Below are 278,915 nucleotides of genomic sequence, written 5' to 3'. Positions count from 1 at the left end.
CTGTCGAGGTGACAGCTGAGGGAGAGGGGACGTTAGAATGAAGAGCAAAGAAAAAAACCAGTGAATACCAGTTACAGTGTTGCAAGACCAACTGCCTGATAGAGGAGGTATTTCTTCCCAATAACCTCCCCCTCCTAAATGTCTCCTTAGGAAGAAAGACCCACAGGAACTACATTCCCCAAACCTGCTTGGAGAAGTAAATTGGTCTGACACAAGGGCTGGACCGTGGCAGCTGTGGAGTGCACTGTTCAGCTCCTTGCCACAGGGAGCATGGCTGACTGCCAGCTGCCAGTTGCTGGATCTTTGGATTCCCCAGGACCTTCATTTCCCCAGAGATGCTTCCAGCCAATGATTAAGCACAGTGGATACGAGGGCTAGGCCATTGCTGCTCATCCTAGGACTCTTCCCACAGGCATCCTTTGCTTGAGGTCTCCCCAGAGACTCTCAAAACTGCGCAGCAGTCACAGGTTCTTCCCATCCAATCCACCTTCCTTCTCCTTCCAGAGGTATCAGATCTGCCTCCCTGTCTGAAGGCCTTGCCCTCCTGTTACTGCCCAAGGGGATGTCATCTGTCTGCCTCAAGACATGCCAATAGTCAAGAAGCAAGGTGGTAGAAGAGAAAGGACTTTTTATTACAGCTTACTAGCAAGGGGGAAGATGGCCAACTAGTGTCCAAAAGAACCATCTTACAGAACAAAGACTACAGACCAGTTGTATACGGGGCTGGTCTCCAGGTTGGGGAGGCATTTGGTCTCTGGGTGGGGGCATCCATCTGATCTCTGAGGGGGCAGACATCGGGTCTTAGATCCTGACAGTCTTTTGTTTTACTGGATATGCATCAGAGAATGAAGCACCTCTCATCCTGTCCTGGTATCTGCTTCTCGGAAGACCTGAACTGATCAAGGGTGGAAGCAGACCTTCCGTTGAAAGGAATTAACATCCCCACGGTCAGTCATGCTGGGAAGCAGCCAACCCCGAGCCAGAAAAGGAGGCTATGGTGAAGGAAATGTCCTCCTCACTTCGAAGCTGGAGGCCGACGTTGGCCCTGATTCTGAGGCCCAGAGATTTGGGGACATTTACAATGGCTTCTTGGAGCCAAGTTTGGAAGAAAGCAGGAGGCCTGGCCAGGAAAGAGTGTCAGGGTGGGTCTAGGTCAGTAAGACAACGATCGTATTCTCTGTGGGGTGCTTCCCCTCCATCTATCTCTGAACCTTCTAGAGCCTTCTTTACAATTCCAGTCTGGTCTCTGCTCTGCGAAGACCTGTGCTACATCCAGGAGGGCAGTGTCCCCTCCCCAATCTGTGGTCAGAGTAGAACAGCTGTGCCATGGAACTGTAGGCCCATAAGTGGCCTCAGAAGCAGGTGGCAGCGCGGCGACAGGATGGGAAAACAGAGTGGAGGCCCTGAGACCCCTCCCCAGTGCACAGAGGAAGCGCGGCAGCTCTCAGGAGAAGGAGGTGAGGGGCATGTCGGGAGAGGTGCCAGCGTCCAGCCAGAAAGCCTTGTGATGTCATAACTGAGGTTAAATGGGAACACACAGGAGTAAGAGGGCCCATAAATCCTCCCACTGCATAATAAAAAATTGTCCACATTAGTTCTCCTTGGCTGCTCAAGACTTCCCAGTTCTTTTTGTCCTGGTTTCCTGCCATCAGAACAACTCTGACTTTCCTAAGCCTCTCAAACCCAGAATGCCCACCCTTCCAGGCCCGGACGCCCTCGGCCTTTTTACCAGTGTTTTCTGCACACTTGAATGACCACGGAATCCTCAGGGGCATTTATTAAAATGCAAATTCTCGGGAGGATCTCAGCAACTCAGATCTGGCAGGTCTGGGGGTGACCTCAACGTGTGAGTTTTAACAGGCTTCACACACAGCAGGGCTGCAGACCCGCCTCCGCTGAAGCCAGTGGTTCTCAGAGGTCAGGGTGCATCAGGACCTCCCAGAGGGCTTGTTAAAGCACAGATCGCTGCCCCCTTCTCCCCACAGCGTTTTCAGTAGGTCTGGGGCAGGTCCAAGAATTTGCATGTCCAACAATTTCACAGCTGGTGATGAGCCGCTGGTCCAGGGACCACACTTTGAGAACCTTTGCTTTAAGAGATACACTCTCCTCCCACCTCACTCCCACTTACCAAGAAAGAGTTATCCTGTGATTTGCACTTCTCTGGACCTGGCCCTCTCCAATAAGACAAGAGGCTCCCACGGACCCGTCACAGCTGTAGGACCCGGACTATTGCAGACCTATCCTTGCCGGGTTGGTTGGGGTCAGGTCACAGCTCTGTCGGATCATCAAACCAAAGTGTGATGTAACTGAATCCTGGAGCAGATGCAGCCGTGCAATTTATTTATAGGAGGGGCTTAGAAACGAGAACTTGGGAATGGGGGTCTAGAAGCCCTGCCTTGAAGTCTTGACTTCTCAGCAGGTGCACTGTGCTTATTTAGATTGTATTTTATTTGGGGAGGTTTGGTGGTGAAGGATAGAGTTGATGGAGGAGACGGAGGTTAAGCCACCTCTGGGAGCTGTACCTGGAATGGGGCAGGGGATCCGTCTGGGGTCGGAAACTGAGAGGTAAGCCGAAAGAGAACTGGCTGGATCCAGAACACAGGAGACCCACACGGAGTGGCTGAAGCCACAGGGAGACAGAGATACAGGGGAGGGCTGAGGCTTCAGCTCACAGGACGGGAGGGAGCAGCAGACCGTTTGCAAGAAGGGCCTGAGTCTTAAAGCCCCGGCCCAGCTCCTCCACTGACCAGCGCAGCCTGCTCGCCTTCCCACGGCCACAGGCTATGAGCACCTCCTGCTCCCTGCCTCCACCACTCACTGGACCCGGGGGCGGGGTTGACAAATATAATTGATAAAGTAAGGTTGGGGATAGTCCCTCACAGAAGATGGTTCTCAGGGTCTGTCTGAGCATTTGGTCAGAGTACATGCAGTATCCCAGGTGTTGCCTTCTCTCTGGGGTTCCTTTTGGAGCAGGAGGTGTTAAAGGGGAGTAGTAAAGCTGAAGAGAAGGAGCCCCCGGCCTAGTAAGATGGAATACAGCAAAATAGAAGGTGTGGCAGTAAGTCTCATTCTCTCTCACTGTGTATACACACACACACCCCCCCCGTTTTTGAGCTGTGGTCGTCAGTAATACCCTCTACCAAATACTTTTGGTTCTCCTCCTAGATACGTGGCAGACCTGCATTTCCTAACCCTCTTGAAATCATGTGTGACTGTGACTTGTTGAACAGTGAAATGTGCACAGTGACAGTGTCACTTCTGTGAGAAAATTTCAAGAGCCAGGGAGCAATCTACTACAGGATTTTCACCCCTGTCCACTGGTGGGTAACATCCCAGATGGAAGCTTCTCCATCACTCAGGTCCCAGAGAGAGGGCTACATGGAGCATAGGCCCAGCCGATGGGTGAAAAGCATTTAACATGAGTAATTAAAAAAAAACCTTGCTGTTTTCAACACTGAGATTGGGGAGTTATTTGATATCACAGCATAATCTGGTCTATCCTCACTGACAAGGAGTGTGCCATTTGTCCTCTCACCTGGCCCCTGTCACATTCTCTCAGGGACTGAGAAGGAATAGGAGAGACATAAAAGGTAAGAATGGAGTCCATATGCACTCGGTGGGGGCTGGTCAGAGACAGGGAGAGAAAGAGGAAAACGAGAATCAGCTGTGCGGACTGTCAAGGAGGGGCCCATGCCACCGTCCCCCATCCTCTCATTCAGTCCTGCCTCCATTTGTTCATGCAACAAACACGAAATAAGCCATGCAGCCTGACCTGAGTGTTGTTCTAGTCTTTAAAAAACAAGGATGAATCAACACAGCCTCCGTCATGCGGGAGCCCACAGTCTAGTGAGGTGACAGGGCTGTAAACACGTGGCCGCTCAGCAAGTACAATTGGAGACCCAAGTACAAAGCGTCGAGGGGGCGCCAGGGAGAGACCTGTGCCTCAGGCAGTTGGAGAGCTTTCAGAAAAGGCGGTGGGAGACGGGAGCTCTGAAGACACAGGCACCGGCCAGGTGAACTCAGAGTGTGACCCATTAGCATGCGCAGGGCCTGGCCCCTGCTCCGATGCTTGTGGTCCCAGGGCCTGGCCTCATCCTACAGAGCCGCCTCTGGCCCCCGGAGGTCATTTGCTGGTTGCTGTGGGCACTGCATGAGAGAAGAGCGTATTGGCAGGAACTTTGCAAGTGGAAACATTTTCAAGCTGGGGAACTAACAGGTTGTTCCCGAGACAAGTTATGTCTACCAGTTCTAAGGCAGCCCCACTGAGGTGTTGATCAGCTGGGCCTCAGCTTTCAGCATTGTCAGGAGGCCTGAACACTGAGGAACAAGCCCACGGTCCGGAGGAATAATGGTAAGGATCACAGGCTGAGGCTGGACTCTTGAGATGTGATATGAGGACATTATGCAGAATCTCCCAGAACCCAGGGAGACAGCTTGCTGGGAGGAAACAAATGCTACAAAGGTAGATAAACAGACACACAGGAGATAGAGGGGTAATGATAAATTAGAATAGATAGAGAGATAGATGATTGACAGCAGGATTAGAGATAGATACACGAGAGATAAATAGATTAGAGATAGATACAGATGATAAATTAGAATCGATAGAGTAGATATAGATAGATTAGAGATACATGATTGATCGTTGATAGATCAGATATAGACAGATGATAGATAAATAGATCAGAGACAGATAGATACCAATTCGCATAGATTAGATTAATAGAGAGATGAAAGAATGAGAGAGAAAGATAGAAAAAGAAAGAGAGAAAGAGAAAGAAAGAAAGAAAGAAAAGAAATGAACAAAAGAAAGTTAGCTAGTCAGCTAGCCCAGCTGAGGGTACAAAGCCCAAGATTTTGGGGGTCTCTTGGAGTGACCCAGTTTTTAAAACAAAAGTCTCAGCACAGATTGCCATCATTTTATTTTTCTGATTCACTTTATCATCAGGTTTTACAAAGAAATAAAAATGAAGTCTTGGTTATTTTCCGTATAATAATTGCTCTTACTAGAAATATTGAATCAATATTGAATCAAATCAGGAAATTCCAGGTGCACAGGTGATCAGAAATCCACGCCAGAAAATCGACATATTCTAATATATTTTGAGCCTGATAGTGGAAAACAAGTCATTTCCCAGCCTCCCCCAGCCTTATATCACCCCTCCATCATAGGTAGGACTATTTGTTGAAACTGAATCCATTTTACTAACAGCTCAAAATAATTACCAAAACTTCACCAAGATACCTTTGCTGGGAAGAATGACTTGGACCCTGAGGAAGGTGTCTCAGATGAAGCACCAGGGGACTCCAGTATCTGAAGTCCCATGCCAGGGACTCCAGGATCAGCATTAGAGCAAATGGCTCCCAATACAGAAAAGCCGATGTGAGACACACTGGTGGTGCCATTTGGATAATAATTTACCTAGCAAAACTCATCTTCCTGTGTGACAAGCACCCTTTCATTCAGGGACAGCTACAGAGTCAAAACAACTGATTGATCCTTTAAATGCACACATTGGTTGTCGTCTTTGATGCTTGGAAAATTACTCAAACCTCAGGTCGTCTCTGTTTCTACCTTTCCTCCTTTATTTGGATTAATTTCTCTCCCTCTGTTTTCTCATTCATGTCTCCCTCCCTTTCTCAATTTTTCTGATATTCATTCCTATTTGAAAAGACATGGGACTTCAAATCAAGTGCCTGCCACACTGTTTGTAAAACCCTGTTCCCAAAGTGACACTAATGGTCTGTGGAACTTCTCTGGGCCTAATTACTTGGCAGTAGAAATCTCTGTGGGCTGCTTCTCCCACAGTCAGTTCATTCAGTAATTACCACAAGCCAGAGCAGCTGAAGCCACGTGCTAAAAAAAAAAAAAAAGGGTGGCATTGGGTCAGGCTGAAAGGCCTGCGGCTGACTTCAGTGTGTGCGCAGAAAGATAACACTTACAGCTGAAATACGGAGCGGGAAAGACTGACAGATTACCCACATTTTAAAAACCAAAGTCACTTTGAACAGAAAAAGCAAATTAGTTTCTGCAAAAGTAGTATTTTTATTCCTTTAGACCAAATTGCCAAGTGTTGGGTGGGTTTAGATCAGCTTCACTAGAATGAGGTCTTGACATCTTGGCTCTAGAATTCTGTCACACAAGGAGAAGATATCAGAGGACACCAATGACCAATGGGTAGGACTTGGCCTTGTCTGGCTCAGGCAGCCAAAGGGTTAAATTTTTAACATAAACTATATCAAACTTAAAATGAGTAACAATGCCTACTTTGTAGAAGCCTGTATCACTCTGAAAAGGTGGTGTGGAAGGCTCTGAAAGGAAAGAAAACCAGTCCTCGCTGTGGCTCCATGTAGCACATTGGGCTACTTTGAACTATAATATGGTAAAACCCAATTACAGGCACCAGATTGTCACCTATGTTCCTCTGAGTTACGTTTATTATTGAATGGATCTCTGCCCTGTTTTTCAGTTTCCAGGACCTGGAAGAGCAATTTGATCCTCAAAAGCTTTTAATTTACCCTCCTTTAAGAGTTAGCACTAGTGCATGATAGAGGACATTCATTGCTGAGCCCCAGCATCTGGGACAGTGCCTGGCACACACAGGCATTTGGTACCTATATACTAAAAGTTGGTTCAGTGAAATAGAATGGAGTGTGTTACAGGGTAATTTGTTTTTGAGGCCATGGTTTTCTGACTAAATGTTCCAACAATCATTGTCACTAAATTCAGTAATTCAACAAATATTCATGGAGAGCCACCTTCGTGCCAGTCTGGGGCTCTGGGGCCACAATGGTGAGCCAGGCGGGCAACCAGCCTCGTTCAAGACTCTGTGAGAGAACCATGGTTCCCACCCTTGAGCTGCTTATAATAGGGTGAGGGAACAGAACAGATCAGAAGCAATTAGAAAACAATTAAGTGTTAAATTATATGCCTCCGATTCGCCCAGGGGATTCTCAGAGGGAGAAGCAGCTAATGTCATCATTGCTGCTTCCCTGGAAGAGGTGGATCTTTGGCTGGGCCTTGAAGGATGCTCTGGATTTGGGACCGCAGAGAGAGCGGCTACAGCAGAACGTTCCTTTCAGGAGGTAGCTACTCAGAGCCATCCAAGGACAACCACAGCCTTGAGTGCCCAGAGATACACTGGACCAGACCTGCTCCCAAGTAAAGAACCTGAAAAAGCTCTGAGGACTTAGAAGAGTTTGAAGTGGACTTGGAGATAATGTCCAGTTGCCGCCACAAAGATGAATTTTCCTTCCTCTAAAATGCTGGAATGTAACCCTGAGGTTATCTCCTTCAGGCAACACTCTTGCGAGAGAAGCTGAAGCTCCTTCCAGTGGCTGGCCCAGGCACACAGCACCAGAATCTTGTGGTTAACTTTTTTCCTGGATCTACCACCAGAGTTGCTGATTCAGTGGATCTGGGATGGGGTCCAGCATTCTGTATGCTTTGAAAGCTCCCCAGGTGATGCTATTAATCAGCTTGGTTTGGGAACTACTCTCTTCGATTTATTCCAAAGACAGTCCTTTCTGAGATTAGGACGAAAGGAAAGGCATACAATAGCCACTGAAGCAGGTCTGACTCCTGCCTACAGACCCCTGTGATGGGCCACCTGGAGAACCCACAGGGGAGAGAAATCAATCTAACACGTTCTAACTCCTTGACCTCCTAAATGAGTCTAAACGGTGGAAATTCAGCCAAAATGAATTAAGTTTTGCCTTTATGGCATAGGTACAGCCTGAGGAATGAAAATGAGATTTATTTTTATTTAAAATATTAGCAAGATGAAGCTGTTAGTGAAGTGGAGCTAAACGAGATTCACGTCCTAACTTTCCTTATTTAGCTATGTCAGTTTGTGTCTCTAATTCCAGAAAAATGTCCATCTGTATATAAGATGTTCCAAGCATAAAACTCAAGAACAGCATATTTCTTTGGTCACACACACCGCTTGGGGAATAATAATGCCACATCCATCAGCTTTAAGAGGGTTGAGAGGATGGTTTTGGACCCCTGAGTACTATGTTCCATTTCTCAGTCTCTCCTGTTTTTAACAGATGATGCTTATTAATGTTTAAGATATTTTCCTCCTCTTAGACTCACCTAGCAAATCTCTGGTTCCATTTTCTTTTCTTTCTTTTTTTTTTTTGAGGAAGCCTGGCCCTGAGCTAACATCCGTGTCCATCTTCCTCTACCTTATATGTGGGATGCCTACCACAGCATGGCGTGCCAAGCCGTGCCATGTCCGCACCCGGGATCCGAACCAGTGAACCCCGGGCTGCTGAGAAGTGGAACGTGCGCACTTAACCGCTGGACCACCGGGCCGGCCCCTGGTTCCATTTTCTTTTACGTAATTTCTACTGTGCACTGAGGACAAGCCTTCATTTTTCTCTGTTTGTCCAGGCGTTCAGTTTCTATTCCTGTCAACAGGAGTTGTGTGCTCAAATTGAAGGCTTAAAGTATACCTGTAAATTCTTTCTTGGCCCACACACGTATAGGCACACCACACACGCTCCTCCCCTTCCCACCATGTTCTTGACCTTTGCTCAATCCAGGACGCCAGCATTCAATTTATTTGTGACATTTCTAAAATCTGACTGAGCTTCCCCTGAGGTCATCACAGTATGTAGAAATTAACCAGTTTCTCCCATTCGGAAGCAGTACCGGTTTCAGAGGTCTTAATGGCTCACAGGATGCACTTATTCTCTACAGACCTTACCGTATGACCTAGTTTATTATTCGTTCAGGATTAGCTCTGAATCACTGAGAGCGAATCTCAACATATTCATCATTCTCTGCTTAGAGCAGGTAATCATGCGATGGCATCTAACTCTCTGCTGGAATTTGTGTCTATATTGTTTTAACAAATAACCAGGCCAATAATTATCGTGCGGTTATAGTAACACCGAACAGGGGAAGCGGTACAAGCGCATATACTGAAAAGCTCGGCCGTAAATCTCTCACATAGTTATTGCTGTGACGTCATTGGAGTTTCAGCATCCACTTCAACGATAGTTTAGGATTCAGGATTTACTTCCACGAAAACTAAGTGCAAAAGGTAAGGCACGCACACCAGGGCTAATTCTATCCACAGTCACGTTACCTTAGTCAGAATCCTCCAGGATAGGGACCATCAAACTCACCTCTAAACTGGTGAGCTATTCATCCCAGCTCCCCAGTAGACCTGCCTTAGAGGGTGCAGAGCATTTTTTTCTGTCAGAATTCTTCTTTTCGGCATCAAATATATACTTTTTTTCCACAGCTGCCTATTTTAGGTTATTCTGATGAGTTGGCACAGACATCAAAGGCTCTCTGGAGGTGATTCAGTCTCTGTATTCACTCGATGAGCATGTATCAGGCAGTCACATTGTGCCAGACACCGTGCAAGTGGGAGGCTACAGTGGTAAAAACAGACCAGTTTCTCATCTCATGAAGGCCTCGGCTAGCGAGGGAGACACAGGGGGATCGAGTAATGACACAAACAAATGTATAATCACAAGCGGGGCTCTCTGAGAGCAGCTGGCAAGACACTTGGCTTAGGCCAAGGGTCAGGGAAGGTGCTGCCAAGAGAGGGATGTGCATGACCTGAGACTGAGGGATGAGCGAGGTCAGGAAGCCCACAGGAGTGGCATGTGCAAAGAGCTGGCGGGGTAGGGATACGGCCTGTGAAGAGCTGTGCAAAGGAGACAGGCGTGGTCTGAGCAGGCAGAGCCAGGAGAGGTGCAGATGGGGACCCAATGTGATGGAGCCCTGGGAGCTCCCTTCAAGAACCCGGTCTTCAGCCTAAAGGCGACCGGAACCCATCACAGGTTTTAAGAAGGGGTGCCGTAATCAGATTCACACAGGGAAAAGACATTTAGGTGGCAATGTGGAGGACAGATTGGAGGCGTGCAAAACCAGAGGAAGGCAGAGGGACGAGTTAGGAAGCGAGCTCAGCCATGAGCAGTTGGTACTGAGACTTGGAAAATGGGTGGAGGGCAGTTGGGAATAAGGGGTTCAATGCAAGAGTTATATACAAGGTAAAAGAAACAGGCATTGGGAAGAAACAGATTTCTGGGAATAAGGACTCCCACACTTTTGACCTTCCTATCTTGATGAATGTGGCGTTGTTCACCAGAAGTGGACCACATTTGCACGCTGGGGCGGGAGTGACACATCCAAGCGGTGATGACGAGCAGCCATGTTGAGACACGTGGACAAGAGACGTAGGCCAGAGATACAAACAGACCGTTATCTAGGTGGTCATGATGTCATGAGCATGAATGAACAAGAGACAGAACAGAATGAACCTCGGGTTTCTAGAAAATGATTCTGAAATGTGGAGATGATGTGAGTCACGTAACTTCAAATCAAGCTTCCTAAATTTCATATCCACGCTGATTCATTGTTCCATGCAACCCATCTGTGACTGTCATAGCTGAATTAAAGGGTCATTGTTATTTCTACATAGGAGAAACCTTAGGAAAAAGGCTTAGGGCAGATTACCAAAACACAGAACTCCAATTTTCAAAAAGTTATTTATCACAAAGTTTCAGTCAAATATGCTTACATGTGCCCTGGACCATTTGGAGAGATGGGCTGACGCAGCAAAGTGGGAGGCAGGCTCAGTGTCTGCTGTGATGAAGATGGAATGGGCCCGAGAAGTTTTATTTCCATGGCTCTCTCATACAAAATCAAAGAAGCTTGCTCCAGTCTCTCTGCTCATTTATCTTGCTCACTAATTTTATTAACCTCTATCAAGCAGGTCCAGGCTATACTTAATCTTGGGGCAAAGATCTTTATTTTTCTTTATCAGCCCCCTGAGAACATGTTGGCTGAGGTACAGTGTAATTATCAGTCCATTAACTCACCAGCAAACTTTCTGTTCTAGTAAATAAATGCAAATTCAGATTTTTGAACAGTCTTGAAAAACATTTCTTCCTTCCTCTCTCTTCCCAGATACGGTTTTCTATAATCAAATCATGTTCTGATTTAAACATGTTTAATCTGCATATTTTTATGTTGCTTTTAACCGGTAGGCTAGCATTCAGAATTGCCTAGTACACCGGTCACTAGCAAAATTTGGGCCATAGTGGCGCATGCCAGGCTGGGAGGGGAAAAGGCGTGAAGACAAGTCCCTGGGGAGACACATACTTCTGCTTTATGTTGGAGTGTTCCGGCAGCTAACGCCACACACAGAAGGTGGCAGGACCTCAGATGTCCACGAGCACATCACAGATTGGATTTCCAAAACCTAGGAGCCCAGGGACTGCTGTGGGCCTTCTAAGGAACCCAACGACAATCGCGTTAACTATACTCTCACAGCCTAAAATTTACTGTCCTTCAGAAAGACTTTCAATGTCTTCAGTGGCCCATGTTCCCTCTCTTGCCTCTAGATTTTTCAGTCCAGGATCCTCTTTTCCCCTGTCCTTCCTCTCGGTGTGTCTAAATCTTACCTACCCTTCAGGCCTCAGCTTAGCTGTCACTTTTTCCAGGAAACCTCTCCTGCTCTCTCTGATTCTTGAAAGCTCCTCCCACATTGTTTCCATAGCGCCCTCCCCTCCCTCATCCTAACACACTCCATGGTAAATGTCAACTTCCTTAAGCGTGTCCCCCTCTAGGCAGAAAGCTCCGGGTCAGCCCACACACCTGCGTGAGCATTGTCTTCAGTGTCATATATTTCTTGCTTAGGGCCATTTGTTAAATGAATGAATGAATGAATGAAGTAGCCAAGGGACCCTGCCGGGGCCATGCCCTCACCCTCAGACTCTGTGTGGGAGAGGAGAACCCGGCTGAAAACAAAACAAAGAAACACCCAGAGCTGTGTATTGAGTGCAAATCCTGCACCTCATCTAACCCATTTCTCTCCTTTTCTTGCTAAAGTTGTAGAGGGGACTGAGTTTGGAACCCTCCAGAGGGCACTTTGGTCTTTGCATTAATGGTTTACATGGGGAGGGGGTGGGAGGATGGAAAAATGTTCCATGAGGCCCAGGTGAGGGGTTGTCCCATAAGCATGAAGGGTCCTAAGTATGTGGCCCCAAAGGGAACCAACCAAGCTAGGCTAGGTAAGATGAGAATGTGACCGTACCTCTGAGAAGTGGTCCCTCTTTGAGTTAAGCTGGACGATTCCAAGTGCCTACCTCCTGGGTCACAGAGCTCTGCAGAAGGCGTCTGGACAATCAAAGTCACCTGGGAACTGCATTGGCATTGCCAGCAGGCATTGGGGTCTTCCTCCCCTTCCCCAGGCTTTGCATCTGGAAGACCCTTCCAGACACCAAGGAAAGACCACAGCATCATGAGCAAGTGCCTTCTTAACCAAGGAGTACTGAGGCCAGCCCCCAGTCATGGCCCTATACCTACCTTCTCTACACCAGTGACGAAGAGCCTACAGTGGGTCCAACTTCAGACGGGGCCTTTCAGCTCATATGAAGCAGTGGTTTGGGGCAGGTGGGGGTGGGGGGAAGGGTGGAGAACCTCCAGAGCGAACACTGCAGCGAGGGCCTCTGTAGCACCGAACTTCCTGCCACATCTCTTCCAAGAGTGTGGTGACGTGGTTACAGGGGAGAGAGCCAGGGATTGGCTATGGGGTGGCCCCACAGGAGTGGGGGTGCTGCATCCCAGGGAAGATGCCAGAAGCATAGCTCAGCATGGCTCAGAGCCAGACAGATGCTGTTACTGTTAGCCTAGTTTGGGTTTCCCCAGAAACAAAGCCTCCATCAGGGTGTGGGTTCAGTTCCCTTAATTGGAAGGAGATCCAGGAAGAAGGGAGGGAGCCAGGAGAGGGAGACAGAAAGGAAGGGAAAGCCACTAAAAGGTGAGGGATGGAGCAGGTTCCTGCTGTGATATTGGCTCCTCTCAGTGGAGGCCCCCTGAGAAATAATGTAGATGGGTCTCAGAAATGTGCCTCTGAAGGATGGAGGGCCCTGTTCCCACTGGTTGAAGGACGCCCCAGGGCACGTTAAGTATCCTACACTTCTGAACTGCACTGAAAGACACCTGGCAAATGTCGGCGACTTCAAAGAAAACTCGAGGCAGGCAAGCAGAGAGCTATGCAGCACGAGAGGCAGGACGCCGTGTCTGGCCCAAGGGTCCTTTGTGGCTAAGCATGGAACTGGGGCTACATCAGTTCCTTTCCTATTGTGGGCAGGACATTTCAGCTCTTGTGAGCCTCAGTTTCCCCATCTGTAAAGTCAGGGTGAGAATAACAACTCACTGCCAGAGTTATTGCCAAGATAAAACAAAATATAAGAAAACACTTAACACACCCTAACACGCTTTACCAACATAAGAGATGTACCTTTCCATGTAGTGAATCAGGCTCTTTTTGCCAATAAAATATAAAATGGTCCAGCCCCTGCAGAGGGGAATTTTACAGTATCTAGAAAATTACATATGTATTTGCCCTTTGAAGCAGAAATCCCACCTCTAAAAATTCCTTCCAAAGATAAAGCAGCAAAAATATGGAAAGAAATATGAAAGACAAATGCATGTGACTATTTTTAAATGCCTAAATTTTTAAAAAACAAAACCAAATTGAAACAAACAAACTTAACTCCATATCCTCTTGGTGGCAGAGACACACAAACAGGGACTACACCAGGAAACCGTGAAACAGCCTTATTTTGCTATCTGTCTCTGATGGGATATGCCCTAAGGGCAAGGACTGGAAAAGACAAAAACAACAGAGCTGTTCTCAATACACAAAGTGTTGGTGGTAACATTGGCATTGTTATTCTGAGACCGTTGTGTATTGTGGAATAAAGCAATTTCAGCACTAAAGAAAGGAAAAACATTTACAAAAAGCAATGGAAATAAGTAAAAACCTCATAGTGCTAAATTGAATGTCTCAGTATAAACTCATGATATATTTTATCTTCAACAAATAAAATGCATAATTCCCAGCTCTGACTACTGAAAAGACAGAAATGTATATCTTAGTGGCTTCTAAACACCATTTCCTACTAAAAGAAACCTGGGCTCCTTGGAGAAATGGCTGGTAACGCGTTGGAAGACGGACACGTACAAGATGAGCCTGGACTATCTTGTCACATAAGGAGATAAGGAAATTATCAAAGGCCGTGAGGTCACGTCACCTGTCAATTGAAAAGGGCCCAGTTACTAAGGGGACAGTTTGAGCACCGGTAAGGATACTAAATGCAATAGATTGAAACACGTAAAATATTTTTCATACTAATACTTTGAAAAACTCATTGGTCAACATTGGAGGTGTTAGGGAACCAATCCAATACTTTTGAAAAGTTGGTAAATCAGGTGAAAGAATCAAGCATTTATCCTTTCTTTCCTAAATGACCCACACCTCTGAATAACCAAAGAGGTGAGGGAGAAGACTTGCCCTATGCTAGTATCTTTTGCCAATCTTCTCCCCCACCACCAGCCCCCAAAGCCGCAGTGCACAGTTGTGTACAGCTGTAAGTTCTTCTGGTTCTTCTATGTGAGCTGCTGCCACAGCATGGCTACTGACAGACGAGTGGTATAATTCCACACCCAGGAACCAAACCCAGGCTGCCGAAGCAGAGCGCGCTGAACTTTAACCACTGGGCAATCAGGGCTGGCTCGGGAATTTTTTTATATAGAAGCATGTCAGCTAATAAATGAAAAAGGAAAAGTAGAATATCACCATTCTAAAAAATGAATGGCTCTGCACTAGCATGAATAATTGGCATCTAAAGTTAAAAACACAATACCACTTACATTAACACCAAAAAAAATGTAATAGGTATCAATCTAACATAATATGCACAGGATCTGTATGAGGAAAACTACAAACTCTGATGAAAGAAATCAAAGGAAATCTGAATAAATGGAAAGATATTCATGTTCACGGATAAGAAGACAATATTACTAAGTCAATTCTTCCCAAACTGATCTATAAATTCGGTGCAACCCCAATCAAAATCCCAGCAAGTTATTTTGTGGATATTGACAAACTGATTCTTAAGTTTTTATAGAAAGGCAAAAGACCCAGAACAGCCAACAAAATTGGAGAGGAACAAAGAGAGAAGACTAATACTGCCTGACTTTGGTCCTCACCACAGAGCTACGGTAATCAAGACAGTGTGGTACTGGTGAGAGAACAGACAAGTAGATCAACTGAACAGGACAGAGAGCCCAGAAACAGACCCACACAAATACAGTCAGATCTTTGACAAAAGAGCATAGGCAATTGAACGAAGAAAGGATTATCTTTTCAACAAATGATACTCAAACAATTGGACGTCCACATGTAAAAGAATGAATCTAGACACAGACCTTACACCTTTCACACAAACTAACTCAAAATGAATCATACACTTAAGGGCAAAATGCAAAATTATAAGACTCCTGGGAGATGATGGAGGAGAAAATCTGAATGACCTTGGGCTTGGTAATGAGTTTTTAAATACAATGCTAAAAGCATGATCCAGGAAAGAAAAAAATCAATAAGCTGGGCTTTATTAAATTAAAAACTTCCGCTCTGTGAAAGACAATGTTAAGAGAATGGAAAGACAAGCCACACACTTGGAGGAAATATTTGTAAAACATGTATCTGATAAAGGACTAGTATGTAAAATACATAAAGAACTCTTAAAACTCAACAATAAGGAAACAAAGAGCCCAATTTAAAAGTGGGCAAAGGCCAGCCCCAGGGGCCTAGTGGTTAAGTTCGGCATTGTCTGCTTCAGCGGCTGAGGTTTGGTTCCTGGGTGCAGACCTACACCACTCCCCTGTCAGTGGCCATGCTGTGGTGGCAGCTCATGTACAAAAAGAGGAAGATTGGCAACAGATGTTAGCTCAGGGAGAATCTTCCTCAGCAAAATAAAATAAAATAACAAAAATGGGCAAAAGATCTGAACAGACACTTCACCAAAGAATATAGACAGATGTCAAATAAGGATACGCAAAGATGCTCAACATCATGTCAATGGAGAACTGCAAACTGAAACAACAATGAGATTCTACTACACACCCATTAGAATGGCCAAAATCCAGAAAACTGACAAAATCAAAAGCTGACAAGGATGTGGGACAACAGAAACTCTCATTCACTGCTGACGGGAATGCAAAATGCTACAACCACTTTGGAAGACAGTTGGGCAGTTTCTCAAAAGCTAAATATATTCTTACCATGAACCAGCAATCATGCTCCTTGGTATTTACCCAATGAGTTGAAAAGTTACATCTTTACAAAAACCTGCACACAAACATTTATAGCAATTTTATTCATAATTGCCAGAAACTGGAACCAACCAAGATGTCCTTTAGTAGATAACTGTATAAAAAAATTGTGGTGTGTCCAGACAATGGAGTATTATTCAGCAGTAAAAAGAAATGAACTATCAGGCCACCAAAAGACACAGAGGAACCGTAAACGCATATTGCTAAGTGAAAGAAGCCAACCTGAGAAGGCTACATACTGTATGATTCTAGCTCTACGACATTCTGGAAAGGGCAAAACTGTGGAGACAGTGAAAAGATCAGCGGTTGTCAGCGGTTCAGAGGTGCTGGGGTGGGTGGATAGGTGGAGCACAGAGGATTTTTAGGGTGCTGAGAAGCTATTCTGCTTGATCCTGTAATGGTGGACACATATCATTAAACATTTGTCAAAACCATAGAATTGTACAAAACAAAGAGTGACTTTAATGTAACCTATGGACTAAATAACAATGTATCAACGTTGGCTCATCAGTTGTAACAAATGTACCACACTAACCCAAGATGTTAACAATAGGGGAACATTTGGGGGGCCGGTGAGGGGGTTATGGGAACTCTGTGAACTATGTGCTCAGTTTTTCTGTAAATCTAAAACTGATCTAAAAAAAATAAAGTCTGCTTATTTTTAAAGAGGGAATTGATCGAGGCAGTAATCACCAATGGCTGCTAGCATATAAAAAGAGAAACAACTCCACGTTATGTGCCTCCTGATGGCAATACCATCCATAGAGTAATCTTACCAAAAAACAAACCAAAAACAAAAGAAAACTTGCACCTCATCAAGCCTTCAGCTCTAACTTCCAATTGGCAGCAAATCTCCTCGTATTGCAGAAAATACAGAGAACAAAGCAACACGTCCTACAACAGCACCGGGGTGCAATCAGCAAAATGCAGACTCCAGGAAACCCTACTGAGCAAAACACAGTTTCTTCAACAAATAATTTGTAAAGCAAAACAAAATAGAGATAGAAAGGGAAATCATGGATTCAAGGAGATTGAGGAAGGCTATCAAGCATTTGCAATATATGGATCTTACTTAGATCTCGATTCAAGGAAACAAACTTTAGGAGGAAAAAAGAACCCAAAACCTGTAATAATAAACATTTGTGAGATAGTTGGAAAAATGGAATACTCGGGTATTTTATGATATTAAGAATTATTAATATTTTTAGACATGATAATGGTATTGTAGTTTTATGTTTAAAATTAGAGTCCTCTTTTGGAGATAAATACTGAAATATGAATATGGATGAAATAATTTGTTGGCTAGAGTTTGCCTCCAAGAAGCAGGAGGCGGGAAAAGGGATAGAGGAGTAGATGAAGCAAGATCGACCACGAGTTGACTTGTTTTGAAACTGGGTGACAGGTCTCAGGAATCCTTGTACTATTTCAGGGGTGAGAAAACAAGGGCCTGTGGCCCAAAGCAGCCTGCCACCTATTTTTGCACTGCTAATGAGCAAAGAACGATCTTTACATTTTTCAATGGTAGAAAAAAATAAAAAGAAGACTATTTCATAACATGTGAAAACTATACGAAATTCAACTGTTAGCGTCCACAGACAAAGTTCCCCAAGAACATGGCGACGCTCATTCCCGTGCTGTCTCCAGCTGCTGTTCTGCTAGAGACGCAGAGTTGAGTAGTCGAGGCAAGGAAAAATAATGCTCTCCACTGAACCGCTTCTCAAAGAGCTCCCCACTTTTGCCATTTGGCAAAACACACCCCATGCCTCATCTATCCTCCTGGGTCCCTCCTGTTATCCAATTCACAAGGTGCCTATTCCATTGTGAAATGATATTTTTCACTAAATTAATCTTGACCCTAAGTCCGGGGTTGAAATTGCAACATTAGCACATATATGGCTTGGCAGCCCAGGCTGGATTCTCATATTAAATTCTCCACCGGGAGCCATTCTTTGATTATCTGCACCAGGCTGATACTTAAGCAAACGAAACTGTATATTAAAGCTATGTACACTTTTGTGACCCGTGGCAGCTGTGCACTGGAAGATTGGTGGGACTTTCACGAAAGCCGCCAATTTAGACCCATTACTTGTGATTCGGAATTCTCCCGCCGCAGGTGCCTGCCCAGCTCTGGGCTGTCTGCCGGCGTTTCTGCTGAAGTCAGGCAAATGGTGCAAACGACCCGCCAGGAAACAGTGCCTCGGATTCCGGCCTTGGCTCCACTCTGCGGCAGCCGCTCCACAAATCCTGTGTTGTCAGTTCTCATGACAAATCTGGCCCTTTGGGGGAGGTTTCTGGAAGTTAATTGGGACGGGAAGAGAAATGGCAGAAATGGCATGCCTTCAGACAAGAGCCTCCGGATGGAGCCCTCCACACCTGCCTGTAGCTGGCGCTCACTCTGCTGCAGCCGCCTATCACCAGCAGTGTGCCTTGTGTGACAGCTTATGGTTTGGACTGCTGTATGAGTGCTCACAGCAGAACTTGGCAGCATCCAGCTGGTGTCAGAGAGAATGTCAGGCAGGCCCTGGTCATGCCTTGTGTGGCCTCTGCCACCCCTCTGGCAGGGCCTGCTGGCCTGGCACCACGCCCTAGGCAGGAGGTTTCATACCGGACCCCGGTGCGCCCAGGGAATCACTTAGATGGTTTTTCTCAGTAGCTTACTCCCCACTGATGCTGGCTTCAAGGCGGCTCTGGGAGGATGGCCTGGTGTGTGTGCGTGTCTCCCTGATGCCAAAAGCATGGGGTGTGGAGGTTCCCCGCAGCTACTTACTGTCTGGGCTCCTTGAAGAATGAGGATGGAGAACTCCAGCAGTGATGAAGAGTCCAGTTACCCAACAAGCCCATCGCCTGCTTTCAGTGTGTCAGGAAGCCATGTGCTCGGTGTGGTGCTGGCCTCCCTCGGGCAGGAATTGTAGCCCCACTGGGCTGCACTCGGCCTCGAGCAGACGGTCACCTACTCAGGACAAGCCTGTCTGTAAAAATCCCAGAGTGCTTGGGTGAAGGTGGAGGTGGGCTCATTTAAACAAACAGTCCAGGAAGCAGTGAGAGACTAAAATGAGAATAAAACCCAAAATTCATGACCCAGGCCCCATGTGATCCAGCCTCTGCCTTTCTCTCTACCTCGTTTTGTGCCACTTTCCTTCTCTCCATACCTTATCTCACATTGGTCTTTATTCAGGAGCCCGAACATGTCTTACAGCCTCAGGGCCTTTGCACATGTTGTCCCCTCTGCCTGGAATGCTTCATGCTCCCCTTCTCCACCCTCTGCTCTCTCCCAGGCCTGACCTCCACTTTGCTCTGCCTGTAGGCCACCCCTCCTCTTCCCTTAGGCCCTGGGGGAGAGCTCCCCCACCTCTACTCCCTCAGACTGTTCTGTCTCAGTCCTATTTTTGACTCCTTCCTAGCCCCTGATACAACTTGCAGTTGTCTCACTTATCGTTTTTCATATTCATTTTTGTCTCTATCTCCCACAGCTAGCTCATCATTTCCTTCAGGACAGGTCCTGTCTGAGTTACTTCCCGTGGTACACCCAGCCCCTGGGACAGAGCCTGGATGTAGCACGTGCTCACTAAATGTTCACTGCATAAATGAATGACTGAGTCAGCGGTCACTGCATTAGATTTTGCTCCTTATTCTCATCCCCTTTACAGATAGGCTAAGTGATGTTCTCAGGGTTTTGTTTTTCAATTTGTACATTTTTCAAGGCCTTTCGTTTCATCTCCTCCTCCTCGTTCTGTCTTCTGGCCATTCTGATGCTCATTAACAATCCTTATCACAGAGTGGGCAGAAGGAGTCATTTGCTCCTCTTAACTGATCCCACACAAGACTTGTTCAGACCAGCGTGCTAATTATTGACTAAACTATCATTTTGGAATTATTTATCATTTTAATTATACATAAGATTTCCATCCACTCAGAGCAGACACTTGTATTAATCAGAATAGGCCAGTCACTGCAACAAATAACCCCCAAACCTCAGCAGCTTGAAGTGACGCAGTGAAAGCGTATTTCACACTCACAGGAAGCCCAGCACCAATGTTCCGGATCACACAGTGCTCCCCTAAGGAGGGACTCAAGGATCCTTCCATCACATGACACTTCCATCCTCAGCACCTGGCCTCCCAGCTGACCAGGGATGGGCAGGAGCGTGGGGAGACACCTGGACACCTCACCCTCTTGGCCAACAGTGACGCGTGCAGCTTACCCCCAGCTCCGTTAGCCAGACAGTTGCATGGCCCCACAGCCATCCGCGGGCTGAGCATTGGGCAGGAGAGATGGATGCCTGGTGGGCAGCCTCTTCCAGCAGGAGCTCTCAGAAGGGGAGCATGAGTGGCCCTGTCACAGCATAGGTCACAGAGCATAGGAAAGAACGTTCGATAACTTCTTGACATGCCCCACTGCTCACACCCCCTCGGAAGAACCAGGTGTGCTACAGGTGCCAGGGCCCCCGCCCCACAGCATCACCCTCCCTCGAGCTGCGCCACATGGCAGCCCCGTCTAAGAACTAGCAGGACTTCTCAGGTGCCTCCATTCGCCTCCTCAGCTGCCTTCCTCTCCCGGCCTTTGCCTGACGTGGCCCTGCTGGCCGCCCCGTCCCTCACGCAGGATCCTGTCGGGCCCATCAGCCCAAGAGCGCTTCATTTGGTACACAATCCTTTCCTCTCTCTCTTCTCTCATCAAATTCCCCCTTCTCCAACTTGGCTCATATCTGGGTGCTGGGAAGACAGCAGTCCTCCTGACTTACTCTCAACAGGTCCTGAAGGAATGACACCACCCACTCGGACACACTTGCCTTGATGGCAGGAGGCTGGCAGCAGACGCAGATCTGTGCAGACAGAACTGCACTCAGATGGTCACACAGAGGGAAAGAGCCACAGACCACCAGCACGAGGGGCCTGCACATCAGTGAGGAAGGCTTCCGGGCGCCCTTTAAATCACACCAGGCAATTGCCCTCTGTTTAAAAACATAATTGTGTTACCACTCAGGTGTGGCGAGGCCAGCAGATCAAGAGACAAATGTCATTGTAGAAAGTCTGTGACTAGCAGAGCCCAAGAGGAGGAGGCACGCAGGGCCACCAGGAGGCCCAGGGTCGTCAGGAGGCAGAGAGAGAGGTGGCAACAGGGGCAGGAACCTGCGCTGCGGCTCTTTTCAGGAAGGAGTGGACAAGGCAGGGTGAGCGGGCTTAGGGCTGGCTGGCCTGCACCACTCCAGCAGGCTTGAGGGGTGGGTAGGGCTGTCTCTAGTTCGCTGGTCTCCGGCCGGGGTGATTAGGGCCGGACAATGCAGGCCTGGAGCGTAAGAGCGATGGAAGAGGCAGGCAGCTGGGAGGTGGGCTCCTGCCTGGCTGGTCTCTCACCGGCAAGGTCCTGACTCCCTCTAGGAACTGGCTACTGTGGGAGGGGCAGCCCCTCCAGGGTCAGCGAGGCCCACAGGGCAAAGCATCAGAAAATACAAAAAATAAAAGACTTGATTAATACACTTTCTTCAACTAATCAAGCTAGTTAGCGCAGTTCAATAGATGACAGTCCCATCTAGTGGCAAAAGGTACATTTGGAGGCAATGACTTGCCTTCAGATGGATCATTTGTACACACCCCTCCCTCTCCCTCATGCCCTATCCCCACATCCAGCCCACCAGGGAGTCCCACTGGCTGCACCCCCAAGACACCAGACCTGCCTGTGTCTCTGCTGGGCCCCAGCCAAGCCCCCGCAGTGGCCCCCTGAACTGCAGGAGAAGCCCTCCGACCCTCCATAATCTGTTCACAGAGCAGCCAGAGAGGGGGCTGCGCTACTGTTTTGTTCTGTCTGTTTGCAGTTTAAAGGGTTCTTTTTCCATTTTGTTTCTTTTGCAGTTTAAAGAGTTCTTTTGTAAACCTTGACTGCGATTTTCAAGAATACACAAAACAAAAGAGAACGCAATACCCCTGCGCTCACCACCCAGCTTCAACACTGATCAACTCACCGCGGCCTGGTTTTAACTCTACCCCAGCCCACCTTTCCCCTCTCCGCACACTATTTTGCAGCAAATCCTTGACAACGGAGGATCTTTATAAACAAATCAGATCAAGGTACTTCCTAGCTTAAAAATCTTCCGCGCCTCCCAAGGCATTTACAACGAAGCCTACACCTCACTGTGGCACCCAGAGCCACGCTCACCACTCTGGGGTCACTTCCTCCCTCTGCCCCAGCCTCCTCCACCTTTCTGTTCCTTGGACTCACTGAGCCTGTCCCTACCTCAGTGCCTTTGCACCTGCTGTCCCACTACCTAGACTGCTTACTGCCCTACATGTACATAGTTGGCTCCACCTCAGCATTCACATCTCAGCTCGGATGGCACCCCCTCTGAACGGCCTTCCCAGTGAGTCCATCCCTGGCCGCCCTCCCACCTCTCACCAGCCAGTCTCCACCATAACTCTCTGAAAGTACTTTGCTTGTTTAAAACATTTGCTTGTTCTAAAACTAAATCTCCAGAAAAGCAGAAACTTTGTCTCTTTTGTTCAATGTTATAGCCCCAGGGCTGGCCTAGTGCTTGGAAGATAATAAGTACTTACTATTTGTTGAGTAAAAACAAACAAAGCAGAATAAAAGTGAAAAGTATTCACTTTAGGGCAGTTTTTTGCCACCTGGTAACATAGTGGTTGAGTTCCTGCGCTCTGCTTCAGTGGCCCAGGGTTTGCGGGTTCAGATCAGGGGTGCAGACTGGCACGGGGCTCATCAAGCCATGCTGAGGCGCGTCCCACATACAGCGTGGAGGAGGATTGGCACAGATGTTAGCTCAGCGACAGTCTTCCTCACCAAAAGATAAAAATTAAAAAAAATTAAGTAGGGGGCTGGCCTGGTGGCACAGTGGTTAAGTTCGCACGTTCTGCTTTGGCAGCCCAGGGTTCGCCATTTCAGATCCCGGGTGTGGACCTATGTACTGCTTGGCACACCATGCTGAGGCAGGCGTCCCACATATAAAGTAGAGGAGGATGGGCATGGATGTTAGCTCAGGGCCAGTCTTCCTCAGTGAAAAGAGGAGGACTTGCAGCGACTGTTAGCTCAGGGCTAATCTTCCTCAAAAAAAGAAGAAGAAGAATCTCAAATAAATAACTAAATAAAAAATTAAGTAAATAAAATGGACTTTCCTGGGGCACTTAAAATTAACTGATTTAATTAAATATCATTTGTTAGGAAAGATATATTTATACAAATTTATTTTGGGGGAAAAAAACCCTTCTTCTCAAGCAAAGATGTCTGCATCTGTGAAAGATCCTAGAGACCTGAGTTCGGATTCTGCAGACAGGGACAGGAAGTCAGGGACGACATGACGACTTCTAGTCCTTAGAAGAAGAACGGAGGCACCTGTGGTTTATAAAGTTCAATCAGATGACGAGACCACATGCTCCAGCTCTCATTGTCATGACATGCCAGAAAAAAAAAGCCTCTAAGGAGACAAGATTAATGAATTCTGGAATGAGAAGCAAAAGATAAAAATTTAGGTTCATTGAAGAAAAGCCTCCATTGAAGGCCTTTGAGTGCGGGGAGATCCTCTTGGATGGAACTCAAATTGTGAAGTGAAATCACATCGTGCTTTTAAATATTTCGTATCGTGTTTTAAAACAAATAACCACATAATTTTCAAACAGTGAAAATCTATCCCCCAAAATACTCCTTTCTCCCCAGTCCCGCGCCCCACACTCCACCGTCTACGCAGCCCGCCCTCCCCCGCCTCCTTCCATCCAAGCTCCGGGTCTTTAGAACCCCGTTCCCTCTGCCTTCCGCCTGCAGGAAGATCTCTGCAGAACGGACGTCCAGTATTCCTGAAGGTGAGCGCACACTGCTTGACCCCAACCGCGCGTAGTAGGAAGGTTTCCTACTTACCGCACTTGGATGAATCAGAGGCGTCTGAAGCCCCTCGGAGGGCATCCTCCCAGAGGGCGCGGCGCCCGCATCCCCGCTCCGTTGCCCGAGTCCGCAGACGGCCAAGTGCGGCCGGCGGCACCCACGCGGGCGCGGCCTCCTCTCCTGCTGGCACCCGCTCCCTTTCCCGGCGGCCTGGCGGGGTGGCGGCGGCTCCGGCCTCCCCGGGGACACGGCCGGCGGGGAGGAGAGCGGCGGCACCACGGACTCAGGCGCTGGGGGACGCGCGGGGCCGGGCAGCCGCCAGCGGGAAACCCTATGCGGATGGAGCGCGAGGCCCCAGGAGAGCTGCAGGCCTCCCGCCTCCTGTCCTGAGGTGGAGGTGATGGGCTGCGCTGGCCTGGGCTGGCCTGGGGAATTGAGGGCTGAAGTTTCTTTAAAGAAGCCACTTTGAGTTCTGTGGGTTGCATAGGTCCAAAGACCTCGTATATATTCAATATTAGCATTTTTCTGTGTGCCAGTAAAACCCTTTGCACATCAGCTCATTTAAACCTCACACATCTCCATGAAGTAGGATTAATATATCATTTTACACTTAGTTGAGGAAACTGAGTCCTAGCGAGGTATGAAACCTGCTGAGATCACACAACTAGTAAGAGGGGGAGCTGGGAATGTACCCAAAGCCATTTGACACCAGGTCCAAGTGCTTGACCACTAGTAAGCATAGAGCCAGCACAGATAGAGATGAAAAACACAGACCCTCACTGCCTGGGTTCAAATCCCTGCTCTGCTGCTTTTTAGCTGTGTGACTAGCAGATTGCTAAACCTCTCTGTGCATCCGTTGCTTTGAGTGTAAAATGGGAATAATGATAGGACCTATTGGTTACTGTACACGAGTGCTTAAACTGGGCCTGCTATATAATAAGTACCGTGTCTGCCATTGTAAGTCCTGCAATACCACTTCCCATTCTGGCATAATCCTGTTTTGCTGGCTCCTTTCTCCACCTGTGGATGGAGGACATCTAACCCCCCACAAACACATGCTAATTATTTCTGGAAAGGGGGACCTTCTGGAGGACGTCCTGTAAGATGCCACTTCCTAGCTGCCACCTCTTTCTCTCCAGCTGGACATCGTTGAGTGACGTCCACTTTCAAGGCTGCTGCCTTCCCAGGGGAGTGAAGTCTTGCCTCCAGGGCCGGGTGGGCACTGTGCTCTCCCCAGATAATGTGGTGGCCATGCCTACCCCTGCCACATGGGCGACTGGGCCCCTGCCCTCCACGGCCGAGCGAGCTCTGTCCTGTGAGCCCTTATTGTGTGAGAACATCTGGGGCCAAGCCGGGCAGCCTGCCTACGGGGCCTTGCAGAGCATTTAAGGGGATTGGCTCCGGATCTGTTCTCACAGAATCCATGAGCTCATGGGAGGCCGGGCTGAGGGTCAGATCTGAGGCAGAAGTTAGAATTCAGCCTCCTCTCCAAATGCCTAAAGCTGTGTTGTCATTTCTCCACCCCAGCTCCCCCCTCCCCCACCCCCAAACCCCCTCCCCACCTACTCAAGCCAGGGGTTCCCAGCCTGACTCAAAACGCCCCTGGGATGGCCTGGGAGGTCTGCACTCTGAACCAAATGTGCGTGTGCACTGTCTGGGAAGATTTCTGCAGTTATTGTCATGTTCTCTAAAGGGGCTGATGATCCCCAAATTGTCAAGCATGCCAGCTTCCATCAGATAAGTTAATCTGTTAGGTTGGGTTCTCCAGGAAAGTCCCTGAGATGGAGTTAGGCATAAGGAGGGTCTGCAGCCAAGAAGCTCCTGTGGGGGGAACAGGGGAGAAGCAGAATTAGGGAGAAGTCAGGCAGGAGGGAGACCTAACCAGGAGCCGCTCAACAGGGATCCTGGAGCACAGACCACCCAGGAGAGGAGTCCTGTGTTGGGCAGAAGTGCTGGGCCTTTGGAGCGCAGCCTTGCTCTGATGTTGGCCTGGCACCCTAAGAAGAGGAGGACTCGGCTTGACAGCTGAGGCATAGCCTGAAGGAGCCAACAGCTGGAGGCTGTCAGCCAGCCACGCTCCTTGTAACTGGGCCTCAAGTCCTTTCTGGAAGGGATCTGGACGGCACATCTCTGTGCCTGCCACATACCCTGGGCAGCCAACAAACACAGCTCCCGGCTGGTCCACCCCACAGTCCAGCAGACTTGCTCAGGCAGACCTGAATCCTACAAGAGGCCCAGCCTAAGCTAAGCAGGGGCCCTTCACCCCTGATTCAGTAAGTACAGGGTCCCAGAATCCTGGGCCCTGAGCTTGACCTGGGAAAGAGAACTAGTGGGATGCTGGACAGAAGGAAGTTCTAGACAAGGGGAGTCTTTATCTTATGAATAGATTGTTTACACCTTGGCTGTTTAGAATTTGGAATAAGTTTTCTCATGGAAATCCTATTATAAATGGTCTCTGGGCTTTTTTGCAAAAACCTGTTGAATTCATAAGGATGTTGAAATAAAAAGAATGGTCACCGTGAAGTCCGAGGCTGGGAAGACCACCAGGCTGTGCTCCTCTGAGTTGCCCAGGGAACCCTGCAGCAGCAAGGACAGGGGCCAATCTGCCAGCATCGCAAGGCGGAAGCAGTCTGGAGGTAGCCAGGCTGGCAGGGGCGTCCCAGGACTTCCCTGGCGAAGGCAGACGGGCTTAGCAGAGAGACATAGCACACGGATGCAGGAGGCTGCAGCCAGGGAGGCCCCGGCGGCAAGGGCACGCTGCTCTGGGCAGGGAGCGTTACGCCGCCTCCTTATTAATCGAATTTCTCGCCTACCATCAGCCCAGCCCCTTGGCGACCACCCTCACGGAAAGCCTCAGCCAAGCTGGAAGGAGCGAAGACGAGATCCAGGAAGCTCTTGGTTAACCCCTAGGCTGCCGGGGCCTCTCGTGCCAGAGCGCCGGGAGCATCCGGAGCGCGCCGGTGGGGGACGTTCTGAAAGCGGCCACTAGATGGCGCGTCCGCCCTTCCCTACTCCAGGAGCGCCGGGGAGAGGGCATGGGGTGATGAAACTGGTCTTCTAATTGCCATTTAATGAGAAGGCAGCTCCCAAAGTGCCCTCCTCGTAGGAAAAGCTCCAGGCTTCTATTAAAGGGAACGGCTTATTTATCCTCTAACATGAAGAAGCTTCCACACAGCATCAATTAAACACATTTAGCCAGAGTGGGAAAACATCTAAAGGATAGAATACAGAGCTGTTACCAGTTAAAAATATCAAACGGCCCATTCTGGTGTCCGTGGTGTGTCGATTGGTCCTGGGATGGGTCTCAAGTTTGCCTGGGTCCCGCGGAGTCCCTCCCCCTCCCCACAGAGGCTGATGGTTGGGGCTTTGCATAGGTATATGGTCCAGATTCTCCAGACGCGTCGAGGGATCTCGCTTCATACTAATTTTTCTTATTAGTCCCACATGGGTACTCGTGCTTGTCAGGATGTTCGTTCCAACGTGGCGGTTGAAAAATATGGTCGCTGGAGATATTTTTCTATACTGTCTACTTGTTCTGTAGGGCAGATTCTGGAACGTGCCATTGTCGCGACCACAGTAGACCCAAACTGAAAAAGTGTGTGCCCGGGTATGAGGTATTCAGCAGCAGACTATGCATCAGGAAAAAGTGAATTGAAGTCCTAAGCAAGATCCACAGTTCTAAATTCTGAACTGCTTGGGGCACCGGCAGATACAGGATGCTATTAAGGTTGTGGCTTTGTGCATTACACAGAGCGGGGAGGAAATGCCCTCAGGAGAAATGCCTGCCTCTCCTTGGTTCCAAAAATAGTGATCTCCTAAGCAGTTGATCTGCTTTTATGTTAAACACTCATCCATTTCCCCTTCTCTGTGAACTCCCAGTGCCAAACTCGTGGCCCATGGGAAGGGAGTCTATAGACCTCCACAGTATACTTTCATTTCTCCTCACCTCATTCCTGGCTCCATTTTATGTCACCAGCCTTATCTTTCCTCTTCCTCTTGCTCCTGTTTCTTGTGTATATTAAGTTTGTGTTTTGTGTCTCCTTTGTAAACTGCCTTAAATCCTTTGTGGCACAGAGGAAAATGCAAATAAAATAAAATAGACATCAGATGCATCCTTTCTGTGGTGTAGTGTCAGATCAAAGTGCTCATGAGTATTTGTTACCTGTCATCTTTTGCAGGAAAAGAGAATCTTAAAGTTCCCTGCCAGACTGCCTGAGTGGGGACGTTTTCCAATGTTGTCGTCGTACTATCACGCTTTATCACTTAATGTTTATTTGGACACCACCAAGTCGTGTCTTCTTGACTTTTCTCTTTTGTATGTAAGACACAAAGCCTTATTTTTCTGGTTTTCTAATTTCAGAAAGAGTATTCTAACTTCTCAGAGGTCTTAGGTGGCAGATTTAATTTTCAAAATTTTAAATTGGTTAACAAATTTAAACTTTTTTCTGTCAGAAAAAACCAGCAGTACCATTTCACTCGTCTGGCTGATGTCTTCAAAACATATTAAGAAACAAAGAGAAAGTCTTGCCAGGTTGACTGAAAAACTCAGATATCCCCGAAGGAATATACTTTTTTGGCTGATGTTACAAATGTTGAGACATTTTTTCAAGGCCTCAATTCCCGAATCTCAAAGATTTGCCCCAAAATCTGAACATGGTAGGTGTTCAGTACTGTCTGTTAGATGAATAAATGAGTTAACACAACCAAACCAAGATGCTGGGGAAGAATGAATGAACCCCCTGGATCGGGTCTTGGCGGTTCTATTACCCGGGTCCCCAGGTGGGATTAACCAACTTCCAAAGGTGTAAGGATGTGGTAACAACTTTCAAAGATGTGAGGATGTGTTACCCTGGTGTCACTGTGGTTTTTTGAAGGAGAAAGGGATTTAGCAGGAAAAGGCTGGTCTCTGGGAAAGGCAGCTTTGAAGGAGAAAGACTTGGTGGACCAGAAAAGCTTCTCTGGGGAAGCACCCTGAATGCCATTATATTGTAGAATGAAGCCCTCTTTACCCTCTCCCACCCCCGCCCTCGCTTCAGTGCTAGTAACCTGCCGTGTTGATGGCAGCCGTGAACCCAACGTCCTGATCCCACGGCCTCTTCTTCCCATGCCCGCTTCTGAATGTTTGTCCTGAGAGGTGTTTTATTTCCAAGGATGTTACATCATTGGCCAGGCCTAAAAGTTTAGAGGACAAAGATAGTAATTAGCCTGTGATTTTGGGCTGTGTAAACAACTGATTTCTCTAATCAGGTCAAAAGCCGGACTTGCCAAGGACACACACTGAAAATATGCATTTATATTAGAAAATTTCACCAGTTGATATTTTTTTACCTTAACAGATGTGCCTCATTCTCCCTGGCTCCTGTTTCTTTTGCTTTCTCCTTGACTCCTTTTGAGGATTTTGAGCACCCTGGCTCTGTGGGGCCCGCTTTACAAGAAGCAGACCGTGCCTGGTGTGGGGCCTCCCGGCAGCCTGGAAACGTGGACTTTCCGACCCAGCCTCCCTCCCTGCCCGGGAGTCAGCCAGCCTGAGGGAAATGCGTTCCCTACTATGTTTACAAAGCAGTACATTTTCGAAGTCATTAATTCCCTTCATAAAGAGAGGGCCTAATGGAGTTTTCTACTGGTCACGGAGATAGCGGTCATAACCCCGAAAGATCAAGAAGCGGTGAGAAGAAGTGGGAGTGGAGGCAGAGCAGTCATTCCTCCTTTTTTGCCCTCAGACTGCTCCTGTTTTAAAGGGAAATATTTTGAATGTCTTAATCACGACCTCATGCATTTGTCTGTCTTATTTTCCTTTTCAGAACATTCAGAAGTGTTGTGTAGACGCAGACCCATTCCCCCTCCGCGCGTGTCTCTTGGGGAAGACATTCTTTGTCCTCAGGGTCCCCCGACCACTTTCAGGGCAGCGGTCTCCGCAGGGGAGGCGGGAGGGGGAGGAGCAGGGCCTCCGCCCCCACACAGGCGCTAGAGCTGGGGTGCCCGGGCTGGGGTGCTCAGAGGGCCAGATGGAAAGGACTCGTTTCCCAGTGCTCAGAGTACTCCCTGGATTCCAGGCTTCCAGGGAGACCCCTAACCCTTTAGGGGCCACAGAGCTGCGGGGAGCCATCCTGCTCTGTGCACTTGTCCGTCCATCTCCTTACAAGCCCAGGCCGCCCGCTCTGGGCTCTGGGGGCAGGAGAGGACTGTATTCGTGGTTGGGACACTGCTCCCTGTGCGGAGTCGAAGGAGCAGCCCTCCCCCGGGATCTTAACAGGCCCTCCACAGCCCTACAATGAGCCTGGTAAAGGCTCCTGTTGACGTCAGCGGAGATTCGCTTTCTAGAGAACACCCTAGAATGCTGGAGATTCCAAATGGCTCCAAGAAGTGCTGCTGTGGCCAGAGGGGAATCCATGGACGCAGTGTTGGCAGGGAAAGCAACAGTTTTCAAAATACAGCCCACAGACCTCCCACATCAAAAGCACCAGGAAAGCTGATTAGAAACGCAGACTCTCCCCTCTGCTACCACCACCAGCACCACCAGCTCCAAAATCAGAATTTCCCAGGGGCCGGGGGAGTGCCGGTTCTCTGATACAGGGAAGAGACTGAAGAGTTTCTGCCCCTGCATCTGGGCCCTGAAACACGCAGTCCTCTGGGGCCGCACGAGAATCCGAGAAGACTTTCCTTCCAGGTGTAGAAATACTGGGCTCCCGCAGAAGGGGACACCACCTGGAGGCTCCCGGGGACATCAAGCCGGCCCTCCTGGTGGAGCAGGCAGCAGGCTGTGCCCACTGCCCTCCGGACTCTGAAATCTGTGTGCGTTGGTGTTGTTTTCACCTCGGTGCTGCTGGGCAGGATCCAAGAGAGAATTAGACTCCCTCCATAAAGCCCTCAATAGCGTGGATTTCAGTTACCCTGGAGATGGCCTTGGTCCCCGGCTGCCTGTTTGGCATTTAGGTCTGGCCTGTCCTATTCACATCCCCAGAGAGGCACTGCCATGAGCTGTCGTCAGCGGAAGACATTTAAAGAGAGGTTTCGGGATCAGGGCTGTGTTTAGCACAGGAAATCCCAATGTCTGTCTGTCAGATGAAGCCAGGGCATCCTGGCCACCATGGCAACCGAGGAGATGAGCCCTCTCCAAAGGAAGCTGGGGACATTCTCCCTGTGTTAGTCCTTCCTCCATGCCTTTAGAGGCAAGGAGCCCAGAGCCAAACTCTGTGTGGCCTTGTGTATATTCCTCACCTTCTCTGAGCCACTGGTTTTCTTATCTGTAAAATAAAAGTAATGATAATAATAATAGAGGTAATGTTCCTGCAGCATTAATGAGATAAAAGCTTGCGCCAGGTGCTTGGCTGGTGTGAACCGTGTCTGACCCTCCCCGTCTTGCCTGTAGCTTTCTCGCCATGCAGCCGCACTGGGAATTCAGGCAGGTACCTGGACCCTCAGGGAAACGGTACCAGGGAGCCATTCTAATTGCCTGAGTGTGACAAGCAACCTGTCATGCGTGATATTTGTTCCTGAGTTGGAGTGGAAATAATTATTGTTAGTTTTTTAAAGCAACAGGTTGCCCAGTCTGTTGACGATACCTCCCATCAAGACATATGCTCGACCAAGCTAGGAGCGGAGGATGCCAAAGCCGTCTTGCTTCTCGGATTTTCTTCTGAGTCCCACTGTGCTGGGGTACTCAGATTTTCTTCTGAGCGCGTGGTAAATATTTAAGCACACGTCTTGTGTAACTGTCACAGATACGGATGCACCAGGAGCCGGGGAGCAACACGCTGGCAGCTGCCTAAGTGTCCCAGCTTCGGGGATGGTGTTGACTGCCAGCGTCGGGGTTGATGCAATATCTGTTGGCCGCCAGTGGCTGATGGGTAGCAGAATGCTGTGGTCTGCTTAGTTGTCTTGGAAGCAAATCCTTGAATGGGAGAAAGCAATTGTAATTAAAGCTGCCCTTGGGCAGGGTTTCCCTGTGAGGGGAATTGGCACAGCTCTTGTGTGCCCGTTAACCTCCAGGTGCAGGGCTGGGAACTTTAGGTATCTTGAATCTTTTAATCCTTACAACAGCCAGAGAAGGGACTGTTATTGTCACCAAGAAACGGAGGCTCGGAGAGGTTAAATGATCTGCTCAGGGTTTCACAGTGTCAGGACGGGGGGATGAAGCCGGAGTTGGGAACTATACCTGTGGAGAAAGGGGAAACAGCACTCTTCTTAACCCTGAAGCCTCATCAGGAACGCCCATGGGACTTGGCATCCTTGAGACTAGAGCAAAGGCTGCGTTTGCTGGGAACTCCTGCAGGTTTCACTACCGGATAAACACCAAACCACTTCCTGAGGCCTCATGGATGCCCAACTGGGCAAATGCATTCTGTCTCAAAGTAAATATTTATTAAGACTCAAGGGAATGGAAAGACATCAAGGACAAAAGAAAACAGAACAATGAGGATTAAGGCGCTGTGCTACCTCCAGGTAACGGGACCCAGAAAGCCAAATTATGAGAAAGAGAGGCCACTTCACCTTCATCCTCTGCCCCCCGCCCCATTCCAGGCATTCTCCCTCTGCTCCTTGCAGTCCTCTGGGCTCACCAGCCACAGCAGGCCCTTCCACCCTCTGTTCCCTGGGTTGCTCATAGCCACATTCATAGCAAAGTATTTTAATACATATTTGGGACAATTCATTTCACTCTTAAAGAATCACTTCAGTGACCTAGAAGCGTTTATTGAGCATCTCCCAAGTGCTTGATACTACATGGAAAATTATTAAGATCTTCTACTTATGAAGCGCTTTCTGCCTCTCAGCACGTTTTCACAGACTTGCTGGTGTGGCTTTGTTTTCTCATGTGGGAGGCAGAACCATGGCCCCCAACAAGGCCCCCGTCCTAATGCCTGGAGCCTGTGAACAGGCGTCCTCACACAGGGAAAGGGACTTTGCAGATGTGACTAAGGATCTCGAGAGGAGGAGGGGATCCTGGCTTATCCAGGTGGACCCCATGTCATCACCAGGGTCCTTATAGGAGGGATGCCAGAGAGTCAGCGTTGGTTGTAAGAGATGAGATGAGGGAAGCAAATGGTTGGAGTGATGTGGCTACTAGCCGAGGGATGCAGGCAGCTCCAGAGGCCAAAAAAAGGTGAGGGAAAGAGTTCTTCCCAGAGCATCCAGAAAGAATGCAGCGCTGTGGACCCAGTGATTTAGACCTTTGACTTCCAGAACTGTGGGGTGATGAACTGTGTAGGTTTGTGGTAATTTATCACAGCCACAGTAAGGAAACTAATATGTTCATCTTTAAAAAGAGATAATAATTGTCCTCACCTCAGGGATGTGCTGCTGGATGACAGATAAAGGTTCAGAGCAGTGCCAGGCACATGGTCATTTTGTTAGTTATTATCATACAATTATTATTTTTTTGTTATTTACTTGGGAGACCTTATCCCACTGGGTAGGCAGGTCCACTTCATATTCATGAAGCGAACGTGCATTAAGTCCTTGCTGGACACCAAGGCCTCCAGTGATGCTGGGGATCTGAGAGGAATTGGGCAGCCTCTCTGACCTCAGCATCCTGGCAGGAAGGGGAGGCAAACATCTCGACAAGGAAGGCCAGCACAGTGACAAGAGTCAGTTGGGGTGTGCCCAGGATCAGAAGGGAGTCCAGAAGACGACCTCGAGGGGGGTGTGGGGGTGACCTGGGAGGTCCCCCTAATGAGGCAAGCCTTGAGCCACGGACTGCAGATCACAGAGGCCAGCAGGCGGACACAGGGAGCTGTGTTGCAGCAGAAGGAGCTGCTGCGAGGGCAGCCGCCACCAGAGAGGGGATGGAGGGCTGCCCAAGCCCCACAGCCAGACTGCAGCCCAGACCTCCACCCTATGCCCTTTCTGCCACTCTGGGGATACTCCACACATGACATAGTAGCTGGCAGGCCTCGGGGACATGGGGACAGCCAGATACATGATGAGGACACAGTTTAAAGCAATCATAGAATTCCCTATCTGAGAGAGTTTAACAATAAATAGTGGGGAAATTCTACCAGAAAGATGTAAAAGAAAGAAGAACTACTGGAGAGTAAAGTGTAGATAGTCGAAGGAATGAAGGAAGGATCTTCTCAGTGCAGAGGCTGGTCCTCCCAGAGGCAGGCACTGGGCGCGTGGGGGAGCAGGAAAGCTCAGAGCCCCCTGGGTCCCAGCGGAATATAGGGGTGACAGACTGGGTGCAGGAGGTCACCTAGGGCCTTGAAAGTGACTCCAGGTAAGACTTTATTCTGAGTTCATTTGAGGGGTCTGCTGAAGGGTTTTTGAGTAATAGGATGAAATCAATGTGTTAGGAATACTCATGGGTCTGCCTACAAGAATAAGACTTCCCTTAATGTCTACAGTATGGCGTGTGCTCCAGTGTCATTTGTTGGACTGAATTGAGATTTGTGGGATGGACTGGAAAGAATGGGGAAACCTAATCTCTGCTCTAAATCCTACGTGCTCACTTCTCACTGGAGTGGAAGCTAATGGTTGCCAACCTCCACAAGGACCACAAAGCTAGTATTCACAAAAGGTTACCCAAAGTCAGCTCGGGTGTGCCTTTCATTGTCACCTCCAGCCTTTCCTGGTAAATATTAAACATTTCACTAAGTGCAAATTGAAATAACACTTTTTAGCTCCTACTTGATAACTGAGTATTGACTATTTATAACTGAGTATAACTGAGTTTTGATTCGGTTATAAAATAGGAGCTTAAAGTTGTTATTTCAATGCCAGATTCTGATGGTAAGCAGTGAAGGCTTGTCTGTCTTCTGGGCCTTGGCATGGCTTGATTGCTGCCCAAGCCAACCCGACATGTTGGGAGCTGCTGAATGAATGAGAACTTAGCCACCAAAAACTGTGCACCAGAAATAATAGTAACAATATGACGTGTAGAATGCAAAGAAACTGCTAGCAAATATAATAGCAAGAAACACAACTTGGCGTCAGACTCGCTGGCCTAGTGCTAAGTTCAGTGCGCTCTGCTCCTGCAGCCTGGGTTCCGTTCCTGGGCATGGACCTGCACCATCCCTCTGTCAGTGGCCATGCTGTGGCAGTGGCTCACATACAAAAGGAAGAAAATTGGCGACAGATGTTAGCTCAGGGTGAACATTCCTCAGCAAAAAAAACACAAAAAAACCTCATAACTTGCACCTGGGCAAAGGAGGCGTGCATAGGTTCATAGAATCAAATAGTGGCAGGGGCCCCTTGGGAGCTGCTGGAGCAAGGATTCAAATTCAGACCGAACCTTGCCGCCACTCCCACCATATGCTTCTCTCTGCATTTTGGCTTCACTCTCACCTTTTCTCCAGGAGGTGGAGGCCATGACCACCAGCAGCTTCCAGGTGGTCTTCTCCCTCTCTCCCAAAAAGGAACGCCTCTTCCCCACCAGCTGCAGTTCCAGTAAATCTCAGGGAGGGACTGGCTCAGACGTCTTCCCCTCCAGAGGACTGTGACCAGGGAGACAGAGACGTGGAAAGTGATGATAGCCCCCAGTCGGATGACATGGCTGGAGTCAGGGGACAAAAGCCAGTTCCAGCAGAGAAAGGGGTCGGGTGGTAAGAACACGAAGGAATCGTTTTGAGCTAGGCAGCAAACTTAGGGGTATGCACAACAGCTTGTGGTGAAGCGAGGCCTGGGAAGGTTCTGGCATTCTCAGAGGTGTCCCTGCCTGGTTTCCAGGCCCTGTCCAGCTGCCTCTGATTCCTGCTGGCCCAGAGACCCCACTTCTCCCTACGCCTCCTTGAGTCAGTCCCAGCTCACACCCCACATCCCCTCTGCACTGGGTCTTCTGAAGCCACTGATGCCTGCAGTTAAGAACTCAGGCTTCCTCTGGAGGGAGCATTGTGTCAGGCAGGCACAATAATGAGAAACAAAGAGAGAGGCATATAAAGACCTAACATTCTCGTCCGTCAAAGAATCACTGAAACCTGAAACTTAAAAATGTAAGGTGTGGGTGAAATCCAATTAGGTTAGATGCAATTGTTCATCAGAAGTTTGCGGACACCTCCCCTAACGACTGTGAATTTGACGTCCACAGCAAAGGGAAAGTGACCAATCGGATCGTTGGTCATTGCCCCAATGACTGGTTAAATCTTGGCCAAGGACAATTCCACTTGTTGAGAAAAAGGCCTTGCCAAGGATAGAATGTTGATTTAATTTAGGAATAGTACAATTGTGTCTGTGCATTCTGCATTCCACTGTTGATACAACCAGAGCCTGTCCTGCTGGTTGCAATTGTTTTAAATCCTCTGGCACCATTGATCCCTAATTGACCCCAGATTCCTGAGCGCCAGGAGCCAGCCCTAACTTGTTTATTGCCAGCCCTGCAGCCAGCGCTGGCCCGCTGTGCACGTGTCCACTGTCTGTGTTCCACTGAGCTCAGCCTCCAAGGCCGCCTCAGCCCATGAGTCAGCCCAGCCCATGGCCAGCGGGCCAGCCTCCTCAGGGCCTCAGCAACAACAGAAACTCCCTGGAGCTAAAATACGTATTTTCTCTTCTGTGAAGCTATTTAACACAGAAGCCTTAATTTTCTGGTGATCCAGCCAATAGAAATTCTGTCAGCCCTTAATTATTGGACAGCTGGCTGTTACCGCCGGGGCTGGCTGCAACCTAGAGAAATGATGAAGGTAGTCTCACTCAGTCAGAGACAAACTCTGTCCCTCTGCCTCAGGCTATACCCTGTCCTTAGCCAGCTGGCTTTGAAAGTCTCCCCTGGGTGGGTGGGGGCCTGGTTGGCACAGCTCACCCACCTCCTCCGTCCTTGATGACAGGGGCCCCAGTGTCATCCTGGTGCACAGAGGAGAGTGAGTTAACACATTGAGACTTGCCCCTGCATGCGAAGAGCCAACGGAGCCTTCTCTGGTCCCATCTGGCTCTCTTGAGCAGGCTGGGGGTTCAGGAAGCCACACCTGTGTGGGACTGCAGGCAGCACTGTGGTCAAGGGACCTTGGCAGCCTGGAGGAGACTGCATTTCAGCCCTGCACTAAAACAGCAGAGCCTCGAGGCCAGTGGTTTATTGGGTGTTTCCAATAAAGACGCAGAGCCCGGAGCCTCCCTGGGGGCTCGCCAGCACAGTATCACAGCGCCATGCATCTGGCCACGTTTGCATGGTTAAGCTCTTAGGCAGATCCAGATTGGGGCCCATGTGCCCTTCCAAGCATCCCACCGGCCTGCGTCTAAAATCAAAGCTGTGCGGTCCCATTCAGACAGGAGGAGGAGCGGTGCTGAGCCTCGGAGAAGCATTAAACGCTCACAACGGAATGGCTCCTCGATTACTGACAAAAGTACACTTTTCTCTTAAACCGCAAACCTGGAATGTGCCCTCTGATGATGATTACAGGCCGAATCAACACTTAAGTGATGGAAACCAGGCCCACGCTCTGTTCACGGTGTCCAGGCTGTGGGGCAGCTGTGGCCTAATGAGATCCAGAAGCCCTGCCTGGCTCGCTAGCAGGCCCTCGGGGGAGGGAGCATCCAGGCGCTGTTCTGAGTGGCTCCCTGCCCAGCCTGGGGGCTCGGCACCCCCACCACCTGACCCCAGGGCTCTGCAGATGGGCACCAGAGTCAGCCCCATCCCACACACAGACGCCTTGCTTGGATGTCGGGAATGGGGGTGTCGTACTGGGGTCAGAGCAACTGAGCAGACAGAGCTTTTCCCCGGACCTCCTCCCTGTCTCAAACCGTGACCTATCTGCATTCAAATCTCTCATTACCACACTAACTGGGTCTGCAAAATGCAGATGAAGTTTGCTCTCTTCACACTTGGCGGAAATGATGTCTTTATTTGATACATAATGAAGCCCCATGATAACACACCCACAATCACATGAGGTCGGATGGATACAAAGTGAGAGGTGACGGATTCCTGCCCTCTGCACCAAGCTTACCTGGCCATTCCATCTACTCCATTGTAACACAAGCTCACATATTGTTAGACTGAATTTTGGGGGCCCTACTTAGGAATTTACTATATTTATTAGGACCCAAGGCATGCACAGAAAAATGCAAAGCGTGCAGAACTGCCCTCCCCTGCTTCCAGGGCCACTTTGGTGAAAGAAGCTGTGGTGAGATGCTGCTGTCAAGGACACTTCCACCTGAAGGAGCTCAGATTTTAAATGCCCATGGGTCACTGTCTCTAATCGGTGGCCCCCCGAGGTGGAGGGTCAACAGTTAAAGAAGATGCATGTGGCCCTGGTGATGATGTTTAGTCCCTTGTAGAAGTGAGGGGTGGAACGACGGCTCAACGGTGAAGTCAAGACAGAACATTTGTTCTGGTCCCCTCAAGACAGCAGACCCAGACCTGTCCTTGTCGATAAGCTGCCTCCTCACATAGCTTGGGGGAGGGAAATGTGGCTGGTGATTAATTCTCTGCTGTTTTGGATGGTAGGTGAGGCAAAGGCATCAGATCCAGCTGTTCCTTCCAGCCTCATCTACCCCATCACCATTACCGGAACCCTTGGTCCTAAGAGATGGAGCTTTCATGAGAGTCAGAGACTTGCTCATGACTAATCTCACTTCACGTCATTGTTGATGATGTTCTTGGGCATCAAGGAGCTGTGATTCCTGAACGAGAAAAAAAAAGTGCCTTCTCCAAAGCTTCAGCACAAAAGATGACCTTCAAGAGGAGACATCCAACTGCGGAGGTAGATGGGAGGAAGGTACTGATTTTCCACAATTAATATTCTTCAGACTTCCTGGGAAAGAAATCACAGGACACTTCAGACCTGGCTAGTCTCTTGAAGGACATTTGCTTCACTGTCTGGAGTCCCGGACTCTCTAGAAGGACAGAACTCTCTAGACATGGTTACAAGGTGGCTGTGGTCCTCCCCCAGGCACCCCACAAGCAGACGAGTCAGCAAACGCAGTCTCTTCCTCACAAACAGAATCGTGTGAACTTCTCCCTGCCCTCTGGCTTCACCACAGGGAGTGCATTCCAATATGCTAGAATGTTCCAGAACTTCCTAAGAATTCTGGAATGCCTACACCCTCTTACTAGGCAGTCTGCTCCAGGGCACTTGCGGGCTTCAGAATCTCCCACCTGCAGGTTCTTCCCCGACATGGACTGAACTTGAGTTCAGAGACTGGACGTGCTTTGTGTCTGCAACCTTCACTCCTCAAAGTTTCCTGCTACTCAATACACTCTCACTCTCCTGCACTTCCTTTTTCTCTAATTTTTCATCACAGTCCACAGTGGATGTGTGAGAGGCAGGAGAGCAGCCCCACCTGGGAGCCTCGTCAGCAACTGTAAGACTTCCCTGACCACCGAGGCAGTCACATGCTCCTCCTCCTTTGTGTCATCAACATTCAATATAAAAGCTCAGTACAGCTTTTAGAATATTATATGGTAACCGTTAACTTGTCTTCCCCTAAAAAATAATCATTTATGAGCACTTCCTACCTGACGGTGTTTAACATACATTATTTCCAAACCCATGAGATGGATATTCTTTTTACCCTGTAAAGGATGAGGAAACTAAAATTCAAGAAGATGAGGTGACTTCTGTAAGATGACACAGCTAAGCAGAGCAATCAAGCTGCAGTGGGGCAGGCCTGGCTCCACAGCCAACCTCCTCTCCATCACCCCACCTGCCAGTCAGCATCCTATGAGCCCGAGGTCCCAGCTAAGCCCTTCTTCTCTGTCCTGAAGGTTTGCCCCAGGACTGCGGGGCTTCCTGGGACACAGGACTTTTGGTGCTAAAACCGGCACAGTTGGCCACCTCACAAGGGAGTGCGTATACCCGGATGTTAAGGTGGGCCTCAGGTGTAGCGTAGGGATGCCAGGCTGTGTGGAGCAAGGGGAGGGAACATTACCCCACACAAAGACACCCCCTGCAGGACTGGGCTGCAGTGGAAAGTTTTCCAACTTTACAGAAAGTTCCAGCTGGCTTCTCCAGGCCAGATCCATCATGATCTTTCCGCGGGTGTAGACAGGACTTGTCAGTGGGCAGGATTTGCCAAACAGTAGAGAAACATACTCAGGCTTTTCTTTCCTTTTTATGGATCCAAGAGATCTAAAACTAATTAAAATTTTTGAAAATAGTCATGGATCCATTGGACTCAGCCTCAAATGCTCGACTCTGAGAAGGCATGATCCAAACTCCTTAGGGTGCTCCTGCTCGCTGAGGCTTGCCAGCAGCTCCCATGCCATCGCCTTACCCACACACTCCCCCTGCACACGACCTCGTCATGAGCATTCTATAGCTTCTCTGAGCTTCTGCGGGTGCTGTGGCCACTGCTTAGACCAAGCCCCCCTCCTTCCTCCTGAAACTACTCATTATCCACGCCTCTCTTCCCCCCCGGAGACTTCCGACCACCTCCTTCCTCCTGGGTCTGATGGGCATTGTCTCTTTATGTTGTAGATGTGTGTTCATCCCACCCTCTAGGCTGGGAGCTCTGCCAGGTGAGGGCCGATGACTGTCTTATTCTCAGGTTCCCACTATCAACTACAGTGTTTGGCATGCAGAAGCTCAATAAATGTTTGTTTCAATGAAATGGAAACAGAGCTATTTAGGGCATGCTGGTAATGGAAATAACCCAGCTTGAAAGATGCTCTGCGCTAGGTTGCAACCACAGGCAGTTCCAGGCTTACTTAGAAGCCCTGAATTTACCATCAGCTTCTAGCCAGGGCTACTAGTTCCTGGCTGCTCTGGAGGCCACCCCATGATTGCCATGGGAACCAGCCACTCACAAAGCCTCTGGGGCTCCTGAACCCCGCCCCTGCTCTCTGTGAGCCTTCTCAGATGCTGCCTTGGGAACTGCCCAGGTGCTGGCACCTCCAGCCAGTCAACTCCTTAGAGTGACCTTGGGCCAGAAGATGGGGGCAGGGCCTCAGTGGGGACAGAACCACCCCACCTACAGCTGCTTTTATAAATGGAGAAATGCATTCAAAGTTCCCAAGCAACCAGCCAGTAAGTGAACTACTGAAGCTCCTGTGAGATGAAGTGGCTTCACTCTTGGCGGCTAGTATGAGAAAGGCAAGAGCCAAGAACCAGGTAGGAGGGAAAAATGGAAGAAGGACCAGCTCTCCTTTATCTTCAGAGTGGCTTTTTGTGGGGTAGGGAGGTCTGACCCTGGGAAAAGGACACTATGAAAAGTTGTCAGACCTGCCCATGGTGGGTTCCGGCAGAGATTTTTACCAATTGACTTTAAGAGGCAATCAGTAGAGTATTTCACAAATGAGGAAACTGAGGCTCAGAGAAGTTAACCAAGTCCTCATTCTTAACTTCTTCCCAGGCACACATCGCCTGGCTGCCCTTGCAACTAGGAGTGGCCATGTGGCTACCCAAGGGATCTGAGAGGAAGCAACGTGGGCCACTTCCAGACCTGGTCTCAAAAATCTCCCATGCATGCCTGCATGCGCTCATCCTCTTCTGGCTGGCTGGAATGACGGTGACCCTGGGCAACTTTGGAAGTGACTAGCGATCTGGTGATGATGCAGAGCCTCTGCCAGTCCAAGACCCTGAAGGACTGTGCAGAAGAGAGTTGCCCCCCGCCAACCTCTGCCCCTGTCCAGAAGTATTATCTGGACAAGAAAATAAATGTCTGGGGTGATTGCACACTGTTACAAGAGGTCTGTTAGTTACAAGAAGTAGCCTTCCCTAACTGATACAACGGGACAGTCCTATCTAGCTTTCAGCTTCCCTGTGCCACCCTCCACAAGTCAGGACTAGTTCTAAGGCAACTGAAGTATGTAGGCTGAGGTGGACAGGTCCAGAGGTGCTGGGATCAGAGCTGTTCTGTTCATCACAACAGCTGCTTCCTGTGTTCTGGAAGCCTTCCAAGAAGGTGGCTCCAAGACAGAGCATGAATTGTTCACACGACATGTTCCCAGGGAGATTATGGATTTGCTGCATGGTGTCTGGTACTTAAAAGTGTTCTATGAATACTTACCGGTTGGGTGGATGGGTAGACAGATGGATGATGGATGGATGGATGGGTGGATAATGGCTTCTACTATAGGGCAGTGAAAGGAGGGAATGTCCTAAATATAGCCGTGGGAGTCTAATTGAGACACACGAAGGTAGGTAAAGAAAGAGAGCTGCTCACTCCAGTGACAATGCTGTTGCTGTATGTTGGCAGGTCTAGCTGGGTAGAGAGGAGTAGGTAACCAGAGATGGCCAGGCCCAAGGAGGCAGCAGATGTGCAGCATAAGTGGCTCCTGCTACTGGGGATGCCTCACATCCATCCCAAACCAGGGCTACATATGTCACTTTAGCAAATAGAAACGCAGAAGCCCAGTTAAATTTGAATTTCAAATAAACAACTAATATCTGCTCATGTGATGCTTGGGATACTTATACTAAAAAATTATTCATTTTTTAAAATCTGAAATTCAAATTTAACTGGGTGTTCTGTATTTGATCTGGCAACTGTAACCCAGGCTGCCCAAGAAACGCTCTTGTATGGACAAACAGGGGAGACCTCTGGCATGGGCCGATCAAAGACCACTGTTTCAGGCACGTAAGTCCTGCTGGTGGTTTTTCTCTTCTGAATAATCAGGAGGTAGAAGACCTCTAGCAACTTCATTTGGCCTCTTCCTTGCATTTTGGAAAGTATTCTAATTATGGAAAATGGCAGGTCTATAAATAGTGGTGTAAATTAGAACAGCAAAAACACAAAACCCTTTAGCCTTCAGTCCGCTGGATCCAGAAAAGAAATCCTTCCAACCCAGTGACTGTTTATTAAATGTGAAACATATGGCCTCACTCATAATAGAATTTATAGAATGAGAGCACAGGGGGCTTTCTGTTTTTAACCTTTGGAAGAAGGCTCTGTGTGTTTTTCTAGATTCTTAAAACAAACATGGTCCACATGTGTTACTGTCCCTGTCAAAAAGCTGAAATGTAATAAACGCGATCCATTGTCAGTAGAGAACTCTTACTCAGCCTTTGCTTAGGCACTGTTGTTCTCCCGTGAGATTCAACACTATTTTAGCTTATTTTCTTAAAATTTCCAGGAGCCATGGGAGAAATTTCTAGAAGTAAAGGGGATCTAGCCTCACCCTTTTCCCCCCACACTGATCACATTACAGGTTTACATTAAAACCTCCTTGGAGAGAAAAAAGGCAAGAGGCCTGCAGGGGTAGCCAGCCAGCAACCGGGTCAGGAGGATCGGTCAGAGTTACCGGCAGCACATCCTTGCGCGCATGCTGGTGTCTTGTAACAAGATTGAGAGCTGCATCTGAACAGCACATCGTGACAGAACCTCCGTCATAATGCCCCCACTGGTCACGAGGTTTGCTTGTCATTGTCCCCCTTGGCGTCCTTGTCTTCACGCAAGCCTCTCTGCAGCCCATTCTCCTCCCAGCAACCAAAGTCATCTTTGTAAAATGCCATTTCCCAGCTTTAAAGCCCTCCAATGCTTCCCCAGACCTTTAAAAAAATTTCCGAACCCTTTCCTGGGGTCTACAATGCACATAATTCCACCTCCCTGATCTCAATTTCTCCCACTCACCCCGATGGCACTCACCCCACCCCACCAACACCGGATTTCTTTCTGCTCCTCAATGCCCCAAGCCCGCTCCCTGCTTAGGGCTCTGCACGGGCTGCTTGCTGTGCTGGGAAAATGCTTGCCCCAGGCGTTTGCCCAACTGCTGCCTTGCTGTCATTCAGGTAACGGTTTCAAAGTTGCCTTTCAAAGCAGCTTTTCCAGATCAGGAAACCTAAAGCAATCTCCCTCTCGCACCCCGCCCCATCTCATCGCCCTGCTTTATTTTTATCACACCGCTTACCACTATCTGATAAATTTTTGTTTATTTGCTTATTGTCTGTATCCTCAAAATAGAATGTAAACTCCAGGAAGGCAGAGGCCTGTTCATCTTATTCAACCCATGTCCCCAGTACCTGGAACAGCACGCAGTACTTACATGTGGACTGAATGAATGAATGTCTTGCAGAAACTTTCAAAGCTCCATAATATTACCAGGCAGCAAATCCTCACGAAGACAGCATATATGCAGACTAATCATACTAGCAGATATTTACCTGGGCTTACCACATGCTGAAACACTTGACATTTATATTTAATTCTCTTAATCCTGACAGGGTGGTGAGGATGGAAATTCTATTACATTATTCTCCCATTTTACAGATAAGGGCATGGAGCACAGTGGGAAAAGTAGGTTGCCCGTGACCACACAGGGGATAAGGGGTTGCCTGCCTGCACACAGGCAACGTAACTCCCAACCCTAAGCACTGCTCACTAAGCTGGGCTGCTAACCTCAGAGAAAGCCCCATCCTGGGACATAAAGGAGATCGCGTCCACGCTGGCTTCTGGAAGATCCGCCCTGTGAAGCTTCCGGTTGTCTATGCTGGTTTCTTTTATACCGTTTGTTGAGCTCTGGTCATATGTTCAACGTTAGGAGGAAAGAGAACCAATTGTGATCTGGCAAGAATTAGGAGAGAGCCAAAGAAAGAAGATGGAGGAGGCCAATGAAGACCTCCAACAGAACCACTGTCTGCTGGGTCTGCCCATTTGTCCATTTGTCGTTCACTCCACAGACATTTTTTGAGCACCTAACCACGGCCAGGCACTATTCCAGGCCCATTTGTCTAAACACTACAAAGGCACAGGGCATGGTGGGAGAATATGGAGTGCCAAGGATAGAAGAAGGACGCTGCTTTACAGGCTCCATGTGGGTGTCCGGGAGCAGGGTGTTCCAGGCAGTGGGGCCAAGGAGCGTGTCTGGGACGAAGGGAGCAGTGTGGAGGGGTGACGTCAGGGGAAAAGGGAGAGCCTTACAGGTGCTGTAAGGGGTTTGGATTTTACTCTGAGTGGGCGGGAAGCCATGGTTTGACTTACGTGTTTAGAGAGTCTGGCTGCTCAGAGACCATGGGAGCAGAGCAGCTGTGGCAGTGGTTCTGCCCCCTAGTGGGCAGTGGACAATGTCTGGAGGTGTTTTTGGTTGTCACGACTTGGGGTGGAGGCGTGCGCTCCAGACATCTGGTGGATAGAGGCCAGGGATGCTGCTAACCATCCTACAGTACACACAAAAGCCCCACAACAGAGAATTACCCAGCCCCGAATGTCAGTAGTGCTGAGGTTGAGAAATGCAAGTTAGGGGATCACTAGAGTGATCTAGGTGAGAGATTTACTCATTAAATAGCTACTGAGCACCTCCTATGTGCCAGATGATGTACCACGAGCTGAAGATACCACTACAAACAAAACGGACAAGGTCTGTGTGCTCACTGAGCTTATGTTGCAGGGATGGTGGGAGCTCAGAACAGGATGCAGGTGGCAGGGTGGTGAGGATGGTTAGATTTTCAAAACATCTTTTGAAGGTGAAACTGACAGGACTTCCTCAGGACTGGATGTGCAGTGTGAGAGGACGAGGAGTCAAACTGACCCCAAGGCTTTAGCAATTAGAACAGGGTTGACACTTACTGAGACGAGGACCACTGGGAGAGAAAATGATTTTGGGGTTGGGGAAATCAGGGGTTTCGTTTTGGAGATATTAAGTGGAGATGAGGTCAACTGGCTATTCTAGTCCACTGGTTTAAAGAAAAAGATCTCTTTTGCAGGAGACAAAATTTTAGAAATTGGCAAGTGTGAAGAAGAGCTCTCAGGGATTCAGTGTAGATGTAAGAATATGGCCAAGAGATCCTCGCACCAAGCCCGAGCTCTCCACCACGGGAAGCTGGGGAGGAGCAAGCAAGAGAGGATGAGGTGGCAAGATCTCCACACCAATTTCTCCCTCAGGTGTGTGGGGCCTTCTTGGAAGCCAAATGAAGAAAATCTTTCAAGAGAAGAAAGTGGTCAAACCCTGCCAAGTAAATGCTCCTCTACCAGGAAAAAAAATCTAAATATTACCCCATCCCCATTTTCCAACACTATAAATTGTGAGGCCATCACAAAACTTGGTCCACTCATCACTGCCGTATCTCTTCAGTCTCTCCAGGGTAATTATTGCGCATTACCCTGAACCGTAAATTAAACTGGATGTTGCGTAAGATGCAAAAATGATTAATGCGTAGTTCCTGTCTTTACGAAGCTTTCTGTCTACCAGAGGAAATACGACATCCACGGAAGCCTCTGCCACATCCAAAGAAGGAATTAATCCATCAGTACTCATTGAGTGTCTACTATAGTCACAGCACTCTGCTTGTGGTTGAAAATATACAAGAGAAAGGTAAGACAAAGCCCTTTGTCTCATGGAATTTATAGCGCAGGTGAGGAGCCTGGGGTTGTAAACGCACAGTTAGAGTGGGGAGTGGGAATGCTCTCGGTGTTTGAAGGAGGAAACCATTCATATTAAAAGCTCCTCTTACTGCCCTCCAGCCTGAAATGCCTCCCTTTTGCTGTGGTTCACATATGTGTGGGGAACAGGGGTCACAAGGAAGTTGGGGATCAGGCAAGAGGAGGGGAGTGAATCAGTTTATGACCGTGACGATCTCTGAGAAAGTGGCCCCAAAGCACACTGGCCACCCGCTAACAGGAGGAGAATTTTACTAGGTGCTCACCCACCTGATTCAGCATCCGCTAGGGCTGGTGGTGGAAGTGCAATTAGGGCCAACATGGAGCTGAGATATCTTGGCGTCTCTTCCCATTCATTAGCTCCCAGCTGTTCTTTCCCCAGAACTAACCAGATAAAAGAGTTTTTGCACTTGAGATGTGGAGGCTTTGGAAAAATCAATTTCCACACCAATTTCTCCCTCAGTTCTGATACAGTCACCCAAAATACTTCTCAATTCTGTATACTGAAGCATTATAGCGGGAAGTTCCTGAATTTCTGCATAATATAACCAAATCCTCATATTATATTGGGCAGAGCTGTGGTGCTCATAGGGATGCTCTGTAGAAGGGCAGATGAGCCACAAAGGACAATCAGGCATTTGAGTATTTGAGCCTAATTTCTAGAGTGTGGCCTGGCCAGCACTGAAGTGGCAGAGTGCTGGGCATGTGTGCATAGAACATGATTCAAGTTATTGTACAAAGTACATACCTTTTTCTATAAACATTTCAGGCAATTTTTAAGATAAAAGTGTACGACTTGAGTAGAGAAGGGATAAGAGGACTATATTTTCTTTTTGTAATAATTCCTGAAGTATCATTCCATTGAAACTCAGGATCCCTCAGAAAGAAGATAGGAGGACAAAGTATTTCAAAAAACTGTCTCCTTCCTCTCCCTCCTGTCATCTTCTTTTTCAAGTCAGTTTGCTTTAGCAACAGAAGGATATTTCAATTATCTGTTCCGTCAACACCTCACCAAAGCCAAAGGAAATGGAATGGCTTTGCTTCAGTGCAAACAAATATGGGAGTAGATTATTTTCAAACAGCAAAGGATCGTTGAGTTAGAAATTACCTGTAAAGTCTAGAAGGCGTGTAAGGCATTAACAGGAAAATCCCTTAAGTCTCTTTTCTTTAACAAACAATAAGAAGAAGACCTGTATTTTTATTTTGCACAGTGTGGAGCCGTCCCGTTCTCTTTAAGCCTAGTTCTAAATTGGAAAATTCAGAAAAATAAATTACAAATACAAAGGATCAATTGATTTCTTATAAATGTGATTTTTCTTACCTGACATGTTTTCCATAAATTAGGACAATGTTGCTCTGTTTTTAGATTAAAAGACCCAGTTCAATACGTCTGTCTGCGGAAGGGGAAATGAAGCATCTGCTTGGTGCCTCCATTAGGAAGATGACTTACGACAGGCAGCTGTCAGGCAAGGCGTCTGCATTCTGACGGAGCCGGCTAGAGCATGGAGCTGAAAGCCTTCAAGAAGCCAATGAAAGTCCCAGAACCTTAGCCCAGCCCTTCCCCACCCGCTCCCCCAGAAGCAACGTGAACTTGGGTGCCCACATACACACAACTGTGAGAATAATTTCAGCGTTTTCGAGCTTCCTCACCCCCAAGGTCCAGACCCGGATGCCACATCTATCAGTTCTGAGCTGTGTGATGTGGGTGGAATTACTCGCTGTCCTCCTTTGTAAGATGGGCATGCACGAACCACACCCAGCTCATGGGTTTGTTCTGAAGATGACATGAGCAGCTGGAGCTGGAGCCCTGGGCACGGCACCTTGCCCATACTGGGAGCTGGTCATTATTAGCTGGTATTCTCATGCCCAGGCCAGGAGTTTAAGATTCCCCAGTCAAAGAGAATAATATAGGTACTTTACAGTTGATCAGTGCCAATTTTTCTTTTAAATCTACCTTACAGGTTTTCTGGAGTAATGGTTCAGAGTATGGATTTACTTTACAATATCGATAATTTACTTTAAAATGGTTTGACTTTGAGCAAGGGAACACTGAGTTTGTATTAGCTGGAGCCTCCAGGGTGGTCAGCTGGTGTTATATCACAAAGACGTCAGGTCTTCAGATCACTGAGGCTTTGAAAATTAACATCGTGAGCGTCAGAAGTGAGTTTTACTGGTGAAATGAGAGGCTTGCTAGACTACATGATGAATATCGGACATAGGCTCTCGATGGCAAAATCAAAGGTATTCGAGTGTGGAGGGCTGGGTAAACATTGTAAAGGCGCTCCCCACGTGTGCATGAGGCGCTGTAGGAATCCAGTGAGGCCTGTGGCCATGGCCACAGGGACGGCACCGAATGTTGCTGTTGCTTCTGTGAACTTTTCAGACAAGAGGTAGACCCATCAAGCTCACAGCCGTGTGAACTGTCCTGGGCTTGCTTTCTCAAGGAATGTTGGTTTAATAAAAGGCCTGTGTTTGTGGCCGAACTTGGTCTGAGAATTGCTTTCTTCATAACGTGATAACGAGGTCTGAGTGCATAACTAACTCTCACCCACCTTAAACATCTCAGTGCCGTCCTATACCCCAAACCCAAGAGCTGTGCTTGGACCTATTTAATAAAGTCACAACAGCTTTAAGATAAGATGGACTCAAATTTGGATCCCATGTATGCTGCTTCCTAGCTCTTAGACCTTGGGCAAATGTCCTCACCTGTGGGTTACTAAGGATTAGATAAGATGAGGCGTACAAAGCACATACCCGTGCCTGGCACACAGAGAGAGAGTGTAACGGCATCGTCCTGGTTACTGTCAAGAATTCAGGATTCTCATTCCTCCTTATAAGAGGCTTTCCAATGTCCTTTGATTTTCATTGTTCTTGATGATTTACACAGAACTGTAAGTTGAGACTGTGCACTCTTGGGCTTTGTGACCTATGTTGCTCTGGTGTTTCTTCCACCTCTCTGACTGCTTAATGTCCCATGAGAAGGAACGTTGCTCAAGGGCCATTTTGTCTCTCTTGGTCCCTGTTGGTGCCCAGCACCTAGCTCTAGGCCTGGGCTACGGTGGGGGCAGACGGGGATTATTTGTTCAGCGATTCTCCTCTCAGCCAGGCTCGAAACCAGGAGTTCTCCTTCATTCTCCTTCTCCTTTCCCTGCTCCATGCAACCAGTCATGCTTCCTCTTTGTTGTTTATTCATGATGCTACATCTTCCACTCTATCTTCTCCATCCCCTCAGCCACCATCTTAGTCCAGGTGCCACCTGGCATTCAGACCATTGAAATGTCCACCTACCCATTATCTCCACTCATTTCCTCTCTCCTGTATAGCTGGTTCCTTTCTTCCAACTCCGTTCTACAAAGCTGCCAGATTATTCTACTAAAACCCTGCTTTGCACAAGTCATCATTCTCTCAAAAAAACCCACTTTCAACAACTCTCTATCGAAAGCAGCCAAATCCCACAGGCTGGCTGGCAACTGAGGTCCACAATCTAACCCATAGACCTTTCTTTTAGGAAATCCTTCACTCCAGTCAAAATGGTTTACTTACGCTCTCCTAATGATCCCTGCGTTCACAGTCCGGTATCTTTCCACCCTTCCCACCAAAGACTCCCTAAGTTACAGAGGACAGTAACTCAAGTACGTAGCAGGAAATGCTGCTTTCAAGTCTTGCGTTTTATATTAAGAACCCATATGAATTTTGCATTTCTATCACATAATAGATCTGTTTGTCAATATATAAATGTTTTAAACTACAGCCATCTTGTAAAATTGGATGGGTCCAATCTCCAGGATCCAGGAAGATGTGCCCAGTTAGGCCGGTGGCTCTGCAGATCCTCCAGCTCACCGTGGAGCACTATTCGCCCCACTGTCAGGCCCATCCCACGATGTTCTCCTGTCTCCCAGTGAAGTTCCTCCTCCCTACCCTTGACTATTTTAGGCAGCAGTCACTGCCTCCTCTGAGATCCTACCGTCCACACTGCTGGTCCTCCCCGCTGTAGATTCAACTATTGAGCATCTTTTTATAAATAATTCTGTTCCCTCAAATAACGGGTAGACACTCTAAAGTGTTTCTAACATTTTCATTTTATATTGGCTTTTGCTTTCTTCTCTTTTCTCCTCTTTAGTTTCTTCCCCTCTTCGATGGCATTTCCTTCTTTCCTTCTTTCTCGGGTCTGAGCGAACCAAACACCAAGTTCTCTCTCAACGGTAAGAGTTTTTCTGATGCTATGCTTTAAAATGCTTCCAACAGAACAATAAAAAGACTAATAAGGGTCAGAAATAGTGGCTAATTTTTAAATTCATTTCTATTTTTATTTTTTCAGCATTTTATCAAGCTCAGGCCCTGTGCGTGGAGATTTATTTGACTTGTTTCATGATAACATGCCAGTTAAAAATCCCTCACTGAGGTGGCGGAACATTCTAAAAAAGTACACAAGCAGCTCCAAATTTCCTGGCGACATACTTCCCTTCTCTGCTATTTAATTTCTCAATAACAGCCCCACCACATGGGAAGATTGAAGGCAGGGAACTCATGAAAGAGCTTTGAAACAAAGGGTTAAAATGAGACGAGGTTCAGGCATTAGTTATGCTTTCTGTGGTCCCCATTAAACCAGGTGATTGAAAGGGAGACGGAAAGGATGTGTCAGCTGAATCACAAAATGTTATTGTGGTTATTTTCCTCTCAGGAGGCACGAACTAAACACACACACACACACACACACTCCTTCCCCCAGCCTTTTTCTGAGGCTGGAAATTACAAGAATCATTCAGCCTCATGGCGTCAGTTGCATCAGCCAGCACTATTTTCATATGTCACTGGTCGATGCGTTGATAAGTTTAAATATAATTGGGGTGTGGAAGGGAGGCTGTGTGCCCAGTGGGTGTGGCCTCTAGGCTCCAGGTGAGAATAGACATTTCCAGACAGTCGCTGTGGCCACATTCTTGTTGCCATAGTACTGACGTTGAGGACCCAAATGTATATGAACAGAATGAAGCTATCCTGCACCAAATGTTCATTCTTTTGCCCTCTTGATTGGCTGAGCAGTTATTTATTAGTTTGAATTCTGAGAAGGCTCATATTTCATTATGTTTATGCAGTGGTTTCCAGCCTATTAATCACAAGCCCATTTTTGCAGCAACTTCTTCGACCATTAAGGCCAATTTCCTTTAAAAATTATTTCCAAAAATTATCAAAAGAGAGACAGAGTTGTTGCTTTTCTATAGATGGACCTTCTTATTTTCTTAAAGCCTGTGCTGACTTCTTTTAGGCAAGTAGGAATGTGCCAATTTGCAGGGCTCCAGTAAATTCTAATACTCGCGCTCCATACAGACAGTCTTCACTGCGTATCAGCACAGCATCTAAGTGCTTAGGCAAGGATAACATGAAAAAAAGGAGGATAGACTTCTCCTGGGACTTGGGCCTATTGGTGTGCCAAGGCAAATTTTTAATTTGGAGAGCAATTCTGCAGAAATGAACAGAAACTGCTATCTAAACATTTTAATAAGAATAAGCCCCCAAGCCAATATGCAATCGAGTGCGCTGCTTTCTAGTAATTTCATTTATACAACAGCTCCACAAGCTGTTTCTCTCTCCATATTCAGATAACCCTCATCTCTAGGGTGACCGTAAAAATGATATTTTAATAATATGCCACATCTGTGATCAGAAATACTTAATGAAACATTCTCATGATCATATGGTAACAAGCTTCAAAGAACTCCTTTCCAGGTTTAGACAGGACCGGTTTGCTCCTTGTGGTAATTCCCATCAGCACATTTTTCAGTATTGTCTGTAAGAAATCATACCTAGAAGTAAGGGCTTAGGATGGGGTCTAGCATTTATCCCAGCCGTGAGTGCTTGCTGGATCCCACAGAACTTCTAGGTCAGTGTGTCCAATAGAAATATAACATGAGCTGCATATGTAATTTAAAATTTTCTAGTAGTCACATTAAGAAAAGTACAAACAGGTGAAATTGAGTCTAAGAATACATTTGATTTAACACGATATATCCACAAGATTATTATGTCAATGTGTAATCAATATAAAACATTATTAATGAGATTTTTTTTTTTCACTACGTCTTCAAAATCTGGTGTGCATTTTACATTTACAGCACAGCTCAGGTCAGAGGAGCCGTGTTTCAGAGGCTCAGTCGCCCCGTGGGGTTAATAGCTACCACAGTGGGCACTACAGCTCTGGAGAAAAAGTTCCTGAAACGGTGGTCCACAACCACGCGCATCCAGAAGAGCCTGAGCATCTCACCAGGAATGTGAAGTCCGGGCGCCGTCCCTGACCTGCCAAATATCTCTCGGGGTGGTGCTAAGGGATTTGCATTTTTTTAGCAGGTTCCACAGCTGGAGCTTTGCTTACTAAAATTGAGAACATCTGTTAGGTTCCCTGTCCCAAATTTGCTTGTAGCCCTGTAGCCATCACCACCACAATCACCACAACCACCACCGCACACTCACATAAACCAGTCAACACCGTCCCACACAGTTCAGTCTATCCTGTGAGTGATTCAAGGGTGTCAAGAGCCCTGCTTACATGCCCCGGGCTGTGCTAGGCCCTGGGATAGAGTGACAAACGATATAGGCAAAATCCCTGCCCTTTTGAAGCTTCCATCCTAGTGGAGGAGACCAACAATAAGCGAGTAAAGGGGTAAATAAGTGGTCTAATTTTGGGTGGTGGTGAGTACAGAGGAAAACAGTAAGGAAGGGTAGCAGACGGTGGGTGGGGTGGAGGGCAGTTGGGCTTCTGTGTAGACGTGGTGTGGTGGTCTTGAGGGCTCTGTGAGGAGACGACCATTGGTAGACACTCAATAAAAGGAGAGAGGGAGCTACAGAGTGGTCTGGGGGAAGAGCAGTGCATGAGAGCGAGCAGCGTGAAGGCCAGCGTGGTGGGAGCTGAGCCAGCGACGGGGAGGAGTGAGGAGAGGAAAGCGGCTGATGGCTCAGGCCCTGGAAGGCAGGGTCAAGGTATCTGGAGTTTATCCTAAGAGTTATGAACACTCCCTGGCAGGTTTTAAGCGAGGGCCTGTGACATACACCTCATGGAGGTGACTATGGAAACTGTCCAGAAGAGAGAGAGTGTTGGCTCAGGGACAGCAGGGACAGCAATGGTGACGGTGAGAGGTGGCCAGCTGTGGGACATACATTGAAGCAGAGCTCACAGAACACGGTAATAGATTGACTGTGGGGTGGGAAAGAAGAAAGGAGGGGAGGAGGATAGTGCCTTCGTTTTGGGCCTGAGCAACTGAACGTTGGGTGGGACGTTTACTGAGATGGGGAAGGCCTGGGGTGGGGGGTGATTATAAAAAACTAGCTGCATAGATTCTCTCTTTACAACCAGGGAGGGTCCCATCATGAAAAGAATCCTGTTTTAGTCCAAATGGAAGGAGAGGGAGGAGTTCACTTATTCTATGTCTCAGCTTCATCTGTTCTTTTGCTGTGCTGTTTCCCACAGGGGACATAAAAAGATTGAGAAGCTTGCCCTCCAGGACGTGGAGACAACCCCAGCCTCCTTCCTCATGAAACCCCCTTCCCCGTGTCCACACATACAAATTCACACACACACACACACACGTTTTACCACGCTTCTGCCCAGAGGACCCACTGTCCCACCAGCCATCCAGCTCCCTTTGGTTCCTCTGAGACTGGAAGACAACTGAGGGAGTCAGAATCCTGAAATGGCCCACACTCTTGTACAGTCCCCTCCCCTTGAGTGTGAGCAGGACCTGGAATATGATTTCACCAAGTTACCTTATAAGGTAGAGGTGAAAGGGATTTTGCAGATGTAACTAAGGTCCCGAATCAGTTGACTTTAAGTTAATCAAACAGGAGCTTGCCTGGGGTGGGCCTGACCTAATCTGACGAACCCAGTAAAAGTGGGTCTAGAGGTCAGAGATGAAAAAAGCACCAAAGATGCTCTCCTACTGGCCTTAAAGAAGTAAGCTGCCATGTTGTGGAGAAGGCAATGTGTCTGGTAAGGGGCTTCCAGGAGCTGAGGGCCTTCATCCTACAACCGCAAAGAACTGAGTTCTGCCAACAGCGCGTGAGCCTGGAAGAGAACCCTGAGCCTCACCTGAGATGGCGGGTCAGGCTGACACCTTGATCACAGCCTGCTGAGACCCTGAGCAGAGGACCCAGCTCAGCCGTGAAGACCTCTGACCCATGGAAACTGTGAGATGGTAAATGTCTGTGGTTTTAAGCCAGTAAGTTTGTGGAAATTTGTTATGCAGCGATAGAAAACTAACACAATAAGATAACAATAATAAATATAGCAATAATAGATAATAAGATTCAGCACTTATGTGCTAAACATTTTCAAATGCTCTCTCTCATTATGCTCCACAATAACCCCATAAATTTGGCACTGTTATTATCCCAATTTAACACATGTGAAAACTGAGGCTGAGGAATAAGTCACAGAACTGAGGACGTGATGGAGCGGGGATCCCGCCCAGGCCCGGAACTCTGAAGACAGAGGGTTTGCCCACCACTAGATGCTGCCCCCACCAGGAGGCGGAGCCACTCTGCACTTGAGACCCCTTCACCGTCACGAAGCCTGCTCTCCCCGTGTCTCAGCCCCCAAGGGCCCTCAGTCATGCCCGCTCCACCCAGCCACAACCGGCAGAGCCCCTCCTGGGCCCTCACGTTTCCCTCCCTGCACTCTGGGGGTCCCATGGTCAGCTCTGGGAGCTAAGGTGTTCCCAGGCTCCACCGAGCCTATTCTGGCCTAGCCCACCCTTAGGGTTACCAATTCATCTTGGTTTTCCCAGGACTGTCTCAATTTTAAACCTGAAAGCCCCACCTCCCACAAAACCTCTCGTCCCAGGCAAAATGGCATGGTTGGTCACCCTGCCACCCTCCAAACCAGGAGCAAGCTGAGGCAGGCCCAGGGGTCACTTCCATCCTGCAGCTTGCTGTGACCTTTCCTATCAGCGAGAAGAAAAGAAACGTCCGGCCAGGATACAAGTCCTGCTCACCACAGAGAGCTAAGAGCAGAAGCAGCTCTTGCTGATGGGGTCTGGCAGTGAAAGACCAGGTGGGGCTTCAGCCTGGACCATCAGACAGGCCTAGGGATCCATGTCCAGGCGGGGGCTTTTCCCCTGCATTGAGAGATCTGCCTGCCTTGAGCATCACACATAAAGTATATTGATCCAGACAGCACACAGGCCAGACTCCATGTTTCCATTCGCTCTGCTACTCAGGCAGGTAACTCAGAGAGAGCTGGGGAAGATCTGGCCTTTAGATTCCCCTCATCCTTCTGAGGATTGTGACCATTATGAGACTCAGCCAGGGGTCAGGAGACTCATCTCTTGCTGGTCACTTCAATTGAGAGCTCGGTCCTGATCAGTTGACTCCCCTGTAGGAGCTGGCCTCTCTGTCAATGTCCTGGACTCTTGACCACACCTAGCTGTCTTCCAAACTGTGCTCTTTGTGCCAAGGGACACCAGGTATGCCAGTGGCTGGACCACTACGAATCTGTCTACAGCTTGGGAAATGGCTCAGCATGCATATTTTATTAAATACTGCCAGCCAGCAGTTCATGAACTCATTCATTCTTTTATTCACTTGTTCAACCAATATTTGGGGGCACCTATGATGGGCCTGGTATTATCCTGGGCTCTGACACTGAGTTACAGCACACTTTAAACTGAGTTATATGATCAGTACTGGGCATGATGTTAGCACATAAAGATCCCAACCTAATCCTCAGTGGGGTGTGTAGAGGTGTGCACAGTCAACCAAAGATTCTTAAGGAAGTCTGTTCATGGGAAGGATAGCATTTTGTTTTTGCTTTGCATTTCTCCACAATCTATTTTATCTCATGAAAACAGTTGGAAGAAAAACACATCTTAATCTTATAAAACTCACACCTACTGCCCCCTACAATACATCACCTTAGAGGATGTTCGTTTAGTTCTCCAATAGTTTGAGTCATTGGGTACCTGTTATGTGCCGTCGCTGAGCTTGGAACAGGAAAAGCAAAATAAATAGGGCATCAGGGAGATTCAAGAGCTGATGATTTCATAGGAAGGGCAACACATACTAATAAATATCTTTCCACTGTCATATGGATTTTCTGTGGCTGAGACGTGCGGAGGGTGGGCTGGGAGGTCAGAGGGCAACACTAGACCTGTCTGGAGTTAGGAAAGGCTTTCTGGAAAGGGCAACGCTTCAGCTGTTTAGTGCTGTTTATTTGCTCACTAAGACATTTCAAATAATACATGAAAATACAAACAATAAAATAAAACTCACCCCAAATCTCTTCTCCCAGAGATAATCACAGTTAACGTTTTGGTGAATACCCTTCCGGGTGTATGTGTGTGTGTGTGCTGTGTAAGGATGCTGTACTGTTTACTATCATCATTTCGGTTGAGGAAACAAACTAGTCATTCAACTGTAGCAATAGACCCACAAAAAACTCAACCACCAGCCTAAAACGCATCTCTGCATTTTATTTTAGGAAAACATAAATCTGGTCACAAAATATCTTCAGAAAGCAGGGTAAGTCAAGAAACACACAGAATGGATCTGAGTAACAAATCTGAGGCCAGTGCCATTTTTAAAGGGTATCGCTGACACAAAGTTACTTTCTTCCAGGAAAAGCAAGGTTAACTCAAGACGCGAAGCCCAGATGGTCATTAGATTTACAGCAATCTAAAGAGGAGCCGTAGGAGTTGAGTTATGATGATTTAGGTATTGATTAGATGAGAACACCAACCCTGTATTCAGCAGAGAGTTAGGGAATGAGAAGTAGAGGGGAGATGGTGGTGGTTATCGTCTTTATGTAGTTTTCAAAGTCACTTCCGAAAAAGAGGATGAGATAATAGTTGAATATTCCAGCAAGGGACATGAGGAACAGGAACAGTATGATGCGTTTCCCAAATATGTAGCCGGGTGTGCTAGAAAAGAAGGAAGGAGAAAACTGTAGAAGCAGCACAAATGACACCAATTTAACAAAAAATGTTATCACTTTGAGAGACATGGGGTTTAAATTATAGCTCTCTAACTCAAGAAAGCTCCATTTACTTCATATGAAGGATGGAAGTGTCTTGGCTATTATTAGTCATTGAACATATTTCAACACCAAGCTAAAAGAGCCGGGCCTCAGAGCCTGTCCTCGTTAGGGCTGTGCTGTGCGGCTTCTCCGTGTGCTCCTGACTTCCTGCTGAACTCTGCTCCTTGATGGCGTGAAGGTGGCCCCTTCTGTTGGTCATCAGGCATTCGGACTGGGGGTTAGGAACCCCATCAACTCATTAAGACCCTGTCCGCGGCTGCTCCTCTCCAGGAGCCTCTGTAAGAGCCGTGTTGGCAGCTGTGTGTATAACGCAGGACTTTAAGTGCCTCTATGAGAGAAGTGATGGTTTACATGAGCCAACAAGGGTGGTGGAATCTAAAAGGTGCTTTGGCCTCTGGGGGCTCAATCTGTCTCCTGGGGCTGCCTGAGAATAACTCGCACTCAGTCTAACGAGAGCCGGGCCCCAGCACTGGAGGACAGGCCCATACATTTTAAGTGAACGGAGGGACAGAGACTTGTTAGCACACTCATATCCTCTCAAGGGCTCTAAATCTTAAGCTGCTTCGGCAGGTCATCAGCTGTGGTCAGGAGGCATGTCCCCAGTGATCTGTGACCACCTAATTGTGCTTGGTGGCTACCCTGGCTTCCTTCCTACTCCGCAGAATCCTTCTGTGACTGTGGTGGCTGGGTCTGTGTGCACGGCACTCACATGTTTGGAAAGTCCAGTCAAATGACTCGTTAAGGCTGTCAGTAAAGAGCCCAGCAGGAGGATGCTTTGACAATCAGGATTGCTCAAGAATAACCAGTTCCACTAAACAGGTGAGTTAACGCTGCCGAGCCTATCTCTTGTCAAAATCAGGGACAGCAGAATTTGGCATCCACAGGTTTAACGTTAGAAATTTTATCTTTCTGAAAGGGACCCCAAAGGTTCACAATGTAAGTCATAATTTTCCCATGTCAAGAGTTTGGAAGTCATTCAGCAGTTGAGTATCAACCTCCTTGCTACTCTAAGTGTGGTCCGTGGACCAGCAGCATGGGCATACCCTAGGAGCTTGTCAGTATCGCAGGATCTCAGGTGCCTGCCTGTATCTACCGGATCAGAATCTGCATTTTGACAAGCTCCCTCCAAGACTCGCGGGCACACCAAAGTTTGAGAAGCACTGCTGGCTCACGCCGCCCCTGTTCCTTGGCCAGCCGTGTCCTTCTCTCCTCAGTTTCCTGTTCTCAGTCATGCTCATGAAGTGAGACATTCTCTCTCTTTAGCGGGGAAAAACAAAGGTGGTCCCCAAAGAGAGTGTTACGGGCTGAACTGTGTCCCCTCCAATTCATATGTTGAAGCTCTCAACCTCAGTCCCTCTGAATGTGACTGTATTTGGAGATGGGGTCTTTAAAGAAGTAACAAGGTAAAATGAGGTCACTAGGGTGGACCCTTCTCAATATGACTGTTGTTCCTATAGGAAGAGAAGGTTTGGACACAGATGACGCACAGAGGGAAGACCGTGTGAAGACACAGGGAGAAGACGGCCACCTACGAACCAAGGAGGGAGGCCTCAGAAGGAACCAAGGCTGCGGGCACCTTGCTCTTGAACTTCCGGCCTCCAGAACTGAGACAATAAATGTCTGTTGTTTAAGCCCACCAGCGTGTGGCACTTTGTTATGGTGGCCCTACAGACTCATACAGAGAGTTACCTGCTAATGCTGGTAAGGAAGTGAAAAGAAAGGAGTCTATTTTTCAGTCAGAGAATAGAAGGTTCAGAGAAATTAAATTGTGAAAAGTCAAATATTGTGGTGGCTCAGATTTATCACATGAATGAGGTCACCATATGCTCATTACAGAAACAAGAAAAAGCGATCTGTGAAGCTGTTTCAGAACGTGCTCAAGATAAATCTGCAGTGAAGAAGGAAATGGCAGTGCCTACTGAGGAAACAGTGGTATTCTTGAATTTGGGCAGGATTTTCCAAAGGACTCAAGGCACGTCGCCCCAAAAGGAGATGGGTCTACGGTGCTTTAGCTCTTTCCAGGTGGTGCAAAGGGCGTGGGAGGCAAGAACTCAGCACATGCCCATCACTCAGCACACGTGCAGGGCTAAGTGTGCACGGGGGCCCCAGCCTGGGCACTTCATTAGATGCATCTGTAAGTCTCTTGAGCTTGGAGATGGGCTATGGCCCTGGGAGGTGGGCACGGTGGGCACGGATACAGGCCCTGCCCCAGGCTCAGGCAAAGCCACAGAGAACCTGAAAGGAGGGAGAGCCCAGAGGGAAGAGCGAGGGACCTGGACAGTGCACACAGGGCCTAATTAGACTTTGAGAATCAAGACTTCTCTCTTATTGTTTTCAAAAGTTGAACATAGTTCTCTCTAAATAGGATAGGGAAGGTCAGAATTAAACTATTAAGCATCTGTAGGGACCAGGCATTTTATATCTGTGACTTCATTTAATTCTCAAAACCATTCTGAGAGGTATTATTAACCTATTTTCCAGCTTCAGAAGGGGGGATACATCAAGGGATGTGCTACCTACCCTCTGGACCAAAAATGACCCGGGAACTTCTGAATGGACAGGGCTAAAGCAACTTCTGGGGAGGAGCAAAGATGATCTTGAGCCCAAGGGAGAAATTCCTGGGGAAGATCTCACCGAGCAGTATCTTCCTCAGTTGGTGAGGCCAGGGACTAAAGCAGATCCCTGGGCATTAGGGCACCAAGGCATCTGCAGAATCCAACTGTGACACAGCCCAGGGACAAAGGGGGGACACGCAAAAGAGGGGAGTTCACAACGGAAGAGGGTATTAGCAAGTAGTTTCCAAAGGCAGAGCTGAAAATGCTCTGGACCTAGCCGCAGAGCCCCTGGGCTCGCCTCTACCCCGGGCCATGTCTTGGTCTAGATCAGGATTGGCCATTTCGTCTAGCAGGTATCATTTCTATGGAGGACAGCTGTGCAGAACTCTGTGCGAAGTATTGTGAGGCTGCATTTGGTCTCGGCAGGAAAGAGCACCACGACTGAACAGTACTGAAGGCCGTGGATGCAGGAGAGGTGAGCAGCATCTGGAACAAGCACAGGTAGTGGGTAAAGGGGCTCATGGGACTTCTTACTACATCTCATAGGGGGGCCCAGGGAGGGATTTAAGAGGTTAGGCCATTGACATGTCAATGAGGTCGAGAGAAATGTGATATTTTTAAGATTTTAAGTCTATATCCTACTGTTTATTTTTGCCACCTCTGTTTATTCTCTAGTAGTAATTATCTTTAAAATGAACAGAGCCTGTGGATAAATGGACAAGCTTTGTCAGGCCCTGCAGATCGTCTTGGAATTAAAGCAATTTTGAGATCTCAGGCAAGTGGTGACAGATGAAGAGAAGGGTGGGCCGAATCCCTGAGACTTTGGGGGAGGTAGACGGGGCTGCATAGGAAGCCAACCCAAGGGAACAGAACTCCCTTATTTCATAGACAGACACTCCGCCCCCCTCAACTCTCGACAACAGGCAATTCCCCAGGGAAGGGCAGAATAGAGGTCTTCCAGGGTGAAAGAGAATAAAGAATATCATTAGGAGAGTGTTGATAAGGATGCGAGAGGTAATGGAATTGTGGTTTTGGAGGATAAATAAGAACACCACCAGAGAGGAGTGAAGAAGAGATGAACACAGGGGAAGAATTGCTGTGAGAAGAGTCATTCTTCTCCCGGCCACAGCCCTCCATTGAACCACCATAAGTCATTTAGCTTCCCAGGCCCCCAGGTTCTCCAGATGCAGTGCTTTCACCCGTCAACCTCCTGGGATGTCACTGCCTTTGTCACCGCTGAAGGATGCTATCTAAATGGAGAGCCCATTAACCAATAGAGAGGATGCTATTGTAAAAGACAGAGAGGGATGTGAAACTAGACAAGGAAGAAAAATGGTGGGGAAGGCTGGGGTCAGCGTATGGGCGGCAGCCTCCCGGAACCTGTTCCCGGCTCTCGGAGCCCTTCTGGTACATTAAGAATTCTAATCTCTAAGGAACTGGTGGTGTACTATAACTTGAACATTTCTTCTGTAAGTATCATTTATTTTGCTAAAATCCAGATTTCTCAATCCAGGTGTAATGAAAGTATAATTGCTGCTTTGGGGCTTTCTGTCTGGCAACAAGTAGAAGCAATGCAACAGTCACTCTATTCACAGTCTCCATCCATTGCGTGTTATTGCATCTTGTTTTCTCAACATTCTTTCTGCCGGTCCCCAGAAGATCTGTTACTCAAGAGGACTTATCACAAGGTGCAAGCTTTAGTTCTCATTTCTCTGGGCAAACAATGAAATGTTTCACTCACCGGAGGCCTGGAGAAGCCCGACATAGAAAGTCATTCAAGCCCCAGACTCTGAAGGGTGGGAGTAGAGGGTGTGGAGTTGCAAGGAATGCGCAGTGCGGGGTGTTAAAGCATCCTTTGTGGGCCCAACGCTGTGGGGAGGAATTTTTTAATGGGAAAACTAGTGAAGTCCCCCAGCTCTATTTTCAGAGGCTGCAAAGTGCAAGGAGAAAAGGATGTGGGAGCCTCGTCAACCTTCACCCTCCCACTCCAAGTGGTCCCCCAGAGCCTTAAATGCTAGGCAGTCTATTGTTGTGAATTAGCACGCTTCCTGCTCAAAAAGCATGACTCATTCCATGGTTCTTAAACAGTCCCAGCGGCCTACCTCTGCGTTCTCTCTCCCAGATAGCCCACGAAGTACTTCTGCCTCACGAACAGGTACATCAGCCCAGCAAAGGCGGCAGGAACTAAGCGGAGAAAGGAAAATGCCCATGTCAGTTTCACAGACGCCAAAACACGCCAAGTGAATGCAACATTCATACAATCGTTATGCAACTAATGTTGGTCACAAAATCAAGCAGAGGCCTCCTGTTCTGACAGTCGGGGCTGATGTGAAGAGCAGCAGAAAGCCTAGGGCTGGAAGAAAGCTGAGAACTTGAATAACGGTAATGTTACCTGTATTGTGGTATAGTCGACAAAGTGTTTCACATCCATCATCTAATTAGAACCCCTTCCACATGACCCAGATCATCTTTTCTATTTCCAGACAGAGACCCGGCAGCCCGTGGAAACTTGGGCTCGATTGGGCAGCGGGCTTGTGTAAGACTGTCAGCTGTGAGTGTGGGGGTGAGGAGTGGGAGCGGGACTTGAACCCAGAGCCCAGCTCTAAAGCCGGTTTTCTTAAAAGTATCCCCTTCACCTGTGAGCCCCCACGCAGTGCAATGCTTAACCTTTTCTGGACAATTGCTACCACTCAGAAAAGGCTTCTGGGAAGGAGATTCCCTCTGGATTCTAGCCCTGCGAGGAACAGCCACGAGCAGCCCCCAAATAACCCTACGGAGCCCTGAAGGCTTGGAGCAGAGAGTTAGAGAACCCTGTTCCCCCAGGACTACGACGGCCTTGAGCTAATACTTAACTTCGTCCCAAAGGACTGACTGCAGCTTGCCTGCCTCTCAGGAATCACTGTGCGGGGGAAATAGGGGCACAGGCATAAAAGTGCCTTGATAACCTCCTGGCATTATTCAAATACCAAATTAACTGCGTGGACTGAGCACTTTCTACGCCAGGTACTGCCTCAGGCACTTTGGCAACTTGGGTCTCCTGTCCTCCCAGCCATCTGGTAAGGAGCACATTTTTGTCACCATTTGACAGGTGAGGAAATTAGGCCCAAGGAAGTGTGTTTGCCCAAAGTCCCCCACCAGACCAAAAGACCCGTGAGGACAGCTGTGTTCTCCGGGTAATCATCTCTGTGCCTGGCACAGTGCCTGGAAAATATTCACTTTCAAAAAATACTTGTTAAATGAATAAATAAATAAAGGTCAGACAGGTGGGCCAAGGAAGAGAGAGAATTTGAAACCAGGTCTGTCTGATTTCAAAACGTTATCACCACCACCCGTACCATCAATAATAACATTTACTGGACTTCTATCGTTAGGTTGAACTACATATGAAAGTGCCATTTTTGTGAGTATTGGCAGTTTTACGTGGTTTAATCCAACATATGCCAAGTGTCGGGGCTTGACGCACATTATCTCACTTAATCCAGCAATGAGTGTCCCCAGAATGGCCTCCACTCGTCAGTCCCCAAGACCCATGTTTTGTTTTGTCTTGTTTTCTTAAAGACTGGCACTGGAGCTAACATCTGTTGCCAATCTTCTCCTTTTTCTTTCTTTTCCCTGAAGCCCCCCAGTACATAGTTGTATATCCTAGTTGAAGGTCCTTCGACGCCACCTCAGCGTGGCCTAATGCGCACTGGCCTGTCCACCCCCAGGATCCGAACTGACAAAACCCTGGGCCACCGAAGTGGAGCACGAGAACTTCACCACTCGGCCACGGGGCCGGCCCCTAAGGCCCATATTTTTTTCACAAGCCCTTGCCTCCCAAAATACTACTATCAAGTAGCAGATAAGAAAAGCGAAGCACAAAAGACGCTGCTGTGAGGTTCATCCTATTCTCTGAAAGTCACAAAATCGTCACAATTCGCCTTGGACACAGTTTTTTCTGGTTTGTGGCTCTGCTCTAACTTACCAGCCCGTCCCTGTTTCAGTGAGAACTAGGTTGAACACGAGCTAGTAGAAATCAGGGCTGGAACGTGCTGTGCTTGTAGCCCTCACCCAGGGAACAGTGCGTGCCTCTCGTGTGGACTTGGGCTGCTTGGAACACCAGGAGGGGCGTCATGGGTTCAAATCCGGGCTCTAAAATTCTGAAGTTTGAGCAAGCCACTAGGCCATCTAGGTCTTGGGCTCCTGCTCTGTAAAGCGAAGGGTTGGGGCTAGAATGATTTCCAAGGTCCCTTTCAGCCAAAAACATTCTACAATCTATGATATTCCTAAGAAATGAGGATTATCAAACTGGGTTTACCGAAACGTTTGTCCCCAGGCAATGACAACACTTGTTTGGGCAGGAAATGCACATTTCTGAAACACCTTCAAACTCCCTTTGTGTTTATCTAGCTGGACTAACTCTAGATTCCTCTGCATCAAGTATTATCTCCAACATGGAAGGAATAACTCCTAGCACGAGCATGGTTTGACTTGATTTTTCAAGTAACGCCAGACACGTTTCTTATTTAACTCAGGATAGAAAGTGGAAAATAAATAGTGAGCTTACTGACAGCCTTATGGAGCACAGAAGGAGGCCGAGTGGTGTCCCTGAGGTGGTTTCTGCTGCCATCCCTCACCTCTGTTCTCTGTCACTGAACTTTATTCTTTTCCTCATGGCACTGCTCACTCATGGCACGAATTTATCCATTCACTTGTTTTCTGTGGTTCATCTCGCCAACTGCTGTGTGCTCACCACCATCTCTTTTTAGTTATCACTGTGTATCCAAGCACAGGGCTTGTCACATAGTAGGTGTACAAGGTATATATATTATATAAATGAGTAAGGTAAAAGGATATTTGTGAAAAATACAGGATGTAGCCCAAAAGACCTGGGCTCTCATCCTGGCTCTGTTATTCACGTCGAGTAACCTTGAACACGTTACTTGACCTCCCTGAACCGAAGTGTCCTCAAGGACAACAGAGGGGAGTACTATCCACTCTACCTGCTTTATAAAGTGGGAGAAGATGATGGGATTAAATGGTTCATCAGAGGCCACTGGTGGCCTTTTCTTACACGCCCTGCTGGACCTCAGTGTGGAAGCTGGCCAGGTCATGCCAGGTCTCCACCAGACATAGTGCCAATCTCCAAAGGGGACCAAAAAAAATGATTCTGGTTTCCATTTACGTTTTAATCAACTCTGGGAATCAACTTGCTCAAGTCAAGACTGTGGGTTGCTGATAACCCTCAGACCTGGAGACCAGCCTGTGGCTCTGAGGACACAGCTCAGAGAAGGACTGTCACGCCAGAAGCTTATTAGCAGAAGAGCCAAGTGACAGTAGTCCCAGAATAGATCCCTCAGGCACTCTCATTTATAATGCCCTTGTATCTGAGCTAACACTGCTTAAGGATTCTGAGTCACATTTAGCTTTAAACCACCCTGTCAGCGCAGCCGCCCTCAACCAGCCGCCAGGGAGCAAGCATTAGCAATGCATTATCGCACCCACTCTGCGCGGGCACAAAGCGTGCCTGAAACGCGACCTCCCCGGGATTCTCACCTCTCCGGAGCTTCCCGGATCCGAGCTGGAGGTCAGGCAAAGTCTTTTCAACAAAAAGCCTGCGCTCGAACCTCCCTCCTCAGGATGCATGTTTCAGAAAGAAACACACAAAGAGAAGGCTGAGTTACCTTGGCTGCAGAGTAGCCCGGCGCTCCAGAGCATGACAAGGAAAGTGGGGTACGCGTCTACACAGTTTTGGCTACAGAATAAATAAATAAGGAGAAGAAAAATCAGAAGACATGTTACCACAGTGTAGTCTGAAAAATACCTGAAACCCCAAGCTGATAATCACCATGGCACATGGAGCATGAACCTCATTCATAACTCCACTTACATCCACCCTGTAAGATGTGGCAGCCAGCCGCCACGTCAGAAACAGACAGTGGTGCACAGCCAACACACGTTCAGAATCCATTTACTCTTTTCCTCTGTGAAGCCTGTCGGAGACTTGCTTTCCTGATGGATTTGCTCTGGCAAGGTTCCGGCTCCTGGCTGTGCCAGGGTGCCTCTTGGAATTGAAAAGCAAGCAACGCAGACACCAGGGTTGTGGTGGCAGCCCGGGTAGGGGTGGCAGGGGAGAAGAGCTCAACGAAGGAAACCTCTGTGTCAGACACACAGGTCAGCTCAGACACGCAGACCAGGCTGAGGAAGGAAGAGTGAGATCCAAGCAGTAAAGAAAGCAGGGTTGATTTAGAAAAGCTGATACTCTGAAAGTTATCTTGCTAGTAGTCATGGCTGCGTGTGGTGGAGGGGTTCTCAGTCTACGCCTGGCCCCATGCTGCTGTGGTACTCTTTCGTCTCCTTGAAACTCACTGCGGTCTTGAGGGTGCACATGGCGGCCGGCTGTGTGAGTTTCCTGTGGCTGCTGTAACAAGTAGCCACAGACTCAGTCGTTAAAACAAGACAAATTTGTTATCTGGAGTTCGAAGTCTGAAATGGGTCTCATTGGGTTAACATCAAGGTGTCAGCATGCCTTCATTCCTTCTGCAGACTCCAGGGAAGAATCCATTTTCTTGCCTTTCCCAACTTCTAGAGATCACCTGCATTCCTCGGCTCGTGACCCCCTTCCAACCTCAAAGCCAGTAATGGCCAATCAAGTCTTTCATATATTGAATCGCTTTGACACCAACTCTTCTGCCTCCTTCTTCCACATTTAAATGACCCTTGTGGTTACATTGGTTTCTAGCCAGATAATCCAGGATAATCTCTTCATCTTAAAGTCAACTGGTTAGCAACCTCAATTCCCCCTTGCCATGAAGCATAATCTATTCTTGGGTTCCGGGGACTCGGATGTGAACATCTTTGCGGGGGTCATTAGTCTGCCTACCACAATTACTCTCATGTCTCAAACAAGAAACTGAGGTTTGGAGAAGTTGAATAACTTTGCCAGGGTCACCCAGCTTTGGAGTAGAAAGCCGGGATTCACACGTTGGTCAGTCTAACTCTAAAACCAGGTCTGTTACTTCTTCGACTATACTAAACTAAATAGCAAGTGTCCTCTTGAGGAGTTATCAGTCTAGATCAGGACAAGCAATAAGCACATCCATGGAGAAACAACATGAAACATGGAGGCATGCAAGGATTTGGGGAAATGCAATAGAAGAAGGGAAAGGGTACAGGACCAGGACTTCACCCCTGAGACCTGACCTTAACCAGCTATTTGTCGTTGGCAAAACAATCTCTCTGGATTTAGTTTCCTTACCTGTAAAACTAAGAGACTGATCATTAACAACTAAGATCCACTTAAGCTCTAAGAGTCGAGGGTCTGATGTACTGTATAAGGCCACATATCGACAGTATATTTACAAATGTTAACCAGTGTCCTGACAAATTATTATTATTCCAAATTTTCTTTTATGGGGAGTTTTGTGTCATTTTTTCTGTAAAACAAAACTGATAAACCCATTTTGGTTCTCATTCCTTGAGGTCTAACTATGAGCTACTCCCCAGGTCTCGCAACAATTCCCTGTGCTACTCTACTTTGATGCACCACGCTATCAACATTTTTATGGAGAAAAGGACTCGTTGCTATTTTTGCTTTCTCCACCTTTGGGAATAAGATATAGAGGCACTTAAATTAATGTTTCATTAGTTAGTTTGGGTTTATTTAAAATAAGTAAATATCAGTAATAATAGCAATAGTGTCAATACTAATCAATAGAATCAATGTAGCTCTATCACTTTCAAATAATTTGACAAGTCCCTGCTACTTGGAACTGAGTCCAGAATGGATTCTGAGAGGTGCAGGGGAGAAGGGACATCAGGGTGGCGTTTCCCAAAATGCATTTTGTGAAACACTAAGCCCTTGATATGCTCTGCAAAAAAAAAGTGGAGGGATCTTTAGTTAAACAAGACTTTCCCTTCTTGGAGAACCAAGAATGACAGTGTCCCTTGGTAGATTAAAGGTTCTCAAGTCTTGCTGTACAGAATTTGTTCTTCCCTGTGACACTTGTTAACAGCCCACGAACTTGCAATCTACAGGACACGTTTGAGAAAATTACACATCTCCAGAGACCCATCACTCTGTAACCTGCGTTTACCTGCACTCATGGGGAAGAATCTTGGGTCAGCTAACCAGGATTTTTCTCCAAAAGTCAAACTTTGACTGCTCTAGCCACGGTCACCAGCTGGGAACAGGGCTTTGAACTGCGTTTTATACACATGAACAGAGAGTCGAGGTCGAGATCCCTTTTATCTCTCAAACCCTGACTCAGCTCTGCCCTAGTGGGAGATGGGGGGTGGGGCAGACCATTAACCAAGCCCAAGTCTCAGCTGATGGCCACACCTGGCTGGGATGTCTGTTTATCAACCACCCCCAATATCTTGAATTGTCTGTTTCAGTCAACAGTCATATTTTATGCTGAAAAATCTGCATCAGGCTTTTCAATCCACCAGCGTCATTTATCCTTTATGCTAGTTTTCCTTTATGGCCACAGTCTCTAAACATTTATGATCCCACACCCTATCAACCAAGAGTTTTGATTACGCAACCCCATGACAGGTATGTCTATGTATATATTATCTACACACACAACTCTTGACCTGTATATTAAAAACAAGTAAAGCTTAATTTCTTATTCTTTAGACAGCAAGATTAAATACATGTTCTTTTCTTCTTGCCCCTCCACAGCTCATCTTGCACCCCTCTTTGGTGCTTTCGGAGGCCCCTGGTGAAGCTATTGCTGGAGACCTACTTCTACTAGATGAACACTGCGCCCATCCCCCCGACCCCCAGCAGCTTCCTGGCAGAGGCAACCAGACTGGGGCCTCTGGCTTTGGGCAGCATGCACTGAGCTGCCGCCTTGATCTGAGCAGCCCCTTTACCACCTGCCACAGGGGCATCTGCAGCCCCGTAGGCTGCGTCAGGAAGGAAGTGGTCTTTGTAACAGAACCACAGCAGCGTCGGGACAACCTTATCTTACAGAAAATTCTCCTCTCCCCCTGCCTAGTTCCTACCTCTCCACAACTCACTCTCCTCCCCTCATTCTTCTCCTTCCTCTCTCATGGGGGTTAGGTGGGAAAGACATGTGGGTTTTGGGAGCCGGGCTGCAGCACCCGGGCGGGGGGGGGGGTGGGGACCTCTGGGTAGCACCAATCACCCACCACTCTGCTGTAGCTCCTTCTTACCTCAGGAACCCCACAGCATTGCAGACCTTCCAAACCACCCTTCCAAGTGATGCAGCGCAACCCCCACCAAACGGCGCTTCTGCAATCCGGAGGCTGCGGGGGGGCCAGGTCAGGCACGGCGGCTTCATAGAAGCCAGCCAGTTCACCCGTGGGAGAAATGGCAGAAACTAGACGGCCTGGCCTGCTCTGTTTCCTCTTCATTGCTGGCAAAATGGAAACCTAACTTCTCGCAGGGACAGTGAAATTCCACCGCACGGCCGCCCTGCCCAACTTCTCCAAAATGGACAAGCTGGGGAGTTCCTAAGAACAAGGTGGAACTGGTGAGAAGGCGGTGATCTGGGGGGAATAAGCTTCTCTTTCCAAATTGGTGGAAGAGTATTAATGTTTTCTTTGGATTCCATTTTCAGAGAGGTTTTGATGTTGCCCTAATCAAAGATGCCTTCTTGCACCTCTTGCACACGGGTGGGTCTCCAGAGAGCTCTCGTATGTTCCCCTCAGATGTCACCAGAGGTTGATAGCACCTTACATGCTCTTCCTCTCGTAGGAAAGACAAGCCCATGTGTCTTTCCCACTTTCTCTACCCTCCTTTAAATGGATCTAAAATACCTTAAATCACATCTTTAAACTTCTTCAGTTGATTCTGAGAACTCATACACTGAAGGCTCAAATGTTAAAATAGAAATCTCCCTGTGGGTAGTTCAGGAAAGGATTCCTTGAAATCAGACTGCCGGAATAACCCTGCACAGGAGCGCTCGGCATAAGGGAGCGGGACCCAGAGCAGGCGGGGTGGGCTTTAGAGAAAGGGGTCTGCATGGGGCGCCCTGGGGGCCGTGAGGACCCAAGGGCAGCCTGAAGCACTGAGCCCAAAAGGCAACGGTCCCAGAGAGGGTAAGGAGACCAGGAAATTAGCCTGTGATGATCCTGCAATGCATCCAAGAGTTGTTCGGACCAAGTATGCAGCAGTTTAGAAGCTGCGGGACAAAAGGGGCCAATGACGAAAAGTGGCAATGGAGACATCTTCCCCATACCCACACCTCATTGAAAAAATAAAAACTACCTAGACGAGGAAAAGGACTGAAGACAAAGCATGGTGGTGAGGGTGATGAAGGCCTGTCCAGTCGAGATCCCTTGAAGTCAGTTCAACTTACAGGAAGCCAATGGTACCCCTGAGCGTGGCCCCTTCCTCTCAGCTGCTCCCACAGAGCCAGCAGGGCACAGAGCCCCGACCCTGCAGTGTGAGTCCTCATCCCTGAGTCTGCTTGTCCTGTCCTTGCCGTTCTAAAAGTACTGCTCTTATGTGGCCGTGACTCTCCCTTTGAAAGGATCTCTGAGCACACCGCTGAGCAGAGACCGAAGGCCAGCTCCCTCCCTAGCTCACAGCCGAAGCCCACCTTTCTGACAGGCCTCTAGCCACAGGCACAGGGAAGCCGGCAGACAGGCCACTGGCATGAACACTCTATTTAAATGCATTCTGCATAGAGGAAAAACGAGTGTTTGATTAACATCCATTCGAATTTGCATCCCAAATAGCATCCATCTCCTTCACAAGCTGTTCAGGTACTTTCAAACAGCGTTTTTATTCAAAAGTAAGGAATGAGAGGGGGGACGCAGTTGCATAATTTCCCCATTCTTTCTGTTCTTGTTCTGGTTGCTCAAGGAGACCCGGTGTTATGAAACCTACTGGCGTCGCCTCCAGTCTTTCACCAAGAGGAACGCGAAGGGGCAGTGAGTTGAAGGCTGCTGCCAGCACGTCCTCCTTGTGGCTCCTGAAGCCAGCAGATGAGTAATGCTGGTTTCATGGTGGTACCTCTGGGCGAACCCCGCAGGAAATTGGTCAATTCCATGACTGAAGGACTGGTTCAGAGGCTTTCGGGAGCAGGGGGAGCTGTGGTGATCTTACCTCCCCTCACCTCCCATATCCTCACTTCCTTTCTTGTAACACTAGCTCTTACTAAGATGATAAAGGGTGTCCACAAGCCCTCCCAGGTGAAGTTCAACCTTCCCAGAGAACCCCACCCCCTGGTATTCTGGAGGTTATCCAGACGGACAGGTGGCCTTGAGGATGGTCATCACTCCAGCAGGGAGGCCCCTGTGCCCATGCCCTCACTCTGTTAGCCAGCAGCGTCAGGGTTTGGACTCACTTGGCAGTGTAGACCCGCTCAAAGGCAAGTGTTCCCGTCCTCTGGAAGCTCCGCCCATTCTGAGTCTTGCTTTCGTGTTCCACCTTGTGGGCGAAGAACCCTGCCAGACGGAAACGTTTGGATTTGGGTTACAACGGGCGTGTTCATGAGCCTGTTATCCTGTCATTTACTAGAATGTTAAATGTTTCCTTGACTTGACCTCCAAACAGCCTTAAATGTACTCCATCAAACGTCAAAAGTTTATTTAGCAGCTATTCCCTACTAATTACTGCATTTGGTGTTGGTGATGCAATGGTGAGCAAGACATAGTCCCCATTTTCTCAGATCTTACAGTTGAAGGAAGTAGACAAACAAGTAGATCAGAAATTACACTACAGTGATTCTTGCCGAGATGAGATTGGGTGAGAACACAGTGCTATCAAGGGTCAAAGGAAGCAACTGAAATAGTGTGTTGGTCACAGAAGGATTCCTAGAAGAAGTGATATCTTGTTCTGAAGAGCAAGTAGGAATTAGCCAAGCACATGGAGGGGGCAGGGGACAACAGAGGAGACGACTTCACTCTCGTGGAATGGAATACGCAAAAGTCCAGGCGCAAGAACTGTCTGCAGTTCAGTATGTCCAGCTTACAGGGTGGGTGGGGGCAGAAGGGGGAGTAGAACCCTGTAGAATTACAAACAAGGCCAAAGAGGTAGGTGGTGAATTGTTCTTTCAATGACATTTATCTATTTCCACTTGCCATGTGCCAGACACTTAGCTTGCATCCAAGAACAAAACACACCAAGAGCCTTGGCCTGAGGAGCTTATGTTCTGGCGAGGGTAGAAGAGGAGACAGACCATACACAGTAAACAAAATACATAAATTAAAATTACACAGTGCCAAGTTATGGACAAAAGGGAAAGTGGAGCATAAGAGGCTGTTGGAAGTGCTTGATGGGAGGGACAGAGTGAGCCTCAATGAGAAGACAACAAGGGAACCAAGGCTTGAAGATGGTTGAGAAGTGCCCACTGGGTTTAGCAGCGTGACAGTGACCTTGAGAGCCATGTTAAGAAATTCAGAATTTATTTCCATCTTGAGAGCAACAAGGAGTTATAGACAGCCGTAAGCGGAGGAATGGCATCATCAGAAAGCCACTCTGTCTTCAGTGTGGTGAGTGTTTAGAGGGGTGAGACCCAGGGCAGAGGGAAAAGATAGGAGGGAGCTGATTAGGGTGAAGGCTGTGGGCTGTGGGGTGTCAGAGACACCAAGGAGACGGAACCCGGTGGGTTTGTCTATGGCTTGGACAGTGAGGGTGGAGAATGAGGGTCTTTCTATTTTACTCCTTTACTCCTGTTTCAAGAGTGAAAAAGGGAAAAGTGTGATTTTCAGGGATCCACTCACAAGGTCCCTTTTTATCAACTTCATATTAGCCTCCTCAGAAAGATGTGAAAAGATGCCTTATCAATTGTGTAAATGAGTAAAAGCCTCTCATGGTTTTCTTTTTTGCAAAAGTACCTTCCTTTCGGAGAAGCGTGCCCATCTGGGGCACGGCTGTAGGGCTGGCTTGTATGAGCGGGTCTACCACCCTCCAGGCACTTCGGGAGGCACTCAACACACATTCTCTTATAGGGCCTGCCACCAACCCAACAGTGAAGAGGGCAGCACTGTCCCCACCTTACAGACAGGGACACAGCGGCTCAGTGATGTAAAATAACCTCTCTGAGTCACTCCGTTGGAGCAGTGAAGCTGGGGATTGAAACCCAGGTGGGCCTGAGGATGTTTTTCTGCTCTCACTGTCACATCGAAGCTCGCCGCTCGCTCCATAGGCTACCCCGAATTTAAGCACACATCTGTCCGTTCTGAATGTCTCTTCTTACCACAGAATATAGCAGAAAACTCTGATCATTGTCTTTCCAGAACCCAAGGTGATGTCCCTTGCCTCTGAACATGTAAACAGGGAGCATGTTAAGTAAGTCAAAGGTTATTTCTGCAACCAGCAGCACAGCTTGGCGGTACTTCTCTGAGTCTGCCTTTCTTCTTCCTCTCCCTGCTCAGAAACACAAACTCCTTCCTCTTTTCCAAAGGTTGGCCTCTACCTGTGACCCTGACTCCGTTCCTGCCACTCTCTTCAGCTCTCTGTTTCATCAGTATTTTCCCCACTTCCTGACCCAACAGTCTTTTTCTCCTCCTTCTCTGTACCCTAGAAATACACTCAGATCTTTCCTACCCTTAAAACCAAACAAGAACAAGCCTCCTTCAGTCCCATCCTACTCGGTGTTCCACTCGGCTCCACCTCTCCTTCCTTCTAAGCGAAACTTGAAAGAGTTGGGCTACCCTTGTGCACTCCTCACCCCCCACTCACAGCCCAACCCCTTGTTATCCTCGACTGTGTTACAGACACTATGCGTGCAAAGACGACTAACACACTCATCACGGCTAGCTGCTGACATCAGGTCCAACCAGAGACAGACACAGAGGAGAAGGCTGCAAACTGTCACTATGCATCCTGCAGAATCTACCACAGACGAGAATGCACCACGTGCTGGGCGCTGCTGGCTGCTTCACCTGCGTGGCCTCACGCAAGACCTTCATCCACCTCACACGGAAGTCACTAACAGCTCCACTCCTCAGCCGAGGAAGCTGAGGGCCAGAGAAGTTTAATAACTTTCTCAGCATCACACAAAAAGATCTTGAGATTTCAGTTAACCACAAAGTTAATATGAGCCAGGAGTGTGATACAAGTCCTCTAAAGAATAACTCATACTTAGATTATTTTAATAGAATTGGTGTCTGGATCTCAGGAACAGTTTCCCTGCACAGAAAACACCTACCTGCGTCTTAGAAAGAACACGGCAAGATGGACAGGGGGAACCCAAGACTGGGGACTCTGGAAACCAAGTCGTTTGAGAAATGAGATGCCTGAAGAAGGGATGTTACAGCTGACTTTGTACAATAGAAGCAGCAGGCATAGTCTAAGGTTTTCCAGAGAACAGAAACAGGACCGCTGGGTAGAAGTTACAGGGGAGCAGATCTCAGCTCAGTACAGGAAAGAACGACTTGGGTAGTGAGCGCTTGAATGAATCTGAGGTGATATATGTAGTGTAAGCGCCTACTCTTTAGAGTAGGTTTGAATGCCAGTTTCACCACTACTGGCTCTAGGACCTTCAACCAATGGTCTAGCCTCTCTAAGCCCCACTTTGCCTATCTGTAAAATAGGATTAATAGTATATAGTTCATAGGGTGCAAAGACTAAATGAGATGCATCTATCTACACCCCCTGGGAAACCAGGCGTTGGCAGTTCTGGTCCAGGTTTCCTGGAACCATGTATTTTAACCTTGTTCTGCATTTCCAAATCTGCCTTCTGCTGGACCAAGCTGGGAGACGGCCACAAGTTCAAAGATCTTGTTGACTGAAGAATGTTTGAGAGGCAGAGGGGGAAGTTCCCGAGGCGGGCGGGGCCCCGGCCTCTCCAGGGGAAGCAGGCTCGCACAGCATACTGAGAGCACAGAGCCCCAGCACCGCATGGACACATGCGGACTGCACCGCCTTGTCTTGGGACAAAGAGAAATCGTGCAGTGCCTGGCAACAACATGCAAATATTTCTTAAAACTAACAGGAAAGGTTTGGAATGCTCTTTGGGGGATAGGGGGAGAAAAGCACCGTTTTTGCATATATTCTGAACCCTATAAGGTAGATCCATGGTTTCAACACTCAGGTTAATTAGCATTGCAAAGAGAGGCTCTGGACATAACATTTGGACCTTTGTGTTGGCCTAAAAACTCATGGCGAAAACAAGTAGCGATGTTATCGCCTAAGTAATTTGAATTTTTCTTGTTCCTCTACATGGACACATTTGACTGTTACAAACAAAAAGCCCTCACATGGTGACCTCAGCATCGCACAGGAGGCCTGGTCTCTGCCTCAGAGGGGAGCACAGCTTATCCTGAGCCCCTGAGGGGGTACGCAAGGGCTCCTTCTGTAGCTTCAAAAGGGCAGCAGCCTCTCCCTTCTTGAAGCACCAGGGGACAGCACTGAGTAAAGTCATTCTGCCCACGTGTTGTCCTAGCTGCTCATGGGGGTCTGGGGAGGGACAGAGGCTGTGATGTGGGGGCCATGCTGTCGACACCGCTAAATATGCACCCCAGGCATCTGTCTACCCAGCGTGAAGAAGTCTCCAGCCCAAAACAGTAGTTCCGCGCTGGTCCATACTTGTCTGTCCCCACCGGCAAACCTCCATCCCACTCATCAGTTTGTGGAACTGTTAGCGAGGCGGCTGTGTTCTGTCATTATCTATCTGAAATGGCCTGGCAAAAGGCAAGGCCTTTCAATTGTGGCTAGAAACACTCAGACATTTGCCCATCTATGATCTCTCCTCCCCACCTCGCACCAAAGACTAAGACTTAATCCCATCTGCTGAAAATAATTAGAAATCTCACCATCCACCTCAAGTCCGCTCAGGGCTTGCTATGCCACTGCAGAAAAGCCCAGCACCCGCTCCACAGAGCAGGGCCAGGTCCTGGTGCGTCTCAGCTGGGAGAGATGAAGAGACCGTTCCCACTTCAAGACCCTGCAGCTTCCCCCTCAGCTCTGATCAGAGAGGGAGAACTCAAACCTCCCAGCTGAGCTCGCCCCATCGGCACAGGTGGGTGAGAGGGCACTGGGGCCTCGTCTACTGACACTGGTCAGCTATATTGATGGGTACAAGGGGAGGGCCAGAAGGGAGGCCCTACACAGAGCTGAGCCATCATTGCCCGCCCCCACAGGGAGTGAGGGGTCGTTGCAGGCTTCTTGCTGACGTCGCCTGCCCATCTTTTCCCACTACCCCTTCCTTTCCTGGGAGGCCTGGACCGTAGCTGTCCTGGTCACTGCTGTATCCCCATGTGCCCGGGACACTGCCTGGCCCGGAGAGGGGTCCCTGCAGGGATATGCAGGTTGAATGAATGAACCCCTTGCCAATTTACAACATCAAGGGAGCCCAGGCCTGGTGCCTGCATAAAATAGCGGTGGCTTGAGGACATGGCAGCCCAAAGAATCCATTTGTTCCCTCTCCGAGCTGCAATTCTATTGTGTGTGATACAGTATGAAAATGTTGGGGTCAGCAAGCTGCGAAGTGTTGTTCCATATACGAAACCTACTCAAAGTATGTAAAGTTGGGCCTCTCTGGAACGAGGAGGCCAAGGGGAAGCCAACCAGCAGCCTCTGTCCACCTTCAAGTTGGGGGAAAATATTCAGAATATTCCAAATTGATTAAATACTCAAATTTCCAAAGTGTGACAGTGTGTAAATATTCAGTAATTACCATTAAGTTCCAGAGCTGCCCTTAGTAATTACTCTCCTTTTCCCTCTGTCTTAATAAACTGCAAAATATAAAGCCACTGGAGAGACTTATAAAAAGAGTCTGTGGGGGCCGGCTCAGTGGCATAGTGGTTAAGTTCATGTGTTCCGCTCCAGTGGCCCAGGGTTCGCAGGTTCAGATCCTGGCCTTGGACCTAGCACCGTTGGTCAAGACACACTGTGGCAGCATCCCACATAAAATACGGGAGGATTGGCAAAGATGTCAGCTCAAGGCCAATCTTCCTCACACACACACATAAAAAGAGTCTGTGGCAGTCCTAACTCAGAACTTTAAGGAACTTTACACAGTCCTGCTTTTTTTAGGTGTGGCTACCTTGCTTGGTTTTTTTAGTGACAGCCGGGTTAATGGAAATGCAAATCCCAAAGAAGATTTTCCCTCTCTCTCTCTTTATGTAAGTATATAAAGCATATGAAAAATGCTTCAAAAAGCATACAGTGCTAGAGAAAAAAGAAAGTATTACAAAGAACATGTTTATTCAAAAGAAAAAAAAGCAATACAGAGGTAAAATAATGATAAGGTGATTTCCCCCTCAAACTCCCCAAATTCACTTTTTTTTCCAGCCTCCCGGTGACAGGTCACCGCAGTGGCACTGAAGTCAGCCCAGCTGCCCTCAGTAAAGCCCAGTGTCTGAGTGAACATAGATCTCACTTTCCCTGCCTAGGCTTCTTGCCTTCCGCCCCATCTCTGGCCACAATAATTAATAAAGATGCTGACTGCAGACACCTCAGTGAGGGCCTCTGGAAAGCCTCCAGGTTGCTGCCCTGGCTCTGCAAAGGTAATTAGTCATCACCATGCAAGTGAAAGAAAGGCCAGGAGAGGGAAAATTCCAAACTCATGCAGAAGTGCACACACCCTAGACATTCAAATAAAAAGAAACACATAGAGATAAGGCAAAAGTGCGTGCGAGCACGCATACACACACACAGAGAACTGTGTAAGCCTGACTTACAAACAACCAGCAAATAAAATCCACCCTGTGCTCCCCCCCGAGTGAGGGGCTTCCCTTACCGTTCTGGATCACGCTAATGAGGGTGACGATGGCCAGGAGGACAACATTGCCCACGGTTTCTTGATCCATGTCCGCTCCAGGCCCCCCGCAGTGAGGACTGCTCCAGCTCCGTGCCACCCCAGGACTGCACTGTGCAGGAAGGGGAAGTGAGGGCCTGCACTCTCTCTTTCTTCATTAGAATTTCCGAAGGTCCCAGCACAATTACACAGTGCGCCTTCTTCTTCTTTTTTTTTTTTAACTAGCCACCAAAGGTCCTTCAGCACAACCTGCCAGGAGAAGCACGGCTAGGGAGAGGAACAGGAAAGGAAGAAAAAATTAAACTTGTTTTTTATTTGTGGAGCACCAAAAAGATCTGTATCTGAGTACCATCTTTCTTTCCTTGAATTTCCGGGGAAAAAAATGAATACCTTACACGTGGCAGAGTCCAGAGCAGCAGCCTGATAATAAAGCCTGGATGAATGAATGAACGAACGATGATGAGGGGGGAAAGTTGTTGGCTCCATTTCTACAGGAAAAAGGCAACAAGAGAATTAAAACTAAACCAAAGAATTTAGATAAGGGGCAGAAATGGAGCTGCAGATGACCCTGAAGGAAAACTTCCAAACAGGATGGCTGGTTAAACACCGCAGCCGCTTCTCTGAGGTCTTCGTTGAGAAACCTTCCCTGGAATCTTCTCAGCGTCATAAGAGGAGAGAGAAGGTGTCCGAGTGGACCTGCTGGGGGTCCAGGGGGGTAGGTGGTCTCCTGGCATCCTACAGGACAGCTTTCTCCGTGTATATGCAACGCCTTGGAAGTTACATAGAAAACGCAAAATTCTTGCCCTCCTCATCCCAAACGAACAACTCTTTGGCAGTGGTTAAGAGGAGTTTTTCTCAAAATCTCACTCTGAAAGAAAATGTTGGCCACTATACTTCGTGGCAGTGGGGAGCTGCATCTCAGTGTGGGAGAGGACAGCATGCAGAGAAGACAGCCAGCCTCACACCTTAGAGGAGGGGCAGAGGCCAGCTCGAGTGTCCTCGGTTCAGCTTAGAAATCGGTCCATGGAGGAGCTTGGATTTGCAGAGGCCGGAAACAAAGGCAGTCCAGGCCGGTCACGACACTCTTGATACTCTCTTAGTCCCTGGAGCACTCTGCAAAGTGTGGAGTTACGACAAGATTGGTTAAGGGCTCAGCACCAGCAAGATTTGTGTATTCACCTTAATGAGATCTCATTTGTGGGGACAAGTTTGGTAAGTGACAGGAACACTTAGGTCCCAGTAGACAAGGAGTCTGACATCCATAAACAGCCCTTCTAATACTCATGATATCTTAGTAACAATGCATCAGAAGTGAAGGCCAGTCACCTTAAAAGGTACTCCAGCTGCAGACAATAGAAACTTAGGTAGGACTCGCTTGGGCAGGAAGGGAAATTTATCGGCTCAAAGAAACCAAGGAACTGAACAACTAGAAGTTGAAAAGAGCAAAGATGAGGTTGGGCCCGGGAGCTAGGCGATTTTCTCTCTCTCCCTCAAATGTAGCCCTCAGATGGAGTTCTCACTCTCAGTCTCTCTTTCTCAACTTTCTCTTACTTATGAGCTTTGAACTCTCTGCAGACCACTTTTCTCCACACAGTGCAAAATATGCCACCTCCAATTCTGGAGTTTTACATCTCACAGCTTCTGTCACCTGTAAAGGACTGACTTCTCCCGATAAACTTTTAGGACAATCTCATTGGTCCAGGCTGGTCATATATCCATTTCTAGGACAATCAGACGGCAGGAAAATGACAGAACCTGGCAGTTTCCACAGTTCTCATATGGTTGAGGAAGACGGTTCCCAGAAGAAAGATTGGGGGTGCCAAGAGTGCTGGGTATATCAACTATCATGCTGTGACAGTCCACTACTTATTTTTGTTGTTAGTGCCATCAAGTCAATTCCAACTCCTAGCGACCCTGTGAACAGCAGAGCAGAACCCTGGCCAGTCTTTTTGCTCCCTCCTCTCACCTCCCGGCTCTGTATCAGACAGTGCTCCGCTGCTGTTCACAGGGTTTTCATGGCCAATTTTTTCAGAAGTCGGTGCCCAGGTCCTTCTTCCTAGTCTGTCTTAGTCTGGAAGCTCAGCTGAAAACCTGTCCACCGTGGCTGAACCTGCTGGTAGCTGAAATCCTCGTGGCACAGCTTTCCTCATCACAGCAGCACTCAGCGACCACAGCAGGACAGCTGACAGACAGATGGGTGGTGTGGTTTCCTGACTGGGAACCACCAAAGCTGGCTGTTTATAATCCCAGGTTAAAATGTCCAATTTTTAAAGAAGTTTCTCTGTCCTACAGCCTAACGTCTTTAAGGCTTTTCCTAATCTCCTTCCTGTTCAGGTGTTTATGTTTACGGTATGAAAGTATCTGCCACAATCTGTGGGCACACAGAAAACAGCATCAAAAGAATCCAACAGGGTCAGCCCACCGCGCCTTTGGAGATCTTGCCAGCTCCTCGCAGCGCAGGAAACCAGGAAGGGGCAGCCTCTCTTGCTTGTTTCCCAAACCTCCAGGAGCCCGACAAACGCGGGAGGGGAGGAGGGGAAATGCCCAGCCATTTCCCCTTTAGAAGGACCGGAAGGCACCGGTAGGAGGTTCGGCAACTGCGCCCCTCCTCCGGTGGTGGGACGCCCACATCGGAGCTCCCCGCAGTCGCCCCGCCAGGGTGGGGCGCACGTGCCGGTGGAGCGAGTCCACTTCACCCGGGAAGAGCGTTTTAATAGTCAGCCGAGACAGCCATTAAATTACAGCGCGCACATTAAGATTCTGGCTGCGGCTGCAGAGGAACACTTATCAGAGGTGAAGCCTCTGGAAATGCCATTCATCTCCATAGAGAGCTGCTGAGACAGAACAAAAAGACGAGGGGCGCCAGGGGAGCGGGGGAGGGGAGCGCAGCAGCCCTGCGCTGGATTCCGGGTTCCTAAAGAGATGGTCTGCAGCCCTGCAGCCGGCCCTGCCAGCCAAACCCAGACCAGAGCAAGCCCAGGGCCCGAAGCACTGAGCAGCTGTGTCCTGGGGACTTAGCTTGTGCCAGGCACTGTGCCAGAGCTTTCCATCTGCTCCTCGACACAGCCCTCTAATAGACAATCTATTGCTCCCATTGTCCCAAAGATGAAACTGAGGTTCCAGGGGTTAAACCACGAGTCCAAGGACACACTGTAGAAAGGAGCAGAACTAGCATTCTAACCCAGGCCTGTCTAGCTTCCAAGGCTGGGTTTTAACCACCCTGAATGCTGCTTTTGGAATAGCTTTCAGAACTTGGGACTCCCTGGTCCTTCTGCATCTGTGTTTGGCAGTCTCCTCACAGGCTAGTGAAATGAGCAATGACCTCTCGGCTCCTAAAGAGAGATTTTTTAAAAGAAAAGAAAGGCAAACATACACATTTCACAGGAGATACCATATTCCCCAGACACCTGACCATTCGTAAAGGTAGTTTAACAGGAACCATCCCACAGCTTCAAGGCCGTGAGCCCACCCGCTCTCCTCCCAGACCCCTGCCCTCGGAGCCCTCAGTGCTTATGCACGTGCAGCACTTCTCTGTGTGTGACAGGTTGCTTAGACAAATGTGCTGGGAGTAGGGAAGAATAATTAGCACATTCATTAATTAGAGTACTGTTAGTGGTTTGACTGTGAAGGACAACCATTTGTCAACAGATCAGGACAGCTGGGGCCAAGCAGCGACTCAGGGGGGCAGCAATTCAGGGAAGGCAATGGCACTGACCAGCTGCTATTAAAAAGCATGGGAGCTGCTCTTACACTTAGCGTCAACACGCTTCCATCACCATGGCAACAGGGGGCCACTTTGTCTGGCTGTCAGTCAGCAACATTCACGTATCCTTCATCTCACCTCGGATACGTGTTGCCATTTCATGACATCTCTTCCCTTCACTTTCCAATCAAGGTTGCCCTCTGCGTTCATTAAGATGAGGATTTACCTGAAGAGAAACGTTGAGAGAGAGGGAGAAGACACAGAACGCTCCTGGGCGTGGGGGAGTCACCACTAGACAGGACATAGAGATATAGCCCAGGTCTACAGGCATGAATTGTAGACGGTTACAAAAGAGTTCCTTTAATTTCTGTTAAAGAATATTCAGACCAATATTGATCTGAACAATAAGCGATAACAAAAACAGGACCACAGTCTGTTCCAGATGTCATACGTTGATAGTCTCCAAGAGAACCACATCAGCCTGGTCAAAGTGTCACATCTCCTTCCCCAAAATCAGATGGCCTTTTTTTTACATGGACAGCCCATAGTTCTGAATGGAATTGACCTAAATAGAGATGAATCCTCTTGGTGCTATATAGATGAGGAAACTGAGGGATGGTGAATTTGCTGTAACTTCAAATGCTAGTAAATTCCACGCCTGCTCAGGGCACTAAGATAGATGCCTCACAAGTCAAAATAACATTTCAGATATGACCTCCATTCTCGAGAATCTCAAGCTATAAGCTGATAATATCAGTGCAGGGGAACAAACAGAAGCAGAAGTCCATAGACATCCACGCAGACGGCAGGAGACCAAGATAGTATCCAGGAAGCCTCCCCCCGCTCCGGTCACAAACACAGCGGAGTGTTCATGAGTTTGTGGTAAAGTTAAGCAAGTAACCCATCAGGGCAGAAAAGATCATACGCTGTGTTATGTACAAAAATAGGGATTAGACATCGTTCCTTCACCTGAGCGTCAGCTTAATCTGTCTTGTAGGCTCTCTAAGGAAAGGAGGTTGGGGTAATGGACACGACCTGACCTGGGAACATTCAGTTCTAATAGGATTAAAAATTGCGATGCTCATATATGCTCAGCTGACTTTTGACAAAGTAATTCAGTAGAGAAAGGAAAGTCTCCTCAACAAAGGGTGCTAGAACAACTGGATATTCACATGAGGGAAAAAAATGAATCTTGACTGACCCCAAAATCACCCAAAATATAACTAGAAAGCTGTCTTAAACCTAAACATAAAAACTAAAATTATAAAGCTTCTGGAAGAAAACATAGGAGAAAATCTTTGTGACCATGAGGAAGACAAAGATTTTTTAGATAAGACACAGAAAGTGTGAGCTGTGTATGAAAAAAATCAATAAATTAGACTTCATCAAAATTTAAAACTTCTGCACTTCAAAAAGCACTTCATTGAGAAACTAAAAAGGCAAGCCACAGACAAGGAGAAGATATTTGTAATACATAAATCTGACAAAGGAGTTATATCCAGAATATATAAAGAACTTATTTCCAGTCATTGATAAGAAGATAAACAACCCCATTTTTAAAATGGATAAATGATTTAAATAGACATTTCACAAAAGAAGATATACAAATGGCCAATAGGTACATGAAAAATGTTCAACATCATTAGTCGTCAGGGAAATGCGGGTTGAAACCACAATGATATCTCACTATAAACCTCTTCGAATGGTTAGCAACGATGTGGAGCAAGTGGAACTCTAATCCTTTGCTAGTGAGAAGGTAAAATGGTAAATGTTAAAATGGCAACATATAAATAAAGACATTTTGGAAAAAAATTGGTGGTTTCTTAAAAAACTAAAAGTATACTTTACTATATGACCTAGCAACTCCACTCTTAGATATTTTTCCAAAAGAAATGAAAACACATGTCCTGCATCAGTCAGGGTTCGACCGAGAAGCAGAACGACTAGAACATAATTCTGCACATGGCTCTGGTGTAGGGCTTTGCCCTTATGCAGCTGTGGGAGCTGGTTAAGTAGTCTCTGTGAGTGTATTTGTTATCTAGGACTGCTGTAACAAAGTATCACAAACTGGGTGACTGAAAACAACAAAAATGTATTGTCTCTCTGTTCTGGAGAGTAGAAGTCCAAAATCAAGGTGTGGGTAGGGCCAGGCTTCTTCTGGAACCTGGGAGGGCGGATCCCTGCTTGCCTCCTCCCAGCTTCTGGCAGTTACCAGTAGTCCTTGGTGTTCCTTAGCTTGAGCCGAGGGCCCAGCCAACTGCCAAAGTCAACCAGGTGAGGCGGTAGGGAAGCAGGAAGGCGTGTGAAACAGTCGTGTGCCCAGCCTCACCTGCTAAGCCTAAGAAGATGGCTGCTGCTTCACTTCCACCTTCCCAACCTCACGTAAAATGTCTCTTTTGGTCCACACTAACCCAGAACTACACAGGAAAGTGACCTGAGGAAAACTCGGCTCCAGTGTAGGTAAGTTGACACAATATAAATCTACCACAGTGCCCTCTTGTCAGCTCGGCAGCCATATATATCTCTTTAACCCAACCAAAGTTAGCTTCCAAAACACAATAGCAAAATCATGCTTCCATCTAACACAGTGAAACTTTCTCTCATACAATAAAAAATGCGCTAATCCTCTCCCCAAAAGAGGACATAAATCTCTTTATTCATTTGGGGAGATGTTCATTCTACTTCTAACTAAGTCACATTACCTTTTGGATGTCTGGTAACTGAAATGCTGAGATACAAGGTTAACTACTATTAACACTTATTATGTTATACAGTGGGGAATTGGATAGAGGAATAGAAAAAACTGGTTAATGCATACATAAATACATTCATATTAGGGTAAAGAAGTATTTAACACTATTACAGTCCTCATTTCTACAACTGGTTATTAGCTGTTGACTAATACTTATAATTCCCTTCTTCTACTACCCATTCCACACTCCCTTCGCCCTCCACAAGCACCTCAGCCAGTCAAGGCTCCTTTCCTGGTGAGGTGATCCAAATCATCATTCCTAAAGGGTCTGGACCTTTATCAGTCCTGCATGTATTAGATTGTTCTCATTTTCCATTGACATTAATTGCAGGACACGGGAGCACATACTCCTGACCCCATTGTGTAGTAGCAGTCCACTTTCCCCTCGGTAATTAAGATCAATCACCCCAGGCAAGAAAGGAACCCACTTCTTTGCCTCTTGGCTCACTGGCATGAGGAGATGGCAAACTCAGCTTTCAGTTTAATGGAACCATTGTTGTGTTCCCTGATGGAAGCATTCCTCCTGCAGGAACAAAGATTTCCAGACTAGCAGAGCCCAAAGTTGCAGAGATGGGAAGAAAAATCACTACCAGAACATCAGGGGTGATGGTGAGAAAAGGCACTCCCTTTTTCACCCCATGATCCCTCGACCCATCAATCCTGCATATGGGAGAAATAGTACCATATATTGGTCACTGATTTGAGCATATACTACATCCTGGAGGACATAGCCGCAGTCCTGCAACGTGTTACCACCCAGCTGGTCCTACAACTGAGCCTTTAAAAATCCATTTCACTTTTCTAATCAGGCCAGTTGTTTCATTGTAAGACCAATGAAATTCATGATCATGAGCCCATTGTTGCATTTCCTTTACTGTAAAATTACTTCCTTGATCAGAAGCAATGGCAAACAGAATTTCATGACAAATGAAATTAAGTCTGTGGATGGTGGGTTTGGCAGCAGCAGTATAGTCAGGGAAGGCAAATCCATATCCAGAGCAAGTGTCTGTTCCACTAAAGACAGAGCACTGCCCCTTCCATGATGAAAGTGGTCCACTGAAATCAACTTGCCACCAGGTGGCTTTCTAGTCACCTCCTCTGAACCAGGGAATGGTGCCTTACTGGTGTAGATTTCTACCTCTGGCAGGTTGAGCACTCAGCAGTGGCTACAACCAAATTAGCTTTGATGAGTGTAAATCCAAGCTGCTGTGTCCATATATAACCCTGTCCCCCTGGCTACTATATTAGTGAGCCTATCGGGCAAGAACCGGGGTGGCTGGAGGAAGAGGCTAACTGAGGCCATCAGAAGGGATCGTCTTGTCCACTTGATTATTAAGATCCTCCTCTGCCCCAGTTGCTTTTGGTAAGCATTCATATGGGATACATATTCTCACGTTTTGTGCGCACTCAGAGAAATCTATACATATACCTCTTCCTCAGACGTCCTTGTCACCAGGTTTCCAATCATGCCCCTTGCAAGTTCCTGACAATCAAGTGAAATCATCTATGAGCCACCATCTATGAGCTAGTGCAGATTTGTACTTATGGGTAGTTTTTCTTCTGGGCAAGATGAACACTCACTTTAACTGCTCTGAGTTCTTCCCACTGAGAGGACTATCCTTCACCACTGTCCTTCAAGGCCACCCCAGAGTGGAGCCGCAGTGCTGCAGCTACCCACTTTGGGATATAGCAGCATATTATGCAGGACACCTTAAACCGCAGCTCAGTTTTTTTCTCCCTCAGTCAACTGGTCATAGAGAACTCCCCGTGAGGCCAGAGATGCTGACTGAGGGGAGACAGCATGGCAACAGTACCGGCAGAGGGCATGTGCTAGTTGTCCGTGCAATTTACTTGTGCCTTCAGGATCTGCTTGAGCCCAATCTCATATATACCCCTTCTGTTTGATGATGGAATGCTGCTATGTGAACCCAATTTCTGGCTTGGGTCAAATGACACTCAGTTCATGATGGACAGCTCAAGTTACAAGATAACATGGTGGCCCACGGTGAAGTGTTCAGTATTTGTTATCAATAGCAAGCCAGGTATTTCTCTAAAGGAGAATACTTATCTTTGGAAGATAACATAGCTTTGCTCCAAAATCCTAAGGAGCTCCGCTAGGATTCACCCCTAGAGGCCTGCCAAAGTCCCCCACAGCATCTCCATCTACCACTGACACTTCAAGCACCATTATATCAGCTGAGTCTTAAGGCCCAAGTGGCAAGCAGCTTGCATGACTGAATTTGTATGCAGGGCCTTCTCTTATCCAGGATCTCACTCAAAATTGGCAGCTTTTTAGATTATCCAGTAAGTGGGTTGGACTAGCATGCCCAAGTGAGGAATATGTTGCCTCCAAGATCCAAATAGGTCTACTAGGCATTACGACTCTCATAGTGATAGGAGGGGCCAGATGTGAGAACTGGTCCTTCACCTTGGAAGGGATAATCTGCCAGGGCTCAGACTACTGGATTCCTGAGAAATTTCACAGCTGAGGCGATCCTCCAAATTTTTGTGGAATACAAATCCACCACATGTCCACACGAAGACCTGTGTTATAATGGTTGTGGTAGCTTTATTCAAAATAACCAAAAACTAAAAACAACCCAAGTGTCCATTAGCAGGTGAATGGAACAAATTGTGGTATATTCTTACAATACAATTATTCAGCAATAAAAAGCAACAAACTACTGATGAACACAACATAGGTGAATCTCAAAATCATTACTGCGGAGCAAAAGAAGACAGACAAAAAAGAGTGCATGTCGTAGGATTTCATTTACGTGCAACTCTAGGAAAGATAAATATAACCTACAGTGACAGACTTCAGATCAGTAGTTGCCTGGAGCTGAGGCTGAGCTGGATATTGACTGGGACAGAACGAAAGGGATGATGATTTTGGGTGATGGAAATGTTCCATATCTTGATTTTGGTGATGAGTACGTGGATGTACGCTTTTGTCAAAATTTGTCAAATTGTACACCCATTCTTCCTACACAAACAAGCAATGCTGCCTGAAGGGCCAAGCCAGGTACAGTAACATCTTATTGTATATCCCTTGTCCCACTGTTAGCTTTGGCCTCCATTTTAAATAGTGGTAGGATCACCTGTCTGAGATTCTAAGGTAAGGTGACCAGATGCCTTGGGTTGCCCCAAGCAATAAATAGATTTCACTTCTATGGAAAATAATCAATGAAATAGCTGTAAATTACTACGGATCTTAGATCATCTTCTGTCTTCAGCCAGAAGCCACCCATTTATGATGTTGGATTACCTGCTGAATCCCAGAAGAAAGAAGGTGAAGGAGGGGAGGAAAAAGGCATCTAGAAACTAAAGGAAGACATTAAATACAAATGAGCTCAAAAAAGGAGCAAATCGGTAAACAAAGAGGAGTTTGCCTGATTCTGTTAGGAATCTGTTAGAAAAGGCTTCACAACATCAGGTCACTGTGTAACTAATCCCAAGCGAAAGTCCCGGGGGCCAACTACTCCAAACCACTAGAGAACGGAATAGCTCTACTTAAGCCTGGGTCTTAGAGCACTGGGGAAGGACGTACTGGACAGGAACCTAACCCAAGAACAAGCAGTAAGAGCTAACACTTCTTGAGGGCTCGCCTTTTGCCAAGAACAGTGCTAAGCATTCTACGTGCATTATTTTATTTAGTCCATTTTCCCAAGATAGAAACTGGGGCTCACAGTAACTTGCTCAAGGTTATAAGCTAGTAAATGGCAGAACTGCAAGGAAGAACCAAGCCCTTTTTCTTGTCTAGCTTCCAGCTTTTATGGGCTCTACTCCTCTCCTAAATTCTCAATTGTCTGGTATGGAATATGGACACTTTCAATTATCACACATTTCATCAAATTAGGAATAGAGGGAAACTTTCCCTATGTGATAAAGAAAATCCACAAAAAAACCTGTCTGACGTCATACTTAATGGTGAGAAACTAGAAGCTTTCCCGCTAAAATCAGTAAAAAGGCAAGGATGGCTCCTCTCACCACTCCTTTTCAACACTGTACTAGAAGTCCTAGCTGATGCAACAAGACAAGCAAGGAAATAAAAGACACACAGACTGGGAAGGAAAAAATAAAAGTCTTTGTTTGCAGATGACATGTTGTCAATGTAAAAAATCTAAAAGAATCAACAAAAAACTCTTGGAACGGACAAGTGATCATACCAGGGTCCTCAAGGACTCAGGCACCTTCTCTCTTTCTGCTCCATGTTCATGAAGTATGGCTTCCATCTCAATGTCACTTGATTGTGCAAGATGGTTTCTGGTGCTTCTGGTACCAGTGTTGCCTCTTAGGAAACAGGAAGGAAAAAGGGTAAGAAGAGAAAAGAGGAAATCACCCTTTCAAAGAGCTTTCCTGGAAATCTTACTCTTCAACTTCAGCTTCTATCTCTTTGGCCAGAGAGCTATCATCTGGCCATTCCTAGCTTCAGAAGAGAAGAGGAATGCAGTCTTTCAGTCGGGCATATTACAGCCCTCACTACAGTATGGGATGAATGAGAAATGGATATGGGTTAGGCAACTATTTTCAGTCTTTTTTACAGAAAATATGAGGAAAATCTTCCCAGAGGAGGTGGCATCTAAGATGAAAGCTGAAGGATGAGTAGAAATCAGCTTGGCAAAGACATGAGGTAAGAGGAAATGATGTGTTCAAAGATCCTGAGCAAGAGAAAGATCACGATGCAGTTGAAGAACTGAAAACATTTCCATTTAGCTGGAAACCAGATTGAAGAGGTGGGAGAGGAGGGGTCTGGGGACCCATATCCCAAAGGGGCTTGCCAGAACCATCAAGGAGTTTTGAAATGATCCTGGGGCAGAGAGGAGGAGTCTCTCTCGAGTAGGTTTGCATTATAGAAGACCACTCTTGCTGGTGTGGAGGACAGAGGGAGGGGCCCAGGGAGACAGCGAGAGCAGTTAGGGGTCCCTTCCAGAGGCCTCTGGAGAAAAGGTGGTGGATCAGACTGGTGTGGCGGCAATGCTGGTGGGCAGAAGTTGGTGGATTTCAGGGCTGTTTATCAAATAGTAACTGCAAGGTTTAGTGCGAAATAGGGATAAGGAAGAGGGGTCAAGAATGATTCTCAGATTTCCGACAGTATTCTGGACGAGTGTTGGTGCAATTTCCTGAGAAGTTCCTTTCAAGACTCTTTCACCACCATCATTCTTACAGTACTTTATCAGATGTCATTTGGGTGCAGAGCTGAAGCTCCCCGTGCTTGGCTGACTTTGGCTATTCTTGAGTGAATGTTGGATAAGCACCACAGCTCCCAAACAATCCACTTGGCAATCCCATCGCGATGTGGCCAAATTAGACGTGATGCAGATGTACATGTGTTAAAAATGAATGCCCACCTCCTATGGTCTCATGATAGGAGAAGGCATAGAGGGAGGTGGGTCTGGCCAGCAGAAGGAAGGTGCATGGAGTAGACTCAGTGAAGAGTCCATGAAGCCTGTGCAACGACTGAAGAACTGAATTACAAGCTTCATTTCCCTGCAAGTACATGGCCACAGGAGCTTCCCAGCTCTGGATTAGGGGTGCAGCATCCACACTGAATTCCAAGCCCTCCAATCAAAGAGCATCTGTGCCCACAGAGAAGTGGGGAGAAATTAGAAGGGTGGTAGGGCTCCCAGGAGGTTGCCCTCAGGGCTGAGACAGTCTATTCTCTTAGGGATGAGCAGGGAGAAGAGAGAAAAGCTCCTTTGTTGTTCTTTCTTTTATTGACAGAAATTACACAACCGGCAAGGAAATCGAACATTCAGATTAAATGACTGGGTATTCAAAGATTCAAAAGTTAAGTTTCTTCCTCCGGCAAAATTAGCCTGACCACAATTAACAGAGTATATATAGCATTAAAGTGTTTTTGTTCCTGTTTTCCTTTTGAATAAACTAGCTGAAAACATTATTGTGTGTGGTGTTAAATGGATTTCATAACTAATACAGGATGTGGCTAAATTCATATTACTGTGATAATTTTAATTGAATTTCCTGACTCCCACATGCTTAATTGTCAACTTTTAACACTGCATTAAACATAAGTTTCCAATGTTATTAATATGAAATGCTCACATTCCCTTATGACTGTGATTATATTTTGCTTATCAATCCTGAATATTATATTAAGTCTATTTAAAAGAAATCCCAGGAGACCCTTAGACGTTTACTGCATTAGGAAAAAAACAGATGTTCTCACACGTCCTGAGAGATTTTACAATTTACATTGTCTAGGAAGGTTGTTGAGAAGCACTTAGAGATCTGACTGGGTGGTCAGAGGGTTTAGGTACTCCATAGCACCCAATAGCTTGTAATATTATAAAAAAAATTTTAAATGCCAATCACATTCTCTAAATGCAAACACATTTAAAAAGTATCCTGGAAAGAAGGAAAACCAAGCATTTGAACCACAGCCCTGTTGTGTTCAAGGCTGTGTTTGAGTCACATAAGTTAGAACTGATACAAGTTTATCAGCAGAACCTCCCCATCACTCCTCACTCACCTGGAACTCGTCCATTGACCCCACTGATCTAGGACACAGCCATGAACTTGACATAGCGAAGACAACCTGAGCAACCCAAATAGGTTTAACAGAGAATATTCACTAAACGGTATTTGACTCTGAAATGCCCTAAAGAGCCTGGTCGCTTTATACGGGATTGTAACAAGCTTAGCTCTCTGAAGTCTGTACCTACAGCAAGAGAATAGGGAGAAATGAGAGTGAGGATACGGGAACATTTGTTGAATGCAACTAAATGCAAGCGACCTTGAGCACATCGCTTTATTCAATCTTTGTAACAATGCTATGAAGAGGTCTTGTCCCATTTTACAGATGAGAACACTGAGACTGAGGGAGGTCACGTAGTGAGCCTGTGGTGGAGCTTAAATCCCAGCCTAGATGCGTTTGGTCCTAGAGATTCAGAATAACAATAACAAGAATTACTAACGTTTACTGGATGTTTTCTACGTACCAGATACTGTCCTGAGCACTTTATATCCGTTATAACCCTTAGTTCTTACAAAAAGACTTTGTCAGCCTTCCTTATTGTCATCGTGTCATGGCTGAGTGAACTGAGGCTTGGAAAATTTGGGTCACTTTCCCACCATTGCACAACTAGCTAACAAGAGACAGGACTCAGACCCTCGTCAGTGTGACCCGAGAGCCCCTGGGTTTCCCAGCCTGCACTGCGCTGACAGGGGAAGGAGAAAGTTGGGGCAGGTACAGTGCCACCAGTTAGAAGTGGTGACTTGATGGCAAGAGAGAAAAAAGAAGGAAGAATCAAAAAGCAACCAGAAGACAAAAATAAATCTGCTGAGGCCAAGGCATCCCAAAGATGCTGCTGTCACTCAGGATGAGGGCCGGAGTAGGTGCAGGGGGAGACTGGGAGGCCTGTGCCCACATTTTCTGTGAATTTGGGGGAGGGAGTGTCCAGGAGGTCAGAGGACAGCTCGGAACATAAGGGGAGAGGGCTGTCATGACCTCAAAGGTCAGGGGCTTTACCAGAGTTCTGGATGATGCTCTGGGAAGCCAGGGCCCTGATCCCACCTCCTGATGCAACCTCAGCCCCCAGTGTAGACCCCACAGGTCTGCTTAAGGTTGGGAAGCACATAAAAACTAGCTCAGATCCTCTGAGACTGCCAAAGGAGCAAGGATCTCCACAAGGGACCCCCACTTGCCCCTGGAGACCACTCAGCATTGATGGCCCCTGTTACCCCTCCACCACACCCCAGTTCTAAGACCCCTGGAAGTTGCTCAGCTGCGATGGGAAGCAGAGCCTTGATGTCAGAGGTGGCAGATGTTGCCCCAAACTCAGCACTACAGTGAGTATCAGGCCATCAAGTGCTGACATTCTTATTTAACTATGACTATATGTTTTTGTTATCATTTTAAATGCTGGATTTGCTGGCCAGGAAGACATCATCCTAGAGGTCGAAGGGTCACTTGCCTGAGCATAAGTTCAGAAAAGAAGCCCAAGAGCCCAAAGCGATGCTAGTGTGTTACAAAAGGAAACTCACTGGAGAGCTTTTCAGAATGCCCCAGGCGTCTGCACACATCCTGATGGATGGCCCTTCCCAACATGAGGATGACTCCACAGGGGCTCAACCCAGGCGGAACCAGGAGAAGCCACTGGGGCAGAGCGATGGCTATGGCCGCAGCCTGGGCCCCCTCCTGTCCCGGAAGTAAGGTTCCTGCCTCCCTGCCCACTTGTTGGCTTTGGAGGACACTGCTGCTTTTTCCCCTGTGTGGTCCTGACAGAGAGGCAGCCAAGATCAGGAGTACCCGAGGAGGCACTCACCACCTTCGCTTTGGCCAGTGTGATGGGGCACAACTCTACTTGTAGAGTCATAGAATGTTCCCAGTAATAAAAGCTAATGTATCTTAAGTGCAGTAAACACACCATGCACCATCCCAAGTGCTTTGTATCCAATGTCTCATTTAATATGGACAAAACCCTGTTATTATTGCCCTTTTCACAGACAAGGCAAGTGACGCTCAGAGAACCCTGGTAACTGGGCCACGGTCACACAGCAAGGTGAAACATGGTACTCAAAGACCTGTCAGACTCCAAAGCCAGTGAGACCTAGCTGTTTTATGGAGGCCCTGGGGCCTAGGCAAGCGGTCCAAGGCCACATGTCAACCTGGAGAAGGAGCCAAGTGGCAAACCCAAGGAAGAGGACAGCCCTCCTACATCTTGTGGTGTGCCATAACCAAGTGAGAAACAATCTGACCGTGGAGGTGCCCCTGTCCCAGCCAAGGGATAGTCTCTCACATCCCTGATCCAGCTCAAAAGGGAGAGTACAGCACAACACCGTCGTGAGCAATAAATAGCTGCTGAGAATGGTGTTGCTCGCATAGTAAAAGGAACACTTTGGCAAGCCCTGAGTTTCCTAACAGGAACCAGAGACTGTAAGCTAAGTGGAGACATTCTGCCAAATGCCCAGGGCCCACTGGCAAGCAGTCTTCTCAGAGGCCACAAAAGTCCCCAACAGAACCACCCACCAGTGTCTCCCAAGTCTGGGATCCTCCCCTCTGGAGTGTCCATGAGCAGCTGTCAGCAGGCTGCAAACCATGTGCTGGGGCCCAGGACGCCTGTGGCTCTTGGGCAGCTAGCTGCCAGGAGGCAAGGAGAGCAGGAAAGAATGAATGAAAATGGATCATTAGGGCTGGACGATAATGGAATCGCTCATCCCACTGGTTTCCACACTTGGGGATGACACCCCACACTTACTCCTCAAATCTCCCTCTGCTTGTCCCACCCCTTCACGCTGGGACCTGGAAAAGCCTGTCTGTGAGGAGGGAGTTAGAGACCTTCCCTGCCCAAGTGTCTTTCTCAGGAGACAGGACAAAGGATGGCCTGGCTTCTCCGTCCAAAGGAACCGAGAGAGACTCTCAGCTCTTCGTGAATCTCTGAACACTCAGCTCAGGTCTTTGAAGGTTAGTCCATCCATCACGTCCCCTGATGCTTAGTCAGTATCTGTTCATAAAGAGCGGGGGCTGGAAGTTACCTCGACAGGGTAGCTGTCAGGGACACCACAGTTATTTAATGCAAGGCAGGTAAGAATCCCCTGGCTGATTGCTAGGAGTGTGACCCGTGATTCAGATTTATGGAACAAAACTTGAGAAGAAACTTTACTCAGAAGTAGGTGGAGCTGGATGTAGGGCCTGGGACAACTCCAGCTGCCCAACACTGCTTCGGGGAGCCTCGGCTCTTCAAACCACTGCATGAGGCCCTGTCCCCAGGTAGATTTGTAGGGGACATGTAGAAGATGCCCCCAAAAGACACACGCGCGCGCACACACCCCCCCCCCCCGCCCCCGCCCCGTACCCGCGCCTCGGAGACAGCCAACAGCTTGGATGTTCCTAAGGCTCCTCAAGGTGCCTAAAGATTTCCCCGATTCAGAGATATTCAGATCTCCTGTGTACGCCATGAGACCTGTGGTTAAATGCTAGCGCTTTTTTTCTGTTGGCTTCCTAGAGCTGTACAACGCCCTGGCTCACAGTGAAGCCAGCTCTACGTAGTTCTTGCAGGATCGTCCAGGCATGTCAGGGCCGCCCCTCTCACAGGGCTCTGGTGTGGGAGGGGAGAGAGAGGCAGTGTTGGGATGGAGGGGATTGGGAACTACCCCACAGCTGGAGCCAATGCCCCTTCAGCCCCATCTGTGCCAGAGCTGTAACTCCTTCACCTCCACCGTCCTATGTGACAGGAGTGATTTCTGTCCCTTTTTTGGGTACCTCTTGCTTCAACAGCCTTCCCCAGACCAAACACACCCCAGACGAGCGTGTTCTACTGTGGGGTCAAGAACAGTGCAATGTGGGAGAGCCAGCAGTTGCAACGTTATCTCACTTACTCATTTCCTTGTACCAAGCAGAGAGGAAGCCTCACAGAGTCAGGTGTGCAGAAGGACAGTGCGGAGACTTCCTCTTTCCAACCCCTGGGTCACTCCACTTAATCTGCCTCCTACCACACCCCTGCTGCTTGGTATTCTAGCCCCTTCCCCTCGTTAGAGAGTTAATCTTCCCCTCTGCCACCTGGAGCACCTCCACCCCCCCGCCATCTCCCATCCCCCATCCCCAGAAGATATCCCTTCTCCTGTCTTGGAAAATCCAGCACCTCAGGCTTTGCTCAGATGCACACAGAGCCTTTCCTCTCCCCAACCTTTGCCAATTGATTCAGGATTGAAGAAAATGGAAGGCAGGAAACAGGATTTGTGGGCTCATGTCCCCAGGCACGGCTGGAGGGAAGTGGACCTGCCTACAGCTCTGTGTCTTTGTGAGTCCACTTCTTCCTCTCCAACTGGAGCTGGGCTCTGGGGCAAGAGCGATGGAGGTGTTTCATTCCAGTTCAGACTCCCCAGCAATGAGGCAGCAGCAGGCAGCCTCCGTTGTTATCCAGAGAAGCAACCCAGTCTAGTCTGACATGAAGAAAACATATTCTTCCTGTTAACATGGCTTTGATCCTGGACCTTACAAAATAATAATCCTGGCATCTTGGTCCTGGTTCACCTTACAAACTCCATGACACGTCTTAGCAACTATTACCAGTTGAATTGTGTCCCCTAAAAAGATACTTTCAAGTGCGAACTCCTGGAACCTCAGAATGTGATCTTATTGCAGATAGGGTCATTACAGATGTAATTAGTTAAGATCAGGTCATATTGGAGTAGGGTGGGCCCTTATCCAGTATGACTGGTGTCCTTAGAAGAAGAGGAGAGCAGACAGAGACAGCCACATGAGGGAGAAGGCCATGTGACAACAGAGGCAGAGACTGGAGTGATACCTCTACAAGACAAGGATCCAAGGATGGTAGGCAACCCCAGAAGCTATGAGAAAAGCATGGAACAGATTTTGCCCTAGAGTCTTCAGAGAGAGGATGGCCCTGCCAACAACTTGATTTTGGACTTCTAACCTCCAGAATTGTAAGAGAATAAATTTCCATTGTGTAAAGTCTCCCAGTTCATGTTATATTGTTACAGAAGCTCTAGGGAACTAACACAGCAGTCAGTAAGGATGGTACCAGCTCAGATTGTTTCTTTACAATCCCCAAATCTCCCCGTGATAGGAGATGCTTGTGTCTCAATTCATCCCACCAACTGGAAAATTGTTTGGGTTGAGGCCTGCTGTGCTCTTGCCTGGTTACTGCCACTCAACTCAATCTCTTCTAGGAACAGCGATGGGATGCTATTAAAGACTAAACAAATGACTCAACAGCAGGCAGTGGAAGTGGATTTACAAGAACTGCAGGCAAGAAATGGTATAATATCCGTACTGGAAACGTGAGCAATGCCTGCTTTGGGACATGGTAAGACAGTCACCCTGCAAGAACCCTTTACTCTGTCACTAAGTGAAGAGAGAGAAGGTTCTGAACAGAAGTGTGCTGTGCTCACAGACATCTCTGGGACCCAAACATTTTCTATAAGGCTTTCTCTGGCTTTAAATTTCTAAGACATTGATTAACTTAAGGTATTAACAATGCAGGAATTGTTCGAAGATTCAAAATTCACGAATTTAATTAATGATCTGAATAAGAGATTGCTGTTTATATTGCAAATGGGGTAGCCTTGCAGATGAGAAGTTGTGTCTTTTGAAAAACTCCCTTCATGAATCTTACACCCTCCTGTGTACCCTTTGTGAGGTTGAGAAACACTGATATAGAATTACTGAAGAAGTAAAACACAGTAAGAAAATATATTCTGGATGTTTCTCTTTGTCCTCACTCTTCACTTTTATCCCAAGCAGACATCTGGGAGAGGGGAAGGGGGTTGGAGCCCGTCTACTCCCTCCCCACCTTGTAGCATCCTCGAGGTTTAGGTGAGATTGACCCACCTCCAGCTCCAAGGGTGGGTTCTGATTTGCCCAAGCTAATAGGTCTAATCCTCCCCTTTTGTCACAGTCATCGGTTCACTACTGCCGCCAGTGCAGAGCATGAAAAGAGTCATCTCCCCAGGCTCCATTACCACTAGGGGTGGTAGTACGATCAGTTCTGGTCAATAAGACGTAAACAGGATTCTAGCTGGGCACTCAGGAAGGTTTTTATGATGGTTTGGGTTTTTTTTTTTCTTCTGATTAAAAAAAGAGACTCAGCCAGCCCCTTAGCCTGTTTGATCCCTTCTTCCTACCAGGAGCTAGAATGTGAAGCAAAAGACAGAGCAGTCATCTCAATCCCTGAAAACCAAAGTCCACTTGCCCAAGATGGGGGAGCAGAAAGAAGCTAGAAGGAGGCTGGCCCTAATCAGATGACTCCCTTGAACAGCTTCACCAGCCCTGACCCACCTATCTCTAGAAACAAAATAATAACCCTATCTGAATCAAGAGAGTGGAAATTGCCATAAGAGCAGACAAGTAGATCAATAGAACTAATAGAGAGTCCAGAAAACCAAAACATTAATACCTGATCTACTGAACTTCATCCAAATTTCAAGTTTCCACTCCTCAAAAGACATTGAGAATATGAAAAAGGAGACAAACACTGGGAGAAAATATTCACAATACATTTATCAGACAAAGTGCTTGAATTCAAAATATATACACTGCTATAAATGAAAAATAAAGGAAAATAAGGAAAAAGACAACCCAATGTTTTTAAAGAATGAGCAAAAAGACTAATGAACATGTCACAGGAAGCTATAGAAATGGCCGAGAAGCACAGGAAAAGATGGTCAACATCATTAGTCATCCAAGAACTGTAATTACAACCCCAGTGAGACTTCACATCCACTAGAATGGCTGAAATATTTAAAATTGCCAACACTAAATGTTGGTGAGCATGAGGAGCACCTGGAGCTCTCATCCATCATCTGTTACACTCTCATCCAGGAGTGTAAATTAGTACGGCCACTTGGAAAAATGGGTGGACAGTTGCTTATATAGTAAATTTATGCCTATTTATTACCTAACCATTTTACTTCTGGTTATTTACCCCAGAAAAATGAAAACATATAAATTAAAGACTTGTAGAAGAATGTTCTGACCACTTTATTCATAATAGGCCAAAACTGAAAACAGTCCAAAGATTTATCAACAAGCGGATGGGTAAATAAACTGTAGTAGACTTATTCAATAGAATACTACTCAGCAATGAAAAGGAAAAAGTACTGACACATTCAACAACATGAATGAATCTCATGAACGCTTCATTGAATAAAAGAAGTCAAACACAAAAGAATACATTCTCTATTATTCTATTTACATGAAATTCTAGAAAAAGCAAAACTAAGCTATGGTGACAGAAATCAGAACCATGGTTGCCCAGAGGAAGGGGTCAAGCTTGACAAGAAAAGAACATAAGATCATTTTCTAGGGTGATAAAAATGTTTTATATTTTGATGGAATGGTTCCACATAGCTACATTATCTTTTGAAACTTCATTGAACTATACACTTAAAATGTGTGGAATTTATATCACGTAAACAATACCTCCAAAGAAATATTACTCTATTTGGTTAAGCCCCTGCCATCAGGTTTCTGTCGATGCAGCCAATGCAATCCCTCACCGATGTAGAGAGAAAAAATTAGAGTAAAAGATAAAAATAATAAAGGGGAAATGAAGAATCAACAGAAGGCAGTGTGGTGTACAGTGTGACCTCCCTTCGCAAGGCCTTAAACTTTCAAAAGCATGGTAAAATTAATTGCATTACTCACATGGTTTAATTGGATTTTCTTGGGCAAGTGGGTGGGAGACTACTGAAAAGTCTGTGTGTACAAGTCGTGTTGGGTAGAAATGGGACCAAACGTGCTTATTCCTCAGTGGTGATTCAGGGCCAAGGGGAGGTAAGCTAGCAAGAATTCCAGGCATCGTGGGACCAGCTTTAGAAACTCACGGCCAGGAAATTGGGTGTGTGAGTTAAATGTGCCTAAATCGCTGAACTTCCCAGAGGCCCAAACTAGCATGAGTGAGACTTGCTGAACGGAGAGGAGGGGTTTACACCTGGTGCTTTGACTCCTTTTGAGGTCCCACTGGCATTTCTGTCCCTGTCCTAGTTTCCAGTAGTTACATTCTACAGTCATTTGGTTCTAGCTCAAAGCAGTTTTCACAGCAGGATGGAACCCTCTTGTGGAAGATCTCTTCCCTCGCCCATATGTTACTACCCAACATATACAGTCTTGTCCTTGGCTCCAGGGCAGACGTTCTCCCAAATCCTCTTCTATACCCCCAGCCCAGCCCAACTGACTCTCCGGGAACAAAATCCTGCACTTGTCCATCTGCACTACATCCATCCAGGGTAGACTTATGTAGGGCCTTCACATCATTAGCAACAAGACCTTGTGTTCCGATCCCAAAGCATTCTCCAGCATCCATTGCAGTTCCCATGGAAAAACAACAACAACGTTCTATTACTAATACCTACTGCAGTTCCCAGGGCAGACACCAGGCAAATGCTCTTGATGATGATGGTGATTATGATGATGATTATATCCCCCAAATAGTGGTTCTTTTTCTTCTATTTTTGATAGAGTCATGGATCTGCCAGAAAAGCTTTGCTTTAGAAAGTAAGAAATTGTGCTCCTCAAACTCCGGCTCAGCAACAACAGGGATTGTGACGCTTCTGGGGGAAAAAATCAGTGGCTCTGCTTAAGGGGTAATTCGTATCCTGGACCCTCCAGGTTTCTTTCAGAGGAGAGAAACCCATTCTCCAGCAGAAATGTCCCCAAGGAGACTTCTGGCTCCTTTCCCCCCGCTCTCTCTCACACTCTCCCTTTGGAAGATACGGATTATTGATTGGAAAGCTAGGGGAAGAGCTGGGCATGTGCAAATTGTAGTATATTTATTTCTTATATATTTATTCCATAGAATACTACCTAGCAATAAAAGGGAAAAAACTACAGATCCATTCAACAGCATGGATGATTCAGAACCCCAAAATTCCAGGGAACCACATTAGCTCAGAGTGACAATTGACACTGTTTGCTGTACACTAATTCCCCCTCAAACCATGAAGGGGGCCCTGCCTGTCCCGGGCAGCTTCATTGGCATTCTTTTTTTGTCTTTTTAAATTGTTTTATTAAGGTCATATTGGTATATATTGAGTAATTTCAGGTGTACATTATTGTAGATCAGTTTCTATACAGACAGCACCATGTTCACCACCAACAGACCAGTTTTTATCTGTCACCATACATATGTGCCCCTTTACCCCGTTCGCCTTCCCCCCACCCCTTTCTCCTCTGGTAACCACTGATCTCTCCTCCTTATCTACGTGTTTGTTTCTCTCCCACATATGAATGAAATCATACAGTGGTTGTCTTTCTCTGGCTTATTTCACTTAACTTCGTACCCTCAAGGTCCATCCACGTTGTCACAAATGGCACAGTTTTGTCCTTTTTATGGCTGTGGTATTCTGCTGTATATACATACATATACCACATCTTCCTTATCCACTCTTCTGTTGATTGACACGTAGTTTTGAGCTGCTGCTATGCCTTGTTCATGCAGAGCACTAAGGTGTCACTCGGCCCTCACTTGACGCCAATGCTCTGTTATGTACTAAACCCATCTCTCATCTTTTTCATAAGTCCACAACCACTTTTAAAACTGCCACTTGGCATCCATATGATTATAAACACGTTTGTGGGTATGGGTCCTGCGGTAGCAAGGTTGTACTCCTATATAAGGGGGTCATCCAGATAACATAGAATGTGCTTATCTCAATCTGTTTCGAGTATTATAACCACGAACACACACAATTTAAAAATTCTTGTGGAGCACCCTCACAGCTCTGGGACTACAGTCATGTACATTCTCCCACCCTCCACCTTGGCCAGGGACTGCAGACCCCGTTTCAGAAACTCTTCAAATTTCCCGCCATGCATTCTTGCTTTGCCCCAAGTCAGACTGTATTTGATGCAACAAACCATGTTATGGACCCCAAAGGGGTTTGCTCAGGCCTGCTCTAGGATCTATAAAGGCAATATTTGTGTCCTGGTGGTTTTCTAACATTACCCAGCCAGGTATTACCTTCCGGCTTGGCGTAACTGTCACATAAGGCAATCACACGAGAACCTTCCTTCCACTTGGGATTTATGGACAGGCTTTTTTATTTTTCAGCTTCTGGTTTGCAGAGCAGTTGGCAGGCCTTGGCAACAGGATAGAAAAGAGTAGACAGAGGCTTTCTGTAAAACCTGGGGTCTGACTTCCTCTCCCCTAGCAGATTGGCACTGCAACAGACTCGCACTTGTCAGGCCCAGCTGAAGTTCCCTCCTCCGTGGGTCACTGGCTGTCAGCTGGAGAACAAGTTCCAGGAAGTGGCTGTTGCTCTTCAGGCTCGGAAAGGCCACACGCTAAAAATATTGATGGCAGAGGCTGTCACAGGGAACCCTTGGCAGTGAGGAAGATGTGCGGTGAAATGGAACAGCCCTGTCCTTCAGAGAAAGGCTTCTCAACGAGCCCCCTCTGTGAAGGAGCCAGGTGCCCAGCCTCCACTGAGCTCTGAGCATAGGGAGCACTCCTCACTGGGAGCTGGATATCTCCACTTCTTTACTCCTGCCCGTCCCGGACCCTGAACCAGTGCTCACTTCTGTATTTCCTCTTTGGGTAAATGAGATCACAGCTCTCCCATGTTCTGGAAGGACAAGGAGTGGTCCTTCACTGTTTCTTTGCACTCACGCCCCACATTGAATGTCCCGCAGATCTCATCCCTAAGGTGTCTCTTTCCGTTCTCCCCCACAGTGTCTCCATTCAGCCTCTCTCACCACCTCCTGTCTCGACTATTGCAGTGGCCTCTTAAATTACCTACCTGCCTCCAGTCTTTCCTTTTGACAACTCATATTATCGACATCATCAGAATTACCATCTTTTGTGTGTTTTAAAAAACAGTGTCCCCATTTTCCACAAGTGCAGCTCCTTGAAAATCAAAGCTTTTCTCAAACTGTTCCTCAAGCCTCCATTTCTGTATGAGGATCCACAGCGGCATCACAAATTACCCCCATAATTAGTGACTGAAAGCAACAACAAAACATGTATTATCTCTCAGTATCTGTGGGTCAGAAACTCAGGAACGTCTTACGTGAGCAGTTCTGGCTCAAGGTCTCTCATGAGGTTTCTGTCAAGATGTCATCTGGGACCGCAGTCATCCAGAGCCTTGACCTAGTGCTAGAAGGTCAGCTTCCAAGATAGCTCGCTCAGATGGACAGTAAGCAGTGTTGGCTGTTGGCAGGAGACCTCAGTCCCTTCCCCATATGGGTATCTCCCTAGGCTGCTTGTGCATCCTCCTGACAAGGTGGCTGGCTTTCCCCAGAGCTGGCAATCCAAAAGTCAGTAAGGGAAGTGGCAACATCTTCCATGACACAGTCTTAGAAGTCACACATCATCACTTCCACCATATTTAATTGGTCACACAGGCAACCCCTGATACAATGTTGGGGGGACTACAAAAGAGCAGGAATACCAGGAGGTAAGGATCATTGGGTGCCATCTTGGAGGCTGGCTCCCAATTTTCCACCCTGACCCTCATCCTTCCATCCTGTGCTCCCTGCATTGTAGCCACTCAACTGATCCTCCTCCCACCTCTACCCGACAAAATCCTACCTATCCTGCCACAGCTCACTCTGCAGGAAGGCCTCGCAGATCCCACAAGCTTTAATAAATTCCTCCTCTCCTGGTTCACCTAGCACTTCGACTTCTATCACACTCCGCCTTGTATTATAGTTAGGTGCAGACGTATCTTCCTCCAAATGATTAAAATCTCCTCAATGAGAGAACCCTTGACTTATTCTCATTTTCACCCAGTTCTGGGCAAAGTGCTTAGAGAAAAGGATGCTGTATAAAAATTTATGAAACTGAATTGCCTGTCCTTCCTGTCAGGGTTACTGGTTGGGCTAACTCCTGAAAGAAAAGAAGATATTTCATTTAGCATCATAGTGTACGCCTACTATGTGCTGGCTGTTGGGGATAGACATGGTCCTTGCTTCCAAAGAGTTTCAGCCTAGTGAAAGACATAAATTCTCACAAATGACTGGACAAATGACATCACATTTAAAAATCTCTACTCTATCAACTCAGTACATCAGAATATTCCCAACAGTATTTTTCAAAATATTCTACCTAGATTTTATGGCCCAATCTTTCCACTTTCTTCTCAGCCTTTTTGTGATGCTTCTTATTCATTCATTCATTCATCTACCTACTCACCCATTTATAGACTCAACAAACCCTTCCAGAGTAAGTTACTGTGGGGATTCAAAGATAAACAAGATGAAGTTTCTCCTTTTAAGAACTTTGCAGTACAATGGAGGAGACAAACAGGTACACAAATGACGATAATGCAACTGCTAGCACAAGGAAAAGGACTAGCAGAACAGCAACAGATTCCAACAGTGACTCAGAAGACGCTCCTCCGCTCCCAGGGTGAGGGGAAGAGCCCTCGCGTCTGCAGTAGCAGCTACTGGAAGCAACAGGAACCACCACAAATGACATCAGAGATAAACAACTGTGTCTTTTTTGTCCAGCAAGATCTGGACACCATCCCCTCGTCCCCAGAACAGAACATCTTTGCCAACCTCTCCCTCTTTCTATGCAGGGAACCGAGAGCCGAGAAAGAACGTAGGAAGGGGATGTGTTGACGTTCGCTAGGTGAGAAGTCTCAGCAGGATGCCTCCTCCCCCGGGAAATGGATCAGTCCCCATCTCAGACTGCCCAGTGCTGTCCTTGCCCACACTGAACCGGGGTGGCCAGCCTGGAGAGTATGGTATACCGGTGATTCAATACGTGTGACCTTAATGAATCTAGACCTGCTGATCTTCTAAGAAGAAGGGGAAAAACGAAAACATGCTCTGATATTAATTCCCAGGGAATCAGTAATATTCCTATAGTCACTGTATTTTTTTGAACCGTGAATAAGAACACCTGGGCAGCCCCATTGTTTGGCACATGGGTCCAATAATGGGATGGAATATTTTACTTCATTGTTGTCCTGGAACCATGGGACATATGATTGTTAAAATAAACCTCATAAATGCTCATTTATTTTTAATGCATGTATTTTAATGCGTGTGAAATATATCATACACATAAAAAGGATTTATAAGATATATGCACAGTTTAAAGCTTAATAAAATGAACACCACGTACCCACCACCCCACTCAAGAAATGCATGTCAGTTTGTTACTAATAATGACTTAATATTTTCTGACTACTTATTACGTGCCAGGCACTGTTCTAAGCACTTTACATATATTACGTGGTGGATCCTCACAACAACCTCATAAGTTGGGGACTATCACCATTTCACAAATGAGATGCAAGCCTCAATTGGGAGCATGCCCAAGGACACAGAGATAATAAGTGGGTGAGCTGGGGTGGAAACCTACACAGTCTGACTCTAACAGCCACACTTCTAATTGCTACTCTATACAGAGGCTCTTCGTTGTACAGAATTTGGGGACAAATTGGGCATAAAATGAAATTTTGTATGCAAGCCAAATGTCTTCACTGACTCCTACTCTTACGTGGAAAGTTTGGAGCAGAACCAGGAGAGAAGTGCTGGAGCAGAGCGAGCTCAGGACCGGGCAGCGAGAGGAGCCAAGGAGCGGGGGAGGGGGTGGACAGAGAAAACATTTATTCCGGGCTCTGCAGCCGACGGAGGAGAGGGGTTTGGAGAAGAGTAGACATGTTGGCGACACATTCTTTCTTCCCTTTCATGTCCCTCCATCAGTGCCCCAATTGTTCAGTTACTATCTCCTGTCTCCCATAAGGAGGTAAGATCGTGGTTTACTAGTTTGAAAGCCTACAAAAATTATCCCAAAAGCTTTCTGACTACTTCCCCCTTCTGTCTCCTCAGTTCCCCACAACACCTTCCTCTTTGCAAGTGATGAGAGCATGAAGGATTCCTTCGCCAAGACGCGTGAACAGAGGCCTTCACAGGGTGAACAGAAAGGGAAAACTAATTTTTGGCAATATGGTCCATTTTCCTCTGTATATTTGCTCACAGAACACAATACACTACAATCCAACAATACCTGCCATGAGCAGCTTTTGCTGGATTTAAACTAGGCATTCAAGCTGACTTTTCTCCGTATTCCTTCTTTAACATGCCCCCTTCCACTTATTTGAGGGAAATTGGCCCTCTCACTTCCTCTCCTTGTAGAAATCACCTTAAAGGAAAACGTCAAATACTTCAGTTCCTGAAATAGTCAACAGCATCCCAAGAATAAGTGTCCAGGCTACTCTCTAGCATGGCAATGGGTTGTGAAAGCAAAGAGTCTGAACTCGGGCCTCTTCCCCCCACCCCCTGGGTCACTGACCCCCCCGGGTCTTCATGACAATGACTTGGAGGGAAAGCGGGAGAAACACCTTGATAACTCGTGGACTAGCAGGAAGCCTTTGCACGGAGAAGTGATCTCCTATCCTTACCAGGAGGTAGGACCCAGATTGGGTCTCAGTGACATCCTTCTGCGACGAGGGGCTCTCCGGATACACAGAAGGCATTGACTGTCCACAGGGAGGAGGAGCCCGGCAGAAAAGGGAAGCTCTCATCTGAAATAGAGTCCTGGAGAACAAGAACACCCTTCCAGAACAGGTGGGAGGCTATGAGGCTTCCCCTGCTGGCATCTGGGGGGTCACAGGCAACTGTGTGTGTCCTGGCATTTAGCCACGTTGGCCACCTTTAGCAGAACTCGGTGCACCAGCACATCTGATGAGGGGGGAGAGCAGCTACCCGGGCCAGCTGAGGGTGGACACACACTTTCTGGGGGGCCCTGAGAAGTAGAGGTTATGGACTTTTCTCACCTTCAATAACACTTCTTTGGGACACATTTTGGCAGAAGAGGATCAGCAACTTTATAAAATGTCACAGAAAATGTTTGTTCCGGTTTCCAGATGGGGTTCAAGCCAAGGGAAGAGCAGGTGATGGCAGCTCATGCCACAGGCACCTCTGGCCCAGAGGTTACAACAACAGCCTCCCTGTGAGCCGGCCCAGGGCCCTGTCACAGAAGCAAGAGCCAACTGGCAGTTCGTTCCTACAAAAAAATTCCTGGGAAACCAGATCTGGGCTGTGGTTGCCAAACACCAGCAAATTTAAAGGATATAAAGGCAGAAACCCAGGGCAGGGGAATAAGGAAGGATAAAAAAATCTCATTATCCATGTGCATGCCTGGGTCATGAGACAGACACATATGCCTCATGTTGTTTCACATTAAACTGCAAATTTTATCCTGAAAGAGCCAAAAATATTACAGCCAGAACAGTCATGAGGATTTTTTATTCTACAAATAACTTTTAAGAAAAAAAGGGTTTCAATCAATGTATTTATTTTCATCTTAGTAGGGCCTCATGCAAGGGGCCGTGACCTCTTTTTCGCCAAAAGTCTGAAATCCGAGTATTGGTGGGAATAAAACGAAAGATCTTTCTAAATGCCCCTTCTGTAGAATGACAGACAAAGACAAGACAGGTCAGAGGTTTTGCGAGTCTGCAGCGGGCGGGTGAGAGGGAGCCTGCGCTGCCCCCCTGGGCTCTGTGTCAGCCCACTCTCCCAACCCCTTCCCCTTCCGTGGGGCTCACACTACTCCCTGCCCCTTCTCCGCGACTTCCGCTTTCTTCCTCCCACTCACTCTCCACTCCATGAGCTATATTTGTCTTTCCTGGCACACCCGTTCTTAAAATGACTTTCCATTTCCGACACCCAAATCCCTCTCCTTTCCACTCTTTGGAACTCAGAGAGCTCATCGCAAAAGTGTAATAGCTGGTTCCAACTGCCAAAGCATGGCACATGTCTGTGCATTGACGTGGGTAGGCAAGGTACGGACATGAACAACACTGGGTCCTCTTGGCCCCAGACAACTTCCAATCTAGAAAAGGAAGCTGAAGGAGGGTCAGTCACTGAAATCCAGGCAGAGAGGGCTAAGGCACACTATAAAGGCACAGAGTTAAAAATGTGGGTGAGCAGGCATGGTGGGGCATCCAGATTAATTCTGCAGACAGGGAGGGGGTTCCTGCAGGGGGTGAAAACTGAGCCAAAAGGCGGGGGCCCCCCTTTCTTATCTCTGACATCTCATGTGAGACTGCTAAACAGAAAGTTTGGAGAACAGACTTCCACGTCTTCAACAAGGCAGAGAGAATGAGTTGATGGAGAGATTCAGCACCCAGTTGCATAACTGTGGGAGCCCCCATCTCTGTGCACACCTAGACTGTTGGCTCCACACCAGGTCACACAGCCAGCTTTACATGCACCAGGATTTTGGCTGGAAGTGCAGCAGCCACCCCAGACCCCCCATCCACAGCTCTGACGGAGATCACCAGAAGGAGAGCAGAGGAGATGTTGCAGATCTTCCCTTCCGTGACCTGGAGTTGAGATCACAGACACAGCAGGCCCCTCAGTGTGTTTCACGCCTGCCCCAGGCCCACCCGTGGGGGGCTTCCAGCAAGCCTGTCCTTCAGTACTGACTCGTGACGAAAGGCCAGGTGGGGCAGTGGAGAGAGAGAGAGAGAAAGAGAAAGAGAGCAGAGGATTCTTTCAAGAATTGGCCCTTGAGCAAACCACTTCCCCTCTCTGGGCCTCAGTTTCCTCATCCGTAAAGTGAGAAAGTTGTTCTTGCCAGTTCTGACTTGACAGGCTGTCTTCTGTTTCCTTCCTGTTCTCCCTCAGCGTGTCTTTCTCTTCCAATGAGATAGGACTGCTCCCCAATTCCTGGAAGCCACTTCTCACCATCTGTTTATCATTCATCTTCCGTAACATGAGCTCTCTCTCCCCATTTCCCCTCCCTTCCCCGTGCCTGCTCATGCTTTTCTTCATCTTCCCCTTCCTTTACTCATTTGTTCTCAAAACTTTGGCTTTTCCCTCCCCCTGCCTGGGCTTTACTAGGGGAAGCAGCCAGACAGGATTGTCCATGCTGTGTTACTTCAGCCCGGCTCTTCTGAGGTTTCCCTCCTTCCTCCCAGCGGCTCTCAGCGGGCACTCATACACACAGATACAGGAAGTGCAGCTTTCAAACTGTCTGCTCAGCACTTGTGGGAGAGCCCTCTGATTTCTCAGTGGGTGCAAGAAAGAGCCATTAACCCTAGCCTCTGGAATTTAGAATCTCAGAAAGGCCGGCAGAGCCGGGTTGAGGAAATGGCCTTTTCTAAAAAAAATAATGGTTAAGATTTCAAGGAAGAGTTAACCCAGCTTTTGCAAGACAGAATCAGGGGTCCCTGGAGGCAGCACCTAGAGGAGGGTCTGACACTAGCACCCAGTCATGGGTTGATGGTCGGCAGAATGAATGATTCTGTTGCAGAGGACAATTCCTCCTTTTAGAACCGTTGTCAGAGAAATGGGCTTTTTTAGGATACACTCCATACGGAAAGACAGTAAAACAATGCTGTGCATGTAAAATACATTTCCCTTTGGATCCTTTTGCTGGAAGCTTCCTCCCTGCCTTCGTTCTCCTGAAGGAGCTCCTAAAAGAGCCCTGAGTGAGCACACGCTGGAACAACTTGGAAATGAACACAGGCTGCCTAAGGTAACCCAACTCTCCTGCATTTTGCCTTTTCTCCATTCCCTCCCCCTGCGGCTTCTCCAGTCTCCCTGAGAACAAGACTGAGAAGCAACTGCCCATCAGAACTCCTAGCCCCACCTGAAAGACACACCCACTATGCAGGGAGGAATTCTTAAATAAATGTGATAAATTTACCTGCTCTTATCACCTGTGTTAGTGTTCATCTCTCCCTACATGAGACTCCTTCCGCATTCGTGTTCTGTCGCACTCACCCAGCATTGAATAAACGCTGACTTTTTATTATTTTAATCCTTTTAATGTACATGTCCCATCTCCCCAACCAAACTGCAGGTTGCTCAGGAACATGGACTGCGTCTCGCTCGCCTCTGTAACCCTGGCACCTGTCGACATGTCTAATTCATGGTTGGCGGATTCTGTTTTTCTTTTTTCTTTTGGTTTATTACACAAATAAAACATGCTCACGGTAGGATTACGTGTTTATTGGCAGAGTAAATCACCACAGAATGAAATGCACAGCCTCCAAAGCAATTAAAGAAATGCAAATTTTTAGAAATGAAGATATTCTCATACTTGTATTAAATTAAGACAAATCAATAAAAATGATAAAATGCTATGCAAGAATGATTATGGAAGAGAGTCTCCTTCTACAGCACTGGAGGGGTGCTGTCCTCTGGTTCAAGACTGATGGAACACCGCCTGGCAACATCTAACAGGAAGTATAACAGTCCTCAAGGCCTTTAACCTGGGATGTGCATATTAAACTTGGCATGGGAACCTCTGCAGCCAGACGAGTGGGTCTGCCCCTGTGAGGCAGGGCGTGCGTGAGAAGCAGGCCTGCGGTGGCGGAGCGTGTGGGGCCTCTGCAGCAGGGTGAATGAGTCTGCTTCAGTGGATCGGAGCACGATCATGGAGCAGGATTGTGTTGACAGAGTGGGTGGGCCTGTGGGCAGTGGGGCTCATCAGCTGAAGCAGACTTGTGCTTCTCAAACAGTCACACCGGGGATCGGCCCCACCGTCCAACATCTGAAATAATTGGGTGCTCTCATGCCTGGGGCTGGCCCCACCCAGCTACACTCCTGAAAGAGCTGACAACAGCCTTGCAGGCCAGAGGCCTACAGCAATCATAAGCCCCTGAGCCAAGCAACCAACCATGCTGGGGGCCTACTAACTTAACAGAAAAACTGCAACAGTAATGTGCTCTTAGACCTTGCAGCCAGCTGTGCTGGGGCTCCCCCTAGCTGATAAAGTGACTGAAAAGACCATAGCAGCCACATGCAGCTGAGCATTACAAGTAGCCAGCCAGGGGGACAGCCTAGCCTCCCTGGGCACCTGCAGCAAGAGCAACCCTGCCACAACAGAAGGACACATTCAGCCCACACAGGGGACACTCATGGAACATTTGGAACTGGTGACGAAAGGGAAGCACATTGATGGGCCTCATAAGGCATCTCTTACATAAGGCCACTTCTCCAAGATCAGGAGACACAGTTGAGCTACCTAATATATAGATATAAGCACAGAGAAAGACGCAAAATGAGGAGACAAAGGAATACATTCCAAATAAGGGAATAGGACAAATCCTCAGAAAAAGAACTAAACAAAACAGAGATAAACAACCTACCTGTAAAGAGTACAAACTAATAGTCATAAAGATGCTCACTGATCTTGGGAGAAGAATGGATGGATTCAGTGAGAACTTCAACAAAGAATTGAAAAATATAAAAAAGAACTAATCAGAAATGAAGAATACAACACTGGAAATGAAAAATTCACTAGAGGGACTCAATAGCAGAGTAGATAATACAGAGGAACGGATCAGTGAGCTGGATGAAAGAACAGAGGAAATCACCCAAGCTGAACAGATAAAAGAAAAAAGGAATTAAAAAGAACAAGGACAACCTAAGAGACCTCTGGAACAATATCAAGTGCACTAACATCCATATTATAGGTGTCTCAGAAGGAGAAGAGAGAGACAAAGGAGCAGAGAGTCTACTTGAAGAAATAACAGCTGAAAACTTTCCTAACCTAAGGAAGGAAACAGACATCCATGTACAGGAAGCACAGTGAGCACCAAACAAAATAAACCCAAAGAGGCCCAAACCAAGACACATTATAATGAAAATGTTAAAGAGTTTTTTTGGCAGGTTCTCCCAATGACTTTCACTTACATCTCACTGGCCACTCCTCTCTGCAAGGAAAGCTGGGGTGTATTATTTAGCTGCCACTCCCAACAATATAGGGGTTCTGTTAGTAAGGAAGCAAGATAATTTAAGTATTAAGTATTCATCTAGCAGTTTCTGCCTCTCCAACCAAACAGAGCTTTCTATAAATTTTTGGAAGATGCAAGACAAAATGAAGCAAGCTGCCCGATGAAGCCCAAAGAGAAAACACAGCCTAATTTTCTGTGGTTGCTGCAGAGATGCTGGAAGGTGACCTACCTAATAGAACCCTGGCATGTTTCTGGGCTCAGAGTCAGTAGCTGGGATAGAGGGCAGAAGTAAGAAGTGGGCTGAAAACAGAGGGATTACACAAATGTCTCCTATGGGCAACTACCTTTTTGACACCATTGTCCCAATCACTGCCCAGAGAGCTGGCAGTCAGCATCTACTCCCAGGGAAAACAAGACAAAACCCAAAGATATTGAACGAAACATTCAAGGAGAGCTAAGACTCTGGAATAGGTAGTGCATTCAGTGAAAGTCCTGCAGGCTGAACCATAAGACCCCCCGCCCTCTCGTACCCATGCAACAAGAAGAGGTTGCTCTGAAAATGGAACAGTCAGAGAACCACTAAAGAGTGCTTATAAATTTAAAAATTCTGCCTACCACAAATATAAGTATTAATAGTAGGAAGAGCATAGGTGGACTGGCAGAGTAAATCTTCATATTGAAGAGTTAAAAGATAATGTCAAAGCCTTCTAAATAAGTAAATAGAAGTAAAAACATAGAATGTAGAGTTATGAAGGTAACCACACAAACTAAATAAAGAAACTGTTTTAGAAAAAAAGAAAGAAAAACATTGCCTCTGAGTTGTGAATTCAAAGAGAGAGGGAGAGGTGGGAGACTACGACTTTCCAGCGTAACCTGCTCTATTATTTGATCTATTGCCATGCACATGTATTACAGTAATAAAAATAAATGGAAAATGGGGGCTGGCCCCGTGGCTGAGTGCTTAAGTTCGCACTCTCTGCTGCAGGCGGCCCAGTGCCTCGTCGGTTCAAATCCTGGGCACGGACATGGCACTGTTCATCAAACCACGCTGAGGCAGCGTCCCACATGCTACAACTAGAAGGACCCGCAACGAAGAATATACAGCTATGTACCAGGGGGCTTTGGGGAGAAAAAAAGGAAAAAAATAAAATCTTTTAAAAAAATAAATAAATAAATGGAAAAAATCAAATAGGAGGATTGTTTCTCCAGTAATGAGGTTTGGAAATTCCCTCATACCATAGGCTTCAAAGACCTGCTTTGTAAGACTCAGCAGTGTCAGTCAGTTACTAGGAGACAGTAGCTACCTGGTCAGACACTGTTCACAAGATGCTGTAAGATGGGACCACTTCAAGTAATTGTAACAATAAAAGCAAACACTTATTGATGCTTACTGGATGCCAGGACTCTTCCAAGAGTTTTATTTGCCTCTCTCTTTTAATTCTCATAACAATTCTAAGGCCAAGGTGTTTTTATTATCATCTCCATTACACAGATGAGGACACTAAGGCAGAGAAGTAAAGAAAGATGCCCAGGCACACAGGGCAGTAAAGTGGTGTGATGGAATTTGAAGAGCCTGCCAGCAAGGGTGCAACCCTAACCACTGTGCTATGATGCCTGTAAGCTAGTGCCCCACATATTATCTGAAAAAATACTGGGCCATAAGGATAGTGGCAGGTGAGCCCTACATTCTGTTACTATAGTTAAATTCACATAATGGGCACTGACTTTTCTTATAGCCTCATTGCTTTGCCCAAGAAACACCAGGCCCTGCCTGCTGTCAGCATGCACCATCTGAGAAGTGACCATTTGGGGAATCCCAGTGACTTACGCCTCTTGATGTTAAAATGCTATTCTCTTTAGCTCACTGCCATGATTGGGAGCCTTTGTTGGATCCCTTTTAAGACCCCAAATAAAGCCCCAACTCCACCATTTACACAGGTCCTCTCCACTCATCAGCCCACTCTGTTGTATCTTCCATACAATCTCTTTCTTGTCCCTGGAAGTCCTCATCATTCCTCCCTCCACCCCACCCAAATCAAACTCTCAACCCGCAGCATTTTCTGCCACATTCCTTGTATGTATCGCTTAACCATTGCCTTGATTTTATAATTTAACTATAAAAGCCCCAACCAAGAAAGGCAAACATCTGGGACCTTGTGGCTCCCCAAAATGAGAAGAGCCTTACAGCAGATTATGTTTCCCATAAAATGCAAATCCACGCTAGCACAACAGGCCCCACCGAGAGGTCAACGTCCAGCATCAGGCTACTTTCGCTCACTAGCCCGAGGGACTGGCTCCCACTGTGAGACAGCCGCAATGCTCAGCACAGATCACGGCCCTTCACGACTCTGGGCAACAGCTGAAACTTTGAAGGTTCCATCCTGCTGTGCTGCATCTAGCAGGAGCAAGTGTAGGTTCTGACCCAATTACTCCCAACCAGGGCTGACGCGTTCCCTCTGGGAAGTGGCTCTCACATATTTGGTCTCAGGACTCCTTCACACTCTTAAAAAGTACTGAGGACTCCAAGAGGTTTTATTTATGCGAGATACATCTACCAATACTTACTGCATCAGAAATTAAAACTGAAGTATTTTTAAAATATTTATGTATATTATGTTATGTTTTAAAATTACAATAAAAAACTTATTGCATGTTAACCTAAATAACACGTTTCTATGAAAAATAACTATATTTTCCAAAACAAGAAAATAGTGAGAAGCATGGCATTGTTTTACATTTTGGCAAATCTCTTTAATGTCTAGTTAAATTGAAGATAATTGGATTCTCCTATTTTCTTCTACATTCAATGTTGCATTATTACATGTCTTGAAGCCTGGAAAACAGCACTGTACACGTGCGAAAAAATGAGAGTGAAAAACGGCAAATAACATCTTAGGGTTATGACGTTAGTTTTAATTTCACAGATCCCCCGAGAGGTCTCAGGAGCACCCAGCGGTTCCTGCAGCACGTTTTGAGACTGGCTACCCTAAAGAGTGTTTGGAAACAGGTGCGGGCATTTTTGGTTGTCCCAGTTAGTTGGGGAGAGGGATGGCCAGATTTGCTGAACAGCCTGCACAGCTCCAGGCGGTCCTACAAGGGAATAATGGCCCAGCCCCACAACGGGACGCTCAGTAGGGAAACTGTGACTCGGTGCTTTGGGGGAGGTGATCTGGGCTGTTGCACATTCACCACAGCATAACTCTGTAGGAGCTTAATAAATCTTTCTGCATTTGTCAAGTGGGCGTGGTGGAACCAAACTGCTGACCGAGAAGGTTCACCTGATAATGAGTCTAAATCTCATTGTGTAATCTGCTAACCACCACATGAGGTATAACAGAAATTATTGCACGTCCCAGGCAATGTCCAACCAAAATCCAGAAGTTGTTAGTCACATAGTTTTCTTCATTTGCTGTTTAAAAGCCCTGCTGGACCACTGACGGGTTATCTGTGCCAGGCAGTACCCCTTTGTGGGAACCACTTCTTCCCAGGAACAAGAGCGAGGCTCCAGGTGTGAAGGGGCTGCCTGACACAGAGAGCGCATGCACAGGCGGTGCTCTTGTATATTTCGGTGGAAAATCTCTAAGATAACTTCTGTTCAGGTAGTGTCCCTGTGGTTTGTTTTTTAAACCATATTGTAAATCAGAAATCTGACTCTTTGTGGAGTCAGTGGGATTAATAGGGCTTTCAGGTTCTGAGTGCTAGTCTGGAAGGCCCTGCTTTCTGTGAGCTGCGCTGGAGACTGGATTCAGAATGCAGAATTCGCACCCGGCCACCTTCACCAGTTCTCTGGGTAGAATCAATAGCTCTACTCCTGGGTGCCTTTTGATAGTAATTGTCATCGATAAACCTTATCAGTTTCATCATTTATTTTGCTTTCTTCAGAGAGACCTTAATTGTATTTTGATTTTATATCTACCAACTTCCCTTTGAGGTTGGTAGAAGAGGATATTGATATCTATTTTCTTTTTCTTTTTTCAAAAGATATTTCAAAAAAGGCTGTTAAAATTTTAAGAAAAATAAAAGGTCCTTTGTCATCTTTCAGGCACTCCCACTCTCCAGAGACGGCTGTTAAACGTTTCAGTGCGTCTCCTTCAAGATCTTTTGGCACATGTACACAAATACACACACGTGCATTTATCTATACACATGTATTATACGACACATACATTTCCCCTAAATTCTACTAGAAAAGCACTGAATGTATGGATTAATTTTAAGAGAATTTGCATCTTACAGTATTTTAAATCTTCCCCTCTATGTACAAACTCACACAAACTCTCAACCTGTGTGATCAAGTCAAATGAGAAACTTCTAAGAGAGAGAGCTGGAATTAAAGAAGGTGTTATTTCTACACTAACCACATCTTTCATGGTTTCGACAGGGAGTTCTCACTTGTCTTTTTAAACATTGTTAGGAAATATTTCAAATATAAAGATCAGTTAAAATAAAATAGCAACCTACAAAATGGGCAAAAATATTTGCAAATCATATATCTGATAAGGGTTTAATATCCAGAATATATAAGAAATTCATACAACTCAACAACAACAAAAAACAAGCAACCTGATTAAAAAATGGGCAAAAGAGTTGAACAATCCCTAATCTTGGGGGATGGACCTGTGTTTAACTTTGGTATTTATTACTCCATTAGAGCCCAGACACTGAAGTTACTTATTAACTTGTGGGTTTCTATCCCATAGAGAAGGAAACTCCATTAACCAGTTTTGCATCTAATATCACAATCTTATTCTGGCGTTCTTTTCTCAGAATGCTCACAAATACTCAGCTTCTCAAAATGCTCTACAAACCAGCTTTTCCAAACACTCATTTCCTCCTGGAAGCATAATAAATCTTTGATACATGTTCATTCTTTAAAAAAAAATAAGGGCAAAAGAGTTGAATAGACAACCCTCCAAAGAAGGCTTACAAATGGCCAACAAGCATATGAAAAGATGCTCAACATCACTAATCATCAGAGAAATGCAGATCAAAACCACAATGAGATATCCCCTCACACCCATTAGGATGGTCACTGTCAAAAGAACAGAAGATAACAACTGTTGGCAAAAATGCAGAAAAATTGGAACCCTTGTGCACTGTTGGTGGGAATGTAAAATGGTGTCGCCATTATGAAAAACAGTATAGAGGTTCCTCAAAAAATCAAAAATAGAACTACCATATGATCCAGCAATCCCACTCCTGGGTATACAGCCAAAAGAATTCAAAGCAGGATCTCAAAGACATATTTGCACACCTATGTTCATCGTAGCATTACTCACAATAGCCAAGAGGTGGAAGCAACCTAAATGCGCATTAGCAGATGAACGGACAAAAAAATGTGGCACATACACATATATACATAAACATATGTACATATATATTATATATGTATGTATAATGCAGATTTAAAAAAAAAGGAAATCCTGACACATGCAATGACATGGATGAATCTTGAGGACATTATGCTAAGTGAAAGAAGCCAGTCACAAAAGGACAAATACTGTATGATTCCACTCATACAGTGTCTGAAGTAGTCAAATTCATTTAAACAGAATAAAATGGTGGTTGCCAACAGCTTGGAGGAGAGGGAAACGGAGAATTGTTGTTTAATGGGTGTAGAGTTCCCGTTTTGCAAGATGGAAAAGTTCTGGAGTTCTGTTATACAACGATGCGAATATGCTCAACACGGCTGGACTGGAAACTTAGAACTTGTGAAGATGGTAAATTTTTTGTTATGTGTGTTTTTACTACAATAAAAAAATAAAAAATCTGTGCACTCACCCTCGTGTACTATCAAATCCTAACATTTTACGATACCTCCTTCAGATTTTTTTCCAAGAACAAAAGGTGGCAGGCAGGGGTGGGGCCTCCTGTCTCCCTCTTCAGAGGCATCTACTTTCTTGGACTTGGTTCCTATCATTCCTATGCATGCTTGATACTTTGACCACATGTGTATGTACCCATAATACATAGCATTCTTTTGCCTATTTACTGCCTTTATATAAATGGTACCATACTGTACCTATCTTTTTTGCAACATTACATCTTTAGATTTACATACATTGGCAAATAAAGATTCAATCCATCATTAAAACTGCCATATAGTATTGCAATGTGCAAATATACCACGTTTACTGATCCACAGCCCTTTTGAGGAGTATTTGAGTCGTTTAAACTGTTGCACTGTTATGAACAATACCGTATCGAATCACCTGGTATATATTCTTGTATCCGTGTCTCCAGTTGTGAAACCTCTACCCTGGAGGAAATGAGTCTCTTCCATGTCACCGGGATACCGACAAATTGTTCTCCAGGGCATGTGCACCAGTTTTCATGCACAAAAGATGAAAGTGCCCAGCACTCCACATCCACACCAACTGAGTCTGTCAGGCTTCTTAAATTCTTTCAATATGATGGGTGTGAAATAACATCTCATTACGGTTCTGTGTTTCCCAGATGATGAGAAGAGTGGAGTGCCTTCTCTTGAGTTTACTGACAATATGGATTTCCTCTTCATTGATGTTTTGCCTGCTTTTCTGTTTTGTCATTTGTCTTCCACCAGTTGGTAGCACTCTTTATGAATTCGGGATACCAGGGCTTTGTTGGTTACATGAGTTACAAATTCTTTTCCCGGTCTTGATTTGTCTTTTAAATTTGCTTATTTTTTGCTTACTTGTTTAACAAAAGTTTTACTACATTTTAATCAAATACATCCATCCTTTCTTTTATGTTTATACTTACTATGTTGTGTTTATGAAATCCTTTCTTATCCTGAGGTCATCATTCTGTCTTCCTTAGGGCAGAGAGTAATGGTTCAGTAAATATTTGCTGAGTAAACGAATTCTTTCTAGGTTCTTGATCTCCTGGAAATTGCACAAATCCAATTTTTATTTTGTACAAGGATCTTCCTCATACAAACAAATTTTTATTGCAAAATTGGACTTAAAAATTTTAAACGGGTTGATATCACTTATCTAATGAGGCCAAGCTAAGTATGCCTTTCTTCATGCACATGTAAGTGGACTACCAGCGAGGATAACTAATTATTCTTCTTCGCAAAAGATACACTTGAGAAATAAGATTTTAAAATATAGTAATAGTAAATTAGAAATCAGAAAGAAAACGTCATTAGTAAGGGCTACAGCCATAAAACAGGGCACCTAGAACAGCCCACATGTTCAAAAATTTTGTTGAGCATCTATTATGTGGCAGACCTGTAAAGAGAGTTGTAGAACTTCTTTCTTTAAAAAAAAAAGAAAAAGTCATGCAATCATTAGATGTCATGCACAGTAAATTCTTAATGCCAGAGTTACTGCCATCTATGGCACCAAGTCAGTTTTTCCAACACACATGTGCTTATATCAACATCACCCTTTTGCTTTTCCCTTCGTAAAGCCTTTGTCTTTTGCTTCCTTTCCATTCTTCACTGCCCCCATCCTAATAACGCCTTCTCACTTCCCATCTGGTTTACTGAAATAGTCACACGGAACTAGTCTTCCTACTTCCAGCTTCTCTCGCCAGATGAACCTTCCCCAAACCTTGCTGTTATCAAGACTCTCTTCTGGTCAAAACTTTCGGTGCATCCTCGCTGCACATTGTATAAATGTACCACAGTAATTTATACGTTGTCCCTTTGATGAGTGTTTATTTAAAATTTCCCACTACTGTGAATACTGTTCATAATGCAGGTTTTTAGCCTGGTACTTAAGGCTCTCCATACTGTCACCAGTTAGCTTTCTTTATGCCCCACCACACTACTAAATCCTCTGCTTGCGCTCGGCTGATCTTCTGTTCTCACATCCATGCCTCTGTTCCTTCTCCTCACCATCTAAAGGATCCTGCCAAGGACCAGCCCAAGGCCCCTTCCTCCTGGCTCCTTTACTGCCTGCTCAGTGATAATTCCCGCCTCGGATCCTAAAGCATTTACCATCTGTGCCACACAGGTGGCACTTACTGCCTTGAAATTTTTTTACGTATCTTCTGGTTCCAGAAGTAGATTAAAGTGATCTGTGGCCAGGAATGATGTCTCAGAGAGTCTTGTGCAGAGGAGAGATCCCCGAAGCATCTAGCCCAGTTCCTTATGAGATTCAATAAGTATCTACTGTCATTTAGCCCAAAATGTATTAAATATTTCATAGCATATTTGCAAATGTTAAAAAAAAAAGTCTTAATATTCTCCTGTAGGTTGGGGTTATTCTTCCCAAATGGAAACAACTCACTGTAAAAAAGAAAAAAGATTAGTGCAAAGAAGTGCCTTTAAAAATTAAAAAGAATATAAAGGTCACCTAAAATCTAAATTCTTTTTAAATGAAAGCATATTCATCACTGAAGAGTCACACACTGTAAACTTCCCCACAGGCGTGGATCGTGTGTTCCTCAGGCACCCTGTTCTCAGAGGGGGAAAGGGATCAGCGTCGACAGTTACACCGTGCTTGGCAGAGCCGCACGAGCGCGCAGAGCTGACTGCCCGAGTCACCTCCTCGCAGCCTGGCCCTCCTCTGCCCCCAGATGGAGGCTATCGGGCCGAGAACAAGCACCTACCCCCCTCTATCTGTAATGCAGGAAACTGCTGCTGCCTTTCCTCGGGGGGCCCGTGAAAGTACCGCTTACTGCGAATGCGTGAGATACCAGTGAAACGGGGTCAGGAAGAAAATAAAAATCTCCACCCAGAGATAAACACTAATAATGTTTGGAAGGATTTTCCAAACATTACACACACACCCCCCACACAGAATTTGGTTCATGCCTTCCATACAATGTGAGAGGCTGTATGGGTCAAGGTCACAAGCGTGGTGGCTGGAGCCTGACTCCGGGGCTGAAACCTGGCCCTACCCTTCACCAGCACTGTAACCCGAACAAACTGCTCTCTGCACACATCCCCTCACCTGTGACGTTCAAATTAAGTAAGAGAATCTGCCTCCAAGGGGTGCTGTGGCTTAAATGAGGTGATATACATAGAGTGTTTCCAAAGCATGAGCACACATGAAAGAACTAGGCGACTGTGAGTTACCATGCCACATGGTCCTCCAACCTACCTTTGCACTTGACATTCTATCATGACTCTGCTGTCAAATACTTGTTGAAAATATTATTTTTATGATTATATGTTCTGTATCCTACCTTTTTTTACTTCACACTTTATCATGACTATATGTTTTGAAATATCCTTTGCAAACACTATTTCAGACGTCTATAGAATTAATACTCCATTTTCGAAACATCACGCAATTCATCATTTTCTCTCGTTGCTGGACATTTAAGTTGTTTCCTATTTATCACTATTATAAGCAATACTGTGATGATACACTTAAAGCTTTGGTCACACCTCTGCTTGCTTCCCTAGGATAGATTTTTCACGCAGAATTTCTAGAATGATAGGGTATAAACATTGTTTAACGTTCAGATTACCAAACTGCTAACCAAAAGTAATACACCAAGTTCCCTCTCCTCACTCCTGTGGGAGAGTGGCCGCTAACAGGGCCCTTGGTAGCATGTTAGTACTATCCCTTTTTCTTCTTTGCTATTGGGGAAAAGGAAAGTTTTTATTTCACTCAGTTTTTCAAATCAAATTTTGACTTTGATTACCAATGAGGCTAAACTTTTATGATTATATTGGTCATGTGTATTTCTTCTTTGGGAAATATTCTGTTCACGTCGCCATTTTGGGGGGTTTGTTCAATTTTTTTAGTTGAGTTGTAAAGAGGTATTTTTCATATTAATTGATAAGTGCTCCTTATAGGAATTTAATTTTTCTGTCACATTTTATTTCTTCCAGTTTACTTTATGACTTATGGTTTTCATTTCCACATTGATCAGTACGTCGTTACTGCGTGCCTGCCATGTGCCAGCTCTGTTGTAGGTGCTGGGGCTTCAGCAGGGAGCAAAGCCAACCAAAATCTCTGCCCTTGGAGAGCTTACACTGCAGTGGGAGCTTCTAGTTGGGACTGTAATTTGAAGGGATGGACCATCCAGTTCCTAGAATGCCTGTTTTGTAGTTTGATAAGAACTTATAGTTACTTAAGCACAGTTGGCATATTAATGCCATCTTCCTTTCAGAAAACCATTGTACCCACATGAATATGGAGGAAGAGACCCCAGAGCTCAGCCTAGCACAGAAGATTAGATAATATTTTCAAACAAGTACTACTGGAAGGACACAGACTTTCAGATGGCACTTGAGGCGTCAAGAGCAACTTGGTGGTTATTTCCTTCTTTTCCTTCCACGCAGGTGCCTCTAAAACTTCACCACCACTTGTACATCCCACAGTCCGGGGCTGGAGAAATGCGGGCGTGCAGGTGGGGCTGATGAGAATAGAGAAGTGTGGGGTCCTATGGTAGTCAGCTCGGGCTACGATAACAAAGTATTATAGCCTGGGTGGCTTAGCAACAACAGAAATTTACTTCTCACAGTTCTGGAGGCTGCAAGTCTGGAGTCAGGGCGCGAGCCTGGTCAGGTTTTGGTGGGGGCCCTCTTCTGGGCTGCAGACTGCTGATGTCTCATTGTATCCTCACATGATGGAAAGAGTCCAGCTAGCTCTCTGGCCTCTTCTTAAAAGGGCACTAATCCCGCTCATAAGAGCTCCATCCAAAAGCCCTGCCTCCAATGCCATCGAATTGGAGATTAGATTTCAACAGGTGAATTTTGGAGGACACAAACAGTCAGTCCCTAACAGGTTGCATGCGAGAGGGACTATGCCAGGAACGACTTACGGAATGGCTGATGCCACACAGCCAATTTCACAAGAGATTTCCTTCTCTCAACAGAGGCACAGGAGAGCCACGGGACCTGCAATAGGAACAAAATTGCCTCTTCAGCACCTATGTACACCTGTGACTCAATGACCAGACAAGTGACCACCCCCCAAAGCCTCAGCATTTGGAAACGACTCCAGGGAAAGGACAGGGGGAATCCTGAACTGACTGAGATTACATTTTTGGCAGCAGCAGAATAGGGAATCAAAATAGAAATTGAATGGCGTTACAGAAAAATAAAGTTCTATTTCCTACACATCTGAAAGATCTCACTGCATTTTTAAGAAAAATCACAAAAAAAGAGATCTTTGTTTAAACACTTAAATAAGAAATTTCCACAGTCCTTAAGAAGAAATTGAAAATGGAAAATTGCATTACATTATCATGATTTTAAGTTAACTTTTAAAAATGTAGTTTGGAAAACATTACCCATTCCGATATTTCTAAGGTGGGGGTCACCAATTCCTTCTTCACTTGTTGGTCATTCACAAGCACCACACATGTAAATATCCCTACAGGGTCAGGATAAACATAACTGACTCCAAAAGTTGCCCAGCACAGATGAGCAAGAACCTCAGGACAGCAGGATCTCTACAAGGTCCTCAGAAGACCCCATCTCCTCTCCTCGCATGGCACAGGCTCAACTCTTCAGGGCCACCTTAGCCCTCTCCCTCCTCTCTTTTGTCCGAAGCTGGCCTCCATCACTCTCAGCTTCCTCCTCACTGAAGCAAAGCTGGCTCTTGCTAGGAGGAAGCCAATAGAGCAAGAGTAGTAGAACCCAGATTCAAAAGAAGGGTTCAGAAAAGATGCTCAACATCGCTAATCATTAGGGAAACGTAAATCAAAACCACAATGAGATGACAGTTCACATCCATTAGAATGGCTATTAGAAAAAAAAAAGAAAATAAGTATTGGTGAGGATGTGGAGAAACAGAAACCCTTCGGCACTGTTGGTGGGAATGTGAAATGGTGCAGCTGCTGTGGGAAATGGTATGGTGGTCCCTCCAAAAACTAAAAATAGAATGACCATATGATTCATCTTTTGTACTTCTGGATATATACCCACAAGAATTGAGAGCAAAGTCTTGAAGAGATGCTTGCACACCCACATTGACTGCAGCATTATTCACAATAACCAAAAGGTGGAAGCAACCCACGCGTCTATCAACAGATGAATGGGTAAAGAAAATGAGGTGTATACATACAACGGAACGTAATTCAGCCTTAAAAAGGTACGAAATTCTGACACATCCTACAACATGGATGACTGTGAAGACAGTATGCTAAGTGAAACAAGATAGTCACAAAAGGACAAATACTGTACGATTCCACTTACATGAGGTATCTAGAGCAGTCAAATCAGAGACAGAAAGCAGAACGGAGGTTTCCAGGGACTGGGGGAAGACAGGAAGGAGGACGTAGCGCTTAATGGGTAAAGAGTTGCACCCTAGGGAGATGAAAAAGTTCTGAAGCTGGATAGTGATGGTTGCACAGCAGTGTGAATGTACTTAATGCCAGAGAATTGTATGCTTAAAGAAAAAGGGGTGAAATAGTGAGAAAGGAACTAGGAAGAGGGGGAGAGGGAGAGGACAGAGGCAAAGGAGGAGATAGGGGAGTCTCCCTCACAGGTCAAATTGCATGGAAACATGGAAGACGCAGGCCTGGATTTACTATGTGGAGAGCTACAGCGAATTCCCCCATTCTGTAGGGTGAGGAGAAGGGAGGAGCCGGTCCCAGATGAGCTCTACTGATGGGCCATCCAGATGAAAAATGGCACGATGCTAACTCTCCCACCCGCCTCCTTCACAGATACTGCCGCATCCTGGATTTCAGTGGGCTCAATTCGGAAGTCAGGGAAAGGGAAGCCTTCAGGGCTCATCTCAAACTAAGAGGCATCTCTTCATTGCCAGTGCCTCCGTAGAGCCCTTTCTGAAGTCCCCTAACCATGCGTTCTCAAACGGAGGCCATGTACCTCCAAAGGGGATAAAAATTAGTTATTAGGACGTGAGAAAAGCATTACCCTTTTTACGTACCAAGCACAGATACGCATACGGGAAATTCACAGACACGCGGTAAATGCGTGGTATTAGCATTTTACGGCGGGGATGGTAACGGGGCGGGGGGGAGCCTAAGGGGGAGGGGCACCAACACGCGCGCGCACACGCACACGCACGAAGGGTGACAAACTGCCCGACGGTCGGGCCTGACAGACGCGGCTCCCAGTCCTCGCGCCCACGCAGCACCGGCCTCTCCTGGCGCAGGATTTACCGTACTCTGCCTGGCAAGACCCCTGTCCCAAGCTCCCCCCACCGACGGGGCGGCACGTCCACGTGGCCACGGTGACGGTCCCCCGCGGCGCACCGCACGCGGCCGGCCCGCAGCTCTCCTGTGCGGACCCGGGGGACGCGCCCTCGCAGCCTGGAGCGTGGGGGGCGGGCTTTGTCCCCGGAAGGGCTTGTACCTCAGCCCCAACGCCCTCCGTGGCCGCCGCGGGCTCAGCCTTCTCCTTCCCGCCCCCGCGGCGGGGCCGCCGCAGCCTCGGCTCCTCGCGCCGCCTCCCCGCGGTGCCCGCGCGGCAGCGCCCAGGGCGGCGAGAGCCACCGCGGCCGCGGGAATCTGTACACGCCGCGCGGCCGGCTGGGTAGCTGGGTCTCTGTGGCGCAATCGGTTAGCGCGTTCGGCTGTTAACCGAAAGGTTGGTGGTTCGAGCCCACCCAGGGACGGCAGCGCTTGTTTTCCTGAGACTGTCTCTATAGAGATTCATTTTAAAACGGCAACCATGAGATTTTTAATCAAATAGGTGTAAGACGCTACCATGTTTCTAGGGCAGAGGAGGACAGTGCTCTCTTAACATAGTTGGCACCTAACGTGGGTGGATCTAAGAGCGACACTGCTTCTGGATTGGCAGCCCATGCGTTGTGAGTTCTCTTCCTACCGTATATCCAGGGGAAATTTGCATATATTCTTTAGGAGACCTGCCGAAGATTGTTCACCAACAGCAGTAATTGTAATGCAAACCGCCCCCCCTCCACCAAAAAAACAATTGCCCATTGACAGGTGATTGAATAAATACCATTGGTTTCTCAGAAAATCTGATACCACCAAGAAGCAAATGAAGTCATTCAATATTGCCTTATCTACTGCCAAAAGGATTTGAGGAGCCCTACAGATGAAAACATCAGAGGAGACATCTAAAAGTATGTGGAAGCTAGAAAATCCTAAGAAACTATGTGCTAAATTAAGCAGTTACAGTTTTAGGACAATGGAATTGAATTTAGGCAAAGGCATTAATGTTTACTTTAGATGGCTGACAGAATTTTTCCTGAAATTAAACTAGCAGAAATTGTTTGTACGGGTTCCTGTTATAAGGTCTCAAATGACATATTTTCAACTCTGGTCTCACAGAAGACACAAACATTTTTCAACTGATGTTTCACATAAGAATTTCTATGAAGATAGAACCATAAGATCATATGATAACATAGTGATAGAGTTTCATTTCTGCCAAGATTGGGGTCGTGTGGTTAGGTGCTTTGTCTTATCGTGGATAATTTATGGATAGAATTGAGAGACCTAGCAGAAGGCATAGTTAACTCTCTCACTAGGCTCTCTCTTAGGGAATGCCTTGGCAAATGCTGGCTGATCATTATTTATCAAATAATTGTTGATCATAAAATATCCTCTATTGTCTAGTTAGGAGCCCTGACTAGGAGACACAATGTTGCACTTACAGTGGAATTCCAGTCAGAGTAACAGGTAGCCCTTAAAAATGTTCTTAGATAAGGGCCTTTCTGATGCTCCTCAAAATTCCAAACCTTCCACCTACACTTAAGGATAGCTTACAGTGGAAACAACAAGATGATGGGAAATTAGGTCATAAGGTCATTTATACACTGCTCAAATCTAGTCTAACATTTCAAGATGAAGAAGGTATAATATTTGCTGTTACTGAAGTTATGGGGACTTAGAAATCATGGCCTTCCACTTTGAAGCTGAGTATATTTATGCTAGGTTATAAGCTCCTCGAAGGAAGAGACCATTTTCTGTTGTTAAGGATCATTTTAGATTCCGAAGGCTTTCCTTCAGGATACAGTTCAAATTCTTGAGTTTAGCACACAAAGGCTTTCATGATTCACAGCCTTGTCTCCTACCATGCTCCTGCATGGAACCTTCTAGTGGTTATTAGCACTTACCAGGAGTTCCTTGAATGGCCCACCCTGCCTTATACCCGAAGGTACCTTTCCCTTTGCCCTCATGTGCCCTTCCGCACCCCCGCTCTACTAACGTGGGCAACATGTGTTGAGGAGTCACCTCCTCAGGGAAGCCTCTCCTGACTGCCTCCATCTGTGCATTCGTCTCACCGCCCTGAAACCAGGGAGTTCCTTGTCACCTACGCTGGAACAGGAACTCCTTGAGAGTAAGGACCATGTCTTCTTTCACAGTGCCTGCTCATCTAGCACAGGCCTGTCACATAGCACATACCCAGGACAGAAGCAGTCCCTGCCTTCTCTGCTAATGTGGTTAACAGAGATGGACAGTCAGATAAAAATGCCTATGATGAAGTGTCACTATGAGGGCCACAGAAAAATGTTCCCAGGCAGTGAAGGAGGAAGTCAACATAGATAGTCCGGATTGTGTCCTCAGGGAGGATTTGAAACATGCCTGAAAGATCTGGACAGGCCAGAAGGTAGGGGAGGGGCATCTAAGGCTGGGGAAATTGCTGGACAAGATGGGGGGCAGGGGTTAGGAGATGAGCATAACCAGTATGTAGGCCAAGTGTACTTAAATAGGATGCAGTGAAAATGTTCTTAGCTTGTGGAAGGGCCCTGAAGACCAAGACCAAGGGATGAGGCTAGACTTTACCCTGTAAAGTAAGGGAGTAATTGTTAAAGATTTCTCTTTCAAGACATCAGAAATCTGTTTTAGGAGGTTGGTCTGGGAACAACAGTGTAGGGGAGATAAGAGATCAGAGAACACTTAAGATGAAATTATATTTCAAAGGAGAGGCAACGAAGCTCAGGCTGAGGTGGGTGTAGAAAGAAGGCATGGACGTAATTCATGGGAACATCGGACAAGATTTAGGGACCGAAACAGCAAGGAAGTGTTGAAGATGATGCCTGGTGACCTGGGTGACCCTGAAAATGGTGAAACTATTGCTTGATATTGGGAATTTAGAGGCATCTTAAAGAAATCTTGAAATTAGAAAAATTATAAATTGTCCATACTCTTAGTTTACCTTACTTGGGCTGACTGTCCATCGTGGAGTTCATCTAGAACCTAGTCCCAGAAACAATCTTCATTTTTTTAAGTTTAACTTCATTTTAAGTTAAACTTCATTTATTCAAGATAAACTTTCCAAGAGACTGCTTAGGGGTCCACGAGGCCCTGTGCAAATCTGAATGAGAACCTAAGGAACCTCCCCAGGATGTACATATTCACAGATAAAACTTTATTTACAATGTCCGGGGGAGTCACAGACCCTCTGGAACAGTGTTCTTGGCCCCCAGATTTTGAAGCCCAGTGTGCATTTTATTTATTCAATTTCTATTCTTATTACTGATAAAGGTCATAAAACTTGTCAAATCCAAAGTATTTAGGTGTGGAAGTTACTAAACTGAAGATTTTAAGAATCTTCAATAGATTCTTAACAGAATCTATTGACAGGTGATTGAATAAATACCATTGGTTTCTCAGAAAATCTGATACCACCAAGAAGCAAATGAAGTCATTCAATATTGCCTTATCTACTGCCAAAAGGATTTGAGGAGCCCTACAGATGAAAACATCAGAGGAGACATCTAAAAGTATGTGGAAGCTTGAAAATCCTAAGAAACTATTTGCTAAATTAAGCAGTTACAGTTTTAGGACAATGGAATTGAATTTAGGCAAAGGCATTAATGTTTACTTTAGATGGCTGACAGAATTTTCCCTGAAATTAAACTAGCAGAAATTTGGTTTCTAGAATAGTCTAATACTACTGACAAGTCACAAAGAGAAACCGATTTTTTTCCTGAGCAATTAAGTAGATATATAAAATTAGCAATAAAGGACCTGAGACAAAATAAGCTGCCTTGAGGTTTTAACACATTGCTGTATTATTACAATCTGGAAGGACTGGATGAGAAGGGCTTTAATATATTGATTCTTTCAGCGTCCCTTCTATAGGGAGTTATACCATCAGCAGATACCAATTTGTAGTTACCCCCTCATAGGAATTGAGCCATTTTTCATTGCTTTTCTTCTTTCAGTTAAAACAAAGCAAGAAAAATTATTGCCTGTCCAAGTTGACTCAAACTAGTTATTCCCAAACAAGTAAATCAAATACACACTTTAAAATAAGGAGATCCTCAACTACCTTAGTAATAAACTGAGAAGTAGATTATTACAGATTATTATATGTATGTGTGAGCATAATGATTATTTATACTTAATTGAATAATATATTCACTTATACTAGAGGATAGGTTGGTCTGATAATTGGAATTCACTAGAATAATACTACATAGGTGAAAATCTGCAATGGATAAGACTTAATATAGAACTGAGGTTTTAAATATAGAATTTCTCTGTTAATTACCAAGCACAGGGATTCTTTACAATAACCACAAGTTCCACAGCCAGTGGGACATCGGTTTACAACTGCAAACATCACGCATCCTGCTGAATCGGCCTGGCGTAGCTGCCTCAGGGCTGTGGGAAGCGTTAAATACCAGGTGAGCTGGGGCTGGCCCCGTGGCCGAGTGGTTAAGTTCGCGCGCTCCACTGCAGGCGGCCCAGTGTTTCGTTGGTTCGAATCCTGGGTGCGGACATGGCACTGCTCATCAAGCCACACTGAGGCAGCGTCCCACATGCCACAACTAGAAGAACCCACAACGAAGAATACACAACCATGTACCGGGGGGCTTTGGGGAGAAAAAGGAAAAAATAAAATCTTTAAAAAAAAAAAAAATACCAGGTGAGCTGTAGAGACACTTGAACTTCCCCAGCATATTTCGATAATCTCTGCTCCAAGCCCAGTGGGAAGGCTATAAGAAAGAGGAGGCTGGCGAGCTATTAAGTGTCTGCTATAACTAAACAGAAAATACATTTCCATTTTGAGATTTGAAGAATTTCACAGGAGTTCCTTTTCTTCTGGTGACCTCTTGCTTCTGTGGGTTATATTTAATCTCCTGATTATTTTAAACTTCTCCAGTACCAGATTTATTGTCACTTTAGCACTTTTTGCTATCTTGCCGAAGTTAATAAGCGCCTTTTCGTGGATCTGCTTTATTTAGAAGCATCCTGGTGCCTCTTGGCCCTGCTTGCCTCTTCTGTGTCTTCCTGAGGGAACACTGGTGGGGGAGAAGCAAGAGGGCCTGTCACAGACAAGCTCGCCGAGCAGGCCTGTTTCAGAGCCCACCGACTGTGGGTGGCTCTCCACCTGTAGCAGGAGAGCCCACAGGAGGAGTTGCCCCGGAAACTGCTCAGAATGAAGTAATTCGTTTACCATCATTTCTTTGGGATGTTTTCTCTAATGCACCAGATTGACCTACCATTCCTCCTCTTTCTCCCCTGCTGTAACACATACATATAGATCAATATGTCTTGGCCCCCAGACTCTAAGTTTGGAGAAACCAGTCCATTTTGTGTTGTTTGCATTTGTGTTACCCAGCAAAACTAAAATTAACTAAACTTATTGTGGTAATCATTTCACAATATATGTAAGCCAAACCATTGTGCACCTTCCACTTATACAGTGATGTATGTCAATGATATCTCACTAAAACTAGAAGAAACAAAACCAAAAAACTCTAATAAATTGTATGTTCCACCTTGCATACACTTTTTCTGCAGAGTGCATTATTGCAGTAATGTTAACTGGAAGAAAAATCAGCTAAAATTTAATAGACTTTCGTCCTAGCATTTTTTCTGGAAAAATTGGTATTTACGCTGTTCATCATTCTATAACTGATCACTAAATTTTTTCCACATAACTTCAACATACTACAGGAACTGAATGTTTAATAAATTTAGTATGAAGGACATGTGAATGGTGTATTCTGGATGGGTCAAGAACAGTTCGGTGACTCAGTGAATGGTATTTGAACAAATTTACTATGGGAGATAAAAGAAACCTCAATGCAACACACCAAAATATATTCCAAAAGAATCAAAGATTCATGACAAAAAAAAAAAAAGGAAAAGAAAAGAAACCTAGTTTCATTAGAAGATTATATGTAAATATTTATATATTTCTTTGGTGGAAATGACCTTGCTAAAAAACATAATCCCAAAAGGAAAAGACTGAAATAATGTAAAACTTCTGTTGAACTATTAAAAATGATGGTCAACTGGAAACGAGAATTGCCACGTGACAGAAAAGTTTAATACCTTTATACTTAAAGGGTGCATATAAATTAGTAAGACTCCAATGCAGCCACTGCAGGACTGAAGGGAGGCCCACAGAGCTCCCTGTGCTCCTATTCAGACACCTTGCTCCCACGCTCCCCCTTCAAAAACACTCCCGCCTTGCCTCACCTCTCAAACTGCCCAAGAGGGATCCTATAATTAGAACTCATGATGCTCCCAATTTCCTTTCCCCAAGAGATCCAACCATAACCTGCGCTCTTGTTTATCTCTGTCGCCCTGTGAACTCGAAGCCTCCTGGGACATTAGACTCTACATCTAATGCCAATCTCCCACTCCTCCCCAACACCTTAACCCTCCCACAGTCCTCTGGAATGCACGGTCTGTCACTGACAGGAACTCCGTGTCCTCAACTTCTGTAAGCAGTCTCTTCCCAGCCATCGTGCTAAGTGAAATCTCAATATCCTCTGATGAAACAGCTTCCCCTACAGCCCTGACAAGTGGTGGCTGTTTTGTCTTCCTGGTTCCTTTTTGCTGTTTCAACCACTGTTTCCCCATCTTCCTTATAACTCTCCAGTGCCTTTGAAGCACAAACCGTTATACTGAACTACCCATACTGTTCCTTTTCCTGCCATCAGCCATTTTCAAGGAATTCTGCCTTTTCTTGAGTTTAGCTCCTGGCTTGCTGTATATTTCTTTCCACCAGGACTCCTGCTGCCATTGAAATGATTTTGCCTTCCACAAAACTAGCCATACACCATCCCGGCCTCTTGGTTCCTTCATCTCCTCGCTTTTCATGGTCTTCTCATCCAATCTTGGCCATGCACTTTCCTTGTCATACTTTAGAACTCGTCGTCACCAATAACTAACTGCACTGTCTCCGAGAGCTCAATTTCAAGCACACCACTTCCTAACCAGTTTACTTCCTCCACTAAAATCCCACTCTGGCGGTCTTTGAACCCACCTCAAATCCATGGAGATCTGCCACCACTTTTTAAATGACCATCACCTGTCCCATGTCCCTACTTTTCTCCTTATCCATCACTATAATAATTTTCCTTGCCTAAAACCTTAATTCCTTTTCTCCTGTGTCCCATTTGTCTGACAATAACTGGCTTACTCTCCCACTTACTCTCTGTCCTGCACCTGAGCAGCAAACATGATTGGAGAAAAATAAGTGACCATCTTAGCTGGTCTCAGTTAAATTTATAACCATAAACCTCTGGTAGGCTCTCAGCACTGCCCAGCGAGCCTACTACTACTCTGAAGCCTATTCAATTAGCTTTAGAGACTAATAATTCAAACCTCTCTTCCTCAATCTTCAACTCCTCCTCCCCTCATACCCTCAGCTGATAATTTTGCTATATCCCTGAGAAAATAATCACAAGACCTTTCTCATTCTCTAATCATCAAATATCCTAACATCTGTATCCACATACTTTGTCTTCCCTAGTATTAAAGTGGATAAACTCTTCTAGCTCTTAAGGTTACACCCTCCTCCTTTCATATACTGGATCCTATCCCTGGAGAAATTTCCTCCTGCAACTGTTCCTTCTCTCATCTACAACATCCATTTCTCTTTCCACGGAACATTCAGATCCACACATAAACATATTATGACATGTCCCATCTTAAAATCATTAACAAAAACCTTGACTTTAGGTTCCCTTACCAGACACCAGGTAAATGTTTCAAGAGAATGGCTCTATAGCTGTGCTTTCTCACCATCTCCTCTCTCTTGAACCCACTCACTCTTATTCTCACAGTTCCACTGAACTGTCCTTGCAAGTTACCGAGGAGTGCCCTATTATCAAAGTCAATGGTCAATTCAGTCCTCACATTACTCCTCAGCTGCATCTGGCAGATCAGCACCAGATCTGACAGAGTAGCATCACTCCCTCCTTCTTAAAAGCCTTCCTTCCCTTGATTTTCAGGACACCACGCACATCTGGTTTTCTTCTTACTCTTCCTTTTGTTACCCAGAGCTGTTTTTAACTCCCTAGAGGACCCATCCTATATCATGACATTAAACATGATCCACGCATTCATAATTCCAAAATGAGTATCTCCAGTCTCTGCCTCTCTCCTGAGCCGCAGCACTGCAGATCCATCTTCCTATTAAACTATCTCCACTTGGAAGTCTAATAGGAATCTTACACTTAACATATCCAAAATTGAATTAAATTCTTTCCTAAGTTAAATTTTTTCCTTCCCAGGCCTGTCCCGTCTTGGTAAATAGCACAACTCATTTGCTCAGGCAACCAAACCTGAGCTTCATCTTTCACTCTTTCTACCCCACATCCAACCCATCAACACATCCTTTGAAACACAATAATAATCCAACTACTTTTTAACACCCTCACAGCCATCACCCTAGTTTAAACTCTAAGGAGGCTGTAATGGACTAGGACTTCTAGTCTGACCAACTGTACTCATTCTCCTCACTTCAGCGATCCTTTTAAAACTCAGACTAGATCATGTTACTCCCTTGCCTGAAACCTTCCAGTGGCTTCCCCTTATTCTCAGGCATAGACGAGGTCCTCACTATGGCCCACAAAGACCTACAAGATCTGGCTTTTGCCAACCTCATTAACCTCATGTTCTAATTCTCCTTCCCTTGCTCACTCTGCTCAACCACAGTGGCCTCTTCCCTGTTCTCAATCATGCCAAGGACCTTCGCTTCTCAGGACTTTTGTTCTTCCTGGAATGCCTTTCGTCCAGTCACACGGCCAGCTCCCTAATTTCACTGAAGTCCCCTGCTCAAACGTCACCCACCTCCAAGAAACCTTCCAAATCTACTCAGTCTAAAATAGTCCTCCCATTCACTCACCCATTTTTTTCCTCCATAATGCCATCTAATGTTACACAATCCTCATTATTCTCAGATTATGTATTTGTGAATTTGTCTACTTTCTAAAATTTATTTGTAACCCTAAAATCAATACTCACAGTGCTTTCATGGTCATTTATGGACATGCACAGAGCAGTGAACACACGCGCGTTCCCAACTGAGGTCTAAGTTGATCCTTGGCCTTTCTGTTTCAACCTTCATATTGTAAACAATGTTCTTTTCACAGTATATTTAGTGCCACATTTTTTGCTTTTTTTGTGCTTTGGTGATTTCACTGCTTAAAATGGCCTCCAAGTGTAGGGCTAAAGTGCTGCCTAGTGTTCCTAAGTGTAAGAAAGGTGTGACGTGCCTTAGCGAGAAAATAACGTGGTAGACAAGCTTCATTCAGGCATGAGTTCGAGTGCTGCTGGCCTTGTGTTCAATGTTAATACATCAACAATATATATTACATAAGGTATCTTTAAACAGAAACACACAAAAAACAAGGTTTGTTGATCAGGTGACACAAATGTCGTGACCATTTTTGGCCTTACTTAACTCTATTTCCCCTGAGAGCAATGGTTCAGTATTTGCTAACTTAGTGTTCATGGTGACGTGACAGAACTACCGCAAATAACGAGAATCGAATTATCTCCTATTACCACCTAACACTATATATCTATCTCCTTGTTCGGAAGGCAAACTCCTCAAGGGTACCAATTTCCTCTTCTTACTGCCTTATGTTTGTGGTTTACCACAGTGCTTGGCAGCACTTAGCGAAAATCTAGAAATACATGAATGAATAACAAGGATGGAAAAGCAATTCAAAGAAACTCAAGTGGCCAAGAGTTACAGAAAATATTCAACCTCACTAATAATCATGGAAATGTAAACAAAAACAGCCAAGGGTTTTTTTTCTTTTTTCCCCTTAATTCTACTACCTCATGTTGGAAAGAGTCTGGGGAAGCCAATCATGCCATCATTAAAAGACTTTGCGAGTGCATATCCTCTGACCCCGCAATTCTACTTAATTCCACAGAAAATAAGACGTGAATCTGTGCAAAAATTTACCAACAAGGATAATCACTGCAGTGCAATTAATAATAGCAGTACAAATCACTTCAAAATCTAAGATTGGTGAAACAACGCAAATCCACACAATGTAAACTATGTAGCTATTGAAAAGTTGTCCAAAACTCTAAGATAAAAAATGCTCATTAAACATTAAGTAAAAACAGATCATACAATCAGCTACAATACAATCTCATTTTTATTTCTTAAAGTCCACATGCAAAAAAATATGAAAATGTCTGCTGTAGTTATTACCACTAATGGGCAACATGGATGATCAAAATCTTCTTGGTGTTTTTCTGTATCTTCCCAGTTTTTTCTTACAATAAACATGCATTACTTTTGTAATCAGAAAAAAGGGAGGAGATTTGGGAGTAAATCTGACAAACCAATTATGAATTACTGAGTCCCTGGCAAAGTATTCTACCCCAAGGCTGCCACCAACTAAAATCACTATAGCAGTGGTGCTGTCTGGGCATCCAAACTCTGAATAATGTTTGAGGTGAAACGTATCGACAAGTTCAGCACTTCCAACTGCTGGGGTTACCACTCTACTCAATCCCAGCTCTACAACTCACTAGTTCTGTGCTGTTCCTTTATCTGTTAAACGTGATAAACGTATCTTGCTCATAGGAATGCTGAAGTTTAAATGAATTAATGTTTTATATATAACAGAATCCAACAAATAGCAAGTCTTATAAGCACTAGTTATTATTTTCTCCCACAACAGAACTGTTGGATGATGTCCCATTTTGGTTACATGTCCTGGGGAGAAAGATGGTATTTATGATAACATAAACTCTTTGCACATCAACACAAAAAATAGATTACTTTTTCCTGTTACAGATCATTTATTGGTCATTTAACGTTACTTAAACTTCTATAGTTACAAGCTTTCCTGCCATCTTTTGTAAGGACAGAAAAAGGAGACAAGTCGTATGGAGAAAGTTTACATTCCACAGCACTCTATTGGTATAAGAAACATGCCTAGGCTATTATATGACCACAGAACCATAGCAAAACAGTCATGCATTCGTATACCATACATAGTGACCCAAGTTTGTATAAACTAGTGTTTTTCCTCAACCAATGTAACCAAAATTTAAAATGTATAACTTTAATGTACCCAACTGTACAAATCGCCAGAAACTAGACACTACTTTTCATTTTTAACATTTTGAAATCCTCATTCTCCTACAAGTACAAAATAAAACCAACAAGGAGAACAAATTCCAGATCATTTTAATTTGTAAAACAGATTACATATTTTATGGTCAGAACCAAGGTAAAACCTTCAGTAGCTTATATTTTGTTCATGACAAGGCCAGTGCATAAACACTACCTAAAACATAGTAAGTTTTTCCAAGAGCAACAATAAATATTAAAATAAGGAGTTAATAAGCATTCAACAACTCTCAAAAAGATATTCATCAAAATGAGGTAAGTCTAATGTGTCATTTGCTAAAGAATTTAATGCTGAAGTAGAAAAAAACTCATCAAAAATATCAGTCTTCATGGAACTTTCCAAGTTCAATGTTCTAACGCCAGCACTATTTATGAATGAGTCCGGCTGAACTTCACTCTGAGTTTTCTTGGTGGGGCTGCAATAGTTATGGTCCTGTCTCAAATGTGCATTTTGGGGGGTATCATTTAAGTCACTAGGCACTGGTGCTGCGATATGGTTATCTCCCATTTCTAAATACCGAAAGTCAGCCTCCCCATTTTCCGAGAGCTCTGCTGAAACAATAGTTGTTGGAGACAATAACTCTGCTAAAATTTCTTCATGAGTCTGACTGCTATACGAGGAAATACTAGGAACTGTGGTGCCCCCAGATTTATTATCGGCAATATCAATTTGATCCTGTAGTTCTTTTAACAAGTCTTCTATTGATCCACAGTCATTTGGAGACCCGCAATGGGACCCATGTTCTAAATTTTCACTTGGATGTGTTCCATTTTGAGGGGAAGACATTAGAGCAGCTAATTTCTTCTTTTTCGCCTTAAGTTTTTTAAGAAGTTTTAGACGAAGTTTATGAATCTGACCCTCCACTAAGTCTCCATGGTTTGCCGAAGAAACACCACCTTCACTTCCACGAGAACTGTGGTTGAGGTGAGCTCCAGATGAGGTGTTTTCACATTTCTTCAAAACTTCCGAATGTGCAGTAACATTTGCATGGAGCTGAGAAGCTGGGCTACCTGAAGGAAGACTTGGTGGAGGGTTACTAACTGGAGGCAGCTTACTTGAACATTTATGAGCTTTCTTGGATGTCCGGTTAGCCTTTTGCTTTATACCTTTAGTTTTAAAGCCACCAAAATTACTTGCCCCCTTAACTGAAGGCTGCAAATCAGTTATAGTGTTTCTATTATGAGCTGAAACACAGGGTGGCATAAAAGAAGCACCCTTACTTAATAAACCTTTCACCCAACTTCCCACAAATGGTTTCTTCTGATTTTCTTTCAGAGATGGACTCTGTAATGACTTAGCTGTTATGGTTTGAGAAAATGCTGCAGTTTCCTCTTTCTTCAAATTAGATACCTGAGATGTAACAAGTTGTTCTGGTTTTAATTTCTCAGTTTTTGGTGAAAGGAATTGTTTTAATGGAGCGTCCTTCTCTAGGGCAACTGTACCCTCAAATTCTACTGACTTTACTTCCTGCATAGCATCAGTAGCATGAACATTATTCACAGACTTAGTAATTACAGTATCTTCTGTATTCAGCTGTACTAATTGCACGTTTGTATTTACAAATTGAGTTGGAAAGCTTAAATCCACAAATTGGTCTTGGGTAAGCTTCTCCTTACATGGAGCTAATACTAAAGAAGCTGTTAGTGACTCTCGCAATTGCAAAGTGTTTGTTTTGATAACTCCTGCATTTTCTGCCACAGGTTTATCTTCTAACAGGAAACCTTCAGGGTTAACCTGTATTTCTTCAAGTGTCAAAGGTAAAATATTGTCAACCAAATCTTCTGGACCTGAAAGTAAATTATTTTCATGAGCTACAGCTTCATCTTGTGCAAGAGTATTAAGAGCAATTGACATATTTGTAGGGTGAGTTCCTGAGGATGTTTCAGCTGAGGCGGCATCGCCCAGAGAACACAATGCTGGAGATGCTTGTTTCTCATCACCGACAGCGTGCTCATCATTAGCCTTTTTAAGTGCAGGGCAGGCAGATGCTTTATTTGTCATTTGAGATGTTTTCCTTTCCCAAATAACAATATGTATCTCTGAAACAGAAACTTCAAATTTCTCATGCCTTTCAGAACATGAACCTTTTAAGTCATCACATTCCAGCCAACTTCCTAGGGGATGGGGAAAGAAAGTGAAAGAGGTTTAGACATTCAAAAACCACCATCGTAGGTTAATGTTCTTCTGGCCTTTTTAACTGCTGTATCAGTGAATATCCAGCAAAGGAGAACACTGAAAACATGGCCTTATCCTTATGTCACCATTTTTCTCTACCAAATGTTAAAGTCCTTATTTGGATAACAAAAGTTATGGACTAATATCCAGAAATTTGAAAAACTGAGGCAGTTTTTACTCTTTCCTAAAATACCCATAAAAATCAAGAAAGAGTATATTTAACTTTAAGGACTTCGAATACAGTATTATCTAGTTTATCCATCATCAGAAAATAAACAATTCTTCCATATATATGAATTTTAAAGATAAATGAAGCTTGTTACCTCAAGTACCAACATTTGTTTCAATTCTTATTTCTTTTTTTTGACAAAGGAGCTGAGGGCATACAATGGAGAAAAGAAAGTCTTTTCAACAAATGGTGCTGGGAAAACTGGAAAGCCACATGTAAAAGAATGAAAATTGACCATTCTTTTTCACCATTCACCAAAATAAACTCAAAATGGATTAAAGACCTAAAGGTGAGACCTGAAACCATAAGGCTTCTGGAAGAAAACGTAGGCAGTACACTCTTTGACATCAGTATTAAAAGGATCTTTTCGGACACCATGGCTTCTCAGAGAAGGGAAACAATAGAAAGAATAAACAAATGGGACTTCATCAGACTAAAGAGCTTCTTCAAGGCAAATGAAAACAGGATTGAAACAAAAAAACAACCCACTAACTGGGAAAAAATATTTGCAAGTCATATATCTGACAAAGGCTTAATATCCTTAATATAGTAAGAACTCTAGCAACTCAATCACAAAACATCGAACAACCCAATCAAAAAATGGGCTGGAGACATGAACAGATATTTCTCCAAAGAAAATATACTGATGGCCAATAGGCACTTGAAAAGATGCTCATCATCGCTGATCATCAGGGAAATGCAAATCAAAACTACACTAAGATATCACCTTACACCCGTTAGAATGACAAAAATATCTAAAACTAATAGCAACAAATGTTGGAGAGGTTGTGGAGAAAAAGGAACCCTCATACACTGCTGGTGGGAATGCAAACTGGTGCAGCCACTATGGAAAACAGTATGCAGATTCCTCAAAAAACTAAAAATAGAACTACCATACGATCCAGCCATCCCACTACTGGGTATTTATCCAAAGAGCCTGAAGTCAGCAATCCCAAAAGTCCTGTGCACCCCAATGTTTATTGCAGCACTGTTTACAATAGCCAAGACGTGGAAGCAACCTAAGTGCCCAGCAACAGACGAATGGATAAAGAAGATGTGGTACATATATACAATGGAATACTACTCAGCTGCAAAACAGAACAAAATCATTCCATTTGCAATAACATGGATGGACCTTGAGAGAATTATGTTAAGTGAAATAAGCCAGCAAGAGAAAGATAACCTGTGTATGACTCCACTCATATGAGGAATTTAAAACTATGGACCAAGAACAGTTTAGTGGATACCAGGGGAAAGGTGGGGTGGGGGGTGGGCACAAAGGGTCAAGTGGTGCACCTACAACATGACTGACAAACATTAATGTACAATTGAAATTTCACAAGATTGTAACCTATCAATAACTCAATAAAAAAAAAAAAGCTTAGGTATCCAGGTGTCTGCTCTCATTTTATTTCTGAACTTCTGTTTTCTCATTTGTCAGGTGGGAATGAGGTGATGGATGACAAAGGAAGAGGTTAACCCTCCTCTACACACAGAAGAGACCTAAACACAACCATTCACTAAGTTTATGTGGATACACCTTTATAAACTACCTGAACCCACTACTTTTATTCTATACCCAGTAAAATTCTGAGAACCTCTTGTTTGCCTAGGTCAGTGGTTCTCTGACATGCACATCAGAATCACCTGATTAGTATTTGGGCCCAAATCCCCAGAGACTGAGTCACTGGTCTGGGGGAGAGCCAGGACATTTCTTGTAAGCTAACCATATGATTTTTATACGCTGTCAGGGTTAGAAAATATCTAACCTCTTCTACCTGAAGAATATTTTTCATTCCCTGGAATGCAATAGAAAATTAAAATAAGTTTCTTAATTTTTGTTTACATTACTGAGAACCCCCCCATCCAGTTCTGAGGTAGGGTACAACTTTAAGGTGATAATTATATTTATAACATGAGTTTCAGTTTGCAACATGCTTTTATAACACGTTAGTGTGTCATCCAGCCAAACCATCCCCAGGAGGAAAATATCAAATATGTAAAATGTTCAGCCAATAGAAAATTTAAAAATAGAAAATATCAAAGTGACCCCTTACCAATGGCCTGATGTAATACCTAAAGGGATTGGGTTATCTTGTCTAACACAAAGTGAACACTGTGAGGAAAAACAACTTAATAGTAAACCACATTAGATAAATGGAACGGAAAAATTAGCAAAATTCCTGAGTTGTACTATTTAACCTTCTCATGAAAAGTTTAATTATTTAAATAAAGGCTTTACCTTGACTGTAGCTGTTAGCAAACTATGGATTTCAGACATTCTATTTCACAGTGAGAGAAGGCTACATAGTCTGTAATGTCTAACTGTCCTAGATGTTTACTTTTATTCATATTACTAACAACCACAAACTAAGCAAAATTTGTTTTATTTTTTTCTTTCTTAATTAAAAACCTTCAGTATATGGTGCACTTTCTTTTTAAAAGAAGTGCAAGGTTATATGTCTAAAAAATAAAAATTGCCACTATTTTCTATACTAAACATGTAACAAAAAACAAAAAATAAAAGATATTAAGTAAACCATCAGTAGTATACGATCTTATTCTTTGTCTAAACAAGAAATATGCATATGTAAACCCATAAACATGCTGATATAAGCAAAGGAAAAAGTTAGGATGATTCTAAACCACAGTGACAGGTAGAGGAGAGGAGGGGCAGAAGAATTAAAGGCAAGGGCCAGAGGAGAGAGAAAAGAGTCAAGGCAGAGTTTGTCTTTAAAAAAAAAAAAACAAACTGGAGTGTAGTCTGCCTATTATCAAAAAATAAAAACGTTTAAACACTTACCATCAGCATCTAAAATCCATGTTATAAAATGATTATTTGCTTGGTACTGAATTACAGAAGTTATCTGGTAAAGACAGCCTTCAAAGTGAAATGAATAGTGCTGCAAGTCATCACGTGGTAAGCCTTCTACAAAGTGCACCATGAAGATGGGAGACACTCTGGGAGAGAAAGGCAAGAGAAGCCAAACAAATTTAATGCCATGTGTCTGGTTAGACAAAAGATGGTCTGAAGCAAATAAGTCACACATAACATTTTCAACGCTAACTGCACTAATTTTTCTTGAGAACCTCCAGATGCATGCCTAAATTAGAAATGGAGAGCTCGCTCTAAGAAGCATGTAACAGTAAACCCTTCTCAGAGTGGTAACACTGACAGTTGGAAGCCATCATGCAATAAGGCTCTAACACAGACCATTAAACAAAAATTGCTCTGTAAGCCGCAATGCTGCTTTGGCTTAAAGATCTCTTGGTAACTACTTTAGAGAATAAAGGAAAAAATCCAGACCTTTTAGAATTTTCTTTGGCATCAAGGGCCCAAACTGCTTTTGTCAGACAGGATAGGTAATATGTGAAACACCAAAACCTAAGATATTCAAACAAACACTTTAAAAACCTCAACAGTCTAATAATTTGGTCTATTTCTTTCAATTATCTCAGGAAGTAGAGAAGTCTATCAAATTAAAATTTCTACTTAGGAAAAGTTGAATTTGCAACTAAGTAGAGAAGAAAATACAACATATTGGTTGATTTACTATAAACTTCAAGACATCCATAATTCCAAAAATACACTTTATCATTACAATAACATGTTGAACCAAAAAAAAAGAACTCAAAGATTGGCCTGAAATAACTAAATTTAACAACTCTCAAGATTTAAGAAAAATGTTGAATATCTCTTTTCACAATATTTAAACAGCTGTCAAAACTTACTAAGCTTATCAAGATTTATTCAGCTGAAATGAATGTGAATCAATGTCCAAAATGCAGATTATTCAGACAGACAAGGGATAATTTGTAAATTATCCCTTGTCAATCATTCTGTCAGAGAATAATCAAGTCTTCAAAATGGAAATAACTATGAAAAGTCCTGCAAAGTGTGTATAACGCTAAACTCCTACTGTTCTTTGAGATCATACCTATTTCATCGATCTAAGATGCCATTGATTATAAAATATACCACTATGAAAGAATACTGCCAATTAAACTATACCATGCCATCAATTTTTAGATGTATTCTCATTTCAAATATGTTAAAATGTGAAGAGCGTGTCTGAGCCAAATGATCCACAGAAAAACTAGAGATAGATCCTCTCAGCTGCATATGCAGGCTTTAGACACCTATCTGACTCTTTAAGTACTAATATTTAGTCCTCTTGGCCTCATGATATATAGCTCATGAGGCTAGTAACTAAAACATTCTTTTGTTGATCCCTAGACTTGGCAATCTCACTAGTTTCCTGCCTTATTTGTGTGAGTTTACACATGGAAAATATTCAATAGGCAGCATTTCTTTCTTAATGGTATATTTAAAAAGTGGTACAACTTATAAATGACGGCAAATAAAATAAAGCACATGCCTCCTCCTCCTTTTCTAGTTTATTTTCCTGTCTGGGTCCCCTAGAAGTCATAGCAGTCTCCTACTCATAATTCCGGCTTGTCTCATTCCCAGCCTCTCAGGTAAGGAGAGAACTTTATCACTAGTTTGGCAATAGATTTTGTTCTCAGGCTTCTTCCTACCCGCAATGCCTGGAGTGTCAAAGATGATGCTCAGAGCTGGGGAGAGCAAGTGAGGTTCTGCCTCAACCGTAAGAAAATTGGATGGGACAGTTAACAGAACTGGAACCAAGAATCCCAAGAGATTTCAAGCTGAGATCCATTTGCATTTACCTCCCAAACATGAGGTTGAACTCCTATTCTAAGAATCTACCCTCATGAAAAGAACAGAAAACAGAAAAGAGAGAAAGCAAGCACAAGGGAACTCAGCTAACTGCTCTGCTACCCAAAGCCAGCAAGGGAACACCGGATCTCTGTCCCACAAAGAGCAGCCACAGTCTGTGCTAATGACCTGGAGTACAAGTTTGTGATTTTCATACCAGCTAATGTAATGCAATAATTCATAGTTTAGAAAATGCAAGTTTAACAATGTGCATACATGTACTTCGGAACTGGAACAATGCAGGCTTTAGGCAGAAAAATGTGCAAATGTAATTTTTAAACCTCATTACATTTTAGATCTATTTCAGATTTTATGACAAAAAAAGAAAAATATGAGAAGGTGTAATTCAAATAATTAGAATTGGTTCATATTAATTGTAAATAAGAAAATACAGTTCAACAAAGGTTTACAAACTGTTCTCTGGAGGTAGTTCAAGGCTCTCATAAATAATAAAGCATTTTCTGCCAAACAATGATTTTAATTATGAAACATAATTTTAATTATTTTATATTATCAGTATTCCATACAAAACTTTTAGGGGAGAGTATAGTTTTAAAAGTCTCAATCTCTTAAAAAAAGTCTCAAAATCACTGTATAAGACACTTCAATACAAGCTCTATAACAACAGAAATGTCTTATTTCTCTTCTTACCACTCCCTTATCCTTCACAAATAATTGTTAAAAAAAAAAAAAAAATCACTGTTAAAACTGAAGTTTAAATAAACAAACTTTTCAAATGACAATCCAGGATAGTGTATGACCAGATTCCTAATGGAGATCATGGCAGTAATGAGAGGTTCATTTCAAGAATTTGTGAAGTAAAATTAAATCAGATTTCTAAGCTGGTGCTCTGTCACCATGCTCTGAATATAATTCCTAAACAATTTAGATTAAAAAAAGTACAGATTTGGACCTGCTGGATAGCATTCATCTGATTTATCAATGAACTCAAAAAAGAGTGCATGGGAAGAGCCCACAGGAACATATCAGAGATGTAGATTACCTGAGACAAGGTGTTCAGGGAACTTAGAACACTATTAGTTTTTACAATATGGTAAGATTAAATTATGCATGATTATCATGATAGGCTTAATTACTTTTAAGTTATCCCCCAAAATTATATTAAATTTGTTTCTAAATTCTATTAGATACCCACAAATCAAATTAGACAAATTTCAAAGTTAAAAACTATAAAGGACTTTATAAAGGCCTTGTCATTTAAAATGTAAGTGAAATTTTATATACTAGTTCAATTTACTTTTGAATACAGTACATGTCCAAATTATAAATTCTGCTTATAAACTGGCTCAGTAGAACTCTAAAGACATTTCCTGTTGAAACACTGTTACACCTACCAGATGCATTTCCAGATCAGAGCATGAATCTTTAATGTAAGTAAAGCAACATATTTGTATAATTAAAAATTATATGTTGCAATGGCCCAATTAAACAAAATCAAACAAAATCGTAGTATGAGTGTATCTTCAACGCTGGGGTTTGAGAAAAAGCAGGTATAAACTCTTAGCTGAAATTATATACACCAAGAAACCTCAAGCAATCCAACGGCCCAGTGCAGGGTGGCAGCCAGCCACACCTGCTGCACCTCTACCTCCTCCTGATCAAGGAGAGGGCTTAAAAAGGAAGGGCTCCCTCAACATTCAGATCTCTCAGCTGGGACCCCAGACTGCCAAGACAGATTATGGACTTCTGGTTAAAGATATTGCCCCTTCTTTCCCACTCTGCCCTCCCACTCCAATGCTATCCAATGAGAGGGAAGGACAAAAAGGGTAATAAACCAAAAGGGCAAAAAAGGGGAAAGGAGCCATGAGCAAACAAGAAGACAATAAATGTGTGGAATACAAAAAGCAAACAGAAAAGTGGTAACTGAGATGGCAGAATGCAGGAAGAGATGACATCAGTGCTACAGAGGGGCACACTGATGAGAAGAGCTTACATGCCCCACAGAACCCCTAAAAGACTCAACATTTATAGGCAACAGATGCCGAAGAATGTGGGGGTAAGGCCCTGGGCTGAAAACTGGGATAATGACAGAAAGTGTGTCTAAATAGCACTCCCATGCACCAGGCCAGAAAGGAACCAGTATAGACTGGAATACTGGAGCAGAAGGACGAAAGGCAGCAGAAGAGAGGTTTCCAGAAAAAAAAGAAGGGGAGGAGGACTCAAAAACTGTGAAGCATTTGAGTGTTTAGAAAATTTATTGATAGGTGTTTGAAGAATTTGGAAAAAAATTCACAATGTGTACATTAAGAAAGCAAATGAAAACACAAGGCTATTATAATTCCAGGAAAAATAAAGAGTTATAAAAGAAATGAAACATACGTTTACTGCTTGGCTGGAGAGGGAATATATGTATATGCATAATAAACAGTGAGTACTGATTTAACCAAAAATGTCATCATCTTGGAAGGGCAGGGAGAGGGTAAACAGAGATGGGTCCAGGTGTTGGGGTAAGAGCCCTAGTCCTCAACTCCTGTATAAGGAGAAGACTGTATAAAGGTGGAGCAAGCGTATTGTTTTAAAATGTCAAAGTAAATACTACCTGAAAGGTTTAAAGTAGACGCCTGGAGATGGGGTGGGCGGGGCACTGCTCTTTGTTCCTTTCAAGCCTTGGCACTATTAGCTTAACTAAGAATTTATTACTTGGATGAAAACAAACCTTCAAGAAAGATTCTGAGGGGTGTCTTGGCACAGTGAAGGGCATCAGAAAAGGTAAGAGAAGGTCATCATCAGTGCTTCTTTACTGTATCAAATTAGACCTCAAAACATTTCCTTGTAGAGATAAGGACTACTGAAAATAAAGGTTAAAGAGGATGTATACGTGTGTGAGTGTAGTAACAAAAGAGAGACAAACTGCCTAAAATGGAATCCACCTGTGAGTATAAAGATATGGGGCTTCTGGTAACACTAGAAAAGGTAATTCTGACCAGTACTCCCACTGAGGACAAAGAAAAGCTGGCAAAATATAACAAAAACACATCTGCTCAAGGGCAGCAGAAAGCTTATAAGAGGATGAAGAATTAGCCGGCTGAGATCTGGGAGAAGATGAAAATTCAGACAGATGAAATTAGATTAAGGAAATCCCAAAATTCTAGTGACTCTAGGCACTCGGCAGAGCAGAGAAAAACGGAAGTTTAACATCCTTAAAGGGAGAAAAAAGGCAAAAGAAGGAAAGACACTAGAAGAGTGGGGTCAGACAGTCACCTTAAGTGAGCCGTTCAGTGGTATTTTGCCTGAGACAGCTTGTTTATCGGCCAGAGTTCCTGACAGAGACATTTTGGCAACTGATAAATATACGTTAACTCAAACTTCTGAAAAGTAGGGCTGTAGTCATCACTTTCAATACTACACATTAAAAAAAGAAATCTAAATCCACCTTTCTTTTGTTCTAAAAACAGTAAGGCAATTTTAACTCACTTTTCCAGTACCATTTTCCTTATCTGTGACTTATTGTTGCAACTGTTACATGGACCAAAATGGGCAGCATTAAGTGGGTGCCACTCAGGGATGACATTTGTAAAGGTAACCAGATTCTTCATACATCTATAAGAAAAGAAGACATAACTTAAACGAATTTAAATTCTTTTACATTAATTTAAATCAATGTTTAAAATAAAAGATACTTTCCTATTCCCCCAAATCATATAATAATCTGCCAACATTCCTCCCTAACCCTAGTAAAGCTCTCTGTGAAGGTTGTTCACATTAACTACCCACAGTTCTTCAGCTACGAGATTAAGAAAATGTTAAAGGCAGGGTTTCTCAAGAGTGATCCCACTGACACTTTGCAGTGGGTAACTCTTTGCTGTGGGGCACTGGCCTGTGTATTATAGGATATTTAGCATGATTCCTGGCCTCTTACACACTAGATGCCAGTAACAGCCTCCAATTGTAGCAACCAATCTGTAGCAATCTTCAGGCATTGCCAAATGTTCCATGGGGTGCAAAATAGCCCCTAGTTGAGAATGACTGTTCCCAGGTTTTCAAATTTATTAAGAGTTCACCGCATACTCAAAAAGTTCAAAATCTGGCTATCCACTATTGACAACCAAAAATGAAAAGGGGCATTTCCAAATATATAAAGGAATACATACAACTTAATTTTCTTTTCACAAGTTACACAAGTTCTAAATTTACACTTTAATCTGAATACTTGATAGCAACAGCCATCTAAAAAGATGATCTTTAAAGATGTACACTGCACCTCAACTGGAGTTGCTTTAATATCTTTAAGAGAGCAATTATTTATTACCTAAGAGACACCAGCTTCTCTTCTAAACAATAACAAACACTGATAAATCATAAGTAAGATAAACAAAGGCTGTTAAAAATACATCAGTTCTCAGGGAAGCTAACATTTTAAAAGCAAAGCAGCATAAGGCTATCAACAAATGAATTGACTGTATTTCTGCTAAATTCTCGGATCTCAAAGATAATCGTTACGTAAAAGCTCCTATTTTTTAGTTTATAAAAGGGAGTTTCTCTCAGCAAATAAGTGCTAATGCTCCACATGACATCTAACGTTTTGGAGCACTGACTATGTGCAAGGCAGGGCACTGTGCTCAGCACTCCTCTTCCAAACAATCCTAAGTGACAGGTACTTTTCCTATCCACATGGTACAGATGAGGAAAGGGGAGTACAGAGGGCGCATCAGAGGACACATGACACACTTGAGATTTAAATCCAGGGAGTCCATGTTCTTAACTGCCTCCAGAATACACTTTCTAAATCAAGGAAAAGCTCTTAAACCGGCACTGAAAACAGCAGCACAAAAACAAATGAGTTTGCTGGATATTCTTCCATCAGATTAAATGGAAGTAAGTTTTAAGCTATGATATACTAAAAACTATTTAATGAAATGCCACTTCATTTTAGCTTTTTCTCTATAACTACTTTTCTTTTTAGAACAAAGGAATAAAAAAAACGGCAAACCCCAGTGGCTGGTGGCTTCTTTCCCTTGAGCTCTCAGAGTTTTTCTATATAATTCCAAAATGCATTTATCACCTTGTCTTCAAAGTAAGTTAAAGCAGCCAACAAACCAAAATAACTACTCAGTCACTAGCCCTCTGTTATGTGTTTATATATTATCTTCCTAACTAACTAGTCTGAATTTGGCCAGGACAAAGATTATTTCTGTTGAGTTCCTGGCACATAGAATATACTCAATGAAAAGCTGTCAAACAACTGAGATGTGGATTTTGGAAAAGCTATAATTAAGCTGATTTTAACCATCAAGCTTGTTTATATTATTTAAAATCCAGGTGGTGATTAGGGAGTAAAGCAGAGTGAGCAAGAAAGTCTTAGAGGCCAGAAAACCTAAGCCCAAATTTAGCCCCTTACTAGTGTGTCACCTTGGGCATCTGTTTAACCCCTTTCAAGCTTCCGTTTCCACGTTTGTCAAATGAGGAGAAAAGCATATAATTCATATAAATCAATGCTAGCAGACCTGGAAACACATGTTTGTTCTCATACTCACTCACACAAAATTATTTAAGTCCTAGGTATGAGTGAAATGCTAATTCTCACTCTGTTCTAGTACTTTTGAGCTAACTGGAAAAAACAAATGTTTTCTGGTTCTGCTGCTTGCATTCCCTAAAGCATTCTCTCAGATTCGACTCTCCTTGACTGATCCCTAAATACCCAAAAATAACCTCAATTTAGATAATGAATATCTAAGTAACATTTTTCTCTCACATTTTTATTTAATAACTTTGGGAGACTCCAAATTTTCTAATTTACTTGTAGGTAAGTTTAAGAAAAGAGGAAAAGATTTATCTCTATTATAATAATTTGAATAAATGACCTATAGAACCAGTTTGGTAATCTTTTTAACTGCCAGCCAGCAACTTTCTCATATACAAAGTGAGGGTATCATGTCTGATGAAAACTTTCTCTCCCTGACTCCTCTTGTAAAATCTAATTTCTCTCCTTATTATGTGGTGGGTATGTGGAAGCAAAAGAAACCTGCAGCTGCTTTCTTCCCCATGCTTCCTCCCAAGTATCAGTCTCAGGACCGTGCACATCACTCATGGTCCCTCTGGTCCTCACCTAGAGGCCAGGGAAGTAGAAAGCATGGCTGAGACAGCTCACGTGTAGCAAGATTCTGGTGGTGGCTGGTCTTTCATGGGACTAAGGGAAGGAATGGGAAAGGGTAAGTTACCTCTGAGAATTGCTGCCAGACTCTGGGAGCCTAACATCAGTTTCCATGATGTTAAAAACATAAAGGAAAAACCCTAGTCTCTAACAGAGGGGTAAACAAAACACCTACAGTTTCAAGGAATTCTGAGAGGTATTCTTACTCAGCAGGGAATCCAGCGGAGAGTGGAGAGGAATGTGCTACTTTTCCCATTTGTCCCCACTTCCCACTAAGAAATTCTTAAGAAAACTCCTACTAGTAATCTATCAAACCTTGGGGGTTTTTTGTTCCTCCAGCTTTAAACAAGCAAACAAACAGCATTTCTGCCACTGAAATTTTTCCTCTCAACCTCAATGGTGGAGAGACTTCAAGATATGGTGGGAAATTTTATCAAGGGTAGCAGGAACCAGGTATAGAGCAGTGCTACAAGGGGAAGCACATTTTATTCAAATTTTATTACTTGGAATCACTTTCAACAGAATGAATCTGTTTTTAAGAAACAGAAAAACTAACCTGTTTTGATACTTGTGTCCACACTGTGAACATTCAAAGTTCCAAGAAAAAGAATACGTGAAGAGCTTTTCAATGTGTGGTTCAATTTTTAAGAGCAGAGGAAATGCAAACACGGGGCTTTCCATGTCACCTTCAAAAGGAAAAGAAAAAATTATTGCTCATAATTAACTAAAAAAGAAAATCAACCAAAGTTATGAACTGTTGTCTTTTCTCACTATATTCACAGTACGAATATATGTGAACACATATATGACAGAGTAAGCTGGGTGAGGGGAAGTTTTTAAAGCATTTTTCTAAAAATGTGCATCACAAAGATTTAATTATCACTTCAGTCCATAATTTTTCTTGGTGGATGCTTACAAAAATTTCTTATGACAAACAACACAAAAGACACATACTGTCTTCTCAGATCTTTTTAGCTTTCCTCAGGAAAAAACTCCCTCAGAACTGTAACAGCCCTAGAGCATTATAAAAATGAAAAAAATTGTAAATTATTTGCTACAGATACTAAAAATAAACACTGTAGAATAATTTCAGACTTGGACAAAAACATTTAAAAATCATTTCTATTCTGACCCTCTTCTACATGTGGAAAGAGCACGACACACAAAGGCTAAAAGACAGCCTCAAATCTCCCGACTCCTTGTCTACCACTCTTCTTAATCTTTTAACAATTAAACTTAAACAACTTTAAGACTAGAAGAGATTGAAGTTTGTTGTCATTAAGACAAAAACTGAAGGGTGAATGCTGTCTTCCAGTTTTGAGATCAGCAAGCAGCTTGTTCAAGGAGGATTTACATTCCTCTCTTACATTCATTCTCCAATCAGGTTCTTTCCTTCCTATCTCAGGGGAGCTTAGATGCTGCCTTATGGATTTGGCCCGAGAGCAAATAGAGTCCTTCCATCCCTCATCTCCCTCCCCTGGGACACTCTCACTTCCATCATCAAGCTCTCCTCCTAGTCTGGAATGACAGTTGCCCAGAACATAGCCAGGAAGAGTCACAGTAGGTGTTATTGCCTAAGTATACTCTATAAATATCAGTAGTTACAAAGCCTATTTTAATAGTCACCTTTGTGGTACAGTCCCATTGCTATTTTTGTACAAAAACATAAAATCAAAACGTTTTTTCTAAGTAGAAATAAATATAAATCAGTCTCCTAAAAAAGAACATACGCAACACCATATGTGTAAACAGTGCATAGTATAGCATGAGTCTGTGATTAGTTATGAGCCTTTAAATGCTTACTCTAGGGGCCGGCCCTGTGGCCGAGTGGTTAAGTTTGTGCACTCTGCTTTGGCAGCCCGGGGTTTGCCAGTCTGGATTCTGGATGTGGACCTATGCACTGCTGATCAAACCATACTGCAGCGGCATCCCACACAGAAGAACTAGAACGACTTACAACTAGAATATACAACTATGTACTGGGGCTTTGGGGAGGGAAAGAAAAAAAAAAAAGAGGAAGATTGGCAACAGATGTTAACTCACGGCCAATCTTCCAAAAACAAAAAAAGATGCTTACTTTATTGTAACTAAATATTAATTTAAAAATTAAATAATTTATACTTCAGAATGACAATAGAATCTTCAGGTCTAAGAATACATAAAGTTCTCAATGAATCAAAATAAAAGAGCTCAAAACACACTATTAAATAAGTTATATCATTACAGATCATTTTAAGTAATTTATATAGCTCCTAAACCAATCTTAATTATTTTTTCCTTTGATTACAAATTTTATAGGTTAATATAAAGGATCCTACGTGAAAACATATAATACAAATGCCCAATTCCAATTTTTATAACCTCCTGCATAAATTAGTTAAGTGGTTTCTTTGCCTTGACTATCTTAACCCCAACTCCTAAATTTGCATCGTTTTTCCCTAAAATACCTTCATTTGCCACAAAGCACACCTTTCAGTGAGTGCTATCTAGCTATTCGGGTTTTCTCTTCTGCTAATTGCTCATTAATGTCTTCTGGCCACTCTTCTATCAGATTGTCTTTTTTTTAAACTGATGTATGAGAGTTCCTTATAAGATATGCTGGATATCAGTTCTCTGTTCTATCTTCGCCCAGAGGTTTTAAACTTCAATGTAATCACATTTACCAATCTTTCATGTATCTTATTTAAGAAATTCTTCCCCATGAGTGATAAAATATTCACCTATATTTTCTTTCAAAGTTTCACAACTCTGCTTTTCATGTTTATGTCTTTAAATATGCTCAAGTTTCTTCTGATTATGGTGGGCCGTAGGGATCTAACTTTCCCCCCGTATCAAGAACCAATTGTCCCAGCACCATTTACTGGACAGCCTTTTCTTTCCCCACTATTATCTGCATCACCACTTCTGTCACGGTATGAAGTAACCAAAAGGGGAGGGTCCTGATCTGGACTCACTAATTTGTTCTACTGGTACAAAATACTCAGAGACTAAATTACTCTTCAGACCTACATAAATAAGTAAAAACTGTAGCAATATTAGGTTTTTCCTTAAAAAAAAAAAAGAATATAGACAGAGGGAAAGAAAACACCAAATTGAAGATAGTAGTTACCTTTATGAGGAGGTAAGGAAGAAATGGGAGAGACACAAAAGGGTCTTCAGCTGTATTTGTTATATTTCTTAAATTGTGGGGAAGGAGTGCAGAGAGGATAGTTTACAATGTTTTTTTTAAAAATAATCAAAATGATGAAGTAGCTGATCTTAAAAATGTAACCAACATACAGGATCAGTATAGATTCTACTTCTCTTTCTTTGGTACTTTAAAATACACATTAGGGGCTGTTCCCATGGCCAAGTGGTTAAGTTCACGCGCTCTGCTTCAGGCGGCCCAGGGTTTCGCTGGTTTGGATCCTGAGTGCAGATATGGCACTGCTCGTCAGGCCATGCTGAGGCTGTGTCCCACATGCCACAACTAAAATATACAACCATGTATATTTTTTTTTTAAAAAAAAAAGATTGGTAATAGTTGTTAGCTCAGGTGCCAATCTTTAAAAAAACAAAAAAAAAAACCACATTAATTTTCAGAATGAGGACACACACTCTAAGACTTTAAAGTGCTCTCTGAAGTACAGATTAGATATCATTAATAAGATCTTAAGCTCTAATATAGTACCTATCACTGCTGAATGAGTAGTACGAAACAAGAGAGGGATTCTATTGCAGTAGAAGGGCTGTATGCTTACCCACTTGTTATGACTGTACAGACAATAATTTAAAAATTCCTTCTCTGTTGGAGAAAAGCAGGCCCAAGATGGCATTGGAGCAAGATGCAACCTTGTCCAAGTATAATCATCAGGGATAAGAAGGGGGTGACTCAAGCTGGGGGGAAACTGTTCTTTAATTCAATTGGGAATTGGAGTGGGGACCCTGAATGAAACATCTCAGGTCACTCCAGGAGGGAAATGATACTGGCAAAATGCAACATGGGAGCCCCTCAGTCTACACTCTGGTGATCTTATGGATGAAGCTCCTTTGAAATGAGTATTACTCAACAGATCAGTGGTTGGGGTGAGGAAAGAGGCTGACTACAAAGGAGACTAGGGAAAATTTTTAGGGAGATAGCACTGTCCTATATCTTGACCGTGGTAATGGTTATACAACCGAATACATTTAAAAAAGGTTTTACTGTATGTAACTTACACTTTGATAATAAGAAAAAAAAGAATTATTCATCCCATCTGAGATCCCACCTGATGATAAATTAGAACAGCCCTTTATACAGAGAGGAGGCAATGAGAAAGATCTGGCATATGGAAAATCAGTTTATTATCATAAGAACAGAGTAAACTTATACATGTAGGAGCTCGCAAAAAACAAAATAGTAAAATTAGGGGACAGAACTGTGGGACAAAGAAGTAGGAAATATTATCATGCAAAAAAGACACTGCTTCCAGATACAGTATCTGGGTCTGATGAAATAAATGATGCTCGTTGAGAAAAACTTGAAGGCAGTGATATTTTACATAATTTAATATGGGTAATACACTAATAGGGGTATCATATATCCTGCTACTATAACACAACAGGAAAGTTAATACAAGGATAAAGAGAAATAAAACAAAAAGACATTCCCCTCAAAACAAATTGTTACCAGCTCCTTTTTGCAATACTACAAAAACTTAGAGAGACCCAGAAACTCTAGCACCCTTGCTCCACTCTGCTTCCAGAGGCCCAAAGCCAATTCATTGAGGACAAAAGTCTCATTCTTGTGCCCTTTTTAAAGGTAAGAGAGCTTTCCCGAAAAGTCATCAGTATATTTCTCCTCATGTTCCATTAGCAAAAAACTGTTACCATGCGTCCATTCCTAAACCAATCACTGGCAGGGGAGTAGAACTGCTATGGTTGGTTTAGACCAGAGTTCTCAACCCTGTCAACCCATAAGAATCACGTGGGGACTTCAAAAAATTACTGATACCTGAGCTCCATCCCTGAGATTCTTATTTAATGGTCCCCTAGCACTAGTATTTACTTTTAAATTCTCCAGGTGCTTTTTAATGAACAGTCAAGGTTGAAAATATTGGATTAGTCTCCTGGTGGAAAGTACTGGAGAAGCAACCAATGTTGTACCCCCTGAGAATTCGCCTACTTCTGAGAACATCCACTCTCAAGGGGTGGAACAGAAGCCTGCATATTTATATGGAACAGCTGTGCCTACCAATGATTTAACCAGGCATAGATGCTTAAGTGAAACTACCCAGATTCTCTCTCCCAAGAATGTGATCATCCAAAGTAATAAAACAGTACTATATTTCCTTACAATGTAAGTATTTCTTTATGGTAGATGAGCAATACAGTTAAATTACACAAATTACTTACCTAATGTGCATCTAAGCTGAGGCTGAAGCCTAATAAAAATTTCATCTCTGACTTCATTCAGACAGGTCTCTATCTTTGCAAATATTTCGGAAGTAAGTTTTTTACAATCTCCATCTAAAAATATAGAACATTATCAATTTCTCATCAATTTGTATCTTTTCACAAAAAATTAAGACATTACCAAGAATGAAGGTTTATCAGAGTCAATAAATTTTGCAGAGACAAAATGGAAAATACAAAATTTCCTTAATTCTTCCTCCTCTCTCTGTGGTATACCATATATAGTCCCTCAATATTTGTTAACAACACAATATCATCAATACTGACTGTGTGGGCCAACATCATTCTGCCTGAGTAAAATCTCAGTGAAAGCCTTTCTCATCCAAATAATCACAGGCCTAGCATTAGAGCTAAGCTTTCAGATATTCTGCCTAGCTCTGAACCAGCTGAAGCTCTCTCTTTACATGCGATTATTACTCACGCTAGAGGCATCTAATCATTTATTCCTCTTTGCATAACTTTTATTGAACGTACCTAGATCATAGGAGCAGATAAATTTATAAGGAGTCTTAATAAAGTTATGATTATTTCCCAAACTAACAATTGGTATATTTCCCTCCTTCCATCTTTCTTTGGAGGTGGTGTGAAACGGTCTTCAATGACATCATAGTGTTTATACAATTCCATATCCTACTTTTTCCCCAACACAAATTTGCTTCATTAAAAACTTTGTAGGTTAGGGGCCAGCCCGGTGGCCGAGTGGTTAAGTTCGTGCGCTCCACTTCGGCAACCCAGGGTTTCACAGGTTCAGATTCTGGGTGCGGACATGGCATCGCTCACCAAGCCATGCTGAGGCGGTGTCCCACATGCCCCAACTAGAAGAACTCACAACTAAAATACACAACTGTGTACTGGGGGGATTTGGGGAGAAAAAGGAAAAAATAAAATCTTTAAAAGGAAAAAAACAAAGTCTCCCTTTAAAAAAAAAAGCAAACTTTGCAGGTTAGTTATTACACTTTGACTTAACCAGTTTTATTAACCATTCCTCTATTGCTGGACATTTAAGTTCTTTTTTCAATAAATACTACCACGATAAATGTCTTTGGGCATATATCTGTTCATGTTTTGGATCATTTCTTTAGGGGAAAAGTCCTCAAAATGGACTTACTGTGACAGAAAACTATCCAAGATTAATAAGAAAATTATTTTGAATAAAAGCCTCCACATACATTTGACTCTAGTTACTCTTAAGCTACAAATAAATCTTTTCACTCAAATCTCTTACTAACAAATAATTCATACAGCCTGATCACACTCTGCTTATGTTTCACTATGAAAATATCTAGAATCTCCTATAATATGAAGTAAGCATTAACCAGAATTTTTATCTGACCATGCCAAAAAAAAGAGAAAACCTACAATTCAAAGTAATGCAGCTCAAACTAATGTGATTACAACCATATTATAAAAACTACAATTATTCTGTAAAAAGTTAATATAAGATTAAAATATGAAATTAAAATTAATTCAACATTCAGGTCAAAATTTGAATGAGAGGTATGCTCTTTGGAAATAATCAAACAACCATCACTTACTCAGTAGTGGGGTTCCTGTAATTACAGAAAACAGGAATAGAAGAAAAGGCAAAGGCAGAAATACTTGTGAGAAAATGAATCTTAAAAATTGCAAAAAAATTAAATCTCAAAGAAACTCAAGTTGAAACAAAATATTTCTTATCTAACCAAATTATAACTTGTTAAATGTTTATACCCAAAGGTGATTAAGAGTGCTCGGGATGTTTTCTTCTACATGTGAAAACAGAATTATGTGTTGGTATAACCCTTCTGGAAAGCCATTCAGAAAGACTCTTTTATATTCATATTTTAATATCCCTTCTAGGAAATAATCAGCAATGGATTCAAAGGACATATGGATATCTGTCATGAGGTTTATTCATAATAGTAAAAAATGGTAAGCAGCCTGAACGTTCAACAACGGAGAAACAACATACAAAATTAATTTAAAGACTGTATGACCAGTCACACTGAATAAACGCAAAGCTTGTTGTCCTACCAGACAGCAAGACCTAAAAAGCCCTAATTATTAAAACAGTGTGGTATTGGTACAGGGACAAAGTGACCAAGAGAACAAAATTGAGAGTTAAGGAACAGCTGCACACATACATGGAAGGTAATATGACGAAGGTGGCATGGCAGATTAAGAAAAAACTGGCTATAAAATGGGAAAAAAAAGTGGATCCTTATCACATACAAAAATTAACTCCAGTTAAATTAACAATTTCAATGTCAAAAGCAAAACTTCATGACTTTTCAGTGAAAACATAAGTGAATGACTTTCCGGTCTTGGGAAAAGGAAAGATTTCTTTTAAAAGCCACAAACATTACCAGCTACAAAAGGAAAAATTAACAATTTCTGTACATCAAAATATAACTTTAAAAAAGTAAAAACAAGATACAAATTGGGAGATTTAACAACACATAGCTGACATAAAAATAGCAAGGACATATAGAAATTCATACAAATCAGTAAGAACATGACAGAACAAATAGGGATAAGACACAAACAGGCATTTCACAGAAGAGGGAACATATGGTCAATCTACACATGAAAAGTTGTTCAACCTCTTTAAAATGTGAGAAAGGCAAATCAAGATCACATTTTACATCCTTCAAAGGGCAAAAATCTCCAAGTGTGAAAATAACCACGGAAGAATATATGGATCAGGAAGATCTCTTACACAGTGCTAGCGGGAGTGCTGAGTGGTACAACCACTCTGGAAAGCAACTCACCTATCTTGTAAATCTGAACTCAGAGCCTGGGATTTGGCAATTCTATCCTATAGTATATCCAAGGGAAACTCGTTCTTTACACCCCAGGAGACTTGCCTAAGAATAGTCACAGCAGCAGTATTTATAATGGCAAAAAACAACCCAATGACAGATGAATGAATAAATATACTGATATATTTACAAAATGGAAATATATAGCAATGAAAATCAATGAACCACAAACAACTTCAATAGATAGATTTCTATAAAAAGAAAAAAAAAGGTCCCAGAAGACATACTGTATAATATCTTTTATAAGGTTCAAAATAAACTAAATTAGACAACATAATGTTTAGCCATACATATGTAGGAAAAACTATTAAGAAAAGAAGGCATGATGAAACACATGCCAGGATAACGATTCCCTTTAGGGAGAGGTGGAAGATGGGATGGGGAGGAATACTTGGGTAGATTTAAGTCATTGGGAATATTTCAATTCATCTTGGGTTGGAAGGTAGGTTTACGGGTATCCTATTTTACAGGAAAACAAACGCAAAAATATATTCCCTCATCGGAAGAGAGATTTTGGGGGAGTTGTTGGATTATGGGTGATTTGTACTTACTTCTTTTTTCTGCTTTACAGAAATCTAAAAACTCAAAATTTTACTTTGATGGACTTTGTGATGACCACCATTACCCTGACAACTAAGATACAACCACGGCCTCTTTATTCTTTACTCCTAGTTTTTGAAAAAGACGACCTTTTGGGCAGTCATGATAATGCAACTGGTATTATCTTAAGCTTCATGACACTAACCTTGAGCTCCTGGTTCCCGGGTTTCTATATAAAACAGAAGCTACTGATGGCATCTTTTCTACATGCTATGAGACAAAACTCAACACTACCTCTGTAAAAATTCAAGAGAAATAAATATTATTACCAACCTTCAACTCCATCCAATTGACTGGTGTGGAGCAGCTTATTGGCTTGATCATACTTTGTAAATAATCGCCAGAACACAGATTCCTCTTTAGAGCAGAGGTCAGTCACAGTGTTTTTTAACCCTTCCAAGTGCACCAATGCCGACAGGATACAGTCTAACCAACAGAGAGCGTAAGCATTTTTCCACTGGACACATAAGGTCTGACAAAGTGATGTACATCTGTTCTCCAACGGCATTTCCAGTCCAGATGTGCATCCTTCATTTTGAGGGGAAGTCCCTCCAGTTCTGGAAACATCAATTGTAGCAGGATCTTCTTCAGCAGCCACATCAACAATATTAGCTTCCAAAATCTCACCCTGTTCCAAGGAATCAGCTGTCCTACCCGGATTCTGCTGACCACTGTGCAGCACATCAGGTAAGTCTGATGACGTTTCATCACGTGCTGCTTCATTCTGTTTGCTGTTCAAAACTTGTTCACCATCAATAACAACACGACTTTTAGTCTTTTTGGAACATGCTACAACAGGGGAATCTTTATAGTTGGTTTCCAAGAGCTTTCTTTTTTGAGGCTTATTTGTAGTGTGACAATCTTCCAAATCAGGAGAAATTAAGTTATTAAGCGATTTAGAGCCCAAAGGATATATGCACTAGAAAGAAAAAATAAAATAATAAAAACTAAAAAATTCAAATAAACTCAAGTTTTAAAAACTTTATAGTTTCTATGTCATGAAAATTATGTTTAAAATTTTAGCACTGATTTGACATGAGAAGGTATATTATCAATCTAAATTTGAAGGAACTAGGGATAAACAATTAATCAAAAATTTGGCCCCTCCAAAAATTATTTTTCCTAGTTAATTTGAACACTCAAAGGTTTAATCTGAGGTACACTAGGGTAAACTAACAAGGAAAATATACATCTTTTTGCTTTAATAAAAAAATCTAACATCTAGTGAATTAAAAAATTTCAACAATTTAAAGAAACACAATGATGAGAATTATTGTTTTGGAACAGGTACACTGCTCAACATTAAAAATTAGAAAAATATTTTCAAATTAAAAAAGCTGCACAATTTTATGTTTCTTAATTTTCAAACTGCATATTAATCTGAGAGCACATCAGCATATCAATTTTACATGCTTATTGGATCCATGAGTCAAATTGGCTGAATTTTAATGACTTTGTCATATCTCACTATGCATTAACACAATTTCAGCCAAATATCAAAAGTGTAAACAAATCACTAAAATAATCAATGAATTTTCCCTAAGTTTGAAAACTAGAAAAAATATTTTATAAGACAAATTCAAGAAACCTATATATCTATGTATCTATAAATCCATGTGCCCTCATTTAAAATATGCCTTCTTCTACACAAGTATGGTAGACTGCTATCTTGGTGGCCTCTAGGAAAATAAAGAACTACACTTCCTGGTAGTCATGTCCTCAGAGAGTCAGCCGCCTGCCACACAACTCTAGGCCTGGCCATCACTAGCTTTGATGGGACATTAGCAAGCATGATGCACATGGAGACCTGAAAAGCAGTGGCTCATTAGGATTGTCCTCTTGGAGCTCTCCTTCTCTGGAACACTCCTTCTTAGTCCCAGCCATCATACTGTGAGGAGCCCAAGTAGCCTCGTGGAGAGACCCTCATGGAAAAGGACTGAGATCCTGGCTGATTGCCTGAGCTGAGTTCCCAGGTGGCAGCTAGCACCAGCTGCCAGCCATGCAGACATTTCAGCTGTCCCAGCCAACAGTAGGTAAAGTGTAAGAACTGCCTGGTCAACTCACAGAATCATGAGGAATAATAAGTGAAGTCATTAAGTTTTTTTAGTCACTAAGTTTTGAGGTGATTTGTTTCAAAGTAATAGGTAAATGAAATGCATTAAATCTTCTCATTTAAAATACAGCTTGTTCCACGCAAGTAAACACTATACTCATAATACTGCAATTATGAAATTCTTTAACAGGACAAGTTCTGGATTCTTCTGTTACCAACTGGTTGTACAGTCACCATTAACTAACAATTTGACCCTCAACTTTATTCCTTGAGATCATTTTCTAAATCTTACCAGATGTCAGAAAATGGAGAACATTTTAAAATCAATAGAAATACTTTTGTATTCAAAGAATCATAAAAAGGTATATATCCAAAAAAATTGAACGGAGGATCTCAAAGAGATATTTGCACATCAATATTCACTGCAGCATTATTCACAATAGCCAAGAAGTGGAAGCAACTCAAATGTCCATGGATGGGCAAATGGATAAAGAAAATGTGGTATAAACATACAATAGAATATTATTCAGTCTTAAAAAAGTAAGGAAGCCCTGTCATGTACTACAGCATGGATAAAACTTGAGGATCTTCTGCTAAGTATAATAAGCCATCATAAAAAGACAAATACAGCATGATTCCACTTATATGAAGTACCCAGACTAGTCAAATTCAGAGAGACAGAAAGTAGAATGGTGGTTGCCAGGGCTGGGGGAAGGGGAAGTTGCTCTTCAGTGGGTACAGAATTTCGGTTTTGCGAGATGAAAAGTTCTAGAGATCTGTCACCCAACAATGTGAATACAGCTACTAACACTCCTGAACTGTACACTTAAAAAGGGTTAAGATGGTAAATTTCATGTTATGTTTTTTTAAAACTAAAAATTTTTAAAGAATTTTTTTAAAAGAGGCAAAAATTAAAAAACAAAAAATCTTGACCAATCTCAAGCAGAGTTGAGACCATGGTGTGCACATCTTACCAGCACCCCTACTCAATTAAAAACAACAGTAAACCATAAAGGGCCTGGGGTTGCAAAATGTAGTGTCCTAAACGGTTTCTCCCCTACACTATTTCCAAATGTCTTGACTGACTTTTCTTTCTACAATCTGTGCTCCCATCATAGGGTCAATCTAAAATCTAATTTGTCCTTGCCCCAATTTTTCCCTTTTATAAATTAATGCTTTTGGATTTTTATTTCTTTATACCTGACTTTAGTTTCTACTTTATTTACAATGAACACATATCATTTTTATAAATAGAATAAAAGATTTCAGTGTGTCTCCAAAAGAAAGAAGTCAATAAAACAAAACCACACAAAGAACATTAATTTTTTAGTCTAGTCCAACCATCTAGGACCATTTAAAATCTAATGCTGGAAAAAATCTAATGCTGCCTCTTTTACTGATATTTGGAATTGATTTTGGATTTTTCACTGTTTTTACAAAACAGGAATAAGGAAAATACACCACATTATCTTATATTCGGATAATTATCTGTAAGGTATGACCAAGACAAATTATAAAAATAATTTACATTTATTTTACAAATGAAGAAAACTAAGAAAATAAGTACTTTCTTTGGTGACTTAACACTAATGATTTAAAAGCCTTTCTATCATAAATTTCATTTTTTTTAAAAAAAAGACTACATAATTAAATGTTCCAATAAAAGAATGAATAATGGAATACTCAAAAAAATAGGAAGATGAGTTAAAATTCCGTTTGAAAATACAGTCTGTGTTGTTTAATGACAGAGACACATTCTGAAAAAACGTACTGTTAAGTGATTTCGTTGTGTTGGAACATCAGAGTATACCAAAGGGAAACAAAATTCACGACCCCAAAATGGGCCTCTTTAACATGAAATTATTTTAGGCTGATTATTTTTAAGAAACAAAAGACTCAGCTTTTCTCATTACCTCATCCTTAACTGCTGCAGATGAAAAAAATCTGTCTCAGGAAGCAAGCTATCACCCTAGCATAGCGTGATGGTAGAAAGGGAGGAAACGAGGAAAGGCTGTTTTGTTGGCTCCACTCTGTGTTCTTCTGTTTCTGTGTGGCCAAACACTTGTCTTCTAAACATTTGCTCCTCTTCACCTGTGAATTGCCTGCGTTCCCTTTTGAAGTCCCCGACTCTCCCTACCACTAACATCTTCTTTTGTCTTCAGCTGAGGAGGGTACTTAAGGTGAGGGTTTGGGGCTATTTTGGTGAGTTATTCAGTTTTTCTGGGTTTCCCCCATGTATATGTTATTAAACTTTTATTTGTTTTTCTCCTGTTAATCTCTCATGTCAATTTAATTGCGAGACCAGCCAGAACTTAGAAGGTAGAGGAAAATTTCTTCCTCCTCTACTGAATTTACACAAACCTAGATGGTATAGCCTGCTACACACCTAGGCTATATGGTACTAATCTTATGGGACCAGCATCACATATTTGGTCCATTGTTGACCGAAACACTGTTAGGCAGCACATGACCGTACTTGAGAGTTTCAATTTGTTATTAATTTTGAGCTAGAGTTTGAATATTAGTGTTTTTTCCAAATTAAGAAACATATTTTAATGTAAATATCTCATTAAAAGGGGTTTCCCATGTGGTTCTTTGTAATTTAGCAACTGAAAGCAGAATATTTGGTGGACTCCAAATTTTATAATAGAACTCCAGAAAAACTAATAGTTGGATTCAAAGGTCTTATAGACCAAGGATCAGCCAACCTTACCTGAAAAGACAAGAAAAATATTTTATGCTTTGTAAGTCAGTCAGTGTCTCTGTCTGAACTGCTCAACTCTGCCACTGTAGTATAAAAGTAGCCATAGATAATACATAAATGATAGAGAGTGGCTATGTTCCAATAAAACTTTATTTATGGACACTGAAATTTGAAATTAACATAATTTTCATGTGTTAGAAAAAACTGTTCTTCTTTTCATTTTATCCCAGTCATTTAAAATGTAAAAATCAGAGGCCAGCCCATTGGCGCAGCAGTTAAGTTCGCATGTTCCGCTTCTCAGCGGCCCCAGGGTTCGCCGGTTCAAATCCCGGGTGCAGACATGGAACCGCTTGGCAAAAAGCCATGCTGTGGCAGGCGTCCCATGTATAAAGTAGAGGAAGATGGGCATGGATGTTAGCTCAGGGCCAGTCTCCCTCAGCAAAAAGAGGAGGACTGGCAGTAGTTAGCTCAGGGTTAATCTTCCTCAAAAAAAAAAATAAGTAAATAAAATGTAAAAATCATTCTTAGCCCATGGGCCATATAAAGAGTTTGCTGACTCCCAGTGTAAACCAATCTACTTCATAAAATACACTGGGCTCTTACTAATGATTAGAACATTTTCTAAAAACTAGATCAATAATTAATTACTCTAAAATTCTTTTTTACATTTGCAAAGTACATATTTAAAATTTTTGGTTATGTATCTTTCCTCATCACTTAAAAAAGAATGCTTCAAAAACTAAAAATGCAGCTAAACCATTTAACCTTAACAGCTATAAACCTATGTCCTGAACACAGGGGCTTCTCTATTCTGGTAGTCCGTGGTAAAGAACTCTATTGAAATACTACGTATTGTTCAGGACAGGAAAAAAAAGTATTTTTTTCCCTAGAATCAGTAAGATTTATTTTTTCTCTTTCCAGTGTCCATAATTCTACAACTTTATTCTGAGCTAGCTAATTAGTAAACTCTGTATAGTTGGCTGTTATGGATGAGCTGTCAAATCTAAAGTCAAGTCTTCCCCTGCACAGAGTGCCCATGATCTGCCCCAGGGATCTCCTTCCAGCAATGCTATGACGCTTTCTCCTATTTTCCCCTCTCTCCTGGATACAACCAGCAAACATACTGTTATTTCTCCAAACTTAAAGACAAACAAAACTTCCCCCTTCAGATACCATCTCCCATCTGAATTTCTCAATTCTTCCTCTTCCACTTTCTCTCTCTCTCACTGCAACCAGGCTTTTATCACTACTACTTTACCCAGGTTATTCCCATCAAGGTCTTCAATGACGCCCACAGTACTCTAGTCCATAGCTAGTTGAGTCCTCATCCTCAAGGTGTCACTGGCAATGACAGTTAATCATTCCTTCCTTAATTAAATATTTTTCTCACTTGACTTCCAGGACAATATACTCTCCTTCCTGGGTTTACTCCTACCTCACTGACCCCTTCTTCTCTCACTCCTCTGCTAGTTCCACTTCATCTCCCCAATCTCTTAGTGCTGGAGTATTCCAGGGCTCAGTTCTTGCAGCTCGTTATCCATACTCCTAGGTAAACTCGCCCAGTCTCATGGTTCAATTTCTACACGCTGATGACTCCCAAATGTCTATCTCCAATCTCAAACTTGCCAGCTAACACCAGACACATAGATCCAACTGTTTACTCCACATACCCACAGACAGCGGACAGATGTCTCAAGCTTGACTGGTCCTGACATCCTGATCTTTCCCTTTCTCTTCGCAAAGTCTTTCTCATCTCAGTAAGTGGCAACTCCATTCTTCCAATTATTCAAGCCAAAAATCCGGGAATCATCCTTGATTCCTCCCTCTCCTACCATGTATCCCAATCTTTCAGCAAATCATTTTGGCTCTGCTTTCAAAATATACACAGAATCCAGCATGCCTCCTCCCCTCGGCCAGTACTTGCTCCCCCTGGAATACTAAACTGCCTCCCAACTAGTCTCCCTGCTTCAGGTCTTGATCTTTATACATATTTTCAACACAGCAGCCACAGTGATCCTTTTAAAATATAAGTCAGATTATGTCATTCCTCTGCCAACATCCCTACTAGCTTCTTCATTTCAGTCAGAGTAAAAGTTGGAGACCTTACAATGGCCTAAAAGGCTCCACTTGGTCCAGCCCTCTCCCCATTATTTTTCTGACCCACTTTCTATTACTCCGCTTCACTTACTCAGATCCCGCTCTGCTGGTTTCCCTGCAGCAGCACAAACATGGACACGCAGCCTCCACTCTCTCAGGGCCTTGTACCTGCTACTCTCCCTGCCTTGAAGGCTCATTCCTCAGATCCGCGCATGGCTTGTTCCTCTTCATCTCATTCAGGTCTTTGCTCAAGTGTCACTTTCTCAATGAAGAGTTCCCTTCACCACTCTATTTAAAACTGCAAACTGTCTATTCGCTGACACACCAATCCCTGTGGCTTTATTTTTCTCCACAGCACTTTCCATCACCTCACACACAAAAAATGCACTTTACTTGTTTATTGTCTCTCTTACCCTAGAATATAACCTTCCTTCTTGAGGGCAAGAAATTCTTGTTTTATTCACTGTAACCTAGCATCTGGAATGGTGACAACACAGCAACACTCAAAAAGATATTTATTGAATAAAGGCAAAAAGAAATTTATTTCTATTTGTAAGAATGCCTGGGATTTTCTTCAAGTTATACCCAGCAAAAGTTTCCATCACCAATAGTGTGATTTAGTCTAGTATTTTCCAAACTTGGCTGATCATCAGAAGTTACAAAACTATAGAATTCTGGGTCAACTCTACTGAATCAGCATCTGGGAGTGAGACCCAGAAATTTTTTAAAAGCACTCCAGGTGATTCTGATGAACTGCTAGTTTATCTAGAATAAAACATCTCTGAAATTAGAAGACTGTATTGTAATAACAACTCTATCACTTTATGAAGATCTTGTGTTCTTAAAGCCTCCACATTTATTTTCTTACTCATGAGAAAACCTACCTTGCAAAGTTTTGAGAATTAAACATGTATATAACAGTTTCATAAATGGTCAAGTACAATAAAATGTAGAGTACTATACAGTTTAACAAGTTCCTATTTAATAAAGTTGTAGCAGTGAGTACAAATTACTATAATTAATTCTAAAAGATATTTAGTGCCTTAAATACATAATATTTAGAGACTAATAACTTTTCCATTAAGTTCCAAAGCTAATACACCACAGATGAGGGAGTAACTATTATATACCAACTGCTAACAAGGATCCTCACAGGTTAAAAAAAATCAGTTTTAAAATGTATTTTCTCCTTTCACAAGTGAATGATAACAACAAACATGTTCATGCAATAACTCAGGAAACCAGGTCGAAAAATAATGGAAAATATTTAAAACTGTATACCAGATAGACCTAGAAATTCTGATTATCCATGTATTAAAAATGTACAGTCTAAAAAATACAAAATGAGTACAAATTTAAACACTGAACAAAAAAGCAAAAGGCTAAAACTTTCATACTATCTAAGATTAATACTTTACCTGTAGATCCTCACACAGAAAGACAGACTCTTGAAAACTAATTCGGTAAGTCTTTAAGGCTTTCAACTTTCCCTTCTCTCTACAAGCAGGGCAATACCCATCTGACGGGACTTTAGCTGAATCATAATTCTAAAAGAGAAATAAAATAAATTAAATATACACATTCCTAGATTGCATCAAATTACAAAAAGTTAAATGGAAAAGTAACCAGAAAAAATTACAATTTTCACCTAGAAGTGTCCTGGCAAAATATTTTAAACATGGCAAATAAAAGAAATGCATATAGGCTTTAAATATAGCTATTATTCCAAAAAGAATATATTGTAGTTTTAAATATTAAATTTTAAGTGTTAAGAATAGCATCAGTTTTATTTGCAAGAAAAAAAGTCATGTCAACTGCCAGGGAAAATGCATGCTCTGTATTTTCAAAGAATAGTAAACCTTAAGGTCTATGTTCTAGCTCTACTTTCACATATCAATAAAACAGAGAGGTAAACACATTAGAACAATCTTTCGCCATTGCTTTAAGATTTCCGTGGAAGATACAACTTTCTAGAAGTTAATTGGTAAAATTAAAACTGAATTTAAGTCTCAAAAATAGGAGGAAAAAAAATCAAATTTGCACTGAGGCAAAAAATAAGTTCACTAACTTTTCCCAAATACCCCACCACGTGGAGTGAAGATATCCCTATATCAGTCCCTGGTCCAATCACTGGCAAACCATTTCCAATCTTCGGGGAATCCATCATTCCGAGTCATGGGCTAATTTATGCCACTTGAAACATGTCAATATCACTAAGGATTTTTCAATGAACCCTGGAAAAAAAAATTCAATAGACAATTAAATAAAAATCCTATGTACTTTGAAAAAGAGCTATGCTACTTTATAAGATGTACATATATTAAGTATATTTCAAGATATCCCTAGAGTAAACATATTCTGAAACTGTAATCTTGAAGTGAAAACAAAATACTTAAATTTATAAATCTAGCAAATATGTGGGGAGAGGGCAGAGACTGGCCGTAGGACCAGTTTTCACAGAAGACTCATTTGTAAACAAATTTATCAAAACTTGTAATAGAGGTAGCTATTATTTAAAGCACTTATGTTGACCAGATTTTGTAAACCTAAGTTTTTAGAGTCTATACACAATTTGAAACAAATAAGTCAGCATTACACTAAGAAAGTACTTCAAAACCCCAGATCCATTGTGCTATTACTTGACAGGGACAAAAGAACCCCATACATTCCTACTACTTTCAACCACCAAGAATACGTCAACAACTGAGAATAACGCTACTTTTAAAAACCTGCCAACGAAATACTTTTTTGTATTAAAGTAGATGATCTGTACCAGAACAAAAACATAAACACTGTCATAGTACAAATTACACATGTAACAAGCTTGTTTTGAGTGTAGTCCCATGGAGTAGAATCACATTCAGTAAAGTCAAAGTTACGAAACTGTAGCTCAGTGTAGCAAAAGTTACTGGTGGATGTGGATTTGAAATACAGGGAAAACAGACACAGGAGACTGTTAAGCAGAATGAATCACGACTTCGCAGGGACACTGTAAAACAATTTCGAGCAAAAGTCTTTTCCAAATCTAAGAATCCATGACTCTATGACAACCATCTCCCGGGAAACTGTGGCTCACAGATTCACTTTAAAAACTAGTTATGCTATTCTGTTCCAGCTGTATAAATTTTACACACTTTTGAAGGCAAGGAGTAATTTCAAAAATAAAAATACTTTTTAGAAAAGTCAGTATCAGTGAATCTCAATTTCCTATTTCTGAAGAAACATCCATAGGGCAGGGTTTCTCAACTACAGCACCACAGACATTTTGCACCAGATAATTCTTTGTTGTGAGGGACGGTCCTGTGCACTGTAGGACGTTCAGTAGCATCGATGACCTCTACTTACTAGATGCCAATGGCACTCACCCCTCAGTGGTGACAACCAAGAAAACGTCTCCAGACACTGTTAAATGTCTCCTGGGAGGCAAACCTGCCCCATTGAGAACCACTGTCAGAAAGGTAAAAACAAGTTTGATGCCTTTTCTTTTTAAGCTCCTCACAGACAACACCAATTTATCATCTTTGGCTGCTTCTATTTATAATCTACTTATACAAGGGAACTATACAGGAAAGAGTCAAACTTCCATAGTTCCCAAGTGGCTAAACAAATGGGCTCTATACCTGGAGATTCTGATTTAGAAATTTATTTGTAATACTGGTTTGTTCTAAAAATTAAATGCCATAATACATGTAAAACGCTTAGCACTTGACACATAATAAATTTTAGTTACTATTTGGTGTTAATTTTATACTTCATTTTATGTAGAAAATATACAGCACGTCTTGAATCATTCTGCAGTATTCTCAAAAGAAAAACTAGTAGGCTATATATCTTGAATAAACTGTTTTTGATGAAAATTTCCATCTGCCTGAAGGACCTAGAAAACTCTCAGCTGGTTCTCTCTCCCTCAATTATAAAAGTACAAACAGGAGGAGCCTTCACATCTGCTCTCCTGATCCCACCACCCAACATTTTCAGTGGGAAAAGCAGGTAGGTTAATGATTGAAATTCTGAATATGCAGACCCCTCCACCCCTATAAGAAAATTCACTTAAAAAAATACCAGAGGAGGACTATTCGGGTCTTCCAAAAACGATTTACTTTGCCCTATATACAAAACCCTGGGGTGATTCTTACGACTTAATTTGTTTCTAAATGACTGCCTTTATCATCCTCCCTTCAAACATAACCTACTCGTCCTTCTTGTTATGTCATCCAGAGTTCGGCATCTCCATGCTTCCAAACACACATACTAGAAAATCTGAGTGGTTCTTTTCTTTCTCTTCCCTCTTCACGCAGTACAAAGTCGCCAAATCCTGCGCACAGTTCTTAGAAGCCTCTCTCCTTCCATTCCGTCCCCACGCCACATCACTGCCAAACAAGTCTTAGTCTGTCACTGCTCAGCTTAAAAGCATCTATTTACTACACAACCTGATTAGAGGAAAGCCCAAACAGCTCAGCATGACCTAAAGGTAGCACTATGACCTAAAGCTCACTGCACGGTGAGACCAGCCTGGCTTTCCAGTCTTACCCTCCTCTATTCCACTTCACCTCCAGCATTTTTCTTCTGATGCCCCTTTTTCATCACTTCTGTGAGCCAGTGATACCCCAGAAACGCGAATGTGAATTACTAGCCCAATATGGACCCAGTTACAGAGCAATGGACGTGTAAAGTTAGCCATGGGAATAGCGAAAGATACGCAATTAAGCCTAATGCACATTCCCGTGTGCAAAAGGGGGAAACCCAGAGAAGAAGCTGTTCGAAGAGGAGCCTTATACCCATTTGAGCTTGCCCTCCAAGACCAACTGGGCTCAGCACGTGAACTACCAAAGGTGAGGCCACAACACACTTGAAGCCGAGGAACGGAGTCAGCTTTCGGACCCCAGCCCTGCCTGGTACCAAACCTAGCCGTCCTAAATCAGAGACGGAGAGGACCCGGAGAGATCAGTTTCAAACCCAACCCTGGAAGCCCGAGGCGGCGCGGAATTCCGTTAACCCGCCCCATCTCCACGCTCCCTTGGCGGAGAAAAAAACACTCTGGTTTCTCTTCAGCATTTACCTCTCTGAGCCCAAACGAATCTGCAACTCTAGGCGTTAATGCCGACCCTTCCCACCTGAACCTAGTCCCAGCCCCTTCCCTCTCCCAGCCTGGCCCATCCTTTCACGGTGAGCAGACTACCCCCCAGGTCGCCCCGGCTCTGCCCCCTGTCCCTGTTTTGGGAGCTGAAGGAAACTGCTCCCTCTTCTCCCTTACCGGCCGCGGGCACTCCCCTTCTTCGCACTCTGCCGAACCAAACTGCTGTTCCAGGTTGAGCTCCACACCACTCAGCGCAACGTTGCCCCCACGTTCCCTTCAGTCCGCTCCTCCCCCACCGGCCTCCCCGCTAGAAAAGCAACTTCCGCTTTGAGTCCGCGGCAAAAGAGTTCCCCTTCCTGCTCCGCTCGGGGCCTGGAAGGACGTCGGCGTGACGGGGAAGATGAGGACGGGAGCACTTCCGGCCGGCCTCCGCAGAGGCGTGGCTGTCAGCCCGGCTGCCGCAGCCGCAGTTTCAGCGGCGGCGACGATTAGGGGCGGGGCCGGTCGCTGCAGAGCCCGCCATATGTGAGTGGCTGGGTTTGGGGAGGCGACGTTTCTGGAAGCTGCTGGAAAGCGCTCGAGTGGCGGAGGTGACGCCGGCGGCCAGGGGGTGGGGCGTGATTAAAACTAGTGCGCGGCCGGCAGCGGAGGGATTAACGCTGAGCAAAGAGACTGGCGCGCGGCTCGCTGCGCCCTGGCCCGCGGGAGCCCGGGTCGGACGCCGGCGCGGCGCGAGCAACCCGGTGGGTGGGCGGGCGAGGGAAGGGCTGCCCGGCCGCTGCAGGCTGCGATGGAGGCCCTGGGCCGACGCGGCCGTGCGGCGCCGCGGTCTCCAGGACTGTGGGCCGCGCGGGGCCCCCGCTGTCCGCTCTCCTAAAGCCTCGGCGAGAGCCGAGCTGCCCCAGAGTGCGTGTTCACAAAGGGTCACCACACACGGAGCTGCCCCTCCCTGTCTCCCTAAACCCCATCTTCGAGGCCAGGGGCTTTCTACCAGGATTCTGGGGTGTTCTTCCTTTTCTCCCTCCCAGATCTTCTCACGGTAAGGGGAGTAGCCGAAGCACAGGGACTTTGCTGTCCGTGACCCATCCTTACTGGTCTGCCGCGGAGCCGTGCCTGCGGCGCCAGTTTCAGCTGCCCTGCCTTGTTTTAACTTCAGAGACAGAGCACTTATCATTTAGTTCGCAAGTTTAAGGCTCTACTTTCGTAGGAAGGTCATGTGGCTTAAGGGACATCGTGACCGCGTGTGCTATTTCTGAGTCTGCATTCTGAGTCTTGGGGACAGCGTATTCCAGAAGTCCTTTCGGTCGATGTGTTCTGTGTCCTAGAATATAGATGTAGTTTCTCAGCATTTATTTACGGAGTAACCACCAGTGGCATTTTGGACTGGGTTTTTTTTCGTTTGTTCTTTTTTAGCGGTCTCAAACGAAATGTATTGTGGAGTAATACTGATAATTTGCGTAGGGTGGTATAGAGGAAACAGGTCTCATGTACGAAGAAATTCTTCAGGAAAGAGGATTTTAGTATTCGGTACTTCTGAATGCAAATGGCCAAGACATCCAACAGGGAGTTTGTTGTTTTTCTTCAGACTGAAAAATAGGCTGGTTAGGTTTTATTTACCGTTTTTGTTGTTGTACTAGATTATTAATGTGCTGGTGTATTTGCTGTAAGATCTAGCTAGTTAAGTTTCCTTAATTTTTTTTAATGAATTATGATGAAAATATGAGAAGATAGTATTTGCTCCTGAAATACTAGCCAAAACTCAGCGCTTTTCTTGTTCACCATTTTGCTAATTCCATTTTTAGAATGGAATATGCTATTTTTTGTAATAAACACTTGCTAAATATTAACTTCATAAATTGATCAAAACTCAGTTAAAATGTAGCTAAAATTTTAAGATTGAAAAAGTCGAATTGTATTAATCAAACATTGTTGTCTGCAAAGTTGATTTACAGTCTTTTAGTGCAAATTTGATTTTTTGCCAGGAAAATATATGTAATAGTAACAGAAACAAAATGGAGATGGCACTTGGGTTATGGAAAGAAAAGAAAGGATTTTAGTGTGTGCTCTGTTTTGACTTCAAATCTTTTCCCCTTGTAAAAGGTAGAAAAAGTCTTATTAATACTTTATAAAAGGAAAGAGACTAATGTAGAACAATCAGGAGAGATTGATTAGAAAACGCTCCTTTTGTGTATATTGGGTAATGGTCCCAACTGGAAAAAATTGTATACATTTCTGCTTATTCCTTACCAATATGTTTGGAATGCCTCCTTCTGTGTACACTGGTCCCCAAAAAAGTGCAGTTACCTTCCAGTAGGCTTAAAGCTCATTGCCCTCATACCCTTGTCAGCAATGTGGGACGGAAGTTTTATTTACCTATTTCCATTTAAAAATTAACATGATCCAATCAGAGGGAGCTTTTATTAAAGTAATAACTAATGAGCAGCTGAAATAGGAATACAATGTTGTACAATTACGATTTTTATTTATTTTTTCTGCTCTCAGAATGTCAGCTTTTGCCCCCTCTGCTAGGTTGGATTCCTTAATTATAAAACAAGTCTTCAGTCCAAACCTGGGATGTAAAAGCTCCCTGCTACGATCGCTTGTTCTGGTCTCATCAAAAAGATGTGAGTTGAGCCAGCCCCAGTGGTTAAGTTCAGTGTGCTTGGTGGGTTTAGTTCTGGGTGGACCTATATCACTCTTCTGTCAGTGGCTGTGCTGTGGCAGTGGCTCACATATAAAAAGAGGAAGATTGGCAGCGGGTGTTAACTCAGGGCAAATTGTCCTCAGAAAAAGAAAAAAGATGGGAGTTGAAGTGACTAACCATATTTTCCAGCAGCACCTTTGTGAGTACGGTTCATAATCTCTTATCTAATTCCAACATTCACGAAGCTCTGAAAAACAAAAACTTTTTAAACTTGGAGACAGAATTCATTTGGTAACAAGATATGACCTGAACTAATTAGAAGTTATTTAGTCTTTATCCCATATGTTTGATTATGGGATGCTGCCCTTGGCCACTGGTCTGTGAGGTGTTAGATGATGGTCTATGTACCTGGTAACATTTTTAAATTCCAAGAATTTCTTTATTCTAAAACACATCCAGCCCCTGGGTTTTGGTTAAGGAATGCAAGCCTGTATTAATAGTTTTGGCAGTACACTTGTGCTAGGCATTTGTATATTTAAAAAATTAAAATAACTTATGACATTTTAGTTCTTGCCTTCAGTGAATTCAAGTTTAGTTAGAAGGATAGACAAAAATATGTGTATCATACTGTAATGTGTCAGTGCTAGAGATATGCACAGCCTGTTTGTAAGTGTAGCCGTATAGTGACCACAAAGAAATTAGTAGTCTGAGGGTTTGAGGTTATTTTGTACTTCAGACTCTAAAATTTAGACAGAACATGACAACCCATTATGTAGCCTAAACTTCCTTGGCTCTGTTTTGCCCACATAGAATGAGAAGACAGTATGATAAGTAAGAGTCCTAGAGTAGATGTTGGAATATCTGATTTCTAATCCTAACTTTTCTGCTGTGACCTTACACAAATCACTTAATTTTCAAGGCCTCAATTTGTAGATCTATAAAGTAAAAAGTATAAACTAGGATAATCCCTTAAGGAAAGTCCCGGATAGTTCCAACATTCTACCTGAAGGTATTTACCTTTAGTACTGTGTCTATTTTTTATGTTTTCCATTAAGAACGTGATCCTCTTTCATCTCAGACTACTTTCTTGCTCATCTGAATTTTGTGTTTTCTTTTGGGTTAGATAATACATTCACATTGTTCAAAATTCAAAAGGATATGCAGCGAAGTGTCTTCTTCCACACTTGTCCCTCAGCCACCCAGTTCCTTGCCTAGGAAGGATCCATTGCTAACAGTTTCTTGTATATTTTTCAAAAAAAAATAAATTTATGCATATACAAGCAAAGTGCTATATGTATTTTATTTTTCTTCCCTTCTTTTACATAAATGGTACATACTCTGCATAGTTTATGTACCTTATTTTTTCACTTAGTTCTGTATCATTATACAAGGTGTTTCCCCATTCTTTTTATGCTGCATAATGTTCCATTGAATGCTCTATCATTTCATCAGTCCTCTCCTTTTGGACATTTAGGGTTTTCTCTGGTCTTTATTAAAAAGAATTGTGCAATGAATGACTTCGTATATTCGTTTTTCACACACATGAATATATCTGTGCCCTAGACAGCATAGCTGAATTGTGATAGTCATATAGTTGACAAAATATGTTATTTAGTAACCAATAATGTAAAAAGTCGGTAATCAGGTTCTCAGTAGTGTATTTCTTAGGGTGCCATCAGCTGTAACTTATGTGTTCTCTGTGCCGGTATGCTGGTATAATATAATGGAGTCAACACCCTATTTGGTTCTAAAGTAAACATATAAGAGAAATTACGTCACCTAAATGGCTGTTTGTTCATATGAGTCTTAGATGGAGCAAGTGGATTATGTGTAGGGACCTTGTCCTAAAAAAAACAAATAAACATCTATATGTTTAGTCACTAAAATCATACAGCAGAGCAAGATTTTCAGTGAAAGGCACATAAGAACTGAGACTGATGTAACAACAGATTTGTGCTTTCCAGCTCATACTCCAGGGCATATGATCATTGAGTGCTATTTAAATTGTTATTTTTCTTTTAAATTTTTTGCGAAGCACATGTAAGTTGAATTTGTGTAAGATGCAATTTCTCTCTAGTACCAAATTACCAATAAAAAAAGTAAACCTAAAGGAAGTAAACAGTTTACCCAAATTTGCATAAAAAAGCAGACCTGGGACTAGAACCTATAACCTCTAATTTCTAATCCAGGGCATTTTTCAGTATATCACATGTTCTCATAATTTAACATATAGCTCCAGCAGTAGATCTGAGAATGCCTAGTGCTTAGGGACTGTTTTGGGTGCATTTACTCTGCCTGGGCTCTAAGAGCAACCTAGAGTTCAAAAAGCAGCAGTGCATTTTTCTGATGACTCGGTCACATTCTAAAAGTAATCGTGGAAGTAATCACACAACGTGTTGATTAGCAATCAGGAGGTCTCCAAATCAAAAAATTAAAGCTGAGATAGAGAAACACTGTTTCCTAATTGGGACATAGTTGTCTTTGAGATGAATTTATCAATCATAAGGACTGGAAGGAGATTCGGATTATTTGGAAAGAGATAGTCGTCTATTTCTCAGAGTTCATGCCATCATTTCATTTAGCCAGGAAAATCTAAACCATCAGAAAATGAGAAGTGGTGATAGGAACAGAGCAGAAGAATTGAGAAATAGGAGATTGGGGAGTGTGCTGGAGTAACTGTGTTCCCCTGAAGCTGGCTTTGCAACATGTGACACCCCTCCTCCCATTAGGGCTGTAACTCTGCTGGCTCTTCCCCTTCTCTTTGCTTAAATCTTGTCTTTCAGGTCTAAGCCTAAGTTTTGCTTGTCAAACTGTCCACCCTACCTGAGCAGCCCTCTACCCTCCACCCCCACTCTAATTCCTCATTACTACCTGCTGTTTATTTTCTTCATAGCATATACGCGGGTGTGTGTGTATTTGTTACTGTCTTTCTCCCTTCTAGGTTACGAGCTCTTTGAAGGCAAGGACTACACTGTTTTGTTCACCGTTATATATACATTGCCTGGTACATAGTACCCATTTGTTAATGAATGAATGATCTTGGTGGTTTCCAATTCCCAATTTACATGGCTGACCAAACCTACTCTTGAAATGGAATGTTTTCAACAGTGTATTTCCCTATGTTCTTGTATTTGTTACTTCAGGGTTGGTTTGGAAGATGTATATGTAAGTTATATGCTCATCTTCTTACTGAGAAAAATATTAACTTATTTGTCAACAAGCTTTTATTGACTGCAAGGTACCATGCTAGATGGTGGGTCAGTACAAAAGTGAATAATGCGTAGTTCTTATCCCTACGGAGAAGTAGAAACATGAATAAACAAATAGCTTTCATTGAAGGCAAAATGAAATAAATACTAAATAGAGTTGTACAAGCAATATTCTGTGGCAGCAATGAAGAAAAATGATCTTAATTACAGGAAGAGCCTCACGGAGTTGAATTCTGACTTTAGTCTTGAAGAGAAAAAAATAGAATTGAAGTCTTTATACGTGGAGAATAGAGATGGATAAATGTTTAGCTTCCTTTTTTCTTTTTTTTTTTTTTTGCTGAGGAAGATTTGCCTGAACTAACATCCATTGCCAGTCGTCTTCTTTTTTTTTATTTGTATGTGAGCCACCACATGAGCGCTGTAGCTCCATGCCTGGGAACTGAACCTAGGCTGCCAAAGCAGAGCGCGCTGAACTTTAACCACTAGGCCACTGGGGCTGGCCCAGCTTCACTTTTTGAAAAGCCCTGAAAATAGTAGTATAGACCACAAGGAAGTCTTATAAAACATTGTCATAAAGCAATCTGTAACAATTTGAGTCATAAATAAAATTACTCTGGCCTTAAACATTACACTTCTAAAATTGAGGTTAACCATAAAATTAATTTGACTGTCTGACCAGGTTGTGCTTTCCAACTAGTTGTTAAGTCCTCAGTTCAATCTAATAATTGGATTCTGGTTGCTAATTGCAGTTAGTAATTATTTAGTAAACTAATCAATTAAGACAAAACTGTTGAAAGATAAGGAATGAATTTCATTTTTTTAAAGTGATTTTTAAGCCATTAGTGACTTTAATGTATGGTTCTCTGCATCACAAGTTAAAATTTGGACTATCTTTTGATGGTCTAATTTGATTTCTTTTAAGTTTACTTTTGCTTTCCTACCTTTGTGTGTTTTCCTGAATATAGACCTTCTCCTCCCCCTCTTATTTAAAAAAAAAAGAAAAAGGAGAAGCAGCATAGGCTTTTGATTCACAGACCTGATTTCAACTTGGCCACTTATTAATCACAGTTCTGCCGCTTTCCAATTTTGTCACTTCCCACGAAATATTTAACCTCCCTGAGGCTCAATTTCATCTATAAGATGAAATATCTACTAATCCTACTCTGTCATTTAACTGGTTTCCTGACCTCAGGCAAATTGTTTAATCTGTCTGAGCCTCAGTTTTTCCATATAAGAAATGAAATGATCTTAAATGAGGTGATATGTAGAACAGTGGCTGTCAGTTAATTAGCCCTCCACAAATGTTGGTTTCCCCTGATCCTCTTCCATCTCGTCTAAACCCTGCATGTTCTTTAAAGTTTGCTTGAAGTTGTGTTTGCTGTAATCTTTCCTTTGCTAGCTCATAGCAGTCTCCTTTTTTCCAAAGTCATTGCACTCACTGTGTATACCTTGGATTCTTAAATTGGTTTGGATCAGCGTTATATTGGGAGCATATTAAAAAATGCAGTTGCATGGGTCCCATTTCTGATTTTGTGGGTTTGGCATGGGGGTCTGGGCCTCTGTGTTTTTACGTTTCTCCTTCAGATTTTCTGATACTCAGCAATGACCATAATTCCTTGCCTATCCATTAATTATGTGCTTCTTAGAGTTTGTTAGGTAATTCTTATTATGTAACCCTTAAATTGTTTTAGTTTATACCACAAATATACTGCAAACTCCGCCAAGGGCACAGAACACCCAGAATAGTACATTGTGCTTGGTTTAAAGGTTGATAAGTAGTGCCCTTTTCTTTCCCTGCTAAAGTTTGGATCCAGTTAAGAAATAAGATGCAGAAGTTAGATGAAGGTTCAAATGTAAGTTTAATTACCAAAAAAGTTGTTTGGAAAATGTGGTGAGGTTTACAGCAGCAGTGAGCTTCCTAGTGTTGCATTCTAGAATTAAGCAGATTTAAACCTCAAGTTTCTCTGTCTACAAGAATACAGCTTGTCCTACTACATTTACTGTGTGACAGAGAGCAGACCAGAACAAATGACTCTCTTCAGTCAGGTAAATCCCAAATGGAAAGGAGAGGGGACGTGGCTGAGCCTCAGAACTTCTTCTCACCAACTTATCAGACCACTCTCTCCTGTCCTAGGGAGGAATAAGTGAGAAGGCAGAGGTCAGCCATGAATGTTACAGGAAGTTTCATGTGGAGTATGAGAGAGCTTTCTTGTACTCAGTAGGTATTTGTTAGTGGTTTTGTAAAAAATACATAGCATTACATCAGGATGCTGTTATTTTTAGTACCTAAATGAGAAGTTATAAAGTTACAAATTCAACCAGTTAAATTAGTATATATTATTGTATTGATATTCATTTGCTATGTTAAGAAATTACCCCCAAACAGCTTAAAACGCAAACATTTATTATTTCACACAATTTCTTTCTTTCTTTTTTTTTTGTTGAGGAACATTGGCCCTGAGCTAACATCTGTTGCCAATCATCCTCTATTTTTTTCTCCCCAAAGCCCCAGCACATAGTTGTATATCCTAGTTGTAAGTCCTTCTACTTCTTCTATGTTGGATGCTGCCACAGCATGGTTTGGTGAGTGATGTGCAGGTCCACACCCAGTGTCTGAACCAGCGAACCCTGGGCCACCAAAGCGGAGTGTGCAAGCTTAACCACTACACCACTGGGCCGGCCCCTTCCACACAGTTTCTCATGGTTGGGAATCTGGGAGTGGTTTAGCTGGGTGGTTCCAGTTCAGGGTCTCTTATGTGGTTGCAGTCATCTGAAGGCTGCTTGAGTGTCCTGACAACATGGCAGCTGGTTTCTTGCAAAAGCCAGTGATCTGAGAGGCAGAAACCACAATGTCTTGTGTAACCTAGCCTTGGAAGTGACATGCTGTCACTGTTGCACAGCCTCACCCTGATATAGGTGGAAGGGACCTACACAAGAGTGTGAATGCCAGGAGGCAAGGCTCATTGGAGGCCATTTTGGAGGCTCCAGTTGTATAATTATATAACACAATTATTGTTTAGTTAGAGTTTATTACCTCACACTGCTTCATATGAGAACAAGTAATTTGATAATGTTTAATATCATTAAAATTGTTAAAATATTAATGATTGGTCTATGAAATAATTGTATTTTGGTGTATATTATTGTATGATTTTCTAGCTGGAGAGTAAGTTGAGAGGATGATTTTCCACTACTGGCCCCTCCTTCCTGTCCAGCTCTGTGTCTAACTCAGATGTTTACATGGTATGATCAGGGACTATTCTTGGTTTGCGTGATCTTCCAGATAGACTGTGAAAGTTCATGGGATCTACAGGCAGACTTATATAAGGTGATAATAGCTACAGTTTTGATTTTAGTATGAATTAATAATTCTGATCTCCTGGGAGATATGTCATAAAGTCTGATTCCCAGCTTCAGATTTATTCAAGTGAGGTTTTTTGAAGTGGTAATCAGGATGAAGTAGACTAGGTGGCTAGTGAGGGTCATGTACCTCCCTGAAATAGACCATAGGCCAAAAGAGTTGAAAACCATCGCTCTAAATAAGCATCAGTGGCTTGATTAAAATTCTAATGCTGGAGCACTAAAGTCCATGTAAGTGAAATAAAATGGTTAAAAATCATTAACCATTTTATTTTACTCATTTATTTCATCATGTGAGATGAACTTATTTACTTTACTATTTCACTCATTTCATCATTTTATTTCATGATGAACTTATTTATTTCATCGTAATTTAGATTTCTTATGCTAAATAATTTCAGGTTTTGTAAGATAGCAAAAAAATAGCAGTGTAAGTTAGAGGGAACTTGAAATGTTGAATTAAAGAGTGTAAAATTCATTTGTATAAAATTCTATTTTTGATGCTTTCCAACACTATGGAAAAGACAATAATTTGAAGATTATGGCAGAAAACATGTTAAGATAAATTGACAATGCCTCAATGTTCTTTGAAATTCTAGTCATAAATACTGATGGGTCAGTTGGCGTTTTAAGTTGCTTAAAGAAGGTTCATTAAGTTGTTTAAAGAATTTATTCATGAATGACCAGTCCTAGAAGCCCAAATATGAGAATAACCAAGTTTTTCGTCTGTGTTTAAGCTGTTTACTACCTACACAGACGAGTGCATAGAGCACACCAGCGCCAGCCGCGCTGAACTGCTCTGGCTCTTAGGATTCCATTCATGGAGGCCTGTTTCACAGCAGCTTTCACCTTCCAGTGCTAAGAGGCACTCTTTTGCTAATCAGGAAAGAAATTTGAGAGAATTCATTTTAATTTCCAAATGTAATTTGCCATGATTAATCAATAAAATGCTGTTTGGTTTGGGTGCTGATTAGTTTCAGACAGGCTCTCCCATGAATTCTTACGGTAAATGGGAGGTGGTAGTATATTTTTTCTGAATATGGAGTATATAAGCCCTGAAAGTTGCTCAGTTGAGTCTTCAGAGCTAATAGATGGCAGTTAAATGAAAAACATGTTGGAATAAATTGAGAATTTTCTGAAAATGAAAGAACAGAGAGATATAGAAAAGTTGAAAAATGTTAACTTTAGGATATTGTGCCAGGAATAATAAATATATTTACTACCCTCAAAAACTCCCCTTCCAGGAGGGAGGAGGGCAAAAGGGGTGATTAGGCACACGTGTGGTGAGGGATTGTAATTAATCTTTGGGTGGTGAACGTGATGTAATCTACACAGAATTTGAAATATATTATGATGTACACCTGAAAGTTATATAATATTATAATCCAATGTTACTCCTATAACAATAAAAGTTTAAAAAGGAAAAAACGAAAACTCCCAGGACATAAGTTAAATGGCATGACAAAGAATCAAATCCGTTCTGTAAGACAGATCTTTTCAAAATGTCGTTAAGATAAACCAAAGAAACATGATAACCAAATGCAGTACATGGACTTGGATTAAATCCTGGTTTGAAAAAAACTGCTATGAAACACCTACTGGGAGAATCTGAATATGCCTAGCTATAAAACGTACTAGGGAATGTATTTTTTATTTTCCTAGGTATGTTAATGGTTATTACGGTTATGTAGGAGAATGGCCTTTTTTTAGGTGGTGTATCTGAAGTGTATTTAAAGGCAAAGTTATCTTCAGTATTCAGAAATGTGTGTATATGTACATATACACACATATAGGAAAAACAAATATGATAGTGTTAACTGTTGAATCTCTGTGGTAGATATAAGGGGGTTGTCATACTATAAACTTTTCTGTATGTTTGAATATGTAAAATAATGAAAAAATCCCCCTCTAGATATTATTCTCTTTTCTCAGCTTTACAAAGGCCTCAAGAAAGTGTAACATTGTTTATAATTACTGTCTCTACCTTCCTCTACTATTAACTCTTGAATCCAGGCCAGTCAGGCTTTCATTTCTACCTTCCCACCAAAACTGCTCGTTTCCACATCATCATTGGCATCCATGTTGCCATTTGTTTTTTTCTTTTTGGTGAGGAAGATTGGCCTTGAGCTAACATCTGTGCCCATCTTCCTCTACGTATGTGGGGTGCTGCCGCAGTGTGGCTTGATGAGCAGTGCATAGGTCCATGCCCGGGATCCAAACCTGCGAACCCTGGGCCGCCGAAACACAGCCTGCGAACTTAACCACTACGCCACTGGGCTGGCCCCTATGTTGCCATTTCTTAGTCCTCATTTTCCTCTTGACCTCTCAGCAGCATTTGACACAGTTGATATTCTTCTCCATCTTTTCTTAGTATCTTTTGCAGGTTCCTCCTTTTTAAACGTTGAAATGGCTCGGAGCTCAGATCTCTTTTCAGTTTGCATTCACTACCTAAATAATGTTATCCTGTACTGTGGCCTTAAATACTATATAGATGCTAAGACCCCAAGATTGTATCTCCATTCCCAACCTCTACCCTGAACTTCAGACTCACATATCCCTCTGCCTAGCTGATATGTTCACTTTGATGTCAAGTAGATAGACATTTCAAGTTTAATATGTCCAAAACTGAGCAGGTGAGTCCCATCAAGTCACTTCTGCTCACCCGCAATCACAATAAAGCACCTGTTCCCTGCCTGCTGCTCCTACATTCTTCCTCATCTCAGTATGAGGCACTTCATTCTTCTGATTGCTCAGGTGAGAAACCTTGGTATCATCTTTGGTTCCTCTTTTTCCCTCACACTATACATTTAACCCCTCAGCAAATATCGTTAGCTCTACTTGTAAAATGTATCCAGAATCTAAGCACTTCTTCACCTCTCACTACTTCAGTTTAATCCGAGCCACCATTCTATCACAGATTATAACTGTTTCTCACTCTCAGCACTATTGACATTTGGGGCCGGTAATTCTTTTTGGGGGGAGTGGGCTGTCCTGTGCATTGTAGTGTGCTTAGCAGGATCCCTAGGCTCTACTGCTAGTAGAGGATGCAAGTAGCAACTCCCTCTCCCACAGTTGCGACAACCAAAAATGTCACCAGACATCACTCAAGTGTCTTCTGGGAGGGAGGCAACACTGCCTCCAGTTGAGGACTGCTGGATTATAGCAATAGCCTCCTGTTCTCCCTGCTCCCTTCCTTGACTCCCTACAGTCTATTCTCCATTTAGCAATCAGTGTATCATGTAAAAACATAAATCAGATCATGTCATTCCTTTGCTCAAAACATTCCAGTGGCTTCCTCTCTCATCAGGATCAAATCTGTAAGTGCCTACAGATTGCACCTCTACACACACGCACGCATGCATGCACACACGCACACATGCACCAGTTGAAAAGCAGCTTTTTCTCTGTGTGCAAATTGAAAAGGGTCCCCCTTCCACTAGGTGGATGCAGCCCCTTACCCTGCTTTGTTTTTGTTTACTGCATCATTTATCACCACCTTACAGTTATGTTTGTTGAGTGAATGGTAAGGTGAGAAGTACAATTGTAATAATGTATACAGGATGTACAATTTTAATAATATGCACCAAGATAAGTGCTAAAATTTCAAGACAAACTTGGCACCTAATCTAGCCCCAGAGACTCTTGAATGGTCTCCCAGAAGAAATGATCCCTTAATAGGACTTAGGCTGGTGGTACAGAAGGACAGAAGGGTATTAACAATAGAGGGAGAAGAGAAAGATTGTAGCAAATGATTGGTTCACTTTTGAACTGACTCCAGTGGACCTCCATGAGGAGATTATTCCGTTGGGCAGTTAAGAGATATGAGTCTTGATCTCATCAGAGACATCTGGACTGCAGGTACAGATTTGGAAATCATCAATAAATAGGCAGAAATGAGAGACTGTTGCCATGTCAAAATTGGAAGGAAAGCCTTGAAATTTAGTCTGATAAACTAAAGAAATTCCCTAATCAAATGCCACAGAGAAAAATGGGGCGGGGTAGCGAAATGAGAGACTGCCAATGTGTTTCTCTAAAACAAGGGAAACAAATGAGATAGGGTCATTTGGTCCTCTGTACTTTAAAACTCTTTCCGTTACTTTAGTCTGTTTTAAGCTAAATAATTGTCCTTCCTCGGGGCTTGTCGAAGTGTTGATTACATCAGACAAGTAGAGCCTGCTGGCTATGACTAGTCAAGTTCTAAGGTTATTTTAACTTTTATGCATTCTAAAGATCAGTTTTCAAACTTGGAGATCTTGGGGAGGAAAAAACTTTAAAGCATGAATTATGAAATGTTCTTTTTATCTCATTCTTATTCTTTAAATTTGGGATTTTAGGCTAACATGTTTTTAGTCTAACCGTAATAGTCATCAACAGACCACCCCAAAACTTTATGGTTTTAAAAAATGATTATTTCTCTTGATTCTGTCGGTGACTGTGAAGGTCTTCTGCTGGTCTCGCCGTGTCCACTCCTGCAGCTGCAGTCGGTTGACTGCTGGCCTGGGGCTGAGTCGTCTCAGACGGCTGTACTGACATCCCTGAGGTCCAGGTGCTGCCTGTCAGCTGGGCCTCCGTCTCCGTCTCCAAGAAGCCTCTCCTCATTCAGAGTCTCCCTCGAGCTCTGTGACATGGCAGCAGAAGTGTTCCAAGAGAGCAAAAGCTGAAGGCTACCAGACCTCTTAAGGCCTGGTCTCAGAGTTGTACAGCATCAGTTCTGCATTCTGCCACTCTCTTATATATGAAGATTTACTCATTTAAACCCCACAACAGTGCTATAAGAAATAAGTACCATTATTATCTTCACTTGTAAAATGAGGAAACTAAATCTCAGCACTAGGAGCTTGACCGCAGGCACCAAATAGGCAAGCCACAGAACCAGACATGAATTTTAATCTTCCCTGTCAGCGAAGTCTGTGACACTAACTTATCTGAGCCTGTTTCCTCATCTGTAAAATGGAGTAAATACTACTATACAGAATTATTTTTAACATTGAATGATTTGCTTTCTAAAGTACATAGCAGAGTGCATGATACAGAGCAGGTACTCAAAAATGTTAATTTTACTCCCTTCCTCTTACTCTTCTCATGTTTCTTTATTAGATGAGGAAATGTTTTTATACGTGCTATTTGTCTCATTAGCTTGAATGACCTAGACTAGATTATTATTGTTAAAGGACTCTGTCATTAAAATTCCCATAGCAGAGCAGTAATAAAGGAAATTCCATTCTGATGGAATTAGTTATTTTAAGACTGTGATCTTAGCTATTCTACCCTAAGGTGTTAGTGGCTGATGATCACTTAATATATTACTCTTCCAGAGATTATTTACATTTTCAGAAGAAATAAAATACCAATGAAGGAATAGAATAGAAGAATTTTAGGTTTTGTGGCAAGCCAGTGAGGAAGCTGTGATTAGGAGAGGGATCTTTCAGTGGTACTCTTTGTGGTCTACCTACCACTGTGGGCCAGCCCTGGCAACGTAGCAAGTAAATCGCCACACTTCATATACAATTTATAGACTTGTATTTCTATAGAAAAAGAAAGATGCTTTTTAATTAGATCATCATGCAATATTATTTGATTTGCATATGTGACGGATAAACACAGATGCAGTCATTGTACTATAAATGCAAACTATAGTGCTAACAGATTAAGGTTTGGGCTGAATTGTGTCCCCCCAAAATTCATATATTGAAGCTTTAAAACCCTGTGACTGTATTTGGAGAGAAGACCTTTAAAGAGGCAATTAAGTTAAAATGAAATCTTTAGGGTGGGCACTAATGCATTATAACTGGTGTCCTTATAGAAGAGATGAGGACACAGACACGCATGTGTACAGAGGGAAGACCACATGAGGATCCAGTGAGAAGGCAGCCATTTAGAAACCAAGGGGGAAGGCCTCAGAAGAAACCAAGCCTGCTGAAAGCTTGATCTTGGGCTTCTAGCCTCTAGAATTGTGAGAAAATAAATTTCTGTTGTATAAGCCACTCAGTCTGTGGTGTTTTGTTATGGCCCCCTGATCAAACTAATGCAGGGCCCATTTTCTGCCCTTATGTTTGGTGTTAAGTATTTGTCATTTTTTTTCAGAACCAAAAGTTTGTGTTACAGGGAAACAGGAATAGATTTTAGGAACCTATTCTTACAAAGTAATCATATTAAGTTATATGATCTGGTATTTGAAATAGACCAGATTGGAAGTATCTTCTTATCCTTTATTTTACCACCATGGCCATAACCCCTTTTCCTTCCACTTCTCTATCCTCTTCACCCTACCATATATCACCCTATCCCATTCCAACACACATGCATGCCAGGTGTCTGGCTCTTTCACCTTCAGTCCTTGTATTCTCAGGTATATTCCTTAACAAGCTTTATTTTTCCTGAGCAACAGGAAAATCTTCCATGTTGTTTTTCTATCTTCACTTTGTGAAAAACACAGGAGTGGCCCAGTTGAAGAAGGAGAGAGGGCTTTAACATTTATGGAACATCTATTTTATGGTATGCACTATGTTACTCACTTTACATAAACCTTCTCCTTTAGTGAGAAAACAGCAATGGCCTAATTTGGCAAAAGAGAAGGAAAAGCAATAATAAGAACCTTATGACATCACTTTGGAACTTTAAGTCTCTGGCCATTGCCCTACTTTCTGTATGCTTAGCCCTGCCATTAACAGATCCACAATACCTAGTGGTTATGAGAAGTACCTTAACTATTTAAATCTCTAGATGTAAATCATTTTGTCACATGTAAAAGCAGCATATCTTTGGGGTATGCTGGGGATTGGCCCTAGAAATAGCATGGAGGTACTAGTGCTTCTAAGAGTATGTTATTGACAGTCATAAGTAATTTGCATGTGCATGCTCTGTTTGTAATGAAGAGTAACTGAAGGGAAAATGGGAAAAGTTGCTAACCTCTGGACTAAATAGTAATTATAGTAGTCAAGAAGGGACAGCTAGCTCTAAGGACGTTGGAAGCATGCCTCGTCTGGTGTAAAATGCTTTCCACCTAGTTATAAAAGAATGTGAAATTCTTTCCTTGGGCTTGGAATTCTGAAGAAAAGGAGCCCAAGGGAAAACAGGCTTGTTAGCCCTACGCATCAGGGGTCATCAAACTGGCCTGTGGGGCAAATGTGGATTTAGGCCTGTTTTTGTACCTCCCTTGGGTTAAAATGATTTTTACATTTTTAAAGAGTTGTTAAAAAATAAGAATGTGTGACAGAGACCTTATACGGACCACAAAGCCTAAAATATTTGCTATCTGACTCCTTGCAGAAAAAGTTTGCCATTCCTTGCATATAGTTATAGAGGATCTGTTTTGTGTTTTCTATTGAAAGATCAGTGGTATTCTGTAAACAGTTAATTATGAGAAATCTTCCTGAACATTTGTAGTATTTTATAGAATTAGTTAATTTTGGGCCTTATGGAATGTTAAGAGATCATCTCTTCTATATTAGTCTGCTAGGACTGTTGTAACAAAGGACCACAAACTGGGTGGCTTGAACAACAGAAATTTATTGTGTCACAGTTCTGGAGGCTAGAAGTACAAAATCAGTGGGTCAGTATGGTTGGTTCATTGTGAGGGCTGTGAAGAAAGCGTCTGTTCCATGCCTCCTCCTGGCTTCTGGTGGCTTTGGTGTTCCTTGGCTTGTAGATGTATAACCCCCTCTCTGTCTTCATGTTCCACATTGCATTTTCCCTGTGTGAATTTCTGTCTCTGTGTCCAAATTTCCCGTTTTTGTATGGACACAGTTATATTGCAGCAGGGCCCACTCCAATGGCCTTATCTTTATCACCTGCTAAAACCCCATTTCCAAATAAGGTCACATTCACAGGTACTTGGAGTTAGGCCTTCAGCATCCTTTTGGAGGACAGAGTTCAATCCATAACATTTTCTGAGCCCTTGTTTTACAGATGAGAACACAGAAGAAGAGAAAGCGTAAAGAAGTTGTTCAGGTCCTACAGCCATCTAGGAGCAGAACTAGTATTAAAATGTAGGTGCTCCGACTGGTCTAGTACTTGTTCACCTCCATGCTTTGTACCATCAGACACAATTGATTATAGACTAATGAGGTTAAAGTCAAGTATAGTACTTGTTTGTACTGTTGCATTATTCCAGTCATGTTTTATGTGCCTTCTACTAATTACAGAAGACGACTAAATTACAGATGGATCAGAATTACTCCATCACTTCCATTACAGAAACGAGCACCTCTTGCATTAATTTTAGGTTAAAACCATGTTTGTATATCTAATTCAGAAAGAATTTCCAAAGGTCTGTTGTTACTACTGAGTATCTAAGCCTACATCTACAGTATATGCTAGGTAGTGGTTGTTGGAAAGTTGTAGAGACCATGCGTTGGTCTAGATCTGTGCATTGCTTGTTTCAATAGCATTTATTGGAAGGTGGCTCGTCCCGAGGTTCTAGTCACAACTCTGCTATAGGTTCTGGACTCAAGTCTCACTTATTTTGACCTTTTGCCAATCACTTTCTTAAGCCTTAATTCCCATTCTTTAAAAGAAGGGATGAGGTTTTCAAAAATCCCTTGTAATTCTAGGATTCTAAGATTCTAATTGTGTGAATATGATAAGACCTTGCATTTGGGGTATCTATTGATTTGAGAGAGTATATTTAACTTTATAGTAAGGAGTTTATGGTAAACCTCTAATCAGACTGAGACTTATCTGGCCAACCTGGAGTAGTATGTAAGAGTGTCAATTGTGGGGCCCCAGTATCTGATTGTAATAACTGTTCATGAAGCTCTCTTTGCATGCATTGTAGCGTAGTGTGTGTTTGGTTACAAGTGGGAGGAATATTGCCAGACTCTCATGTTTTCTGTTACTGGCCAGATTTCTGAGTGAAGAACTAAATTTAAAAGGTTACCCACAACTAGAAGGACCTGCAACTAAGGTATACAACTGTGTACAGGGAGGGTTTGGGGAGATAAAGCAGAAAAAAAAATTTAAAAAAATAGTAAAAAATAAAAGGTTATACCCCAGAGGTACCCTAATATTTCTTAACATTGGGCATCCCAGGGAATGGAGTTTAATTGCACCTCCTTTGTTCTCCCTTGGTATTTTCTATCTGTTGTACAGTCTTTTGTGGTAGTCAGCCTCCAAGATGTCCCCCAGTGATTCTTGCCCCTTGTTATCCACGCCCTTGTGAAGTGTGCCTGCCCATACTAAATAGGATTGACCTGCGTAGCCAGTAGTATACTGTGGAAATGACAGTGCGTGACTTATGAGGCTAGGCAATAAAAGACCTTGTGGCTTCCATTTCGCTCTCTCGAATCGAATCATTCACTGTAGAAGTCAGCTGCCATGTCATGAGGACACTTAAGCAGCCCTGTGGAGAAGTCCATGTGATGAGGAATTAGGCCTCCTCCCAAAAACCAGCACTAACTTGCCTGGCATGTGAGTGAGCCACCTGGAAAGTGGCTCTTGCAGCCCTGCTCAAGCCCTCAGAGGAGTGCGGCCCCAGATGGCATCTTGTCTGCAGCTGAGCCAGCTCCAGCTGAGCCCTCCTGGTGACCTGGCCACAGAAACTTGATGAAATAATAAATGTTTATTGTTTTAAGCTACTAAGTTTTGGGGAAATATTTTATGCAACAACGGATAATGGTACCACCTTTGTTGATTCTGCCCCTTTTTTCAGATCATCGTTTTTATCTCCCACTAGATTTTTATCTACCGAAAGGTAGGTCATGTCTTAACTCACTTTTTAGGCCTCACAGAGGTTTTTACAGTCCTCTGAAAATATTTTTAATTGAATGTGATTGACTTATATAAAGGCTGGAACACCTAGATTGCAGCTATTGCTTCTGTTTGGAAAGGTTAAATTCTTCTATTCTATTTTGAAATAAATGCAATATTTTAAATAGGTTTCCTTTAAAAGAAGTCAGGATGTTTGAAAGATGTAAATCAAACAAAAATACAATTTTTTATTTGGTACTTTTTAACAAGTATCCAAACAAATAGGGGGAAAAGACTCACAGTAGAACCAGGAAAAACTCTTGGACTTGGTCATCTTTAATGTCTTTACTGAGAAAAATAATATGCTTTTTTTGCTTGCTTGTTTTTATCCTTTATTTGAAAATAATTTCAAACTTGCAGATAAGTTGAAAAAAACAACACGAAGAACACCTGTGCACCTTTTACCTAGATTCACCTGTTAAGATTTGTCTCATTTGCTTTATCCTTTATGCTCCTGTGTGCTCTTGCTCTCTTTCTTTCATGCATTTGTAGGTGTATATACATGTATGTACATATATCATATTTGTATATCACATGTATATATGCATACTTGTGTATATCTGCACACACAATATTTTGATGAATGATTTAGGGGTAGCTTACATACATAATAACCCTATACTCCTAAATTCTTAAGTGCATAATTCCTAAGAATTACAGTTAACAAACTTCAGTAAGTTTAATATTGATACTTTACTGTTTGTGATCCAATTTTGTCTGTTGATCCAATAATGTCTTTGTGCCATTTTCCCCCTCCCAGTACAGGCCTGAGTATAGGGTCATGCATTGAGTTATGTATCTGTAGTCTCTTAATCTGTAACATTCCCATAGACTTTCGTTGTCTTTTGTGGCATTGACATTTTGGAAGAACCTAGACCTCCCCTCCTTTTCTCTAGTAGAGTGTTCCTCATTTAGGGGCTTATCTGGTGTCTCCTTGTCAGTAGATTCAGTATCCTTTTACACATTCCAAAGTGAGGGGCTGGCCCTGTGGCATAATGGTTAAGTTCTGCTCTGCCAGGTTCTTGGGTTCGGATCCTGGGTGTGGACCTATACCACTCATAAACCATCTTTGGCAGTGACCCACATATAAAGTGGAGGAAGATGGCGCCACTGTTAACTCAGGGCTAATCTTCCTCAAACAAACAAAAAAAACGGAAGATTAGCAACAGATGTTAGTTCAGGGCTAGTCTTCCTTAGCAAAAAAACAAATAGAAAGTGAGAAAACAGTATTACATTCAAAGTGATGCGGGGTCGGTGAGCTGAGGAGTCGAAAGAAAGATTTCTTGGACTCTCAAGATCTGGCAGTAGTGCTCTTTTATTTAGAGAATAGTGTAGCATGGGGACAGGACCCATGGGCAGGCAGAGCTGCTGCGTGGGGACAGCACCCACGGGCAGTCAGAGCTCCTGCTGCTGCCCCCGCTGGCATGGGGACAGGACCCATGGGCAGGCAGAGCTGCTGTGTGGGGACAGGACCCACGGGCAGTCAGAGCTCCTGCTGCTGCCCTGAGTTGAGGGTTAGGGCTAAATTTAAGGCATAGGTATGTGAGTCATCTCTTTACGAAGACAAAGGAAAGAACATGAAAAAAAGTTAAAGTGGTATCAGTGCAGGTGGGGTCTGGTCGTTGGGTGATCCCATGACTTTTAGACAAGAATCAAATCGGATTAAGTAAAGGTCAGAAGCCACCACCCTAAATCAGTTACATGAGATTGCCAGACAGCAACCAACTTAAGTTCTTGCCTTCCCCATTAAAAGTTTCTAGGGAAAGGTCATCTCTCTTCTTCTTCCTGGTACAGAGAGGGAGGCACCTTTACAGATAGAGATTTACCTTACAAACGTAAATGTGTCCCAACAAGGGCAAGTTCCATTCCTCAGAGCCTCCTTCCCTTTCCCAGTTTATCAAAAGCAATCAGCCCCAAACAATCCCGATGCCAAAGAGACATATCCTGGGGTGGCCAATTTCAGGTCCCTACAAGGTCATCCCCCCTTCCTTCACAAATGCAAATGTCTCTCAAAAGGGCAAGCAAAATTCCAGTCCTCGGAGCCTGCTTCTCATGTGCAGTTTTAAAAGTAACCAGCCTAAAATCCTCATCAAAAGGATCAATTTAAAGCAAAATTTAGGTCAAACAGTTTGAAAGAATTATTAGAAGTTGAAATGGAAAACCAAAACCTGTTGTAGAATCAACTTCTTAGAAAATGTTTAGAATAAGAGACTTTTCAATCCTTCATATTGTTGTAAATAGTATTGATTGGCTCAACAACTGAATTTTTAAAAGTCAAGAAATGTCTTAGTGTTAGGGTGACCTTAGGTGGTTTTATTTCACTTCATCATGAATTCAGCTCTCCAGAAAGCCAGTGGTATCTTTCTGTTGGAAACAAATTCCAACTATTGCTAAATTTATTTAACAAGCATTATTAAATTCTTATTATCTGCCAGACACTGGGTGGATCCTGGGAATACAAAGAATAAAACACAGACTTTGTATGCTATGCTCTGTATAACCAGATAACCAGAGAAGCTAACATGCCCCAGAGGACAGGAGGAGCCTCTGCTTGGATTTAGTTTGTAACTGTGCCGGAGTGGGAATGCCTGGATGCTCCTTTCTGCCCGAAAGGAAATCCCTGTTGCTCTGATGAGAGTCACATCCATCTGCAAGAAAACTGATCTTGCTGCTGCTTGGCATTTTTACCTATTCCAGTGCATTAAAAATGACTAAATCATAGTGAATAGTTTAGTGCAGGCAATCCCTTTAAGAGACTTGGGGATAAGGTAGATTATTTCTCTTAATGCTCTAATTCTTGAATTGTTGCAATTGTTTTGTACTATATTCAATGCCCAGGAATTCACTTAAAAAAATAATAGCACTAAATTTTTAATTATGTATCTATTTATGCATTGTTCCCAGCGGTATCATAGGTGAATGCTTAAACATTATTTTAAGGTGAAAAATGATTTTTAAGTCTGAAGATAAGACAACTTTTCATTTTCTAATGCTGTGACCATAGTTACAGCTTTGTTCCTGACTCTTGCCATGTGGCAGTGTCCTAGGCAGTTCGTTTTATCTGAAGACTAATGCGTTCTCAGCCATTCAACTTTGTGACTCTGGTTTCTGAAGGGAAATGTCATTATACATGGGCTGCCTAAAATACTACCATTTAAACTTAGAAATAAAACGCTAATGTGTGAAGCCGGGATAATTTCTAATAAGAGTACTGCTAACGATAATTTCTTTATTTTCCAGACATGTTTTAACATAGGGGAATGGGTATGGTTCTACTATTGCAGATGTTCTTTATTTTTAACTAAAATTGTATTACCTGGGAAGATTGATTTTTTTCATGTAATTCTCAATATAAGAATAAAGAAATGTAATAGTTGTCTATTCTAAATTCTGTATTGCATTTTGTTAAGACAGTTACTAAATACCAGGCCAAAGCAAAGAAGCTGTGATGTTATATTGTCAGAAATATGGCTTGAGAAGGCAGCTGGGGAACAGAAGGGAATTCAAGAAGACCCATAAATCTAACCTAAGATTGGAAGAGATTTTTTTTAAAGAACTAACTGTATATATATCCTTGCTTCTGTCTTGGTAAATACTGACCAAAGAAAAATATTTTATTGGTAAATATGTACTTTGATCAAAATAATTCTCTGATATGACATTCATATAAGCTGACTAGTTTTGACAATTTTCCTTCTATGAAACTTGAGAGGAAGGGCTGGCCCGGTAGTGTAGTGGTTAAGTTTGCGTGCTCTGCTTCAGTGGCCCAGGGTTTGTGGGTTCAGGGCCTGGACATGGACCTACACACCACTCATCAAGCCATGCTGTGGTGGCATCCCACTTACAAAATAAAGGAAGATTGGCAAAGATGTCAGCTCAATGACCATCTTCCTCAGCCAAAAAGAGGAAGATTGGCAACAGTGTTAGCTCAGGGCCAATCTCCCTCACCGAAAAAAAAAAAAAAAATTGAGAGGAATGGAACACAGAGACTTTTTACCCATGCAGTTTGAATTCATTTAACTATAGTATATCAATATAATTGAGGTTTTAAACTGCCCTAGTTGTTGGGCTGCCTACAGTAGGACAGTATTGTGAAGCATAAGGTAAGCTCTGAATCTGATTACAAGTAGAATGTAGATTACTTAGAGGTTTTTTCTATTTCTCTCTTATTTGATATTGTTAATAGCAATAAGAATTGACTGGGTTGTCTTAACTTTAAAAGTCCCTGTTGCTTTGCACAGAGCTTAGAGAACAGAATGCAAAGTGTTTCAAATTCCTTAGCACAGTATAGTATACAAAACTGCCAGGTGATTTCTTTTTAAAATCAAAATTGGTTGAATACTGGAAATTTTCTATTATTCAACCTTAAAATAGGTTGCTTTGTAATATGGCTTCTGCCTCCTCACTAGCCTCCTAGCCTGCCTCAGTCCACCTTGAACTTCATCTTCTAACAGTATTAAACAGCTTGAGATTTCCTTGCTCACATTTAACTTTCATAATTTAGGGTTGCACTACCCAGTCTCGTAGCCACTACCTACATGTAGCTGTTTAAATTTAAGTTTAAATTCATGAAAATTAAATTAAAAATCCAGTTCCTGCTGCACTAGCCACATACCAAGTCCTCAGTAGCCACATGTGACTAGTAGCTACCTTGTTGGAAGGTACAGATATCAGTATTCCCATCGTCACAGAAGGTTGTGCTGGCCAGTGTTTCCTTAAAGCCTTTCGTTGCGTCTGCCCACCACAGCTTCCTCTCCTTTCTTAGCTGTTTGAAGCCTGCTTATTCTTCAAGATTTATGTCATTGGTCATTTAAAGCAAGAAACATTTCCAGCCAGTCCTGTTCGTTCCCAATTTCTGGACCTTTATGTTTGCATTTTGCATTTATCGTTGGCACTTTATTCTGAGAAAATTTAGATTTATATATATGTCTTCTCTTCTAGACTGTACACTGTTCAAATTTCACCTTCTAGATATTTCTTGAATTCATCCACTTCACTCTAAATATAGTGGAAATAGTATTGTCTTAGGAATCAAACAGGTATCATTTTGAATCCTGGCCCCTCCACCTTGTGAACTTAGCTTTAATTTTGTCAAGACTCAGTTTTTTATGTATGAAATAGAAATGGTAAACCAGGCATTCAGTTTTATTAGAGGTTGTTATGAATGAATTTTTGTGTCCCTCCAAAGTTCATATGTTGAAATCCTCATCCCCAGTGTGATGGTATTAAGAGGTGGGCCTTTGGAAGGTGATGAGGTTATGAGGGTGGAGCCCTCAGAAATGGGATTAGTTCTCCCATAAAAGAAACCACAGAGAGCTCTCTAGTTCTCTCTCCACCATGTGAGGATACAAGAAGAAGATAGCAATCTGCAGCCAGAAGAGGGTTCTCACCAGAACCTGGCCATGTTGGCACCCTGATCTTGGATTTCCAGCCTCCACAACTGGGAGAAATAAATTTCTGTTGTTTGTAAGCTCCCCAGTTTATGGGATTCTGTTTTAGCAGCATGAACTAAGGTAGTGATCATATATATATATGTATGTATATATATATACATACATATATATATGTGAAGAAAAGAAAAATGTTATTTTTTAAAAGATAAAACTGTAGCATAGACGGGAAAACCTTGTAGTTTTTAAATGACCTATTTTTTCTTCTTTCTGATTTATTTTTAAACAATTATACATCCAGCCTCCTCAGTTCTTTGAGTTTCATGAAAAGAGGGACTCTCTAGTGAAAAAATTGGGGGGCTAGACAGATGCCCATTTGCAATCTGAAGAAGATTTCACAGTGTATTCTTACCAACCATGTACTTCATAGCTGATATGACCAACTATGTATCCGATTGTGCATCTGACACTTCATCTTGGATATCTCCTGCCACCATCTTAATTCAGGCCCTGACAACTACGTAACCTTCTAGCGAACTTCCTGAACTCCAGGTTCTCCCTGTTTTAATCCATCCTCCATGCCAAATTTACAGATCTATGTGACTCCCTTGTCTAATTTTTTTAATCTTCTATTTCCTGTGTTATCAGTGTACCCCTTTGCCTCAACTTGAAGACCTTTAGTATCCAGGCTCTACCTTAACTGTCAAACCTTTTAACCATGTAGCTTCCAGTTACTTTTTTTAATACTACAGAGGCAGATCTTTCTTACTGTCCCATGAATATTCCATGTTCAGTCCTACCTCCTAGTTTTTAATTATGTTGTACCCCTGGTTGGAAATTGCTTTCCCTTGCTTGTACATGGTCTACCTATCAATCTTTCAAGATCCAACTCATATCTCATTTTCATTAAGGTTTTCATGATTGTTTTAGTTTTCGAAATCTAACTTTTCTGTACCTCATAATTTATGAGTAATACATTATCTTTACTTAAGTGTATGTATGTAATATATATTGTCTTTCCATGTTGCTACATAATATTTTTAATATTACGTTATCTCTTATTATTTTCTGTCTAATTTGTGTTAACGTTGTTTTTGTAAGAATAGATATTATACTGTTTCCTTTTTATTTGCCAATGCTGAGCACATCATAAATCTTTAAGATATATTTGTTTGTTAAATACATAGGAGTAGAAGGACATGTATGTCCTTTTCTAGGAATAGAAGACATGTATGACAGTATATGATGGTAATTTTCATAGGATTTTTGTTCTGCTCAGAAACATTGTTCATTGTTCATTTATTTAGCATAGTTTGGAGAATAGCCTTCCACGCTCACACTTGCTTCTTTTCAGGACATTAGTCACCACTTACTGAGCTTCTAGAAAGAATGTTGTACTGGGAACTTAGTAGCTCCCTCATTATCAGTTTGTTCCTCAGAAATGTCTCTCTGTTAGTATTTTTCCAGAATCTTCTTTTCAAGATAAAAGGAAATCCTATCATGTTGTTGATGATAAGGAAGTGCTGTAGGAGTCGATATAATAATAGTCTTATAGGAATGAGTAGTTGCTTTTCGTGTCTATTTTGTACTATTAGTACTTAGCATTATAATGAACTGTATTAGGAGATATAAAAGAAATACCTGCACCCCAAAGACATTCTGGTAGATATAAATCAAAGTTTAATAAATTACTCACTGACAGGCCGGCCTGGTGGCGCAGCAGTTAAGTTTGCTTGTTCTGCTTTGGTGGCCTGGGGTTCACGAGTTCAGATCCCGGGTGCAGACCCACTCACTGCTTGTCAAGCCATGCTGTAGCATGTGTGCCACATATAAAATAGAGTAACATGGGCATGGTTGTTAGCTCAGGGCCAGTCTTCCTCAGCAAAACGAGGAGGATTGGTGGCAGATGTTAGCTCAGGGCTAATCTTCCTCCAAAAATAAAAAAATAGAATAAATTACTCACTGAAGGTAGTTGAACTTTGTTTAAAGACCCCACTAGTCTCATTCATATGCATATGAATATATATGAATATGTATATTTGAGAAATTCAGAAAACTAAATATTTCTAATTTAAAATTATAACTTGAATGGTAAACTTTGTAGTTAACTTAACCATATCATAACAAAAGGGCTACTGTTTATAAGGTAAATACAGTATTAAAATGCAAATACTGAATTTTTCGTGGCCTCACTTAAACCTCACAACACTGAGATTATTATCCCTATTCTAGAGATGAAGAAACTGAGATTTAGGAAAGCTAACTTTCCCTAAAATCTGTCAGCCCATATATGATAGAAAAGATTTCAAAACCAAGTCTCTTGACTCCAGAATCAAGTCTTTTGACTTTAAGCCTCGTGCTTTTAATTATTATAGCTAAACCCACCGCCTGTGTATTATTAGAGGTATATATTGTACTTTGGAAATACAAAGAAAGGACACTTTGCCCATCCTAGTTCAAAGGGTAAGTTAAAAGGGGAAAGGGGACACCTGGGAGTGCCAGGCAGTGGGGACAGCTTTACCAAAGGCATGAGGTATGAACAGTATGGTATGTATAATAGAAATATGGAAATTTCTTATCAACTTTATTCATTTAGTATTACCTTTGTGATCATTTTGAACTAGGGAGTAACAAGAGCTATGGCTAGTGCCTTGTAGATAAAGGGCATGGGCTTTCATCTAAGACGAAATTCTAATAACTCCTCTGTCATTACAGCTAGCTGACTTTGGGGAAGTTCTTCAGTCTGAGCGTTAGTTTCCTTATCTGTGAAATGGGGAAAGTATAATTGCCCTAACGTTGTTAGGCTTACACGATATGCATAGGGAGAACACCACAGTAGAACATGAAGGTCGATACTATTGTGGCTAATTACTTAAAAACAGATTTAGTTCTGGGTGGCAGAAAACCCTAAATTACAATGACTTAGCAAGTTGGAAATTTATTTCTTTGACCACCTAAGACTGCGTAGTGATCCAAGACTGGTGTAACATCACAAGATATCAGGAAACTAAACTGCTGGCTGCTTCTTGTACCATTTTTTACCTCAAACTTGTGGGTGATGATGGTGGCATTTGCATTCCAGGTATCAGGATAAAGAAAGATATGAAAAAAAAGGAAAAATCATACCATGTCCTCTGTCTCTTTAGGGTTCTGAAGATAACACATGACATTTACATGTCATTGGCTAGAACTTAATGACTCCTCTACACTTAGCTGCAAGAGAAGCTGTGAGAAATGCAGTCTGATTATCAGCAGCCAATAATTTAATTGCCAGTATTGGAGCTAAAAACTTCACGACGATGTAAGACAGGAAAATCCTTTGCTACATACTATGTTTATAAGGTTATAAGATTATGATTCCTTTGGCACCAATATTGGTTTGGCTCTTTGTTTTTACAAAGAAATAATCCTAAATGGAACACACAGGGAAGCCCTAGTTTTAACAAAGTAGGGAAGTTATTACTTAATGTTGAACTCTGGTTAAAAAAAGTAATCCTGGGGCCGGCCCAGTGACGCAGCGGTTAAGTGTGCATGTTCTGCTTTGGCAGCCCAGGGTTCACCGGTTCAGATCCCAGGTGCAGACATGGAACCGCTTGGCAAGCCATGCTGCAGTAGGCATCCCACATATAAAGTAGAGGAAGATGAGCACGGATGTTAGCTCAGGGCCAGTCTTCCTTAGCAAAAAGAGGAGGATTGGCAGCAAATGTTAGCTCAGGGCTGATCTTCCTCAAAAGTAATAATAATAATAATAATCTTACAGGGTACAATTTTTAAAGAAAATAAATTTAAATTTAACATTTTAATCACAATAATTAGTGAGAAAAGAAATCTTAGTAAATTTGTAACAATAAATACTTATCGGACAAGCATTTATTCAATATATGAATACAGAATAGTAATGTTATTTATTGGAGGAGGTAAGGACAGGTTTGGGAGAGAAAGTCAAGTTTTGTTGTGTTTTTTTTTTTTGAGGAAGATTAGCCCTGAGCTAACTACTGCCAGTCCTCCTCTTTTTTGCTGAGGAAGCCTGGTCCTGAGCCAACACCGGTGCCCATCTTCCTCTACTTTATAGTGGGATGCCTGCCAAAGCATGGCGTGCCAAGCAGTGCCATGTCCGCATGTGGGATCCGAACCGGTGAACCCCGGGCCGCCAAAGCGGAACACATGTGCACTTAACCGCTGTGCCACTGGGTCAGCCCGTATTTTGTTATTTTTAACGCATTAAGTTTGAGTTGACCATTAAAAGTCCAAGTGAAGGGGCCGGCCCTGTGGCTGAGTGGTTAAGTTCGCACACTCCGCTGCCGCTGGTTCGGATCCTGGGCGTGGACATGGCACCGCTCGTCAGGCCATGCTGAGGCAGAGTCCCACATGCCACAACTAGAAGCACCCACAACGAAAATATACAACTATATACTGTATATATGTATAAATGTACTGGGGAATTTGGGGAGAAAAAGAAAAAAAAGATTGGCAACAGTTGTTAGCTCAGATGCCAATCTTTAAAAAAAAAAAGTCCAAGTGGATATGAAGTAGATCAATATTTTGAGAGCCTAGGAAAAAAAATCGGGATATAATAGTGTTTTCAGCGTATATATAGTATTGAAGGCATGGGGCCGAATGAGATCATCCAGAAGTACAGTGAGGGAGAAGGGAATAGGTCCAGTCCTTGAGTTACTCTTAACATTTAGAGGCCAGAGAAAGAGAATCCAATAGAAGAAGTGACCAAAAAAGTACAACAGTAGTAGAGTTGGGTATCTTTAAAAGTCAAGAGTTTCGAGGAGGGAATTAACAGCTATGTCACATGCTTCTGTGAGATGGAGTAAGATGAGGACAGGGAATGTCCGCTGGATTTGGCAACATGCGCATCATTGATGGCCTTCATAAAAGCAGTTTTAGTGGAAGAGTACTGAGATTTAACACCATATTGGAGTGGGCTAAAGGTAAGTGGATCAGAAAGAAACAATTCTCTTGAGAAGTTTTGCTGTCAAGAGAAGAGAAATGGGCGGACAGGTGGAGATGAGAAGGCACAGGACCGTTTTTCACCCTTAGGTTGGGATCGAATAGAACATATTTGTATTTTAATGGAAATGAGCTAGCAGTCAGTTTAAAATCTATAGATATTGGAGCTTTGTGATGTTAAAAGAGAGATTTATACTTTAAAAGTCCCTGCAGAATCAACTGTATAATTTTCTTTATACTGGACTTAAAGTTTTAGCATTGCATTGCTTTTTATAAATGACAAAGAGCAGTGTTTTCTGTCTAGTCATGAATATATGTTGCTAGAGAAGCTTACATTAAAGTAAGCATTTTTAAAAGCTATGTACTTGCTAAAGCACTTTCCAATGTAATGCTTCTGGTTAACCAAAACAGTAATTATTTTTATTTATGTATTTGGAAAATACCTGCAAAATACCAATATTTAATTAATTACATTTCAAAGCATATGTGGGAAAGTGAAATTATCTAAGTAGAATGTTTCATAGCTGCTCGATAAACAAATTTCTGTTAAGCACTGCTATGTTCCAGGCACTGTTTTAGGTGCTGATGATACAAGAGTGAGATGGTCTCTGCCATCAAGGAACGCTTACATTTTAGGAGGTGGGAGGAAGACAACAATCTCATACTACTTAGTATAGTACTAAGTACTAAGTGCTTGGTAAACTACAACTTAGTACTTGCGCAAATACTATGAGGAACATAAAGTGGAATAATAATAGAGAGTGACTGGGATAACTACTTTTGATAAGTAGTCAAGAAAAGCCATTTTGAGGTGACCTTTGTGTTATGGCTGAATAATGGTTGAAGGAGTTTCAGAGAAAAGAGCAAGTGTAAATGTCCTGAGGCAGGATTGTGTTTGGCTGATAAAAGGAAGATAAGAAGGCTAGTGTGACTGGAATATGGAGTAATCCAGGAATAGAGTGGTAGGAGATGTTCAGAGAGTTAGGTGGGATTATTTGAGTTTTGTTTGACTAGGGTAAGGAACTTGGATTTGGTTTTTTTTTTTTTTTTAAATAGGAATCCATTGAAAGGTTGTAATCAGGGAAGGGACGTGGTTATATTTGTGCTTAGAAAGACCAGTCTGAATGCTGTGTGGAACAGAGGCAAGAAGACTCATTATGAGGCATTTATAGTAGTCCAAGTGAGAGATTATGATAGTTTAGACTAAGGTTGTAACAGTGGGGATGGGGAAGAATGGTTAAATTCAGGATATACTGATGGATTGGATGTGGGATGTGAGGGAAGGAGAATCATCATATTCAGCAGAAACGTTTGTTAAGTACCTGTCCTGATGTAGTGCCATGTTGGGTAACAAATAGACAAATTGATTTAAGCAGCTATGTCCCTTTCTTCTTGGACAGTGCTTCTTCATCACTTCTTCTATTTTGGTGGTTTTTTAAAACCACCTAAATGATATCATAAAATTAATTTTCTTTCTAGTTAAAAAATAATGTATTTTTCAAACAATTTTTTAAAGGTTTTGATTGCAAAATGAAAGAAACAAGGATAAATTGTGCCAAGTCCAATAGAGGCCATTGTTTTATCAACATTCCTGTATGTTTTCTTGTTTAGGTGTCCAGCTCCCAGCGCACTGAAACATACCACATAAAGGCTTCCACAGTTCTGAATCCCCCTCCTCTCTTACTCGTGTCATGTCTTGTGTTGCTACGCTGTTGACTCCAGATTTGACGCCCATTTGTTCTGGGATGATATGGTGATTCTGTTGAAAATGATAAAACACTCCCTTCAGCAAGTCCTAAGGCACTTTTTCTCCCATCTCCCTCCCCCACCTTCCCAGAAGATCTTGAGGCTTATTGAAGAAAGCACTCTTTGCCAAGGAGAACCATCTGTAGAAGCATAGTTAACAGATTATATACATAACTGAGCACTTGTTCACATGTTGAAATGGACTCAAAGCTTCTTACTGCAGAAAATTCTGACTTTGCCTGCAGGTGTCTCCCTCCTCGTTGAGTTAAGATGGCCTTATATCAAAGCAAGAGTCCTGATCAGAAATCTCAATTTCCATTATAGATTATTAGCCTTATAACCTGCTTATCTGGCTTGAAGACATGTGGTTCTGCTCTTAATCAGCAATGTGCAACACTTATACTCTCCAAGGATCAGCAAACTTTCCGTAAAGGATTTGTTATGGACTGAATGTTTTTGTCCCCCAAAATCTTTATGTTGAAATCCTACCCTGCAATGTAATGGTATTAGGAGGCAGGGCCTTTGGGAAGTAATTAGGATTAGATGAGGTTATGAGGGTTGAGCCCTCATAAATGGGATTAGTGCCTTTATAAGAGTCAAAAGAGAGCTTGCATTGTCTCTCTGCCCTTCACTCTGTGAGGATACAGCAAGAAGTCAACCATCTGCAGCCGGGAAGAGGGCTCGCCCCAGAACCTGACTGTGCTGGCACCCTGATGTTAGACTTCCAACCTCCATTATTGTGAGAAATAAATTTCTGTTGTTTGTAAGCCACTCAGTTTATGGTATTTTGTTATAGCAGCATGAGCTGACCAATACAGGGTCAGGTGATAAATATTTTAGTCTTTGTAGGCCATACAGCCTCTCCCACAACTACCAAACTCTGCTGTTGTAGTGCGAAAGCAGTCCTTGACAATCCAAAAATGAGTGGGAATGGCTGTGTTCTAATAAAACTTTATTTACAAAAACCAGCAGTGGGCAGCGTTTGGCCCATGAGCCATTGTTTGCTAAACCTTCTCTAGGCCTTTGTTAGACGAACGGTTATACTGTTTAGCTATCTGTGCTATTTATGGAAGGTGATTAGAAGGAGCCATCATATGTCCACTTCTCTAACTAATCTAAATCATAAGATTCAGTTCTTGGATTTGATTCCCTCTTTTTTTTTTTTTTTTTTTTTTGAGGAAGATTAGCCCTAAGCTAACCTCTGCCAATCCTCCTCTTTTTGCTGAGGAAGACTTACCCCGAGCTAACATCTATGCTGATCTTCCTCTACTTTGTATGTGGGATGCCTACCACAGCATGGCATGCCACGCGGTGCCATGTCCGCACCCAGGATCCGAACCAGCAAACCCTGGGCCACTGAAGCGAAATGTGCACACTGAACTGCTGCACCACCGGGCCAGCCCCTGATTCTCTCTTGTTTGTTGAAAAAAAATTTTGTGTGTGTTAGGCAGGTAGACATACTGCTGTAAGTCTGCTTTGTCTACAATAGAAATGCCAAAGAGGAAGAATGTCTTTATGTAGCCAGTGGTTTCTAGGGAAAGGGTGTTTCGATTATGATGATCAGTGGTGATTAGTTGCATGGAATACGTAAAGACAACCTATTCTTGTCTTTATTCATATCGTTGTCTTTATCAAGACAACATCAAGGGTGAAACATGATAGAAATCCTTGAAAAGAGCCAACTTTACTCTTTCTTGCCTCTTTAGGTGTCATTTAGTCTCTAATTTTATTCGGCTAATAGTTGTTAAATGTATGTTATGTGCAAGCCCTAGTGCTAGTAAATGTCTCCTGAGGAAAAAATGCCTAATATAAATGATTGGTATCTGCTTTCCTGCATGTATAGCTCATTCCCTGGCATGTAGGAGCAGCTCAATACATATTTGGGCTGAATTAATATCTCCTATTATAAATCAATAAATTGATATTGTTTGTAAATTACTCTCTTAGGGATTCAGTTAGCGTGAATCAATGGATTAGTTGATAAACAAAACAAGTCAAAGGTACTGTCCAGCCATGAATCCAAGGTGATTCCAGATAGCCTGTGATGTCTGAAGATTTTAACAAGGTTGCTGAAATCTCTCATCCTTTCTCATACTGCCACATGACAGCACTGAAATATGCAAAAGGAAGCGATTGAGTTAAATCAATATGATAGACTCATTTAGGAAAAGAAGAAAGAGCTAATTTTGGGATTAGAACTAGGTGGAAATTTGCTGGCTAATAAAGCAGAGCTAATATTTCTTTTGGAACACCTACTAAGTTTCTGGTTTCTGGTGCTGTACTAGGACTTTTTTAAATGAAAAACTGTGGAATTGTAGTTATTTCTTTTTACAGATGAAAAACTGAATCCAAAGAGACGTAATTTATTTGAGAGAAGCCCTCTTTTCTCACTGTCTTTTTTGTCAGAAAGAGGGGGAAACAATAGATGGAAAAGAAAAACTTGTCAACAACTATAATAAAGATGATTGGTGCCACAAGAGAAATATGAAGACAAATAGCTGTAAAATAGCAATGCAATCATAGAAATATCTACAAACAAAATATAGTTATGCTGTTACCAAAATACAAAGTGCTGTGTGAGCCTAGAAGAGAAATTAGTTCCAGTTGGAGGTAGGAGTATTTGGCAAGGTTTCACAGAGGAAGTGACTTTTGAGTTGAACTTTGAAGAATATCCCACTGCCATCTTGGACATCTCAAATCCACTGTGTCCATTGGTATATTCATTATTTTCCCCTTTCCCCACCTATACCAGACCTACATCTGATAGTCTTGAACGTGATTACTGATGTTACCTTCACCCCTGGATCCTTCCTTTTGGGAAATGTTAGAATCATTTTACTTCCCCTCTTTCTCCTCCAATATTGGTTTGATCACATAGTTCCCATGAAGTTTTGAATAGCTGACAGTTTTTTTACAATTGATGTATTTTGTGCATAATCAAAAGCTTATCAAAAATATTTGAGTATATCAGCCTACTAATTACACGTTTTAAATTTTGTTACATTGTACACAAAAATGTCATATTTTGAAACAATTCACTTATTTTTTTCCACATTGGAAAAATACTATTCTGATATTTAAATAATGTACAGGAAATCATAAATAAGTTACTATTATAGAGAAGCTATCCTGGTATGCAGTCATGATAGTATTTTTGTTTTAAATAATACTATCCTTCTCTGAATATATTTCTTTTAATTTGTCCTTATCTCTACAGAACCATAAAATTTTAGCACTACTCTAGAATTTCTAGACAGTAATACAGTTTTGCTGCCATTTGGAGGAGCCTGCATCACAGAGTAATGAGGAGATGAGTCTGACTTGCAAAGATGACTTTGAAGTTCAGACCCCCCAGAAGAATTCTTAGTCAAAGTCCCATAATTAATGAATTGTGTCTTCTAGATTTCTCTGGTACTAAATCCAATGGAAGTTACAGTTATAACTATTTCGTAGTGATTCAAAGATATTCTTACACCACTGAAACAATAGATATTCTGAAAACTGAAAGTGAAACTGTCAGCCCTTGGCATTTATAGTTAACAAACTACTTAGAGTTTTGTTGATAGGTATCTAGGTAATTGTGAGATTAAACCAAGAGTATGGGAAGCCTCTGAGCTTTCCTAATGAAACTGTTTAAGTTTTGTTAAAATCAGTGAAGCATAATCATGGTCTCTTTTAATCCAATTTCTTAAATAATATCTATAAATACTTAATCTCTGGAGTGGTTTTAGGAGTTAGGGGAGACAGAAGTGTATGAAAATTTCATTCACTTTCTCCTTAGACCTTATGCCAGAGTTACTAAGAATTAACAAAGTTCATTGATATGAGACTCTGTTGCCTTGCTCTGGTGAAATACTAGAAAAATGTTTTAAGAAGTAAAAGGCAGATATAAGAGTTAAAGGATATTTCAGTTAATTAACAGAGTTGCATTAAATAATCTTACCATGGTTGTGAAGTCTTGAATTCTAATTTTGCTTTTGCTAGTATAATGCTAATTAGATATTTTAATTTAAAAATTTTTATAATAAACAGCCCAATTTCTATCAATAAGATGGAGAATTTGTATTTAGAATTGCCTTCAAAATTAAGTAAATTCTTATACCATTACAAAATGTAACTAAATGGTCTCTAAAGGCCAAGATGAACACTTTATCTCGGATATGTCCTTGAGTCTGTTGCTGACGTGTATGAGGAGAGAAGCGTAGTTCCTAATTGGAGTATTTATCAACACCACTTATCCCTAATACTCATGAACAGTCCTGAAATTGTTTTGTACCTGGTAACATCACATTCATCCTTTACGCTTTAACTCAAAGTCAGTTCTTTGAAGTCATGCTTACTCTCACATCATAAACTTGCACAACTAGGCCTCAAGCTGTTTTATTTCCTCCCCAGTAATATCTGCTCTTCAGGTATATATTTATACAGAAACAGCCTCAGGTGTAGTCCTCATGGTCCATACAGCTAAAGACTTATGATACATTAAATTTACTGAGAGCAAATATAAACAGTTTTCCATTAAGTTATTTTTAAATATATAACTCATTACAATTGTTGGAATATAAATATTAACTACTATTACTATAATATAAAAACAATATAAAATAATAGTTGCAAAACATAACTCAAATTTATTAATTTTTGTTACTAATCTTAAACTGTTTTCATTCTCTGCTTAGACAATCCTAGTTTTCTCCAGACTTGAATAGATTTAAATGTTTTTCATAAACCTGTTTGTGGCTTCAAAACCACTAGATACTATGCCATCTATTAAAAGTAGAGTTTTATTCTTGAGCTTAATTGTCCATAAAAGAACTTAGTTGTTTTTTGCTAATCCTGGAAGAGTGCTTTCCTATACTTCTATTACTTCTGTAAGTTATCAGACTTCCTACATTGTTTTTTCCTGCTGTAATCAAAAATAAAACAATACAGAATAAAATGTCTATATATGTCAAAAATTTCTTTACGACTGTGCATTTCTAGTCAGAACAAGATTTTTTTACCACCTTCCAGCTATTCTTACTCTTTCAAATTTGAATTTATAAAAATGTAATTTATAATGAATACACACATTCAATGAGGCTGACTTTTGAACAAGACTATTTTTAAAGAGCCTATGATACTATTTTTTGAGAATTAATTTATATGGAAAATCTTACGAGGATGTGAAAATGAAAATTGCGTTTATTTAAGAGGGAATCGCATGAAATCAGAGCTCCCCCAGAAAATATGGAGCATATTATCATCTCTGTGGAGCATGGGCTTTGTCTGTTTGATGCGTCTTGATAGAGTACCTAGCACAGTGGCACAAGAAGATAGACATTTAATAAAAGCTTTTAATAATCAGGACATGGACTTCCTTTGATATGAAGAAGTGACCGAAACTGCTTTTATTCTTATTGTCCCTAAAAGTGTAGGAAACAGCATTGAATACAGTGCTTGAACAAGAAAGCTGCACACAAAATCAGAAGTACACCATGTAAGAAAGTCAAGATTTAGAGGCCCAATTACATGAAGGATATGTAAGTAGGCCCCACATGTCAGTGTGTGGATGCAAATTGATTAAGTTAAGCACTGACTGAAATTGCTTTCTGAAAGCTAAGTAATCATAAAATAAGATGCAGAAGTTCAAAGTGAAAAAGTTACCTTAGACTAAGAGTAAAGTGAGAACCCAATTGTATGTTAAAGCAGTTTTGCACACTTAAAGTTTTCACTTACATCTAGGAATTCACCAGGGATTGTTTTAAAGAATGAGAATTTGAATCATTTATCGCTTGCCTTAATATAGTGTACTTGTTTAAATGGACGAGTTGCTTCTACACAATGCCTCAGACTTCTTTTCCACTCCTGCTCTGCTTGTGAGTCATCAAGACCAGGGCGCTGTCCTTCACATACCAGGAAAATGCTGTTGACCCATTGTCTTAGTCTGGTCGGGCTGCTGTAACAAATTCCCACAGGCAGGGTGGGTTAAACTACAGACATTTATTTCTCACAGTTCTGGAGGCTAGAACTCAGATCAGGGTGCCAGCATGGTCGGGTTCTGTAGAAGGCCCTCTTTCTGGTTTACAGACTGCTGTCTCTCTGTATCCTTACATGGCAGCGGGAGAGAGAGATCATCTCTCTCATGTCTCTTATAAGGGCACTAATTCCATGCATGAAGGCTCCACCCTCATGACTTAATTACCTCCCAAAGGCCCCACCTCCAAATACCCTCCCATTGGGTATGACATATGAATGTGGGGTGAACACAAACCCACATTATCCTGAAATGCAGTGGATTTGTAATCGTCTGTTTTGCTTTATCCTGTCTTCCTTCTAATTAAGCCCATGCATTTATAAACTTCTTGGTAGATTATTAGAGAACCATGGATGGCTATAGACTCTTCTTAAACCATCTTAGTTTTCTCTAGACTTGAGCAAGGATGAGCAAACATGCAGAGATGAAATGCATGACCTTTGGCCTCATTAACACAAGAACTGATTCAGCTTTTAAAGTACATAAATTTGGTTTTGTTGTCTTAAAGCATTCTTTTATATTTCTTCTCTTCTTTTTCTCCCCGCTCCACATCCTTCTCCTATCTTGTGACCTATGCTTTCTGCTCTTTATCCATCAAAGCACCCTCTGAAGGCAATGTAGGAAAGGCATTACAGTCAGGCATCATTTAACAACAGGGATATGTTCTGAAAAATGCATCGTTAGGCAATTTCGTCATCGTGTGAACTTCATAGAGTGACTTACACAAACCTAGTTGGTACAGCCGACTACACTCCTAGGCTGTATGGCACTAATCTTATGGGACCACCATCGTATATGCGGTCTGTCGTCGAACAGAACGTCTTTACACAGTGCATGACTGTATAGTAATTAAGAGAGGCTTTGGAAATCATGCTCAGAATAGCTCATAACCTGGCTCTCCCGCTTAGTAAATATATCATCTCAGACAAGTGAGGCAATTAACGACATTGCTTTCTCAGTTTTCTCATCTGTAAAATAGGAATAATACCTACCTCATAGAATTCTGTAGAAGTTAAACAAGATATTGCATTTAGGATGCTTAGTACACTGCTGAGCATATAGAAATGCATACTAAATAGTGAAAAATGAAAAAGGAACTAGACTTGTGTACAGCGAAACTGCTGCATTTAACTTATCAGATAGTGTGAAAAATTCACTTTTTTAACAGAGTATAAGAACATAATCTCTAAATATGAAATTAGGAATACTACACAGTTGGTGGAAAAAGCTTTGTTTTAAAAGAGCTTATCCCAGCACCCCTATAATCGTAAGCATATGCCTGTTTTGCTGAATACAGAACTACAGACCTTTATCAACTTCTTTTTGCTACTTAAGACTTGGCTATGTCCTTGGATGAACTATTTTTTACTTTTTTACAGTGAATTAGTCTCCTAATGCTGCCACAACAAACTACCCACAAACTTAGTGGCTTAAAACAACATAAATTTATTCTTCACAGTTCTGGAGACCAGAAGTCCAAAATCAAGGTGTTGGCAGGATGGTTCCTTCTGGAGGCTGTGAGGGAGACACCGTCCCATGCGTCTTTTCTAGCTCTGGTTGTTGCTGGCATTGCTTCGCATTGCTAGGCTTGCAGCTGCATCACTCCAATCTCTGCCTCTCTTTTCACATGGCCTTCCCCCCAGTGTCTATCTCAAATATCCCTCTGCCTTTCTCTTATAAGGATGCTCGTCATTGGATTTAAGGCCCACTTTAAATCCAGGATAGTCTTATGCAAGATTCTTAATTTAATTATATATGCAAAGACTATTTTTCCAAATAAGATCACATTCACAAGTTCCAGGGTTAGAAACACGGACATACCCTTTGAAGGACCACTGTTCCACCACTGTGTGAGAGAGAGAACCACAATCTGAGGACGAGAGGATGAACTGGTAAAGGAAGACTATACCTTCTGAAGATTCCACCCAGTGGGAATATTAGAGCTTCACCACCAATGTTGTCCTGGGACCACTGAAGATTAATTTTCTAGGTATAATTAAACCTCTGCCCAATGGGCAAGTCTTCATCTTCAGCTGCAGGGGAATTGCTGTTAGCATTTGTCCAGTTTTCTTTTTCAAGTATGTCAATGCTACCTAGTTTCTGGAGCCTATTAACTCTATCTGGGTAAAGAACAAGCAGTGAAGCTAGAAGTACATCCTTGTGGTTTGGGCTTGAGAGCAATGATGGAATGTTCTAAGAAGCGCCAGCTAAAGAAGACATCAATAGCTATTATGAGTACCTGTTAGCCTCTTCAATCACTTCACCACCATCACCCCCTTTCAGCAAGAATTTACCACGCCTCAAATGTGTGTAACTGGAAATTTGGTTAACAAGTAAATAAGTGGAGGGGATTAGTATTCTTGACATTTTTGGTTTTGCTCTGAATGGAGCACTGGAAATTGGCTACAAGGGCTGAATAAGGAAAGATAAGGAAATCACCTAATTTTATTCATCACAATAGTTTGACTTGTGACTGGAAAAAGGACGGTACTAATACAGGGCCCTTTGCCTGAGACTTAGAATTTGATCCTGGTAGCTCTACCTAAAATGGTTTGGAGTGGTAGGTCTAGTTCAAGAAAACTGAGGCTGGTAGAGAGTTGCAACACTGTCAGGTAAAACTTTCTACCAATATGCATAGCAAGTTGCCCATAAAAATAGTGAGTATTGCACAGATTTTTAAAAACAGAACTCATTTGTTTGTCAGCTAGCCTCAAAGTTAATTACTACATTATTCCTTTTTGCATCTGTGGTTCTTATCACAGTGCCTATTAGGAGATGTTTAATCAGCCAGTTATTTAGTACATTCCGTCACTGCTCACCCTTTTAAGTTGCTATAATTGATTTCCATAAAGATCAAAATATTGAGAAAGTAAGTGACATGATCTAAATGCTGGATTAAGTAGGCACAAACTCTTTATTTTTCAGAATAACTTCCTGTTGTCTTGGTAAAAAGAAATAAATGCATGGTTTCAAGGAGAAAATTTTGTTGGTATAAATCAGATCAAGGTATTACTGCTTCAGAACAGGGGTCAGCAAACTATGGCCAGTTGGCCGGACCTGGTCTACTGCCTGTTTTTGTATGGTCTGCAGGCTAGAAGTAGTTGTTACCTTTTTAAATGGAAAAAAACAAAAGAAGAAGATTATTTCATGACACATGAAAAGTATACGAAATTTAGAAATTTCAGGGTCCACAAATAAAGTTTATTGGAACACAGCTCATTCATTTATGTATTGTTTATGGCCAGTTTCGCCCTACAATGGCAGAGTTGAGTAGTTGCAGTAGAGACATATGTGGTCCAGAAAGCCTAAACTAAATTCTGTCTGGCCCCTTTATAGAAGAAGTCTGTTGACCCCTCCTATAGTGCAGTGTTTGTCAAGATGCTGATTTTTGAACTTCAGAATGTTGAGGACTTGAGTTTGTCCCCACAATCTGTAGTTTGACCACAGGAAATTAGGGGTGCATTGTATCAATTGGCTGCCAGGCTTTCCTCCTGTGGACTGAGGGCAGTGCACAGGCACTTGTAAGCTGGGCAGACACTCGGCAGAGTTCAGCAAATGGCCAAATAGAGCTAGGCGGGCAAGCCAAGGAATGGTCTGAACAGGACACTGCCTCCGACACCACTGACATTGAACTCTCAATGCCACCTGTGGTGGGAATTATTTCTAAATTGTCCTTGCATCTTTGCAACTTAGCCTCCAGGATCTTGGCCCTGGAAGGAAGTTTCTGGTTGGCCAGACTTCGGCCACATGCCCACACCTAGTTGTTAAGAGTATAGGAGAGTGAGGTACTCATTCTAATTTGCTAATTTTCAACCCATCAATCCCACTATGATGTACAAAGAGGAGATTCCCCCAAATGAGAAACCATTCTAGGCAGCTACAGAATATAAATCAAATGTCTTCTACACCTTTGCCACTCTAAGTGTGGTCCAAGGACCAGCAGTATTGGCATCACCTGGGAGCACGTTAGACATGTAGCTTCTCAGGCCCATTCCCAGACCTACTGAAACAGATTCCGAATTTTAACAAGAACCCCAGGTGATATGTATGTGCCTTAAAAATTGAGATCCAAATTAAGTCCTAATTTGGCAGGATTTCAGGCAATATGAAGTGAAAGGAAATATTCGAACAGTTCAGGGGCATATATTTTTGGCCCTGGGTGGCTACCCATAAACATGACAGCTCTGCCTGGGAACCTGCTCCCACAAGTTGTGCCTGCTTTTCGGTTTCATTCTTTCTTAGACTCTCAGATTTAACACCTCCAAAATTACAGCATTTCTCATGGCAGTGCACTAGGAGCCCTGACAGTGAAGGTGGACAGTGGGAGAGCTGGATTTAGAAATATGGGTTGTTTATAGATGATGGCTTGCCTATGTGGGTCACAGGGCCAAATAATATTTTAAAGGACCAAAGGTGAGCTGTTGACCTAATATAAATTCAGAAATGGAAGCTTAGTTTGAACCCAGTCGTGGGTATGACTTAGTATGTTCCCATCTCAGTTGCTTATTTTGTAATTTTTTTTTATGATTGGCACCTGAGCAAACATCTGTTGCCAACCTTCTTTTTTCACTTCTTCTCCCCAAAGACCCCCAGTACATAGTTGTAATAGTTGTATATTCTAGTTGTAGGTCCTTCTGGTTGTGCTATGTGGGACGCTGCCTCGGCATGACCTAATGAGCCGTGCCATGTCTGCACCCAGGATCCGAACTGGCGAAACTTTGGGCCGAAGCAGAGCATGCAAGCTTAACCACTCGGCCATGGGGCTGGCCCCTATTTTGTAATTTTTATATAACTTACATGACCTACCTGGGCCAAAATTTTCTTATCTCTAAAGTGGGGTTAATAATAGGAGAGAGAATCTATGTAAAGGAGATACCACAGTGCCCAGCAAGAACTTTATACTCCATTAATTATAGCTATCATTTGTTTTAATTTGCTACTTAGGAGACCATGTACTTTATGCGTTAGTTAACCAAAGTGTTAGAACTTACTAACTCATTTGAAACAGAATTGTTACAACTACTAATGCTGAACGATCTGTGCTGAGTTTTAGGGTTACAGATTGTCAGGCATTCCACTTCTGTTTCTGCCTCCATTTCTGTCACCATGAGGCATCACAGAGTACACAGAGTAGAGTTGCTTATACCATCAGTTCAAATTGACCTGATGGTCAGTTTGATAAATTGCGATCATGAATATTAGAGGGATAAAAGTACGTATTTGAAAAACTGCTGAGTGTTCTAAGTGTATTCTTTAAATATGACTTGTGGAATATTGCCACTACTGACCACAATAGAAAAATCTCAACAGAACCTTTCTGCAGGACAGAAATGATTACTCTCAGTTATCATAAACCTACTAAAATATACTTCAACAATCTTTAGAACTGAAGAAAAACAAATCTTTGCAAACACAGGGCAGTGGTTGGTATCTTAAGCATGTGCTGTCCTTAATCATTTGCCTACATTTCCTTCTAGAATCTATCACCTCAGTAAAATTGATCCTTAAAAAAAAAAAAGTGTGAATTGAATTTATTTCCACAGCTAAAAGGTTTTGGGCACAATGCCCCTGAAGTTATTAAAATAAACTCTTTATTGAAAAGCAAGATAGGCTTTCCAGTTGCTATTTTAATTTTTATTGCCTTGTAAATTAAAGAGGAATGCAGTTATTGAATAGAATGCCATCTAATAAACCTTAAAAAAGTTGATAATAAATGAACTGGATACATAAAGTCAGCAGTGAGATATCTTTATCCTTAATTGATTAATACACTTCTCCTACGTAACACTTGTGTCAAAGACATCTCTAACATGAAGGTCCTGGGTTACTTTTGGCTAGAATCTAAATGTAGTTTTGCAGAGAAATAACTCTAATGGCCTTTAAAGCACATAATGTACCAAATTAAAGAAAATGTTTTAATATTGATAGTCAGACAACATTAATAATAATGGCCAGGCAGTGTAGGGGGACACCCTATCAGAAATTATGTAGGGATTTCCCCCATTCTTTAAATGAGAGAACTTCTAGATGCTTCTATAAATGCAGGAACCGATTTTGACCTTGAAGCAAATCTTTGTTGTTCTGGTAAAACATGCTTGAGTAACTGTCCTTACAATGTGCAGCTAGTAGACTTCCTGCTGTCACTGTTATGTGGAGCCTTAAGCACTGTCCTCTGGAGGCTGACACCTTATTTATTCCCCAAACTGTGTAGAACATACAACCCAGTTATAACTCTTACATAGCGTGATCATTATTAATGCTTCCTCTACTCCCTTTCCTCTTTTGGAGCTAATCTCTTATGGTTTACTGATCTTACACCTTCTATAAACCATCTTAACCATAACCCTTTTGGAATCCTCTAGTTTAGATACTAACAGAGGAAACCAGAAACTTTCTCCTTGATTTGCTCCCTGTCCGTCATCAAGGCCAAGCCCCTGCCATTGCAGTAGTAATGATAGCAGCCAATCCAGGGGCAATTCTATCATCTTTAAATGTGTTGGCCATATCCTGACCCCAGCGTCTCCAAGAATGAGGTCTGTCTTCAGGATCTATGAACTCCATGCCACCAACATTTAAACAGGCTTAAGTATCTTCTATTTTTTTTTTTTTTTTGAGGAAGATTAGCCCTAAGCTAACTGCTGCCAATCCTCCTCTTTTTGCTGAGGAAGACTGACCCTGAGCTAACATCCATGCCCATCTTCCTCTACTTTATATGTGGGACGCCTACCACAGCATGGCTTGCCAAGTGGTGCCATGTCCGCACCCAGGACCCAAACCAGTGAGCCCTGGGCCGCCACCGAAGCAGAACGTGCACACTTAACTGCTGCACCACCCGGCCAGCCCCTGTTCTATTTTATTAAAAAAAAAAAAAAACTCATCCTCAGCTGCACATTCCTTTCTAGCTATTCCTTTTTCTTTCATAACCACACTTCTTAAATGTCTTAGAAGAATGGTCTACGCTCTGTTTCCACTCACACACTTCTCACTCTCTTCTCAATCTTCAACCCAACGTCTTCTGTCTTCTTTCCTCCTACTTCACTGACTTTGCTCTAGACAGGGTCGTCAGAGATTTCCTTGTCACCAATTGGTTGATATTTGGCAGCAGTCTCACTGTTATTCACTCATCCTTCCTTTTGGAAACAGCATCTTACCTTGGTTTCCCTGAGTCCACCGTCCTACCTCTCTGGTGACAGTTGCTCAGTCTCCTTTGCAAGCCTCTCGCATTCCCACCACTGCCCCACTTAATGTTTGTGCTCCTCCAGGACTTCTGGTCCTTTTTCTCTTCCCATTCAACAGACACAGGCTGTGTAATCTCAGCTACCTCTATGATTTTAATACCAGCAGACTGAGTTGCTTTCTCACTCTTCCAGACAAGGAAGCCATTGACCATTCCCACCCCTGTGAAATACTCTCTTCTTTTGGCTTCCATGATTCCAGAATGCCTTGATTTTCTTCCTGTTTTCTTTGGCAAATATTTATGAGTCATCTTAAGTCTGTCACTTTCCTACTTAAAGCACTTTAGTTATTTGAATTCAATATGAATTACAAATCCTATGATTATCTGGCTCCAACCTACTTCTCTAGAGGCTTCCTGCCTCACGCTAGCTCTAGCTATCCTCATCTTACCGATCTTTCATTTCTTCAAACACCTTGCTCTGTTTTCTCTTGCTCATATATATAACAATATGACCTAAAGCCAGTTCTGATTTGTGAGCTCCAGCCTCTGCTGATCTAAGTAGTTATTTCAAATTTCCGTCACTCTTCAGATCCTTTGATATTTTATCAATACTCTGTCTTCTGGCAGTTGACTTTCCCACTTTCTTCACAGAAAAAAAAAGGGTGGGGTGGAAATGAGGCCATCATGCCAGAATTTCCTCAGCCTCTTCCTTAACACTTACAAATTTACACCCATGGAAACCTGTCCATTCTTCCTTATTTTCTGTCCCAGGGTAAGAAATGTGCTTGCAAGCCCAATCCAGTCACTTCCTAACTTTTCAGGAATGTGTTCGAACTTCTCTGTTGATATTGGCTTTTATTTCAAGTAGTTTCATCCAACATTATACTCTTATACTTCTTGGAAAAAAACCGTCCCTTGACTCCACATTTCCTTCTCGCTACTGACCTAGCTCTGCTTCCCTTCAGATTCAAGTTTCTTGAAAGAGTGGCCTATAATTGGATATCCCCACTTCCTGTTTAATTCCTCAACCCACTGCAGTTAGCTTCTGTTCCCAAAACTCTGATGAAATAGTTCTTCCTAAGTTGCCAATAAGCTTCCTGTTTGCCAAAACCAATGGACAGTCTTTTATCTTTATCTTACATTGTGTCTTTGTGATACAGTAGTCCCCCCTTATCTGCAGGGAATACAATACATTCCAAGACCCCCAGTGGATGCCTAAAACTGTATAGTACTGAACCCTATGTATACTATGTTTTTTCCTATACATACATACTATGATAAAGTTTAATTTATAGATCAGGCACAGTAAGACATCAACAACAACTAATAATGGAACAATTATAACAATATACTGTAATAAAAGTGACCGTTGATCTTAGCAACCTCAGCATACGATTTTTTTCCTTTCCTTATTAAGTTGCAAACTTTCACCTTTTCACTTAAAGGAAGCACCTTACAGTTTCTCTTTGGCATATTTGCATTGTCAGCATCACTGCTCTTGCACTTTGGGGACATTATTATGTAAAATAAGGGTTACTTGAACATAAGCATTGTGGTCCCATGACAGTGGATGTGAAAGTTGAGAGGGCTGCTAAGTGACTAACAGGTAGTATACAGCATGGATACACTGTACAAAGGGATGATTCACATCCCTGGCCGGACAGAGTAGGACTGTGGGAGATTTCATCATGCTACTCGGAATGGTGTGCAATTTAAAACTTAATGAATTGTTTATTTCTGGTATTTTCCATTTAATATTTTCAGACCGCCATTGACTGCAGATAACTGAAACCATGGAAAGCAAAACCATAGATAAGGAGGGACTACTGTATTAGATACTGCTGACCACCCCTCCTTGGAACTTTTTTCTCCTTTGATTTACATGATTCTACTTTTCCTTGGTATTTCTCCCATCTTTCTAGCTTTTTCCTTTGCAGCTTCTTTGGGGGCTCCTCTTAGTTGATTGATTCGTTCAACAAACATTTATTGAGCTAGACTCTGGAGCTGCAGTGATGAGTAGAGTATGCGCCCTGCCCTCATGGAGTTTACAGGATACAAGGAAAGAGAGACGATCAGATAATCACACAGATAACTATAAATCATTACGAATCTGGTAAGTGCTGTGAGAGCATGTGTTAGGGGCCTGATCTAGTCTTAGTGCACCTGAGATCTGAAGCGTACATACAAGGCATCCGTCATACTGTCCTTACTACCTTTCTTACTTTTTCAATATGAGATTTTGGTGAATGAATGCATATTCATCTTAGTCATATTCTTAATTATTTAATAACTGTCAGTCACAACCCTTTCACAATCTGCTGTTTTCAAATGGAGATATTTTTAGCCTTTTTATATACACTCTCCTTCTCAGCCTCCTATTAGTTATGCAGAGACTGGTTTAAATACATTTTTGTAAATTTTCTTCAGTTCAGTTATGCCTTACTTGAGCAGCAACAGAACTCCACAGCATTCCAGGTGCCCATCTATTTGAAACTGAATGCCATCTCTTAAGAATTGGATTTTCCACACGTAGCTATCTATATTTAGATCTCATGTGTTAGAGTAGGCAGCCTACTACAAGCACATCTATGAACACTCCTTTTTTTTTTTTTTTTTAATGATTGGCCCTGAGCTAACGTCTCTTGCCAATCTTCCTCTTTTTTTTTTTCCCCCAAAGCCCCAGTACATAGTTGTATATCCTAGTTGTAAATCCATCTAGTTCTTCTATGTAGCACACCTGTCACAGCATGGCTTGATGAGCAGTGTGTAGGTCTGCACCCAGAATCCGAACCAGCAAACCCTGGGCTGCCAAAGCAGAGTGCATGAACTTAACCACTATGCCACCGGGCCAGCCACCTGAGTGCTCCTTTTTGATATGCCATATTGTTGAAGAGATATGGACAGAATACACACTTAGCTTGAGTCTGACCTTCATGGTTTCATAATTTGGACAAATTATTTGAATTTGCTGCTCAAGGAAGCATTGAAAATCAGCACTGAAATTCCAGCAATCTAACTGGGATTGGGGGTTTAACCTGTAAAATAGTCCATTGTTTTGTAAATGACCACTGTCATGGTGAGAAAGCAGTTCTCCCATGGCATGCTTCCCTAGCCATTCTACAAGCATGGAAAGCACCAGCCTTGGGGTGAGGCAGGTGCCAATCTGTGTGGGTAAGGAGTGATCGAAGACAGTGGTTCTCATGATTTTGCCCCCAACCCTGGGTACATTTGGCAGTGTGGGGGACATTTTTCATTGTCACGACTGGGTTGGTGCTACTGGCATGTAGTAGGTAGAAGCCAAGGATGTTGCTGAACATCATACAATGTAGGAGACAGACCCCCACGGCAAAGAACGATCTGGCCCAAAATGCCGATAGTGCTGAGGTTGAGAAATCCTAATCTGAAGTGTAATAATTTAGTGACTTTTCACTTAAAGATAGATGCAAGAAACATTCACCTATTTCTAGTGAAGTACTCAAAGGTACTCAAAAATTATTTTTAATTTTTTAAGATAACTATAGATTCAGAGTTTTCTGGGAAAATGTGTAGGCTATTCATTCAACTATGAACCATCTGTGGGGTTTGAACTTTAAACAAGCCTTGGTCCCTGCCCTCAAAGACATGATCCAGACTGCAGTGATAGTCTTTAAACTTTAAAGAGTGTCAGAATCACCTGGAGGCTCGTTAAAATCCAGCACTGGGCCCCTGATCAGTGTTTCTGATTCAGTAAGTAAGGTTGGGTTGGGACCCAAGAATTTGCATTTTTAACAAGTTCCCAAGTAGTGCCAATGAAGCTGTTCCAGCATAACACTTTGAGAACCATTGCTCTAGGGGATACAGAAAAGAAAACGCCTATGGTTTTCTTATGGACTGAATGTTTACGCCCCTTCCCCAAAATTCATATGTGGAAATCCTAACCCCTAATGTGCCAGTGTTAGGAGGTAGGACCTTTGGGAGGTAATTAGGTCATGAGGGTGGAGCCCTCGTTAATGGGATTAGTGCTTTTATCAGGAGAGACATGAAAATTCCTCTCTCTGCCTCCTGTCTCTCCTCTCCACCTTGTGAGGATACAACAACAAGATGGCCATCCATAAACCAGGAAGAGGGTTTTCACCAGAAGTTTATCATGCTGCCCTCTTGATCTTGGAAATAAATGTTTGTTGTTTAAGCCACCCAATCTATGGTAATTTGTTACAGCATCTGAGCTAAAATAGGTTTTGAAGATTAACATCTGCAGTATTTCGTAGGACACTTGAAAGATTTGATTGTCTCTGTCAGAATGTCTTTGGAGGAAGGAAGATTTCATAGCCCGTGGCCAGATAAACTTGGTGTTTCACTGAGAACTAGTATTATTACTGAAAGCCCAGCTGTTTTAATTTATATTTCTCTAAAGCCAGCAAGGTTGACCATTTTTTCATCCTAAAAAAATGTTTACCTCTTTTTCTATGTGTATTATGTGTTCATTTCAAGTATCTTTTTTTTTTAAAGATTTTATTTTTCCTTTTTCTCCCAAAGCCCCCCAGTACATAGTTGTGTATTCTTAGTTGTGGGTCCTTCTAGTTGTGGCATGTGGGATGCTGCCTCAGCATGGCTCGATGAGCGGTGCCATGTCCGTGCCCAGGATTCAAACTGGCAAAACCCTGGGCTGCTGAAGCAGAACGTGCGGACTCAACCACTTGTCCACGGGGCCGGCTCCCTCAATTATCTATTTTGTATTTTCCTCCTGAGGTCTTGGTGAACAAACAGTTTTAAACTCCACAATTTTGGCTAACAGCGAGATGTAAGCTATAGACACTAGTTCTTAAAATTGAGTACTGTTCACTTTTGCCAAGTGAGCATAAACTGAATTGCATCAAATTATAGAGAACAGAGTATCTAGAATATTTTATTTTATCATTTTTACCTTTCCATTAAAAAATGTAGTCAAGCAATCAAGGTAGCAAGTCTCGAGGTAGCAAGATTCCAGATTGCCACAGTCAGAATTGACAAGAAAAGCTTTCTGTTCTGTATTTGCCTGGGAAGGCTCCAAGGGAAAGGCGAGAAGCAGCAACTCAAATCTTTGTCCCCTCCATTATCCTTTTTTTAATAGGTTTTGCATTGGCTCGATTTTTTAAAGTTGTATGACACTAATTTAGGTATATATGTCACTACAGTTTTAACGTGGATCCTTCTCAGGCATACACGAGATGTGCCAGATGTGTGAAAAGATGGGGTAGCCAAGCACGGGAACCTCTGGGGCACTGGTGTAACAATATTCCAGACTCAGAAACCACTTCAGCATGTACCAAGTTGATAGACCTGAGTACAAAGGAATAACTTTTTTTCTGTCTCTCTCTCCCCTCAACATCCCCTGTTCTTTCCATAACTATATTCTATGTAATTCCCTGAGTTAGAACTAGAGCCAGTGGGTGAGAGGCTGAAAAGAGGCAGTTTGACTCAGTTTAAGAAATAATTATGGGAGGAGTTCCAGTGGCCTAGTGGTTAAGTTCAGCGCGCTCCACTTCGGCGGCCCAGGTTCGGTTCCCGGGGCGCAGGCCTGCACTGCTCTGTTAGTGGCTGTCCACATACTAAAAAATAGAAGATTGGCACGGATGTTAGCTCAGGCTGAATCTTCCTCAGCAAAAAGAAAGAAAGAATTATATAACAATAGCTTTGTCATGGTTAATGAGATTGTTTTTCTAGACGTAGAGGCACTCTTTTCCCTGGAAGTGTTTTTGCAAAGGCTGGCTGTTTGTGTAGTGGAACAGTAGTTAGAGAATTGGGTTAGATGACCTCCAAAGCCCTTTTAACTCCAAGGTCAATCTATACATCCAGGATTCTTTATCAACGTTTATTGGAGCACAGCTATGGACAGAGCATCGTAGACAAGACATATAAAGCATGATCTCAAGAGTCACACACACATTAAAAAAATAAGTAAATAACAATACAAAATAATATAGACTAGGCATTATTATTTTAGCCCTGGAACTGGTGAGGATGACTATGACTACATTTAGAATTAAATTCTTAGAGGTTACATATATTTAGACGGATGTGCAGTGAACAAGGAATTTGTTTTACTAGAATTGGGGACCTTCTTTTTCCTAGAACACTGCTTGTATAACAATAAAGATGAAAACATGGAAAAAGGTAACCCTAAAAAAATGTGGATTCAGTACAAGTTTTATTAGCCTACAAAAACACATTATATGATTCTTACTCTTCCCCACTATACACATTTAAAATATTTACATAAAATCATAAAAAGCTATGATGTTAAAAAACATTAGCATAAGAAATAATTTGTTTTAAATTTGTTGTGTAAGTAAATTAATTTCAATGTTGTAAAGATTCGATAAATTGTTTTAATGAATTCTCTCTTTGAAGACTTTCTGGTATCTCCTGCTTGTTGACAACTATGACAGCAGTTTCCAAAAGTTTTTTCTGAGGTCTTTGCGACTTTCTGACACTTCTCCCATTGAGAAATTAGAATCTTTCTTTTGAATAATTCACATTTCCCACTAAGTGTATAAGCAACCTGGAGTATTTTCTGAGATCCATACAGGTTAATATTTCAAGCATAATAATCCTTATACATTTTGCTGTGACTATGGAGATTATGGTAAATGAATAGGAGGTTTTGAATTAAGACTACTGTTAGGTCCCAAAGCTTCAAAAATCTTAGGTAGAAATAAGGTAGCATATTCCTATGAGATATCAATGTCATACTAATTTTCTTAAGTTTCTCATCTACACATTGAGAATTTCTTCCTGAAATTTAGATTTGCTATGTTACGTTATATTGTGAATGTGGCTTATCTTTTCTAAATTTAGGATGATTATTTTTAAAAATAACTCTAGGCATTGTTTATTCAGTGTATTAGTGTATTCAGTACATTAGTTAGAACTTTGATTGCTAATAAAAACAACTAATAAAAATTAGCCAAAGGAAAAAAGGGATGTAGGTAGAAAAATGCAGCTGGGCCTCCAGAAGGGAATAGACCATGGAACTAGAAGCCATCAAGACTCCAGGAAGTTCTTTCTCATGCCCTCTCTGTCTCTTGACTCTGCTTCTTCGTGAGGTGCCGTAATGGAGTACTGTGCTTCGTATTTACTTCTTTCTGTACACCTGTGCTGCTTCATCTACATGGCAAAGTATGGCCCCTCCACAGATCCTGCATTCACCTTTTGTAGCTAAAGCCATATGAGAGGTTAACTGCCTATTTCTTGATCTTAAGTTCAGTTTCCCAAGATAAAGAATCTACTCATAGTCCAGTTGGCCACAGCTAGAGTGGGAGGATTACCAAGTCTCCTAGTAAAAGTGTGAGCATATGATCCCACCACCAAGGAACTCAGGGTAGGGATAGTAAGTTTTAAGAGAAATGGGAAGAGGGAAGATGGAAAGACATCCAACATGGTTTATTATAGTCAAATATTCCTCAAAGAATTTATGTATTTTATATGTGTATATATATGGAGGGAATTTCCATCACAATCCTGCAAAATATTATTGTCTTCATTATAAACTGAGGAAAGTGTGGTTGAGAGAAGTTAAATTACCAGCCCAAGATCAGAGCTAGCGAATGACCAAACTTGGATTCAAATCCACGTCTGTCGAACTCCCTGGGGTCACATTCTCAAATGAGCTACCTGCACCCAAGTCTTTGACACAGTCTCAGGAGAGCCCAGACTAACAGTGTGGTAAAGTGAAAAGAATACGGGCTTAGGAGTTCGACAGACGTGGATTTGAATCCAAGAGCTTAGTCTTGAAAGATTAATAATAGTTGGGGGGAGGAGATGGGAGAAAGATGAAAGGGGTGAAGGGGCACATGTATATGGTGACAGATGGCAACTAGACTTTTGGTGGTGACCACGATGCAGTCTATACAGAAGTCAGAATATAATGATGTACACCTGAAACTTACATAATGTTATGAACCAATGTGGCCCCAATAAAAAATAGTAATAGTTGGGAAATTGGGGAGAAATTTGAATATTGACTGTATATTCCTATTAAATTTTAAGATTTTAATATTAAATTTCCTGAGTGTGATCATTGTACTGTGGTTATGCAAGCAAATGTCCTACTTTTAGGAGATGCACGCTGAAGAATTTAGGAGTAAAGTGTGTCTGCAACTCACAAATGATTCAGCAAAAGTGAATATGTGTTGTTGGTGAGAGAACAAATGAACACAAAAATGTGGCAAAATGTTAACAACTGATGAATGTAGGTGAAGGGTATATGGGTATTTATTGTACTGATCTTACAACTTTTTTAAATTTTCCAAAATAAAAACATTGGAGGGAAAAGTTAATTAATTGGGAGCCATGGGCAAGGGTTGGGAGAAGGTGAGGAGGAGCAATCTAGGATGAGATTGTGACAGAGACCCCCAAGGTATCAGGAAGCTTGGGGCTTTTCAAAATTTATGACTGGAACATAGAGTGCTTATGGTACGTGAATGACAAAACTGACGTGAGAGAAGGGGCTGGCCCAGTGGCACAGCGGTTGTTTGCGCGCTCTGCTTCAGCGGCCTGGGTTCACAGGTTCAGATCCTGGGTGCAGACCTAGCACGGCTCATCAGGCCATGCTCTGGTGGCGTCCCACATAAAATAGAGGAAGATTGGCACAGATGTCAGCTCAGGGCCAGTCTTCCTCACACACACACACACACACACACACACACAGAAAAGTGAGGCAAGAGAAGGCAGGGAGCTGTGCTGGAGTATTTGGGCTGTATCCTGAAGGCATCAGGGTGACATTTAAGGATTGCACGCATCTTTTGTGTTTTAGGTGATCACATTAGCAGCAGTTTAACTAGAAAGGGGCAAAATTATGGCAGAAAGATTAGTTCATATGATATTACAGTCGTTCAGATGACAAATTCTGTAGGTCTAAAGGAAAATGGTGCCGAAGATAAAGTGGAGAAGATAACTGAAACTACAAGGCACAACAATCAACAGGACTTGGCAATCAGTTTCACTCAGTAAGTCCGTAAGAAGGCTGACTTGGTTCAGTTTGGTTCAATGAATCTTTTAAACCCAAAGAAAAAGGAAGTCTGTGGAGGGATAACATTAGTTATAGAACTTCTTTAGCCATAACTGATAAATTAAGGGGATTGGTTTATACGTCAAGGGTTTATCTTTTACCTCCATATTTAGTACTACTTGGCATATAGTAGGTATCCAGTAAGTTTTTTTAAATTGTTTTTAGAAATCATGATAGTGGATAATAAAATGCTTTCTTCAGTTGCTAGTACTCAGGGGAAATATGCTCTATATTTTGTTAATGTTTTTCCCTGAGGTCTAAGCATTTGGTGAACATCTGTCTTAAACACCTGGTTGGACTGGTTTACATGCAATCTAAAATGAACACATGCCAGGGTAGTGCCACTTAGAGTACCTGCACCTTTTAAAATCTATTGGATGTGTCTAGAATTAGTTTTGTCTTCTAAACCAGGTAGTTTATTGTCTCAGTTTAGAAAGTATAAGTATTTCAGCTTCTTAGTGAACTTAATACATGCAAAGTAGAAAACATTTACATTTCCTATAACATGAATTTTCAAATGTAAAAATATCCTCTTGGGAATGATTCCTATGCTTGAGTAGCAGTGACAGAAGGATTGTGGTACTGAAGCCAAGCTCACCTAGACATTGCAAATACTCTGACAAAAGAAGAGGTGGCCTGCGTGTGTCATCCGAAGATCCCTAGGATGGGAGCAGTTCCTTTGGTGGGTGGTGAGCTGAACAAAGAAGGAAAGTAAATGTTAGGTAGTTACACAGAGAGATTCCCTAAGTCAAGGAAACATGAAAGACGTCAGGACTCAGTTTAGATTTTCTGTCCTTGACATCCCTCCCCCACCGTATCAGGGAGACCATGTGCTCTCATCCTGTTCAGCCACAGGCTTATCACACATTATAGTAACTTATAACTATTTACTGTCCTCCTTTCACTTTACATAAGCCCTATGAAAGCCACCCACTGTTGTGTTCCCCAGCATTTAGCATGGTGCCTAGCACAAGGTCAGTGCTCCATGGTTTTTACATATATGAATGAACATATGGGCAAATGAACATACATGACTTCCTAAAAGGATCCTGGCTCCCAATAGTCATAACAAAACTAGTATTAACTTTTCTTCATAATGAGTCAATTTAGTATTTTAGAGAAAATATCAGAGCCAGGCCTGATGGCCTAGTGGTTAAAGTTCGGTGCTCTCACTGCTTTGGAGGCCTGGGTTCAGTTCCTGGTTGCGGAACTATGCCACTGGTCATGTCAGCTGCCATGTGGCAGGGGCTCACATAGAAGAACTAGAAGGACTTACAACTAGAATATACAGCTATGTACTGGGGCTTTGGGGAGGAAGAAAAAAGAAAGAGGAAGATTGACAACAGATGTTAGCTCAGGGTGAATCTTTCCCAGCAAAAAGAAAACATAAGATTTTTTTAATAGTACATGCACACACATATTCCATTTAGAATCTTTCTAGTAAATATGAATATTAACTTGTAAAATATATCTAAACTCATGTGCTTTAAAAATTAGTATTTATTGGGGCCGGCCCGGTGGCGCAGTGGTTAAGTTTGCACGTTCCACTTCAGCAGCCCGGGGTTCGCCAGTTCAGATCCTGGGTTCGGACATAGCACCACCTGGCAAGCCATGCTGTGGTAGGCATCCCACATATAAAGTAGAGGAAGATGGGCATGGATGTTAGCTCAGGGCCAGCCTTCCTCAGCAAAAAGAGGAGGGTTGGTAGCAGATGTTAGCTTAGGGCTAATCTTCCTCAAAAAAAAAAAAAAGTTAGTATTTATTACTAAAGTATTGTTTTAGGATCTGCCAAATACAGGGATGCTGCCCCAATCTGGCCAGACCTTTCTCTGACTCTTGATTCAGATAAAACTAAAATTTCGAGACACCAAGAGAGAAAGCAGCCAAAAGGAGCTGACACTGTACCTTTGTTTACTATCAGGGACACTGTTAATGGTGACCGCTTCCAGCGCTCTGCACGATGGCCTTTGCTGTCCAAGGCTAGCACTTCCAGAACATCTGGTTCATTTGGTCTTAGGGACAGACCCTGAGGGGTTAGTCCACCATCCACAGCACGGCTCTGTGGGCGACTGCTTCCGTGGGAGAGATGTTCTGACTCTCATACGTCGTCCCCTGGGGCAACAACTGTAGGTCCAGACTGACAGTTATCATAATTCAGTGGAAACACTGAGAAGCAAGGAAGCATAATTCTGAGCAAAGAAGGACTGCTCTCATAAGAATTTTGCAAACAATACATATTCTCTAATTTTGTTACAATACGTGTAATTTATCTTTTGGGAAAGAGGCAAACAGATCTTGATGTAATCTGCATACTAATCACTGCTTTTTAATGAAATATCCTTCTTAGTGGAAGAAGAAAATATTAGTGATGTCAGAGTTTCCCATAACAGATGCTTATGCCACCATTTAAAAACCTGAAACACGGGGCCAGCCCTGTGGCCGAGTGGTTAAGTTTGCACACTCCGCTTTGGCAGCCCAGAGTTTCACTGGTTCGGATCCTGGGCGCGGACATGGCACCACTCGTCAGGCCATGGAGGCGGTGTCCCACATGCCACAACTAGAAGGACGCACAACTAAATTATGCAACTATGTACTGGGGGGATTTGGGGGAAAAAAAGCAGGAGGGAAAAAAACCCTGAAACATAGTAGTGTTCCTATTGCAAGCTGTCTTAGGAAAACACTGTTAGATAAAATGCAACAAATGATGAGAAAGGGCTTTCCATTGTAGAATAAGAATTTTTTATTTTCTCCTAAACATAGGTGTCTAACTTTTTTTTTAATGTTAGAGTCCTATTTGTAAAGACCCGTATCGCATTGTATTAGACAGCTATTGTAACAATAGTGCTGTGTAACAAATCACCTGAAATGCTGTGGTTTACATCAACATGTGTTTATCTCATGCACAGGTCCTGATGTTGACCAAGTTTAGCATATATAGGATGGGCTCAGGTGGGTTGCTCTGCTTCAGGCTATGGGTAAAGGACACTATCTTTAGTCAAATAAAAATAACCTTCCCCCATATTAGGTTCGTGAGGTTTTGCCACCATACATAATTATTAAACTTTCACTAAAAATGTTTAGCAACAGTATTTTTCATGAAATGAAAGGATAAAGAAAACTTATAACTAGACCAGTACCTTACCTGCAGTAAGTTCTCAAATAATATTTGTAAAAAGAATAAAGCAGTGGAATATTAAAGAAATCAGAGATGATAAAATTTTCTGAAAACTATAACCTTTAGGAGCAAACCTTGGGGAAATTCTACTTGAATTTGAATTTGAATGTCGAAGCTAAGCAACAGACTGCTTTTTCACCCATTCACTTTGTTGTTAGTTATGTTAAGAACATTCTCAGGAAGACTTCAGGTTTAACATGGGAGACTGAACATGTTTATCTCCACTCCCTGCCTAAGATCCATTAAAATGGTAGTAAAGGAGTAGAATAGATATAAATATATTTGGGAGGGTGGAAGACAGTTGGCCAAGTGGTGATTAACAGCAGAAAGCTGAGACCTACTGGCTACAAGTGTTTTTGTTGGAGTTGGGAGTGATTAAGTCAGATTTCAAGAAATGGAGGCCTTTGAGTACCTCTGAAGTAGGGTTTGGGGCAAGGTTGGAAATTAAAGAATTAAGAGGTTATATAAAAGTAATCAAACTTTCCGATCTCCTTATCCAACAGTATACTTAGGAAACTACTTCTCCACAAGCATAAAACATGAGTTTTACTCCATCACTATCTAATAGAACTTCATGTGATGATGGAAATGTTTTATATCAGCATTGTCCATCAAGTGGCTCAGCGGTCAGTGTGGCCAGTGTGACCCAGGAACTAAATTTTTAATTTAATTTTAATTAATTTAAATTCAAATCACCACATGTGGCTAGTGGCTACCACATTGTACAGGGCAGATGTAAACTCAGAGATGGCAGGTAGTGCTGAGAACAGGCATGGATTACCTTACTGAACAACAGGGAAATTAAGTAAAATTCTTCACCCTGAAGGGTGAGATCTCTCAACTCTGTCTACTGCTTGGGGCCGAGATTGGAGGATTCTTTTCTGAGGAAACTGACCTGCTGGAGACGAAAGAGCTATAAATTCAGACATTTAGTTGTCCCGCAGCGCTGTGTCTGGCACTCTGCCTCATCACCCTACAACCCGCACTCCCTCACAGTCGGAGCTCTGAGTCAGTTTTTTAAACACCTCAGTCTTAAATATGACTAGGCAGCTAAGGATCACCGCACACTTAAAGGAAATGAATACAAACATAAAGAACTGAAACCAAGATACTACAGAGAGCATAAGAAAAAAAATATTTTTACTTTTTTTAAGAAGATATTGCAACAATGAAACAAGATCAGGATGCTATTTTAAAAATCGGGGGAGAAATTTTAATCTCTTAGAGATTAAAAATATAAGATAAAAAAACCATAGAAGTATTAGAAGATAAAGTTGAGATGTTCTCCCAGAAAATAGACCAAAAAGAAAATATGAGAGAAATGTTAGGAGCATTAGAAGATCAATGCAGGAGCTTCATAGCATTCCAGAAAGAAAGAATAAATAGGGGGGAAAAAAGAGGAAGAATTTTTCAAAGAAGTAATTCCAGAAAATTTCTCTAAACTGAAAAAAGTGTTCAGATCGAAAAGGTTCACTGAGTTCCCAGGCAAAAAGGGAAAAAGAGTCTCACGCCAGCCAACAGAGATGCATATATCTGTTCAGTAGAGGCAATGTACAGAAATGGTCATGACAACACAACCAGCGATAGCCAAAAACTGAAAACAACCAAAAGTCCATCAGTATTAAAGTTGAATGAATTAATTGTAGTATGTTCATATAATGGAACAAGAATAGCGCTACACGGAACTGACACGGATGAATCTCACAAACTTAATGGTGAGTGAAAGAGAACAGTAGCAAAAGAGTACCTATTGTTTGATTTCGTTTCTTTAAAAATTTTAAAACAGGCCAGCTGTTCTGTGGTGTTAGAAATTAGGATCGTGGTTACCTCTACGGGCAGGTAGTGGCTGGAAGCAGGCTCTTGATAGTGCTTTGTTTCTTAATCTAGTTCCTACTTACACAGTGTGTTCATTTTGTAAAAACTCATCCAGTTGATGTTTGTGCTTTGTGCTTTCTTCTGTAAGTGTGTATTTTCTTCAATAAAAAGCATACATCTCTAAGAGTTCCATACCCAAACACACTCGTAGTGAGTTTAGAACTCATATGAAATTAGAACTAGAGATAAAGAGGACATCCTAAAAGCTTAGAGTGTGGCTGAGTGGGGGTGGAGAGCTAAAAGGATCAAGACAGAAGATGACTTAAGACTTCTTAAAAGTAATGTTGGAAACTACAAAACAGAGAAATGCCTATAACATTCTGAGGGAAAATTATTTTCAACTTATCAGTCAAGTGAGGAGGTAAAATAAAGACATTATATAAATGCACCCTTTCATAGGACGTTACTGGAAGATGTACTTAACAAAATAAGAGAACAAGGAAGACAGAGAATCCAAGAAGCAGGAAACAGGGAAAGAGAATCCCCAAATTGATGGTAAAAAGAAGCGCCCAAACTGCCACCATACCACAGGCTGGCACTGAACCTTGGTGCAGGAGGACAAGGGATCCAGAAGGAATACTGCCGAGAAGTAGCCTGAGGTGTGCGAGGAGGTTACAGTTCTGTACGAGAGTAGGCTGATAAATGGAGATGGGTATATAGAAATCTAAGCAAGTGAAAACAAAAAAGATAATTACTACTCATAGGAAAACAAAGATGACGTCATTGTTAGTGCTGTGGAGTCGATTCTGACTCCTATCGACCCTGTGTTCTACAGCAGAGCCAAACCCTGCCTGGTCTTTTTGCACCATCCTCTCACCTTCTGGCGCTACATCAGACAGTGCTCCCCTGCTGTTCACAGGGCTTTCATGGCCAATTTGTTTGGAACTGAATGACCAGGTCCTTCTTCCTAGTCTGTCTTGGTCTGAAAGCTAAAACCTGTCCACCATGGGTGACCCTGCTGGTATTTGAAATACCGGGGGCATAGCTGTCAGCATCAAAGCAACATGCACCTGTCAAGGTATGACAACCAACAGATGGGTGGTGTGGCTCCCTCACCAGGAAACGAACCTGGGCAGCGGTGGTAAGAGCATGGGATCTTATCCACTAGACCACAAGAGTAAAGATATGCAAGAAAGAAGATGTCCTGATGGTACCCTGTAAGGAACAGTGTTTATATAGTCACTTAATAATACAAGTACTGAATATTGACTTAATTTTTTAAAGTCTTCATATTAGGAAGTTAGGAGGAGAAGAAAAGTGCATTGTGTTGTGAGGCAGAAGTCGGGAAAAAAGTTTGAGTCTAATAGCCTGTTATAGGAATCAATAGTATGTATTCTGCACATACATATTACTTTGATAATTAGTTTTTAAAACACTTATTATCAGAAGAAAAATAATTGGTCCATCTGCGACACAATGAGAATTGTTTACTGCGGTAACTTCTATTTAATTGGAGAAAATAAAGTTTTTCATTCCTTCTGAAAGGAAACCTTTAAGTGCACTTTAAATTTTTTGTCCAGTTCTGCAGAACACGGTGTTAGAAAATCAAATTCAAAACATGCTTCTGTTTTCTGAATTGTGTTATTTGTAATAATTAGAAAAGTAGACTTAGATTACTTCATGTGTGTTGCTTGGCTTTTGCCTCCAGTATATTCCTGTCCCAGTCGTGTGGGGAAAAAAGGAAAAAAGTGTGTATTAATTCAAATAAGTGGGATGATAAGATATAGTAAGTATGGTACTTAGATAAGAACATCTTTGCAGTGTTTCTGCTGAGGCAATTAGTCCTGGAAACTTTTTTCCAAGGTCCCAAATGGTTAAAATGAGCATGGAGGGAAAAGATCTTCATCTTCCTCTTTTGTTACCAGCATTACTCATCCTTCTGGCTTAGAGAAAGTAGCAAAACACACACACACACTCACCTTTTAATAAAGTTTTTGATTCCCCAGAGTATTGAAGTTTAAAATAGAAGTTCTCTGGCGCTATCATGATATGCACTTTATTTTTTCTAAATCTTGACAATTATGAAACTTCAGAATGAACTGAGCAAACATGGAGATTCGCCCTTATCGTCTCTGAGTGCTGACAAAGCACAACTTCAGATGCACTCCATCAAATTCTGTTGGAGGCTTGTCAAGGCAGAGGGTGTAAAGTTTGTAATGATTCTGTGAGAAGATAGAAAGAGAAAGCCAGAAAGAGAAAGCCCCAGTGGGGAATGTTGTGCAGAGGAACGTCCTTATCCAAGTTGTCGTTATCAGGGTCCCCACAGAAAATATTGACAAGTTGTGTAATACTGACTTGTGAAATCAGTCCTCACTCAAACATCCGTCTCCTCTTAACATATGTAAGCCATTAACAGTCTCTCTAGGGCTGTAAACATGAAACAATGCAAATCAAATTGATAGCAGAGTGAAAAATGCAAGCCTTCAAAAAGATGGAAGAATTCTTGAGGTCTGTGAAAGCGATGTTAGAAAACAGCTTGAATCATAGGCAAGAGTTAGCCTAATTAACGGTTATAATAGAAAATAATTGGTAAGGATGGTAACACGATAGAGGCTTCAAAAAAGAATGACACAATTATTAAAAAATTTGAAGGAGGCCCTTGGAAAATTGATGAGCCCCTCCTTGAATATTTGTGAAAAAATGACCATTTTAATGATCAAGCTATACAATAAAAACATGAAGAGAAATGTGTTGTGCTAGCATACATTTTTGTTGGAGAAAACACACCCCCAAAAGTCAGTAATTTATTCACTTTGTTCATTCTAAGAACTGGCGTGTTGTTGCAAAAATGAAGTAAACATTTTCATATTTTTTTTTAAAGGTTGGCACCTGAGCCAACATTTGTTGCCAATCTTTTTCTTTTTCCTTCTTCTTCTCCCTGAAGCCCCCCAGTACATAATTGTATATTCTAGTTGTAGATGCTTCTGATTATGCTATGTGGGATGCCGCCTCAGCGTGGCCTGACAGGTGGTACTGGGTCCGTGCCCAGGATCTGAACCGGTGAAGCCCTCAGCCACCAAAGCAGAGCACGCGGACTTAACCATTTGGCCACAGGGCCGGCCCCCATTTTCATAATTTTAAGTGTCATCAATTAAACCTTTTTCCCCAAAAGATTCCTTATTACGAAATTTAGCCCTGATTTAAGTGAATTCATTTTAAGTGGCCTTTTCTGTTGTCAGTTTTTTTGGATATAAATATCTGCTGTAGCACTTTTTTCAATGTGTTATTTTATGGGTGTTTTGGTTACTTTTCACATTGATTAATGTGTCTGCTTGATGAACATGCAGCACGACTCGGTAGGGCAGCCTGTAATAAGATTTAACACCTTTTTGTATGTAAAAGTACATCCAACGCTCTGCGTACCCTTTTATTCACTTAATATTAGAGATACAGAGATGAATAAGAGATATTTCCAGCCTTCATGGAGCTCAAAGTCTAACAGGGAAAACAAAGTGATACAGACAAGAAACTATGATGCAAGAACTTGTAAAATGTACGGAGATGGCACAGAAAAAGAGATGATCTGAGGGCATACAGGCAGTGTTTTCTTTCGAGAAGAGGGACTTCACATACAAATCTTTGAATGTTCTTTTGGCCCACTAAAGAATTGTCTTCACTGATTTGCATTTTGGTGTTCTGTCTTGGCTTTTATTAAAGGGCATTATGAGAAATAAACTATATATATATAGATACATAGATATATGTAGTGAAATTCAAACTACATTTGCTGTAGGAAAGTGGTTTAGAGCATTGCTTTCTCCATCATTTTTGTGACGTCTACTCCCCACCCCCAGCACACACACATTCCCCCCATTCAAGTAGGGCCCCAAATATGGGCATCTTGCCCTAAAGTAGACTAACTGGGAAGCCTCAGTTGAATGCAGAGGTAAAGGTCACTGGTCCTAGGGCCGAGAAAAGGGTGAATACCCCTTAAAGCCAAGAGGACAGATGAGGAAGCCCAAAGAAGAGTAAAGAGGTTTCACAAGCAGTTGAAGGCAGAAACTAGAGCAATTTCTTTAGCCAAGGAAGGTAACTGCGGCTGTTTTTATTATGGGTGATTGTGGCTGTGGACCAGATGGGAAGGCAATAATAGTTCATTGCTTATGATTCTTTTAGAATGTAGTATTAGGAAAAACCTTATATCCCTGAGGAAGTGTATGATTCTTTTCTGATAAAATTATGTGGCTGTCTCTCCCCTTTTACCTTTTTTTTAAATTGTGGTAAAATACACGTAACATAAAATGTATCGTCTTAGCCATTTTTAAGCGTCCAGTTCAGCAGTGTTAAGTATATTCACGTTGCTCTGCAATAGACCGCCAGAATTTTTTCATCTTGCAAATCTGAGACTGTAAATTCTGTGCAAACAACAACTGCCCATTTCCCCCTGCCCCCTGGCCTTGCAACCATCTCTCTGCTTTCAGTTTCTATGATTTTTGACTACTTTAGATACCTCATATAGGTGAAATCATACAGTATTCATCTTTTTTGTGCCTGGCTTATCTCACTCAGCGTAATGTCCTCAAGGTTCATCCATGTTCTAGCATGTGTCAAAATTTCTTTCCTTTTTAAGGCTGAATAACATCCCATCATTTGTGTATACCACATTTTGTTTATGGACATTTAGGTTGCTTTCATCTTTTGGCCACTGTGAATAATTTTGTTATGAACATGGGTGTAAAAATATCTCTTTGAGATACTGCCTTTGATTCTTCTGGGTATATATACCCAGAAGTGAGATTGCTGGGTCATTTGCTAATACTATTTTTAACTTTTTGAGGAACCGCTATTCTGTTTTCCATGATGGCTGCACCATATTATGTTCCCACCAACAAGGGTTCCAATTTCTCCACATTCTTACCAGCACTTGTTGATCTCTCTTTTTTTGATAGTAGCCATCCTAATAGGTGTGAGGTGATATCTCATTGTGGTTTTGATTTGCATTTCTCTGATGGTTAGTGGTGTTGAGGATCTTTTCACATGCTTGTTGGCCATTTGTATATCCTCTTTGGAGAAGTGTCTATGTTTTTTTACCCATTTTTTGGATCAGGTTATTTGATTTTTTTGTTGTTGATTTGTCAGAGTTCTTTATATATTCTGGATATTAACTCTTTATCAGATGTATGATTTGCAAATATTTTCTCCCATTCTGAGGATTGCCTTCTCCCTCTTTTGATTGTGTTCTGTGATGCACGGAAGTTTATAAGTTTGATGTAGTCCCATTTGTCTATTTTTGCTTTTGTTGCCTGTGGGTTTTTTGGCATATGCAAGAAATAATTGCCAAATCCAGTGTCATGCAGCTTTTCTCCTAGGAGTTTTATAGTTTTAGGTCTTTAATCCACTTTGAGTTAATTTTCATGTATGGTAAAGGTAAGGATCCAACTTCATTCTTTTGTTTGTAGATATCCAGTTTTCCCAACACCCTTTTTGAAGAGACTGTCCTTTTCCCATTGAATGGTCTTCGCTCCCTTGTTGAAAATCGTTTGGCCACATATACGACGGTTTGTTTCTGAGCTCTCTATTGTATTCTGTTGGTCTGTGTGTCTGTCTTTAATCCCTTTTTACCTTTGATGGTCAGGAAGCTTTCCAGATAAATTCTGGGCTCAGCTATAACATTGATCTGGACCTTCATGATTTTTCTTGCCTTGGCGTTGAACTTTTTCTGTTATTTAAGTTTTTCCTGGCCCAGATTCTTAATTCATACTTCTGTTTGATTATTATGCTGTGGCATATGTTCTTATCGTGAAGTACCCCATATCCTTTGTAGACAGAATGAGGCACACATGAATCACATAATCAATCAGTCCGTCAGACACCACCACTAGAATGATCACGATCTCACTGAAGAGGTGCGGCCTCACACTTTGAACCATACAAGAGAGAATCTGTGTCACAACATATAGGGTCAAGTATTGAGCCCTAGGAGATGGAGATGAAAACAACGTGGGGCAGATTGTCCAGGGCAGGTTGTCCTTTGGCTGAACTTCTAAAGAATGTTACTATTTGGATTGATAGCCATAGTGGTTGAAAGAACAGCTTTCCCTCAAAGAGGAGAGCCTTGTAAGACTATAATGAGAGGCAGGACTGAGCCTGGCTAGGCTGATTTGACTGAGGACTTGTGATGGCTGATATTGAGTAGGTAAAAAGGGACCAGCTCAGGAAGGAACTTGAGTACCAGAATGAAGAATTTGGATGGACCTTAATCTTCTTTACAAGCCCACTCACCTGAGGAAATAAAGACAGTCTCTTCCAGGATATAGTGCAGATTTTTCAAACTGGGGGTTTTGACCAGAATTATTTTTTATGAAAGAGAAAATTTCACAATGCTTTTCATGTCACAGATATAAGTAGTATCTCATGGCACTTCTGTCTCAGTTGCATATGTGTGTATGTATGCTGGGTCCCCAGGTGAAATGTAACCAGAAAGCTTGAAGACACCACTGTGGAAGAAACTCTGTGGGTTGTTACAGATTTTAAATCCTGAGAAGCCCTACGTTGAGCCACATCAGGACACGTCACAGTACGGTGAAGTCTCCGGGCTGTGGTAAAACAAATGTCCCCCTGTGCTCCAATCCCAGCTCCTCCTGGCATGGAACATTGCAAAGTGTACCAGCTTGAGGATGTTTTGCTCGGCCCTACTCCCTACTTCTATTGAATCCTTCAGTCCACTCTCCTGAATATGAATCCATGTAGTGTACTGGGAAAAGTACATGTTTTAGACTTAGCTGGACCTGGGCTGAAGCTGTTTCAACCACTTACTAACAAAGTTATTAAGCCGCGAGCCTCAGTTGCCTCTTCTGTGAAAATGGGGGGAAATAATATCTATCTGATAGGGTTGTAGTGAAGATTTAATGTCCCCTTCAATCAAGCTGTATTCTACTTCTAGGAGTATATCTACATAAGTACTCATGTGCAAAGATTCAAATACATGATGGTTCGTTGCAATCTTATAGAACCAAAAATTTAGAAACACTCAAATATCTAATGGGTTTTTTTTTTAATTATGATATATCAACAGAATGGAATACTATGCAGCTATTAAAAAGAATGAGGTAGGCCTAGATCTACTGATGTGGGAAGCAATTTGCAGCACTATTAAGTAGAAAAAAAACCAGTTGTAAAACCATGATCCCATTTTTTAAAATATATAGATTTTTGGACATGCGTAAGGAAATGCTATAGTAGCGTAAAGATGGCTATAGTAGTTATCTCTGGAAGTCAGAATTATGAGGGACTTTAAATTTCTGTTTTGTAAATTTTTCTGTTTTTACAATGGACATGTGTGAATTTTATATTCAGAAAAAAATTTAGCTAAATATATATATATACGCACATTTGTGCATTACCCAGCATAGTAATTCTGGGCCTTCTTGATAGCTAGTGGTTGTTATGAGAATTCGCTTTCAGCATGGGTGTTCTGCATCTTCAAATCGAATATTCCTGTAGCAGTGGAACAACTGTTGTCCCTAGGGTTTCCGTGTGAAAATACACCCTCTTTTTCTTTCCTGATAGACTCATTATAGTTGCAGCCTGTTCTCCTTTCCTCTTTATTTTCAGCTTTTATCAGTGGGCTCAGGGCACTCCTCACACGATATGCCATCATTTGTTGTAAGTTTTAAAATTATAATAGCAATTTCAGTTCATCTTAAATATTCAAACAATACTGAAGTTTATAAAGTAAAAACTTGAAGTCCCCATTCTCACAGCTGCCCTTCAGTCCCACTACCCAAAGATGGAAATGGTTCAGTCTTCAAAACTTCTGTGCATATGCAGATGTGTGTGTTTTTATTACACAAATATGATTGTATCAAGTATACCAGTAAATATCTTTCCATATCATTGATTTAGATATAGTACATTCTTTTTAAGAACCATATAATATTCTACTTTGTGGGTGTATCATAATTTATCTCCCCATTCCCCTATTCATATAATTTTTGCTGTTGCTGGCAGTGCTGCAAAAATATTTTTACATATATCTTTGCCCACTTCAGTGAGCAGATCTGTAGGATAAATTCCCACTTGTGGAATTAGTGTTGGGCAAAAGATATCGACATGAATAATAATTATGTTGCACTAATTTATACTTCTGCTAGCAATGAGTATATGAAGTCCCTTCCCCCCCACACACACCTTCACCTATATTGTAATTATTATTATTATTTTGAAACCTTTGTCAGTCTGATATGTGAAAAATGGATCTAATTGTTTAATTTGAATTTCTTTCATTGAGTGAAGATGAACATCTCCTCGTTGCCACCACTTATTTGGAAATGTTATGCATGTTCTGCAGCTCCAACAACAGGAAGGCTGGCCTAGAGTTTGTAGTCTTGGTTAAATGGTGGTAGGGATATATTAATATACTTAGAAATGTCCAGGATAGAGCATTGAGGAAGAATAGACAGAGAAGATGGTGCAACTTAGTATGTTTAGGGTTTCATTTCTGGATATTTATGGCGGGGATGAGGAACAGGTTGGATAGTGGCATATCTCCATGAACAGAAATCAATAACTGTAGGGCTTCTGATTCAGCATTCCTGAGAACGTCACCTGGCCAAAATGCGTCATCTATTCCAGTGCAACTTTTTTTGAAACTATGGCAATGTTGTCCATTATTCTCTATTTGCTTTTCCCCGCAGAAATCTGGCATGATATTGATTCAGCACCTGGAGGAACCAAGGCTAGTTTATCAAGTCCGCATCCATCACCTAGCATACCTCATATGCCTAAGGGATTTCATGAAACTTCGTCCCAGAATCACTGCTTAAAATGGTCATGTTTCAAACCTCCGTGAAGAAACTTTTGTAAATGTGGCAAAATGTAGGCAGAGCCTTTCATGCAGAAAGAGTGTTCAGATAGCTTTGCAACCCAGTTTTTTGGTGACAGCTCAGTCACGTCTTACCTCCGTAGCTGTCATTGGTAAACAGTGCATCTATAGACCAGCGTATGTGAACTATAAAGGTTGTTCCAGTATACATATTTCCACCTTTCAGAACGAGCAGCCTCAGTAGAGGTGAAAGCTTCCTGAGCAGGGACTGTCACTCAGGGCAGCAGATAGAGAGACTGGCCTCCAGGACACATCATGACCGGGACCCGGATGAGGAACTCACAGACACCAGTGTCTTGTTCATCATTTAGGACGTCTTTACTGGTTTCCTTATCTCACGATCCAGAGATACCTAATTGTAAAAGAACGTGATTCTTTCTGACTAATCAAGGCCTCCAAAAACCATTCAATCTCACATAAATTTCAGTTGAGGAAGTTTGCCCTGGTTCATTTGCAGCTTCCTAGGTAGGCCCAGTGGTTCTCATCTTTCTTTGTACCTATCAGCTTTTTCCCCATGGACTTCATATCTTGAGATTTCATGTTTTCCAAACACACTGAATTCACAACTAGCTCATTTTTTCTCTCTTTTTTTTAACCAAGCAAATATGTATATAACTGCACTTAAGACTTCTGGTCAACCTGCAGCAACCAGTGTTACCGCACAAGTTTATGTAAATTCAGTCAGAAGCAAGCGAATGTAATATGTTAGTACTTTTGTGGGTAAACATGATCTTACCCTCCCCCCACCACATAGTTATCTTCTTTATATTCCTAAAAAGGGAAGGACTCTGGACTGGGAACCTCTTAAGTTATACCTTCTAAATGGTGTGAATTTCCTTTTTCCCATCTTTTTGACTTTCCCAATTAGTTTGTGGTTGGCCATGAACAAGGGTAAATGGTTCAAGAACACCCACTTCCCCCCCTCCACCTGAAAAAAGACATTTCACCTTCACATTTTACTGGTGGCGGGAGCCCCAAGTCAAAAGTTTTGTGCAGAAAACAGCCTAGGAAACGAGTTGCCTGGTCACAGGCGCTGCAGCACACCAAGTTCCCTGTTTGGGATCGGGTTGTTAAGACCACAAGAGGGTGAGATGCTGTAAAAGTGTCTGCCTTTTCCAGTTTAGTTTTACCAGAGTTCATAAATCCACTGACAGTTTTCTTTAAACAGTCGTTCTCAACTTTAAATAAAATTTGAAAATAATTAACACCTGGTTTGATTTGTTAAAACTTTGATGTGTAAGGTAGGGCAGGGGAAGGGTGTAGATTTGGGGGCTATGGAAGTCGTTCTAATATAAAGAGAAAGAACACAAGTTTTTCATAATTAGGCATATTTCATTTTGAACCCTGGCTTCACCGAATATTTGCTATGTGACCTCGGGACCGTTCCACTGAAGCCTTGGTTTGCTTCTCTGTGAGTGGGTGTACTACCACTCTGCAGTCTTGTCGTGACCATTAACGAGTGTGAAAAGGCTCAGCACAGTGCCTGGCACAGGGTCCAGGCTCAGTAAGGAGAGCTTGCCTTTCTCCTTTTCCATCTCTTTATGCCACATTGAATCGGAGCCTTCTATTCCATCTGTGTTCAAGGGAGCTCTGGCTGCTACGTGTGATGCTGACCCGGAGGAAGTGACAGTCCATGTAGGGAGGGCAAGGGGAGGTAGAAGACAGGCAATCGGATTTTACCCTTAGAACAAGGCCCTGGCATTGCAGACTAGCGGACCTCTGGGGAAAGTGGGAAGAGTCCCAGCGGTGGGAGTTCTCACCCAGTCTTCAGGCTTTACTCAGCCGGGTACACTGCCCTCTCAGGGAGGCCCTGGCATCCCCTGGAGGGAGGGGAAGCAGTTCCTTCCTGGATTAGCTGAAGGGCAAGAGGAGAGTAGGTTGAGGGCTTTGTCCGTCCTCCTGCTCTGGCCAGCTCTGCTTCTCCCTGACGTTTCTCTCAGAACTAAAGCTTCAGGTCTGGCAAACAGGAGCCAACAGACCTAAGTCGTAGGTGCCAGCAACTGCCTCCCCAGTCAGGTCCTGTTCCCTTTCTGAGATAAATCCTCCTTCCCAGCTTTCTCTGCTACCTCCCTGGAGAAAGAGCGAGGGACTCAGCACATAATCCAAGCAGCTGTAGACCCTGCTCTGGTGGGGATTCTTGAGATCCCAACATCTAACTACCCAGGCTCCTCCTTGGAAATGCAAGCCCTCGGCTCCTTTTGTGATCGACCTGGCCAAGAGGCCTGCATGGCAGTGAGATGCAAAAAAAAGACCAGCAGCAGCAGGGTGTGTTGAAAACACTGAAAGAAGAAATAAGTGGCTCAGGAGCAAAGACTTCAGGCTGATTGTGATCTGAGGAGCTGAGACAAAACAGTGCCAGGTGCTTCTAAATCATTACAACAGTTGTGGAAAATAGCAAGAGAATAAAAATGCTCAATCTCTTTGACCTAGCCCTCTTGCAGGAAGACAGTGGTGTAGCCTGAGCTTTGGCATCAGATAGGCCGGGCCCCTTTCTGGTCACTGTCTGGGGACAAGTGACTTCGTAGTGATAGTGGAGGTAAGACTGATGGCAGCTCTTGCTCTGCACAGTTATTGAGGTCTTCCATGTCCCAAGCACTGTTAGGTACTCTACATCTGTTAACTCCCAACAGACCTATGAAGCGGTTGCTGTTATTATTCATGTTTTATAGATGAGGAATCTGAGCACATAAGTTAAATGGTGTGCGCACAAGTGGAGCCAGTATCACTGTTTTTGGTCTAACCTCTCCCAGCCTTCATTTCTTATCTGCAAAATGGGAATAAAAAAAAAATACTATCTCGTAGAGTTGGAGAAATAATGAATAATTCACATCAAGTCGGTGGCATACCATAGGTGTTGAGTAAAGGTAAGTTGTCTTTTAGGATGAGTCCTAACCAAATAATAAAAAGGAGCAAAAGGCCTTCCTTGTGTAGGAGGATGTAACCTGGAAGCCACCTTCTCCCTTTAGGTCTGTTAATATTTGCTTTCGTATATTTAGTTGCTCTTTGTCTTGGGTGCATAAACATTACAAATGCTATATCCTCTTGATGGATTGACCCCTTTGTCATTACGTAATGATCTTCTTGGTCTCATAGTCTTTGTCTTAAAGTCTGTTTTGTCTGATCTGAGTATAGCTACCTCAGCTTTCCTTTCATTTCCATTTGCATGGAATACCTTTTTCCATCCCTTCACTTTCAGTCTCTGTGTGTCCTTACATCTGAAGTCAGTCTTTCGTAGGCAGCATATAAATGGGTCTTGTCAAAGCCACCCTGTGTCCAAAATAGGAAACGACTTAGCAGATTATGACAGAATATTATAATATTATACAGCCACTAAAATATTTATGAAAACAATATAAAGTGGAAAGTGTTTATAATATTATGTTGGATTAATAAAGCAAAATACAAAATTGTATATGCACACTGATTACAACTATATGAAGTGTAGACAAGGGTTTGGAAGCAAAATATGATAATTAAAAGTTGTTAGATATAGGTGATTTAATGTTGTTATATACTGCCTTCCAATTTAAAAAAAAAGAAAAGGCCCAGCGAAAACCAAAGCAGTGCCAGGTGCTTCAAGTAGCAGCTGCTGTCAGCATGCTCAGGATAACGTTAGCATGTCTCAGATGTGAAAACGATACCAGTCCTTTTGACCACACCAGCATATGCAGAGAGTGGGCCCAACCAATAACACAGTTTTGTTGTTGCTATACTAAGAATGCAACATAGCTTTGGAACAAATCCCAAAAAAAAATTTTGGCTTCAGTACATATACCACATGATAGTCAACATACTGCACTCTGTAAACCCAATAAAGTTTCATGGTCCGATGATTAGAAGTCGACTTTACTAGAGAGTAAGAAAGCTTTCTTTAAAGCCCTCTTCCCTTGCTCAGCTGGGGTTTAGTGACATGCAGATTTTCTTTGACTAGAAAAAGAGTGGTGCTGTAGCGCTTAACCTCCAAGGAGATTATTTCATAAAATATTGATTTTTTTTTTGCACATAAAGGAGATAGTTCATGAATAGAAAATGTAAGCATAAGCAAAAATTCTTTCATTCTCAGTTCATGAGCACAAAAAAGTAATGAATCCAGCTTGGCAACCAAGGCTGACGTCTACTATACCTGCTGGGAGGTGGGCAGAGCTGGAATATTATTCTTCCTCGGTGTTATAATTCCAAGAACAGATGTGCCAAAAAGAGACCAACCTGGATTGTGTAGCCTTTTCCTGTAGGCTGGGAAGGCAACGCCATAGACTTTGTTACAAGAGTAGACTCTTCTGCTTCTATACCTCCCAAGCTATAAGCGGGTGTTTTCCCCAAATCAGACTCATCTTACTGAGCTGTTGCAGGCCAGTGTGTCTTGTGAAAGCCAGCAGCAACATCACATCATCTAAAGTGGTGTTGCAGCACTATGTCCTGCACCAGCCCCTCAGCCTCCCCAGCTTACCCATAATCCGCCATCACTCTGGCCCTTACTCTGTAGCAGGTAGCTATCCTAGGGTTAGAATAGCCTGGTGTGGTGTGGTCTCAGATTCTAGAAGCATGTTAGTTCACACGCTATTCCTTACTGAGCCATCTTGAGCAAGTCAGTGAATCAGCCTGTGTTTGCTTCCTTGACTGTGGACAGCGAACGTTGACAGATATTGTGAGGATCCAATGAGAAAATGCAAGCAAAAGTGCTTTAAAAATAAATGCAATGGCCACAATGAGATATCAATTCACATCCAATAGGATGGCTATAATAAAAAAGACAGATAAGAACGAATGTTGACGAGGATGTGGAGAAATTAGAACCCTCATATATTGCTGGTAGGATTGTAAAATGGGGCAGCTGCTTTGGAAAACAGTCTGGCAGTTCCTCAAACGGTTAAACATAGAGTTACCCTAAGACCCAGCATTTCCACTCCTAGGTATGTGCCCAAGAGAAATGAAATACACATCTGCACGAAAACTTGTACATTAATGTTCAGAGCAGCATTATTCATAATAGCCGAAAAATGGAAACAACCCAAGTGTTTATCAACTCATGAGCAGATAAATAAAACATAGTATATCATACAGTTGAATATCATTCAACAATAAAAGGGTATGAAGAACTGATACACGCTACAACGTGGATAAACCTTGGAAACATTATGCTAAGTGAAAGAAGCCAGACACAAAAGGCCACATATTGTGATTCCACTTATATAAAATACCCAGAATAGGCAAAACTGTAGAGATGAAAAGTAAATTAGTTGTTGGGAGGGTTAGGAGGTGGAAGGAGTAATGGGTACTGACCGCTAATGGGTCTGGGATTTTTTTGGGGGGTGATGAAGTTGTTCTAAAATTGATTTATTGGTTATACTCTGGGAATATACTAAAAGCCATAGAATTTTGAACTTTAAATGAGTATATTGTATGGTATGTGAATTTTATCTTAATCAAGCTGTTATGGAAAAAAAAATAGGTGCAATGCAAAGGCCACTAATAATAAAACTGTATTTTCTGCAAATGACCTAACAGAGCTGAACTCTAGCAAGGATCAATTCAGGGCTTGATGAACTTATTAGCAATATCTGTGAAATCAAGATGCATCTTATAATTGAAGATGTCTCACAATCTGTTGGCCAGGCCACTGTCAACATTGCCTACACATCGATGAACATCAAAAGCACCAGTGTCCAAACTTGGAAAATGGGTGTCAGTTGCTTGCCATGAAACCCCCGGAGGAAGAGTGGAGCACTCTTTAAATCCCTAGGAACCAAACATTTATGGGAAAGGGAGTGGGGGAAATGATAAATCATCATGTGCTTGGCAATATTCTTGAAGCAAGAATCAAAAATAGGCAAGCAAAGAGCCCAGCCCCAAGAGCTTTTTGTGCTTTTGGATTCTCTTAAGAAATGCCGCATCGCCAATGCCCTTGATGGTACAAAGGATGACATTGAGTGAATAAGCAGTGACACGGACTCTGAGTCAAACAAGTGATTCAGAAGGCTGGGACTCTGTGAACACAACTTGGAAATATTGTAAATCAATTTATTTTGCCTCTATTTTCCTTTTTATGTATGCAAAAGAGTAATAAATGTTTTAAAAATCTGTCTAAAAGAGTACCTTCAAAAAGTATAAAATAAAAATTTTAAGTGATGAGAAAGCATCATCTCATAGTTTAATTGACAGCATTTTTTTCTAAGTGCTATATAACCTTAGAATTGGAGGTCTTATATTTGATAATATTTGGTACTTATTAAAGGTAGTTCATGAGGGTAGCAGGAACTGTTTTCTAAGTTTAATGTGACATCTCTAGCTGTTTCACTGAAAAGTATTATGGTATAATTTCTGCCTCTCCAGCATTGAAATTAAATGACACTTGTTCCAGGACTTCCATAGAATTTTTGTTTTTGGTAACAGTTGTGTGCTATTTGTTTACCCCTTACTCTGTTCCAGGCTGTGCTAAGTGCTTTTCGTGCATTTTCTCATTGGCACCTAACAACATGGTACGTGGAAGGTACTATTTCCTATTTTGTAGAAAAGGCAACTGAAGTTAAGAAATATTAAATAACTCTTCCAGAGTCCTTCAGCAACTAAATGACATAGCTATGACTTGAATCCCTTTGACTCCAAAAGATTATGCCCTTGACGCTCTGCCAGAACACCTTTATGGCTGATCCTAAATTGAGTCTTAAAATCACAGACAATTAAACAAATGCAAAGGGAAGTAGGAAAAGGAAGATGGATGTAGAAGTTCTATGGTAGTTGCAGACTTCTGGCATTCTGTAATTACACTAATGGTCAACTTGGTCAACTCTGCATTTTCCAGATTACTAGAAGGAGGTCGGAGCAAAGATGAGTGAGAATCTGTAGTTACGTGGTCCTGCTTTCCCCTTCTGTAAATTCTGCTCATCAGCTGTAAAACTAATTAAGGTTCTGTCTTCCACTGTTCTTCTCCAAGCATTGTGGTTTTGCTTTTGTGTGCTGAAATACCCATGGAGAGAACTACAAAGGATTTGAGATGCAGAGCCAGAACAAGGCTATCCTATAACAAAATCCTAAGACACGGAACTTTAGAGCTAAAAAGGATCTCAGAGATTGGTGTGCATTGAAACCACCTATGAAGCTTTTCCCAGACCTGTTGAGTGAGAATCTCAAGGGAGTTGGTAGACCTGGATTCTCAGTGCTTCTCAAAATGGGCTCGCTGGACCAGCGGCATCAGCATCACCTGGGAGCCTGGTAGAAAAGCACACTCTTGGGCCCCACCCTAGACCTCTGGATCAGAGACTCTGGGGATGGGGCCCAGCAATGTGTGCTTTACCAAGCCTTCCAGTAGTTCCTGAAGCCTGCTAAAGTTTGAGAACCACTGAACTAGAGCAAAAGTTTGGATAGGATCCTAAAGTTATTCCTCCTTTTTGGAAGTAAATCGCAGCTCTATTTCAAATTCAATAAAAAAAAATTTTCATATTTTATACATGAAATTTCTTTTAGCATTTATAGTATTTAAAAACCAAGGAATCCTAGCCTAAAAATCTGATCCCATTCTCCTGTTCTCCTCCTTAGCAATTAAAATTGACTAAAAATATCTTTTCTTAAAGAGTTGGTTAATCTGAAGTGTTTTCTGTGTTAAATTTGTATGGTATTAGATGACAGAAACCACTTTGTTCCACTTAATTATGAAATATTTCCACTTCAGTAAGGCACAAATAGATACGTGATATCACTAAAACTATTCTAGAAAATTCCTTGGGATATTCATTTTGCTGTATAGGTATCTTGTTAACGTAGTTGTTAAAAATCACTTTTCCAATTTATTGACTCTAGAAAAAAAAATAGTGAAAAATTGCTATAGCCAATAGGGAAAGAGAGAAGACACTTTTCTGGCTCCCAAGCATCTTTAATCAATTCAATTTCTGAAACATTTCTTTCCCTGCTAATATTTTGATTTGATACTTGGTCTGGGGAAGTGAAAAATTTGTTTAGGTCAGCGTTTCCCAAATGGCATTCCTGCAGGTTGTCAAGTTGTTTCTCAAAGCAAAGATTCTATGGTAAATACATCTGGGAAATGCTGTGTTACAAAAAAGTTAAATAGGTAGATTCACTTCATGATTTCTTTGAGTTGTTAGTATGGCAGTATGTACTGTGAATCTCCAAGGGGGTATGTAGTACACAGCATTTGCCAGATTTTTTGAATAAAAATTTTTGGAAACAAACCAACAAAACCTTGTTTCTAAGGACCTTCTGCATTGACATGGAAATATTTGTTTTATGCACTCCTTCTTTGTAATGGTAATTTATGCAAAGTAATTTTACCTGTAAATTCCTTTGATGATTACCTTAGTTTGTAAAATACTCTACTAGCTGATTTTTGGTATCCTAAAACTAAAATATAGCCCCAGGGTATATGAAATGTACACCTAGACGCATCTCTGCTTTAAGTAACTCCTTTCATGTTTTATAAAAATATCACTTCTGGAATAATGTGTTTTAAGCAATTTAATAAGTATAAAATGAGCATGACAGATATTATTCAAATTAAAATTTATGTTAATTTTTTAAATTAAATTTTAAAGTTAAAATTTTGATAGTAGAGAAGGCCAGTTGATATTTTGACCTTATGGGTGATAAGGTAAAGTTATCTTAATTATTAATGTTTTTTCAATGAATATTTATTGAATATAATGTTATATAATGTTTTGCTCAATAATTAAGCCTTTAAGAAGAAATATTAGTTCTCTATTGCTGCCTAACAAAAATTACCACAAACAGAGGCTTCAAACAACACTCATGTATCAGTTCGAAGCTCTGCAGGTCTGAAGTCCAGCCAAGCATAGCCAGGTTCTCTGCTCATGGTATCAAGAGGCTGAAATCAAGATGTTGGCCAAACTGAGCTTTTGTCTGGAGGCTCTGGGAAGAATCCACTTGCTTCAGGTTATTGGCAGAATCCAGTTCCTTGCCACTGTGTAACTGAGGTCCCCATTTTCTTCCTGATTGTCTATAGGGCATTGCTCTCTGGTCTTAAAACCTGCTTTCAGGTCCTTTCCACATGGCCCTCTGTACCTTCAAGCCAGCAAAGGCGTGTCCAGTCTTTCCTGTGCTTTGAATCTCTGACTTCCTCTCTGCTTTTAATGATTTAATGTAATTAGGTCAGCCCCACCTGGGTAATCTCCCTTTCTTAAAGTTAACCACGTCATCTAACATAACCTAATCATGGTAATAATATCGCATTCACAGATTCCACCTACATTCAAAGGGGAGACGATTCTACAAAGATAAGGGTCATGTGGGGTCATCTTAGAATTCTGCCTACCACAAAGTATAAGACACATCCGAGTTCTCCAAAGTTTTAAAATTAGTCAGGAGCTAGAGATACAAATATGAACAGAATATAAATGTTAAAATGAATAGTACAACTAGTGCTGCGGTAATTTATAGAAGGGCAACATCAGTGAAATCAATCGATTAGAAAGGCCACATAGTTAAAAAAAAAAAAATTGTGCTAGACCCTGAGGGATAATAATAGCAATGTCTAACATTTGCTGAGTTATAAGTACTCTGCTGTTCACGTGTATTACCTCATTTGATCGTTACAAAAATCTTACTACAGTTATTCCCATTTTACAGTTGAGGAATCAGAAGCTTAGGAGAGGTGAAAGTGCTGGCAAGTGGCAGGACCAGGCGCAATGCCAAGGCAACGTGTTCCTTGTCACTACTCAATGTAACAAACCTTTGTTAGGTCATTACCCTGTGCTAGGCACTGTGTTAGATGCTGTTAATACAAAACTGAGATACACTTCTTGCCCTTGGGACTTCGCACTCAGAGAGAGGGTCAAGGAAACAATCATTGCCCTAGGGTATGTGAAGTGCAATAACAGAGTAGGAATCAAGTACAATGGCTTCACAAAAAAAGGAATGATCAACTCCACTTCAGTAGGTCACCAAGGGCTTATCAGAGGAGGTGACGCTTGAGCTAGATCTAAAGAATGAATAGTTCTCCAGGAGAATGTGGAGGGTTGAGATGGACAAGGAAAAATTCCAGATATGAACAAAGGCAAGGAAGAATGAAACCATGCGGCCTGCTTAGGGAAGTGTTCATGGATCCTGGTGGTTCTGTGTCTGGGTCTTGGGTAACTGGGAAAGATAAGAGATGAGGCTGGAAAAGAAGCCAGGGATCCAGTTATAAGGGGACTTCCAGGACATAATGGCCAGTTTGGATTTATCCCATAGGTAGGAAATCCATTGAGTTGTTTTAAGTAGGAGAATAACATGGACAGAGTTTTACCCAAAAATAATAATTTTAGCATTAATGGAGGATGTATTTGAGAAGAAAAAGAGTAGAGCAGGGCGATCAGTTAGAAGACTGCCATCACAGGGTGGATGAGCGATATCAGGAGCCTGAGGTGAGAGACGGGGCAGACGGATGTGAAGGGACAATGGATAGATGATGTCTGGTGACTGATTAGATGTAGGGTATGAACAAGAAAGGATTTAGGATGCCTCCTGGGTCTGATTTAGCTTGTTTTTTGGATGATGGTACCATTAACTGGCATAAGGAGGGAAAGGTAAATCCAGTGTCAGCCATATTAAGGTTCAGTTATCTGTGTTACATCCAAGTAGACGTCCAAACACGCTTGCAGGTGTTGCAGTCTTACGATGGGCACACGCACAGCCTACGGGAGCATTCACATGGCATGACTTCCTAAAGCCGATTCTAGGGAGATAGGAGTAAAAAGGAGGCAAGAGTGGAAGAGACCTTCCACAGAGCAAGTGGAGAGTGACTAGAGAGCCAAAAATGGGATAGTTGGGAGAAAATGGAATCCAGGTTAAGAGGGTTTGTATTTAATAATGTGGTTTTACAGTGGTGTACTCAGCATAGAGTGACGCAGGGACTGTGTCCAAGAGGTGAGCAGACTGTCCACTACGAGGCTTTCCCAGACACATTTTCCCTGGTGAGTTCACTATGGTCCTCAAATTCTCCAAAGGTTGTCCAAAAATTTTATTGATTTTATTTAATTGTCATTATTGTTTTTGGAGTGGAGGTGGTTCCATTTCTCAGCAGTGGCCTCTCATTAACCAAGCTCACCAAGTCTGATTAGTCACACAAATGCATACACCTGAAGGCAGCGCATTGATTTGCAGGGGGAACTATAATGGCAGCCTTTCTGGCTGACCAGGACCCGTTCTGTGGGAAACCAAACTGTTAGGAGATTGCTCTGGTATCATGAACTAGCGAGGGGATTGCTAGGTGATTCCAGTGTTCGCTAGTGTCAGAGCCTGAACTATCACATTCTCCCTTAACTGACATGGATGGACATTCTGGTTGACTTGACAGATGGATGTTGTCCACTCCTTCTGGGTCCTTAGGTTCCCTTTGCTAAGCCTTCTAGTCATATTTTTTTTCTAAGCCAGATTCATTGTTTACTTCTGCTTGCCAAATTACAATCACTTTTTAATCCTACCTCCCTGATATTACTCCCAGCTTTTGATTGCAGTTTTAGGCTATCCCCAAGCTCTTCAGTCACTCATTGACAGAGCAGGCATTCTCTTGATTTACTCCTGCTGATTACATCCATTGTATAGAGCGTTAACCAGGTAAATCGTGGATGACAACTCTCCAGGTCTTCAGGGGCAGCCCCCAGTCATCCCCTGTAAAGAAGAGTCAGAGAGGTTAGATCAGAAGGGTAGGCCTAGATTTAAAAGTTGTTAAAAATCTGGCTGAGGAATACATGCCTTGTCCCGTGACTACGGGGGAGACCCTGGAGGTGTGGGTTTGGGGCAGTGGGATGGCTCACTGAAATCCATGTTTGGAGGAAGTTAATCTGGGGCTGGGGGTAAACTGCGTTAGAGTAAGGAGAAAGGTCAAGAGCCCAGTTAAGAAGCTGAAACAATGGAATTAGATGGAATATGCAAGGCCAGAACTAAAATGGTAACAAAGTATGAAAGGAGTGCTGTGTGGAACAGTCATTTCAAAGAGAGAAACAAGATTTGATGACTGATGAGCTAAAGCAGATAAAAAAGAGGAAAACGTTGATATCCAGTGGTTCTCTGTATCAGCAGAAGATTGGTTCCAGGACCCCTGAGGATACCAAAATCCACAGGTGCTCAAGTTCCTTATGTAAAAGGAGGAAGTATTTGCAGATAAACTTCGCATATCCTCCCATATACTTTAAACCATCTCTAGATTACTTATAATACCTAATGCAATGTAAACAGTTGTTATACTGTTTTGTTTAGGGAATAATGACAAGAAAAAAGTCTGTACATGTTCAGTGCATCTGCAACCACCGTAAGCCTTTTGATCTGTGGTTGGTTGAATCTGTGGATGCAGAACCCAGATAACAGAGGCTGACTACTATTTTTCTTTAGTTATATGATTGTTATTGGCAGTGTTTTAGGTATTTTAATTAATATTATACTTTGTTTTAGGTGTATGTTTATGTGTAAAACTTGATTATTTCAGTGTGATGAATACTCTGTCAGGTTTGGCACTCCCATCCTGGTTCACTTAGTACATTTAATAGAATGAGCAACATCTTTAAAATTCCAACCCATAGGCTAATCTAGACTATTTTCCTTTCTCAAATCTCTTCAGGAAGAAATGCTCCTGATATAAGCAGTAAGTTTTGAAGAATCAGGAATAGAACTCTGAGAGAAACGCAGGGTAGTGGAGAGGAGGGGCGTGGAAGAGAATTGATCCCTCAGTCCGTGAGCATTTATTAAGCACTTATAATATACCTAAGGTTGTGTGAGATGCTGTGGGAGCTGTTTAACAGCTTCTTTTCATGAGGAGCTTAACTCCCTCTCAGGAGCCAGATCTTACTCTAAGAAACAACCAGAAGCAAGCAACATAAAATGGTGTATAACTGAGCTGCTAAGGCAGTGCATAGAGATCAGCAGTGTTTACGTACAAACTGAGTGAGGGGCCTCTGGAAGCCATAGCAGCGAAAACAAGGTGAGGAGGACTAAAAAGTCATAGCTTGAAAGGAGTAGGCAAACTGGGACCGTAAGTTTAGAAACAGATTCCAGGGGATTTATCCTTTCTTTCTCTCCCCAGAGGTTTATTCTTTGCAAAACACTTTTATGTGTATTAATCTCATTTTAGCCTTGACACAATCCAGCAAGGGAGGCAAGGTGAGGATTATAAGGGAGAAAGGATTTGAGAGAGATTTATGATGTAGAAATAGCAGGATTTTATGACCAATTAATCTTATGGTTGAGGGTGAGGGAAGAGTTGAGGATGACCCGCCCCCACTCACTCATTCACTCATTAAATCACTTGGACAACAAATGCTTCTTGAGGGTCTCTTAGGTGTCCTCTCAATGCACTGATGCTGGGTTTCCAGATTCCTGGCCAGGGCTACCAGGTGGGTTAGAGTGCCATCACCTGCTACAGGAAGTGGTGGGGCACGAATACCTGATGTTGAGGTCCTTCAGATTCCCACCCTGTGCGCTCAGGCTGCCTGGGGGACACCCAGGTGAAATTCACCAGTAGGCAATTTTACAGAAAAATGTGGCTTTTTCAGGAAAGGAATCTAGGACAAGAAGTAGATTTGGAAATTATTAGCCTATAGGTGAGAGTTAAAACCGAGAGTGGGTTAGATGACATAGGGAGATCTTGGTTAAGACACTGAACAATTCTGAGCCTCAGTTTCTATCTGTGGGAAATGAAGAAGGTAATATCTACATCACAGGTTTATCTTGGATCATATGAATGGGCCTAGAAAACAGCAAAGCGTTATATAAATTGAAAATATTATTACTGATATTTCATCACTATAGCATCAGCATATTCTCTAACCGAACAGCTTAGCAAATTCCTCAAATACCAAAATTTTGCACTAATATTCCTCCATTATCTCATTATCGTCAGGCCCCCAGGCAGAGGTCAAAAGTTAAATATGAATAGGTCTTGATATCTGGGCTTTGCATAGAAATTAAGAATATTAGATTAATTCATAACTGTATTTTGGATATGAAAGGCATATCTGATCAGGACCGAGGCAGGAAGATCATGCCAGGCAGAGTGGTTGTGTTGTTGTTGAGCTTGATTTCTAGAAGCACAACTAATGAATGATTAATGGGCAAAAAATATTTTGAGATATTCTGACCATTGAAAAGTGAGGAGGAGGGGAAATTTAGAGAAATTTGAGAGAAAAATTCAAGTTGTGATCAGGAAACCCCCTGATAGTCAAAATGAAAGACGAGGGGGAAAGCCAGGATACCTTTAGAAAGATATTCAAAGCAACATTGAAGGGGACTAAATTTAGGAGCACGGTTTTGATTGAGTACAAGGATGAAATAGGTGACAAAGAGGGTTTTTTTTAAAGGTCTGCTTTTTTTTTTTTGTCATTTTCCGCTCCATAAGACTAGTTTAAAAAGTTCTTAGATTAATCTTTATTTCTTGGATGATGTTGCTATAACTAACTCCCTGGATTAGAACCTGACTGGGAATATTAAAGAACACATTTATGCTCCGTTTTTAATTTTTTATAAAGTATGATATGAGAGCAGTGGCTCAGTGTCACAGCCAGTCAGTCCATTAACTTTTCTGGCTTTTGTTAATTGATGACTGGGCACATAGGTATGTCTGCTGTGAGAGTAGCCACATATCTCAGAAGTTAAATGGGGAAGGAAGACGGGTCACCTTGTACTGGAAACTTGCTTAACTCTACTGTCAGCAAAACAAGGTGGGTAGTTTCCTGAAATTTTAGTTCTTGAGGCCTCAAAAATTCAAACTGCAATGTTAGTCTTCCTAAGACCATAGAAATTAGTGTGGAGTGTCGTTTATTTGTGTTTTTGCAGTGACAGAAACTAAAGGAACCAGATACTTTATTCCGTCATTCAGTCATTCATCAGACATTTATTGAGGCGTTTCTATGTGCCAGACGTTGTGCTAATTGCTAGGGATACATGGATGAAGAAAAAGTCCTTGCTCTGAGGAATCGTCCAGTCTAGTGGAGACAACACCAGGGTTAAGGCCAGAGCACGCTTTGCACAGGTGGTGCCACTGTAGCTGACTCTGAAAGGATCAGCAGCAAGTGGCCAGTTGGATTAGGAGTTGAAATCCCAGACAAGGGAGAGAACTCAGTAGGGGGTTTAGAAAAGTTCATGTTGTAGTGGGAGATGGTCCTCTTACTGGCAGAAGCTTCAGTTGGAGAGTTAGTTAGGCTCAGAAGGGCCTTGCGTGTCATTCTGAAAAAACTGGATTTTTACCTTGAATGTGACGGGAAGCCTCCTGAAGAACGGTAAGGAGTCAGACACTCTGATCTCCTTGCTTTGGGGGAAACACTTTTCTATAGACTGAGTCAGTTTGAGAGCAAGGATGGTTGTGTTCATCTTTGTACCCCCACAGTTTTCTTACAAACATTTTTGAGCTCCTTCTAAGTGAGCACCCTGAGACTCAGGGATGCAGGAGAAATAAGCCTCAGCCTCTGCCCTCTGAGGCCCAGTGGGGAGGGAGTGATGCAGACAGACAGCTGCACACCTGGGGTGAAACACTCAGCGTAAAGGACTAACAGGAGCCCAGAGCAGTGCGCCTAACTCGGTGGGGAGGCAGCAAGCCATGGGTTTCCTGAAGAAGGTGAGGCTTTGAAGAATGCATAATCTAGCCAGGCAAGGGAGAGCTGGAGGAGCTTTCAGAGAGAGGAGAGCAGAAGGCGCAGCGAGCAGAGGGAGGTGAGAAGCTGGAGTGTGTGTGGATGGACGACATTAGGTGTGTTGCAGAGAAATTATCCGTTGGGAGGCAGAATGACCACTGGAGCAAAGCCTGGAGGAAGTGGGGAGGAGGGGTGAAGGGTGAAAGTAGACACAATGGGCAGGAACAGGAGGGACACGTCCTCAGGCGAGACTGGAGAAAAGAAGAAAGGGTGGATGTGTCTATAGATTGGTTTAAAGAGGAGGTTAGTGATAGACAAGGTTTTAATAAACGTTTATTCAGTCAATCAAATAATAGTCTCTCCTTAGCACCACACTTGGATGGTTCAGGGAAGGCTTCTTATCTTTCCTTGGCCAAATGCTTGCTTCCTCTCCTCCTAAAGCTCTCCACAGTTGAGTAGAAAGTGCCCCTTCAGTCCAGAAGCCAGAAGGAAAGTCAGCAGATCTTAAATGCTTCTAACCAAAAAGCCGCCCCTCCCCCCATCCTTGCCCCCTAGGTTTGAAATCCTTCACCACTTCACCACTCCTACCTATCAGAGGTCCCAGATGTCTCACCTGGGAGGGGGGTGGGGAAGGGCTTCAAGCCTTGCTCCACCTCCCAGCCCCAGGGTGAGGTGCTTTGTGCTGCCTCCTCATCTTTTCCTGATGCAGATGGCTGTGGCTCTCTCCCTTTCAGGCAGTTTGGCATTTCTGTGGAAACTGTTTTCTTCTCTCCTCAAATCTGTCTCCTTGTTGTCCTCTGATTACTTCCAGGAGAGGATGGAAGTAAGTGAAGAGAAAGATGGGATGAAAAAAAGCAGGCTTGACTATAAAATGGTTGTACTCACTGAGGTGGTTACAGATGAAATGACGGCTTCAAAATAATCCAGTAAATAGCAGTACAGATGGAAACAGGGTTGTCAAGGCTGGACACCGGGTTCGTGGGATTTCATTACACTCTCCTCTCTACTGTTGCATGTTTGTAATTTTCCATAATAAAAAGTTGAAAAATAAAAGTTGGTATTTGAAAATGCTGTGAATTTACAATAATACTTCGTTTTTGCCAGTTAATGTGAATAAACTTATATTACTTCCCAATCAGAAAAACTGGAGGAACTGTCTGATGAGAACATTGCTGGTTTGAATCTCTCTTTTCCTCTCTCACCTCTAATTCCAGTCTTTGACCACGTTATGTGGTATTTTCCCTCTTTGGTTTTAATCAGAATTACCCCACAACTTCATTCCTTCTGTCTGAGCATGCTTGCAAAAGGGGTACCTTCCTTTTTGGGTAACCCTTATTGTAAGGGTAACCCTTATTGTAAAGAAGTTGCCATTTAAACCTAACCCAAACCTTCCTCTGGTCTAAACTCTTCTTTCCACCCCAGCTACAACTTTGATGTGATGGGGAGTTGCTGGTCGTCATACCTGTTTTTAAATTACCCCCTTGGGCGTCTCTAAATTAAAGAATCTTTTTTGTGCAGCTTTTTCGTAGGTTAAAACATAGATGTTTTAAAAAGAAGTGTCTAGAGCTTCTCTAGCACTGAAAAGATGCAAAACAAATTTCAGATATAAAAGATTATTTTCGGTTGAGACCACATTGTGATTGAGAAACTTGAAGACAAGTACCTATATGAGTCAAAAGATAAGGAGCCAACTAGCAAGAACAGCGGATGTTTCGGGTGGAGCGTGTCTCACAGGCCGGGCCGAGTAGTTCACGATCAGCCTCTCTACCTGTTCCCTCCAGGCCTGCCCCACTTCATTCCACCTTCTTAGTGGCTCTGTATTTTCCTCAGGATAAAACCCAAATTTCTTAAAGGGCATGTAAGGTTACTCAGTTCTCTTTCCTGGATGCCTCAGAATTCTGCTGACTTCTCCTTGGGTGCCCCCAAAGCGTCAGTCTGTACGTTACCTTGACCATTGCCTTCCCTGCTCCAAGTTCCTTAGGCTCAGGTGTAGTCTCCTTTGCCTTTGCCGTACCTGTGCTTAGCACCCAGGAGCTTCCCCAAAGAAAGCCTGGTGGCATCAGCTACCCTGAAGAACCGTAACAGCTCCAGATGAAGACAGCTAATCAAACAGACCCTTAGGCTGGCGACAGAAATGTTACTTTTCTAATAGGAGAGGAACATTCCCCCTAAAGATATAGGACAGAATATAATAATGATTTTATTTTGTTTATTTATTTTTATTGTGTGCTCACTAGGAGACAGGCATTATGCTAAACCTTTATCTACTTTACTTTTATTTATTTTTACCTAAGCTGCTCCCCCTCCTTTACGCTCCCCCTCAACGCACACATCCCTCAAATCAGTTAAGAATGTGAACTCTGAAGCCAGTTGCCCGGATTTGAAGGCCAACTCTGCCTCTTTTTAGCTTATTAGTTTGGTGGACAAATTAGCTGACCTCTTGTGCCTTAGTCTCCATGTTTGTAAAATGGGTGTGATAACAGTTAATACTTCATGGAACTGAGAGAACTTAAAGAGTTACTATATGTTAAACTTTTAGAACAGTGTCTTGCACATAGTAATGGTTAAATAACTGTTAACTACTAATGTTATTATTTCAAGATAATTAAAATTGCTGGGTTTTTGTGTGCTTTAAAATATTTTCTATACTTTTTTTTTTTCCAGTGCAGTTTTGGACTCTTAAGACTTTTTGTAAATCAACTAACTTCTCTTTATCTATTAAAATCATAGGGTTACCATAATCAATCCTATCTAATTGCAGCTGTTGGCATCCTTTTTCTAAGAAATCTGACGAGGAAGGTAGAGCTATGAAACACTCCTCTCTTTGTAGAAAGTAATCGTGAATCTATCTATATAAGATAATCTATGTAAGTAAACAGAAAAAGTCTGGAAGAAAATACATCAAACTTTAACAGTATAACTACTATTGGAGGGGAGAAGTGACATGGGCGGGCCCTCAGGAGGACGACTTTGACTTTTTATTCTATACGCTGCTATATCTGAATGTTTTACAATGAGCATATATTTACATATTATTATATATTTTTGGTCTGTTTTGTTCACGGCTGTAACTGTAGCGCCTCCATCATTGCCTGCCTATAAAAGAAGTTCAATAAGTATTTGTCAAGTGAATGGATAAATAAATAAATTACATTTTACATGTGAAAAAAAAAGTAGTGTGCACAATAACTTGGTAAGTTTGTGTATGGCTCTCTCAAACTTGCTAATTTTTAAAATCCAATTCCAAGACAGATTTATGGAAGAGATGCTCTTCAACAATTTAAGAACTATTCTTGGAATATTCTGAATGGGTCCTGGCTTAAAAAAATTCAGGCTCTGAATTTGATTTTTGGCTGCAAAATTTGGCTATGAAAGGCGTTTCCACAGTATATCTTTTAATCAATCTGTTATAAAGCGTGTACAATAATTATTTTTCTTATCTAATATAAGAAAATGAGATGCTGTGACTGAGGGACTATGTTACGGTTTTGCTTGTGTTCGGTCTTGTCTTTAATTTACCTGGTTTAAGTTTCACTTAGACAGCAGTGGAAGTAAGTCCACGGTAGTTTTCTATCTGGGTTAAAATCTGTGTTTGCACTTACCCTCCCTGATAAACTTGTTTTATGCAGATTAAGAGAAATACTTGTTGATAGGTATCTAAAATGCTGGAATAGTGTTGTTTATATTATTATTTAAACGTGTTTACTAATCATAGTGTGATTATTTACAATATCTGGCATATTTCATCTTGTTTGCTGAAATGGAAGTTACTTGTTATTTTTGTTTAATGCATTTATAAATATGTAAAATAATGATGTGTTTATTGTAATCTGACCTTTCCTCTAAAACAGAGATTCTTAAGCCTTCTGGAGGCCATAAACCTGTTAAGGATCTGATGAAAGTGATCAACCTTTGCACCAGAAAAATGTACACATTTGAAGCTGGTTTCAAACCTCAGATTAAAAATTCATGTTCTAAATCATTAAAATGCACGGAGATATCCGTGGATATCTTCACATCCATAGTTTCCATACATGTTTAACTTAAAACCATGAAATTTGACCAGGGCTCCTTGCTTTTGTATTGATGGCAACTTTCACATTTAACCTGTGGCTCTTCAAGTTATCAAATTCCTATATTAAAATATCATATCCACTTCTCCAGGTATGAGGGACTCAGGTGACCCCAGGATGATTGGCAGGTGGACTTCAGATTCACGTTAACCAAACCCCAGTGGCTTGGGGCAGAGTTTAATTTTGTTTAAGTCAATTAGCAATTTTCTGAATTCTTCAGATAAATTCATTACATAATTATTTAAAGGTGATGTAACTAAAGGGTTGACTTCTTAAGATTCCTTTCTGGTCTTGTGATCCTCAGAAGTTCGAGACTAGCAACTATGGTTTTTCAAAAAGAAGAGCGAGTACACAATTAATAAAAGGTTATTTCTTACACTTTGTGCCTCTGTGAGAACTAGAAAGGAGAATAGTGGTTTTTAAGTGTGGTTTGGGGAATGCTCATGATAATGGGAAGATCAGTGTTGGGACAGGCCACAAGGCTGTGTGAAAGACAGTGCTACAGAGAGAACTCAGTTTGAAACAAGAAAAAAGAGAAGTGGAGAAGGCATTGAATTAAGAATTAAGGACGGGGGAGAGCCACAATTCTTGAAAACTTATAATCAAGAGACTATCTGGTGAAAAGCCACCCAATCTGGAGATCAGAGATTCAATGGCCCATTTCAGACCTAAGCACACATCATTCAGTTATAATTAGTGGGAAAAGGAAGGGGTTGGGGTGATTTCTGGCCCAATCTTCAGGACAAAGAACTTGCTGACTTCCTACACTAAGAAACTTTTCTAGATTTGGGATATTTGAGGCAAGAATTGTTGGAATTGTAACAATTCCATAACTAGACTTGTGGGGGAAAACCCTAAGAGGATAGAGTAAATGGTGATAATCTTGCAGAGGAAACCAAACCCAGCAGTCTCCCTCAGCCCCTCCAGAAGCTATCACTCCTCTCAAGGCTCTCCCACTCCTGCTGGATCCCAGCAGAATAAGGAAACGTATATGAGAAGAGAAATTCCAAAAGAAGAACACTGAATTCGTCCAACCAGAAGTCCTTATTGACCTTAGGAGCATCTGTTTTTGTAAGTTAAAGAAAATGGAGTAAGTGGTGAATCCCAGGATGGAATAAATGTTGAATAATCACTTGAGGTGTTCAGCTGTGAGTGAGAAGAAGCGATGGGTTGGTGCAGTGATGTTGAACAAATGTCTTCCACGTTGGAGGGTCCTAGTTATATTTAAAGGAGAAGAGGAAAGAGCCAAAGGAAAGAGCTAAGGGATAATTCTGGAAAAAGAAGAGATGACTGAGGACTTTCCAGTCTCTGTCTAGGATGGCAGGGCAGGAGGGCTGAACACCAGGAAGGCTGAATGCCAGGAATGCCTCTTTACAGGATGGTTTTCCTGTGTAGAGGAATATTAGCACTGAATTTCTAAGAAGAGTAGAAGAGACATTACGTGTAAGGCTCTGGGGACGATGAGAATGTTGACGGTGTGTGTTAGGAAGGTGGGTCTTGTTGATCTGATGGAAGGAATGTCTGTATGAAGGAATAAATAACCATCACCCTGAAGTTGACTGTAAAGAAAAAAAAAAAACTAAAACTTGTTCAATTGTCTTTCCTCTTAAATGACTCAAAGTGTCAAGGAAATTGCCTGGAAAAGCAATCCTCCACCTCATCCATTGAATATGTTGTACTTTACTTTTGAAAATTCAACAGCAAAGATGCAACGGCTTATTTATAAAGAATCTTCTCTCTCTGATAGTTTAGCTTTTTAGCTACGTAGAGAAAGGCAAGTTAGGACACTGGTTTCTTAGTCCATTTCCCTACACGTTTTTTGGTGAGGCTTTATTTGATGCTCAGTGTCTGAACTGCCCGGTACTTTTACATAAATGCAGTTCCCAGATATGTGTGTTGCCAACATTTCTTGCTTCTAATCACTTGCCACAGGTGCCCAGTAGCTATCAGGGATAGAACTGATGGTTCGAGGAGGAGGCAGGCCCATGTCTCACATTGTGTGTCTAGGCAGATTGTTGAAAAGGCAATTACTTATTAGGGCCTAGAGTTGGGTCAGTAACTGATAGGAGGCCTGCAGGGAGGGGTGGGTGTGGAGGTGAGCTGCATTTGCTATCAAGAGCAGTAAACATTTCATAAATAAGCAGAATTGGTAAGGAAAAAATTCTCTCCTGTCTTCAACTCTCACCCTCTTCCTTCCTTTGGCCACCCCTCCTTCAGGTGTCTGATGGTGTCATAAAAATTTTTTTGACAAAATAACCCTAAATGTTTGAACTTACTGCAAGTTAATATACATGAGCTTTGGAACTAAAAAGGTTGATGGCATGTTAGGCTGCATTTCAGTAGTAGAGCATCAGAAGAAAGGAGACGATAATGCCACCTTCCATCTAGAGGACTGTATTGTTTTAGGTGTCCCATTTTGAGAGAGACACTGATCAGTTTGGATCACAATCAGAGAAGAATAGCTAGAGCCACCATGTTACCTGAGGAATGGCAAAAGTCCTGGAAAAAGAAGACCCGGGCACTGTTTTCAGATATTTGAAGGGTTGTCTGCCAGGTGGAAGAGGGAAGTGTTATTCAGTGTCGTTCTAGAGGGCAGAACTGGGAGCAATGGAAGGAAGTGACTAGAAAAGATATATTGGATTAAAATAAGAAAGAAATTTCTACTGGTTGGAGTTGTTCAAAAGTGGAATGGGAAAAAAGTTAACTGCAGAACAGCATTAGACGTATGATCCAATTTTCTCTTGAAATTGTACACAGAGGTCTTTGAGCAGTGGGGGGACAGCATCATTGCTTTAGAAAAATGATGCTAGCAGCAGGTTAGAAGGTGCACGAGAGAAGCAGGCAAGGATGGCCAGTTAATACACTATTGAAATAATCTAGGCAAGAGATGATGGGAACCTAACCTGGGCTAGTAACAATGGGCCTTCAAGGTTAGAGATGACCCAACTGTCCATCGAAGGATGACTGGATCAACAAATGTGGTTTATACATACAGTGGGATATTATTCAGCCTTAAAAAGGAAGGGAATTTTGACACATGCTATAAGTGGATGAACCTTAAAGATATTATGCTAAGTGAAATAAACCAGTCACCAAAGGACAAGTACTGTATGATTCCACGTATATGATGTACCTAGAGTAGTCATATTCTTAGAGACAGAAAGTGGAATGGTGGTTGCCACGGGCTAGGGGAAGAGAAGAAGGAGGAGTTAGTGTTTAAAGGGTATGGAGTTTCAGTTTGGGAAGATAGAGAAGTTCTCGAGATGGATGGTGGTGATGGTTGCACAACAATGTGAATGCACTTAATGCCATTGAACTGTACACTTGAAACTGGTTAAAATGGTAAATTTTTGTTATGTATATTTTGCCACAATTTAAAAATACACTTCTGAATTTTTTAAAAAGAGAGAAAGAGAAATTTAAGAAAGAGTTTAAAGGTACGAAGAAGGAAGAGTGAAAGTAGTTGCCAAGCTGTCTAGCTCAGCTGACTAGGGAGATGTTGAGGCCCTTAGCCAAGAAAGAACATTAACCAAAAAGAGAAACAGGGTTGAGAGGAGATTATGAGCTCAGTTTTAGAAGTGTGAAGTTCAAGTGGCCTGAAGAACGTTTAGTTGGAGATTTTTTAAATAACTTTATTGAGATGTACACAGTAAATTGCACCTATATAAAGTATACATTTGAAAGAGTTTTGACAGATGCATGCACACATGAATCCATCCCAACCAAGATACCAAACATTTCCATCATCCTCAAAGTTTTCTCATACCCCTTACCCTCATCCACCCCTGCCCCAGACCACAGCTAATCTGCTTTCTGCCACTTATAGATCACTTTGCATTTTCTAGAGTTTTATATAAATGGAATTATACAATATGTAATTTTTGTGTATCTGACTTATTTCACTCAGCATAATGATTTTGAGAACCATCCATGTTGTGTGTATCAGTAGTTCATTCCTTTTTATTACTGACTGATATTCCACTGTAAAGAATTCCACAGCTTGTCTATCCATTTGTTTATTATTGAGCACTTGGTTTGTTTCTAGTTTTTGACTATTACAAATAAAGCTACTGTGAACACTCCAGTAGAGTCTGTGTGGACATTTATTTTTGGTTCTCTTAGGTAAATACCTGGAGTGGAATAACTAGGTCCAATGGTAGGTGTATATTTAACTTTTTAAGAAACTCTTAGTTTTCCAAAATGGTTGTACCATTTTATATTCTCCCAGTAGTTGTTCCACATCTTCATCAACACTTGGTATTGGAACTTTTTAGCTTTAGCCATTCTAATTGGTGTATAGTGGTATCTCATTGTGGTTTTAATTTGCATTTTCCTGATTACTGTGGATGTTGAACATCTTTTCATGTGCTTATCAGCCACTAATGTAACTTCTTTTGTAAAGTGTCTGTTCAGATCTTTGCCCATTTAAAAAATTGCTTCGGTTATCTCTTTCTTATTGAGCTGTAATAGTTCTTTATATATTCTGGATCCCGGTCCCTTATCAGATTTATGTATTGCAAATATTTTCCCATTCTATGCCTTACCTTTTTATTTTCTTAACAGAATATTTCTAAGAGCAAATTTTAAATTTTTGATGAAGTTCAGTTCATCAACTTTTTCTTTTATGGAAATTTGTTTTTGTGTCCTATAGAGACATTTTTACCTCCCTCAATATTGAATAGATTTTCTCCTCTGCTTAACTCTAGGAGTTTTCTAGTTTTAAGTTTTGCATTTAGGTCTGTCATTCATTTTGAGTTAATTTTTGTGTCTAGTGTGAAGTAAGGGTCAATGTTAATTTTTTTCCCCAAATGGCTATGTAGTTGTTCCAGCAAAATTTGTTGAAAAGATTTTCCTTTCTCCCATTGAATTGCCTTACCGTCCTTGTTGAAAATCAGTTGACCATATACATGTGGGTCTATTTCCAGAGTCCCTATTCTGTTCCAGGTAGAGGTATCTAATGAGATATTTGAAATGGGAAATTAGAGCTCCTTTTATGCTGACTATCAGCAGTGTATGTTTGCCCAGCCCACAGAGAAAAGCATGTTTCCTCAGGAAAGTCTACCTACCGCCGTCAAGTTTGCTTATCAATTCTTAAATTCTTGATTGAAATATATATTTCTTATGGGCTAGAATCAGAGCCAGGACCTACAATTATAAGGCAAAGGGAAATATGAAAACTTGGATTTACACTTAGTCGAATGCACAATGGCACAAAGTATTTGGGAGACTTAATTGTTTGCAACACTAAACTTATTCATGTATTATTTCTGTGGAAAAATTTACAGGATAAAGAACTGAAAATGCCTAGAAGACAGCTTAAGAATCTGAGAACTTTCTCTGCAAAGACAATCAGGAATCTGGACATCTTTTTCTTATTTGTATTCATGCCGCATAAAGTCATCTTCCAGGGCCCCAGGATCACTTGCCGTGTTTCCTTGGCATCCGTGTAGATGTGCGGGCCTTTCTTTCTATCTCTAGGGTCCAGGAATCGCAGTGCTTTACAAAAAGGGATTCAGCCACTATCTGAGAATAGTGCTCGGCCCACCTTATAGAGGTTCAAGAAATATTTATTTTGTACCATTAAGGTTCTGTCTCTTATTTCCCTCCATGCATCTAGGTACAATGACCTGCGGAAAGAAGGAAACTGGTCCAAAAGATTAAGTTGATTATAAATAATTTTAAATAAGTATGAGAACAAGTTTGAAGACATAACAGAAGACACTAAATATGAAATTCAATTTTAGTGGATCATTTAAAAGGATAGAAGAATTTGCGAAGAACGTGTATTCAGAAGCATGTGACCCAATGGACCCAGGGAATCCTGGGTTTTCTGTTTGTATTCTGATTTTGGCACACATCTTAGAAATGCTAACCTCTGTTCCTGATCTCAATGAGAGCTATTAGGAGAAATCCATAACGACTGCTGAAACATGCTTATTTAATAACAAGTAAATTTAAAAATATATTCTACACAAATCCTTTTCCACTTACATATGCAGTGTTCTTTGCTTTTACAATTTTAAATTTTGACCCTCTTTCCATCAGTACAAACTGCATATTCTTAGTAAGAAAAATAAAGTTAGTCACTCAGGAATTAACTTTATATCCTTCAACAGGAGTTTTTGAAAGTGCCTGGAATTTAAAAGTTACAGGATTTTGACTGTTGAATTAACGATTTTTCTGGAGGAAGAGTGTCAAATCCACCAGTTACTAAGCCTGCTCCATAAAGTCACTCAAAAACGTATTTAGACTCCACAGCAGTAAACAGAAAGAAGAAAAATTTTCCCGACATTTGTGTTTTTGAATGCTTGCTGTGCTGAATATTTGCCCTGAACGTTCGTGTTTAACGTTTTGTCTAATTAATTGAATTCAGGTCCTCTTCTTCGGTTATTATCTATATATCTACATATCCAAATATCTACATCTGTATCTATATGTGTGTGTGTCTGTGTGTGTGTCTGTTAGCTGTGTGGAAGATGGCATAAGATATCATTAAGTTTTCTATAATTGCAAAACTTGTTTGCTGCCTGGAATCATGTGAAGCCAATGGATGCATTTTGAGCCCTTATTCACTATTAGTTCTTGATTTACTACTTTGGACCTTTTGGGTCTGAAACTTTTTATGGTTATCTCCATGGCAGCAATTCTGATCCATTCTTGATGATGTTGCACTAACTACCTTAGCATCTAAATTAGAAAATAAAAATAATGCTGGTCAGAGTTTGTTCTGTTTAGAGTGATACTTTCCAATTTTATTGCATTTTTATTATTTTAAATTTGCCAATAGTAATGTATAATTACTTCCATTTTGGACACCATTTAGTATATAAACATAAAGTTTGTGCGACCACTTGGTATATTTGGTTGGGTCCGAAGGTTACAACAATTCTGTAACTTTTTAAAGACCTTGGCAAAATGTCTTCCCCCTTGATTTCAAATCATTATTTTGTGAGGAAAATTTAATTAGAAAAAATGTTTCTTTTCTAAGTGCAGGCCCATCCATTGAGCCAATAAAGAATTTGTTTGAAAATAATTCCCAGCTATAGAACTACTAAGAGAGTAAATTTTTTCCCTCTAATTAGTATCTTAGATTTTTTTTTAACCAATGCCAAATGCAATGTGAGCTTAAGTTTTTTAGTTCAGTTCTAAACTTAGAACCCGTGATTTTCAAGTGGGTTCTAAATTTGGCAAAAATGTCTTCTCCCTGCCATAGTAGCTGGTGTTTTCCCATTCTTAAGGGTTCACACATCTTATTTTCTAAGCAAGCGGTACTGTTTTTCTTCACTTTTTAATAATTTTTTCCATTTTCCCTTTATGGAATATCAAATGTGATGGCACCATTTTTGGACCACAGAATAAAATAGATAGGGTAGCTTTTTGAAAGAAGAAGGGAGGAAATGGTAAAGGGGAAAAAAAGTTGTTTAGCCTGTTTCTTACAATGAAAAGACAAATACAGTACGTCTTAGATACTGAGTGACACAAAGTTTATATATAGGTTGGTAGAAATCACCAAGTTAGAATTCAATCTAGAAACTTATTTTTTCTGCAGATTTCTGCATAAGTCCAAAGAAGTCCTGGCCCCTCCCTGAGGAAAACTTGGGAAAGAATGTCCCATTCAATCACCATTTCAAGAAGTGCGTCCCACAAAGCCCTCTCGCACTGTATGCTCTTTGCTGGATGTTTAATCCCACTCCTTGCACATGAGGACACCGAGACAAAGCACAGACCTCACTGGGTGCAGAACTCAAAGCTGGTGCACTGGGGCACTGGCCTCTGTGGAGTCTAGGCTCCTCGTGTGTGGCTGTTGTAGGGGAAGCAGCCTCTTCCTCATTCTGCAAGGTGTCGGAGGGAAGGATATCAAGATCTCCCCCCAAAACAGGCACCCGCACGTCTCTCACTCACCTGCGTTTATCTCTGCCCTTCAGCTCCAGGCTCAGATCTCTCTCTGACATATTCCTTGTATCCTTTTTTCTCCCGTTCAAACCATGTTTTCATTAAAATGACCCAGAGAAAAGAAGATTGGCATGAAGAGAAAGGTGAAACGGGGCTTTTATTCCCTGCTGGGCCAAACTCTGGGGACCTGCTTCCTCAGCTGCACACCTCTGCAGTGGTATGTATCTGTTGCAGCAGCTTCTCTTCCGTCCCGTGATTACGTGGTTCAGGCATTTCTACACGTCACCCCAGCCCAGAACGACAAAGCTCAAGCTTGCTCTCTCACATAGAGCATTTCCCAGCACTTCCCTAGAGATCTTGGCAAATAGGCATCCTGTTTGCTCAGGTCTCTCTGGTCCTTGCCTTCTTCTCTGCTAGGAAGGAAGAACCATTGGGCCTCTTCTAGCAGGGGAGGCCTCCAACAACAAGAGAGCAGCCTTGACGGTCTCGTCCAACAGGTTCCCCTGCTTTATTTTTCTCTTGCTTCTGCAGTGCCAAGAGGGGAGGACTAGAATACTTAAGATATTTCCCACTCCCAGTCTTCCTGGGGACTAAGCATTCTGACTACCAGACTCCAGGCAGAAGCAGCAGTAGAATTTTCTGGGATAGATGGCCCTCCCATCCTCCATACCACTTCCATTGGCAGCTGTCTCCCCTCCCCACCCCGCAAGTGTTGGTAGAATTCCATCGACCTCAACATTCCTAGAGTGGCTGGAATTGGCTTGGGCATCCACTGTTGATGGGAATGCAGCAAAGTGAACCAGCCGATGCACTGCCCTTGTAGATCATTCGAGTCCAGAGAATAGGTGTCTCCTGCCTCTAACAGTGGCCCAAAGGGCTATTCTATGAGAAAACGTTGTTGCTCTCTACCACGTCAGCCTCAAACTTTTAGGGTTACTCCACACAACATTCTGGCTTTCCTTAACAAGACATTATTTATCTGGCCTTGTCTCCAACTTCTCTGTTTTGGGCTTCAATCATCTGTCAAAGTATTTTATATTAAATAATCTAAAGGAAAGAGCATTAATTAGGCCAGGAGTCGGGAGTCATGGATTCAATCTGTACCTCTGCCATAAGGTGATGTGTGGCCCAGGGCAAGGCATTTACCTTCTCTGGGCCTAGTTCCTTCGCCTGAAACATGGAGGGGGGGAGCTGGATTTGATTATAACTGGGTTCTAAAACTTCATGAATCTTCTTTAAACCACTACTTAGTAGTATAATAAACTGCAAACAGTATTTAAAGCACTATGTAAGATAGTATTTTCCTCACAATTGTCCCTAAATTACTTTGGCCAAACTTTAAGGAATACCAGTATTTCTAGCCTTGTAGGTTTCTCCCATCTGTGCTTTTCGTGGCTGAAGTAACTTCATCATACTCCTCCCTTTTCTTCAGCTTTACTGATGGTAGATCTTCTGTCTTTTTTTCTCTTTTTTTTTTTTTTTTGAGGAAGATTAGGCCTGAGCTAACATCTGCTGCCAATCCTCCTCTTCTTGCTGAGGAAGATTGGCCCTGAGCTAACATCCGTGCCCATCTTCCTCCACTCTACATGTGGGACACCTGCCACAGCATGACCCGACAATCAGTGCATAGGTCTGCACCCGAGATCCGAACCGCCAGACCCCAGGCCACCAAAGCGGAATGTGCGAACTTAACTGCCGCACCACTGATCCGGCCCCTTTTTTTCTCTTTATAAATCTACTTTTAATTAGGAAGTCTCAAAATGCTCTTGACTATTTTTGTTGCCCATCTCTAGAGAGACCCCAGCTCTGGAGAAAGTAGTATGTACTCAAGGCAGGATAATGAGGTTTTCTGTTTGTTTCCTCATGATACCCCACGGTCTGGTGGCTCTGTGACAGTAGCAGCACTCTGAGTTGGTGCCTTTTGGGGGCTGCCCACACTGTCTCTCAAGATACCTTTCCTGTGTTATAAATAGGAGTTCAGAGTCCATCTTTTAAGTACATTTGAAATCTTTTCCCCCAAATACGTTACTCTCTGCCCCATGAGTACCTATCTCCCATGTTTGCACATGCACAGAGCCTTTTTCTCCCACTTTTTGTGCATTCGCAGAACTTTAAGAGCTCGTTTGGCTGTTTATGCCCTTGGCTCTTCATCACCTGGAAGAAGAGTCATCTACAGAATTGAAGAACTACGCTGTGTATTTCCACTTCCATGTCATTTTTTTTTTTTATGTTGAAACAAAACAATAAACTCCCATACTCATCCTGATTCCTGGAAGAGAGTAGTAGTTGGTGGGGGCTGCGGTGGGGGGGGGGGCGGGGGGTGAGTGAGGAACGAGGTGAACGAGGTGAAGATCCTACTTGAAGGATAGGAAAACTTAGCATTTTGTTTTGCCGTAAATTTTAGTAGCAGGTTATACAGTAGTTGGTAGCAAAGTCATGATTCAACTCACATGTCTTCACTATTTTCTCCACTTGTTGATGTTTAAGCATTTACTCATGAATTGAGTGGTTCCTCTTGGCCAGGCACTAGGCTAGGTGCTGAGAAAAGTGGTGAATAAAGCATGTCCTGCCCTTGAGGGGTTGACAGACTAGAAGGCACTTGCAGGACTGGGTGAGAATGCCAAGAGAGGAGTGGACTCAGTTCTGTGGGAGCATTGAGGGGAGCACCACACCCAGGGCTGGGCTCAGAATGGAGTGGTCAAGGGAGGCTTCTCCAAGTGGTCATTTCTAAGCTGAAAGATAAGCAGAAGTTGGATAGGTGGGGGATTATCCTGACTGAAGGAATGGCGAGTGCCTGAGGAAGCATATATGTTCCAGGACCTCTCAAGGGTTCAAGATGGTGGGAGCTTGGAGGATGGGGCTGGAGAGATAAGCAGATGCTGACCATGAATGGCCTAGGATGCTCTGCTAAGGAGTTTGATCATTCGCTTCAAGCCAGTGGGAAATCATAGAGGAATTTTTAGAGGGGAATATCACTGTCATATTTACTTTAGAAAAGTCACTTGGAGTTTGCTAAGGCTAAGGCCCTGGGACATTAGATAGAAACAGTTGGAGTAGACCAAGCAGGAGCAACAAAGACGGTGGCCTTCGAAATGGAGGGAAGTGGGTAGATCAGTGACATAAATTAAAGAGGTAGAGTCCACAGGACTCAATGATTTCTTGGTTGTGGGGAGTTACGGAAAGGGAGAAATCAATGATGAGGCTTAGGTTTCCGGGCCAGGCAGCTGGGCTAGAGAGCAGCACAAGAAGGTTTTAAGGGTGAGTGCAAAGGTGAATAAAGGTTGATTCTCATGGCCACCTTAGAGCAGTGCCAAGTTTCCAAGTCCTGATGGACTCAGGATGATGAGGGACTAGCCTAAGAATGAAGTGGGTCTTCTGTGCCTACCTGGTCCACTCACCTTCGGGTAAGGAGCACTGGAGCACTATCCCTTGGCTAGATTCTCTGACCTGTCATGCGTTGCATTCTGATTTCTCCTCAATAAATGTTAAAGAACACCGGTTTCCTCATTTCCCACATAGACCCTAGAAAGAGGCAGTGCTGCTCCGTTGTTGCTACAACTGTCATTTTGCTACCTTTGGAAGGGATCTTTTTGTGACTGTTGGGTTTTAGTGCCAAAGCAGAGAATACAAGAGATGTCCATGCAGGGTATCATGTAAAGGGCTTGGGCTTTGGAGCCAGAGGGACTAGCTGGGTAGGCGTGGGCAGGCTTAATTTCCTCATCTCTAAGGAAAGTAACACCCACCTGAAGGACTTGTTGGGAGAGTTGTAACGAGATAAAGCATTGATGGTGCCTAGCTGATGGCAAATGACCAATAAATATGAGTTTCTGCCCGTGCCCAGCCCCCATCCGTGGACACTCACAGCCTGAACGACACTGTCTTCTCACTCTGGTAAAGGAAGCTCTGCACTGCACTGCCCTTTACCATCTTGCTAATAGCTGGGGGGTTTTGTTGCTATTTCTTAGAAAAGGGAGCGAAGGGAAGAGAAAAGAGAAAGGGAGAGAAGAGAGAAACGGGAAGGGGTAGGAATTAAATTTAGGAATTTTCCCTAAGTGAAAGTTTTGCCTGAAAGAGCTCCGTTAAGTGTCTAACATCAGTTCTTTCTCAACCACACACGTTAAACAACAGCTTGTGACAATGATGTGTGTCAATGGTAGCACATTTAAGACGAGGAATACTTTAATTGAGCTGGAATATCGGCTAGTGAGTAAGACAGAAGCTTCCTTTCCTTCACAGACTGACTTTGCTCCAGCAGTCTTTGTCCTTGAATCTGGAGTCCTAAGCTGTGATGTGATTGGCATCTCACTTTAGAAAAATGCAGTTCTTCCGCCTTGAGCCCTGTCCTCTCCAACTCTTTCAGCTTTTGGAGATATGCATATGAATTCTTTCTTATTACTCTTTCTGGATATAGATAGCATCTAACCCTTGCATCTAGGGCTCACAAACTCCCTCGGGCCACCTTTCTTAGATGTTGGATAGATTCAGGGAACATTTTTGAGAGGAACACTGTTTGGCACTGGTTTCTCCTTCTGCAGCCTTCCCCCGTCCCCTTCTTGGCATTCTTTTCTTCTGTTGCTCTAGCAGTTCCTCTCCTAATCTCATTTGTATTCTTTTGCTCCATCAAAAAAAAAAATCCCTTTGAAAAAGATGAGAAGTTTGACTTTAGCCATTGAAGAATTTATAGCCACATAAAAATGTGCTTTGAGTCTCCTAATTGTCATTAATAGACATGTAGCTTTTGAAGACAACTTGTCACCATATAATACTTAGGTCAAGATATAGTTTTTACCTGCTGAAAGTTTACATTTCTTTAGGTAAGGTAAGAAAAGACAAAGGAAAGATATTCAACAGACTAATATTACACCTCTTTTAAAAGGTAGACAGGAAACCATAGAGATTGCCTCACACAAATCCATCCCTCTGCTTGGGATGAGATTATTGATTTCCTTAGTTACTGTTTTTCCCTGAAGTGTTGAAATAAGTGTCTTTTGATGCCTGGGCTTGAGAAAAACTTGTTCCCCAAAGCCACTTGGCAAGCATGAATCCCAGGAACTAGGTGCTTTAAGCATTGTGTTTGTAAAGCAGGAACCTTTGTTGAGAGAGGAGGGTGGAGGGAGGGGGAGAGTGACGGTTCTAGGAACTATAGCAGTGGGTGGGAGTGACCAAAATACAGGGCAGTTGTCCTCACAGGGCCTGCGTCCTCACAGGGCCTTGCAGGTCGGCCTTGCCCTACCACTACGAGCTTCACGCAGGGAATCCACCCACACTGCTCCCATCAAATCTGGAGTCATTTCATGCACTGGTTTTATCCAAATTGAAAACCTACATTAAATTTGTTGAATGCAATGAGCACACATTTTGGTGTCAAAGTGAACTTTCTACACAAGATGCACAATAACACTTGGGGGGCGTTTATGAACTTTTGTGATATCTGGTCATAGGCAGAAAAAAAATGTTAACCTCAAAAAGCATCTTTGTTGCTACACAAATGCAACCATTTAGAAACCTGGTATTATTATTTTGACTTTAAAGATTTTTAATAAGATACATCAATTAAAATATAAATATATTTACAAGCTTATAAACTATAACACCACCTCACACAGTAAAACGCAAAAAAGAAAACCTGCTAAAACAGCAGTTTATAAAAATATTGCCCCCAATCATCAGGAATGGGGCAACCTAAATAGAATTGGAGCACATGAAGTTGCCAGTATCAACTGATTTTGACCAACAAAAATGACGATATGTTTTCCTCCGTGTCCCTGAAGTCAGCATACCAGAACGTAGTTTAATCTATGAAGGGAAGGGAATTCTAGACATAGTTTATTAAAACTGAGTATTGGGGCTGGCCCAGTAGCGTGGTGGTGAAGTTCATGCCCTCCGCTCTGGTGGCCCAGGGTTCGCAGGTTCGGATCCTGGACGCAGACCTACCCACCACTCATCAAGCCGTCCTGTGACTAGAATAACTGGAAGGACTTGCAACTAGGATATACAACTGTGCACTGGGGCTTTGGGGACTAAAAAAAGAGGAAGTTTGGCAACAGATGTTAGCGCAGGGCCAATCTGCATCACATTCACGGAAAACAAACCTGAGTATCAACAATGTGATCGGTGTGGACAGATAATCGAACATCACCTTTCCTGCGAGCTAACATTTGCTGAGTACCCGTGATGGGCAAAGAGTGCTGGAGAGACAGAGGAGTAAGACAACACAATCTGTAATATATTTATATAGCTTATAAAATCTATAATAATATATTATTGTTATATTTATAACACTATAAAAGCTTTTAGAAAGGTACAACCAAAAGTGACAGTTCAAAAATGAAAGCTCATCAAGCTGAAAATTATAAACAGTGGGAGGGTTTTAAAGCACAGATGGAGTTTAGCAGCAGAGGTGGGGGAAGGACACTAGAAGCAAAAAAAACAGCGTGACCAGAAGCTGGAAGGTAGGAAAGGACAAGGTCCAGTTTGATTGGAAATTAGGAGAGCAGAGGGAGGGAAAGCGAGAGAGAAATACTGCCTTGTTAGGGAAGGCCTCGAAGGCCAGGTGAGGATTTTGTAGTTAATTTGGAAGAAAATGTTGTAATTAAATGGAAAGTTTTTAAGCAGTGGAATTTTATGCATTAGGAAAATACTAATAATACCAGTTTTTTAAATAAACTAAAATAAACAGCCAACACTTGTTGATCATTTACCATGTTCTAAGTATTTATATACTAGGCTCAGCTCTTTATGTATATGAGCTAATGTAAACTCACAACTCCCCTTCAAAGCAGCTGAGGCTCAGAGAGGTTAATTCACTTTGCCCAAGGTGATGCAGCTAGTTAGTGCCCAGGCCAGGATTTTAACCTAGGGGTGTCTGGTTCCGAAGCCTCCATTCTTAACCACAAAATAATAAATGCCAGAACTAGAGTCGGTGGCAATCGAAATGATAAAAAGAAAAAGGAAACGATTCAAAAGTATTGTGACATAGGGTTATAGAATTTGACATGAAGGAAGAGGAAGAGGGGGAGTCACAGCCTCCTGGAACTGGAGCCCGTGTGGCAAGTCTGCGCGCAGGGGAATCGGGAAGAGGTGTGGTTTAGGGAGCAAACCGGTGAGCTTGAGAAACAGGTAGCGGTGGGGTCCATGATGGAGCCTAAGGCTGGAAGGGAAACTTAGGGCCATTTAGAAGAGATGGAGGTTAAAACTCCCCAGGAGTCGGTCACCCAGGTCTCTAAGAGAGAGGAGCAGCAGAGATCGTCAGAAGCGAATTATCGGGAAAGAAGGAAGCCCTTAAAGAAGACACATGGGCAGTGAGGAGAGGTGAAGAGAGCTCTCAGGTGGACGCTGACACTTCTTCCCAACCATCACCTGATTCTGATTTGTGTTACCAGGGTGATCACCTTTTGATAACGATGGAGACACCTTTACTTTAGGGCTCTGGTAAATATGAATGATTTTTATATTTGTTGTGTATTTCTCACAGGAAAGAGTTTCTAAAGTAATGAGGTCTGAATTTTTAAAAATTATCTGAATCTTTGAGTTTTCTATTAGTAAATTTCTTCTCTTATAAAGTTGCAGTTTTTTGTTTCCAATTATAGAAATAATATAAATTTTAGAAAACTTGGGAAATATTGAAGAGCATAAGGAGAAAACAAAGATGACCTTTTAGCAGAATTAAACACTATACACATGTTTTAGTACATCTTTCCAGTCTTTTTTCGATTCACGTACACACTTTTTTTCAAACCAAGGGTCTTTTTGAAAATAGTCTTCTCATGATAAGAGATTATGAATACTTTTTACATAGCATTAAATTGAATATTCATAACAATTTGATGGTGGCATAACAGTAATCCATCATGATGGACCAAAATTTATTTAACCAAGCTCCTCTCATTGGACATCTAGGTTGTTTCCACATTGTAGATAATGCTGCAGTTAATATTCTTATCCATACCTTTGTGCTTTTTACTTATTTCTGATTATTTTCTATTTCCTAGAAGCAAAACCACTGGTGAAATGCCATGAATGTTTCCAAGGCAGAGTCTGTTTCTGAACGTGACTATCAATTTGCTTGTAGTACTTATATATTAGAATATAGCAAATTGTGCTATCGCCTTTCTACTTCCTTAGTTCTATTCTTGGAAGTCAAAAAGAAACTTTAGAACAAGGATCAACTGCAACCTTTCAGAAAAAGCATATACGTTTTTTGTTGTTGATTTTTTTTAAATTCACACCTTCATGAACAAGTATGGCTTGGCAGTCACCTTCTGTTTAACCCCACAAACCACTTTGGACGCTGAATGTTTTTTTGACATTCAAGCCTGGTACATTTGACAAAAAGCCTGGTACCTTGGGAGGTCTTCCCAACCAGTCCAGCTCCCAACTGGTAGATGGACTCCTGCGCTTCTGGCCTCTGACTTTTGTTAGAGGCAGATCCCAGGTGGGAAACCTCACCCCGGTCAGGAAGATATTTATCAGGTCGGTTAGGATTTCTCTCCCAGGCCTTGGGGATTGCAGTCATCATCTTTGCATTTCCTGGAGGTCTCTGGTCTGGAGTGCCCATTTTTGTCTTGGGTCTCCCTGGCAGAGCAAGACACTCTGCTTTCATGCTTTCAGGGCCCTTCTCTGGGCTTTGGACAGTCCCAGAGTCTTGGCACCGGCTTTGCTGGGTGTGCCGGGGAGCTCTAGCTGCAGGTCCTGGACGCTGAACGTCTCTCCCGGCCTGCTCCTCTCTTCAGTCGCATCCAGTCAGCTGGCAGCACCTGCACCCATCACTGAGGGCTGACGGTACCCTCAAGGGGAGACGAGGCTTCTTTACTACAGCTCTCGGGCCAGTGGTTTGCAAACCCATGGGTGGGTTCAGAAGTAAATTTAAAATTAAAAAAAACTCAAACTTCATCACAATAATAGTAGGTATTGTTTCCTGAAACTTTGTTCAAATTTTATATATGCAAAGTGTATGGGTCCTTTTAAAAAACCTTGAAAGCCAAGGCTGTAAACTCACGTCAGGATGCCCATGAGTATGTGAAGTATATGTAGGTGGGAAAAATGTGACCATTTTTTATTTTATTAGCTAGGCTAGTAACTGGAAGGTCATATGGCCAAGTGGAGAAAACTTTAGCTTTGGAATCAGAACTGGGTCAATACTGTTGCTCTCTCACTAGCTGTGTGACCTTGGACAACTTAAGAGATCTCTCTGAGCCTCCTTAGCATTATTCGTCGAAGAGATATAAACATCCTGGCCTGTAGGATCACTGTGAGGGTTAAATGAAATAATCTATGAGTAGTGCTCAACACATAGGAGACCCATGATAAATAAAGCGTATTTTCTAGGCTTTTGGCTGGGCTGTGAGACATCCTCTGCAGCACAGCCAGACTCTCTACTCCTCCTTTCAAGAGTACATGCCACCTATGATATCACCAAAAATGGTTGTTTCTCACCTGAGGGACTCCTCTAGTTCAGAGTTTTCCACTCTGTGTCCTGTGTGAGGATAATCAGTGTTTCCTATGAAAGGAATCTCTGATCAAGAAAAGTTCAGAATCGCAGCTTGTAGTCACATGAAATACTAAGGACCTGATTCAGGATTTGCAAACTCAGATGTCGACAGGGGCCTGGCGGGTAACACGTTTGGGTTAAAATCATGTGCAGTCGTGTTAGAAATCAGGTGCAAGGGTTGGGGAGTGGTGGGGACTAGGGGACACAGACCCCCGTTTGAGGGAGGCAGCCACTGTTTACTCCACAGGACCATCACCCTGCTGAAATGGGGATCCGAGCGTTTCAGAGCTCTGATTTTTCAAAAGGAGCCAAATATTTGGATTTTTTAATGTGAAAATGTCCAACTTTTTAAAATACTAGGTTGGCCGAATGAAACATCTGATGCCGAATGTGCATCAGATAAGGCCAGAGGCCCGCAATTTGCACTGTCTGGCCTAACCCTTCATGGCTCAGCTGATTTATTACAGTCACCCCAGGCTCTCAAGAAAAACCTCCCAACGTACCCCTAGAAAGTGCTCTTTGAACCTTATTTTGTAGCAAAAATATACTTTAAGTACAGAATCTATAACTCCAACCGTAGACGAAATTTTCTCCTAGTGAAGAGAAAGGCCATCATTGTCACAAATTGTTAAACACCACAGCAGCAGGAAAGTATGGGGCAAAATTGGAAAGTAGGTAGCGTTCTGTCATCCCTTTCCACGTTTGTTCGGTTAACCAAAACCACTCGTAAAACATTTATTCATTTTTTAAAAAACAGCTTTATTGAGATATAATTCATATACATACAATTGAGTGGTTTTGGTATATTCACAGGGTTGGGCAACCATTACTATAATCTCATTTTAGAGCATTTTCATCCTCCTAAAAGAGACCCCATGCCCGTTAGTAGTCACTCCCCCATCCCCAAGCCCTGGCAACCACTAACCTCCGTCTTTATAAATTTCCCCATTCTGGACATTTCATATAAATGGAATCATGCAATATGTGGCCTTTCCTGTCTGGCTTCTTTCACTTAGCATAATGTTTTCAAGGTTCATCCATGTTGTAGCAGGTGTCCGTACTTCATTTCTCTCTATTGCTAAATAGTATTCAATTGTAAGGATAAACCACATTTTATTAATCCAGTCATCAGTTGATGGATATTTGGGTGGTTTCCACTTTTTGACTATTACAAATAATGCTGCTATGAATATTCATGTACAAGTTTTTGTGTGGACGTGCTTTTGTTTCTCTTGGGCACATGCCTAGGAGTGGAATGGCGGGGTCATGTGGTAACTCCATGTTTAACCTTTGGAGGAATTTCCAGATTGTTTTCCAGAGTGGCTGCACTGTTTTCCCTTCCCGCCAACAGCAGAGGAGGGTTCCAGTTTCTCCACATCCTCACTCATACTTGCTATTGTCTGTCTTGTTTATGATAGCCATCCTCATAAGTGTGCTGAGACATTTATTCTTAAGGTTTATGGCACTTTTAATAGGACAGCTGAATTTGGTCTGTTGATGAGGTTCTGAGATCAAGGCCTAAAATGGTGATCTTTTCTGAATTTAGATCATTGTTTTATAGAAACTTTTGCTGATGAGCTTTGCCCTCTTCATATGTACCATTCTTTGACTAACCAGAGAACAGGCATCTGATTAAGGACAGGTATGATATTTCTTCCTTACTCACCAGTGAAATACTGCAATTGTAGAGATATTGTTGGTATAAATTAGCTTTGGCTCCATTTTCTCTGCCTCGGCCATCAGTGCTGCCCACAGCTGAAGCCAGTGATTTCCCCACCTACAAGCTACCTTCGGCCAGAAAACACAGGCTGAGGCAGGAAGTACTTAAGCAGCTCAGGACGAGGTTCCTTTTCTCCACATACTGACAACTGTCACGCTGCCTCTCTGCCCTCCACCTCTGGTCTTTCTTTGTGCCTATCCATTTAGTCCTGAAACATCTTTTCAAGCTAGATAAGATATCACTAGCTCTGAGTAAGAGCTGTGGAAGCTGAACACAGACTCATGGCTAACAGAGGGCCATGCTCAGTGTCGTAGCTTGTAGTCCAGGGTTCACAAACCTTTACTCTTTACTTTTCCTGAATTCCTCTCTCTTTTGTTTTCAGCACCCTAAAAAAAACAGTTTTAAGTATGCATGATCCTTGGTATGGTTGAACTCCTCAGACATTTTGGTTTACTGTTTCTACTCCTTTTCAGAAATTGACCCTTTTTGAAAAGGAGACAACAAGAGAATTCACATAGCTTGACTTTAGGATTCATTGCATTGGGGAGGAATCAGTATCCTTCAGCCAGTCAAAGACTTATAGCCCGTGTCTGTGTTTTGTATTTTTCTTTTTACATTAGAGTTAGGAATCGAAAGCTCATTGGAAGCAACCTTTGAGCAGACATTCTTGCAGTTTTCTGTAATAAATTTTTACTTGCTTGCCATAGTTCACTCTATCCAACAAGAAATAGCCTTGGCCTAGTTGGGAACTGGTAAATACTAAAACTGTGAGTATGTGTTTGTCCACATGAGAGCTCCCTTCCAGCCCCCAAACTGCGTCTTCCTCTTTTTAAGTTTTAACAGTGAGGTGTATTTGGCATCTACCCTCAATCGTAGTATTCTAACATTTACTTATTACTTATTATTCTATTTTCCTGCCTTCTGATTTAGAAAAACCCAAATGCTTATCTCCAAAGATGGAAGAGGAAGATTAAAACAATAATTTGCAGTAAGTACTCTCTCAGCTATTAATTCATTTATTCAACAAACTTTATTTGGTGCCTGCTATATGCCAGGTACCCTGCTAGGTACTTGGGATACAAAGATAAGATAAGGGGTGCAGTGCAATGGGACAAGTGGACGCATACCTGGGTAATTATAATTGTGAGCACAGTAATTAAGGTACAGAATATTATGGGATCACAGAAGAGAGGCAATTCTCCTATCCTAGAGGGGATCAAGGCATGCTTCATCCATAAGCTATATTAATAAATATAATAAACTATATTAATATTAAATAAACTATTAATATTAAATTAACTATATTAATGAAGTTCTGTAATTCAGCTGGCTAAACTGGGCATGGGAGAGAGTGTTCAAGCTTTTTGAATCAGATAACTTTGTAATTTGGGATACAAAAAACAATAACTCTAAAATAAATGCCAATTTGTGGCCAATGACTCATGTTGAAGAAGGAAAGGATCTAATAGCATAAATAAGTGAACATCAAGGTTGCAGGATTAGAGCTAGAAGTTGTCGGGTTTATTTATGTCCCTCCCTGTCTATATCATGGGAAAACAAATAGGAGAAATGTTGTGCCTGTAAGTGGAGTTTTTATGCTAGTCTCTCTGACGTGGCCTCTGTTACACTTGGGAATAAATAAAAGCACCACCCCTAGACTGGATGAAGATTAGTACTTTTGAGGCTAGGATTCTTTTTTTTTAAAAAAAAAAAAAACATAATTAGATTTGCAACCGCTGTCCTCATATAAAATTAAAATATGAAGAAAGACTCAAGGTTAACTGCACTTGAGGTTTTCTAAGTCATGGGTTTGAAGGGATCTGCATAACATAATTTTAAACCTTTAAAAAAGTTTAATCTTTACAGCAACCCTCTGATAGCCTCCATTTTATAGCTGGGTGAATTGAAGAACATAGAGGTTGAAAAACTTGCCTAAGATCAGACAGCTGGCAAGTAGCAGAGCTGGGATTGGAACCCAGGTCGGTTTAAACCCAGTGCCTATTACGGACAACATCATCCTGCTGAAATAGAAACCTCTGCGGGCCCATTGCGCTCATGTTCTGTGACCGTCAACTTCCCCTGGCAGGAGTAAGCTACTACAGACAACAGGTAAAAATGTGTGGCTGGGCCAGTGCAAATCCAACACTGCTCCTGGAAAATATTGATAGTGCCACCTTCAAATAATAGCCAAATTTTGAATCATGGATGCCACTGAAACTGTCAGTTATTCTCATGAATATCTCATAAGGCATCGAGAAGATAAAAGAGGATTGAAATAAATATCTAGATTTGAATGAGGCATAAAATTTGATTGATTAGTAGAGAGTAGAGAAAATATGTGTGAAAGTAACACAAGTTAACTTTAGATATTTGCTTTTTAAACAATGAGTGTGCACTACACTAGTTTATATAGTCTTTAATATTATAGTCTTTTTCATGTGCATGTGTCACGTATTGTCCCTTCACCGAGACTATAATCCCTGAGACAAATCATGTATTTTTTTTAAAAAAAAGAATAAACATTAAAATCTTAGGTCAGGAAAGATTATCTAAGCCTATTCTCAAATAGCTTAATACATTTGAACAAATACATTTGGTTATGGACGCTTAGAGAGGATATAAGCAATAAAATTAACAAAATAAAGTGATTTAACTTTCATATGTTACATTTGGAGGCATTGGCTGGTAGATTTAGACGTGTATAAACATACCATTAGACAGTGAGAAAAGGGGAAGTCTGTTATAACTGAATAGGGGTGTGGTCTGCTCAGGCTAAGAAGGAATAGATAATAGTTTCGTAAAGGACTGATATAACTGTACAGTCTTCAGAACTGGCCATAATACCTAGCACGTTTTCTTTACAGACCAAATAAGTATGTCTGTTAATACCAGCCAGCTTGGTGGGTTAGAGAAACCACAGCCTGTGGATTTGGGCATGTGCACTCTCTGCCTCCATCTACTCCTCCGGGTAACAATATACCCACAACTCCTGTAATCCTAGAGCAGTTACATGGATGCACTAAGTGGTGTGATGGGAGGGAAAGATAGCATCACAAGGATTCGTTTGATTATAACAGTAATCCACACCAAGTCAAATAAAATAGCCAAACAATTAAAAATGTGGTCTCTAATGAATTTGCTAATTCTAGCGGGCCCTCACAAACATTTCCTGTTAGAGTACCCCATATCAAAACGAAGTCGCTGTGCTTTAATTACATGGAATAATTATTTGATTTCCAGGAAGTTAAGACAGTGCTTTGTATTTAAATTAAAAGTTCTAGACATGCTGTGAAACTCGATCAAACCAAGAAAAAGAGTGAAACTGAATGCCTGTTCAGTGAGTCAAGATTTCAGCTGCTCAGCGAGCCTGACGTTCCGGCTCCTGAGCCCAGAAAAGGGGTATTTTAAAACCAGCTGACTGGATCGTGTCCCTTTCTTATGGAAAAAGCCCTGCCTTTCCAGAGGTCTAAAATGCACTGCAACCATATGCTGCTGAGGGGCTCGAATCTTGGCTGTCTTCGCTCCCCTGCACTAGCAGAGTCCCCAGTTTTCGGGGGGACGAGATCTCATACTGTCGCTCTCACTTTTGAAGGTCTGTTAAAAGTCTGGGGCCTCTTATCTCAACGGCTTTGGAAGTGAGTTTGGGGTAAGAAGGGGGGGGAGGCCTGTGGGTGTCTCTTTTGCCTGAGGAGTTGGAGACACTTGTGGAAAAGTCAGGCCCTTTTCGCCCCGGCGGCCGCTCCGGTGTGGGGCTGGCTTGGGTTAGACACATGCACACATACACCATAGAGCTCTGCTTTCCCGTAGCAGCTGCTGCCTCTGCCTCTGCCTCTCCCGCCTCAGCCTCTTTGCCCGGCATACACACACATTCAGATTTGCGCGCTGTTTCAATCCTTGATGACGTGTCCCCGGAGACAGCCAATAGCAAACGGGCTCTGGTCAGGACAATGGGAGGTATCGGGCCAATGAGCGAGCCCCGTGAGTTGGCGGTAGCCAATAGGAGCCGCGCTGGCTGGAGAGTAATGTTACAGAGCGGAGAGAGTGAGGAGGCTGCGTCTGGCTCCCGCTCTCACAGCCATTGCAGTACATTGAGCTCCATAGAGACAGCGCCGGGGCAAGTGAGAGCCGGACGGGCACTGGGCGACTCTGTGCCTCGCTGAGGGTGAGTGTGGAGCAGCGCCGCGGCGGGGAGAGCGCCTCCGGCAGCTCCCCACCCCGCGCGGGAGCCGGATCCCCGCGGCCGGGAGCCGGCGGGGCAGGATCCACACAAAGGCAAATGAGGGGGGACCGTGGGGGGAACTGCGCACGGAGCGAGCCTCTTCTCGGGCGCCGGGAGCCCTGCCCCGCGCCCGAACCCCGGCCCCCGGGCTGCCTGAGGCGCCGCGAACCCCCAGCCCCGCGAGTTTCCACTCCCTGCGGCGTCCGCGCTGACGGGCGCAAAAAAAATTTTTTTTAATTAAAAAAAATTTTTAACGTGTTTTCGGCCCCCGGGCCGAGCGTTGGGCGGCCGGCGTGCGCGGGGGGCGGCGGGGCCGGCGGCGGCGGCGGGCGGGCGGCGGCGGCGGCGGCGCTTCCACGGGCTGCATTGGCCGCCGCAGAGCCCGGGCGCCGGCGGCGGGCGTGCGCGGGCGGGCGGGCGGCGGGCGGCGGGCGCTGCGGGCGGCGGCGCGGGCCCGGGGGCGGCGGCGCGGGGCCGGGCCCGCCGGCCTGAGCCCGGGCGCGGCGGCGGCGGCGGCCCGGCGGCGGGGGGAGCGGCGCCGCTGCGCTCGCTGGAACATGGCTGACTCGGCCGGCGCTGCTGGCTGGAGAGAAAACAAGGCGGGCGGGCGGGCGCGGGCGGGGGAGCTGG

At 42.7% G+C, this 278,915-nt stretch overlaps 3 protein-coding genes, 3 long non-coding RNA genes and 1 other non-coding gene across 12 annotated transcripts in view; 3 read left to right on the top strand and 4 right to left on the bottom strand.

The window, feature by feature from the left end:
* Nucleotides 1-16,591: 16,591 nt before the first annotated feature.
* LOC139046561 (uncharacterized) lies at nucleotides 16,592-24,142 on the bottom strand. Of its 2 annotated transcripts, XR_011506702.1 has the most exons (4): nucleotides 24,011-24,142; nucleotides 22,699-22,933; nucleotides 18,918-19,119; nucleotides 16,592-18,441 (listed from the first exon to the last, which is right to left on the bottom strand). It is a non-coding gene; the product is annotated as an uncharacterized lncRNA (long non-coding RNA). The 2 variants fall into 2 exon arrangements; XR_011506704.1 differs by lacking the exons at nucleotides 22,699-22,933; nucleotides 24,011-24,142 and adding an exon at nucleotides 20,352-20,482 and having other exon boundaries at nucleotides 16,594-18,441.
* Nucleotides 24,143-56,575: 32,433 nt separating this feature from the next.
* On the bottom strand, nucleotides 56,576-79,836 carry ALOX5AP (arachidonate 5-lipoxygenase activating protein). The gene is made up of 6 exons (XM_014831948.3): nucleotides 77,779-79,836; nucleotides 77,371-77,655; nucleotides 71,029-71,128; nucleotides 65,389-65,459; nucleotides 61,828-61,909; nucleotides 56,576-57,054 (listed from the first exon to the last, which is right to left on the bottom strand). The coding sequence occupies exons 2-6, from the start codon at nucleotides 77,438-77,440 to the stop codon at nucleotides 56,892-56,894; spliced, it is 486 nt and encodes a 161-aa protein (XP_014687434.1). The 5' UTR covers nucleotides 77,441-77,655; nucleotides 77,779-79,836; the 3' UTR covers nucleotides 56,576-56,891.
* Nucleotides 79,837-123,371: 43,535 nt separating this feature from the next.
* TRNAN-GUU (transfer RNA asparagine (anticodon GUU)) lies at nucleotides 123,372-123,445 on the top strand. The gene has a single exon. It is a non-coding gene; the product is annotated as a tRNA-Asn (tRNA).
* Nucleotides 123,446-134,194: 10,749 nt separating this feature from the next.
* USPL1 (ubiquitin specific peptidase like 1) lies at nucleotides 134,195-168,548 on the bottom strand. 5 transcript variants are annotated; one of them, XM_014831941.3, is made up of 10 exons: nucleotides 168,352-168,503; nucleotides 165,166-165,331; nucleotides 164,516-164,644; nucleotides 156,517-157,162; nucleotides 152,783-152,896; nucleotides 147,966-148,095; nucleotides 144,733-144,858; nucleotides 139,867-139,944; nucleotides 139,363-139,520; nucleotides 134,195-136,269 (listed from the first exon to the last, which is right to left on the bottom strand). In XM_014831941.3, the coding sequence occupies exons 2-10, from the start codon at nucleotides 165,262-165,264 to the stop codon at nucleotides 134,375-134,377; spliced, it is 3,375 nt and encodes a 1,124-aa protein (XP_014687427.2). In that variant the 5' UTR covers nucleotides 165,265-165,331; nucleotides 168,352-168,503; the 3' UTR covers nucleotides 134,195-134,374. The 5 variants fall into 5 exon arrangements, with proteins under 5 accessions (XP_014687427.2, XP_014687428.2, XP_070376564.1 ...); XM_014831942.3 differs by lacking the exon at nucleotides 139,867-139,944 and having other exon boundaries at nucleotides 168,352-168,537; XM_070520463.1 differs by lacking the exon at nucleotides 165,166-165,331 and having other exon boundaries at nucleotides 168,352-168,509.
* Nucleotides 168,549-168,823: 275 nt separating this feature from the next.
* Nucleotides 168,824-275,054, top strand: LOC139046599 (uncharacterized). Its single transcript, XR_011506846.1, has 2 exons — nucleotides 168,824-169,213; nucleotides 274,997-275,054. It is a non-coding gene; the product is annotated as an uncharacterized lncRNA (long non-coding RNA).
* Nucleotides 246,276-263,072, bottom strand: LOC139046600 (uncharacterized). Its single transcript, XR_011506847.1, has 3 exons — nucleotides 262,866-263,072; nucleotides 251,504-251,694; nucleotides 246,276-246,940 (listed from the first exon to the last, which is right to left on the bottom strand). It is a non-coding gene; the product is annotated as an uncharacterized lncRNA (long non-coding RNA).
* Nucleotides 275,055-278,041: 2,987 nt separating the features above from the next.
* The window catches only part of HMGB1 (high mobility group box 1), a 5,101-nt gene continuing 4,227 nt past the window's right edge, over nucleotides 278,042-278,915 (top strand). The window contains exon 1 of the mRNA XM_014831940.3: nucleotides 278,042-278,228. The gene's annotated coding sequence lies outside the window, so the exon portion shown is untranslated. The remainder of the gene's footprint in view (nucleotides 278,229-278,915) is intronic.

The sequence above is a fragment of the Equus asinus genome, chromosome 11 (genome assembly GCF_041296235.1).
Source record: "Equus asinus isolate D_3611 breed Donkey chromosome 11, EquAss-T2T_v2, whole genome shotgun sequence".
NCBI classification, from domain to species: Eukaryota; Metazoa; Chordata; class Mammalia; order Perissodactyla; family Equidae; genus Equus; species Equus asinus.
The sequence above is the reverse complement of the archived record's forward strand: the minus strand, read 5'-3'. Positions and strand labels throughout refer to the sequence as shown.

Coding starts and splice junctions, on each gene's coding strand:
- ALOX5AP (XM_014831948.3), bottom strand. CDS start 77,440: ATGGATCAAGAAACCGTGGGCAATGTTGTCCTCCTGGCCATCGTCACC. Junction 71,129..77,370: donor CATTAGCGTGATCCAGAACG/GTAAGGGAAGCC, acceptor TCCGTCTGGCAG/GGTTCTTCGCCCACAAGGTG. Junction 57,055..61,827: donor CTGGGAGAGAGAACGCAGAG/GTAGGCCGCTGG, acceptor CTTCTTTTCTAG/CACACCCGGCTACATATTTG.
- USPL1 (XM_014831941.3), bottom strand. CDS start 165,264: ATGATGGATTCCCCGAAGATTGGAAATGGTTTGCCAGTGATTGGACCA. Junction 157,163..164,515: donor TTCTGTGTGAGGATCTACAG/GTAAAGTATTAA, acceptor TTTTCTTTCTAG/TGCATATATCCTTTGGGCTC. Junction 148,096..152,782: donor TCAGCTTAGATGCACATTAG/GTAAGTAATTTG, acceptor TTCCTTTTGAAG/GTGACATGGAAAGCCCCGTG.